This window comes from Humulus lupulus, chromosome 8 (genome assembly GCF_963169125.1).
Source record: "Humulus lupulus chromosome 8, drHumLupu1.1, whole genome shotgun sequence".
Lineage (NCBI taxonomy): Eukaryota > Viridiplantae > Streptophyta > Magnoliopsida > Rosales > Cannabaceae > Humulus > Humulus lupulus.
The window spans coordinates 28,884,044-29,163,542 of NC_084800.1; the positions used below are offsets into that span (position 1 = coordinate 28,884,044).

The 279,499-nt window shown below is 38.8% G+C and overlaps 9 protein-coding genes across 12 annotated transcripts; 4 read left to right on the forward strand and 5 right to left on the reverse strand.

Annotated features, from left to right (window-relative positions):
* The first annotated feature begins 53,869 nt into the window (after positions 1–53,869).
* Positions 53,870–72,759, forward strand: LOC133796578 (UDP-glycosyltransferase 74F2-like). Its single transcript, XM_062234152.1, has 2 exons — positions 53,870–54,563; positions 71,483–72,759. The coding sequence occupies exons 1-2, from the start codon at positions 53,919–53,921 to the stop codon at positions 72,221–72,223; spliced, it is 1,386 nt and encodes a 461-aa protein (XP_062090136.1). The 5' UTR covers positions 53,870–53,918; the 3' UTR covers positions 72,224–72,759.
* Positions 72,760–75,761: 3,002 nt separating this feature from the next.
* On the reverse strand, positions 75,762–76,787 carry LOC133795210 (protein FAR1-RELATED SEQUENCE 5-like). The gene has a single exon (XM_062232667.1). It carries the CDS (start codon positions 76,785–76,787, stop codon positions 75,762–75,764), a length of 1,026 nt encoding a protein of 341 aa, XP_062088651.1.
* A 1,971-nt stretch (positions 76,788–78,758) lies between these two features.
* LOC133796579 (integrin-linked protein kinase 1-like) lies at positions 78,759–83,314 on the reverse strand. Its single transcript, XM_062234153.1, has 12 exons — positions 82,539–83,314; positions 82,359–82,433; positions 82,157–82,261; positions 81,760–81,845; positions 81,400–81,520; positions 80,791–80,870; positions 80,516–80,578; positions 80,287–80,408; positions 80,104–80,189; positions 79,742–79,866; positions 79,512–79,643; positions 78,759–79,430 (listed from the first exon to the last, which is right to left on the reverse strand). Exons 1-12 carry the CDS (start codon positions 82,968–82,970, stop codon positions 79,424–79,426), a joined length of 1,434 nt encoding a protein of 477 aa, XP_062090137.1. The 5' UTR covers positions 82,971–83,314; the 3' UTR covers positions 78,759–79,423.
* A 1,231-nt stretch (positions 83,315–84,545) lies between these two features.
* LOC133796581 (large ribosomal subunit protein uL2m) lies at positions 84,546–87,972 on the reverse strand. The gene is made up of 4 exons (XM_062234155.1): positions 87,786–87,972; positions 87,011–87,078; positions 85,732–85,868; positions 84,546–85,362 (listed from the first exon to the last, which is right to left on the reverse strand). Exons 1-4 carry the CDS (start codon positions 87,828–87,830, stop codon positions 84,845–84,847), a joined length of 768 nt encoding a protein of 255 aa, XP_062090139.1. The 5' UTR covers positions 87,831–87,972; the 3' UTR covers positions 84,546–84,844.
* Positions 87,973–88,071: 99 nt separating this feature from the next.
* LOC133796582 (uncharacterized) lies at positions 88,072–112,203 on the forward strand. 2 transcript variants are annotated; one of them, XM_062234156.1, is made up of 7 exons: positions 88,072–88,197; positions 88,795–88,905; positions 89,638–89,757; positions 93,319–94,304; positions 101,617–101,737; positions 101,841–101,948; positions 111,411–112,203. In XM_062234156.1, exons 4-7 carry the CDS (start codon positions 94,146–94,148, stop codon positions 111,413–111,415), a joined length of 393 nt encoding a protein of 130 aa, XP_062090140.1. In that variant the 5' UTR covers positions 88,072–88,197; positions 88,795–88,905; positions 89,638–89,757; positions 93,319–94,145; the 3' UTR covers positions 111,416–112,203. The 2 variants fall into 2 exon arrangements, 1 of the variants encoding a protein (XP_062090140.1); XR_009875494.1 differs by lacking the exon at positions 93,319–94,304.
* LOC133796580 (2-alkenal reductase (NADP(+)-dependent)-like) lies at positions 108,130–110,696 on the reverse strand. The gene is made up of 5 exons (XM_062234154.1): positions 110,388–110,696; positions 110,124–110,304; positions 109,480–109,646; positions 109,304–109,386; positions 108,130–108,721 (listed from the first exon to the last, which is right to left on the reverse strand). The coding sequence occupies exons 1-5, from the start codon at positions 110,610–110,612 to the stop codon at positions 108,343–108,345; spliced, it is 1,035 nt and encodes a 344-aa protein (XP_062090138.1). The 5' UTR covers positions 110,613–110,696; the 3' UTR covers positions 108,130–108,342.
* Positions 112,204–120,528: 8,325 nt separating the features above from the next.
* Positions 120,529–166,190, reverse strand: LOC133795211 (polygalacturonase-like). The gene is made up of 4 exons (XM_062232668.1): positions 166,125–166,190; positions 165,825–166,052; positions 121,371–121,838; positions 120,529–121,278 (listed from the first exon to the last, which is right to left on the reverse strand). Exons 1-4 carry the CDS (start codon positions 166,188–166,190, stop codon positions 120,529–120,531), a joined length of 1,512 nt encoding a protein of 503 aa, XP_062088652.1.
* Positions 166,191–182,675: 16,485 nt separating this feature from the next.
* Positions 182,676–187,714, forward strand: LOC133796583 (pentatricopeptide repeat-containing protein At4g26680, mitochondrial). 3 transcript variants are annotated; one of them, XM_062234158.1, is made up of 5 exons: positions 182,676–182,931; positions 183,203–183,301; positions 183,550–185,727; positions 186,487–186,692; positions 187,000–187,714. In XM_062234158.1, exon 3 carries the CDS (start codon positions 184,013–184,015, stop codon positions 185,633–185,635), a length of 1,623 nt encoding a protein of 540 aa, XP_062090142.1. In that variant the 5' UTR covers positions 182,676–182,931; positions 183,203–183,301; positions 183,550–184,012; the 3' UTR covers positions 185,636–185,727; positions 186,487–186,692; positions 187,000–187,714. The 3 variants fall into 3 exon arrangements, with proteins under 3 accessions (XP_062090142.1, XP_062090141.1, XP_062090143.1); XM_062234157.1 differs by having other exon boundaries at positions 183,550–186,692; XM_062234159.1 differs by having other exon boundaries at positions 182,676–182,912; positions 183,550–186,692.
* Positions 187,715–273,514: 85,800 nt separating this feature from the next.
* On the forward strand, positions 273,515–275,025 carry LOC133793634 (polygalacturonase-like). Its single transcript, XM_062230942.1, has 2 exons — positions 273,515–273,991; positions 274,156–275,025. Exons 1-2 carry the CDS (start codon positions 273,521–273,523, stop codon positions 274,900–274,902), a joined length of 1,218 nt encoding a protein of 405 aa, XP_062086926.1. The 5' UTR covers positions 273,515–273,520; the 3' UTR covers positions 274,903–275,025.
* The last annotated feature ends 4,474 nt before the right edge of the window (positions 275,026–279,499 follow it).

Below are 279,499 nucleotides of genomic sequence, written 5' to 3' on the forward strand. Positions count from 1 at the left end.
ATGGTTATTCTTGATGCATGTTGGATGTTTAAATGTGATGCATCTGATGCATGAGAAACATGTGATTAGGGCATGCCATAAAAGTTGAATATGAGATTGATCAGAGCTTGAGTCTCTATGTTTATGCATGATCATAATTATGCTAGCAACTGTTAAGTAAGCTTGCTGAATGCCCTATATTTGGATATTTGACATATGATATATGCCTGATAGCATTGGTTACTTGTGCGTGGCACTGACTAACTAGTCAGATTTGGCAATGGTGTCAGTATTAACTGTGAAGCTGTGACTCATTAGTCAAGTTCGGCAGTAGTACTGAGCACTGGTCACCTGGTATTGACTAAAAAGTCAAGAATGGTCTTAGCATGTTTAACGCAAGCCGATAAAAGATTAGATCTAATCGACATCTGCATTGAATGACTCAAATGAGCATTAATGGCAGACTGACCTCAAGTTCGATGAAAACTAAAAGCGCTTGTCTAGTCTGAAGGCTAGTTATTTGGAGCCAGAGCCAGAATGGCTAAGGTGACCTACATGTTACATGGCTAGGAGGGTATGGGACCTCCAGAGTGTGACTCATTAGTCACCTATACAGAGTGAGACTCATTAGTCTTCTATACAGAGTGTGACTCATTAGTCACCTAGATAGAGATGGACTCATTAGTCATCTACTCAGAGATAGACTCATTAGTTTTCTATACAGAGTGTGACTCATTAGTCACCTAAACAGAGATGGACTCATTAGTCATCTACTCAGAGATAGACTCATTAGTCTTCTATACAGAGTGTGACTCATTTGTCACCTAAACAGAGATGGACTCATTAGTCATCTACTCAGAGATAGACTCATTTGTCTTCTATACAAAGTATAACTCATTAGTCACCTATACAGGGTATGACTAATTAGTCATCTATACAGAGTGTGACTCATTAGTCACCTATACAGGGTGTGACTCATTAGTCATCTATACAGAGTGTGACTCATTAGTCACCTACTCCGAGATTGACTTACTAGTCATCTATTCAAGAAGCAGGTCCCCAGAGATTGACTCATTAGTCATCTATTCAAATGCAGGACCCCATAATCATTTATTTGCACATGCTTTCATGTATGATGAAGGATATTATTTCTAGGCATGCACATTATGATTTGATGACATGTTATTACTGTTCATGAGCATACTGAGTTTTCTTGCTGGGCTTCAGCTCACGGGTGCTATGTGGTGCAGGTAAAGGAAAAAGAAAGCTGGACCATCCTTGAGTTGGAGAGCTTAGGTGACGATGCGTACATGTAGAGTCCAAGAACTTTACTTAGCTAAGTTAGATAGTAGTATAATAGTAATAATAGTATTATCTTTATGACTGTGGATTTTTGGTTCAGACCGGGATTTATTTGGACACTCATTGTAGTACTTGTAGATTTTCTAAGTTTAACCTATAGTTTAAGAATATTAATTTTAACATAAGGTTTGATTAATATGACTGATATTGAGGATAATATTTATTATACTATAAGGTTTAAATAAGAACCAATTAGATATTAGCACATGTTATGAATGGGTTTATTTATGATTAAGTATTTTGAGGATTAAATTTATTAAGGGTAAAAGTTGAATGCCCTAAGGTCAGTCAGCAGCTTTGAAAACGTTAGAGGGCTTAGTCAAGGCTGTTTACTCAATTTAAATTAAGCTAAAAATGTGTAATTTCGTGTTTAAATAATCAGCATATGCCGATATATCCCAGCTATAGGGGGCGATATATCGCAGCACGAAGATACGAAAAACCCGAAACGATGCACGATTGCCTCGGGCATACTGGCCCAGGCGATATATCGCCCCTCTCAGCACATTTTGAAAGTTTTCAAAATCATTTCCCATTCAAACCTTCAACCTCTTGATAAGTCCAACACCTTTTTGAACGAGTCTTCAGCCTCTGCTGAACGATAATTCAAATTATTTTCACTTAAAAAGCCATTATTTTTATTCAAGTTAAATGAGATCTTTTCATTCCTAAACTCTGTAAATAGGACCTAGTACCCAGCCATTTATTCATCTATTACTCTAAGTTCAGAGGATGCAAGTTGCTAGGTGAGTGTGAGAGTGTAAACACTTGGGTTAGGAATCATAAGCTTGATCATCATAAGCTTATCAAATACTTGGGAAGTAAGGTTCTATACACATTTCGGTGAAAGGTTTAGATTGGTCTTCCAAGTGTTCAAGGTATTCCCACACTCTAGTTCATTGGTATTATTTTATTTAAGTTCTCATAGTCTTCTACTCAGCCTTCTAACCTTATTCTTTATTTTGGTTAGGAAATCTAAGAACTTGCACATAAGTTTTTGGTAAGTATATTCTCAATGACAACCGCTTAACAGATGCTTTTAAAGTAGAGGTCTAACTCTCTGGAATTGACCAAGATCTCACCTCCATTGGAGCTACCCTTCACTACCAGATGGCGTACAGACTCCAAGATCACGCTCTAGATCTTTCCTTGCCAACAGCTGACGAAGCATTACTGGTCACAGTGGACTCTACCCAAGTTCCAACATGCACTCATATTCCAAGGCAAATCTCTACAGATGATCTTATGAAGATTTTGCCTAGTTCATGGATAACAAATTATGAGATGCTCCATCAACCTCAAAAAGCTGTCCAGACTCTTACTGAACCATCTTATCATAAACGAGAAGATGGCTCTGTCGAAATAATTTTTGACAGAACTCAAACCAAGGCTCCCAGTTGCTTTACCACCCAGTATATGATGACATCCGTCACACCGGCTGATGTGGAAATCCAGTCTTTCGATTCTCAAGGCAGCCCTATTTATGCTTTTGAATCTTCAGATGGACATAAGTATTGGGATGTTTGCGACTGCAAAAGTTGCCTAAGATCAGAAGAAGACCTCCCAAAGCCAAAGCAACGTCTGAGCTCGGGAAAACGACTTAAGCAGCGGCTAATTCAAGGAGAAAAGGAAATAGGATTGTTAGGCCAACCCTCTGGAAAGTTTGACTATATAGTCAAATATTCTACTCCCAAAGGCTTACCTGACTATCCTCCAGAACCAACTGGATGGAACATTGAGCTTCCGCCCACGGGCTCCCAAGAGCCTCCACTTTCGGCTCCCCAAAAGAACATTTTGCCATGCTACAAAAAGGCGGCAAAATGGATGCAACATCATGGCGAAGCTTTTCCTGCTAAAAATCAGTTCCAACAAATTCCACAAGTATGTATGATGACTACCGCTGATTATGAGTCAGATTTTCCTCCACTTAAGAAGTTTGACAAGCAAGATGACCAAGGAACAGTCTCTCACCAACCAAAAGTTCAAAACCCTACAATCAGAAATGCAGACGGGACTCTTAAAGAGATATCTCCGGCCGAAGAAGTTCTCAATTGGCAATCAGAAAACATGATTGTCCAAAACAAGGTCTTGAAACAAGTTGAGTTAAAAAATACCAGAATAGAGACGACAGTAAAACAATCCCAGAATACTGTCATTGACAAACTCACTGCAAAGATCCAACAAACTCATGAAGAACTTCTAGCTATCATCAAAGCAAACTCAGTTCCGATGCCAGTATTTCTAGCAAAAGAAGCTGAGATGAAGAGCCTCAAAACCCAATATGAATCCCTCAAGAACAGGTTCTGCCAACAAGAACCGACAACGGCACCTTCAACCAGCTACTTGGGAACTTCGTCCCCGTTCGGGATAGCTACGACGCCAATCCCTTGGAAGTTTGCTACAATACCAAAAACCTCTCAGCCTTTTCCTATTACCGGATCTGTACAAGAAGACTCTGTTGTAAGATTGAGGCGCATGCTTGATGAAAACTAACAACAGAAGTTAAAAAAGGGAAAGAAAAAAGAATCACTGAGCCAAATGACAGATGAACCCAAACAACTTATGGTTCATCCAGCCGCAAACCCTTTGTCACAAATTATTCGCCATACAAGCACTCTCCACATCGCAGATAGTGAAACGGACTCAACGGGACAAAGTTCTTCGACTAGTTCAGACAATTCTTCGGGTGACTGGTCTGAAGAAATAAGCTCAACTTCTGAGGATTCCATACTAAGTGACTCCGGAAGCTTATCCAGTAAAACTTTGTCTATTGATGACGATGAAACATTTCCACATCTGATGGTGCAACCAGCTGAATCAAACTCACAGACCGAACCAATTATCACAAGCGAAGAAGAAAGTGGAAATGAATCAACAACACCACATGTTCCCCCAAAATGGAAAAGTAAAGGTTCAAATTTTCAAACTTTTACTTTAGATGACCTCCCTCCATCAAGATGGCGCGAAAGGTTCCAGGAGTTTCAAGCATGGCTCAGCCTAGAATCACAAAGACCAGAAGCACAGACAGGAACAATTCTCCTCAGCTTTGTTTCCCGTTTTACAGGCACCCTACAAGATTGGTGGACAAGTCTGGGCGATTACAGGCAAATGACGTTCTTGCAACTTCCATCTGTCACAAATGCCATGACCTACCTGTATATTGAGTTCTGCGGACAAGATGCTCAAGTCACTGAAAGACTTCGCGCATAATTCTTTAAACTAAAGTGTTGTTCAATGGATAAGAGGGATTTGGAAAAGCATTACAAAAAGATGACTCAAAGATTCTACCAAATAGGTGGAATTGATGACCCAAATCTAAAATAGGCATTCCTCTCTTCCATACCAGAACCACTAGGAGAAGAAACCTTCAGACTTCTCTCGGGAACAGGAAGAACCTTAGCTGATGCCACGATTGGAGAAATTTATCAACTAGTTCTAAAGGCGTTGGAAAAGATGTGCTCTCAGCATAAATTTATCCAAGAATTTATGAAACAATCCAAGAAGCTTGGAAAGGTTTGCAGCCAAAAGGGACTACGAATCAAATGCCAGTCAGAATCAGCATGTTTGTGTCGTCCAGAAAAAAGGAAACACAGCAAAAGGTTTAAAACCTTTAGGACCTTTAAATCCTCAAGGGGAAAAGAACGCCGCTCCTTCAAGTTTCTAAGGAGGAAACGCTCTTTCAGGAAAATGTCTGACAGATGTTATATCTGTGGTGAAAAGGGACATTATGCCAAACAATGCCCCAAAGGGAAAACTGCCAAAATGATCACCCACATTCAACAAACAACGGGCATATCGCTCGAAGAAAATGATCTGGAATCTATCTTCTCTACTGATGACGAGATCAATTCAGAATCCCTCTGTGCGTTCGAACAGCAGAAGACCCCAAATGAGTTCTACCACATGGCAGCAATCAATACAATACAACCATCGCCAATCATCTCTATGCAGATCCTCCCAACAAAGTATGCTCGGCCAGTCAAAGTAGCAGCCTTCTTCGACATAGGAGCATCATACACCATGATGAACCCTGATGTTCTCCCTCCAGAATACTGGAGGAAAGAAAAGCAATACTTCCACGCTGCAAATGGGAGCATCTTCTGCAGAGAGCTCATCAGTAAACCAATCAAATTACAGTTCTTCCTAGGATGCTCTATTATTCATAGAGTAATTGGCTCAAAATTACCAGGAAAAGATTTAATCATTGGGTTTGATGTCTACACTAAGAAAAGGGGTTTGAGAATTCTTCCTGGGGGCCTTGGTTACAAACAACATTTTTCTCCATGGGAATCCATCCCAAACTATTTTCTCATGCCTCCTGATCCATTCTCTAAAGTCAAACAAAGACTCATAGAAAACTCGTGTGCCACAAATCATGCCGAATTCCTCCAGAAATGTGACCACCCTCTTTGGAAAAATCATCAGTTCTTCATCAGTTTACCATTTAAGCTCAACGAAGATGTTAACCCTACCAAGGCAAGCCACCCAGGTATGAACCCAGAGCATCAGAAAATGGCAACTGAGGAATGCAAAGAACTACAACAACAAGGACTGGTCGAACCAACAACCTCTTCATGGGCATGCCATGCTTTCTACGTCAACAAGAGATCAGAACAGGCCCGAGGAAAATAGAGGCTGGTCATCAATTATAAGCCTCTGAATGAATTTTTGGCAGACGACAAATTCCCCCTACCAAATAAAAATTCTCTATTTGCGAGCCTGTCGAAGGCCCAAATATTTTCTAAATTTGACCTCAAGGCAAGGTTTTGGCAGTTGGGTATTAAAGAAGAAGATAGGCCAAAAACGGCCTTTTGCATTCCGAACCACCATTTTCAATGGACTATCCTTCCCTTCGGACTCAAAACAGCTCCATCACTGTTCCAAAAGGCCATGACTAAGATCTATGGCCCTATCCTAGAACAGGCCCTAATATACATTGATGACATATTGCTCTTCTCACAAGATGAGCAAGCCCATCAAAATCTTCTGGCCTGGTTCATATCTCTCACAGAAGCCCATGGGGTCATGCTATCTGAAAAGAAGATGATCATCGGACAAGCCCAAATTGACTTTCTAGGGATGAAGCTAGTCAAAGGCCAATATGAAGCTCAACCACATATAGCCCAAGAGTTGCTAAAATTTCTCGAAAAGGACTTCACAAAGGTGCAAATTCAACAGTTCCTAGGGATTGTAAACTATTTACGGGATTTTGTCCCGCGACTCTCGGAACTGACAAGACCACTCAGCGACATGCTTAAAAAGCAGACTCCACCATGGTCACAGGAGCAAACTGTAGCAGTCAAAAAGCTAAAAGAGATAATGCAGACACTGCCACCTCTGCAGATTCCTTCTGACGGGAAAAGAATCCTACAGACAGATGCTAGTGATCGGTATTGGGGAGCGGTCCTACTTGAACAAGACAAGACAGGGAAAAGAAAAATATGTGGATACAAGAGTGGCCACTTCAAAGATTCTCAGCTCCATTATCACTCTACCCTGAAAGAATTATTGGCGATAAAGATGGGCATCACAAAATTTGAATTCCATCTGATAGGGCACCATTTCCTGGTAGAAATAGACTTTGCCGCGTCAAAAGGAATGCTTAGCCTAAAAAAGAGCAAAACGACAAATGTCCAACTGTTGAGATTAGCAGTTTGGTTTGACAACTACTCTTTTGACATTAAGCACATTCAAGGCAAAAACAATACTGTAGTTGATTTCTTATCCAGGTCACCCCCTGCTATAAATCTAGCCTCAGGATACTCACCAAGAACTATCCCCATTGTCATCCAAAAATCACCACATATAATCCCAATCATATTCATGATGGCCTCTTCCTCTTCTATCACACACACCCAATCTTTTCCCCGGGATGCAAAGAAGATCCTTTCAAAAAAATCCAAAAAATCAGCCAGAGAAAGAGCAACCCACAGAGCAATCTTCATCCAGAATCTCATGATCTCCAGGCTTGGACCTTCCATACAAAATGATTTTGGAATCCATCCAGAGTATCCATTTGCCCAAATCCTACCTCTCCGAGATGCTATCTTCACACCAAAACCGATAGCCCACCTTTTCTAGTACCTGGCTAGTGTCTTCACCATAGCTGTCGAAGTACAAACTATGGCCTTACACACATCCATAAAATCATTCTTGGCCCAAGAAAGGTTCAAGCCAGCCTACCAAGTCCAAATGGATATTTTGTCCTGGTTTGCCCCACTGGAAGAATGGAAAAAGGTCTTATCAGCATAATGGAAAAAAGTCCAAAATAACAGGCCCACTTTCATCTATCCACCAGGCCCAAATGTTGCCAGCCTAATGAACTGTTATACTGTTCTCTTCCTTAGCATCAATGCCAAGCTCGATGCAGAACAGAATATAGTTACCAATCCAACATTTGAAGTCTACGGGTCAAAAGATGAACCATTATGTGGTCTTGGAGGCCAAGAGTACATGGACATCCAAAAGAGTCTGTTTGAGAAAAACCAGATTATACCTCTGGAATTGTGGCCCAAACCAGAAGACGATGCTCCTTGGGAGACATTCCCCTCCGACTATACTCGCAAAATAACAAGGGCCCTTGAAGCCTTCCATCTGTCAAAAAATGAAGTAGATCAGGTCACCAAACTCGAAGAAACACTAGAACAAAAATATCCGTCTCTGTACAAATTGACCGATACTGAAGGGGTAGTTTTGCGAAAAAATGACTACTTTGAAGATTCACAAAACCCATATGCTGAATCTACAGATATGCAAGACCCCTATCTCTTCCATTACACGGGGGACGAATGGAACGTGATGTACACAGAATACGACGCCTGTCCTCCAGCTAGCAGTGACGAGGATGAAGAACCGACAGGATGGAACCCACTTCATGAAGACCCAGCATATGACTCTGACTATGAAATTAGTCATGAAACAATATTTAAATAACTATTTCAGCCATAAGGTTTTGTTGTTTAGCCTTTTGTCTTTGTCGGGGAATCTTATCCCTTTGTTGTTTAGCCTTTTGTCTTTGTCGGGGAATATTATCCCTTACCTATGCTTTTGTCTTTGTCGGGGAATCCTATCTTATCCCTTATCCTATCCCAACCATGGTTGGTTTTGACTAGGATGGGTTAAGTTTGTTGTTTGGTTAAGTTTGTTTGCTGAAGGATGTGGCTATATAAGGCCATCATCCCCCTTGTGGAAATCAGAGAATTTCGAAGCAATAAAATACTAGAGTGTTATCAAAAATGTTCTTCTAAATCTTTCCTTCAGAGATTTCCGAAGTAGAGATAGCATGCAATATGGATTATATCTGAAGGTAACTATTGTTATAAGTTTTTAGATTAACCTTCGAGTTAATAAATCTAGCAATCTATCCTGTATGATCGTAAGTCACGCAATTCTGAGTATGTAAGTCGTGCAGATTGGTGTGAGAAATTGCTGGGTTTATTGATTCGTTAGTTTGTCTAACTAACTTATAGCAGGAACACCTTAATGGTATCAGAGCCAGGTTAAAAAGATTTTTTTGTTATAAACGATTAAACTTTATTAAAAACAGATGTTTAATACATGGGATCCCAAGTCAGAGTTTAAATAACGTAAATACAAAATTCTTAATTACAAGTAAATAACCGAGCCACCCTAATGGAAAAATATACGTTTTAGGTTCCCGTTCCTGTACAAATCCTCGACCGTGGTGGCCGAGCAGCTGACAATGTACACCTCGCCCCCAGAGCTCTCCAACCCAGGGTCAACTTGTCTTACCTGCACCATGTAGCACCCGTGAACCGAAGCCTAGCAAGAAAACATAATATCATAACATAACGGTATTAGCAGCTAAACAGATCGTAGAGCATTATCCAATTATCACAAAGCATTAATCAGTTCCATCAAGCCACAAAATGCATTCAAGGAAACACACTGGTCAATAACCATTAATCCAGCTCCAGATACTCATTAAGTCATAGACAATAATCCATAATTAACACATATCAAGCAATAACTAGGGTTAATGTCCGCAGGCCGCACCCTCTGTTTAATTCACTGCCTTTGGCTTACTTAGGCCAACTCCAGTGACATGCCCACTGACTCCGACCAGCTTAATCGAGCTCAGTGATTAATAAGCTGTCCTCAGATACCAGTGTCTGAGCCGCGCCATATGCGCAACTGTGGATTTCGGCACCCTTAGGCCGTTACCACATGTCCCCGTGGCATAATACCATCTTATGACATTCATACGATTATAGGGAACTCTTAGTCCCAACACATTCACATGGTTTAATGCGATCACATAACAATACTTTCAAATATAGGGAACACTTAGTCCCATCCTATCCACATACACAGGTGCGGTTTCTTACCTTAACTCCAAGTGCCTTAATTAGAAATGACGACCCCCGAGCACGATCCTGTAATGCCCCGGATTCCCTAATATGGTTTAATGGCTGGTTTAGTAGGCTGGGAGGGCCATAACTGTTTAATTATGTCATTAAATGTGTTTATGCATGTTTATGAGAATTATATTATAATATGATGTTAAATGCATGCATGTGGGTCCACATTTGTTTACAGGGGTGTTTTGGTAATTTGGCCCGTTGAGGGTATAATTGAATATTTGTTTGCATGTCAATGATATATATTGTGAGACCACATTATAATGTGGATTGGGTCGAGTATTTCAGTATGAGACGATCTTTAAGTGTGATTTATCGGTTTGGTCATAACAGGTTTGAGCTCGGGGCTCGGGGTGAGTCTCGGGGTGAGTCTCGGGGTGATTTTAATGATTAGAGCGTTACCATGGATTTTAGGGTAACGGGATATGAGTTATTGGTGTTTGAGAATATTGAGATTAGTGGGAATTGAGAAGCATTAATTATGATTAACGGGATAGGTGGAAGGTACCAATTTTACCCTTGAAATGGTTTTAGAGGCTTTAAGTGACTTAAGGGTATTTTGGTCATTTGAAAGGATTTGTATTACCCTTTAGTGGGTTGTAGAAGGTTATAGATTAAACAGAACAAAAACAGGGTTTCTCTTCCTCTTCCCCGTACATCACTTCCCTTCATCTCTTCTTTGGTGTTCTTAAGCTCAAGGTGGGATATTAAGCTAGGGAACTTGAAGGGTGAGGTTGTGGACTTAGTTCAGCTGTTGAGGAAGGTTCAAAAGCTGGTTTTGAGATGAGTTTTAGTCTTGAATTCAGGTGGTGCTTTATTTTTCTCTTTAGTTTTGCAGTTTTTGATTTTTTGATGGAAGTGTGGATTTGAAGAGGTTTTGATTGATGATAAGTTTGGGTTTTGATGAGGGTGAGTTATGGGTGATGTTTAGAGGTTTAAATGAGTGTTTGGAAGAGGTTTTGGGTTGGTTTGAAGGGCTGGTTTGAGAGTAAAAACACAGGGGAAAATTTCTGGTGCGTGTAGCCTTTATGGCTGGTCTGGGCTAGGCACCGCGGCGCGGCTGTGGTGCGCCGTGGCCCTTGGCATCTGGCAGGGAAGGCCCTCTTTGTCTGAAGGGCGCACCGCGGCGCAGCAGGGGAGGACTGCACCCCTTAAGGTCATTTTAGCGAAAATGGTGTTTTTAGCTTGGGGATTCAAACCTTAGGCCTCGGGGTTGAACCTAGTACCCGGTTGGGTAGTGTTTGATGTCTCGGAGGCTGGGTTTTGGTTTGGGAACCCTTAGTTATCATTTTTATTGATGAATCTTATATTTTGGTTATGACCAGGTGACCGTCAAGGAATTTAAAGATTGATCGTTCTCAGGGGTCGTTCATATAATAATTCTCACTCGAACCAGAGGTAAGAAAACAGTGTATGGAAACAGTTGCACCCTGTATTGATATATGACATGCATGGTTTTTTATTGAAGCATGTTGGTTGATATATGTGGACGTGGATTGCATATTAAATGCTAGCGAATGTTGATTACCTGTTTATGGCACTAACTAGTCAGGGACCAACCCTAAGGTCGAGATACATGCATTGAATGGCTCTATGGCATTAATGCTGGACCAACCCTAAGGTCGAAGAACTTATAAGCGCTTGCCTGGTCTAAGACCAGATGTTCATAGCCAAGGTATATGACCCCGGTGACTGTTTGTCACATGGCTAAGGGACGCTGTCCATAGTTACGACTCTAGAGTCGGGAGGAAGGTTATGTTGGTGACCAATCACCATGCACCTATCCTGATTAAACTTATGAGAGAACCACCTATCAGTTAAGCCTTGGTGACCCTATCGTCACAGGGCTAGAGGGAGTTGTACCCATTATCGTGACTTTTGGATATTGTCGCCTATCTACTTGGACTGTTGATCCTGAACAACTATTATGACTACTGTTGATATTATATCATGCTTTATTGTGTTTTCTTGCTGGGCCTTGGCTCATGGGTGCTATGTGGTGCAGGTAAAGGAAAAGAGAAGCTCACCCAACCCTGAGTGGAGAGCTTGGGCGATGTTGTGTACATACTGGGCCGCTTGACCGTCACGGTCAGGGAGTTCTCAGAGGGACTAGGGGTTTACCCTATTTTTGCCGCTTAGGCCGGCGGGGACTGTAAATCTAAAGCAGTAGCGACTCTTTTGTGTTATAAACAGCTTGTAAACATTTTGAAAGGCTCATGAGCAGTTTATTTACTTAATGAAATGTATCCTTTCCTTTTTACTGGTTTTTCACCCTAACCCGATAATTTCACTTAGATCACGTTTTTAACCAAAGGACTCGGGTAGCGAGTCAAATTTCCAGTTCACTGTTCACCGTAACTGTTCTGGGGTAGCCAGGGCGTTATAACTTGGTATCAGAGCAATGCCAAGGTTAAGGTTTCTGTAGACTGGCTGGGTATGTACACACATCACCGAAGTCAAGCTTGACTCATGGTTTGGTAACTATCTATGTGGTTACATGTATAATTGTTTAAATGTGATATATATGCTTTACCTGTGCGCATGAGATGCCATGTTGACCTTGTGCCTTGAAATATTATATCCTCAGCAAATGTGTGCTAATTAGTACTGAGATTGCTGGCACCTGCTTATTAGTATGGTTGTTTATGAGTTGTTATGTGATACATGCTGAGTGCTGAATGCCATAAACATGTATCTGCTTGTGAATATTGAATGACTGTGGAATGTGATAATTGTCTGTTTGTTCTTGGACCGTGAGGAGGCAAGAGGTTTAGTTATTACTACCTGACTGGCCGTATTGATTATTGTTTCAGTAAGGTATCAGTGACAGAATGAACCCAGGGCAAGCAGACATGTCAACTGGCCAGAGTGATCCAGGCCAGAATAATAACAGTCAGGGTCAAGAGAATGACCAATCCCAAATTCCACAGCCAGCACCTGCAAACTGGCAACAGATGTTTGAGGAATTGCAGGCTACAGTGCTAAAACAGGGAGAGGAGCTTCGTCTCCTAAGACAACAGCAAGTGCCTGTAGTGGCCAGTGTTGTAGAGGAACCTTCTGTGTCGGTGCCAGTTACTGGGCAACTGTCTGAGGTTGGAAACAGATTGGAACCTCTTTATGAATGGTTCAGGAAGCAACAACCTCCTGTGTTTGAAGGCAGTGCAGATCCTACCAAAGCTGAACAATGGATGAGCATGATTACCACTATTCTTGACTTTATGAGGGTAGTTGGTAGTGAGAGGGTGGCCTGTGCTACCTATATGTTTCGGGATGATGCCCGGATTTGGTGGGAAGTGGTTGGCTAGACCAAGAATGTTAATCTCCTGAGCTGGGAGGAGTTTCAGACCTTGTTTAATGAGAAGTACTATAATGACGCTATTAGAGCGGCGAAGGCCGATGAATTTATGAGGCTACTTCAGGGAAGCTTATCAGTAACCGAGTATGCCTTAAAGTTTGACCGTTTGGAAAAGTTTGCCAAGGAGTTGGTGCCCACTAATGGGATCAGGAGAGAGCGTTTCTTACAGGGGCTACAGCCCAGGTTAGCTTGAGACGTACGCATCACCACTGTGGCAGGAGTTACTACTTATGCACAGGTGGTGGAGAAGGCACTCACAACTGAGAGTGTAGAGACTAAGATCTGGCGTGACAATGCAGCCAGAAGGGATTTCAGGAGGCCAGGTCCTCCATTTGTGGGTTCTGGTAGGGGTGTAGGCCTCAGTGATCAGAAGAGGAAGGTTCCTGACACCTTCCCAGTTCCAGGTCCTGACAGACGACCCCGTGGTATTTCTGTGGGTCGTCCAGGTGGTAATGAAGCCTGGAGGTCTTATCTTGAGTGTCCTAGATGCAAGAGGCATCACTTGGGAGATCGTAGGGCTAGGACTTGCTTCTCTTGTGGAGCAGTGGGTCATCTTAAAAAGGATTGCCCCAAGGCAAGAAAGGAAGAACCCAAGAAGGCAGACAGCTCGACCCCAGCTCGAGTGTTTACATTGACTCAGGCAGAAGCTGAGGCTTCCCCCTCAGTGGTTACAGGTCAGCTTCTTAGTGCTGGAACCGCTTATAATGTATTGATTGACTCTGGTGCTACACATTCCTTTGTTGCTAGTAGAATTATTGACAGGTTGTGTAGACCTTGTGATTTCTATGCTGTGGGGTTTGGTACTTTGTTACCCACTAGGAGTTAGTGGTATCCAGGAGATGGGTCAGATCTTTGCCAGTGTTAGTGGAGGGCAGAGAGTTGTCAGTGGATCTTATAGAGTTGGTTATGACTGACTTTGATATGATACTGGGTATGGATTGGTTGGCAAAGTATGGGGTAACCATTGACTGCAGAAGAAAGATGGTCACCTTTGAGCCTGAGGGTGAGGATCCTTTTGTGTTTGTTGGTGCTGTGCATGGATCCCGTATTCCTATGATTTCTACGTTGAGGCTAGGGATTTATTGCAAGGAGGTTGCATTGGGTTCTTAGCTAGTGTGGTTGATACCACCCAGGTCGTGCCAGTGAGACCAGAGGATACTAGACTTGTATGTGAGTTTCTGGATGTGTTTCCAGAAGATTTACCAGGGTTGCCACCGCACAGAGAGATTGAGTTCGTTACGGAGCTAGTGTCTAGAGCACCATACAGAATGGCCCCAGCTGAGTTGAAAGAATTAAAGGTACAGCTACAAGAGCTGTTAGATTTGGGTTTCATCAGACCTAGTTTCTCACCTTGGGGTGCGCCAGTTCTGTTTGTGAAGAAGAAAGATGGTTCTCTGAGGATGTGCATAGATTACAGGGAACTGAATAAGTTGACAATTAAGAACCGGTATCCTTTGCCAAGGATAGATGATCTATTTGATCAATTGCAGGGTAAGACGGTATTCTCTAAGATCGACCTTCGTTCTGGTTATCATCAGTTGAGGGCCAAGGAGGGAGACATACCGAAGACCGCTTTTCGTACCAGGTATGGGCATTATGAGTTTCTAGTTATGTCATTTCGATTGACTAATGCCCCTGCTGCTTTCATGGATATGATGAACAGAGTGTTCAAGGATTATCTAGACCAGTTTGTGATCGTCTTCATCGATGATATTCTGGTGTATTCTCAGTCTGAGTCAGAGCATGAGCAGCATCTGAGGTTGGTTCTACAGAGATTGAGGGAACACAGGTTGTTTGCAAAGTTTAAGAAGTGTGAATTTTGGTTGTCTCAGATGTCCTTCCTTGGGCATATCGTCAGTAAGGAGGGGATTAAAGTAGATCCAGCAAAGATTGAAGCGGTTAGAGATTGGCCAAGGCCAAAGAATGCTTCTGAGGTTAGAAGTTTCCTTGGATTGGTAGGGTATTACAGGCGTTTCATGGAAGGGTTCTCAAAGATTGCTACTTCGTTGACTGAGCTGACACGCAAGAGTCAGAAGTTTGTGTGGTCAGATAAATGTGAGAACAACTTCCAGGAATTGAAACAGAGGTTGATTACAGCTCCGGTTCTGAGTCTTCCGACAGACCAGGAGAAGTTTGTGATTTACTGTGATGTTTCTCATCAGGGTTTGGGCTGTGTTTTGATGCAATCAGAGAAGGTTATAGCTTATGCTTCTCGTCAGCTGAAGGAGTACGAGAAGAGGTACCCTACTAATGATTTGGAGTTGGCAGCGGTGGTTTTTACTTTACAGATATGGAGGCATTATCTCTATGGAGAGAAGTGTGAGATTTATACAGACCACAAGAGCCTGAAGTACTTTTTCACTCAGAAGGACTTGAATATGAGGCAAAGGCATTGGCTGAAGTTGGTAAAAGATTATGACGCCACGACGCTCACCCTTGGCCGAGCCCTCTTGGCTCATCTTCAACCTAGGGTCGCAGCGCTCTAGAACAGAGCCGCGGCCCTTCCCTTCGAGCCCAGAATTTCCACCATTTCCAACCTCTAAACCTTACCCAAAATCATCCCAAAGCTCTCTATTTCATTATCAATCATTCCCAACACTCTTAGCATAATTTAAACAGCATAATTCAACAGAATTATAGCCCAACAACCTACTAGAACCCCATCTCCAACTTCTGAAACTCAAGAACCTCAAACACTCAAACTAACCATTCAAACTCAGATTAAAACCACTAAACCATGAATTGAAACTTACCTCCTCTGCTGAACCACTTCACCAAGCCAAAACCAAGTTAACTCCCAAGCTTTCCTCCTTAATTCTGTCTTTAAACATCAAAACCATGTTTACCTCAAAACCCAACCAAAACCCAGAATTTATAATCATAGAAAAGAAGATTCAATGCTTACCTTAGTGTTGATTCTATTCCTTGGATGATTCTTGAACTAAGCCCCAAAGATCCAGCCTCAATTTCCAGAAATTCCCAGCTTGTTCCCCTTAGATTCCAGTGTTCCTTTTGCCTTGTTTTTTTATTTCCTTAAGAGAGAGTAAAGTATAGAGTTGAGAAAGAGTCGGTTTATTTTCCTCTAAGGGTTTCCTTAAGTTTATCTTATCTGCTAAGTTAATTCCCAAGGCTCGGGAGGCCGGAACCGTCCCCGAGGCCAAAACAGTAAAATTCCCCAATATTCCCGCCTAGACTTTCTAACCTCAAATATATCTCCACATATCTATTTTCATAACCCAATAGTCTACATAACTACCCGATACCTATAATAACCCTGACTTATCCAAAGTCAACTATTAAGCCCCGTTGTGACTTTTCCCGCTACCTGCTCCTTAGGATCACCTCGTGCCGATAGTTACAAATGCACACACACGTACACACATATACATTTATCTATCTATCCACATAATAATGTGGTCCCAACAATTTATCACACACATTCACATTTATGCCCTAACGGGCCAAAATTACGTTAACGCCCTTACCATCCAAACAGGGCCCGCATTACTTATCCAATACCCATATTCATGCTTTCTTACCATTAATTCTCTTAACCTCCAATTATGCCCTCCCGACACACTAATCAAGGCCCTTAAGCCTTATTAGTAATTTTGGGTCGTTACAAAAATAGTCAAAACCTCCAGAATTTCCCCCTGATCTTACTAACTCTCGATTTATCATCAAATATTAATTTCCATTACCAAATAACCCGGTAATGCTCTAAATACCCCTTGACTCGCTCCGAGTCAATAATAAATCCCGTTGTGACTTTCCCACTAGCTTACCTCCTAGGATCGTCTCGTGCTGAGTAACCCTAGTATAACCAAATAATAATAAAGCGCCACACACATATCACATATATGCCAAATATGCTCGAAATGGCCAAAATATGAAAATCACCCAATTAATCAGAAATGGGTTCACATGCATATTTAATACACCTAAACATGCATATAATCATTTAATAACATAATAAATCAATTATGGCCCTCCCGGCCTCCTAATCAAGGTCTTAACCTTATTAGGAAATTTGGGGCATTACAACTATCCCCTCCTTATAGAAATTTTGTCCTCGAAGTTTATCTGAATTGCCCGGAATATAGATTCCGCACAACTGATTCCAGTTTCCCAAGTCTCTCCCTCGACCTCACTGTTTCTGTAACATTACCTTAACTCAAGGTATACTTTCTTCCTTAGAACCTTATTCTTTCTGTCTCATATCTGGACTGGCTACTCCTTACCGGATAACTTAGCCTCAAATCCCCAGATTCTCATAACTCAACTTATGAGTTTCTTTTAACCCATGTCCTCAGCATGGAAATACATAATACACTGTATACAACTGACAGTGCCAAAGATAAGGTTGATCCAAAGTCAACTTGACCAGTCCTATACAGGACGCAAACTGTTATACTACTCTAGGGCTTAACTTGCCCCTATTTCCTCACTCATTCCACGGTGATACTTGAAGGAAGATACAATCTTTTACTTGGAGCTCTATGTCCCTGCTTTTCAATTCAGTAAAACTCTTCCATTTACTCTGAGAAGTGAGCATCCAAGCTCCAACCTCCAATAATCCCAATGGTCCCCTGAACTATCTCATGATCCAAAATCAACACCTCACCCATCTCATTCCAATGAACGGGTGATAACCATTCTCAAACATACCTCATCTCATAAGGTACCTTTCCAATTCTGGATAACTCTCTTTCTCTCTCTGATTTACCATCAGTTTGAGAATAATGAACTGTACTGAATTCCATCTATATACTCATCGCCTTCCTTAACCCTTCCAAGCACTGGAAGTAACAATAGAGTCTTCATCTACTAAGATAGACCCTGAATTCCATGAAGGCGCACTATCTCTCTCACAAAGAGATCTGAATACTGATCAGCCGTGTTACTTGTTCTCTTAGTGATAGAAATGAACTCACTTGGAATACTGGTCCATAATGACCTAATGCCAACTCCCAATTAACCTCAGTGTCCATCAAATCCCAAGTTCGATCTCTATACCACAATAACCTCATATCTGACACTATACAACTCTTAGCTAATCCAGCTAAGACTTCCCACTCAATCTTTCCTATCTGTGGTTCACTTAATTGTTTTCCTTTTAATCCTCACTAAGATAGTAATCTCAAGCACAAAACTGACTGTTTAACGCCCAAACGTGACTTCCACTTAGTGGTGGTTGTAGTATAGATCGGGCGGTCGATTCCACAAGGAGGCAAATAAATAAAGTGAATCAATAAATAAATTTTAGAGGTAAATAATGTGAGGAAAAATAGAACAAGTGCTATTTTTGTTGTTTTTGAGATTTAAAGATTAGAAATAAAGATAATATAAAGTGTGATGTAACAATAGGTAACAAGTAGGAAGGATCAAGAGTCACCAATATGCATACTTATTTATTTGGATCTTTGATTCACAAAAATTACACAAATAGATAATTCACATCCCAGCTATTCATTTGGAAGATTTAACATTGAAGCACAAATATATTTCACAAAAATGTATTCAAGTGATTATTATTCTTTACCATGGAAGGATGAGATAAATCTTATGAGAAATCTAAAAATGACATTATACCATTGAAAATAATGCAATAAAAGATTGGACATAAAACCTAAAACAAATATTACTTTTACTATTTATAAAATATATAGAAAGAGCATGACTAATTCTATATAGATTTAGCAAAAGTAAATATATATGAATGAGATGGAGAAAATGATAAAGATATTATCTATATTATTTTTACTAATTTGATAATACATAGAAAGTGCATGACAAAATCTATATACTATTAGTAAACATAAATATAGATTAAAAGATGAATAAGTAGAGATGAAAGAAAATAAATCACTAAAATATATAAACTTTAAGCACATGGTGAATCAAAAATACCAAACAAAGTCATAGTGCATATAGGATCATCCTAACCTTCCTAAGAAGGTTAGCCTATTATGCTAGACATTCTCATGAAATTCTAGAGAGAAAATATGAGAAATGAGACTAAAATTTGGTGGAGTTTTGCTACCTAAAAATTACATAGTAAATGTGAAATGAGTCCCTGTTTATAGTGGGAGAAAATGCCTAAAAAGAAATCAAACAAAAAAATGGGGTTTACAAAATAAATCTGAAATATTAATAATAAAATATGATTTTAAAAAAAATCAAATCTTATTATAAATATTAACCTAGTTATTTTGGTGTATGGTCAAAATACTATTTTTCAAAAACACCAAAAAAGATGAGCTTTAAAGCTCAAAATGACAATTTTGCAAGGCCCAATACCCACAAAATATGGGTTGAAGGTGGCTGATGGTACAAGAGGGTTTTGAACCACTCCCAGCCAATGGGGAGGTGCCACGTGGCACTGGCTGGGAGAGGAGAAGGCAGATGGGGAGCTGGGCTTGTTCGGACTGGACTGCTGAGGAAATGGGCCTTCGTTTGGGCTTCAGCCGCGTTGGGGAAATGGGATACTGGGCTCGGTTGAAGGGAAGAGAGGGAGTGTTAGGATGTTGGGTCGATGGATTGGGTGTGAGCTGCTGAAGTTGTTTGGAGAAGGCACGGGTCAAAATGGCTGGGTTGAAGGAAGAGCTCACGGACGTGTGGTGCGTTGGGGAGCGGACAAGTGGCGCGCAGGGAGGCATCCGGCGATTGGCTGGGACGCGTGGCGGGCTTGGATGATGACACCTGGCGGCTGGGCAAGAAAAAGGCAGATTTTTGCTGGGCTTGGGCCTTCAGATTGACCTGGCTTTCTCTCAAGAAAAATGCCATTTTTCTCTTCTCTTTTTCAGATTTAATTGTTTTCTTTTATCTTCATTTCAAAGTGTCAAAATACAACTTTAATTCCTACAAAATAACAATAAATTAAATCATAATCAAATATTTTCATTTATAAAATAAATCATATTAATTCCATGAAAATATTAATTAAAACTTAATTTATTTTGACTATTAAAATCAATAAATGTGTATTTTTCACCACTAATCACTGACCACATGACCCACCAGATACTCTACTCTAGTTTTGGTCAAAACCTTTAACCAACATGTTGCATAGGAAATCACTTTTCTCTATCACTGATGTGTCATAACCACCTACTAATTGATTCTGATTTGCAAGAAGACTCATAACCATTTCCCAAGGCACATATAATATCATGCCCGTCCAAGGAAACTCTTGCCTACTGAGGCGTTCCTTGACCTTGGAAAATCTTCACAAGAAATACATTACAATACCATCGTCCAAGATGATCACAAATCCCATTCAAATAATCCTTTGAATGCTCTGTCCATTTAATTCATCAAGATAACTCAACATTAATTAAACTCTCAAATCACAACTCAACACTCCCAGTGCCCTTATTTGATATAACAGCAGACTTCTTCATACTCTCTACCCTGATCTCTAGCTGGTACTAACTAGATCAAAGATCCACTTTTGAAAATTTCATCTTACTCAATAATTGAACCTTAAGTTCTTACAACCCTGCTGAACCATTCAATACAGTGCCCTAAATCTGATTCCATCCCTGGCATCAAACCAATCATCATTCTATCCTTTTTATGCAAACACAACCTGACAAATCCCTTGGAAACACATTCAGAAACTCACAGACTAGTCCTGTCTGTCCTGATCCCACTTGCACAATCTAAGTGGTATCCACCACACTAGCTAAGAGCTCTATGCATCTCCCTGCAATAAAACTCTAGCTCAAAATACAGATATCCTCAACATACAAAATCCATGCACATTGCCAACTATCACAAGGCTTTCCGCTCTCAAGCCCAAGGTTACTATCATTTCCTTACAGTGCAGCATTGTTCCATACTTTGCTAACCAATCCAAACCTAAAATCATCTCAAAATCAATCATAACCAACCTTATCATCTCAACTGATGAGTCATTTCCACAATAATTCACCTAATTTCTTAAATCACCAGTACAATATTACTTTCCTATCATAACATAACCATGCAATCTGCATAACAACTCTATTCTTCTCTAGATTCATCAAACAAAGAAATAGTATAACACAAAAACCAGTCAGTATAGCACAAATTCAGAACTAGAAAGCTAACCTGCCACCCCTGAGGAACTAGTCTCAGTCTCAGTCTTTGACTGCCTTGGAATAAACACTCGAGCTGGAGTCGAGCTGTCCATCCCCTTTTGCTCCTCTATCTCACAACTTGGGCAATCCTTTTTTATATGCCCAACCATTCCACATAAGAAACATGTCTTTGGTCGGCACCCCTTCAAATGACGCCTCTTGCACCGAACACGTATTGGATAAGTCCTCCAGTTCTTATTTTTGCTTGCTCCAATAAATGAAGGAATCACTGCTTGAGCTCTGTGCTCTCTAGCACTTCCCTGCCCAATCTGATTTTCTACGCTCTCAATAGCAAGAGCCCTCCCTACCACCAGAGCGTAGGTAGATATTTCACGCACTGAGGCAACTCTAATGCCCCGAGCTATTCCAGGATTCAATCTCAGGATAAAATTTTTCTTTCGAGCTGCATCTGAGGGTACCATGTCAACAGCGAACTTGGACAATTCATCAAATTTCTTAATATACTTGATTAATATTGCATTTCCATGAACGAGATTCAGAAACTCATTCATCTTAGCAGTCTTGGCTGCGTCACAATAATATCTTTCATTGAGCAGCTGCCTAAATTCTTTCCAGTCCATCACAGCTGTGTGTCGTATCTGGGATCCTACCTCCCACCATGTTCGGGTATCATCCCGTAGTACATATGTAGCACAGATCACCCTATCATGACCCACCAGTCCCATACTGTCAAGAATGGAACTGATCATGCCCATCCATTGCTCAGCTCTGAATGGATCTATGCCTCCCTCAAAGATTGGAGGGTAATACTCCTGGAATCTTCCACTGAGAAATTCCCATCTGTTCTCAACCCTAGGCTGAGCCAAAGCTGGTGCCACTCCTGGCATAGCAAAGGAAGAGGTGCTTCCCAATAGATTCTGCTGTTGCTTCGAACACCTAATCTCTTCCTCCTGTCTCTGCAATCTTAATTGCACATCTGTGAACATCTGCTAAAAATTCATAGGAGCAGATGAAGAACTAAAACCCTGGCTATAATTCCCAGCCTCAGTATAACTACCACTAGGCCTCATTATCTGCCTTGGATATAAACCTGCTAATTGAATCTGCAGTCAATAACTTGACTCATTAATCATGATGAGCATATCAAGAACTTTCCCCACAGGAACAATCTTACCACACCACATTCACAAACCACTTTTAGTGCTAAAAACATGCCCATAGCATTTATATATCAATCATAATCCCTGCTCTTCCAACATTCATACCATGCCTTTAACTCCAGCATGCAAATATCACAGTTATATATTTTCATGGAGCAGGTAATCATATGATCATATTCATATATATATTCACGAAGCATATAATCATATAGTCAAGAGCCAGGCTCTATCAGAATCTCATGCTCCCTAATACAATGTGTAGGTAAAGCATTTACATTCTATTTAAGCAGTTAAGCACATAACTACAAAAATAGTTACCATTCCCTGAGTGAAGCTATCTTCAGTGACGAGTGTACATGCCCAGCTTGCCTTCAGGAACCCATAAAACTTGGCAGGCTCTGATACCAAATTGTAACGCCCTAAACTCCAGGGACCGTTATAGTGCGCATTATAAACAGTGCTAAACTCGCTAATCGAGTCATTTGGCCAAAATTGTGTAACTAAGTATGATTAGCGGTTTAGGGATTAAAATTTTTGGTTAGGATATAACATTTCATTAGAACGTTTACTGTATACATTGGGATCCCAAAAATATAATTTAAAGGTCTATTACAAGAAAATATTTACAACTAGCCGATCTAAGCGGCAAAACATGGTTTAACCCTAGTTCCTTTTTCAAACCCTCAGTCGTGGCGGTCGAGCAACTGCATATGTACACATCGTCACCTAAGCTCTCCAACTTAAGGATGGTCCAACTTTCTTTTTCCTTTACCTGCACCACATAGCACCCGTGAGCCGAAGCCCAACAAGAAAACTCAATATGCTTATGAACAGTAATAACATGTCATCAAATCATAATGTGCATGCCTAGAAATAATAGCCTTCATCATACATGCAAGCAGGTGCAAATAAATGATTATGGGGTCCTGCATCTGAATAGATGGCTAATGAGTCAATCTCGGAGGACCTGCTTCTTGAATAAATAACTAGTAAGTAAATCTCGGAGTGGGTGACTAATAGTCACACCCTGCATAAGTGACTAATGAGTCACACTCTGTATAGATGACTAATGAGTCATACCCTGTATAGGTGATTAATGAGTCACACTCTGTATAGATGACTAATGAGTCATACCCTGTATAAGTGACTAATGAGTCATACTCTGTATAGAAGACTAATGAGTCTATCTCTGAGTAGGTGACTAATGAGTCCACCTCTGTCTAGGTGACTAATAAGTCACACTTTGTATAGAAGACCAATGAGTCTATCTCTGAGTAGATGATTAATGAGTCAATCTCTGTTTAGGTGACTAATGAGTCACACCCTGTATAGAAGACTAACGAGTCTATCTCTGAGTAGATGACTAATGAGTTCATCTCTATCTAGGAGACTAATGAGTCACACTCTGTATAGAAGACTAATGAGTCTCACTCTGTATAGGTGACTAATGAGTCACACTTTGGAGGTCCCATACCCTCCTAGCCATGTAACATATAGGTCACCTTAGCCTTTGATAACTCTACAAAATAGAGTTATTTTACCACTTTTTATGTGCTAATTGTTGCTTAATTCTTGAGTTTTTAATTGATTTATTAAGTTTTTAAGTAATTTTGAATTTATTAGGTTTATTTTGATTTTATATATTTTGGGGTATTTTTATAGTTATATTATTGTAAAATGTTATAGTTTAATTATTTAAAATTAATATTGTTAAGTTATGAGCAAAAAGATGCAATTTTGAGCTTAAATGTTTAAGTAAATTAAATTTTAATTAATATTTTCATGGAACTTTTGTTGTATATTTTATTATTGGAAATATTTAGTTTTAATTTAATTTATGTTGATTTTTGTAGAGAATTTATTGCCTTTTTTGCTCTTGAGAAAGCAAGAAAAATGGTAGATTTGAAAAGAAATAAAAGAAAAGAGGTAAAACAAAGGAAGACCTTCAGCAGGCCCAATGCCACGAAGCCCAGCTCCTTCAGCCTTGCCAACCTGAAGCTTCAGTCCCAGCAGCCCACGACCTCCTCCATTATGCCTTCTTCCGAAGCCACACGCCATTCCACTTCCCCCAGCCCATGGTTCCACCTGATGCAACTTGCCTCCAACCGCACCTCCAAGTAATCCGCATGCTCCCAGCCAGCTGAAAATAGCCACCAATGTAATGCCCCGAATTTCCTAATAAGGTTTAGGACCTTGATTAGGAGGCCGGGAGGGCCATAATTGATTTATTATGTTATTTAATAATTATATGCATGTTTACGTGAATTATATTATTATATGATGGTAAATGCATGCATATGGGAGTATTTATTATTATAAGGGTATTTTGGTAATTTGGCCACTGTGGGCGTAATTTTGTATCTTGGGTGCATGGTTGTGATTAATTAATATAGCCACATTATAAGGTGGATTGGTTCGAGCTATTCGGCATGAGACGATCATGAGATGTAAGTGCTTGGTCTAGTCATAAAGGGTTTAAGTTCGGGGCTCGGGGTGAGTCTCGGGGTTGTTTTGATGATTAGAATATTACCGGGAATTAAATGGTAATGAGATATGATTTATTGGCATTTGAGAATATTGAGAATAGCGGGAATTGGAGAGCGTTAATTATAATTAACGAGATAGGTGAGGGATGACGATTTTACCCTTGGGGGTGTTTAGAAGCCTTTAAATGACCTAGGGGCATTTAGGTCATTTAGCTTGGATTTATATGAGGGATAGTAGGCTGTGGAAAACAGAACCAAAAATAGAGCCCCATCCTCATCTTCTTCTTCTCTCCCGTACATGTTTTTCCCTTTGCTTTTCTTTGAATTTTGAGAGCCCAAATTGAGGAGTTAAGCTAGGAGATCAAAGGTGGGAGCTTAGGAACTTGATTCAGCCATTAAAGGGGATTCAAAATCAAGTTTGAGGTAAGTTACAGCCGTTAGTTTCATGGTATACTCTGTTTTGGCTTTTAACTTTCAGCTTGTGATTTCTTGGTAAATAGTTGGAATTAATGGAAGTTTAGTTGATGTTTAACTTGGGTTTTGATGTGGGTGAGTTGTAGATGATGTCTGGTGGTTGAATTGGGTGTTAGGTTGAGGTTTGGGACTGGTTTGAAGGTTTGGTTTCGAGGAGAAACGCAGGGGAAACAAGCTGGTGGCTTGCTGGTTTGCGTAATGTGCCGCGGCCTGGCTATGGTGTGTCGCGGCCTGAGTGTGTTTCTGGGAAGAATTATGCTTCTGTCTGAGGGTGAGCCGCGGCCCATCAGGGCAGTTTTGGCCAGAAATAGGTTTTTGACTTGGGGATGTTGGCCTTAGGCCTCGGGGTCGATCCTACTACCCGGTTAAGTGTGGGTTGATGTCCCGGAGGCTAGATATTGGTTTGGGAACCTATGTTGATCATTTTTATTGATGGTATCTTATATTTGGTTATGACTAGGTGACCGCTAAAGGACTAAAGGTTGATTGTTCTTTAAATCATTCTAGCTCGAATCTGAGGTAAGAAAACTGCACCCTGTGTTTATGTGACATGCATGGCTATTCTTGATGCATGTTGGCTGATTATTAAACATGACATGCATGGCTATTATTGGTGCATGTTGGACTGTTAAGTGTTATGCATATGATGCACAAGAAACATGAGATTAGGACATTCTTTGTTTACTGGGTATGATATCGTTCAGAGCTTGAATCTCTGTGTTTATGCATGATCCTAATTGTACTAGTACTTGTTTAGTAAGCATGCTGAATACCTTGTTTATGGATATTGAACATGTGATATATGTTTGGTGGCATTGCTTACTTGTGTATGGCACTGACTAGTCAAGGATACTGACCTAAGAGTCATAAATGGCATAGCGTTATAAACGCTGGGCCAAATGAAGATTAGATCTAATCAATATCAGCATTGAATGGCTCTACGACATTAATGCTGGACCGACCCTAAAGTCGATGAACTTGCATTGAATGGCTCTATGGCATTAATGCTGGACCGACCCTAAAGTCGATGAACTTGCATTGAATGGCTCTACGACATTAATGCTGGACTGACCCTATAGTCGATGAACTTATAAGCGCTTGCCTGGTCTAAGACCAGATGATCAAAGCTAGGGCGTATGGCCTCGGTGACTGTTTGTCACATGGCTAGGGGATGTTGTCCCATAGTTACGACTCTAGAGTCGGGAGGAAGGTTATGTTGGTGACCAATCACCATGCACCTATCCTGCTTAAGCTAGTGAGATGCTCACTTATTTATTAAGCCTGGTGATCCTATCATCACATGGCTAAAGGGTGCTGTCCCCAGGTTATGACTCTATGGTCATGAGGAAGGTTATGTTGGTGACCATTCACCATGCACCTATCCTGATCGAACTTATGAAAGGACAACCTATCAGTTAAGCCCTGGTGACCCTATCGTCACATGGCTAAAGGGTGCTGTCCCCACATTTGTGACTTTTGTGATAGTCACCTATTTTCTTGGATTGTTGGTCCTGAACAATTAATACAATTACTGTTGATATTATATCATGTTGTATTGTGTTTTCTTGCTGGGCTTCGGCTCACGGGTGCTATGTGGTGCAGGTACAGGCAAAAGAAGGCTGGACCATCCTTGAGTTGGAGAGCTTAGGTGATGATGTGTACATATGTAGCTGCTCGTCCGCCACGGCCGAGGTTTAAAGAGGAACTAGGGTTAAACCCTGTTTTGCCGCTTAGATCGGCATGTTGCAAATAGTTTTCTATAATAGACTCTGAAATTATATTTTTGGGATCCCAGTGTATATATTAAACGTTCTAGTGAAACGTTACATCTTAACCAAAATTTTTAATCCCTAAACCGCTAATCATACTTAGTTACACGATTTTGGCCAAATGACTCGATTAGCGAGTTTAGCACTGTTTACAAGGCACACCGTAACGGTCCCTGGAGTTGGGGAGTTACAACCAACCAGCTCCTTTATTCCATTTTTTGAGTCCATAAAAATGCCACAATGTACTTTTGTCCCCTATGTTCAAAAATGCCACTTTTTACCTCACTTTCTACACATTTTATCCCAAAACATCATTATTACACCCTATATTTTACCCCTATTTGCCATATTATAATTAATTAAATTAATTTAAATTGATTATTTTAATACCTCATTTTGGCTATAAATATGGAGTTTTGAAGACCATTTAGGGTGTCAATTTGAGGGAGGAGGTTACCATACCACAAATTCTACACATTTCAAAACCTCTCTATTCTCTTCACCTTCTTCTTCTTTTTGGTTATTTTTCTATGTATTTTTAGAGAAATAATTTGGGGGTTTCTCCTCCAAATTTTCCTATTTATGTTTGTAATTTTTAGTTTGTATTTGTTATTCTAGTTATGAGTTTCTAATCTTTTTAAGATTATTAAGGTGATGATGAAACAATTTGTAACTAGATAGTATTTATTTTGTATGTTGATTTCCCATTTTGTGCAACAAAGTTTATGGAATTTTCTTCTTCAAATATCTTCTTTCATCTTAAATATCATGTATTTTGGATTGTTAACACATATTTACACTTTGTTTTTCATTAGTGCAAAAATATAATATTCTTTGTGTAAGATGTGTCATTAAATTGTACACATCCATGCTTAGAACAAAAATATTATATTTTGCCTTATAAATAATGTTCATTGATTTATTTGTTATTTCATTAGATTGATTTACACTAAATGCTTTGAAATTATAATTTTGAAAAGTGAAGAAAAATCTTATCTTTTTAGAAGTAATTTGTGCTTAAAATTATAAATCTATTTGGAAAATGATAGGTTGATTTATTTTAACTATCTCTAAAACTTGGGAATCAATGTACTTATAAATATTATTGAACTTATATTTTGTGGATTCTAATCCTTAACAATCTTATTTTACCATCTTGTTTACAATTATTAATCTAGTAATATATATTGTTTTTAATTTCTATATTATTGTCTTTTATTTTATTTTCATTATTAAAAAATCTCTTCAAGCTTTGGAGCTAGGTTAGAATTTATTACTTTTGATTTAAAATAGTTTTCTTTTCAATTTTAGACAACTCCTTTGGGTTCGACCTCGTGTTTACACGAACACTATATTCCATATACGATTCGTGCGCTTGCGAGTTTTTAGACTAGACAAGCGCTTTTAGTTTTCATTGAACTTGTGGTCGGTCCAGCATTAATGCTCATTTGAGTCATTCAATGCAGATGTCGATTAGATCTAATATTTTATCGGCTTGCGTTAAACACGCTAAGACCGTTCTTGACTTTTTAGTCAATATCAGGTGACCAGTGCTCAGACTACTGCCGAACTTGACTAATGAGTCACAACTTCACAGTTAATACTGACAACATTGCCAAATCTGACTAGTTAGTCAGTGCCATGCACAAGTAACCAATGCTATCAGACATATATCATAGGTCAAATATCCAAATGTAGGGCATTCAACAAGCTTACTTAATAGTTGCTAGCATAATTATGATCATACACAAACACAGAGACTCAAGCTCTGATCAATCTCATATTCAACATTTATGGCATGCCCTAATCACATGTTTCTCATGCATCAGATGCATCACATTTAAACATCCAACATGCATCAAGAATAACCATGCATGCCACATATGGGGTGCAGTTTTCTTACCTTTGGTCCAAGCACAGGTTACCAATAAACGAGCCACAAGCACGATCCCAATTCCAAGCCTCTAGTGATAACCTAATCACAACCATAAACAGTGGTCCAATGAGTTCAAGTTCTAAAACCAAACCCAGAACCAAGACCTAGCCTCTGAGACATCGATTCCCACTAAACTGGGTAGTAGGAACGATCTCGAGGCCTAAGGTTTGAGTTCCCCCATTCAAAAAATCATTTTGGCCGTAAATGGCACCAAGCGCCGCTGTAACGACCCAACTTTTCTTAACTAAATCCACTGAAATACGACTATGATTATCCGGGGTCAACTGGACCCTAACAATCAACTTTGGTCAAAATCGGACGTTAAGAACTAAATAAACTTTAAAGTAAACTTCAGAAAATTTTGCATCAGAATACTTTGAAATAAAATAGTATTTGGATGGGATCCCGTAGTTTTAAAAACAAAATGTAGTTAAACGTAACTTAAGAAATAGTCTATGGCCATAGGGCCTTCTTTAAGTAAAATTAGTAAACATGAAATTGATAAAACTGTTACTAGACTTAGCGAAAAACTTAAGAGAACCCTGACAACCCTGCAGGTCGGTTATTTCACAGTATGCATACTTCAGACAGAATCCCCTCCAACTTATTGCACTGCTCCTTAAGCTTTGCCCTTACCATACTGAAAACATATAATTGAGCCGTCGTGTTATCTGTGGGGTTTTAATCCCAGTGTGGCCTCCACGACCCAGAGAATACTCACCTCCCGTACCAAAGGGGTACACTCCACTAAAACACGATGACTTTACTGACTTGGCGGATAACCCCACTGTACGGCTGCATGGGGATCCGCCCTCACAAGGCCTTGTACTAAGCCATCGAGTTATATGTGGGGTCATGATCCCCGGGTGGCCTCCGTGGCCCAGAGAATACTCACCTCCCGTGCCAAAGGGGTAAACTCCGCTAAAACCCGATGACTTTACTGACTTGACGGCTAACCGCACTACACGGCTGCATGGGGTCCACCCTCACAAGGTTTCCCTTGACTGTCACAAACATTGCACATGCATTCATGATAACTTTACTGCACTAAGCACATTCAAACCCGATAGATGGGTACTATCATGCGCATCCATCCATATAATCACACATATATATATAGCAACTAGAATTTAACCGGCAGTATACAAACATGCAAACAATTCACTAAGATCACAACAAGCTAAGTTACTCTTGGTGTATACTTCCTTACCTCTTGTCCTTAGCTTTCACGAATTATACCTTTGTGAGTATTTCCGATCGCATTTAGACCCTATAATCATATCGGGACAACATGTCTTAGTTTATGTTTTACTAAGATTTTAATATATATATATAAGGGAATTCAAAACCAAAAACTGAAATTCTCGACCCTGGCCCAAACCCGAGCCCTTGGGTAAAATAGCCATAATACCCCTCTCAGAATCCCAAACTAGGCCATGTTCAAAATTTCAAGTCAAAACTCCAATTATTTCTTAAAATTCTATTTTCCGATGCTCGAGTCCAATGCACGATCCCCGAGCCCACCTCTTGACCTTGAGACTTAAAATTGGTAATATTGTACTTCCAAAAATATTTCCTAAGTCCTTAAAAATATTTCCTAGGTTCTAAGTCATCAAATCTAAACTTTGAAACTAATTCCCCAACCTAGAACTTTTCATGAAGCTTAAATAATAATTCGCGAACCTAGCTTGTAAATTACTAATCGTAGATATTACTTAGATAAATTTTCTAAACCTTGATCCTCAAATATCAGTTTGTAGACTTTGGGGTACCTAATCCCGAGCTTAGCGACAAAATTCCAAAGTTTTGGACCAACTACCATTTTTGGTCCCTTTGGTTACTAATCAGTAACCATTAGTAACTAGTTGGACACATGCACGTGACTACCCCATCATCTTCATCCTTGTATACATTCAGCCATCATTCTCCCTAGCCTTGCTTGACCCTAAAGCTCAACACCAAAGGCAGTCATGGCTTCTCCTCTACACCACCATAGCCACCCTCTCGGCCACCACAACCTTTTCTCCACTCCTACGTTGATCATGGAGCCAAACTTCCATACCCGCCTCTACCATTCATCACCCATCACCAAAACACCCCAAACTTCAAGCCTTATCATATTAAATCGTTCCCAATCCCTAAATGAATGTTTCTTAGGATGGTTATTAATTGGTGGGGCGTTTTATATAGTTTTAATCTGTGTTTTGGGACTAGAAACATACATGTGCTAAAAAGTCACATGTGAGGGTACCTCATCCCCATCCTTTAGGTACCCTAACCTTACTAGACTTTACTCTAAACCCATCCGAAACATTCTTCGCATTTTACCCAAAATAATGCATTAAAACCATATAACTTAAAATAATTAAAATCAATTATGGTCTAAGCACTAAATAATGCAACTTTGGTATAAACTTATGTCTATGATTTTATGTGAGTCCTTTCAACATAAAATTATGATTTTAATCCCATAAAATTCCTCTTGAATTATTCATAGACTCTTAGTGAATAAGTCACAAAATCATATTCTAAAATGATTCTAAGATTTTATGTGGATTCCAAACACATAAAATCATATACTTAAACTCTTTGAACAAGATGTCCATCTTAGATTTATTTCACATATAAGTCCCCACACTATGGTCTAATGCGATCAACTCATTTTTCTTTAATTAAAATAATATTCACCAAATATTATTTTAATTATTATTCATACTCTTAAAAAAATCAGAAAAAAGAAAAAAAAATCCGGGTTATTACAGCCGCGACCCCCCTCCCAGCCCATTCAACAGCCTCCACCTGCTTCTTTGAGCCTGGGCCGCGGTGCCCAAGAACAGGGCCGCGGTCCAACCTCGAACTAGCCTTTTTTCCCCGATTTCTCCATTTCAAAACCTTCCAAAAACCTATCCAAACATCTCCAAACTCAAAAATCAAAGTTCCCAAACATCCCCATGATCCAAAACCAACAAACACACAAGTCTCAAATCAATCAAAAACTCATCAAAACACAAAATCCAATTCAAGCTTAAAAACTTTAAAAACTTAGAACTTAAAACTTAGATTACCTCCGATTGAGTTGTTCCCAACTAAATCCTCCAGCTAATAAGCTTCTAATCTTCCCTAGGATCGCTATGCCTCGATCCTCGCTTGAATTCGAGTCCTAGAACTCAAGTTTCCTTCGAAAATGCGATCGGGAGACGAAAATGGAACTTAGAGGGAGAGAGAACTTACTGAACGTTCTTTTTATTTCTTTAAAGGATACTTCAAGCTTAAGTAGCCTCAAACAAATCCTAACGCTCGGGGTCCCGAAAACGTCCCCGGGGGCAAAATAGTCAAAACCTCCTGAATTTCCCCCTGATCTTACTAACTCTCGATTTATCATCAAATATTAATTCCCATTACCCAATAACCCGGTAATGCTCTAAATACCCCTTGACTCGCTTCGAGTCAAGAATAAATCCCGTTGTGACTTTCCCACTAGCTTACCTCCTAGGATTGTCTCGTGTTGAGTAACCCTAGCATAACCAAATAATAATAAAGCACCACACACATATCACATATATGCCAAATATGCTCGAAATGGCCAAAATATGAAAATCACCCAATTAATCATAAATGGGTTCACATGCTTATTTAATACACTTAACACATGCATATAATCATTTAATAACATAATAAATCAATTATGGCCCTCTTGGCCTCCTAATTGTAATGCCCCGGATTCCCTATTATGGCTGGATTAGTAGGCCGGGAGGGCCATAACTGTTTAATTATGCCGTTAAATGTGTTTATGCATGTTTATGGGAATTATGTTATGATATGATGTTAGATACATGCATGTGAGTCCACATTTGTTTACAGGGGTATTTTGGTAATTTGGCCCGTTGAGGGTATAATTGAATATTTGTTTGCGTGTTAATGATATATTGTGAGACCACATTATAATGTGGATTGGTTCGAGTATTTCGACATGAGACGATCTTTAAACATGATTTATCGGTTTGGTCATAACAGGTTTGAGCTCGGGGCTCGGGGTGAGTCTCGGGGTGATATTAATAGTTATAGCGTTACCGGGGATTTTAGGGTAACGGGATATGAATTATTGATGTTTGAGGATATTGAGATTAGCGGGAATTGGGAAGCGTTAATTATAATTAACGGGTGTAGTGGAAAGTACCAATTTTGCCCTTGAGGTGGCTTTAGAGGCTTAAGATGACACAAGGGTATTTTGGTCTTTTTGGGAGGATATATGTGACTTAAGTGGCTTAGAAGGCTGTAGAATAAACAGAGACTCTCATCTTCTCCCTTCCCATACACAACTTCCTCCATTGCCTTCTTTGGTGTTTTGAGTTCTTGGTGGAGATTCAAGCTAGGGAAACTTAAGGGCTGGATTGGAGACTTGATCTAGCTGGTGAGGGAGGTCCAAAATCGGTTCTAAGGTGAGCTTTAGCCACTGGTTTTTATACATGCTCTGTTTTCGTTTTAGTTTTTGAATCATGGATTTTGGTGTGGGAAGTGAGAATCAAAGGGGGTTTTGGTGTTAGTTTGATTGGGGTTTGATGTGAGTGAGCTAAGGGAGTTGTTTGGGGGTTAAATTGTGTGTTAGGAAGAGGTTTTAGAGGTGGTTTAAGGGGCTAGTTTGAGAGGGAAAACGTAGGGTTAAAATTCTGGTGCGTGTGGCCAACTTGGCTGTTCTGGGCTGAGCGCCGCGGCGCAGCAGGGGAGCGCCGCGGCCCTTGGCGTCTGGCAAACGGGGAGCCTCTCTGTTTGGAGGCGCGCCGCGGCGCAGCAGAGGGGGGCTGCGGCCCTTAAGGCCAATTTTGCTAAAATGTGGTTTTTAGCTCGGGGATTCAAACCATAGGCCTCGGGGTTGGACCTAGTACCCGGTTGGGTAGTATTTGATGTCTCGGGGGCTGGGATTTGGTTTGGGAACCCTCGGTTATCATTTTTATTGATAAATTCTATAATTTAGTTATGACCAGGTGACCGTCAAGGATTTTAAAGGTTGATCGTTCTCAGGGGTCGTTCTTATAATAATCCTCACTCGAACCAGAGGTAAGAAAACAGTGTATGAATACAGTTGCACCCTGTATAGGTATATGACATGCATGGTTTGATATTGAGGCATGTTGGTTGACATAAGTGAACGTGGATTGCATATTAAATGCTATTGAACGCTGATTACCTGTTTGAGACACTGACTAGTCAGGGACCGACTCTAAAGTCGATGATCACGCATTGAATGGCTCTATGGCATTAATGCGGGACCGACCCTAAGGTCGAAGAACTTATAAGCGCTTGCCTGGTCTACGACTAGATGACTATAGCCAAGGTATATGACCCCGGTGATCGTTTGTCACATGGCTAGGGGACGTTGTCCATAGTTTCGACTCTAGAGTCGTGAGGAAGGTTATGTTGGTGACCAATCACCATGCACCTGTCCTGAACAAAATTATGAAAGAATTACTTATCAGTTAAGCCCTGGTGACCCTATCGTCACATGGCTAGAGGGAGCGATGCTCATTATTGTGACTTTTGGCTATTGTTACCTATTTGTTTGGACTGATAGTCCTGAATGGTTATTATGATCGTTGTTGATATTACATCATGTTTTGTTATGTTTTCTTGCTGGGCCTTGGCTCATGGGTGCTATGTGGTGCAGGTAAAGGAAAGGAAAAGCTTGGCCAGCCTTGAGTGGAGAGCTTGGGCAATGTGATGTACATACAGGGCCGCTTGACTGCCACGGTCAAGGAGTTCTCAGAGGGACTAGGGGTTTACCCTACTTTTGCCGCTTAGGCCGGCGGGGATTGTAAATTTGAAACTGTAGCGACTCTTTTGTATTATGAACATCGTGTAAACATTTTAAAAGGCTCATGAGCAGTTTATTTACTTAATGAAATGTACCATTTCCTTTTTATTGGTTTTTCACCTTAACCTGTTAATGGTACCTAGATCACGTTTTTAACCAAAGGACTCGGGTAGCGAGTCAAATTTCCGGTTCACTGTTCACCGTAACTGTTCTGGGGTAACCAGGGCGTTACACTAATCAAGGTCTTAACCTTATTATGAAATTTGGGGCATTACAGGCTCAACACCTACAACCATGCAAATGATGATCATTATGATCATACAGAGCTTATAGCCCTAAACAGATGAGTGAATATCACTTTGAGGTTCTGTTTTAACCATATTGAGTGATTGACAAGCAAGTCACCACGGGGCTCAGCACCCATAGCCATGTGACGAAACAGTCACCTGTGCTTTCTGGCAATGGCTCTAATCAAATGAGTGACTGACGAACAAGTCACTATGGGGCTCGACACCCACAGTCATGTGACGAAGTAGTCACCTGGGCTCAGCACCCATAGCAAGGTGACTAAACAGTCACTAGGGCTCTCTGGCCCTGGCTCTAAGTGACTAGCCTTAGGCTAGACAAGTGCTTTTTAGTTTTCATCAAACTTGAGGTCGATCCAGCATTAATGCTCATTTGAGTCATTCAATGCCGATGTCGATTAGATCTAATCTTTATCGGCTTGCGTTAAACACACTAAGACAGTTCTTGAATTTTTAGTCAATACCATGTGACCAGTGCTCAGTACTACTGCCAAACTTGACAAGTAGGTCACAGCTTCACAGTTAATGCTAACACCATTGTCAATACTGACTAGTTAGTCAGTGCTACGCACAAGTAAGCATGCTACCAGACATATATCATATGTCAAATATCAAAATGTAGGGCATTCAACATGCTTACTTAACAGTTGCTAGCATAATTATGATCATGCACAAACACAGAGACTCAAGCTCTGATCAATCTCATATTTAACATTCATGGAATGCCCTAATCATATGTTTCTCGAGCATCACATGCATCACATATGGGGTGCATTTTTCTTACCTTTGGTCCAAGCACAGGTTACCAATAAACGAGCCACAAGCACGATCTTGATTCCAAGCCCCTAGTGAAAACCTAGTCACAACCATAACATAAAACCTCATAAAAATAAGTAGATAAATACTTCCAAACCCAACCCAAGCATCCGGGATGTCGAATCCCACTCAACTAAGTAGTAGGATCGATCCCAGGCCCTTAGAGTTAAGTTCCCACGACCAAAAACCAAATCTGGCAAATTTTTCCCTTAAGTGTCGTAGCCCTCCAGACACCATGCCGCGGCTCGCCCCCAAACAGAGCCTGCCTCCTTCTTCTACAAGCTTGGGCCGCGGCGCCCTAGAACACGACTATGGCCCAACCTCGAAATAGCCCTTTTTCCTCGTTTTTAACATTTTAAAACCTTCCAAAAACCTACCTAAACATCTCCAAATCCCAAAATCAAAGTTCCCAAACATCCCCATGATCCAAAACCAACAAAACCCAAGCTTCAATTCAATAAAAAACTCATCAAAACACAAAGTCCAATTCAAGCTTAAAAACTTTAAAAACTTAGAACTTAAAACTTGAATTACCTTTGATTGAGTTGTTTCCCAAATAAATCCTCAAGCTAATAAGCTTCTAATCTTCCCTAGAATCGCTATGCCTTGATCCTCACTTGAATCTGAGTCGTAGAACTCAAGTTTTCTTCGAAAATGCGACCGGGTGTCGAAAATGGAACTTTGAGGGAGAGAGAACGTTCTTTTTATTTCTTAACAAGTTACTTCAAGCTTAAGTAGCCTCAAACAAATCCTAATGCTCATGGTCCCGAAAACGACCCCGTGGATAAAATAGTCAAAACTCCAAGAATTTCCCCTTGGTCTTACTAACTCCTAATTTATCATCAAATATGTATTCCCATTACCCAATAACCCGGTAATGTGCTAAATACCCCTTGACTCACTTCGAGTCAAGTATAAGTCTCGTTGTGACTTTTCCACTAGCTTACCTCCTAGGATCGTCTTGTGTTGGGTAACCCTAACATAACCAAATAATAATGGAGCATCACACACACATGCCACATATATGCCAATATGCCCGAAATGACCAAAATATGAAGATCACCCAATTAATCAAAAATGGGTTCACACATGCATATTTAATACACCTAAACATGCATATAATCATTTAATAACATAATAAATCAATTATGGCTCTCTAGGCCTCATAATCAAGGTCCTAAACCTTATTAGAAAATTTGGGGCATTACAATTGTCTTTAATATATTTATTATTATCTTTTTTTTTTAATTTTCTTGAAACAAAAATCTCATCAATCATTGGAGCTAGGTTAGAATTTATTAATTTTGGTTTAAAATAATTTTATTTTTGATCTTAGACAACTCCTTTAGGTTCAACATCCTTGCTTACATGATCACTATTCTATATGAACGATTTGTCATACCCATTTTGGGTCCATCAGTTTTATTATTTTTAAATAATTGTCATTGTAAAATATCTAAAAAATATCCTATTTTAAATTGTTTAATTATTTATTTATTTAATTTTATTTAAGTTTAAATCACGTTTACAATCTACCATTAAATATAATAATATTATGTTATATATAAGAATATTCCGTTAAAGTTAACAAAAAAAACTGTAAAACCAATAATTTTTGTTATATACACACTTATTATATATAGAAGATATACTCTAAATCCAATTTGATTTGAATATCTCTTGTTGAGTTTTGGTGGCAAACAATTTAATTGAGTAAACATAATTTTAATAAATTTGTACGTACAAGATTTTATTTTCTTGTAGATTATATTTGAATACAATCTTATTCTAATTTTCAAAAAATAATTCGATATGCTCCATGCATCCAATAATAAAACCACATAAATAAATTTGGTGAAGGTTGTATTTTCTTGTAAAATAAGGCACGTCATCAGTCATGCATTATTAAATGTTATTGAAAACGAGGTTATCCACCACTAAAATAAAAGTCATAAGAGGTCAGGTACGTATTCCAATTTAATTAGAAAGCCAATGTCCCTCCATTATTATTCTCCACATAACAGAATGAAGAAAAAAAAGGGACAATTATATTATTGGTGTAGCCTTGCATTGCTTGATGACTTCATTAAATGAGAGATATTTTACGTCTTACCTTATTATTATTATTAATGTTATGTAACTCTCTTTTCTAGATAGTAGACATAACAAAAGAAACATATAACATTAATTTACTAACATCAAAACTTATTGAAAATGCTAAGGTGTGCGGGGGAAGGATGTAGGAAAAACATAACGTATAATACTTGAATAAACACACACTACAACAAAATAGAGGTTTTATGACTTTAATGGGGAGACATTAGAAGTCTACAATGTCTCCCACTTAGTGAGACGTTGTTGCTAGAGTCATTGTAGGTATATATCACACGTCTCCTATTGGGAGACGTGCCTCACTTCCCACGTCTCCCACTAGGAGAGGTGGAAAGTCAAACGTTGACTTTTCACCTCTCCCATTGGGAGATGTGGGAAGTGACTCACCTCTCCCAATGGGAGACGTGGGAAGTCCCTAGGAGACATCCCACGTCTCCCATTGGGAGAGGTGAGTCACTTCCCACGTCTCCCAATGGGAGACATTGAAAGTCTCCCACATTTAAAAAAAAAAAAATTAAATAAATTTATAATTAATATTATTTTAATTTGATTTAATAATTAATTAAATTGAAATAATATTAATTTAAATTGAAATTATTTTAATTTAAATTTAAATTATTTTAATCTAAATTTAAATTAATTTAATAATCAATTAAATTGAAATAATATTAATTTAAATTGAAATTAATTTAATCTAAATTTAAATTAATTTAATAATCAATTAAATTGAAAGAAAAAAAATATATTTGTTAGATATATACAAGAAATACAATATTTGTTAGAAATATTCAAAATGAACAAATATTGCATTGTGTATGAAGAAAGAGTTAAAAAATTAAAAAAAAAAACCTATCAACGAGGTCGGTAACTTTGGATTATCGGCAACATATATGTCGCCCATTCTTGTCGCAACTCATCAATTTGTGCCTCTGTATATGATGTGCTTGTTAGCTGCAAGAAATATAAAGTAAAATATATTAATTAATTATTTGATTACATTTATAGTTTCAAAAATAATTTGTAAATTTTAATTAATAATACCGTTCTCAAGTAATGTCCGGGACTCGCATGTTCAATCAAATCCTTCAACAGCCTCATTAAGTAGTATCCACATGCCACATTGTCCGGTTGGTGTGGACACTAATTATTTAAAAATATGAGTAATTTATTATTAAATTGAAACTTTTTAAAAAATGCATACATATTATTCTACTTAATTATTATAAATGTTCAAAAATTTATGCTAAAGTTACTTACCTGAGGTTGCTTAATGCGTAGAGTATCAGGGATCTCGACATCAGGAAGATTCATAGAGAAAAAAAGATTGAAAGCGCTGACGATCACTGATACAATCTCCTCACGGTTATTTAGCTTTGAATTCACCGGATCACAACAATAAACATGATATACATATGGTGCCAAAATAAGCAACATCCAATGTTCACTGTATAAGAAAAACAAAAAAATTATAGCTCAAATGTTAAACAAAGAAATTATTGATATGGGTCGGAAAAATGACAACTTTTTAAACTTACCCATGGTTCCAAGGGACAAGCATAACTTGTTCTTTTGATTTTACGTCATTGCAACGTCTGAACAGATTCTAAACACGATCTTCGAATGAACTCCCTTGAGTGGCGACGATATTAGGATTGACAAATAAAAACTTATTTTGGCGACCTTATTGTACCACATATCTGTAAATGAACCTAATACAAAAATATGAAAAATTATAATATGAATGAATAAATCAAATTAGAAAATTAAATGAACAAACTTATTTGTGAGATATATACCTTATGTAGCTGACGAGTACTGCTTGTCCAATCTTCTCCTTTCGAGCAAACTGAAGTATGTCATCCTTAAATATATAACAGTGAGACATATCCTGATCAAAAACTTCAGACTCTATGCCTAGATTGACACACTCGCCATCATCCCAATGAGATACGATATTCTGTAATCGTTCCAATGGAGTGTGGGCCAATTGTGTTGGAGGAGTTTGTTGTCGTCTTCTTTCTCGAGGTTGTTGTGTTGATGGAGCTCTTGGTCGTTGTGATTTGGTCCTACTTGTAGAGGGAGTCTGTATACAATTATATCAACAATTAAAAAAATTACAAACAAATATAGAATTGTAAAGATAATTATGTAAAAACATGGCATCACCTCATGAGTTACATCTTCAGATATAATGACAAAATCCTTAGGCCACGCTATTGGCGTCCCAATGGCCTGAGCAACTATGTACATGTCCAAATCAGGATATGCAAAAGGGAGAAGACAGGTTGGCTTAAGAACACTCGTAATCATAACTTGGAAGTTGTTGCCTGCCTCTCTTTCAATGAGTGTACCTGATGCAACAATGTTTGAAACCGAACCAATTGTTAATTGGCATGCTCGGCCCTGCGTAAGAAACATATTATATACAAATAATCATGTTGAAGCAGTAAAGAAATTTATTTGGTTTCAGAATATTCAAGAAAGTTTAATTACCTCTTGCAAAAGCGGTTGTAGTGCAACAATGTGGTGTTCTGCTTGAGGCACTACTGGGTCTGGAGTATAGTAGGACGCCTGCGCTGGTGGCACTGGTGGGTCGGGCACATAGTATGATGATGGCGCTGGTGGGACTCCAACGTTAGATCCTGACCTGCTCTGTTGGGCCAATAATTTTCTCAAGAGCTCATCTTGTTGCTGAAGGCGCTCTTCTAGGAGTTGTGCTTGTTGACGATGCTCTTCTTCTTGTTTTCGAAATCTTTCTTCAAATTCCTTTCTAATGTCGTCATTCGAAGAAGAGGCTTTTGATTTATTTTTCGTTGAGGTAGGTGTTGGATTATTCCAGTATACTGAGCGGGACACATCGTGTCCTCCAGCCCTAACACGTCCTCGAGGCTCAGGAGTGCCCAACGCCCTCGTTAGCACATCATCAGGGCCATCAGGTGCCCATTTACCCTCAGCTTGGAGTTGTCGGTAATGATCCTGTGAAACAATATTCACAGAAAGTTATATATATAAGCTAATAATTTGACATATCAACATTATTAAATATGAGCACTTACAATATTTTTTTGAATCTCAGAGGCCTCTCCAATGAGCTCTCCTTTTGCATTCCGACGACCCATGCTCCATAAGTCTGCCCTATCAAGTTCAGTCAGACTTTTCCCACTTTGTTCCATTAACATCTCTTCAATACGCACATAACCTCCTCTAGAGAGGTTGTGATTGTATTTATTCAGTGCTCGATAATTTTGCATCTCCTCTCTCTTTCTTTGCCACTCGGGAGTTAATCTTGAGTTCACAAACGTTAACCATTCATCCGGAGTTATGACATTCTCAAATCCAAATGGCAAAGCTGGCGGGAACTCATTTGGGTATTTTTTCAAAGCGTCGTAAACGTGTACCCTTGTAAGATTAGTCTTCCAATTTCGGAAGTACTTTCCCGCATCCTTCAACATCTGTTGCTTTTGTTTGGGGTTCAAATCATAAGTTTTCTGCAAGTTTGAAAGTAATAAGAAGCATATTATCAAAATAATATATATTTTAAAAACATTAAATGAAATATAATTAATAAAAATATACCTTCATTGTGTCCCATATTTTATTTTTATCCACCACACTAACATCTTTCCAACTGTTAATGTTGATGGACACAGTTGCTCGAACAACTGATCCAAGCTGTGATGAAACATTACTTCTAGATCCACCCACTAGTTGACCATACTCATTGTATTCAACAGGAGTAAGATGTCCTTCACTCCTTTTTTTGGTGTTTCTAGACATCCATGTACGTCCTCTCACAGATTTATTTTCTTGCTCCACTGACTGAGAATGAGGGCGTTGCTCTCCCTCATCAGAACTACCACCAAAAGGATCAGCCTCCATCTGTGAAACATAAATATCATTATTATAACAATTTTGGACACTCATAATCAAAAGATGAAACAAATTGTGATAACAACTAAGAATTTCACATATCATAAACATATGAAACCTATTAAATGGTACCTCAAGACCCATTATCATCAACCCACAATCCTTCACCATTTTCACGGAAACAAATACAATCATCATCAACTTCGTCATTATCTTCTATTGCGGTGAATGTGACAAGTTCTTCTTCGAGAGGTATATCATGTAAATCACCATCTTTAATGTTCCATTCTCTTGTTTGCGTTGGAAGAACAATTGACCATTGGTTGTCTAAATGATCATTCACATAAAATACTTGTTTCGCTTGTGAAGCTAATATAAATCGATCAGATTTGTGCCCAATTCGATTTAGATTAACTAATGTGAAACCAAAATCTTCATATATTATGCCGCTGTCACTTTTCACCCAATCACAAAAGAAAACAGGTACTCGAGTTGTGATATAATCTAACTCCCAAATTTCATTAACTACTCCATAAAAAGTCATATCACATTCAACTGGATTTTTATCTTTTGCACTAGAGACTTGCACAGTTTTAGCAACAAGGCTAACACCACTGTTTTGTGTGTTTCTGTTGTTATCGCGCTCCCTAGTGTTAAATAGAGTACCGTTAATCATGTATGATGAAAACTTGATGACATTAACTGAAGGTCTTCGAGAAATCCACTTAACAATGTCTGAAACCTTATTTTATGTGTTTTGTAATTCTGACACAACCTATCAAATCAACATACCAAAAACAACCAAAAATGTCATCTTGTAATTAAGTACTAATTAATGACAACTTTCAATAATCAACACAATTTACCTTTTGTTCTATCCAACTACTAAAAGTTCGATAATGTTCGTCTTGTAACCATTTTGAGTTCCTTGACTTGGATGGAAGTTTGGTCTTTATCCAATTAAAATGTTCCCTTCAATTATAAATATGCTGTTAAACAATTGAATATACGAAATTACACAACTTAAACTTAATGTATTATATGAATATAACTCACTCGATATAAGGTTGAATTTCATTTATATTCTGCAACACAAGACGATGCACTTCATCTAGAAGATCTCGACTTACTGTGCATACAACGCTACCACGACGACTCTGAATCTCAACATTTTCAACATCATTTAACCCAATTTTCTGTACACCAGTCATGTATGCAGAACAAAATTCAACTGCCTCTTCTGCAATATAACATTCGACGATGCATCCTTCCGGCCGACTTCTATTCCTAACATACCCCTTAAGAATCTTCATATATCGCTCAAATGGATACATCCATCTTAAATAAACTGGACCACAATATCTTAGTTCTCTAACCAAGTGAACTGTCAAATGGATCATTATATCAAAAAATGTCGGCGGGAAATATTTCTCCAACTCACACAATACCTCAACAATTTCATCTCTTAACTTATGTAACTTTAGCGGATCAATCACCTTACAACACAGTGACTTGAAAAACAAGCATAACCTTGTGATTACATCTCGAACTCTCCTAGGCAACACAGATCGAATGGCCACTGGTAGCAAATGTTGCATTAGAATATGACAATCGATAGATTTCATGCCAGTCAGAATACAACTTTTCATGTCTACCAATGACCTTATATTTGAGGAATATCCGTCTGGAACTTTTATATTAAACAAACATCTGCAAATTTCAATTCTTTCCTCTTTAGTAAGAGTGTAAGCTGCAGGGGGTAAATATGTTCGTCTCTTATCTGGTTTTGGAGTCAATTCATCCCTTATACCCATTGCAACCAAGTCTTGTCTAGCCTTAATTCCATCCTTAGTTTTCCCATGAATATTCAACAAAGTGCCAATCAAACTATCACATACATTTTTCTCTATGTGCATAACATCTAAATTATGACGTATAAGTAAGAAAGGCCAATATTCAAGTTCGAAGAAAACATATTTCTTTTTATAATACCCTTTTGGCTCCTCCACAACCTTGGCCTTGCGACTACGTTTCATCTTTGTAGGTGTACGAACTTTGGGCTTCCCTAACTTGAACACAATTTTAGACATCTTCTCAAGTACTTGGATCCCATTCAATGGCTCAGGAGCCTCTTCAAACTCTTGTTTACCATTGAATGCCTTCTTCCAAGTCCAAAGTTTATGCGTATTAGGCAAGAACTTCCTATGTCCCATATAACATATTTTCCGAGAGTGTTTCAAGTATTCAGAACATGTTTTTTCTTGACAAACGGGGCAAGCTTTATATCCTTTCACACTAAACCCAGATAAATTTCCATAAGCAGGAAAGTCATTAATTGTCCACAATAAGACCGCTCTAAGATTAAATTCTTCCTGCCTATACGCATCATAAACCTTAACCCCTTCATCCCACAAAGTTTTCAAGTCATCTATAAGAGGAGCTAGATAGACGTCAATATCATTACCAGGTTGTTTAGGTCCTGATTTCAACATGGTCAAAATCGTAAACTTTCTCTTCATACACAACCATGGGGGTAGATTGTAAATAACAAGCATAACAGGCCAACAACTATACTTACTGCTAAGGGATGCGTGTGGATTAAATCTGTCAGTCGAAAGACCTAGACGAATATTACGAGATTCATTTCCAAAAGAAGGCCACTTCAAATCAACTCTCTTCCAAGCAAGGGTGTCAGCTGGATGTCTTAATTTACCATCCTTTATTCTTTCATTAGCATGCCACGACAAACTTTTAGCATGTTCGGCATTTCTAAACAATAGGATGAAACGAGGAATTGGCGGAAGGTACCACAAAACTTTTGCAGGTACTCCTTCCTTGACATCGTCACCATTTCTTTTCTTTTTCCATCGTGACTCACCACAAGTAGGACACGATTTTGCGTCTGCAAAACTATTTCGATATAATATGCAATCATTAGGACATGCATGAATTTTTTCGTACTGCATGCCTAATGAGCATAACGTCTTCTTTGCCTCATAAAATGAAATTGGAATTTCATTATCTTCAGGCAATAACTCCTTCAAGAAACCAAATAACTCAGTAATGCTTTTATCACTCCAGCCATGTTTAGCTTTTAGATTGTACAACCTAAGAAGCGCAGATAATTTTGTAAATCTTGTACAACCAGGGTAAATTGGTTTCTCGGCATCATTAAGGAGTGTCTCAAACTTATTTGGGTCTACTCCTGATCCATAATGTGCGTCGTCAATCATTTCATCTAATGGATCCCAGTTCTCCTCCACTATATTCCTCCTCACTCCTTTTGGTCTACTTGGCAGAGTTGGAGCAATCGGAGCTATCTCCCCATGGTAATACCAAATTGTGTAACTCTTGTCGATCCCATTGAAATATAAGTGTTCTTTAATCTTTTTAAGATCCATCTTTTTAACATTTCCACACTTAAGACATGGACAATAAGTAAAATTTGGGTCTTTCACATTTTCCAAACAAAACCTTAAGAACAAATCGACCTCGTTCTTATATTCCGCAGATAACATATTCGCTGACATCCACTGTTTATCCATATATTCTCCTATGTCTATGGAAAAGAAAAGAAACAACACTAAATAAGCACGTGATAAATTTGTATGTCTATATAAAACTAATTTTTTATTATCCTAGATAAAATCGGGCAGCATTTCCCCTAGATAAAATCGGGCACCCGTGAGCCAAAGCCCAGCAAGAAAACATAATAAAGCATGATATAATATCAACAACAACCATAATAACCATTCAGGACTATCAGCCCAAGAAAATAGGTGACAATAGCCAAAAGTCACAATAATGAGCATCGCTCCGTCTAGCCATGTGACGATAGGGTCACCAGGGCTTAACTGATAAGTGATTCTTTCTTAAGTTTGATTAGGACAGGTGCAAGGTGATTAGTCACCAACATAACCTTCCTCACGACTCTAGAGTCGAAACTATGGACAACGTCCCTTAGCCATGTGACAAACGGTCACCGGGGTCATATACCTTGGCTATAGTCATCTGATCATAGACCAGGCAAGCGCTTATCGTTCTCATTGACCTTCCGGTCGGTCTAGCATTAATACCCCATATGAGTCATTCAATGCCGACCTTGATTGGATCCAATCTTTATTTGGCCCGGCGTTCACAACGCACTGCCACTTCTGACCCTTGGGTCGGTGAAACACGACCAGTGCTCAGCCCGTGGTGAACTTAACTAATAAGTCACAGCTTCACAGACGGATCTGACACCATTGTCGATTCTGACTAATAAGTCAGCGCCATACACATGTAAGCCATGCCGCCAAACATATATCACATGTCTATTATCCATAAACAAGGTATTCAGCATGCTTACTTAACAGGTATTAGTACAATTAGGACTATGCATAAACACAGAGGTTCAAGCTCTGAACAATATCATACCCAGTATACAAAGCATGTCCTAATCACATGTTTCTCATGCATCATATGCAATATATCCTGCAATCAACGTGCATCAATACCAGCCATGCGTGCCACGCTTAATAACCAACCAACATGCATCAAGAATAGCCATGCATGTCATACTCAATAATCAACCAACATGCATCATAATAGCCATGCATGTCATACTCAATAATCAACCAACACGCACCAATAACAGCCATGCATGTCACATATACACAGGGTGCAGTTTTCTTACCTCAAAGTCGAGCTAGAACGATTAAAAGAACGACCCTTGAGAACGATCAACTTCTAGTCCATTAGCGGTCACCTAGTCATAACCAAATATAAAACCTCATCAAAATGAGTAATTAAATACTTCCAAACCCAACCCAAGCCTCCGGAATATAAAATCCCACTCAACTAGGTAGTAGGATCGATCCTAGGCCCTTAGAGTTAAGTTCCCATCACAAAACCACCATTTAGTATTTTTTTTCACTTAAGGGCCACGGCCCTACATGGACCATTCCGCGGCGCGCCCCCCTGACAGAGCCTCCACCACCTTCTTCAAGCTAGGGCCGCGGCCCAACTTCGCATTAGCCATTTTTCTTCGTTTTTCCACCTCTAAAACCTTCCAAGAACCCATCTAAACATCTCCAAATCATCAAATCAATGTTACCAAACTTCTCAATGGTCCAAAACCACCAAAACCTGAAGCTCAAACCAACCAAAAACTCAACAATTCACAAAGTCCAATCCTAAGCTTAAAAACTTAAGAAACTCAAAACTTAACTAAAAAAAAACAGAGCACACCTTAAATTCATAACTAGAACTCACCTCAAACACGGTTTTGAATCCCCTTTAATGGCCATGACAAGTTCCCTAGCTTCCCCCTTTGATCTCCAAGCTTAAGTCCTCAAGGTGGCTCTCAAAATTCAAAGAAAAGGATGAAGGAAAGTTTGTACGGGAGAGAAAGGAGGAAAGGATGAGGTTGGGCTCTGTTTTGCTCTGTTTCTACAGCCTTCCAAACCCCCAAAAACTGATATAAATCCTTAAGGTCAAAAGACCATAATGCCCCTAGACCAACTTAAAAGCTTCTAAACACTCCCGAGGGTAAATTCAACCTATACCGTTAATTATAATTAACGCTCTCCAATTCCCGCTAATCTCAACATTCCCAAATAACAATAAATCATATCTCATTACCCTTTAATTCCCGGTAATGCTCTAATCATTAAATTCACCCCGAGACTCACCCCGAGCCCCGAACTTAAACCCGTTATGACTAGATCGAACACTTACATCTCATGATCGTCTCATGTCGATAGCTCGAACCAATCCACCTTATAGTGTGGCTATATTAATTAATCACAATCATGCACCCAAAATATACAATTACGCCCACAGTGGCCAAATTACCAAATTACCCTCATAATTAACATATGAGCCCATATGCATGCATTCACCATCATATAATAATATAATTCACGTAAACATGCATATAATCATTAAATACTATAATAAATCAATTATGGCCCTCCCGACCTCCTAATCAAGGTCCTAAACCTTATTAGGAAATTTGGGGCATTACATTCTCAACATTCCGTTATCACCGCAGCACACAATTTTAATCTCAGAACCTACTTCACTATGGATGAATATTTAAGATATTCAAACTCCTCTAACATTTGTTTAATAATATTAAAAGTAGAAGTAAGAGAATATATATGTACCTCTTGCAATCTTTAATCCAAAAGCTAGCAAAATTACTTCACTTAGTAATCAAATTCGCTATTAAATCCACAAACCAATAAAATTAAATTAATAAATAATAAATAAAACATCACTAAATATCTAGCAATATATATCGTATTATTGTAATTTTAGAAACTTAATTACCTCAAATGTGTGATTGATATAGGAATTTTGATGCAAAATACTCTCTAAAATCTCACCACAAAAATCACAACCTATGAAATTAAATTAATTAATATCTTAAACATTACTAAACAAATATCACTAAATATCTAATAATAGTAAATGATATTGGTAAACAAATAAAAAAAATCTCAATGTGCCGCTAATTATAACCTCAACAAAAAATCAATATAAAATTTCATAACCTAAAAACATAATAATAAACAAAAACATAAAAATTTTCATATATTTATATTTTATAAATTATTTAATAAATTTATTTTAACATAACTATATATATAACAAAATAGTTACAATTTAAAAAAAAAATTCAAATATATACAAAAATATATCTAAATTTCGAAATAAAAAATGATAAAAATTTAAAAAAATCATGAACATATATACTCTAATGAAATCTATACAATGTGATAGGTTAAATTAAAAAAAAACTAAAAAATCATAAATCCCTAAAAACTTCCATGGAAAAACCATAAAATCCTACAATGTATATAAAAAAATGCATAAAAATGTAAAACTAACACAAAATCATGTATATTACTCATCCTAATGCAAAACCTATGATTTATTTGCAAAATAATTAACTAAAAATCAATAAAATAAAATAAAAGCTTACCTTAGAGCCCTAAAATCGCAGCCCCAAATCGCCTCTCTGGTTTGTGCATATGCTCTCGGGTTGGTGTGGGGAGGAAGAGGAAGAAGATGGGTATAATAAAAGGGAGGCATCCAACGTCTCCCACTGGGAGACGTGGGACACGTGGCACGTCTCCCAGTGGGAGACGTTGGATGTGCCCTTAAACACCACCCCAGCCTATTTTCCAACGTCTTCCACTATTTTTAATGTCTTCCAATTGTAGCCATTAATATGCACTTTCAATGTCTTCCACCATTAGACATTTAAAACCTTTGATAAGTTTTAATGTCTTACACCAATGGTGTAAGACATTGTAGGGAGTCATTGTATATCAAATTTGTTGTAGTGACAATATGATAAATATAATATTTATATTTATTAAATTAAAGATACATAAATATTATAATTATAAATAACTATAATATAAATAATAATATTATAATTATAAATAACACCATATAAATAACTATAATATAAATAATAATATTATAATTATAAATAACACAATATAAATAATTATAATTACAATATATATAACTATAATATAAATAATAATATTATAATTATAAATAACACAATATAAATAATTATAATTAATTTAGACAATAATTATAGAACAAAAATAAAAGTCGATGCATGTGTAACACACAATTTTCTTAAAATAGATTCGCCGCCTCCAAGAGGTTTCGACGTCTATCTCCCAGGATACAATGGTGAACGAAAAATAATTCAATTACTTCGCCGAACTAAATATGCTCGAACTCTATAACACTGCAAAAAATCTAAGAACTCTAAAAAGTAAAAAGAAAAAAAAATATACTGAAAATATATACATATTAATTTTTAAAAGAAGACATATACATATATTTAGTATTTTGGTATAATTAAACTACAAGTCCTATGATCTTGGACAAAACCCAATTAGTTTTTCATTTAAAAATTCTAACAAAGGATTCTAACTAATCCTCAATATTGTATATAAAAATAAAAAAGTTAGATTAAATTTTCTTATTTTCACCTTAGTGTAGGTGAATTTATCTTTGTTATTGCAAGGTAGTATTATTAGCCCTAAACTCTCTAATATTGTAACATTAACGTTGACACACACTTTTTTTTTTACTTGACAAGTAGAGTGTATATACACGTGTGGTCTGTAGGCGTACGTAGGGTGGTGTAGTTTGCTGGTACAAGATAAGGATTCTTTGATGAATAGGAATATACGGTGAGATTCTTTGGTGCTGGTACACCTACACCACATGATTCAATTTCGAAATCCTATAAAGTCAAGTTTGTAAAATGTGTTAATTAATTAATGTCAATACACAGCCCTTGTTTATTTAGAGTTAAGAAGCTACAAACCATCTCAATGAAGGAGCACATAGATTAGAGGATGCTTATAAATGTATATATATCCAAGCTAATTGGCCATTGCAGAACAAGTTTCTAAAATCCACAACATACACTGTATATATTAGGTACTCATCGGATTTGATCTAATATTTTTACTCCTAACCAATCAAATCCAATTAAATGTTGGATATTAGAAATTATCTTCCAATCCAATCCGATTTGGCCTAAAAATCAAATCCAATTACTAGTTATTTTATAATGTAAATTTTAATATTAAGAAAAATAACAAGTAGAAAAGACACACAAAAAACTAGACACTATGTAGTAATATTACTAAATTACGTTTTTACAATTATCGCATTAAGTCTTTGAAATATTAAGTTTACAATATTAAGTCCATTAAATTTTTATAAACTATATCTCAAAACTAATAACTAGAATGCTATAATAAATAACATGAAAACAATAACAATAACATTTCAAAAATGCTAAAAACTATGAAAAAAGATAAGAAAATTAAATATATTTATAATTAATATAATATATATAAAATATATATATTTTTTCTTAGTTGTAATTGGATTGGATTGGTTCCTAATTGAATTTTCATAGTCTCATCTACCATCCGATCCAATCTAATTAACATCCAACTTTACAAATCCAATACAATATTTGTAATTGGATTGGTTTGGATTTGTTTAGTGTAATTGAATTTGTTTAGATCCTGAGCACCCTTACTATATATAATGAAAATGTCGTTGAAATTATTATCAATGGTAATGCATGCACTAAACTAAACTAATTAACATTTATGTTTCATTTTACAAGGAAATTACACCAAATATGATATATTTTTTAAACTTTGAAAATATGACTTTATTTTTTTTTTTACATTTTTATGAGATTTTTCCCAATATATTTATAATATTTTATTTGTATACCTTATTTTATTTTTTATAAAGTCGTAGTAGCTAGTTTTAATATGTTTTGAGGTATTTTGTATTATTTTAATCTATTTGCAGTATTTTTTATCATTCATATTTTGTAAAACGTTTTTTATATTATTTTTTGAAAAAAAAAATGAGACATTCATCACCATGCTTTTTATTTCCATTTCTTCCATTTTTTTATCTTCTTCAATCAACATTTTCTCAGCGGTAACCGGTTACTGCTATCAAAATAATTTTGATATTTTTTTGTGGTAGTAATCGTATGCCACTGTCAATTTTTTTAGTGATGTGTGTTAACTGGTTACAACTATAAAAATCAGTTTTAGTTTTTAATATGGTGTTGTAGTAACTGGTTACAACTATAACAATAATTTTAACTTTTTTTAGTAATGTACCATTATCAAAATACCAACTATATTGTAACTAGTTTACTTAGTGAGCTTTGGAAGAAAAAAATGTTATGATAAAAATAAACTAAATTGATCGTGAATGTAATAACTTGTTACAACTAAGTCTAAAAAAAATAGATATGAAAAAAAAGAACCAATTGTGATGGTAACCAGTTACTTAGCCAAGTCTGGAAACAAATAAGATTCAAACAAAAATATCTAAACCAGTCATAATCGTAACATGTGTTAAAAATTCTCCTCATAAATTGTTAAAAAATTCTTTCAACACATAAAAAAAAATTAAGTGTGTAGTGAGAAAAAAATGATGAGTTTAATAGAAGTGTGTATAGTGATAAAAAATGATGAGTTTAATAGAAATGTGTGTAGTGAGAAAACAAATGAAGTTATAGATAGACGTACCTTAATAAATTTAATGCTTCTAAAATTTAAAGTATGTATAAAATGTAAACTAATTAATTTATAAGTGATATTAAATATTTTAGAAGTATAATAGAAAATAAATTTTTAATATTTAATAAGAATATTTATGTCAATTTACTAAAGTAATATATTTGGTAATAATTAATCTTATAAATTAAATTTTATTTAATAAAATATAACATTGGGACCTATGTGAGTCAAAATATAAAGTTTGAGATCTAATTGTTACAAAAAAATATTGAGGACCGAGTCAAACAAGTGGTAAAGTTTGGGTAAGTAAGTGATACAATTGGTAAAGCTGGGTAAATAAGTACTTGACTTGATTTGCTTTGGAACTAATCCATTATAAATAAAGAGGGTTGATATTTGACATTTTAAGCTGTCTAATACCACATAAGGTGGCACTCCATAATTGGTTAACATAAGGTGGCACCATAATTGGTTAACGAAATCCTATTATATGTATCAAAATGAAATAAGCGAGGGAAAAAAAATCTGTTATCCCCATTATACTATCCCAACTCTGTCCCATTAATTAATTTTAGACACTTCATCTAATTTAATTAATTATTAATAAAATTATTTGACAATGTTAAAATAAATTAACGTTGTTTTCAATTCTCTCTCTTCAATTAGTGCTAAATTCTCTCTCCAATAAAAGTAATAATAATATCAATTTATTTTTAAAAGAAAAATAATCTCAATTTAAATTTAACAATAATATCCATTAGTTTAATATGAAATTAGTTGAAAATTCCTATTAAAATTTAATCTCAATTAATTAAAAGTCCTTTTTTTGTGACATTTGTTAAAAATCCTTATTAAAATTTAATCTCAATTAATTAAAAGTCTAATTTTTTTAATGCTCTTTATAAAAGTTAAAATCTGATCATAAGTCATTACCAACATAACATAACTATGTGTGATTTTTTTTCAAAAAAAAAATGGCACTTACATGTATTCTTCTATAATAAACTAGGAGCTAAGAAAAAAAGAGAGCGTTTTCTTATGCAAAATAATAGGAGAATGAAAATTTGATTGTATAACCTTAATTTGAATAAGAATAGTTATTCCTCTAATTTAAATGGAACTAATATTTGTATTTTTTTTTAATTTAAAGTAACATTAATATTTGATTGTATAAAGAAATGTTATGTATTTTATTGCCTTTAACGTTGAGAGCAAAAATATTTTAAAAAAAGTTTGTCGTTTAACATTTCTAAAAAAATGAGTCTTTTAATTAATTGAGATTAAATTTTAATAAAGATTTTCAACTAATTTTGTATTAAACTGATGAATATTATTGTTAAATTTAAATTGAGATTATTTTTAAAAAAAAATAAATTGATATTATTATTACTTGTTTTAGAGAGAATTTAGCATTTACTAAAGAGAGAGAATTGAAAACAAAATTAATTTATTTTAACATTGTCAAATAATTTTATTAATAATTAATTAAATTAGACAAAGTATCGTAATTGAGACAGCATAATGGGACGGCAGATTTTTTTTAATAAGCGAGATGTTACATTGTATTGCACCAATAAAGAGAACAAAAATTTGCTGTCCCCAATTTTTTACTCTGTTTATGTTCCATCAATTATTTTAAGGCACATCATCTATTTATAGTGTTAATATAGTTGGAAAAAGAGAAAGTTGTAAATAATTTAAATATATATTAAATAAATAGATGATGTGTCTTAAAATAATTAGTGGGACATGGAGGAAATAAGAAATTGGGGACAGCAGATTTTTTTTCCGAGACCGGTGTTGCCCGTGGTCAATTCTAATAAATAAATGATTTAATTTATGACGTTTTTGACCATACAAGGGAAATAAGTATCTAAGATAAGGGGGAGAGAGAATCATTCATATTACAATAACATATATTACAAAACATCCATGGCCGCAGCTCATCGTCCTCATGTCCTAGTGGTTCCCTATCCAAGTCAAGGCCACATCAACCCTTTGCTTCAGCTCTGCAAGAGACTTGTTTCCCATGGTCTCACTGTCACCTTTGCCACCACTCTCTTCATCCTCAACACCTTCACTCCTAAACTCCCCCCCTCCATTCACCTCGACACCATATCCGACGGCTTCGACACCGCCGGCTACGAGGAGTCCTCCGGCGTCGATGACTACCTGGCCCGCCTTCAAACTGCTGGCTCCAACACCCTGGCCGACCTCATCCAAAGGCATCAACACTCCTCCAACCCCGTCCACTGTGTCATCTACGACTCCTTCCTTTCTTGGGCTCTGGATGTGGCCAACAAGTTCGGCTTACCTGGAGGACCCTTCTTCACCCAGGCCTCCACTTGTAACTACATCTACTACTGTATCCACCATGGATTGTTGAAGCTCCCCATTCCCTCCTTCCCCGTCTCCGTCCAAGGACTGCAATTCCTCTCCTCCCACCGCGACATGCCTTCCTTCGTCGGCGTCCCCGGTTCTTATCCGGCTTACTTTCGATTGGTGTTGAGCCAGTTATCTAACGTCCATCAAGCTAACTTTGTCCTCGTCAACTCTGTCTACGAGTTTGAACAACAGGTTTATACGTTTATACATATACTATTTGCATTTAGAATAAGAGTGACACCTTAATTACTATTTATTGGTTAGCGTGAGACTTGATATGGGATTTCATGATTAAAACACATTCTGGTGTTGAGCACCAATAATAACTAAAAGCATTTCTCTTAGGATAATGGGTGAAAGTAACATTTGTTTTTTAATATCATTTTGTAATTAAATAAGACTTTTTTTTTTTACTTCTAAACAAGGTACCCAGTAAATTTATAAACAAGATATTAGGTCAATTCAACGGAGGGTCAAATGTGTCGGGTATAATACTTTTATTTGAAAGAATTATTAAAACAAGATGATCATTTTGTAAAATAACATCATTAAAAGTTTTATTTTGTCAAATTTGTCATGATCATAGTAATATAATAGAATATTTGAAGCATAACTTAATATTTTACACTTACTATAGTTAAATACTTAATTTTTTTATTTTTATGCCAAAAATATTCAATATTCAATATATGTTAATAATAAATATCTAATTATTTTGTTTGCGGTAAAAATACCTAAAATTTTTAAAACATTAATTTTTTCAATACTCCTCTGTTGAAGTTGTTAAGTGTTTACTCACCAAATATGTATCACCTTGTAATTTAGGTATTTTTGTGATCAAAACATGTATTTTTTAAATTTGTATTAATTTAAAATGCTTTTTCAATTCATTTTTCTAATTTAAAATATTTTTTTTAAAATAAATATGAAATAGACCTATTATAGAGTGACAAATGTTTGCTTAGTCAATATATTTAACAGTTCCAACATAGGAGGTACTGACAAAAGTAATGTTTTAACAACTTTAGGTATTTTTGCAAATTTTTTTTAGATATTTATCTGTACGCCCTGATTTTCCCACGGGCTGATTAGCAAGCTGAGATACGGCCTAATCATGACTACCACGTGGACGTCTCCAAGACCGGAGCTGCCATCGTAAGGTCCTACCTCCTTAGCTCGAGGTAACCTAAGGGTTCGCCAAGATTGCTCAAGGACTGAGTCTGGACTCTGAAGGCCGCAGGTCGAGGTAAGCATCGAGCTCGTGATACGAGCTGGAGTTGGAGGCTGTGACCTTTTATAAAGTCAGCCACGTAAGGTAAACGTGCATATATCAGACATCACGTGTCTAATATATCCCTGACTTCTCGGACACGCAGCAGGAACGTGCGTATTCAGACACCCACGATTGGGTTGGGCCGTGCGGCCCATTATCCCCTTACCTATTGATTTGACCACACTTATGTGTCAAGTTTAGGAATTAATCATGAATGTCACAGAGTTGACATGATAGGTAAGAAGGTCACGGGATGACCTTCTTACCAACTCCCAGGTGCCTTCTCCTATAAATATGGAGACCTTGGGAGTTAATGGAGGTTGGATTCTCAATTGTAAGAAATACCATGTAATCAAATACCCAGTATATAGCAATAATACTGACTAGTGGAGTAGAAGGATTTTAACCTTTGAACCACTTAAAAAACGTATTTTGAGTCACCATTTCATTTTCTAAGATCATTTATCTATTTCGGTTCAACCTAAGCATTAATCCCTTTCTCTTCTTTCCTTAATTACCTGTTGGCGAAGAACCGCGTCAACAGTTTGGTGCTTTCATTGAGAGCAAGTTCGATTAGTGCTGTCGCAAACATCCCACTATGGTGACTACTCGATCCAGGCACGGTAATGAGACGGAACAGCATGATGGGCAGGAGGCTCATCATACTGCCATCCCTGGTGAACAAATTCCTGAAACCCAACAGCGGCCCGGCAAGCAGCCGGCGGGCCAAGACGACACCGGAAGTTCAGCGCCCCGGCCACCTAATCCGAACCCATGTTATTATACTGCGGTGGAGATGGAGAATGCTCAGCTGAGGAGCCAGCTAGCAATAGCTAACCAACAGATCAAGGATGTGCTGGCCTGACTACCCCCTCTCACAACTGACGCTAACGTCGAAGAGAGGCAAGGCGAGGCTCCTAAGTCTCGCCGCGGTAACCGGTCCAGGCATAGCCGCTCGGACAGACTTCCGACAGCCAACTCCACTCCTTCATCGCACCATCGAGAAGCAAACTTCGGAGAAATGCCTAGAGCCGAACAACAGCAGTACAGCCGTTCGGTCAGAACTTCGACTCCTAGCTCCCAACCAGCCTCGAGCGCGCCCAGGGCAGATCGAAGAAATTCTGGAAGGAGGTCCGGGGAGGGCTCACAACGTCAGCCCGTCCCCAACAGCCGTCCTGCGCCTCGTCCAGATCGCCAGGCGCGGGACCCGCAGGTTGGCAGGGCCGAGAGGCCCCCACCTAATTTGATCCGTCCCGATGGAACTAGGATCGCCTCTCCGGTCAGGCATCCTCCATCTCTGATCAGATATCAATCTCCTCCTCTGCCCGTCCGAGATATTCCGACCTATGGAAGTAGTAGGAGAGGCCTGCCATCAGTCGGACCTCTCCGACATAGCAGAGCGCCGAGGGAAAGCCCAGGTCCTCACCACCAAAGGCGAACTCCGAGCCTATATAACAGGAGCTACTGGAGCGGCAGTCGTCGGAGTGACCTTTCTGGCGGAGACCTACGCCAGCGCCTGAGCTCGGCACAAAGTCCACAAGCCACCTAGGGGGGCGACCTGCGAGATCGCCTTAACTCTCATAGAGGGGAGCCAGCAGGAGGAGACAGCCATGCTCGCTCAGGGGGGGCTCTGTCCGAAGTATGTAATGGCGGGAATGCCCCAAATAACCTATCTCAAGATAGGAGGGGCAATAACCCGCCTAATATGTACAATGGATTCGGAGCTGTTGAGCAGCCCCGGAATAACCAAGGACATCAGGACCGAACCCTCGAGCACCTGGCCCAGATGGAGGAGCTGATGAGGAAGCTCCTGTCGGAGAAAGAAAAAGATAAATATGATTCAGGGGACGAGATGGAGCTCTTCGCCCCCAGCATAGCAGCAACGGCTTACCCACCTGGTTTCTGCATGCCGCACCTATCTAAGTTCAATGGGGACGGAGATCCGTCGGATCATCTGGGGATGTTCAACACCCTAATGATGGCCCATAACATTGGCCCCGAGCTGAGGTGTTTAATCTTTCCTTCCACACTGACTGGACCAGCCAAACAGTGGTTCAAGCAAGGCAAAAAACAGTCAATCAGCTCCTGGAAAACCTTCTCGGCAGACTTCAAAAGGGCATTCCGAGCCTCCCAGGCTGCCCGCGTCCAGGTCGACTCTCTGGCTAACGTGAGGTAGCAACCCGGCGAAACTCTGAAGGCCTACCTGAGCAGGTTTGCAAACGTCGCTGCTCGGGCCAGAGACGCGGATGATAGCTCCAAGCTCATGGCCATGAGAACTGGAATCCTCATCGGAGGGGAACTCTGGAAAGATATTCAAAGAAAGGGAGTCAGCTCGGTTAACGAATTCCTCAACAGGGCCCAGGAATGGATCAACTTGGAGGAAGCCGAAGCCTCAGCTGCAGGAACCAGCCAGGTCCCTGATCAGCCCGCTGGAGTGGGGACGGAGGTCGTGGCACCGACCCAAAATGTCACACAGAACAACCAGCTCGGTGGAGGCAAAAGAAAGGGGAATGGTGAAGGCAGCCAGCACGGCCAAAAGAAGAATAAATCCGTAGACAAGTTCAAGCCCGTCTACGTGACTTATACAGAGCTCACCCAGTCTAGGGAGAATATCTTCCTAGCTAACTCTACTCGCCTCCCCTGGAAGAGGCCGGAGCCATTGAAGCACCAGAAGGGGAAGAGAGACACCTCCAAGTTTTGTCGTTTTCACAATGGTGTTGGCCACAATGCTGATGATTGTAGGCATCTAAAAGATGAGATCAAGACTCTCATCCGAGCCAGCCCCTTGGCTCAGTACGCGCGAAACAGGGTTCCGGCAAGTCGACCTGCTCCGGAAGTCCCGGCCAGTCAGCCCGGGTCTCGGATAGATCAGGACGTCCCCCCTCCCGTGGTAGGAGGGGAGATATCCACCATCTCTGGAGGTCCGCATATGGCTGTCACGAGCAGGGGTGCCCAGAAGAGGTACATGAACGAACTTAAGGCGCACAATGGAGAAGAGTTCGTCCTGGAGCAGCGCCTGCCAAAGCAACAACGATTGGAGAAGCAACCAATCATTTTTACAGAAGATGATGCGGGCCATGTCCAGTTCCCGCACAATGACCCTCTAGTCGTAGTAGTTCAACTCGCCAATCGGAGGGTTAGGAGGGTGCTGATCGACAATGGGAGCTCGGTGAACCTCTTATTCCGGTCCACTTTAGAAAAGATGGGTTTGACTGTCGCCGATCTGAAGGCGACCTCCATGATGCTGTATGGTTTTTCGGGAGAAGGATCAGCGGCCATAGGGACGATCGAGCTGGTGATCACCCTAGGAGAAGGACCTCGGACAGTCTCAAAACTCCTCGAGTTCATGGTCATCAACTGCTCCACTGCATACAACGCAATTTTGGGACGACCTACGCTCATAGCTTTTGAGGCCGTCACTTCCATTTGCCACCTCGCGATGAAATTCCCTACTTCCACGGGAATATGCACTATTCGTGGCGATCAACTCGCTGCCAGGGAATGCTACAACATTTCCATGAAGGGAAAATCTAAACCCGGGCAGCTGGCAATGGTCATCCAAGGTGGTGAGGAGGAATCTCAGGAACCCTTAGCTGATCCTGAGATTGAAAAACCTCAAAGCGCCGAAGGGGAAAATATCATCTTAAGTGAGGATATTGACCCCTGAATAGGCGAGGACATATCCGAGCTCCAAGCTATTGAGGAGCTCAAGGAAGTAAACATTGATCCGCAGAACCCATCACGGATGGTCAAGCTCGGAAAAAACCTCTGCAGGGAGAGGAAGGCGGAGCTGATCAGATTTCTGCGGGATAACTTGGATGTGTTTGCATGGTTACACGAGGACATGGTGGGAATCAACCCGAGTGTCATCATGCACACACTTCATCTGGATAAAAGCATTCCTGCAAAGTCCCAGAAGCAGAGACGCCTAGGAACAACCCGGGCTGAAGCCTTAGAGGAAGAAGTAGCCCGGCTAAAAAAATGTGGTTTTATTCGTGAAGCCAAGTTTCCGATTTAGGTCGCCAACCCCGTGCTGGTCCCGAAGCCCAACGGGAAATGGCGGACCTGCATCGACTTCTCCGACCTGAATAAAGCCTGCCCCAAGGATTGTTTTCCATTGCCAAGGATTGACCAGTTGGTGGATGCCACGGCGGGGCATGAGCTCATGTCCTTTATGGACGCGTACTCAGGCCACAATCAGATCGCCATGAATCTGGCGGACCAGGAGCACACTAGTTTCATGACCCCGACTAACGTTTATTGTTACAAGGTCATGCTCTTTGGGTTGAAGAACGCCAGAGCTACGTATCAAAGGTTGGTGAATAGAATGTTCGCAGACCAGATTGGAAAAAACATGGAAGTGTACGTTGACGACATGCTAGTCAAGTCAAAGACTGCCGATAACCATGTTTCCGACCTGGAGGAATGCTTCAAGATACTACGGGAGTATGGAATGAGGCTAAATCCGCAGAAGTGCACTTTTGGAGTCGCGTCGGGAAAATTCCTGGGTTTCATCATCAATACCCGAGGAATCGAGGCAAACCCCGACAAGATCAGATCGTTGCTCGAGCTTCCCTCACCCAGGTCGCGCAAAGATGTCCAAGGCTTGACAGGAAGAGTGGCAGCCCTTAATCGGTTTATTTCCAAGTCCACCGATAAGTGTTTGCCGTTCTACAACCTGCTCCGAGGAAATAAGAAGTTCGAGTGGACAGAAGAGTGCGAAAGCGCTTTCCTCCACCTGAAGGCACATCTGGCTGAGCCACCCGTACTGTCCAAACCAAAAGCAGGAGAGCCTCTTTTTCTCTACTTGGCTGTCACGGAGGATGCAGCCAGTGCCGTATTGGTCCGGGAAGAAGACCGGATTCAGAAGCCAGTCTACTACATCAGCAAGAGACTTCTCGGAGCTGAATCCCGGTACCCGTTGATGGAGAAATTGGCGTTCTTCCTTATCATGGCCTCGCGAAAGCTCAGGCCGTAATTCCAGTCTGACTCAATACACGTCATGACCGATCAGCCTTTAAGGCAGGTTTTGCAAAAACCTGAAGCATCGGGACGCTTGTTAAAGTGGGCAATTGAACTCAGCCAGTTCGAGATTCTGTACACTCCGCGAACTGCTATAAAGAGTCAGGCCCTGGACAATTTTGTAGCCGAGTGCACAGGATTCCGGGAGGATCCTGCAGAAGACTCACCCCAGGTCACCTTGGCCCAGGCATTGTGGAGGATATTCGTGGATGGTTCATCCAACGAAAACGGCTCCGGGGCTGGAATCATTTTGATATCCCCTGAAGGGCATAGATTCCACTCGGTGCTGAGGTTCGGATTCAAGGCCTCCAACAACGAGGCCGAATACGAAGCTTTGCTGGCCGGGCTGAGGATAGCCCAGGAGCTGAAGGCGAGGTCCGTCCAGTGCTTCAGTGACTCCCAGCTCGTGGTAAACCAGGTTCTGGGCGAATATCAAGCACGGGGACCCAAGATGGCTGCCTACCTAGCAAAGGTAAAAGTTGAGCTGTGCGCATTCGGGTGAGGCTCGATCGAGCAGATACCTCGGGAACAGAACGCTAATGCAGACGCTCTTGCCAAGCTCTCCACCTCCAGGGAGACGGAGACCTTGGGGTTAGTGCCGATAGAATTCTTGGAGAAACCAAGTATAGAGGAAGCCAGGACGGAGGTCGAGATGATCGACGCCAAGCCGACCTGGATGACTCCTATCCTTGAGTATCTCGTCGAGGGAAAGCTACCTGAAGGGCGTAATGACGCGCGACGAGTTCTGTATCAAGCTCCCAGGTACACTATAGTAGATGGGGTGTTATACCGACGTGGGCACTCCCTACGATGTGTTCTTCCAGACGAAGCAAATGCCATCCTGCAGGAGGTGCATGAGGGTTTTTGCGGGGATCACACTGGGGGGCAAAGCTTGACTTTAAAGGTCCTGAGGCAAGGTTATTACTGGCCAACTCTGTCCAAAGACTCAACCTCATACGTGAGGAAGTGCGACAAGTGCCAGCGATTCTCCACCGTTGCCCGAGCTCCCCCAGTCGAGCTGAAGATGATCTCGTCCCCATGGCCGTTTGCAGTTTGGGGAATCGACTTGGTTGGCGCCCTCCCTACTGGAAAAGGCGGGGTCTGTCACGCTGTGGTAGCCATCGACTACTTTAAGAAGTGGGCTGAGGCAGAACCTCTGGCAACGATAACTTCCAAAAAAGTCCTTGACTTCGTGGTTAAGAGCATTATCTGCCGATTTGGGCTGCCCAAGAAGATCGTTTCTGACAATGGGACTCAATTCGACAGCGACCTATTTATCGAATTTTGCGAAAGGTACGGAATTGTGAAAAGTTTCTCCTCCGTGGCCTATCCTCAGGCGAACGGCCAGGTCGAGGCTGTCAACAAGACTCTCAAGGAGAGCCTCAAGAAGAGACTAGATGAAGCAAAGGGGGTCTGGCCAGAACAGCTCCCCCAGGTTCTCTGGGCATACCGGACCTCGCATCGGACTCCTACGGGTCATACTCCTTTCTCCCTGACCTTTGGGAGTGAAGCAGTCCTCCCCGTGGAAATTAAGGTGCTTTCACATAGGGTCCAGTCTTATGACCAGGATTGCAACCACGAGCTTCTTTGCACCTCTTTAGACTTGATTGATGGAAGGCGAGAAGATTCGCAGCTCCAGCTCGCCCATTATCAACAGAAGATCACCCGCTATTTCAACTCAAAAGTAAAAAATCGCGCCTTTAACGTTGGCGACCTGGTCCTCAGGAGAGTTTTCTTGGCCAGTAAAGACCCCAAAGAAGGAGTCTTGGGACTGAACTGGGAAGGACCATATTAAGTCATCGAGGTCATTAAGGAGGGAACTTATAAGTTAGCTCGTCTTGATGGAGGGGTAGTCCCACGGACTTGGAACGCCATCCATTTGAAGAGATATTATCAGTGATTCACTTGTAAGGCCTAAAAGGCCATTTTTTTATGTATTAAGCAATGAGAATCAACTTTTTGTTTATATTTGTACATGTTTTCAAGTGTAATCTAAAGTAACCACGAAAAAACCTTTCCTAGTTACTTGGGGGGCATATGGTACCTGAATATAACCAGGTCAGCTTAATGACTTAGAAGTTGATTCATATCGATTGATCATTGTTTTTCTTAAAAAATGCGAGATATTGGTAAGGATTAACGCGAACTAAGTCCTATCCTGGATTTAACCAAGTCATAAAACTTAGAAGTTGATTCATATCGATTGATCATTGTTCTTCCTAAAGAGCTCGAGATATTGATAAAAATTGACACGAACTAAGTTTTCAAATTAAGTTCCTGGATATAACCAGGTCATAAAACTTAGAAGTTGATTTAAATCTATTGATCGTTGTTCTTCCTAAAGAGCTCGAGATATTGATAAAAATTGACACGAACTAAGTTTTCAAATTAAGTTCCTGGATATAACCAGGTCATAAAACTTAGAAGTTGATTTAAATCTATTGATCATTGTTCTTCCTAAAGAGCTCGAGATATTGATAAAAATTGACACGAACTAAGTTTTCAAATTAAGTTCCTGGATATAACCAGGTCATAAAACTTGGAAGTTAATTTAAATCTGTTGATCGTTGTTCTTCCTAAAGAGCTCGAGATATAGATAAAGATTAACGCGAACTAAGTTTTTCAAAATAGTAACTAAAATGCGTAGAGGCAAAGGGCAGTAAATCAATTAAAAATAAAATTGATAGTTAAAATTGTCTCGAGGTGTAAGCACCTCATGCAGAAGTTACACAGAAAAATTTAAAAATATTAAAGAAAAGGGCACAAAGAGGAAGGCCCTAAGCTCCGTCAGTTGGCCCCTTGGAGGTCACCGTCTCGCCCTGCTCAGCTGCGCCGGAGCCTTCCCCAGCCTCGGAGGGCGCTTCTTTATCGAGGCGAGCTTTGAACTTCTCCAGCAAGGGCTCCCAGACGGCCGCTGCCAGGAAGGAGAAGTCGGCGTCCTGGTTATAGGCCCAGCAATGGTAGAACATGTCTTCCATGGCGACATCTGAAGTTGCCCGCTCGGCCGCCAGGGCGGCCTTGGCCTCCGCCTTCGCGGCATCTAGGTCCGCCCGCGTAGTGGCGAGGGCGGTCTCAAGCTCTTGAAGCTTTGGGCGAGTCTCTTCCAGCTCGGCCTGCGAGGCCGCCAAGGCATCCTTAGCCATCTGTAGAGAAGTCTGGTGGGTGGCCAAAACCGCCTGGTGCTCGCTCCTCATCTCCTCGAGCTGAGTCTTGGTCCTGGCGATACTCCGGTGAAGGGCAACGGCGCTTTGCGAAAGCGGAGAGGCAATTGCCTTAGGGAAAAAGAAGGAAGAAAGAAAAAACAGGGCAAGGTGTAATAATCAAAAACCATAAAAGGTTGAGGTTAGCTTACCGTTAGGGCCATGCCCAATGAAGACTCCAGCACGCCCACCGGGCTCCTGGTTTCGATGACCCTGAGCTTTTTCTCGTTGAACTTGTATATGTGGCTGACAGCGTAGTTCGCCGACTCATACACCGTTCCCCGGAAGGCCTCTAGAATCTTTTCCAGGTCCTGGGGATTGACTGGGATGCGCACCTCGGAAGGTACAATCGCCGAAGCCTCGAGCTCCGCCCCTGCGTCCCGGACGGGGGCCGGAGCTCGCGGAGGGGGTGGGGGCATGTTGCCCCCCCTTGCAGCAAGAGGAACAGTTCCCACGACCTGGGCGGTTGGGGGCTGCTCTTTCTCCTTTGTAGGAGACTTAGTTGGGGTTCCGGCGGCTTTTTTCGATGTCCGGAGCTTCTTCATTTTTGGCCCAGAGGCCCCGGCTGAGGGGATCCCCCCCGGCGAACGCAGCTTGCAGACTCCCGTCGGGCTGAGACATCTCTTCTGTCAAAGCAAAGACATGGTTAGTACAAAAGTTAACAGCCATTCAAAAACAAAAGCAAAGAGAGATTCAAGTATATATATACTAAAAGGGATCCTACCCCCCGAGCTAGAAGAAGAACCTATGGTTACGACCATCGGCCCCAGAGCTCCTGCGGGAGAATCTAAGTCGATTATTTCCCGAGCTGGCGCAAGTTCTGGATCTGACTCTGGTTCCGAGCTAGATTCTTCTACATATTGCCTAAGTCCTGGAGCTACGGCACCCCTCCGGAGTGATGGCCATGACCAAAGGTTAGTCACATACTCCTCAAATAAGATCGACCTAAAGGCTAGGGTGTTATCTACGACTACGGTACCCCTAGGTCGGCTATCTTGGTAATCCAGCACGAGCTGGTCGACACAGTGGAGCAGGGTTGTATCCAGGTCCGGATCACTTCGGTGACGTTGGACGAGCTGTCTGGGATTGAACCTAGCTAGCCGGGGGTCGGCAATGGCCCTATCTAAATTCGTAAACATGTAAGGGTTACCTTGGCCAGAAGGACCCGCGGCTGCTCCGGACCGGATCCTCTCCTCGTCTATTCTCTGGGAGACCTCCAGCGCCCGCTTCCTGTTCCTCACGAGGGGAACCTCGTCCTCCTCATCCTCTTCTTCTTCCCCCGCGGCCTCCTCCTCGATGGTAGGTCTGGTATCACGAGCTAGGGGAAGCGCCCGGGGCCTCAGGTTCAAAGTCTGATTTAGGAAGATTAGCTTGCAGGCCACCATCGTCTCATCTGCCACGAGCACGCGGTAATCCTTTTCACTGGGGGGCAAGCCCGCCAGTGTCTCGTACTGGGCCCTGAGGGTTACAGATTTTTCTGTCCTCGCGAAGATAGCTGCAGAATAAATCTAAGTCAGAAAGGGATACAGGAGGAGCTAAATGGTACTTAACTTACGAGCTAAGGTTGAAGAGCACTTACAAGGACGATTGAAGTAGTGGAGCTCGCAGTTTCAGAACCCCGTCGACATAAAGAATTGATCTTTGAAGTCGTTGGGGTGGCTGGGCAGCTCGATGACCGCAGCCGTGTTTGGGAACCGGGTTAGGTAATAAAACCCCTCGCCTCGTCCCCGCTGCTCCGGGCTGGCCTTGAGGCAGAAAAAGTACAAAATATCTGCAGGAGTGGGGACCTCCCACTCCTGTTTCAAGAATAAATATTTTAACCCCGCCAACAGCCGATAAGAGTTGGGGGGGAGATGGAATGGGGCCAACTTCACGTAATTGAGGAAGTCAGCAAAATACTGATCCAACGGGAGGAAGGCCCCCGCCTTAAAGTGCTCGTCGCTCCAGGCCGGGAATGCCTCGTCAAGCGACCCGCAGCTCCGCTCGCCCTCTGCGGGAGGTCGGGCAATCACTGATGCTCTCCCCAGCCCGATGTTGTGGGAGAGGAATATTTTGTTGACCTTCGTGTGGTCGGTAATCTTTGAGACGATCCTCTCCGCCTCAAAGAACGCATCAGGAGCCACCTCGAGCTCCTGTTCCACCGCTGGCCCGAAGTGGGGGATTGGGGATTCGGCCATCACTGCCTTTCCTTTGTCTTGCTGGGAGGCCGTGCTGCCGGCGGTCCTTTTTGGGACATTCTTCTTCGGTGCCATCTGGTCGCATAGCGAACAAAAGAAAAGATTTTAGAAAAGGCGACCTGAGCATGAGGAAAAATCAAATGTTCTTTGCACGAGCTGAGGTAAGCCCAGCTCGTGGAGAGTGAGACCACGCGGTTCTATGAACACGCGCCTGTGCTCCCAACAGATCCCCGATTACTCAGAATTCGTGTGTTAGGAGGGTCAGTGTAACACCCTGGCTACCCTAGAACAGTTACGGTGAACGGTGGACCAGAAATTTGACTCATTACCTGAGTCCTTTGGTCAAAAACGTGATCTAAGTGTAATTAACAGGTTAAGGTATAAAACCAATAAAAAGGAAATGGATATTTTATTACAAACTGCTCTGCAGAGCCAAACAAAACGTTTACAAGCTGTTCTCAGTACAAAATGGTCACTACTGTTGTAAAGTTACAATCCCGCCGACCTAAGCGGCAAAAATAGGGTAAACCTCCTAGTTCCTCTGAGAACATCTTGACCGTGGTGGTCAAGCGGCTGCATATGTACACACCACCACATCAGCTCTCCACTCAAGGCTAGGTGAGCTTCTCTTTCCCTTTACCTACACCACATAGCACCCATGAGCCAAGGCCCAGCAAGAAAACATAACACTTTATATAAACATTATCAAGTGATTATCATTATAATCACACTGAGCTTAAAGCTTTCAAACAAATGAGTAAACACCACATGAGGTCCTAATAAACCACACTAAGTGACTGACAAGCAAGTCACTATTTCAGATGGAAGAGTGGCTGATAGATAAGCCACTAGCCTTCAACAGGTTCTGGTAACCGTACTGAGTGACTGCCATGCATGTCACTAATTCAGGTGGGAGAGTGGCTGCTAAGTAAGCCACCAGCCTCCAAGCGCTTAATTCATTCATCGACCCTCGGGGTCGGTCTGGCATTAATGCTCTCTGAGCCATTCAATGCTAATAATTGATTTGATCAAATCTTGTTGGCTTGCGTGACACACGCTAAGGCCGTCCTGACTAATAAGTCAGCTCAACATGATCAGTGCCCAGTACCACCGCCGAACCTGACTAATAAGTCACAGCTTCACAGTTGATACTAGCACCCTTGCCAAACCTGACTAATAAGTCAGTACCATGCACAAATGAGCAACATATGATAAGCATTCTATATTCAGTCCATGTCCATATTCTCACAATCAACATGCTTCATGAATGTCCACGCATGTCATAACTGGGGTGCAGTTTTCTTACCTTTGGTTCGAGCAAGAACGAATTAAAGAACGACCCTGAGAACGATCAACCTTTAAACTCCTTAGCGGTTACCTAATCATAGCCAATTAGAAACCATTAATAAAACAAATCAATGAATGGTTTACAAACTAAACCACACTCTCGGGACCAATCCCCCACTCTCGGGACTCTCAAACTACTCAAAATGAGCAAAGGAACCAACCCCCGAGCCTTAAAAACCATCCCGAACCCTAAAATCAACACTTCCTGAAACTGGCCTAGCGCCTAGGCGCCACCCACCAGTGCTGGGGCGCTGTCCCAGAAACAGAGAGGGCTGCTCCCTACCCTGAGTAGCGCTGGGGCGCTAGGGCTGGCGCTGGGGCGCCAGCTTCAGACTAGCAGCTGCACTGAAACTCCACTCCTGCGATTCCTCTTAAAACCAACCTTCCAAACACATCCCAAACCTCACCAAAACATCTAATTCAACCCCTAAACCTCACCTACATCACCTCCTCACCAAAACCCAATCACACACACACCAAAAACTCCCCTTGATTCCAACTTTCCACATCAAGTTCTAGAGCTGAAAACAAAAAGGAAAAACAGAGTACACCTGAAATTCATGGACAATTCCTTACCTCCAACTGGTTTTGAACCCTCTTAAGATGATGAACTAAGTTCACAACCTCCAAGCTTTGATTCCTAGCTTGCTACCTCAACTTGGGACCAAAAACCTCAAAGAAAGATAGAGAGGAAATGGATGTACGGGAAGGTGATGAAGCTGCTCTGTTTTTGTTCTACAACTTTCTACAACCACTTGAAACATATATAACCCAAGCAAAAAGACCTTAATACCCCTAGGTCATCAAAAGCTTCTAATGTCTCCCCAAGGGTAAAATCGTCATCTTTCACCTATTTCATTAATCATAATTAACGCTCCCCAATTCCCGCTATTCTCAAAATTCCCAAACACCAATAATTCATATCCCGTTACCCTTTTTACTCCTGGCAACGTTCTAATCATTAAAACATCCCGAGACTCACCCCGAGCCTCGATCTTAATCCCGTTATGGCTAAACCGCTACTTTAATACTTAAAGATCGTCTCATGCCGAATAGCTCGAACAAACCGACATCATAATGTGATCTCAAATTATATCACCAACATGCGAACAAGTAATCAATTTACCCTCAACGGGCCAAATTACCATCACACCCCTGTAGTTAAAAACATGGACTCACATGCATGCATTTCACATCATATCTTAATATAATCAACATATACATGCATTTTATCAATTAATAACATAATTAAGCAAGTATGGCCCTCCCGGCCTACTATTCACGTCGTTAAACATATCGGAGAATTCGGGGCATTACAGTCAGGTTAAAATTTTGCCTTGGAGGGAAAGTTCCAATAGGCAAGAAAGGCAAAACCGCCTGTGAAGCGTGTCCCCTAAGCTACCCAGTTTTGCACCCAAAATACTGGATATTTTGAACTAATGTCCCAAAAATCCTACCCAGAAATTTTCCCCAGAAAATGCATCTTGTAAACCATACTCCTAAACGACTTCCTACTACAAACAATACCCTAACCTAAAAGGCTTTCACCCTTCATTCCCACAAAACCCAGCAAACCCTTGCATGCGGCTACAGTAAATATTTACCTAAGCTACAGTGAAAATAATTTCAAAACATGCATAGTCAGGAGACTTACAGAATGTTTGGCTGGGAAGTGGATGAAGGAATCGCTTGGGTTGGGACTTTGTCGGAATAGTTAGTTTCAAGGCTTCGAAGGAGTCCTTGCACCTGAGTTTCTGGAACGCCGAAGGTGGTAACTGGGAAGAGGAAAATGGGGGATTTTTGAGAGCAAGAAGAAGAGAAAATTTTGGAAAATTTCGAATGAACGGGTGGCCCATGCGTAAGGTGGCCACCCCTTTTTATATGCGTGAAAGGTCACGTGAAGAGGGCCGTTGGATTGCCCTGATGTGGGATCCAAGGCCCTCCACTCGAAAGATGAAACGACGGCTGGGCATAGGCTAGGCCATTTAATGCGGTTCTCGAAATACGTACCGTCACCAACCACGATGTTCCACGTATTCGGCGCCTGCGTAGAATGTGGAATATGAAGAATTCATGGGGAAGCCTAAAAGCCCCTACTGTGGCCCTACACGACGTCGTGTACCACGAGCAGAGGCTTGGGGGGCAGATGTACGCCCTGATTTTCCCACGGGCTGATTAGCAAGCTGAGATACGGCCTAATCATGACTACCACGTGGACGTCTCCAAGACCAGAGCTGCCATCGTAAGGTCCTACCTCCTTAGCTCGAGGTAACCTAAGGGTTCGCCAAGATTGCTCAAGGACTGAGTCTGGACTCTGAAGGCCGCAGGTCGAGGTAAGCATCCAGCTCATGATACGAGCTGGAGTTGGAGGCTGTGACCTTTTATAAAGTCAGCAACGCAAGGTAAACGTGCATATATCAGACATCACGTGTTTGATATACCCCTGACTTCTCGGACACGCAGCAGGAACGTGCGTATTCAGACACCCACGATTGGGTTGGGCCGTGCGGCCCATTATCCCCTTACCTATTGATTTGATCACACTTATGTGTCAGGTTTAGGAATTAATCATGAATGTCACAGAGTTGACATGATAGGTAAGAAGGTCACGGGATGACCTTCTTACCAACTCCCAGGTGCCTTCTCCTATAAATATGGAGACCTTGGGAGTTAATGGAGGTTGGATTCTCAATTGTAAGAAATACCATGTAATCAAATACCCAGTATATAGCAATAATACTGACTAGTGGAGTAGAAAGATTTTAACCTTTGAACCACTTAAAAAACGTATTTTGAGTCACCATTTCATTTTCTAAGATCATTTATCTATTTCGGTTCAACCTAAGCACTAATCCCTTTCTCTTCTTTCCTTAATTACCTGTTGGCGAAGAACCGCGTCAACATTTTCTTTAACATATATTGATGTAGAGATTATTTCCTACAATTGATTAGATAGGCACCAGCAACCTGTCAAGAACAAAGAGAGAGAGACGATAGTTCAATTGGGAGCACCGGTGGAGTGTCAGCCAAATGGACTTCGAAGCTCAAGTTAGTCGGGTTGTAATGAGAGCTAATTGAAAATAATAAAATTATAATGAAAATAACAATGTATTGATGGGTGGATGAGTAGTAGGATGGTCAAAGTGACGACAGAGACGACGGCGGAATTCAACAATCGGGTCAAGTCTGGTTGGGTCAGACCAGGCTGACTAATTCAACTTGCTCGATTGGATCGCCTAGAGAGAGTAGTACTTTGTTTCAGTAAGAAAGTAAAGTAAAGTAAAATGGTTATCCGATGTCCCGTCCTCAACCCTTGAGGGTCTTATTTATTATTCTTTTTCTCTACCGTTGTTCCTCCGTCTTCCTAATTCGTCTGACTCGCTCCAAGTGGTTTCTTTTCGAAATTCTCGGCAAATGTGGTGTGAGACTTGACTGTTTCAAGGTCCCTAGCTGACTAAGCGTATCCGGATTAGGGTCCGGGTATGGTTTTGGGCATTTTGGACGGTTCATTGTATATGCAAGCCTATTCACATGGGTTTGGGCTTTATTGGCTAGTGAGGCTGGTTTATTGGGCCAAAATGCTAATCTGACTGCTTGTTGGACTTTTTTTATCAAGTGGATAGATTTTGTCTATTACAATTAAATATTGTATATTTTTGCCGTAAAAATAAAAAATTAAATTTTTAACTATAACAAGGGTAAAATTTGAGTATTTATGCCGCAAATACTCCTATAGCAATTGGTGAGAATAACTTTTCTTTTTAAATAATTTTTTACTCTAGTTTAATTTTGATAATTTTTTACAACTGGCTGAATATTTTGATCAATTATTTTAAATTTTCATGAGCTATCTAAATTGTCAGAGCCTGTTTTAGAAAAGAGTTGGTGTGAAGAATGACTTGAAAGAATAATCCATTTTGACAAGGATGTATATGTAGTGTGTGTACAGGTGGTGGAGTCGGTCTAGGTTTGGCTTATACGTTTATATGTATTATATTATATAAATATTTATATATATATATATATATTCTCTCTTAGTGATGATCATATCATCATATATAATAATAAATAATGTTGTTGTGCTTATAACAGGTGGTGGATTCTATGTCAAAGGTTTGTCCTGTGCTTACAATAGGCCCAACAGTACCACTGTTCTACCTAGACAAAAGCTTCGAAGAAGACAAGGAATATGGATACGATCTGTTCGAACCAGACTCGTCTGCTCCCATCATACAATGGCTCGACACAAAACCAGCACAGTCAGTTGTGTACGTGGCCTTCGGAAGCATGGCCAATTTGAGTGCCAGCCAAATGGAGGAGCTGGCGTTGGGGCTCAAAGCTACCACTTTCAACTTCTTGTGGGTTGTTAGGACTTCAAAGGAACGGGCAACACTTCCTCCCAAGTTCGCAGAAGAAATAGGTGACAGAGGACTAATACTGAATTGGGGTCCCCAGATGGAGATCCTGTCGCATGGGGCTGTGGGATGCTTTTTCACCCACGGCGGCTGGAACTCGACGGTTGAGGCGCTGAGCTTGGGAGTGCCAATGGTGGGAATGCCCCAGTGGACGGACCAGCCCACCGATGCCAAGCTCATTGAGGACATGTGGAAGGTCGGGGTGAGAGTGAAGGTTGATGAGAATGGGATTGTGGGAAGGAATGAGGTTGAGAATTGCATAAGGGAAGTGATGGAGGGGGAGACAAGCTCACAATTGAGACACAATGCCAAGAAGTGGAGGAATGTGGCTTTGCAAGCCATCACTGAAGGTGGCAGCTCCCACACAAACATTTGCCAATTAGTATCAAAACTTCTTGATAATAATTTTACAAAATAATTTATGAAAAATTCTTCTTAAGGATCTTCATTTAAGTACTATCGGTGGGGCTCTCAGTGTTTCTCGACCCGTGAACAGTTTTCGGTGCGATTTTTTTATGACCGTGTATATTGTAGCTATTTGGAGCACCCTACAAATTTTCAAAAAAATTATAATAGTTTACAGTATTGAAAACTATGTTCAAACATGTTCTTTCCACGCGCATAAAAAAAATTAGTTACGTGTGTAACAACATATTTGAATTTAGTTTTCGATACTGTAAACTATTCGGAATTTTCTGAAAATTTGCATGATGCTCTAAATAGCTACAATATATATGGTCATTAAAAAATCGCGTTGAAAACTGTTTACGGGTCGAGAATACTGAGAGTCCTACCGATAGGACTTAAAGTGAAGCCCATAGGAGAATTCCCCAATAATTTATATGTATGCATATAATTAATTGGGACGAGGATCCTCTATTGTGTGTCCACCAATAATTTTGTGACAAATCATTTAATGATTTTTTCAATAAAACCTAACACTCAATTGCCGTTTGTTATCCTCCGTTACTTTTTGTCCAATTTTTTATTTCCTTTTTTTTCTTTATTCATTTAATCAATTACTTTTATTACAGCCATCACTTTTACTATTTTTGTTTATATGTCTTACTTTACTAATGCATTATCTTATTCTATTTTTGTTGATATGTGCATACACGTCTAAAATGCATTTGTACCAATTCCATTTTTGTTTTCATAATTTTCTACATTTTTTTGTTTCCTTTATTTTTTTAACTCAAGGATATATATAATATAATATATATTATTACAATATTTGGGTTTATTTAATTTTTGTTAATTACTCATTTTTTTAACGTGTTGATATATAACTTACTCAATTTTTTTTATATATTTACAGTAGCTATTTCTTTTATATAAATATTATTATCATTTAATTAAACCAATTATAATTTCATTTCTTTTATATACACCGTGGCTCGTTTTTTTTATATAAATGTTATTGTCATTTAATTAAACTAATTCTATTTTTTTTTCTTTTATACCATAATTTTGTGGTAAAAAAAAAAAATTTATGGCTTTTTTTAGTGCTAAAATGTAGACACAAAAGCCAATAACAGTAGTTTTGTAAAAAAAAAAAAGGCAATAATAGTATTTAAAAGAGTAGTTGTGAAAATATCATAAAAATTACTATAGAAAAATAAAAAAGAAATAAGGAGTGAAATTAATCAAAACTTAAATAATAACATGTTTAAGAATTGTCAATAAAATCTTTGCATAAAAAGTAATTTAGTTATTTATTACTATGAGAATCTATCTTCAACTTTTAATATAAGTGTCTTCCTTCAAGAGTTTGATGGATTTTGAGGAAGTTCAAAGCTTGTATGAAATGAATGAGTCTGTAAATCATAAAATAGACAAACATAATTAATAGATTAGATATGTATAAGATAAATATATATATTTATTCAGTAAATGAAGTATGAAATACAAATGTACATGTTGTAGCAATTCCATCATACTCATATTGTTATTTAGATTAGTGTAAGCATTTTGACTTTCATGCTACAAAATAATAACGTGTTATCCTCTCAAAACATTATATTAATAAGAAGAATTATATATATTTTAAAATAAATAAATAATATACATACTTGGTTAAGATTAAGTGGAGATATACATAACTCTGAATTTTGCAATGGTTGTTGAGCAAGAGGGACTTCAAAATGAAGTTGTCTATCTCTACCAAAAAGAGATGAAGCCTAAACGAAGAATCTTACGTCAATTAAAACAATAATTGGCATAAAAGTTATATATTTAATAATAAAAAAATAGTTACATACTTGTGATGCACCAAAAATGAATGGATCATGTTGATATGGACCATCAAAGCTATTTTGATTAAATTTCTTTCCACTTCCACTTGATCCTTCGTTCTAAAAAAACATAACACAAATAATTAAATTATAGAGACATAATATTTTAAATTACTATGAAACGTAGATATAATATATAATATCTGATGTGAAGAAACCTTATTGCGCTCAACTTTTTTCTTCATTCTAGCTTTTTCAAGAGCTCATTTTGGCCTGCTAGATTTACCACGAACCTTTCCTTTTGTCTTGATTCCTTTAATATTATTCATCTCTCTGCTAGAATATTGATTCTCGTCATAGCTATGTATAATTTGGTCATCTGATGGAACGTCAATTTCTTCCACAATCTTTCTTAGACCACTCTTAGCATAATTGTATGCTTTCTCACTCTTTGATGCCTTTGTTACAACACAAGTTTGAAATAATCTACACAACTCATGATAACGATTCACCATAGCAATTTTAGGATCTTCACTATGGTCATTTGCTGCACAATTATCCAATTCATCTCTCACCTTTGCCTTAATTGTCCATCTTTTCAAACTATATCAAGAAGGAATTTTCAATATATTTTTTTCAGAAAGAACTTTAAGAGCATGTGAGCACAAAATACATGTGAATTGAAATTTCTTGCAAGAGCATGTCACTGTGTCATCAGCTGAATCGTATTCAACAATATGATGAAGATGCCTTTTCTTAGGGAAAATTTTGTACTTAAACAATGTCTCATTCTCATCGAATAAAGTAATAACACAATCATAACTCTCACAAACCTGAGTTTGAAACATGTTTAACACTGCTGGTGTATAAAAACTTGATGCATGCTTCAAAATTTCAACCTCAAATGACAATTTTACTTTTCTTTGGGTCGCTTTAAAATCAGCTTGTAACTCCTCATAGCGATGATAATCAAGCAATCTTTCAAAATTTTCAAAAAAGCGTAAAAGATTATGTTTATAACTGACAAAACATTTTATTGCATTGTTCATACTCTCACTTCTTTGGGTAGTCGTCATGTCAGCACAAAATGTGTGACAGTCAGAATCCCGTGATCTGTAAGGGGAAAGACCGGGTAAGCTGTGCAATCCCACACGCCTGGGGAAGGTCAAGTGTAATGATTCTAAGACTGTGTAGGTATGGGACTACACAGTTGAAGAAGGCTTAAATGGATTGATGGGTACTACCTATATCAGGAAGGTGCATCTTCTTTTCGGTAGCCCATCACTTGAGAACTCCATGGTTAAGCGTGCTTGGCCTGGAGTAATCTAGGGATGGGTGACCTCCTGGGAAGTTTTCCCAAGAAGTGTGCGAGTGAGGACAAAGCACGCTGGAAAGACTTATCTTGGTTTGTAGGGCCAGTCGTCATTCTAGAAAGCAGCCATAGTGACGTGGGGCGTTACAAAATGTCTCTCTACCATAAACCAAAGCCCATTTCTCTCGTAAGTCATACATCTGTTTCAACCAATCATTTCCCTCAAGATCATATTTGATAAGCATATTATTCCATGTTTCGACAAATTCGCTTTCTTCATCATAATCATATATGCAGCAACTGAAATCTTTTGAAAATTCTCTAAACTTCTCAAACACATTGTTAAGATGTTTTGCAGCATTTTGATATATGTGCCAAATACACAAGCGATGATATGTTTCTGGCCATTGTCAAGATAATGCTTTAGCCATAGCGACATCTTGATCAGTAAGAATTGTCTTTGGCTTCTTCCCAGACATTGTTGTGGCAAAAGTATCAAATAACCACATAAATGTTTCAGCAGTTTCATCATATGAGAGTGCAGTCCCAAAAATAGTTGTTTGTTTATGATTATTTACTCCAAGAAACATAGCAAAAGGTCTTCCTTCTTGGTGTTTCCGATATGTAGTATCAAAACTAATAACATCACCAAAATGAAAGTACGATGTTATCATAGCAGCATCCGCCCAAAAAATATTGGTTATTAAATCATCTACATCAACTTGTATAGCATAAAAAAAGTTTGGGTCCTTTGATTGCATGCGTTGAAGATATTCTAAAACACCACCTGTTTCTCCTAGTCTCATTTGGATCATCTGTTTAGTCCGTAAATAATTCTTATAATCAAGTGGAATCATACCAAGATTTTCTCGTCCACCGGCTCTCCTTGCCATTAATTCACAACTTTCTTTTGGAGCGATCCCCGAACGGTCAGCCATATCGATTTCAGCTGCCTGAGCGGCAGTCACTCTTCTATGTGATCTATGCAAATGACTCTTATTAGGACTCGATGTTACATGAGTATGTTTTGCAACAAACTCAATTACACGATAATTATCAGTTTGACGAGAAGTAACTTTCATTCTCGCTAAACACCCAAATCTTGTCTCAGCTCTATGATACTTTACATTCATATCTCGTCTATCTCTTCTGCGGTATCCTTCACAAGAACAACAAAACATTCTATCTATCATTCTACCATCTTGATCTTTTTGTCCTTTACTTCTACGAATACTAAATCCAACCTTAAAAGCATAGGAATTGTAAAAATTATATGCTTCTTCTTCACTTATAAATTCCATATCAATTTTTGGTATTTCTTCATCTAAAATTTTAGAATAAATTATCTCTATTCTTTCCTTAGCTTCAATATTTTCTCCACCTTCAAAGTCTAACTTTCGACATGACCTATACTCTTCTAGATTATCACATTCCATAATCTTTAATAAAATAATCTGCAAATATAAGTATGTTGAAAAATAAATGATACATTCTCAAAGCAGTCAAATAATATTCAAACAAAATAACAAAGAATACAAAACCATACCCGTAGATGAAAACTGTATTTGACTCTATTTCAATTAACTATTGTTGTTTTTTTAGAGTGCTAATTCCTGTAAGTAATATGATTATGTATCAAAATTGTATTATTCTCAATAAAAAAAATAAAAAATTGTATTCATTAAGTTTTTAAATACATATATAAATATTGTTTATATTGATTTAAGTACTAATATAATACACATGAATATAGAAGACATATCACTTAAATCTAAAACTAAAAAAACTTAACTAAAAACTATATAAGCTACAATTATAATTATTTTTATATATATAAATATGTCATATATATTGTTTGTGTCCATCAATGAAATAAAAGTGGAACAAAAAAAATGCAAAAAGTAATGGAAACAAAAATAGGATGTATTGCTATACATATAGATATAGTCATATATTTAAACTCAAAAAACTAGAGAACTTACCATGGGAAAAAAAAAGTGTTCTTCAAAGCCTAGAAAAAAATAGCTTAATAAATAAAATAGCTACTGTAAAAGAAATGAAATAAAAAATAATTTGTTTAATTAAATGATAATAATATTTATATAAAAGAAATAGCTATTGTAAATATAAAAAAAAAATTGAGTAAGTTATATAACACGTTAAAAAAAAGAGTAATTAACAAAAATTCAATAAACTCAAATATTGTAATAATATATATTATATTATATTATATATAATCTTGAGTTAAAAAAAGAAAGAAAGAAAAAAAGAAAATAATGAAAACAAAAATGGAATTGATTGCAAATACATGTAGACGTGTATGCACAAATCAACAAAAATAGAATAAGATAATGCAGTAGTAATTGATTAAATGAATAAAGAAAAAAAGAAAATAAAAAATTGGACAAAAAGTAACGGAGGACAACAAACGACAATTGAGTGTTAGGTTTTATTGGAGAAATTATTAAATGATTTGTCACAAAATCATTGGTGAGCACACAATGGTACACAAATTCTAGACAGAGGATCCACCCCCAATTAATTGGGGTACGGTAATTTGATTTAGAAAATAAATTAAGAAAGGAATCATTATTAGTATGCAATATGACCGTACTTTGTGTAACGGTGTACAAGCTAGCTAGCTTTATTAATTATGAAATGTTATAAATATATTATGATTGTGGAATGGAATAATTAATCTTGATGGTCTTTTGGCTAATTGTCTGGTTTTAATTTGTAGGGTCTCTCATCTCACTCACACTCACATGACATGATTATTCCATATGATCATTTTATGTCTGCCCGCGGCCTCTCTTTAAATACTGAAATTAATGGAAAAACTATTTAAGGATCTAGAGTACTAGTGAAACACTTGATGATGATGATGATGATGATGATGATGAGAAAGATGACATTCAATTAAACACACGATGAAACCAAACCAAGTAGAGTAGCAATCCATGCAATTCAAGTATGCATTAATAGACCTCTCTCTCTCCCCCAGTTACTGTTCATACATAACAATATAATCTTATACGTAACAATAAAAAACTTAAAACATCAGGACTTTTTGTAAAGAAAATATTTATATTTTTGGATTGGATATACAATCGACAAACTTAATAAGCCTAACTGAAAGCGACTAAAACCAACTTTTTGGAGAAAGTTAGCAAAGAGTGTATCGTCCGTTGACTCCGATTATATATTTACATATTACAGTAAAGTGACCCCTTTGATCTGTAGCCGAGAGAGACAAGGCATAGTATAATTGATACACAGTTGGACTGTATAGGAATACAATACCATGTATTTTATTTTATTATTATTTGATTGTTTGCTGAAAAATGAGAACCAAGGATGGAGGGATCATATATATATATATATATATATATATATGATTCTAAAGGTAACACAGAACAAATAGTGGTATATAATAGGGATAATTGTGGCATAAATACCCAATGTTTGAGTTTTGTACGCGGCATAGAATGTTTATTTTTAATGACAAAAGTACCCAAAGTTAGTAAAACTGTAATTCCGTCAGTCTCATCCGTTAGGCAGACACGTGTCACTTTTTTATTGGTCCAAATCATAATTATTTTTAAACATTGAGTACTTATGCCGCGTACAAAACCCAAACATTGGGTACTTATGCCGCAAATATCTCTAATATATTATTGAGTTGGACTAATCACGAAGTGACACGTGTTGGTCCAGTCATCACGAAACGGAACCTAACGGAGGAGACTGACGGAATTACAGTTTTACTGACTTTAGGTACTTTTGCCACTAAAAATAAACATTGGGTACTTATGTTACAATTATCCTTATATATTCATTGTATACAACAAAACTATTCCAGCACAATTATACATTTTTAAAAGGAAAATAAAAAGACTTGGACCTTTGATCCTGAATATTACTTTACTACCCCCAGCTGATTTGTTGCATAGTCCCCCTCCTCTCTCCCATTATTATTTATATATATCTATATATTTATTTATTCTTTTGTAACAAACAAGCAGCAGCAGCGACAGCTTCATCTCTGACCGAAGTGAGTGTATACCCTCATTTATTTCCTGCAGTTTTAAATGTGTTACACAACAGCAAACTATTTTGTTATTTATTCTATCTTCATATATATGAGTACATTTACATACCAAGGAAGCTTAAATGTGTCTTTCCACCATCCCTGCTTGGAGCAATTTGTAACTATCCTCTGCAACCGTACAATTATCTCTGAAAATGTTGGCCTTACAACAGGCTCTGGATCCCAACATTCCTCAATCAACCTGCATACACACATGTCATGTTATTTATTACTATTAGTTAGCACATTCATCATTCATGATTCCACATGGGGTGTCCACATTCATGAAATTGAACTTACTCTATTAGATCTGGAGGGTAACTCTTTGATTTGTTTCTAAATTGTGGTCTATGTCTTTCTAAACACATCATTTTCGCTGCCTCTTCTGGAGACTTGGGATGGAATGGATGTATGCCCTCGATCATCTACATCCACAGTTCCACACAAAAGGGGCAACAATTAATGATTCAGCATACAAAAGCGGAAACAGTAAACAGGTATACTAACCATTTCGTTCCTTTATGACGAACTTCTGTATATCAATACATATATGCCACATAATATCTTTACAAAGAAAGAAACCAACAACACACGCACACACAAAACAAAAGCATATACAATGTGCCACTAGTTAGTACACATCACGCCATTTCATATGGTACCTCATATAAAATGAGACCGAAAGAATATGCATCCACACTTCTGTCAAATATTTCATCTTTGTAAACTTCCGGTGCCACATATAAGCCTACACACAATGCAAAATCAATTTATTGTTAAGAGGTTCATAGTATTTCTAGGAAGAGAATAATGGGATAATAGGTTAAGTTTATACAAGAACTTACTAGATGGATCAATTTTACACCCAGCTTGTGCCAGTTTTGCCCTATCAGGTGAGATTGTCGACAATCTCACTAAACCAAATCCAGATACCTTCAACTGACCTCCATTATCCAGCAAAATATTTCTGGCACCTTACGAAAACTTAAAATATTAAAGAAGAGTACAATGCAATGATGACAAAATAATAATATATTTGTAACTGTTAAAAACTTTTGCATTTAGTTGTCTTACTTTGGCTTTAGATCACAGTGAATAATTGGGTCTGGTTTACATTCATGAAGATAATTCATTCCCCTGATGACAAGAAATGAAACAGGCAATTACAGTAGGAACAATTAAAACTTGGGATAGGAGTGTTAAATTCAACTGAAAAGCTTAAGGCAGTAACAATTTTTTGCATATTCATGATCAAAACACACTCATCTAAGAATTTATCAGTTCATAAAATATCTATTACGTGAATCTGATGATCATAGTCTAAAATAAAACGGCAGAAATGCACTTGCCTAGCTACGTCAAGAGCAAAGCGTAAAGCTTTGGATGGAGAAAGTCTTCCTTTCCTCTGAAGATAGCTTCCCAAGTTACCCTAGAAGATTACCAAAATGAAAAGGTCAAGTCATGATTCATACGTGGAGTTTGTGATGTTTTTCCCAGTAAGGACTATGCCCTTTTGAAAGTCAATCGAAAATAGTTACACAACTGATCCAATGCACTATTAGAGACATGAATTTTTTCATGGTCCATGCCCCCATGTTTTTATTGTTCGCTTGATTCTGATCATGCCTACCCTATCAAACAGTGTATCCAAATTCCGGAGATTTTTCGCCAACAAAATGAGGTTAAACATTAGTTGAGTGAAAAATGAAGTCCTTTTCAAGTTACATTGTCTTATCTTGTTTTCTCTTCTCTATATAGATAATATGGAGCAAATTATTCACACCTTCTCCTCTTTCAATCTTTCTTTTTGATTTCATTGAGTTCATTTGATTCCAATCAACATTTTTATGCAGAAAAGAATGTTCACATAAGTGTGCAATGTAAATGTGAGGAAAGAAAACACTTATGTATATACGAGTATGCAGACGTGGGGAAGAGAGGGTTGCGTGTGTGCTTACTTTTGGATGATATTCTAAAACAATCATCATGGGCATATTCTGGGTCACAGCTCCAACAAATTGAACAACATTAGGATGTCGAACCTTTTCTAACAAGGTTAGCTCGTGTTTGAAGGCAATTCTGTCAGAATAAAGAATTAAAATCAGATGTACAATGGCATCTATGTCGTTCAAACAATTAAATAATGAATCCTACAGGACAGTTTTAAGTCATTCTAATGGGTAGAGTGCTGTTAGTTTAGCCATTAGAGTAAATACATTGCAAGACCCACCAAATGTAATATGGTAGGTTGGGTGGATTAGATTTAAATGAGTTCGTTAAAAGACAACACATTTGAAGATAATAGGATCAGCACATACATGCTTTCAGGGTCTGAAGAGGTATCCTTATCAAGTATCTTCACAGAAACCTTTGTACCATTCCATTTAGCCACTTGATATGTTCCCTGAAACGATGTAGATGGTAATCTATTACTATTAGAGACGGACATATATGTCATTATTCAAATAGAATGTACTTGTATCAATATTGAAGAATTTGTCAAAAAGAAAAAGTATAATGTTGAAGAATTTGTCAAAAAAAAAGTGTAATGTTGAAGAAAGCAAAAGACAATAATAACCATTCTAAGTTTCTGAAGTAAAAAGAGAATCATAACTCTTGATCGGCAATGCTTATCAGCAGAGCGATACAATAACGAATTATGTGTTGGTCCAGAAACAATTTGAAGAATGGGAAGAGAAAGGTAAAAAAGAATACCTTTGTAATTCCATCGCTCTTCCGAACCTGGAGCTCTAATGGATTAAGCTCGTACTCAGGAACTTCCCGAGGATTTGCAACAGCCATGGGTGTCTTCCTAGTTTTCTAACGAGCAAGAAAATGAAAATGTAAGGCGATAGATAATAGCCATAAGAACTGAGAATCAGAAAGAAGAGAATATAATTGAGTTGATGATAGGCACCGGCACTTTGGCTCCACGAGCTCTCAAAATGTTGTAAATTTCTGTATTCCCATAATACTTGGCATCGGCAGCTGCCTGTTCAGTCCAGATGTGAAACATGAAAGGCAAAAGAAGATAAGCAATAGCTAAATTCAGGAGAAAGAGAAATGTAGGTCAGTAGGCAAAGAAAGGGAAACTCACCGTGCTGCCCCAGCGATCCCGAGCGTCAATATTGGCTCTGCGGCTAAGCAAGAGCTTGACGACGTCAGGGTGGCCTTCGCAGGCAGCGATGTGGAGAGCGGTGCGGCCATCCAAATCGATGCTGTTGACATCAGTGCCTTCGTCGAGCAAGTCCTCGACGCCCTTGGTGTCTCCACGGCAGGCGAGGAAGAGAAGCTGCATGGTGGAATCGAGGTTCTCCGGGACGGAGAGCTTGTTATCATCATCGGAGGGGCTCCGGCGAATGGGGTCGAGGGAGGACTGCCTGCCGAAGCTGAAGCGGAGGTTGATCCTGCGGGGGTCGAGGGAGGACTGGCGTGTAAATTGTCGGCTGAAGGAGCGACGGAGGGATCCGGCACCGGCGGAGAACTGGCGAGAGATACCCCGCTTTAATTGGGCTGCTATGTTTTCCATATTATTGTATATTTGTGAGTTTGATTTATTAGAAAGAATCACATGAATGGAATGGAATGGAACTGGTTTTGGTTCGGATCGAGAGCTTGAGAAGAGAAGAGAGCGCTCTCGATGCCGATTGAGGATTGGAATTGGATTGTTCAAACTAATTTTGTCCAAAACAGAGGATTCAGAGCATTCACAGAGACATGGTAGAAAGGGAGGGAGGGAGCAAAAGCAGGGCAAAACACACAAAAATAGGAAGAGCTATCCCGAAATGTCGTCTTTCTTTATCTCTCTCTCTCTCCTCATTGTGTATTTATATATATAATAATATTCACGGCAGCCTATCTATCTTTTTTTTGTTTTTTATCCCACAATTTACGAAAAAGGAACATACATGTGAATTTAATGTAAGATAATATGCATAAAAATATATGGTATTTATTATGTACTTTTGCTGGCTGGTCATGGTCATTTGGCAGTGCCAGCGAAAGTGTATACTATATATATATACAATAATACTTTATTTTAAAAGGAAAGTCCTATCCCATAAAAAGATAGATGTCGGTAGTAGTAGAAATATAATGTTGCAGTAGACATTGGTGAAAGTGGACTGAGTCTCTGGGTATGATCTGTCTGTCTGGATAGTATTAGTAGCTACTACTATTAAACACACGGATTATTATGGCCATTACAGAAAGGAAAGAATAGTCAGACTTGATGAATAAATTATTGAAGTGTGACTTTCTTTCCCTGTAGATTCGGATCGGGGATTACGCGGGAAAAGGTGGAGTGGGGCCCAACTCACTTGTCACTTTTGTTCCCTCTCTCTGTTACAACTATAATTACTCATATTATCCCCCTATCACAGTTGACCGAGTCGACTTTTACTTTTGGGAGTTGGGACTACTACTACTCTAACTACTTCAACTTGTATTGTGCATCATTAGCCTCTGTTACGGTAAGGGAGGAAAAATAAGAATAAGAATTGGTCATAAAATAAAAACAAACAAACAAACAAATGGGCAAATGGCCACCTCGAATCCAAATCACACTCCCCTCCAATCCACCAGCCCCCACAACAACTACCTAGCAATTCCAAAACCAATCTCTTCTATTCTATTCTACTCTACTCAGTGATTGATACTGAATCACACGCTTTTTATATTCATTCTTTTCTTCTCTCTTCTCTTCTTTTTTCCAACTAATAAATGCCACATGACAAAACCAACAAACTAACATTGAGCAACATAAAACCACCATCAAATACACCCATGCTTTCATTTAAACCCATCATCATAATTTACAGTTTTACACAATTCCTTGCAATGTTTGTTTGTTTAGAAATAGTGGTCATCACCACAATTCTTTTTTCTTCAAATCAAATTTTTGGCCAAATTAATCTTTCAACGGCATATCCTATTAAAGGAATCTTATTTGTTGCAGTAGGAATCTTAAAAATCCACTTTAAGGTCAAAACACCTCATCATTTCTTTATTACTGAGAAAATCTCACCCATACAATTAATTCTTAATTAAGCCTCCAGTAGGCACATGCGTGCCTGTATATTATATGTATCCATACGTAAATAAATAAAAGAAAGAAAAGTCTGATACACTCTACAATAGAAAATTTCAACTCACGAAAAGCTCTTTCAGATCAGTAAACACTTAGCATACATGCTACACGCAAAAAGCAATACTACAAGTCTGTCCATCTGTCCAGTGTCCAACTAATACACAGCTGGTTCAACACAAAAACTACTCATGAATTGATAAATGATAAGGTAAAACGTCGAATTATTGTCAAACAAATTCATCAATATCATCATCACCCATGAGCAAAACATTTCCATTGAAATCAATATCAAATTCAACGATAGCAATCAAGCTTTACTTTCTACGCTTGAGAGGTCCAGTTTTGTATCCAGACTTACATGGCTTTCCCCAAGGCGTCTGAGAAGTCCTTCCCCAAGCTCCACTACTCTTGCTTCGACCCTCACCTCCACCATGAGGATGATCAACTGGGTTCATTGCCACTCCTCGAACAGTTGGCCTGCGACCCAACCACCTGCTTTGCCCGGCCTTTCGGAGCTTCTTAGCCCCATGGCTAGGATTAGACACAACACCAATGGAAGCCCTGCAACGAGAATCCACCCACTTTTCAGAACCTGAAGGAAGCCTAATTAGACATTTGCTCGATGAAGGTTCTTTGAGAATCTTGGCACAGGTTCCTGCAGCTCGAACAAGTTTGCCACCTTGACCAGGGTTCACCTCAATGTTGTGGATAATAGTACCAATGCGCATAGCCGCAAGAGGCATGCAACTCCCAATTAGGGAATTGATATCGAGATGAGCCAACTGGTTCATCATACTATTATGCAATGACTGGGTACCTTTTTCAGCCACATCTGCAAGAAAATATGGTTGAAATATTTGCCCGATTAAACTTTGGAGCGTTTTGGCTTTGAAGCCATTTTCTACTCAACTTAAACTACAAAACAGAAAAAAGAATCAATATTTGTGTTTTTCTTTGTTTTGTTTCTTCCCAATGATATTGAGAACATACAAGAAATTAGGTTTTCTTTTCCACAAGATTTTGAACGTACAACAAATTGGTATCGCTCTAAACTCACTGTTATTCTCTTCTTTCACTTATTTTTTCTGTGATTAATAATAATATTCCTTTATTTCATAATCAGGGAAAAACAAATCTAAGTTTAATAATACAATGTCCATATCAGAATTAGAAAACGTTAGAAATGGTGGTAGAAGAAAACCAGTCGTGAAATTGCGGGAGGCGAAAGCAGAGGGACGGGTCAAGTAGTTGAGGAAGGTGGATGAAGCATTACGAACTCTCCATAAAGCCATTTGAATTGATCCCAAAATCTCTACAACTCTGCTTCTGGGTTCTACACTACAAGAAAGGAAAGCACAATGATGTCTTCAAATATATACATTTATATATATATATATATTTTTATATAAAAAATCATTCAACAATGTTTACAATATAAAATATCAAATATTGTCACAAATAAAATCAGGTATCTTAAAACAGGCACAAGAAAACATAAATAAAAATACAACATGAATGTCTTCCATAGGGAAATTTTCAATTTCACTCGTCTTGGGACTACATACACAACGAATTATACATTATACTACTAGGAAATCAACAATTATAACAAAACCAAAGCTACAACATTATACACTACTAGCAACAATCACTTGTATATATTTTATATATATATATATTTACTTTAAAACATTTAATCAAACACCTTAACTACAATATCAGATTCAATATACACAAGTAACATAACCAATATATATCTGAGTCAAAAATAAAATAAAATAAATAACAGTCCATAAATAAAAAAACACACTGTAAAAACAAAACTAACACAATCTACGAATCCAACACAGTTCATCCATAGTCCATATATAAAGGTAAAAATGACCATTTATTCTCACTGGAAAAGAGACCTGTATTTTGAAGATAAAAGGGTGAACGATGGGCATGTTGGTTCTTTTTTAATAAATGGTTTTGGACAGATTTTTGGGCAGGTTGAGTTGAATAAAATTAATGACAAACTAAAATTTAAGTTGTAAAGTTTATAATCTATGTAAATTTTTTAGTGTTCCACTCACAGCATGATACAAATCCATTCTTCAAGCATTCGTTCACTGAAAAATAAAAACTCTCTTTAAAACCATGTACATAATTGATAATATAAATACAATACAGAAAGTTGTACTGTTTAAAAAAAAGGTTTAAGACCAATTTGAAGTCTTTTTCAACCAAACATTTAGCCCCAACAATTCTGCTATCCTAATTTACATCAAGAGTCTATTTCTCAAATGTACAAATCAAGAACTCAAAATATCCCTCTATGAATAGAAAAATAATTATTCCGTACTTGTTCCAAAATGCGTGGACATGATGAATAAAAAAGCTTTCTACAGTAAGTAGGATCATATGATATAGGTTCATATTTAGGCCATCTTTTTAACAAAGTTGAATGCTTGACAAAAATATAACTACTGGTATGTTACCTTCGATGTTGAGAAATCACCAATAAAATCTTACAAATTGCGGTTGAGAAGCTGACTAAGTTCTTGAGCTATCGAATTGAACCAGAAAGGTTATTTGAAAGATCTCCACACCCAAACACATGAAACATGGATAGCATCAAAACAAAGAAAGCTAAATAGCATCCACTGCAATCCTTGAAAAATCATCTCCAAGAAATACCCAATTTTCCATAAAACTTTGTTAAATTATCAAACTCTGTTAGAATAACACCTGTTTAATGATTTCTACTCAAATTCCTATCACGCCCGCGTACCAAGATTTAGCAACACGATTCGAAGGGAGAAAAAGGGCATAAGTGTACATGTTAGAGGCATAAAGTAGCCAAATTAGAGGATCAAATACTTTCAAAGTATTCAAATTACTAATCTGAGATAGCTGAAAAGATAGTTTTGAGGAGACATTTCTGTTAATGGTCGAGAAAATTAGCAAAGCTGCAGAATACAATGTAGTTGGAAAGGAAAGGAAAGGAAAGGAAAAGAGATTAATGCATATGCTTATTCAACCACTACAAAGGACCCTCACACACAAATCAGAGACACCCCAAATAAAGATACATAGTGTTGATTCAACCACAACACATGAATATCACATACAAATCATCAAAAACAAAACAACAGAGAGCATTATCATTGTATCATACTATCATGTAGAGCCCAAAACAGAGAGCTGCCTATAGTTTTAAAATTAAAAATATTACATATATTTAAAACTAAGATGGAGGTCGAGGGGCATTACCAAAAGTCGTTGAAGGAAAGCAGAGAAGTCTCCGTCGTCGACCATAAAGAGCAGAAATCCACCACCGTGAGCAGCAACTCTGAGACGTAGGACGCGGAGGGTATAGGAAAAGTGAGGAAACTGAATGATTTACGGGTCAGACTTTAGGGCTTCGCTCTCACTCTCACCCTTTCTTAACCTATATTTATTTATTATATATATATATATATATGACAAGTGAATATATATTTTTATTTTATAATAAATTAAATTTAAAAATAACCATAAAAGCCCTTTCTTTCCCTCCCAAATCCCAACTGACCCAGTCGACTCGATTCCGGCACTCATCAGCGGAGCGTTGAGTCTCCGTCAACGGCGTCTCTAGTTCTCCCCGCCTCTCCCTCTTATGTTTTTTGCCAACGTCACCCATAAGGTATCACAGTCAGATTTTCACCTTTACAGTATCAGATTTTTAGCGGTCAACATACAACAATAGATTCTCAATAATACTTATTTACTTGAGCCAAATTTCTCAAGTTCAGAAATTGATTGCAAAAAATTGTTTTAAAAAAATAAAAATACATTTTTTTACGCTAAGTTTATTTTTAATTCTATTGAAAAAAAATGAAATGAAATGAAATTTTTATTGAATTTGTAAGTCTAATAATAGTGATTGAGTCTTTTATCACTACAGTATCCAATCCATATTTGAATTTCAGGTTCCTTTTGTTAATATATTTATCCTGTTTCTTCAAGTAATAGAGTTTAAGGAAATGAAACTAGCACGTAATAACTGAGATATTTCTTTGATAATTGAATTGTTTGATTATTTCTTATTCGGATCTGAACCAGTTTTTGGTTTGGTTTTAATGGCTTATTGTGAATTCTGATATGATTTTTTTTATCTGAAAATATTACATTGTCCAAAGATATTTAGTTCTTATTCTCTCCATTTGCAAACTCTTTTCTACTTGTTATTTTTTATCATGAATTCATACTGTTTAAATTGTTCAACAAGTTCTGTTTTCAGTGTAGTGCTCCGGAAGCAGCCTATTTCATTGTTCTCAAAATTGCTGCTGAAGTAATCAATGTGCACCCCTAAAGTAATTAATAGCCTAAACCAGTGCTAACATTACTAAAGGTAAACTATATAATCTCCTTTATCAGTCAATTGTCTAATCCAATTAGGAATAATAGGGTCATCTTGGGTGAACGGAGATGAGTTTTGGTAATAAAAATGTGTTTGTTTGGCTATTAAAAGATAAACTTCACATAGTATTTTCTTCTATTACTTTAAAATCTTGAGAGTGAGAGTGAGAGTGAGAGTGAGATACAGAAGGACAGGGATTCTACAAATTATAGTAGAGAGAGAAAGAAAAAGGTGAAAATGTAGACTTTTAGTGTACCTTAATGAAGAAATTAAATTGAGCATACAAAAGTATAAAAAGATACTTTAGTTTTTTGTAATTAAATTGTACTTAGAATACTGGGAGTAATTTTTAAAACTTATTATGAATTTATGTTTTAATAAACTTGTATTATTTTTTTATCATTATTTATATTACAAATGTTTTATAGACTTAGTGGTCTCGTTAAATTATTTGCATTGAATGTTGAAAATGTGGTAAAAGTGTTTACATCTGAAAACACTACTGTAGATAGATATTTTGCATTTACAATACACACAAAGCATTGTAATGCTCTACCATTATACTTAATGCTATAGTGAGTTTTAGTAGTAGTCGCTGTGTATACATTTTAAAAGTCATGAAAAAGTATAGACAATTTATAACATAGGCTAACATATTGCTAGATTTAATGCGATCTATGTCTTAAGATAGCATTTACAATTGAAATGTTTTTTTTCTTATAGTGGCTCGATGTAAAAGGTGTTATATAACACGACTTTCTGTGTAGAAACCCTTATTTTTCCGTCGTCTTCTTCGTGAAAAGCCTCCACCGACCAACCATCTCTGTCATCTTCTCATAGTTGGTAAGTGGTTATTTATGTATCTATTTTGTTCAATTACATTTTTATAATTTATTTTATGTTATTTTAATAAAATCTGAAATTATTGTAGGAAAGTAATATTGTTTTCTAATATAATTTTAATATGTAAAAGTAATTTGTATTGTCAATTTGATTCAAGTATTTTTTCTGTAACCTTGCATGTCATTGTAATATAGGTTTTGAGATAATTATGTGTTGCATTGATATATATATAGATGAATGTTTGATTTTTGAATTGATAGGATTGATTTTGACATATGGTAAGGTTATGTGACGCTAGTTGTTAGTGCACGTTAAATGTAGTGCTACAAAAGTGTTGTATAACTGTTTTTTAGCACATCTTCTTAAAATTGAACTCCAATAATAGTAATAGTGATCTAAAATATGTACCAAATTTAACATATATTAAAAGTTATGTCAAATTTGGTACAAAATATAGTATGGGCTAAATTTGACACACAATAAATACTATTTTTTTAATTACTTATTTGTCACTTATTAATATATATTTTTTTAAATTTTTAATAAAAAAATTAATTGTCTTTGTATATTTTCAATAAACATTAATAGTTATATTGATTTTTTTTAGCTAGTTTCCACCTTGTACATTGGAGCATAAATGCAAAAAGTTGACTAAATATATTATTAACACATATTTTGGACCAAATTTGGTACAAATTATACACAATGGAGATGGTCTTAGGTTTTAAAAACAAGAGAGATGGTGTCCCATTTTCTGCTGGTTTAATTTTATATTATTTTGTTTGGTTGGTTTATATATTTATTTGATTGTTTTTAATTTTTTATAGACAAAAGACGAAATGGATGCCAACTAATAATTTGTCTATCACATTTAAGAATAGAGTTAAGTTATTATTGAAATTAGTTTGAATAATGACAAAAATCCAAATTTTATTTATTGTCTTTGCCTTAAGAGCGGAAATATAAGAAAGATGACAATTAGCAGTGTAAGAGAACCACTTATATCTCAATGGATTTGATAAAAGTTATAAAATTTGGTATTTTTCTAGGGAGACAACTCATGTTACTCCGAACTCATTTAGGAATGAAGTGCATAATCATAGGCAACCAGATTATTCTCAGCTATGGCTAGTGTTATCCCTAAAAAATATGAGGATGACGTGGCGAATGAGAATGCGCCACGTGACATCACAAATCAGGGAAAAACGACAAAGTATTGAGAAAAGACCAACAGACAAAAAAGATAGGTCCAAGACTTATAGGGAAGTCGACCAGGCCTAAACCCCCTAGGGGTGGTCGGCCTAGCCCCAGCCTGTAGGAGTGGTCGGCTTGACCCCTACCCCTAGGGGTGGTCGGTCTAAGTAGGCCCAAGAGCCCCTAAGGGTGGTCGGCTTGACCCCTACCCCAGGGATGGTCGACCCCAGTATGCCCAAGAGCCCCTAGGGGTGGTCGGCCTGACCCCTACCTCAGGGGTGGTCGGGCTGACATGCTCAAAAACCACCTGGGTGGTCGGTCTACCTTATTCTTCATAGGGTGGTTGCCCTAAACCCCTAAGTACACTTCACTGAGAAATACTCGCACTCGTTCAAACTGGGATCAAACAGGTCCAGCACCCAGAAGATTAACAGGTCCAGCATCCAGACGGTCATCGGGCCTAACACCTAGGTCTCATAGACCAACCAAGACTTAACATTTTTCCAGAGGTTTCAACCGTGCATTATCTACCACGATCTAGAGACACAACGAGAAGCCCACGATCTCATAATCATGGGAAGGCGGACACGTATCTCTACTACCTGATAATCGTGTATCAAACCACGATCCCAGTATTACTGATCATGCAACAGCCCCTGGGTACTATAAATAAAGGACCCATGACTTCATTTCAAAGGATCGCTTTTTCTGGAATTTTTGAGATCTGAAGAACATTTGGGGAGAAGTTCTGGGAAAATCATAAACGAGTTAATACTTTTATTCATCAGAGTAATTGTCGAGTGATTCAATACTGAAAGCTAAGTGGATTAGATTATTACTGTTCATCAGAACAGGGCTGAACCACTATAACATTTATGTGTGTTTGCTTAAGATAATCGTACTATGTCGTTTATTCTATTTATTTCGTTCAAAAGGTGTTGTATACTGTACATACGACCGTTGGCCAATTTCACAGGTCAACAGCTAGACAATCATCCCATTGGATAAAATGGGCTTTGGGTATATCGAAAGAGATATCTCTAGGAAAATCATTGTTAAGTGTTAACCACATAAACATCATCCCGTGCGTCAAAAGACAGAACAGATAGAGCATAATTACCTTCATTCATTAATACTCTAATGAAATGCAATTCTTCACTAGTTCGCTTCATTATTACTCTCTGAGTGTCATCATCACGACCCGGAACATTTAGGGGTCGTTTGGTATGCAGAAATCTGGAAACGGAAATGAGAATCTGAACACTTTCCCATGTTTGGTACTGAGTTTGAGTTTTTATAACTTGGGAAACTGTACTCCAGGGGTTTTAACTTATTCTGATTTTGAGTTCAAGTGAAACTCATCTGACAGCTGGTTTTCAGATATTCAGAAATGTGAAACACTTCAAAATTATTTTTTTTTTTTTTAAAAAATAATCTTAAACCAATAATTTTTTAGTTAATGACTTGTTTTATTTTTGAAACTAATAATATAAAAACAAATATACATATATCAAACTATAAAATGAGAAATAATATTTGTTTATTTAAAGAAATTGATATGCAAAGCATTTATATCATTACTTTAGTTTAAAATAACAAATGAAATATTATTAAAAATAAAATAAGGGTATTTTTGTATTTTTAAAATTTATACTTGATTCTAGTATATAATGACTGTATTTTTTAAATTTTGTTAAAAAATATTTTATGAGTAAAATTGTTTATAAATTATAATCTAATGAAAAATTTTGTAATTTTTTAAAATGTCATTTACTTTTTATAATTATATTATTTATTATTTTGATGAAATATATTATTATATTAATTTTATGAAAATTCATCTACACAATCAAATACAGAAAGTGATTTTCTGTAATCATAGATAAGATTCAAATGCATAACTAAACATTGATGTAAGTTTACAGACTAAGATTAACCTATTCAATTTTCTCAATAATACGAAAACTGTGAACTCTTTGTACCAAACCGCCCTTAATGGAATGGTTTCCAGAGAGTGTTCCTCGACAACACCTTGATCATTAGTGAGGGGATACATTCCAATGGAATGGTTATTTGAGGATACATTCCGATTACGAATTTTAGCGATCAATGCTCGTTTCTGGGATCAATAGTTGAGCAATAAGAGTAATATTAAGTAGTTATTTTATAAAATAATTTGTCTAATTAGATTTTATTTGCTTTGTTTGAAGTTCATTTTGTGATTTTAGTGCTCTTAAACTTGAATTTGAGATTATCTTCATTAGTATGTTTTGTAGTATTTTCAAAAGAAGATCATTTTGCAAGCAAAAAAGAAGACTTTGTTTGGGGTTTTCTTGACTGGTTTAGTTCTCATATATGTAAATTAAGGAATGGAAGTCAGAATCGGGCACATAGCCCCGATATAGGAGATGACGACACCCAAAATGTGGAGCCAAATCAAGTGACAGACCAACATGTGTTACCGTTTCTAGATTCAACGAACAACTATTTAACCCAAATGGATTCGTTGTCTATGAATCTTCGCCAGGTGACAATACCCTAACTTAATGCTATGAGCTCATCGAATGACCATTTTCAAGAATATAAATATAACATAACATGTTAAGGTATGACTTGCATTTCTTGGTTGTTAGTTAAAACCATTATCTTGGGCTGCAGACCAAGTAGTTGTTTTATTCTGTTAAGTCAAGATCAGTTAGTTAGGTTATCTATAGGTCTTTATTTGTAAGCCTTATATCTATAAAAGGCATAGATTAGTTCAGAGAAAAAATGATTGAGAGAGTTTTAAGTGTGCAATAGTTCTGTTTTGTCTACTCTGTTCTTGTGGAGAAAGAAAACAAGAGTGACTGTGAGCTTTGGGGTTTGGCCTGGTGAATGGCTTGTAAAGATCTGTAACTAGTGTATTCTACTGCTGTAAATCTCTCTTTTTCATAGTGGATTTGACTAGGGAAGATAAGTTCCCTGCCTTGGAGGTAGGAGTTCCTAATTGGAATCTCTGAACCAAGTATATTGGTGTAATTTTGTTTCTGTTTACTTTATTTCTGTCATTATTTTTCTTGTTCCTTTGCTGTGTGTGTATTGTGTTCAATTCAGATATCAAGCAAAGCTCTCACAAGTGGCATCAGAGCCAGGTTCTGTGGCTGCTTTGATATCAAGATCTCAATCAAGAAATCATCAAGATCAAGAACTCCGCAATGGGGTCACACATAGAGATAGAGAAGTTTGATGGAAAAGGGGATTTCAACATGTGGAGAAAAAAGATGAGGGCTGTGCTGGTTCATCAAAAGTGTGCACAAGCTCTTTTGGGAGAGAAGTCTCTGCCCGACACACTAACAACTCCCCATAAAACTGAGGTAATGGAATTTGCTTTTAGTTTGTTAATTCTGAACCTTGCTGATAATGTCTTAAGACAAATTGATGATGAAGATACAGCTGCAAAAATCTGGTTAAAACTTGAATCTTTGTATATGACTAAGTCACTTTCAAATAAAATTTATCTTGGGGAACAATTGTTTGGTTTTAAGATGGACTCAACTAAATCCTTAGAAGATAATTTGGATGACTTTAAAAAGATAACAACGAGTCTTGCTAATATTGATGAAAAAATATCATAAGAAAATCAAACTGTTATTATTTTAAATTCTTTGCCTAGAATTATCAAGATCTAAAGACTGCCATCAAGTATGGTAGAGATACTTTTTCTTTGGATGATGTTTTAGGTGCACTTAGATCAAAAGATTTGGAGCTAAAGTTTGAAAAGAAGGGTACTGCAGAAGGCTTAAATGCAAGGGGAAGATCACTCAAGAGGAATACTTCTAGAGGGAAAAGCCATTCAAGATCTCAATCTAGGAATGGTGGAGAAACTAAGAGGATATGTTGGCTGTGTAGAAAGGAGGGACACATAAAGAAATTCTGTCTAGAAAGGAAGAATTCAAACGACAATGGTACAAATAGATCGAATGGAAACAAAGCTGATAATTCAAAATCTGCTAAAGGTTATGACAGTGCAAATTTGTCTGAAGGATATGATAGTGCAGAAATTTTATCAATCTCTTCAGCAAAGATACAACATGAATGGGTCATGGACTCTCGTTGCACGTTCCATATGACATATAGAAGAGAGCTACTCTTCAATTTCCAACTTGTGGGTGGTGGAAATGTAATCATGGGGAATGACAACTCATGTGAAGTCACTGGAATTGGAAGTGTTCGACTAATACTTTGGGATGGTTCTTACAGAATATTAAAGGAAGTTAGGCTGGTTCCAAAACTAAGAAGAAATTTAATCTCTCTAGGAATGTTAGACAAATCTGGTTGTACATACAAAGGAGAAAAATGGGTTACTCAAGGTCATGAAGGGTGTTATGGTGGTTCTAAAAGAATGCTATCAACAGGGGCTATATATATTACAAGGTGAAACTGTAAATGGTGAGGTTGCAATTGTAAATTCAGCACCAACTCAAACTTACTCGTGGCACAAGAGGCTCGGACACATGAGCTTAAAGGGCCTACAAGAACTAAGCAAACAAGGGATCTTGGAATCAAAACAGATTGGTTCAATGGATTTTTGTGAAACTTGTGCTCTAGGAAGTCTCACAAACTGAGTTTTGCAAGATCTGTACACACTACAAAAGAAGTCCTTTTTTTTTTTTTGAAAAAATGAGATAGAGATCAAGATGACCTCCTCTTAATAAAATTGAAAACCCTCACTTATGGCGGAGGAAAACCGTAGTACACAGATGTTGTAAAAACAGAATTACGACCATAAATAAACCCACTCCCTACAAAGGTCCAAAAAGAAAACACCGTCAAAGTCTTTCGTTCTATACACCCAAGTGGCCACCCAGAACCTGATTTTATCCCAAATAATGTCCACTGAAGAGGAGGACTCCTTGAAGATTCTACTATTCCTCTCCAACCAAATACCCCAAAAAGTGGCGAGAACAGTACACTGCCATAAACACATCAACCTCTTTCCTCCCTCGAACTGAGAAAGGAACAAGTGCTCACAAGAGGGTGGCATACACCAATAGACCTCGAACTCATGTAAAACTTTATTCCAAAGAGCTCTGGCAAACAAACACCGAAGAAATAAATGACCCACCGACTCGCTCTCACTTTTACAGTTAGCACACCAATTAGGCGACAAGTAATGGAAGGGTCTTCTCCTCTGCAAATTAACATTGACACTTAACTTGTCCAAGAATAATAGCCAACCAAACACTTTAACTTTGGAAGGAACGCCACTTCTCCATAACCTCTTTGCCCACGGCAACTCTGGGCCTGAATGAGCATAGGCCAAACTATGAAAGGCAGACTGGCAACTGAAAACCCCGCTACTATCTGATTTCCATATCCTTTTATCTTCCAGAATATCCGGAAAAACCGCATCCTTAATCAAATCTAACATCTCAATCAAGCTAGGAACCTCCCTATCGAACAAATTCCTTCTAAATCTGAAATCCCATCCTGGACCTCCTGAACTACTATCCTCCGCCACTAACATGTCTCTGATCGAAACATTCGCTGCCTTAGACACTCTGAATAAATCAGTGAAACGCAACCTCAAAGAAATATCACCAATCCACGTATCCTCCCAAAAGCGACCGATCCGATCCAATCATCTTGAACCAACCGATCCGATTCGATCCGATCCAATGGATGATTGGATCGGTTCGGTTCCATCCATTGGTTATCCGTTAGATCGGATCGGATCCATCCGGTCTTTTAAAACCTTTATTTAGGCTGATTTTTTTTAAAAAAATATATTATTTCAATTATAAAAACACTAATTACTCATCCAAATAATAAAAATATTTAATTGTAATGTTTAGTTTAGGGTTTTTTTAATCATCCCATGTGTGCAAGCCTATAGTAAGGTATAGTGAGGTATTGGATGTAATTGGATGGAAATTGGATCGGTTCGGTCGGTTTTTATTGGAAGTCGGATGGTCATCCAACAACCGACCGATCCAATTTGGATTTTTAAAAATTACATCTGATCCAATAGTAATTGGACATCTAATTTTTGGCGGTCGGTTTTTTTTGGATCGGTCGGTTTTTATTGGATCGGATATTTTCTGCACACCCCTAGTCCACACAATCATAGGCTTTAGTAAAATCTATTTTGAAAACCCACCCTTTTCTTCCTTTGCTTCTATATTCCTCCACTGCCTCGTTTGCAATCAAAACTGTGTCCCAAAACTGCCTACCTTCGACAAATGCGCCTTGATTTTCGGCAATTGTGTCTGAAAGAACTCCTCGAAGTCTAGTAGCCAACACCTTTGAGATAACTTTGTAAAGACTAGTGACCAAACTAATAGGCCTGAAGTCCCTAACACGACAGCTATTCAATTTCTTCGGAATAAGGCATATGAAGGTTTCATTGGTCTGTTCGTGAATGACACCATCCTTGAAAAAACTATGGAAGACGTCCAACAAATCCTTTTTCAAAACCTCCCAATTCTTCTGATAAACTGCAATGGAAAATCCGTCGGGCCCCGGGGCCTTTGAGCCATCACACGCAAAAACCGCATGTCTGATTTCTTCTTCCTCGAAAGGACGCTCGAGGAAAGAAGCCATAACTGAAGGAATTGGAGACCAAGAAATCCCGTCCACCCCACTCCATTCTCACAACCGGCGAATACAAAGACAAATAAAAACCCACAATAACCCTCTCAATATCTGGGTCTTTATCCCAAATAGTTTCATCCTCTTCCTCAATCCTGGAGATGAAATTCCTCGCTTTTCGAGCACTTAGAATGCTATGGAAAAGTTTAGTGTTAGCATCCCCTTCCTTGGCCCACTGGCACTTCACCTTAAACCAGACACTTCTTTCCTCCTCCAAAACAATTTGTTTCCACTCCTCCTTCACCTTTGATCGTTCCAAAACAAAGTTCTCATTCCATGAAACCCCTTCCTCCAATCTATCCAACTCATACAGTCTCCTTTCCAAAAAGAGTTTTTGCAATTTCCTCTCCCCCAAGACCTGACGACTCCACTTCTTAATATAATTACGAGCAACAGCTAGCTTTGATATGAAGATCCTGCCCGGTATCCCTTGCACCTTAGCCGAATTCCACCAATCCTGGAAATGACTGGAGAAATCCTTGTGCTCCAACCAAGTATTATCAAATCTGAAAGGAGAAGGGCCCCAAGAAGGAGGACTGGAATCCAACACCACCGGACTATGATCAGATACTACTCGAACCAAAACTTCCTGACGAATGAAAGGATAAAAGTCTGACCACGAAGGAGTATGGAAAAACCTGTCCAGCCTACAACAGATTGGTTTATTTCTGTAGTTTGACCATGTATAACTCCCATTTTGGAGCTTAGGATCAACCCATTTTAATTCTCTAATCAAAGCGTCGAACAACTTCATACTCCTAGTATTAGAAGTACTATTCAATTTCTCCTCAACTCTTCTGACCACATTGAAATCTCCCCCTACACACCATTTATCCCCACAAATAGCACTCAACCCAGTCAATTCATCCCAAAAACAGTCTCTTCCTCAGGTACCAAATTCCTTATCTGGTTCTCATTATTTTCTGTCCATAATTGATAATTTTTCTAGGAGAGTTTGGGTTTATTTCTTAAAACATAAGCATGAAGCTTTTAGTAAATTTAAGGAATGGAAAATCACTACTGAAAATCAATGTGGAAAGAAACTTAAAAAACTAAGAACAGATAATGATTTAGAATTTTGTAGTGGTGAGTTTAACAAATTCTGTGCTGAGAATGGAATTATAAGACATAAAACATGCCCTGACACTCCTCAACAAAATGGATTAGCCGAGAGAATGAATAGGACTATCCTAAATAAAGTTAGATGTATGTTGTCCGAATCAGGTTTGCCTAAGTGATTTTGGGCAGAAGCTACTTCCACTGCTTGCTACTTAATAATTAGGTCACCTTCTTCAGCTATAGGATTTAAGAGTCCTATGGAAGTATGGACTAGTAAAAGTCCAAACTTATCTCATTTAAAAACTTTTGGTTGTATTGCTTATGTGCATAAGAATCAAGGAAAATTAGAGCCAAGAGCTCTAAAGGCTGTTTTCATTGGGTATCCTATTGATGTTAAAGGTTATAAACTATGGTTAATAAATGAAAGAAAATGTGTCATTAGTAAGCATGTTATTTTTTATGAAAATTCTTGTTACAAAACTAAATTGCAGGGACAAAACATTACTGAAAATTCACAGTTTGAGGTGGAAAATAAATCTGATGCTGGTCTACAAGATCAGACATACACAAACTTTGATTTTTCAGGTAACAATGACACAATTAAGGTGGAGCATAGTGAAGAAAATCCAAGGGGAGATCCTACCGAAACAGAAAATGAGGTGGAGCAAGTTGATACCAATGAAGATCTAAGAGATTACTTGCTGGCCAGAGATAGAACAAGAAGAGAAATAAGGAAACCTGATAGATATTCAGCTCATTTTGCACAATCTGAGATCACTGCATATGCTTTGAATATTGGGGACTCAATAGAGCTTGGAGAGCCAACCTCTTTTGCTGAAGTAAGCAAGAACAGATATAGAAGGGAATGGACAGCTGCTATGCAAGAAGAAATGAAGTCCCATTGGAAAAACCAAACTTGGAAGCTTGTTGACAAACCAGAAAATAAGAAGATAATTGGATGTAAGTGGATTTATAAAATCAAGCCTGCTATTCCTGGTGTTGAAAATCAGAGGGTTAAAGCTAGAGTTGTGGCAAAAGGATTCTCTCAAGTCGAGGGGGTTGACTATCATGAAGTTTTCTCTCCATTAGTGAAACTATCATCTATAAGGCTTGTGCTTGCTGCTGTAGCAATTCAGAATTTAGAATTAGAGCAACTCGATGTGAAGACTGCTTTCTTACATGGCAACCTTGAAGAGAGTATATACATGTCTCAGCCTGAAGGTTTTGTTAAGAAAGGGACAGAAGGGAAAGTTTGTTTGCTCTAAAGATCTCTGTATGGATTAAAACAGTCACCAAGAATGTGGTACAAGAGGTTTGATGATTTTATTCTAACCAAAGGATATAGTACAAGTCATTATGATCACTGTGTTTATTTGAGAAAAATAAGAGAATGTGTGATGATCTACTTACTACTGTATGTTGATGACATGCTTCTAGCATGTCAAGATAAGGAGGAAATTCAAAAGTTGAAAGAGGTTCTCAAGGCAGAATTTGACATGAAAGACCTAGGGCCTGCTAGAAGAATACTTGGCATAGAAATCAAGAGAGATAGAAAAAGGGGACTGTTGAAACTATCTCAATCAGGTTATATCAAAAGGATTATAGAAATCTTTGGTCAAAAAGATGCTAAAGCTGTTTGCACTCCTACTGCTGCAAATGCCAAATTAGAAGCTGTCAAAGGTGAGTTATCAAATGAAGAGGCTGCATATATGGATAATCTTCCCTATTCTAGTGCTGTGGAAAGTATTATGTATGCAATGATAGGAACAGGGTCTGACATTGCTTATGGAGTTAGCCTTATTAGCAGATTTATGAGCAAACCTGCCCGATCTCACTGGCAAGTTGTTAAGTGGCTGCTGAGATATTTGAAGGGAAGTTCAAAACTGGGATTAGTATACAAAAGAGGAGAAAAACAAGTTATAGGCTACTGTGACTCGGATTATGCAGCTGATCTAGACAAAAGAAGATCTTTAACTTGTTTTGTCTTTACATTTGGTGGAAATGTCATCAGCTGGAAATCAAACTTGCAACACATTGTGGCTTTGTCTACCACTGAAGCTGAATATGTGGCTCTTACAGAAGCAATATGGCTGCAAGGTATAACCAAGGAACTGGAACTGAATTCAGAAGAAACTAAGGTGTATTGTGACTCACAAAGTGCCATACACTTGTCTAAGAATAGTGCTTACCATGAACAGACCAAACACATTGATGTTAGGCTGCACTTCATAAGAGATGTAGTGGCACAAGGAGAGATAAAAGTAGAAAAGATATCTACTTTAATTAATCCAGCTGATATGTTAACCAAGGGAATACCAACAAACAAGTTGAAGGAAGCTTTGGACTTGTTAAATGTTGGTCCTACATAGTTACTACAGCTGGAGCAGGGTTCCCTATGTCGATTCCATCTAAGTCCTATAGAAATGCCAGTCAAGGTGGAGTTTGTTAATGTATGACTTGCATTTCTTGGCTGTTAGTTAAAACCGTTATCTTGGGCTGCAGACCAAGTAGTTGTTTTATTCTGTTAAGTCAAGATCAGTTAGTTAGGTTATTTGTAGGTCTTTATTTGTAAGCCTTATATCTATAAAAGGCATAGATTAGTTCAAAGAAAAAATGATTGAGAGAGTTTTAAGTGTGCAATAGTTCTGTTTTGTCTACTCTGTTCTTGTGGAGAAAGAAAACAAGAGTGACTGTGAGCTTTGGGGTTTGGCCTGGTGAATGGCTTGTAAAGATCTGTAACTGGTGTATTCTACTGCTGTAAATCTCTCTTTTTCATAGTGGATTCGACTAGGGAAAATAAGTTCCCTGCCTTGGATGTAGGAGTTCCTAATTGGAATCTCTGAACTAAGTATATTTGTGTAATTTTGATTCTGTTTAATTTATTTCTGTCATTATTTTTCTTGTTCCTTTCCTGTGTGTGTATTGTGTTCAATTCAGATATCAAGCAAAGCTCTCACATAACAATATGTATGACAGGGATGGTTTGAACTAGCCAGCGCTCGACATTCCATGGGTGCATCACGTGTGAGCAGTGCAATGTTGGACTTGAATTCTCATTCCGCTGCTACTTCAGTGCAAGCTGCTTCGGATGATGATGGTAAATTTCGCTTGAACATTGTGTTACAGTTCTCTTATATCTTAATCTATCTGCATCATTGTTATATAGAATTATCTAATAATATAGTTTATAGTTGATTCAGATGTTAGGAAAGCTCAATTTGCATTGTGCAAATGGGGTTCCTTCAATAATGTAAAACTAAGGGAGGACAGCTTGCAGCTACGACATCGGCGCTTATCTCCATTATCTGGTATAATTGTTTCCTTCCTCTACCATTTGTGTGCATACATATCAGTGAAAAAGGAAAATCAATATCATTTTCCCATTATATCAGTATAAAGTTATATTGAACATGCAGAATTTGCTAAAATAACAACATAATCTCCCCTATTCATTTCCCGTTCTCATTGTGCAAAATGGGTCAACACCAAATTTCGTACGTGGCTCGTACGTAGTGTACTAGAACACACTATACCTTGTGTCCTCTAATTGTTTGTTGTTTTTGTCGTGTTTTCTGTTTTGAGTGAAGAATCAACAGAGAAAGTCTGCCTCGCCACAAAATGGAGCTCCCCTTATGGTTGATAATCTTTTAACTTTTACTATAGTATGAATGAAATTATGCTGACCTTCTAGAACATATATTTACTGAGACTAAGGTACTGCTATATAGCATTTGAACTACATATAAGGGTGTCATAGTATGCACTGATTCTTCAAATTGAAATTTATGGTAGAGAGAATTTGTAAAGCTCAGCTCGAACCGAGACTGAGAAAATGCATTGATTTTTATATTCAATTTACAAGAGAAAGGCCACTGTTATATTGACAGATGGCACTCTTTAATTTGCTACAGAATAACAGAAAGTTATTGTTACAAAAGGTGCACTCATTTACACAGAATCCTATATAACAAACTTGGGAATATTCATGAATGTTGAGCTGGCCCATCCTGCTGAAGGATACGACTTTGCTACTCTGCTTTGCATTCCAGAATATGCTGTGGTAGGAGCTCATGTCTTAACACCACCCCTCAAACGCAGGGGTGACTGTGTCACACACCAAGTTTGGAAGCAAGCTGTTGAAACCTTGATGGTGGCAGAGCCTTTGTGAGGCAGTCGGCAATTTGGTCACTGGAGGGAATGTATCTCACTTCAAGTTCCTTCCTCAAGATTTTGTCACGAACAAAATGAACATCTATTTCGATGTGTTTGGTACGAGAGTGGTAGACAGGATTTGAGGCTAAGGCACTGGCACTCACATTATCACACCATGTAATAGATCTTGACTGCAGAGGAAACTTCAGTTCTTTCAGCAAGGATTCTATCCAAGTGATTTCGGCAGCCACATGAGCAAGTGCTCGGTATTCAGACTCGGTACTTGACCTTGAAACCACAGCTTGTTTCTTCGAAGACCATGATACCAGCGTGTCCCCAAAATAAACACAGTAACCACCAACCGATTTTCTATCATCAACACAACATCCCCAATCTGCGTCAGAGTATCCTGTAAGAGCAAGCTTGTCACTATAGCATATGTGCAATCCATGATCCAAGGTGTCTTGTAGATACCTTAGGATGCGTTTGGCTGCTCCCCAATGAACTGTTGTTGGTCTTTGCATAAACTGACTCAGTTTATTAACAACAAAGCTAACATCTGGTCTGGTATTACACAAATACTGAAGTGCATCGAGTAGGCTCCTATAGACTGTCGGGTTGTGCATTTCCTGCCCATCTGTTGCTGAAATTGAGCGACCTGTTACAATAGGAGTTGGGCACGGTTTCAGTTTGGTCATATCATGTTTCCTTAGAAGCTCCTCAACATACTTTCTTTGAGTGAGATACAGCCCAGTTTCATCACGGATTACTTCAATCCCCAAGAAAAAATGCAACGGTCCCAAGTCCTTGAGAGAAAACAATTTGTTGAGTTGACTGATAAATTCCTGTAACTTGGCTTCATTGTTCCCTGTCACTATGATATCATCAACATAAATAAGCACCAAAATAATCAGTTTACCATCTGTGTAATAGAAGAGAGATGTATCGGCCCTAGAGTTCTTGAAATCCCAGCTGAGTAGAGTGCCCTTGAGTCTATCAAACCAGGCCCTTGGGGCTTGTTTTAAGCCATACAACGACTTGTGCAATTTGCACACAAAGTTCGGTCTGTTGGGGTCCTCAAATCCCTCGGGTTGAGCCATATAGACATCTTCTTCTAAGTGTCCATTCAGAAATGCATTGTTAATATCCAATTGCTGAATTTTCCAGTTCTTACTCACGGCAATGGTCAGCACAATTCTCACTGTAGAGGCCTTAATCACAGGGCTAAAAGTCTCCCCAAAATCTAGTCCTGGTCGCTGATGAAACCCCTTCGCAACAAGCCGGGCCTTGTGCCTTTGAAATGAACCATCTGCATTGAACTTCTCCTTGAATACCCACTTACAGCCCACAAGATTATACTGATCGGAATAGGGAACCAAAGTCCATGTCTGATTAGCTTTGAGTGCTGAAATTTCATCCTGGATAGCATCATGCCACCCCTTAATCTTGAGGGCTTCTTGAACAGTGACAGGTTCGCGCCCAAGAGCGGATTGAGCAACAAAAAGCTTCGGCTTAAAGATACCAGCCTTGGCGCGCGTTATCATGGGATGAGAGACTAGAGGTGTTGGCGGAGGTGGAGAAACAAGGGGAGCAGGTGAGATCGAAACCGAAGAGGAGGCCGACCCAGCAAGTGAGATCGGAGCTGAAGAGGAGGCCGACCCAGCTGGGGAGGGTGACCCGTGAGGAGACAAAACAGCTTCGGGAGGTGCTACTGGAGGGGATGCAGAAGATGAAGGGACCCGTTGAGATACACGATCAGGCGGAACCAGTGGAGATGGGATGGAGTGAAGGTTAGGAAGTTGGGACCAAGCTTCGTGATGTATAATGAGGGACTGTTCAGGAGCATGGGTGTTGAGGAACCCAGATTTGAAAGGAAATTCTTGCTCATTAAAAATTACATGTCTGGAAATATACACACGACCAGTGGAACTAAGACACTTATACCCCTTGAAAGACTCACTATATCCTAGATTAACACACTTAATTGAGTGAAATTGAAATTTATGGGATTGATAAGGTCGGAGACAGGGAAAACAGGCAGTACCAAAGACGCGTAAGAGGTGATAATCGGGCTGTTTGTGGTGAATAATTTCGAAGGGTGACTTATTGTGCAAAATGGGAGTTGGTAACCTGTTTATAAGATAAACCGAAGTTTGAAAGGCATCAACCCAGAATTTTAGAAGCATGCTAGCTTGAGCTAAGAGGGTTAATCCCATCTCAACTATGTGTCTATGCTTTCGTTCAGCTCGACCATTTTGAGCTGAAGTGTGAGGACATGAGTGATGGAATTGAATTCCATGTGTCTTAAGATAATTATCAAAACTTTGAAACTCACCACCCCAATCTGTTCTAATAACTTTGATTTTTGTTTCAAATTGGTTTTCAGCCATGGTTTTAAATTGAATAAAGGCATTTAAGGCATCCGATTTTTGTTTTAATGGGTAGATCCAAGTGAAACGGCTATAATCATCTACAAAGTGAATATAGAACTTGAAGTTAGTATTAGAATTAATTGGAGCTGATCCCCATAAATCCGTGTGAATTAATTCTAATAATTTTGTAGCTCTACTATTAGACAACTTGAAAGGGAGAGCATGAGACTTCCCATACTGACAAGCATCACAGAAAGTTTCTTTTTCATTCATAGAAATGGTTACATTGCTGGAGTTTGAGACACATCTAAGGATCCTAGCAGATGGATGACCCAAACGTTGATGCCAAACATCATTTTTGGAAAGGAATTTAGACTGCTGAACGGTATTAACAAACGAAGTGTATTTTGGTGTGGTGGACGGGAGCTGAGTTTCAAGAGACACAGGCTTGTCACGGCTGGGATTGAATCGGTACAGGCCGTCTTTAAGCATCCGTTGCAGTAGCACCTTCCTTGTAGCTTTGTCCTTCACAAAACAAGAATGAGAGTCAAACTCTATTAGTATATCATTATCTGTTGCTAGCCGAGATATACTGATGAGATTTTTTGCAATATCAGGAACTAATAAAACATCTTTCAAGATAAGAAGTTTTGATGGTGTATAAGTACAATAAACCTGAGCCAACATGAGTTATGTCCAAAGGATGACCATCACCAACAAGTAATTTATCCTTACCACCATATTCATACTTCTGAAGCATATTTCCTCCATCTGAAGTAACATGATTACTGGCACCACTATCAGCATACCAAACTGCACTGTCAACGACTTCTGGCGTAGCAACAAAAGCAGAGGCTCCAGATTTTCCCTGGGATGAGCTGGAATGAGGATCAGTACCCATATAGGTATCATCATACCTATTATAACAAACTGCAGCAGAGTGACCAAACTTGCCACACACTTGGCAAGTTGGCTTAGAATTGGAAGTGTTACTGAACCGTCCACGCCCTCGACCTCGACCGAAACCACCACGATTTTGGGGAGAATAAAAACCACGGCCAGAGAAGTTACTTGGTGTAGATGGGTGGCTTCTTCCTCGGCCATTATGAGCTCCTCTCTTGGCCATATTTGCAGTAAGAGAGGCAGTGGGTTTGAAGTTCCCACTGGATACATTTTGAAGGGTTTGAAGTCTCTCAATCTTGCTGTCAAAGCTGAGAAGTAACTCCTGCAATTCCTGCCATGTAGTGCTAGAACGACCCTCAATTTGTAACACAATAGGTAAATAATCAGCATCTAACCCAGATAGCACATTAGCAATAAGATGAGTTTCAGGATACGGATCCCCAGCAAGGGCTAAACTATCAGCCCAGGCCTTCTTCTGACGAAGGTATTCTACCATTGTGGTGTTACCTTTTCGAACCGTTTGAATGGCTGTTCTGGTTTCGTCCATTTTGGACTTGGAGTGAGCATCGTAGAGGTTTTCCAAAGCACGCCACAGAGACACCGAAGTTGTGCACCCCATGACTTCAGTCGCGATGGCTTCGGTCATCGAACTGTACAGCCAGCCCATCAGAAGCTGGTCACTGACTATCCATAGCTCAAACTCGGGATTGAGGTGCAAACCAAGCTCGGCTTCATCAGATCCTGCAGAGACATTAGTGGAAATAAACTCGGAAGGGCAGAGACGAGTACCATTCACAAACCCATCAAGACGATGTCCCCGGATGATAGTCGAGACCATGGATTTCCAAAGAGTGTAGTTATTACGGTCTAATTTCAGAGGAAAGGGTTGATTGAGAGTGTTGAAGGGTTGCGTGTAGGCAGGTGAACTGGACAGAGGGCTGGAACGATGGGTTGTAACTTCTGGGTTGCTGGACGGTGGGATGCCAGTGGGAGGAGCATTTTGAGTGGTCGGAGTCTGAGATTGGCCAATCGACATGAGTAATGCCTGCCGGTGGCTCTGATACCAAGATTGAAATTTATGGTAGAGAGAATTTGTAAAGCTCAGCTCGAACCGAGACTGAGAAAATGCATTGATTTTTATATTCAATTTACAAGAGAAAGGCCACTGTTATATTGACAGATGGCACTCTTTAATTTACTACAGCATAACAGAAAGTTATTGTTACAAAAGGTGCACTCATTTACACAGAATCCTATATAACAAACTTGGGAATATTCATGAATGTTGAGCTGGCCCATTCTGCTGGAGGATACGACTTTGCTACTCTGCTTTGCATTCCAGAATATGCTGTGGTAGGAGCTCATGTCTTAACATCTTCAATTCCTATTGTTCCTTAGATTCAGAAGGAGCGATCGAAATTATTGTCTGTGTTTGGCACCTTGGTTTCTCCGAAGCTTCGAACTGCCCAACTTTCATTTGAAATAGGTTAGGTGAATGAATAGTTTTGCCAGGTTGATTTTCGAAACCTCTATTTTCTTCATTCAATTGATTGATTGGTTTCACTTGTTATTCTTATGTAGCACTAGAGAAGCTTGTAGAGATAGCCAATGCACGCTCAACTATGCTATCGACTTTTGATCAAGTGAAGCAAAAACTGGAAGAGACTTAATTTTTACATAGCCTTTTATTCTCAACTTAAACAAAGAAGAGACGTGTTTTAATGCTTATCACCTCTTATATTCCAAGTGTAGATGAGATATTAAACAGATGAAAAATCATTTGCATAATAATAGCATTTGTTATGAGCTAAGAGATAGCTCAAATAATCAAATATATAGTTTGCTCAGTTCTTTTAATTTGAAGTTTTCTTCTTCTTGGGAGTGAGTCTTCTTGGGATTGAGAGAGATTGAATGCTTTCTTCTTTTTTCTTTTTCTAAATACAATATTGTAGGGGTTAACAACAGGTGTGTAGATCAATAGGCGGATTGGGATTGACTATTGAGTAGTTTTGCTGAAAAAAAAGTTGGGTAGTAATTGAAACAAACAAAAAATCTCAACTAGTTTTGCCGCAAATTTCCCTTATTATTATCGAAATGTTAGAATGGAAGTAAGGAGACTAATTTCATAATATCTGAAACACTCTCATTACTAGACTGCAAACTGTCATAAGTGGTGAAAGGAAGAAAATAAAACTAATAATATTTAATGGTATTCGACTTTAACCAACCAAAGTAAAGAAGAGAAATTGTAATACGTCTTGTTTTAAGTAATCAATTAATCATGAGAAACGAGGACAACTTGTTTTCCCACATTGCGACCGGAGAAGAGTCCCACCAGAGCTCGAGGGGCGCTATCAAGGCCTTCAGCTACGTCTTCCACGTACACTATCTTGCCTTCTTTGATGCCAGGAACAACCAAATCAAGAAACGTCTGGTAGAGGTGGTAGTACTCACCCACCACGAACCCTACAATATTAGCTCGTTTTGAAATCAGCTGTGTCAAGTTATGTACCCCCTCTGGATGCTCAAGGTTGTACTGCGAGATCATTCCGCACGCAGCTATTCGAGCATGGACTCTCAGGTTCAGCAGCACTGCATCCAGCATCTTTCCCCCAACGTTCTCAAAGTAAATGTCTATGCCTTGAGGGAAATACCTGAACACAAAACAACATTATATCATGCCGCAGCATTATATCATATCATTATAATGACATTATTATGAAGTATGACTCTAATTCATCAACCAATTAGACTATTTCACACGAATAGATAAAAGAGTTAGTTAGTCAATCCTACTAACACATTCAAGACTGCAGCTTGGTTCTGCTATTGGCTTCTCTCAGATTGGTTCAGCCTTTATAAATAGCTTTAGGATTGATCACCCTAAGCTAAGATGTTAGAATCATTACTTGTTGTATTTGATGTGCATTGGCGGAAGTGTTACTGTGTAAGACTCGAGTGTAATCAACTTGTGCTATTGTGGATTTGACTAAGGCCATTGCTGCCTTGCCTTGGACGTAGGAACGATCACATAAATTGAATCCGAACCAAGTAAATGGTTTTTTCTGTTCCTTTTAATTTGCTTTTACTTTGTTGTCTTGTGTCTTTATTTTTTCTTGGTATTCTTTACTTGCCATTAAAGAGTTTTGCAGGTATAAACTCTCAACTGGTATATATTAGATGATATCATATAGGTTATGTCTTCATTATATCTCAGTGAGTCTGACCGTCCTTACCTTTTGAGAGCTGCATCCCAATCGGCCTCTTCTTTATAGTTGAAAGCTTCATCAAATCCAAACTTGTTCTTAAGCAAATCCACCTGACAAAGTATAACGACAATAACAATAAATACAATAATAAAAGAAATATGGCAAACAAGAGAGTAGATATAAAGTTTTTAAGAAAAAGAGACCTTTTCTTTGGTTCCTGCACTCCCAACAACATAGCAACCCAACAACTTTGCAAACTGGCCAACAAGCTGACCCACTGCACCAGATGCAGCCGACACATACACATACTCTCCTTTCTTAGGAGAACAAAGTTCGTACAGACCAACGTAGGCAGTCATGCCAGGCATACCTATACACACGCACACAAAATATATTGAAAACAAAACAACTCAAACAACATTAGGCAAACAGAAACTGAACCAACCCAAATGAGTGCCAAACCATATAAAACGCTGATAATGATAATAATACAGCAAATCTGAATGATAACGGTATAAAATTAGAAGAAGGTAAAGCAAAATATTGCAGGATTTGAAGGAGTCATGTCAAAAGGAGGATCATGATTCCCGAACAAGATTTTGCCCAACCAAAAAAATAAGAATAGAAACAAAAACAGGGTCCATGACTGATTGCAGAACCTCAAGGCAAAAAGTAGTTCATCTTTTCCACTTAGTTAAACACTTGCTTAAATAAGATAGGCATTATCCCCAATTTATGATTAAAAAGTAATCAAATTTAGTAAATCAGCTAGTGATATTCTAATCTCAAAGAAAGACAGAAAAAAAGAGAGAGAAGGTGTTGGATAAAGAGTAGTATTTATCAGTACCAAGAATTCCAGTATAGTAAGAGAGAGGAATATCAGTAGTATGTTGAATTTTAAAAAGGCCTTGGGTTGTGTTGAGGACGGTGTACTCTTCCCAACCGGTCATTCCCCAAACCAAGTCACCTTCCTTCAAGTTAGGATCTCCAGATTCCAACACTTTACACACACCATAGCCAGTGATAGGCTGCATTCATTCATAGAGAATTAAAAGGAAAACAATTAAAATTAAAAGAAAAGAAAGATAGCGATGGTGACGGTGATACTGACGGAACCGGGTTTGAAGGAATCAACATAAGATTCACGTTCGTGGTTGGTCATTCGGCCGCGCATGTAGGGGTCGCAGGACAAGTAGAGATTCTTAAGCACAACCCCTTTGGAGCCTTCGGGTAGCTTCAGTTTCAGGGTGGAAGACGTGATCGCCATGTCTGATTCCTTGGGAAAACCTCTCACATAATCGTTGAGCAGTACCTGCTTGTTCCTCACTTCCGCCATGGCCGATTCACAGAGTCAGATCACTTCCACTTCCACTTTGATTTGCTTCTCCTTTTTTTTTTTTTTGTATTAGCAAAAGACAAGACAACCTACTATCACGTGCCAGCTCCACAACATAAACCTTTTCTTTTTTTAGATATTTTTTTTTATCCGCAAAAGTGTGAAAGCGTGGCTACCTTGTCTAGTCTAGTGTATATGGTGTCTTAATCTTATCCAGCTAATAAAAGATATGATCCCACATTTCCTCTCAGAGATCTGAACAATAGTTAATTTTATTATTAAGATCCCACCAAGCTTTACTCTTTACAAAAATTCACAGAAAAAGGTAATAGAATGATCTCATTCTAATCCAAAACAGACAATGCAATGCTTCAGACAGAACGAAAACACAACAGGCTCAGCATTGAAGGCAGCACCCACCATTAATGTTCTCTTCTCTTTTTGTCTTTCTTTGTTTGTCAGAATAATTAGACCATTTGCATCATCATATGCAACAAGTTTGATGGAAATTAATGCAGCCTCCTTACGATAACAGAAATAAAAATAATACCACATTTTGGTCTTACTTAACATGCACTTTCGACATCATATGTGAAGCTGAGGCTGAGATCTTATTCTTTTGTACACTTGAAGCATGGTTGGCCTTCAATCAGGAAGGGTTTGAAAATCAAATGCAATCTTTAAAATTTCATAATTAAAGTCTTTCTCATTAACTGAATTGCTGCTACTCATCATAAGCTGACTAACCCATTCCACCGGTGGCGAATTATAACTACTCATTTGGCTACGCTTTTTCAGAGTGATTAGCTCAAGAAGAAGAACTCCGAAGTCATAAATATCCTTCTTTGCAAATTCCAGCTCCCAACTATTCCCGCTGCTTGAATCTGGATCACTAGGATTATTGAGCTGCACTAGAAACATTGCATTACTGAAGTTTGATATTTTGGGCTCGAAATTCTCATCAAGTAAGATAGTTGTGGAGGTGATGTTTAAATGAGCCAGGCAAGGATCAGGCGATGGTGGATCCAGGTGAGTCCTCTTGCTACCCCAACCGCAATCTTAAGCCTCAAAGGCCATTCCATTTCCACAGGCGTTGTTGTCTCATATAGTAGTGGTGGATGTAGCCAGTCGTAGAGATTCCCATTTGAGATGTACTTGTAAACCAGAATCTGCTCTCTTCTTGGTATGAAGCAGAAGCCTAAGAATGGAACCAAGTTGATGTGTCTCAACCTGCCTACACTCTTTAATTCAGAGATGAAATGGTTGTGGAGTTGTTGAGAGGAATCGAGTCTCTTCACCGCAAGGAATAAGCAATGATTATTATGATCATTCAGCGTGGCCTTGTACATGCGGCAACTCTTTCCAAAGCAGATCATATTGTGGTTGCTGAAATTGTTGGCGGCCTTGCGGATTTCCTCGAAACTCATTCGACAAACTGACTCTGGAATCTGCCAATGATCCATCAGTTTAGTATACTCGTCAACTTCAACCTGCAACTTAAGTTGAGTTTTATGCTATCATGAAACATGTTAGATATGTAACACGATTTTATATTGTCAATAAAATAAGTAAAAATTATTTAGTTTGATAACTGTATTGTTTGCTTGTTTTATTACATGATTATTGGAATAATACAAATATTTATAAAATCATGAACACATAAATAATTATAATTATAGTGACTAGGTCACAATGAATTACAATTGTAATTATATGTTCAAAAGAACGAGTCCTAAGATTAAGTCAGTGCATTCGATTTTTACTGATCTGGTAATTTACGATATGATATCTTTACACATTCGGGGTGTGATATCTTATCCAAGGCATTGATCAAGTAGATAAGATCGAATGTATTTTGTTACATTGGTCTAGACCGATATTGATTTATTGATAAAATAAGTAAGTATCGTTATTATCTAATCTAATCATATCACAACGTTGACCATATGTCAATTCATTCGTAATTATGAGTTATTAATATTCTACTAATTGTATTATTCAAGTCTTTTGATTTGTTCGTTACCAGCTTACCCTACGGTCTAGCTCATACTTACATATTGAAGATTTAGTAGTATAATTGAGTGAGTATTTACCATAGCATGAAATCTATAGTTTCTCTTTAAGAAGTGAAACAATGATTTCCTTATAGTTTGGTTCAAGTGTTAAATGATATAGAGTACTCATTTTTGTAATTAAGTTTAATGAAATATCATTTACAAAGAACTTAGTGGGAGTTAATGATAAAATACCAACGAGGGGTAAAACGTTAATTTGCACATGTGTCACTAATAGATCATCTATAGATGATTGAATGACGGTTATTGTTATAACAATAGATAACGTATTTACATTTGGTATAAAACGTTCTATGAATTCAAGAGTGCAATTCTGAGTCTATAGTGGAGTCACGAGCAATTAATAAGATAGTGAGATTATTTGTTATAAATAAACTCATAGTAACTTATTGGAGCTTGAATTCATGGATATATGGTCCTGTGTCATCTCTTATCAAAATGAACCTAGAAGTTTTGAATAATTAATAATATTAAATTATTTATTGATATTTTGTGAGAAAGGAAATAGAAAAAACTTTGAGGATTTTATTGCAAAGTCTCCAAAAGAGAGTATTATAGTCAAGTGAGACAATTTTGTTAATATTGATTGATTTATATTAATATTGATAAAATGAATTAAATAATAGTCAAAATTATAATTTGTTAATTTTGACAGTATTTAATTGATTATAATGATTAAATAATTAAAAATAAAATGGGAAATTAAAACCTATTTTATGTCCTAGCTAATTGCCTATATGTTGGATTTGCTCTCTACTCCATGTATTGGATCTTTGCTGCCCAATCAATCCAGTGTAACTTATGTAAGAAACTTCATCCTCCAACCGATGTATTTTGTTCAATAATCTAAGAATAACATCATCACATCGGGGACATATAGAGGGGTCTACCCATTCAAAAAACCCACAACCACCAGCATTCTTATTATGCAAAAACAAAAAGAGAAAGAAAAGGGATGATTACCTAACCCAGAAATTCGCCTAACTCAAAAAATTATAAAAACGAAATATAGATTCATACCCAAAACGTATGGCAAGTGAGAAACCTTCTTCCAGGATTTCTCGAGGTCTGCTATGTCTTCATCACTACCAACTCCGGTGATCGGCAAAGACACTTTCGATGTTCCATCGCTTCCCTTCAGTTTCTTTACACGCCCTAATTCTTCTTCTTCTTCTTCAACCTCTGAAGTTTGTGTGCACTAGTTTTCTCCTTCAACAGTTCGACCATTTTCTTTTGAATAGTCCTCTCTTTTACATTTTTAGGTTTAGCAGTAGTTTAGATTTTTCTAGTTGTAAATATTATTTATGTTTTAATTGGCTTTTATTTTATGAGAAATTAAAATAAATGGTTAATTAATTAATTAGTTAAAAGGAAAATAATAAATTTATTTTTTGAATTTGTGATGTGGCACTCTTTTGCATGACATGTCCCAATTAATTTTTACCACATTAGCGCCAAGGCTAGACTTAACGTCCAAGTACTAACAGATGCAAAAAATCTTTAACGGAATGTAGTTTTACCATTAAAAAATAGCTTAAGTATTTAAGTGCACGAATTAAAACAACTTGAATATTTTAGTCGACAATATCCCTTAATATTATAAGAAATTCTTAGAAGTTTACTAGCTAGTTTTTCGAGAAGAAAGATGACTCTTATTATTACTTGGAAATAAATATATATGTATTATTTTTTGAATTGATATATTACAAGTCAAAACAAGAAATGCTTTTATAATTTTAATCTTCATCTTGAGTGGGTAATCCTTACGGAGAACTAATTTATTTAACAAATAAATTTTAAATTAAAATTTTAAAATAAAAATCCTAAATTATATATAAATTAAAATATAAGAAATTTACATCTCCAATCTCTTCTCTCTCTATCCAACCAACTTATACTTTTATTATTTTTTAGGTTTTTTTTTTCTTTTTTTAAAAGTTGCTCTCTTTCCTTATTCTCCTTAACTTCAAAAATCTTTTATAGTCACACCGCTAGTCAGTTGGGCTTAAGAGTGTTACAATTGCGACCTACTCTTCAAGGTGATCATTTTGATATGTGGAAATCATATGTTTTTTCGCACAACAAGAAAAAGAAGACTTTTACTTCGGTTTTTAAGTTGGATTTACTTCGGTTTTCGCTAAAATTCGAAACCGCAGTAGTTCGGAGGGAAGTAAAAAGTAGTTAAAAACCGAAGTGAAAAATAGGCTTTCTACTTCAGTTATTATGTAAAAAGCGAAGTAGAAAGTGGGGATTCTACTTCGGTTTTTACATAATAACCGAAGTAGAAAGTGGGGTACGCTTCCTTGGTGGGCACTTTCTACTTCGGTTATTATGTAAAAACCGAAGTAGAATCACCACTTTCTACTTTGGTTTTTACATAATAACCGAAGTAGAAAGCCTCCCTTTTTTAATAATTATTTCTAATTATTTTTAAATGGCTCAATTCTTTTTTTTTTTTTTTTGCCCTAATTTTTTTTAAATAGTCTAATTATATGAATTTATAGTTATATATATTTTTACAATTGAAATTGGTTTATTTTCATTTAATTTATAACAGAAATAAAAATCACAAAATTTATACACTTAGAATTAAAATTCTTATAAAATAAAATATTTATACATTCACATAATTGTTAAATAGAATAACATAATCATTCATATATACATTCACATAATTGTAATTAAGTAAAATAGCCTAAACATTTATATATGCATTCACATAAAACTAAATGTATGTATAAACAAAATAGCCTTACTAATAAATTGAAATCATCAATCGGCTTAACTATTCTTGTTGGATTGGCAAGATGTCCTCCCGACCCTTGGCGAAAATTTGGATACTAGTAACTTTGTCATTTAATTCATTCTACGAAACAAACGAATGATAGATTAAATTAGTAACTTGTAACAACACTTAAAAAAAATTCCTACTTTGCTTTAAAACACTTACAACTTTTTCTTCAATTTTTTTGTCCAAATTATATTCGACAAGAGTCTTCTTCGTTTCTCGCGCTCTTATCCAAATTTCATATCCCTCTACATCTTCCACTCCTAGTTCTTTTTTCTAGGACATCCAACATAATTGAAGTTTAATTATTAAATTTTCCTAAGTCTAACAAAAATTCAGCAGCATAACAACTGCATTTTAACATCTCCAAAATTTTTAAAAACTTGTAAATAACACACAAAATATCTCGACATAGTGTGCGAATTGAAAAAGGAAAACAATTAATAAAATCTATATAAAATTGGCAGAGTTTCTTTTGTTTTTGTAGCATATCCCAATTTTATAATTATATATAAATTCAACACAAACAAATACAAAATTAACACACATAATTCCATCCTTATATCACCGCCAACAACAAATTTCCCAGAACATACTTCACTAAAGTAAAACATGCATGATTTAACTCTAATTTTATAAATAAATATTGCAATAGTAATAAATAAAATTTAAAGATTACTCACCTCCAATATTACTCTTGAAGTCATCCAAAATCAATACCAAATTGGCAACTAAATCAACAACCCTACTAAAAAGCTTAAACAAAAACAAATAAAAATCAATTACATAATTAATTAAACTAGTTACATAATCATCAAACAACATATCAAGCTAGCTAGTTATAGAAAATAAAAAACAAATGTCACTAATAATTCAAACATTTCATGTTCTAACATTGGCAACAATATTACCTACTGAAGCTATGTTTATAAATTTAAATAGCAAGTCACAACAATTTTTAAATTTTACTAATATATATAATTAATAACATTATATAAAATAACAAAATAAATAAAAAAAATATAACACAAATATACTAAAAAATAAGTATTAAATTCGGAATAATATAAAAAAAAAATTAACACAAACAAAGTTTTAAGGTAACAAACCTTCTTTGATGTTCAAAATAACCTCTAAATCAATATTATTAGCAACTCTAAAACCTATATATAATAAATACATTATATCTATAAGAAAAAAAAATCTGAAAATAATATAGAAAAAAAAATCATACAAACAAAGATTTAGTGATTCATACCTTTTTTGAAGCTCAAGAACACATTTTAATGTAAGAAAACCAGTCAAAACCCAATAACAATACCCATTTTCGGACCCTAAAAATACCCAATCTTTATTCTCTCCCTCAAAAATAAAAATGAAACTAGTATTTCTGTTTTTAAGTAAGAAAAAGGGTTTCAAATGGTAAAAAGAACATAAAAAATGTTATATTTAGTAAAACTCTCGTGGGAGTACGACAACAATTGAGGTTTTATGGGTTTGGCGTTTGGAATTTTTGCTTCAGAGAGACGAATAAGGCGAGAGCTATATATTAAGGGTATTAAAACTCTTTTACTTCGGTTCTTATATAAAAACCGAAGTAGAAAGTACCCTTTTTACTTCGGTTTTTATATAAGAACCGAAGTAGAAAGTACTATTTCTACTTTGGTTTTTATATAAGAATCGAAGTAAAAGCCTTCAGGGCCGCGTTTGGTTTGCTCCACTTTTCACTTCGGTTTTTTCATAAAAACCGAAGTGAAAAGCCCCAATATAGTGTGCAAACCAAACATGGCCTTTGCTCATTTTCTATTTTAATTTTGTTTTTTTAAGAAACCGAAGTAATAGCCTATTTTTATGTTCTACTGTTCCCAAAAGTGAAGTAAAAACTCATTGAAAGGCTTTTACTTCAGTTTTTTTATATTCTATGTATAAAAAACAAAGTAAAAGCCTATATTTCTAGTAGTGTAAAAGCCTTCGCCATAGAAGATAACCAGAACAAAAAGCAACATTTTAGTCTCTTTTTATATTTTGTTAACTAAAAAGTAACTAAATTTTAAGCTTACACAAAATTTAATATACCAAAAAGTGTATTCTTATTTTACATTTAAAATTTACCCATATCTAAACATTTTAAGTAATTTTTTTAAAATAATTTTTTTAGGATATTGTTTGATAACTTTTAAATAGAACATAAAAATATTATTTTTGGTAACTCGCTAAGTTCGTTGATTGCTTTAAATTTGTGGCATACCCAAAAATTTAGTCACATATCAAAATGTAACCAATTGGTATCTTAAATGATTTTAAAAGCAACTTAAATGTAGCTTTTAAATGTAACTACGCAGTATACTAAATATATAGTATCATTTTTTTAATAAGCTATTCATGTTAACTTGGAATAATAAGAGTAACTTTTTATACTATATTATAACTAATTCGTTCCTAAAATAGACTTGAAGGTAACGTAAAAGTATCTTAAATAATAAGATATGTAAATTACATGAGTGACTAAAATCATTTAAATTTTCATTTAAAAGTTACCGTATAGTATACTAAATTTATTTTTATATTCATATACTATATGGTAATTTATTATACTATATAACAACTCATTAGTTTCTAAAATAAACTTGAAGGTCACCAAAATATATCTCAAATAATAAGATACCATAATATAACCTAAAAATAACTAATTGATATATTAAGATGTTTACAAATAAGTTTTGGAGGTAATAAACAAAATGTACAACCAAAATGTAACTTTTTACAATAAAAAAAACAAAACAAATATTGGGAAGTGGGATTTCTTTTTTTTTTTTCTTTCTTTCAAAATCTAGTATGTTATGCTAATGTGGCTCTGATATTTGTGTAAAAAAATTGGTTGAAGGTAATTTCGTAAATATTTTAGATTCTATGTATATAAATGTAAAAATCCCTTTTAAAATATTGCACAATATTTTGATTTCAAATACGAAATATTATCCCAAATAAAATTTAAAATATTAAAAAAATTACTAATATACTACAATAACACATAAAAAAAAATATAAAATACGTATAAAATATTACAAAAATATATAAAATCTTAAACGGGCCTCGTCGAGGTGGGGATGGTGGAGCCCGTTTAGTACGATGGATTGGACTAGAGAAAGGAATAAACTAAAGTAGAAAGGATTAGTTGAATTTATTTATATGTTTGGTACTAGACTCGATCAGACTACTTTTTTAAAATAAAAATTATAAAAAAATGAATTATAAAATTAACATAATAAAAATATTGATATTTAAAAAAAACAATTTCATTTAAAATAAATAATTTTTACTGTAGAAGTGATTTCCTACAATTGATTAGACGGGCACCAGCAACCTGTCAAGAACAAAGAGAAAGAGACGAGAGTTCAATTGAGAGCACCAGTGAGGTGTCAGCCAAAGGGACTCCGACGCTCAAGTTAGTCGGGTTGTAATGAAAGCTAATTGAAAACAATAAAATTATGATATAAATAATGAAATAACGATGGATGGATGAGTAGTAGAATGGTTAGAGTGACGATGGCGATGACGGAGGGGTCGAGCGATGGGGTCAAGTCCAATTAGACTAACTGACTTGTCTTGCTTGACTGGATCGCTCAGAAAAAGAGTAGCCTTCGTTTCAATTAGAGAGTAAAGAGAGTCAAGTGATTATCCGATCCCCCATTCTCAACCATTGATGGTCTTATTTATTGTCCTCCTTTTCGTTCCGTTCTCCTCTGTCTTTTTGATTCATTTGACTCGCTCCAAGTGGTTTCTTTCCGAAATTCTCGACGAATGTGGTTGGCGCCTTGATTGTTTCAAGGTCCCTGGCTGACTGAGCGTATCCAGGTTCTGGTTGGGGTTCGGGTATGATTTTGGGCGTTTGGATGGCACATTGTATATGCGAGTCTATTTACATGGGTTTGGGCCTTATTGGCTAATTAGGATAGCTTATTGAGCTGACTGACTGTTTGTTTGACTTTTTTTTATCAAGCAGACAGATTTTGTCTACTACATTTACTAAAATACTTAAACGGTCACTTGGCAAGATAGTTTTTTTTAAATTATTTTGCATTTTACCTTAATCTAGATATTTTTTTTTTGTAAAATACCTTTCGATACTTTAGACAACTGGTCGAAAAATATAAACAATTGGTTGAAATTTTTAGAGAGGAGATCGAATTTTTAGATAGAGGGTATTTTATAAAGAATTATAAAAACTAAAATAAAGTACAAAATAATTTTTAAAAAATTGGACATTTGTCAATTAATTATTTAAAATAAATATATTAATATTTTAAAATTAATTATTAAAAATATTATATATAAATTAAAAAAAGAATAAAATATAATGAAATGTTTACAGAAAAAACTCAATGTTTAAATATAAAAAATAGAGTACAACTTAAGTTGGGTTATATATGCAATGTGCATTGTTTTCAATAAATCTAGTTCACTTTTTTGTACCAAAAGTGAAATTAAGATATATTATCGCAATTTTAATTCTTATCCCCCTAACATATAAGGCCCAAAGGATTTAAAATTATTCTAGTCTAGCCTCCTTCGTCATTTATTAGACGGGATTTCCCGCCCCATCGGTGGTCCTCGTGGGAAAAATATGCCTACCTTACAAGACTCACAAGATCCAAATCTATATTTATTTCCCTAAAAGAATTCTATGTGCAAAGCATATGACGTTGACTTCGAAATTTTAAGTCTGATTTCCAATTAACATTCGCACTGTGTAATTCTTATCTGTAGAATATCCTTGTAGCTGTAGGTAGACGATCAGAAATGAAAACATTTACAATAATAATTTTAAACATTGACAAATTAATAAGATAGAAGAAACATAAATGAAAGAAAATGATATAGTACTATAAAATTAGAGACTAATTATGTATAATAAGAAACTAATATGCAAGGCCAGGCCAGACCAAGGTGGAATGAATTAAGCAAAGCACCCTGTCCCTGATGTTCACGCCACGGGCTCAAGCAAATTACAATAATAGTGAACTGTAAATCTATAATCAGATGATGATGGTGATTACAAACAACTTGAAGGCTGGATCATCCCAGAAGCGGTTCCGGCGGCGTGGCTACAAGAAGCTTGTGCAGTAGTAATCCGATTGTTATTGTTGAAAGTAAGCTTCACATCCTGCAACTGGATTCTGCTACATGGATTTACAGCGCTGCAATCGAACTTCACCGCCACCTCCGTCGCTGAGGTCCCGTGAATGTCTTGGTACGTCACATCGCTCACTTTCACCCCCGACACCTTCCCCGGGCACCCGTCGTTTCTCGGGCAGTAATTCTGGTCGATCACGATTGGATTCTGAACGTTCACCATCGCCACATGCTGGAACACAATCTTCCTCGCGAACCCGCTGCTCTCCCTCCCCCACGACTTTATCCTCACCCCGTTTTGGGTCCCCCTAAACGTCACCGTTCTCACCGTCACGTTCTGGACGCCGGCCTCCGTGGCGTCCTTTCCCAGGCTCCCTATGCTGATTCCGTGGCCGGGTCCACACGTCACGCTCTCGATCCAAAGGTTGGCGGTGCCGGGGCCTATGGATACGCAGTCGTCTCCTGTTCCGATCTTGGTGTTGAGGATTGTGACGCCGGTGGAGAGCTGAACGTGGATGCCATCGGTGTTGGGGCTGTTTCCGGGGGCCGTGATCTTGACGCCTTGTAGTTTAACGTTGTTGCAACCGTTGATGACGATGTGGAACATCTGGCTGTTAAGGGAAGTTACTCCTAAGACTTTTACGTTGTTTGAGTTGGAAAATCCCAGCGTCTGTAACAGTATACATTAGTTATTAGTTCATTATTATAATGAAGTGAAAAAGTCAAATATATGTATAATAGAGTAGTGTGAGACAGTCGTACCGTGGCTCCGGGGGGGCAATTAGTCTTGGGTGAGTTCTTGCAGTTCCAGAGAGAAGTGCCTTGACCGTCAAGGATTCCGCCAGAAATGGTAACCCCATTGACATACTGAAAGAGGATCCAATTAGCAGCGTTGCCAATGAGCCGGTAGTCAGTTGGTGCGACCAGTGTTCCTGCAATGCGGAAGGTGATAGCCTTGTTCTTGCATTGCCCACTGAACACCACATTCTTCAGCAAGAACCTCCCTGGGGGCACGTATACCACCGCCGGATTGGTGGAACTACAGGCTTTGCCCCATGCTGCCAGGAACGCCTTGCTGGACTCTGTCTTCCCGTCGCCTTTGCCTCCTAAACTCACCACGTTGTATGTCGACACCACTACTGGTGCTGCTGCGGCTGCTCTGCTTCCTAACAGCAAGGCCACCGCACACACTACAACAACAGCAACAACCAATTCTAAGGATCTTCCCATCTGATTATTATAATAAAAAAGTTACGGAGATAATTGTGTCTAATTATTATGTATGTGAATGAGATTGGAAGAGGGTATTTATATATATAAAGAGAAGAGAGATTGAGTAGTAGTTTTGAAGAAGTTGAAGGGTTTTGAGGCTGTATTTATAGACACTTCATATTGATGATGTATTTATACATATATAAAAAAAAAATTGTTTTGGTTATATATATATGGATAGAATGATTCTATATCGAAAGATGTGATTCTTTTAGTTCCTTATTAGAAAAACTTTGCCTAGCTCCTTTTAGCTTAATTTGCGGTAATTCTTTTTTAATAATAATACCAATTTGAATGCCATCTGGGGATTACAACTACTTGTCCACAAAGAAAGGTTACAATTGTATAAAGTATGTGTGTATACAGTACAACTACTCAAAAGAAAAGAAAAGAAAAGAAAAGAAAAGTGTATCTTAGGGAAATTTCACTATTTATGCTTAATAATCTCTATTATTACAAAAAAAAATAGTACCACTATTTCCACTTCATTTTGATGCTAAACATTTCTCATCTACCCAAAAATATTCCTTTCATTATATCAAGAACACCAAAACTCTCTCCTCCTCTCTCTTTCTATTTCTCTCTCACGAAACCCTCACCAACACCCGCGATGAGTGACAAATTTATTGCTGAAATTGTTGTTATTCATCTCTATTATCTTTATAAAGATCACAATATCAAAGACAACATTCATTTTGAGGGATTTTGGAGAAGAAAAATCATGGGTAAGAAGATTGTTCATTTTTTTATGTTTGGTATTGTTTGTTTTTTTTTTTTGCTATTTCAAACAAATCTGAGCCTATATTAGTGTGTTTTTTGGGTTTGTTAGAGAGAATTCGCAATCTATGTTATTCTGGGTTTTCTATGTTTTCTGCAACATTTTTGCTCGATAGGAGCTTGATAGGGGCTCGATGATATGTAGAAGACTGTTGAGTTGTGAGCTGGATGCTGCTTGATAGTGGCTCGATCGATAAGTTTAGCATTTATTTCTCGATAGTGCTCGATGGTAACTCGATAGGGGTTTGATTGGACCCTAGGCTATGTGCTTTAATAGTTTCTCGATACGCGCTTGATGGGAGCTTGATAGGGGCTCAATAATAGACAGATGGTGTAGGTTCTGTTAAGATCTCAATGTTGCTCGATTGTGGCTCGATATATGGTGCTCGATAAGGGCATGATGAAATGTTGGTTAGGGTTATGTTCGGTTTAAAAACCTGTTGCTCGATGTAGGTTTGATTATAGCTCAATGGATTTCTTTTTTAAACCTAAAAAAAAATTACAATTTTTTTAACAATTTCTTGGTTTTTTTTCATCACGGGTTCCGTTGTTTACATATTTGTATCCTACAATGGTGTTTGGGAAATAGAATGGATGAAGTGGATTTTCAAGGATGCTCAATGCACGGTGATACCAATGGAGAATAACTTAACGTACTTGTAATTTCTTGACATATTGCACAAGGAACTTCATGTTGATAAAAAGATGTATGGGTTGAAATAGGAGGTTCCTTACACATGCGGCAACCAATTGTTTACACATGTTCATGTTGAAAGTGATCTTGGTGTCCGTGCATTCTTAGGAGTAACAACGAAATAAATGATTGCCTTGTGTGTCACTTCTATTAAGAAGATTGTCATTTCAGATCCATATTCCACTCTCAGTCCCAATGTTAATAAAGTTCGTATAGTAAGGTGGACACTTTTGTTCCAGAAAGAGATCTTGTAGGAGATCCTGTAGGTACTATTGGTGTTGATCCTGTGGGTACTGTTAGACCCGAGAGAGATCCTGTGGGAGGTCCTATTAGTGACTTGAGGGACAACCAATATGAATATGACCCCTATGTGAATGATGATCCAATAGCTTAATTTTATGAGGGTTCGATGTACGATTTAGAGGCATATTATTGTGCAGAAGTGTTAATTGACAGGTATGATGATTTGCAAGTCGAACAAGTACAAAAACAGCCAATACGTCCTATTGTAAGGGCGAACCTACCAAGTTAAGGACTCCGGACACCTAGGACCAGCTCTAGTCGTCCTGGTGGAACAGAGGATAACATTACAGGGAACGTTATAATATTTTCAAATGAAGATCGCAGAAGATGGAGTGCTCCCATGTTTATGAAAGAAGATATTATTACATGGATATTTTGGTTACTTGCTGAAAGTTTAGCTCCAAATTAAAAATGTGAATAGTCCTAGGATTAAAATGTAATAGTACACAGATACTAAAATTTCCCTTATGATAAATGCCGTGCATATAATAAATCATATATACAGAAACATAAACTAATGATTAATCTAGTACACACTAGTATATTACCTAAATATATATTACCATGCAATGCATCTACAAACTTAAGCTCTGCTGGTACAAGCCTCAGAATCAGCTACTCATCAATTTTAATAAGCTATAGCCTTCAATGATTGGTATGTACTTTCATGTATATATATATATATTCTATATTCATATACATGGTTATGGTGTTTAGCCAACTATAGCTAGGCAGTTAAATATGGAGACGTCACAGCAATTTTATACACATCAAAGCAAACAGCATTAAATTGGTTCGTATATCTTAATTAATAGTTGGCGTATAAGGTTTTGTTTTTATATGTATAATATTAGAAAAACATATATAGGCTACTTTTGAGAGTTATATGACATATTAATGTTAATATTAAATAAAGAATAAAGCTGCGACGGTTATAATAATAAGGATAATAAGAGTCATGAGTCATGACAGAGATATAGCTAAGCGAAACATCCCACATGCCAATAATACTTGCTTGTAATGCCCAAAAAGAAATTTGTGCTTTAATTAAAATGAGATCAATATATATATATATATGCATATATAATAATTAATCATTGCATTCCCTTCTCTTTCTGTTAACTAATTTTGTGTTAATAGACGATCAATCTCCAAATTCCTAAGTTATCAATAGTAATATAAATTTATTAATTGCATTAATGTATTATAAATCATATTGGAATTAACTAAAAGTATGGTTCGTTACCTTGTTTTTATTAGGCAAGATCCAGAAGTTTGAGTGAGAAATTAGTATAAGTACGTAAGGAAATAATTAAAGGGTATATATATATATATATAAATTTGAATTAGGATACAAATAATATTAATTAGAATTAGATTGGGTGAAAAGAAGATTATACTGTGGTCCTCTCCTTGTGGTTCTTGATGTACTACATACCTAATAATCTCACTCTTTTTTTCTTTTGCTATAAATTAAAATTAATAATGAACGGAGCATTAAACGGAGTAGAAATCGGCCTTAACATCATCATCATCATCATCTTCTCTTTTCTTTTCATTTTCTTTTCTTCCTGTAATTTGTTGCTTAATTAATTCTGATTTTCTACCAGACAATTAAAAATATATAGAAAATGATAATAGGTACGTAGGCAGCTAGGGTAGCCATATGTTAATTTGTTGGGATGCGCGTACGTATACGTACTAGTAATTATAATTAGGCGGCTGTTCCTGTATGTGTCAATATGAATACAAATAGGACTTGAGAAGATTTCGCCTCCATCCACGGCACCTCCATTATTTCATCAATTATATGATTGACTAAATAAATATTAAATACATATTGTTATTGTATTTCAATATCTATTTTATGTATATAAAAATTATAAGTATAAGTATGTTGCTTCATTCATGATTTATTAATATACAGGATCCTTTTCCAAGTGCCAAAATTTCATTTGCACTTGATCTAATTATTAATCCGACATTTAATTATAAGCACACAAACCAATGACTAATATTGAATCTTGAATATTATTTGGCAAATTGTTTAAACTATTAATTAATTTATCATACCAATGCCATTGCCATGCATGAACACAGTATATATACTACTATTATTGATCAATTTAAAAATAACTGTATAAATATATACATATATAATGTATATATATGAATAATTATGATCGAATATAAGGGCTCATCCATTTCCATGTGATTTTTGTTGACCTACGCTCTTCTACATTCTATACAAATATATTAGGCTCTTCTTATGCACATGATCTTTATGTTAGGCTAATAATTAAATGATGATATATATATAGTGAATATTGCTAAGGGATATTTATAGTGCCCAACAACGATTAACGCAGTATATATCATAATAATAGAATACTGCATCAAGTGGTATATATGTGCTTTGTGGTTATACTCATATAAATATATATATATATATATGTATACGTAATTTTGCCTATACAAGTTTCTATTACAAACTATACATTAATTTATCTAAAATCTAATTAGTCCACTAATTTCACTATAAGATCGATGTAATATAGAATTATAAATATATAAAAATTAAATAATTAAGATTAATCATTTATAAAATGCATATATAACATAATGATTAGTTCAATATACATATAGGTATAGCATGCATGTATCCAATATATTCAAGTGCATAACTTATGCTTCAAGCACGTGATGTTTATAATTAGATGAAACTATAAGTCAATTGGCTTTTGTGTCAAACTAATTAATTAATTAATTCTTTCAAATAATTTACTGTATTTTATAATACGTATTCACACTTCACATGACTGATGACTGCATTTTGTGCTAGCTAGCTTCACATGTAATCAATTATTATTTCATTTTCTTATCCAAATTATTAGTTGTATTACTATTTATATGTATACGAAGAGATAGTGCTACCAATACTCTTTTCTCTTTCTTTGAAAAATACCACTCTTTTCAAATTAATTTATTAAGCATTATATTGCTATACATGCAAAAGTTGGTTATGAAATATTATAATTGAAACACCGCTATTTCATTTGAAGTTTGAATAATATTTTTAAAAAAAACTATAAATGTATTACAATACTAAAAATATTGCTTGTGTGCGAATGTAAAAGTTTTTTTAAAAAAAAAAGACTTCATTAACACCAACTACAAAGAAATGAGCAAGTCATCCAAAATGGTCTGACTAACAACATGGAGAACAACTTCCACAAAGTATATGTGTTAGTATCTCTAGCTAGGACTAAAAAGAATACCAAGACAGCGACACACGAATACAGAGTTTTAATCTTAGAAACAAGGCCATCAATATCCCGCCAGCCACCATCATGATCCAAGATCAGCTTGACACAGCAAATACAAAAATGGGACGATTAGATGAAAACAAAAAAAAATATTTGAAACACTTTTAGGCCTAAAAGCTTGATTTCTGAAAAAATTGTGTAATAATGATGTTTGTTAAACAGCCAGAAAATAAATCATTGAATTATTTTTGCAATAAACTTATTTATTATTGAATATTTGTGAGTTACTTGGAGTGTTAGAACCGCTCAAATAAGAAAAAATGAAAAAAAAAAAAATAAATAAATTGGCTGTCAGCACCCCTGGCTGCGGCCAGGAGTATCAGTGATTGCGGCCACTGGCCTCTGTCCCCTAGGTCGCAGCTAGGGATAATCAGTGGCCATGGCCACAATGCATTTTTTAGCTTCCAATTTTCACTTTTTTCCAAAAATGTCTCAATCTCTTCCCGCGTGATGTTGTAATCTCCATACACCTAATGGAAGTTAAAAACATGTCTTCAACAACCATATTATATAACAGCTCTGTGAAATTCAAACTCAAATGTGTAACATACAATCTACACATTATTAGGTAATATTTATGAGTTAAATTTGTCACTCTAATATATGTCACATTTGGGCACACACATGTGTCCAGTTTTGTAACTCTCAATAATATGTCAGTGACAAATCACATTTTATCATATTATTTAATCTAACATTATATTATTTAAAATAATATAACAATTATATATTAATCAAGATAAAAATATTTCATTCTTAAATATTTTATAATTTATATTTATTAGATATCATTTTACTTTAGTAAGTTTAAATTAACAAACCACTTTAATATAGAGTTTATTATACATTGTAACATTATTTTTGTATCTCATAGTATTTTTAAATTATAATTGTTATCCCCATTTCATGCGTGGGCTCGGGGCCTTCGTCCAGGCCCATTATCAGGGGCCATGTAGGCACGCGGGCCCGGCCCAAGGCCTCTTGGTATGGAGAGTGTCCATGGAGAAGGGTATAGACCGGGGATTCATGTCCGGGCCCGTTGGAGGGGTCCGGAATGTCCCTCTGGGTCCATCCTCCGAGACGATAGTCCGGGCGGTGTACAGAGCGTCTAGACCACCCGCGGCCTACGTGTCCCGATCCCGAACCCTGATACGGTCCAGGCCTGTGGTAAACGAAGCAGGACAAAGGTAAACGGACCCGGATCACCTCACCCCCGGTTGAAGGGGCCAAGCGTCCAGGACCCTGAAGCCGCCTCACTCCACGTGGGCGTTGTCCCCACTTTTCACCTGCAGAAAAGGCCACCTCGGGATTGCACGCCAATGTGTCAGGTCTGCGTAGCCAAGTACTCTGACTGGTCTTGTCTCCTGAATCGGCCTCGTGACTCGAAGTGATCAGACCAAAAGCGTCGTTTTGTCGGGCGAGACGTAGCTCTAAGGTCAATCGGTTGGGCCTTAGTTGGTTTGGAATTCATGTGTTTTGTACCTCTTGTATTGGGCCTCCACTAGAAAGGCCACATATATCCATTTCTCCGATGGGCCTGGGTCGGACTCGGCCCAGACCCGGTGTTCCGACAAGCCTATAAATATAAGCTACAGAACACTGTAAACTCTCTCGCTTCTTCCACGAGAAAAGGCAGGAACTCTGTCAAAATATAGAGGAAAATCTTCATTGTGAAAGTTTCTTCAAGCTCTAATAATATAGACTCGTGGACTAAGGCTAGTTAACGCCCCAACCACGTAAAAACCCCGTGTTAATCTTCTGTTTTCACTATACTTACTAATAAATATTGGTTATTAATAGAGTTGCCGAAAATCTCGGTTAACAGTTTGGTGCTTTCATTGAGAGCTGAAGGAAGCTAGTGCTAACGTCAGGCCTTTACTACGATGGTGAACACGCGACACACCACCTTCGACCCTACCAACCCAGAGCAGGACAACGGAGACCCGCTGCCTTCGCAGCCTATCCCTTAGGGTCTGCCCGAGGACGTGCCTCCTCAAACATCTCACCAAGATGAGTCACAAGACTACGAAGGTGGGACAGAATACGAAGAGGAAAACAAGGAGTATTATGAAGATGAAAATGAGGGGGAGTACCACGACGAAGCTGCGGATCCCAAGACCCCCCACGACGATCAGCAAGACTTGGAGGTGACCAGACTAAGGCAACAAGTCCTAGATCAGGAAGCCAGGATCGCTGAGCAAGCGGAGGCGCATCGACGGATGCAAGAGTCTCTCCAAGCCCTACAAGCACTCTTCGCCGCGCGGGGTGCGACAGTCAACCCCACAACTGGCCCACTTCCTGAGACGCGGCAACATGCCCCACGAGAGCAAGTCGGGGTCCCCAGAGGGGCCAGCCTTGTCCCTCCCCCGGAGCCTTTTTCCGAGCCAGCTCAAGGATGCCCGAACAGGGAGCGACGGAAGACCCGGGAAAAGACCACTCCCGTTGCTAAAGTCGGGGCCCGTTCCCGGCCGCTACCTAGGAAAGAAAAGGTGCGCCCCGTCCCAGGACGAGGCCGCCTGATCGATCCGCAGGGGACGCGGCCGCGAAATACACAGCCCCGACACGCCCCAGGGCGAGACGGGCGGGAAAGGTCTTTGCACCCAAGTACCTCGGTTAACAAAAACTGTCGGGAACGACCTCGCTGCGAGGAACGTCACACCCTCAGTTCGGAGGACGACACTTCCCGGATAGATTTACGCGATGGACTGAACGCCCGGAAAGAGCGGGCCCGCATGGAAAAGATCCTCCTCCGAAACGGCGACCTCAGAAACAACATCAACGACAGGAGGAACGAGAGAATCCCCCTGGAGGATGGCACGGCCACGCAACTCATGGAGCAGATGGGCGCATTGAAAAAGGTCACGAATCGCCTGGTCCGCAAGCAAGAAGGCGCAGACACCGACTCTGACGAAGAGGATAAAGAGCCTTGCGCAAGGCACATCCTGGACGCCGTACTCCCCAAGGGGTTCAAGATGCCAAGTCTCGCTGCCTATACTGGCAACACCGACCCCAGGGACCATCTGTCCCGGTACAATCGACTCATGAAAGTGGCCCATGTCAGCGACGACGGCAAATGCCTCTGCTTCTCGATCACTTTGGGCGGTCCCGCTGAAGAGTGGTGGAAGAGGCTTAAACTAGGGTCCATCCAATCCTGGTCCGGGCTGCAGTCAGCATTTCGAAAGCAGTTCATGGCCGCCATGAGGATGGATATGCAAATCAGCGCTCTCGCCAATATTAAGTAACTCCCCGCGGAGACATTGAGAGCCTACATCCAGCGCTTTACTGAGGAGGCCTCCAAGAAGAAAGTCGACGACGGACAGCGCCTGGTGGCACTGCAATCCGGGATCCGGGCCGGGTCCCCCCTTTGGGATGACATGCAGCACAGCAAGGCCGCCACCTTGGAAGAATTCATCAGGAGGGCCCAAGGATTCATCAACTGGGAGGAAGCCCAGATCCAGGCCTTCGGGTGGCCCCCGGCTCCTCATCCCGTCTCTCAGGCGATTCCGGGATATACAGGACAGTTCCCGGCACAGTCCTACACCACGCCCCCCATTTCCCCGGGACCGGCCATCACGCCCGGAATCAGTTACACCCCTACGGTATACGGCCCTGCAGCCTCGAGGTACACCCCGGCCCAGTCAACCCACTTCTCCGGTTATGGCGTCACGCCGGCAGGACACAGCATTGCCCCCGTTGTGGCCCAGCAGTCACAAACGGGAGTGACTAAGGCAAGCGTAAATCCCTCCCGGGGGAAGCGATCAGACAAAGGCCAGAACCGGCCTGAGCCGGCCAAGAAGGGGAAGAGGGGCTACGAGCCCCAATATTCAGAATACACCAACTTGGTGGACACTAGGGAAAACATCTATTTGGCGATAGAGAGGGCGGTCCACTACCGGAAGCCTAGCCCCATGTATAAGGGGGGAAGGAATCCGAGAGACACCAGTAAAAGGTGCGCCTATCTCAAGGACGTGGGCCACACCACCAATGAGTGTCGGCAGCTCAAAGATGAGATTGAAAATCTCATCAAGCTGGGGCACCTCCACCAGTGGGTAAGGATGCCCGTGGGAGTCCCGGGCGTGTCAGCAAGCCCTGGGCAACCCACGGCCTTGGGAACGACTCGGGCATACCCCCCCAGGGAGGGTATGCACAGGGACTTCCAGCGCAGGCCCCTCAGGGGGCCCTCACAGCGCAAGTTCTCGGCCCCGGAATGCCTTATCCCTCCGGGGCAGCACCCCCTCGAGTTGACGGACATGTGGCAACCATCTCGGGCGGACCTCACTTGGGAGGGCCTTCAAGGAATGACCAAAAGCGTTATCTGAGCGAGCTGGACCACGACCAGGAAGTTTGCGCCCTTGTCCAGGCTCCGGCTCAGCGCCCTAAATTGATAAACCTCCCCATCACCTTCACGGAGGACGACACCCGCAACGTCCACTTTCCGCACCATGACCCGCTGGTCATAGACGCTCAAATCGCAAACAAATTGGTGTCCCGCGTGCTGGTGGATGACGGAAGTTCCGTCAATTTGTTGTTCAAACCCGCTTTCACCGCCATTGGCCTGACGGAAGCGGATCTGGCGTCCTGCCCGACCCAAATTTACGGCTTCAACGAAGATGCGCTTCTCCCCATGGGAAAGATCCAGCTGCCGGTTACGCTGGGGGGTGAATTGCAGCACTCGTTCAAGTTCTGCACCTTTGTCGTGGTGGACTGTCCCACCGCTTACAACGTCATCTTTGGTCGGCCTGCACTGGTCGAGTTCGGGGCCATCACCTCCATCCGCCATCTTTGCATGAAGTTCCCATGCGACAACGGAGGGGTAGGGACCGTCCGGGGAGACCAAAAGAGCGCCCGAATGTGCTACCATGTCTCCGCCCGGCCCATATTCATGGTCGGGGAGGAACCCGTCGAACCAGTTCTCCTCCCGCCCGCTGAGAGGATGGTCCGGGAAGAGGACGACCTGGACCCGCGGATAGGGGACGATCGCGCCTTGGAGCCAATGGACGAAATAGAAGAGGTGTGCATTAGCGAAACCGATCCAACCTGGGTCATCCAAGTCGGAAAAAGCCTGCCGGCAGACATTCGGGCCGCCGTCATCACCCAAGTCAAGGATAACCAGGACCTTCTGGCCTGGTCCCACTCCAACATGACCGGGATAGACCGCAATATCATTTGCCACGCGTTGAATATTGACCCAAACGCGACCCCGATCCACCAGAAATGCAGGCCTTTGGGGACGGAGAGGGCCGAGACCCTTAAGTTGGAGGTTGAGAAGCTGTCTTCTATCAACTTCATACGCGAGGCTGTGTACCCCGTGTGGCTGGCCAACCCTGTCCTGGTACCAAAGCCGAACGGGACCTGGAGAACGTGCGTCGACTTCACGGACCTCAACAAAGCCTGTCCGAAGGACTGTTTCCCGCTCCCCCGGATCAACCAAATGGTGGATGCCACGTCCGGGTACGAGATCTTGAGCTTCATGGATGCTTACTCCGGCTACAATCAGATCTCTATGCACGTGGCTGATCAGGAACACACCAGTTTCCAAACCGACAAGGGAATCTATTGCTACATAGTCATGCCTTTCGGACTCAACAATGTCGGAGCAACGTACCAAAGACTCGTCAATCGGATGTTTCGAGCCCAATTAGGACGAAACATGGAGGTATACATCGATGATATGCTGGTCAAGTCTAAGACATCCCGAAACCATTCGGACGACTTGGCGGAGGCTTTCGCGGTTATCCGAAAGTACGGGATGAAGCTAAATCCTAAAAAGTGCACTTTCGGCGTGGCCTCCGGGAAGTTCCTGGGTTTCATAGTAAGTTTCAGGGGAATAGAGGCCAATCCGGATAAGATTAAGGCATTGATCGACATGGCCTCTCCTCAGAAGCACAAGGACATGCAAAGCCTGACGGGGCGAGTAGCCGCCCTGAGCCGTTTCATTTCTAAAGCCACGGACAAGTGCATCCCGTTCTTCAACGTCCTTCGGGGAAGCCAGCGTTTCGAATGGTCGCCCGAATGCGAGGAGGCCTTCCAGAAGCTAAAAGAACACCTGGCCAAAGCCCCGATCCTGGCGAAACCGGTAGAGGGGGAGTCCCTGTATCTATACCTGGCCGTGACCGAGCACGCGATCAGCGCCGCGTTGGTACGAGAGGAAGAAAGGACACAACTCCCGGTATACTACATAAGCAAGCGGTTGCTCGACGCTGAATCTCGATACCCGTTGATCGAAAAGCTGACTTTCTGCCTGCTGATGGCGTCCAGAAAACTTCGACCTTACTTTCAGGCCCACGCCATAAAGGTCTTAACCAATCATCCCCTGCGGCAGGTATTACAGAAGCCCGAGTCATCGGGAAGACTCCTGAAGTGGGCCATGGAGCTAAGCCAGTTCGATATATCTTACGTGCCCAGGGTGTCCATCAAGGGACAGGCCTTGGCCGATTTCATTGTCGAATGCTCCGGGATTTCTCCGGAAGACAATATTCCCGAAGCCCCCGCGACGCCCCTATGGAAAATCTTTGTGGACGGAGCCTCGAACGAGAATGGAGCCGGAGCCGGGATCATCTTGGTTTCACCACAGGGGCACCAACTGCAAAATTTCCTCCGCTTCCAGTTCAAAGCATTGAACAACGAGGCGGAGCATGAAGCTGTCCTAGTTGGCCTGCGCTTGGCCCGGGAGGTAGGGGCAGCGAGCCTGGAAATTTACAGTGATTCCCAGCTAGTCGTCAGACAAATCTCGGGGGAGTATCAGACCAAAGGAGAGAAAATGGCGGCGTACGTAACTCAAGTGAGGGAGCTGTTATAGGCGTTCGCAGTACATTCCATCCGCCAGATCCCCTAGGAGCAGAATGTCTTCGCGGATACACTGGCCAAGCTGGCCACCAACGCCGAATCAGAATTGGCCGGACTGGTCATCTCCCCGTCCCGAGCATCAGGGCCCCCGCCGTCCACGCCGTTGACCACTCCGCATCCTGGATGGGACCGCTGATCCGCTATCTGTCTGCCGGGGAAGTTCCAACCGACTAGGCCACTGCCAGGAAACTCCAATATCAAGTCCACCGCTACGTCATGATGGATGGAAAGCTCTATCGCCGGGGTTTGTCCATGCCTTACCTGAGGTGTGTGTCCAGGACCGATCTAGGCGCCATCATGCATGAGGTGCATGAAGGTTTTTGCGGAGATCACACTGCCGGGCCCAGTCTGTCCAAAAAGATCCTGCGCCAAGGATACTTCTGGCCGACCATGAAGAAAGACTGTATAAATTACGTCTGCAAGTGCGAACAGTGCCAGAGGTACGCGAAGGTCCGTCGGGCCCCCCCGACAGAGATAACCTTGATGAATAGCCCCTGGCCTTTTGCAGTGTGGGGGATCGATCTTGTTGGATCCCTCCCGACCGGGAAAGGGGGGGTAAAGTACACCATTGTGGCTGTGGACTATTACACAAAATGGGTTGAGGCAGAGCCCATGAACACAATCACTTCCAAAAAGGCCTTAGATTTCGTCATAAACAACATAGTGTGTCGGTATGGCCTCCTCTACAAAATCGTGTCCGACAACGGGAAGCAGTTCGACAGCGCCCACTTCACGGATTTTTGCGAAAGGCACGGTATAGTGAAGAGCTTCTCCGCAGTTGCCAGACCTCAGGCAAACGGGCAGGCAGAAGTTGTGAACAAAATCCTAAAGGGGACACTAAAGAAAAAGCTCCAGGCCTGTAAGAGCAAATGGCACGAGGAACTCCCCCGCGTACTATGGGCTTACCGGACGACCGAGCGGACGTCAACCGGCCACACCCCCTACTCTATGGTCTATGGATGCGAAGCCGTCATCCCGATCGAGACGACCGTCCCGCCCCACCGACGTGACACGTATGATCCCGCCCAGAACCACGCCTTACTCCAAGAATCACTAGATCTCATCGAAGAGATCCGGGAAGAGTCGCAGGTGCAACTGAAGATGTATCAAGGCAAGATTGCACAACACTTCAACTCCAAAGTCAGGAGTCGTAAGTTTGAAACCGGCAACTTGGTCTTGCGAAGATTCTTCCCTACCACTCAAGATCTGGGAGTGGGGGTTCTGGGCCCAAATTGGGAGGGGTCGTACGAGATCCAACACGAGGTGTGCCCCGGAACGTACTGCTTAAAGCGGCTCGATGGCTCGGGGGTCCCGCGAGCCTGGAATGCGGAACATCTCCGTAAATACTATCAGTAGTCAGGGAGCCTTTCCCAGTTTAATATTTTCATTATAAACAGTGTACGCCTCAGGGAGAATTTCTTTCAAACAATGGAAATGACGTGTACAAAACGTCATAAAGGGTTATTGTCAAAACTGTGCTAATATTTCTCAAGTGACCCCAGACCTGTCTCCGCTCACTTGCGGGGGGTATCATCCCAGGTATAAGCAAACACCTGGCGGGGCGCAAGCTTAGGCTAGTCCTGGCTCGGACCATAGTTCGGGAGACGCAAACCCCACAGTCCAGCCCCAGACGAACGACATTCGGGGGTGTAAAAGAGGACCGTGCCAAGGCCGGTCCCACCCCAGGCGAACGATGTCCGGGGGTATAAAAGAAAGAGGACCGACCTAAAGGCGGTCCCACCCCGGACAAACGATGCCCAGGGGTATAAAAATGAAGGACCGTGCCCAAGGTCGGTCCCACCCCGGACGAACGATGTCCGTGGGTATAAAAGAGGATCGTGCCCAAGGTCGGTCCCACCCCGGACGAACGATGTCCGGGGGTATAAAAGAGGACCGTACCTAAAGGCGGTCCCACCCCAGACAAACGATGTTCGGGGGTAGAAAATAAAAGAGGACTGTGCCCAAGGCCGGTCTCACCCCGGACGAACGATGTCCGGGGGTATAAAAGAGGACCATGCCAAGGCCGGTCCCACCCCGGGCGAACGATGTCCGGGGGTATAAAAGAGGACCGTGCCTAAGGCCGGTCCCACCCCGGATGAACGATGTCCGGGGGTATAAAAGAGGACCGTGCCAAGGCCGGTCCCACCCCGGGGCGAACGATGTCCGGGGGTATAAAATAAAGAGGACCGACCTAAAGGCGGTCCCACCCCGGACAAACGATGCCTGGGGGTATAAAAACGAAGGACCGTGCCCAAGGCCGGTCCCACCCCGGACGAACGATGTCCGGGGGTATAAAAGAGGACCGTACCTAAAGACGGTCCCACCCCGGACAAACGATGTCCGGGGGTAGAAAATAAAAGAGGACCGTGCCCAAGGCTGGTCCCACCCCGGACGAACGATGTCCGGGGGTATAAAAGAGGACCGTGCCAAGGCCGGTCCCACCCCGGGCGAACGATGTCCGGGGGTATAAAAGAGGACCGTGCCCAAGGCCGGTCCCACCCCAGACGAACAATGTCCGGGGGTATAAAAGAGGACCATGCCAAGGTCGGTCCCACCCCGGGCGAACGATGTTCGGGGGTATAAAATAAAGAGGACCGACCTAAAGGCTGTCCCACCTCGGACAAACGATGTTCGGGGGTATAAAAACGAAGGACCGAGCCCAAGGCCGGTCCCACCCCGGACGAACGATGTCCGGGGGTATAAAAGAGGACCGTACCTAAAGGCGGTCCCACCCCGGACAAACGATGTCCGGGGTTAGAAAATAAAAGAGGGCCGTGCCCAAGGCCGGTCCCACTCCGGACGAACGATGTCCGGGGGTATAAAAGAGGACCGTGCCAAGGCCGGTCCCACCCCGAGCGAACGATGTCCGGGGGTATAAAAGAGGACCGTGCCCAAGGCCGGTCCCACCCCAGACGAACGATGTCCGGGGGTATAAAAGAGGACCGTGCCAAGGCCGGTCCCACCCCGGGCGAACGATGTCCAGGGGTATAAAATAAAGAGGACCGACCTAAAGGCGGTCCCACCCTGGACAAACGATGTCCGGGGGTATAAAAACGAAGGACCGAGCCCAAGGCTAGTCCCACCCCGGACGAACGATGTCCAGGGGTATAAAAGAGGACCATACCTAAAGGCTGTCCCACCCCGGACAAACGATGTCCGGGGGTAGAATATAAAAGAGGACCGTGCCCAAGGCCGGTCCCACCCCGGACGAACGATGTCCGGGGGTATAAAAGAGGGCCGTGCCAAGGCCGGTCCCACCCCGGGCGAACGATGTCCGGGGGTATAAAAGAGGACCGTGCCCAAGGTCGGTCCCACCTCGGATGAACGATGTCCGGGGGTATAAAAGAGGACCATGCCAAGGCCGGTCCCACCCCAGGCGAACGATGTCCGGGGGTATAAAATAAAGAGGGCCGACCTAAAGGCGGTCCCACCGCGGACAAACAATGTCCGGGGGTATAAAAACGAAGGACCGAGCCCAAGGTTGGTCCCAACCCGGACGAGCGATGTCCGGGGGTATAAAAGAGGACCGTGCCCAAGGCTGGTCCACCCCCGGACGAACGATGTTCGAGGGTGTAAAAGAGGACCGTGCCAAGGCCGGTCCAGCCCCGGACGACACGGTGTCCGAGGGTATAAAATAGAGGACCGACCCAAAGCCAGTCCCACCCCGGGCGAACGACGTCCGAGAGTATAAAACAGATGATCGGGCCCAAAGCCGATCCCGCCCGGACGAACGATGTCCGGGAGTATTGTCGGTCCCGTCCTGGACAAGTGATGTCCAGGGGAGCAAAATAAAGAGGACGGAGCTCAGGGCTCGTCCGGTCCGGACAAATTATGTCCGGGATATAAAAGCATCCGGTTTATCCCAGGGCAAAGCCAGGGCCTAAAACTGGTAAAAGGAGAACAGGACTCCAGGTTAAACCAAGCCACGAGGGCCCTGGACTGGGTGCCAGGATTAGAAACTTGGAAAGTTAAGGTGTTGGGTCTAGTCCAGGTCGTTGGAACCGGAACTAAACCCTTGCAATCAGTTAATCGCGGCAACAAAATGAAATTCCTACTTGGAACAGCAAAAGGAAACCTTCATAAAAACCAGAGAAGGTAGCAGTGTTTTAAATTTAAGTACAAGCCAAAAATACAAATAAAAACTACAAGGCCAGTGTTCGGGCCTACAACGCATCCGCCCGGAGGCCTACATCCTCCCTCTCCTTGGCCTCGTACTCGGCCCGCTTTGACTTAGGATCGGGGAAGACAAGGAGATTCATGCTCTTATCCTTGCACCAGGCCATGTAGATGGCCTCGTCAAAGGTGACATCTAGTAGGCCCTCGGCCTCTTCCTTTTCTCGACAGGTCGTTTCATGCGCCGCCTTCTCCTGGAGCAGAGAATCGCCCAGCTCGCAGACCCGAGTTTTCAAGGCCTGGATCTCCTCCTTATCTAGGGCGGACTGAGCCGTGGCCATCTCCAAGAGTGTCGCCCGCTCATCGGCCTCCTTTGTCTTCCGGGACAACTCCTCTTCCAACCTGGCCTTGGCTCGGCCGAGCTCCTCGCGCTCTACCTTTACACGAGCCAGCTATGCCTAGACGCGAGCCGTCTCCTGGCCAAGAGCCTCCTTGGCGGCCTCCCACTGATTCTCGACTGCCTCCAACTCTGACTTGGCCGTCTCCATCTTTATGGCGAGCTCGGCCACCAAATCGGCACTTCTTTGGGACAGCAGATCGACCTAGAGCAAAGAAAAGTTAGAAAATAAAAATATCATCAACAAGTAAGGGAAGAAGTGTAAGAGAAGTGAAAGTTACCGCGGTGGCCTGGTGGCGGAGAGCCTGAGAGATGAGCAGTACGTCCGGGTTGGCTATCGTGGCGTACCTCTTGAGCTGAAGGTTGGACATGGTGCTCCCAACTTGGTCCAGCAGGTCAGCCGCCAGGGGAGCCGTGTCCTGGCCGAGTTTAGGGCGGAAGCCTGCTTCGGCGACTAGCCGGTCCACGATCGGCTGAGGAGCGCTGAACTCGGCAGGACGATCCGAGAATTCAACCTGGCGACGGATCTTCAGGGCCTTGTAAGTGTCATCCCTCCAGCACCGGCCATTTTCCCAAGTCCGGTTGATCAGTCGGGACTGCTCATCCCGCAGGGCTAACTCCCCCTCCTCCAGAAGAGTCGGGCGTAGGGGAAGAACTGGCGGCCGGAGGGGGGGGGGGGGGGGGGGATTTCTTTCACGGTCAGCCGACTTTCCCCATGTGACTCTTCATCCGAGCCGGCCCGCATCGTCCGGGGCCTCTTCCCGGCGTTGCCTTCTCCAGCGTCAGCATCCGGGCCCCTCTTCCCGGAGCTCCGGCTGGCAGCCGCGCCCGCCTCCAAATCGATCACGGGGGGCGGGTCGGAGGTGAAGTTTGCAGCAGGCTCCACGGCCTAGAAGGGGACCATGGCCAAAGCTCCTTTGCCTCGACGGAGCTCTGTCCTGGATAGTTCCCCAGTAAGGTGGGGCTCCGGACCCGTCACCTCGTTCCTCTTCCTGCCCGCCTTCTTGGCCGCCCTGTCCTTGATGAGCCGCCTCATTTCGCTGGCCGGGTTTGATTAGGAATGGCCCGGGACGAACCCTCGTCTAGGCCCCGAACGAGACTCAATTCCTTTAAAGCAAATGAATGGACTCGATCCCCCATGTCGTCCGGGTTCAAGAAGCCCCCGTACTGGAGGAACCCGGATAAGAACACGAGGACCTCTGAGCCTACCGGGACGGGAACTGAAGGCCTTATCTCCCCGTCGGCCCCAAACGCGGGGCCCGGGGGGACTAGCCTATCCCTAGCTAAGTCTCCAACTCGGGGAGCATACGTTAAGGTTAAAGGGGAGTTACCTCGCCCCGATACACTAGCCCCAGGGGTCCCGGCGTTTGGTAGGGCATCTTCGAAGAGCTCCTCCAGCTCTTCTAAGGTGGCCGCTTCCACCGAGGCCTGGTCCTTCTTCCGCTGGGCCGCGTCGGCCCGCGCCGCTCGTACCACTGTGGCAATGTGGTCTAGAGCCAACTGTTCCCGGACATCGACGTTCTTCTCGCAGGGGATGCCCCGAAGGTTCGGAATAACAATGGTCTGGGTGGCCGCGAGCATCCCAACCAGTCAGAGATTGTCGTCCGTGACGTAGCCCCCTACGTCCAGATCCTCTGCGGTCAACTTAGAATAAAATCTCCTCCTTTCCAGAATGAACTCGGTAAGAGGAGTTTAAGCGAAGGGCCCTGCCACCTGGAAAATATGATAAGAGACGAGTAGAAAAGGTGAATAAAAGAAAGGTCCAGGGAAATACTTACACACTCGCTGGAAGTCCAGCAACAGTGTGGGGTTCTTGTCTACGAGGAATCCTGACGTCATGAACCAGTAATGCCTGACGTCCGGGGGATGCCTCCAGGAGCTGGTAGGAGCGGGATAGCTGCTCCGCGGTTTCAGCCTATAAAAGCCATCCAGGGTCTTGTCCTTGACTTTAACCTGTGGCTCCAGCTTGTAGAAGTACAAGACCTCCGCAGGGATGGGCTCCGCAATCTCCTTCGCGGCGCAAAATACCCACCATCCAGCGAGTAGACGGTACGCTTGTGGCAGAAGCTGGAACGGTGCGATTCCCACGTACGTCGGGAACCGCACGAAAAAGTCATGAAGCGGGATCCCGCGCTGATATGGCCAGCACTCCAGGCCCCGAATTCTTCCACGGACGTATGCGCTCGCTCCTCCAGCCTGGCCAGGCGGTTGCGAAAGAGGCCCGGAGTTGATTCGATGCCCAGACGCTGCTCCAGGAGCAGCATCATCCGGTAATTCCAGAACGAGTTGGCCGTCACGTCCATTTCCCACCTGTGGCCCTTAGGCGTCTGAGATCCGGGAACAGTGACAGGGGCCCTATTGACCTCCTCTTCAGAATGGAGTGTAACGCCCGTTGCCATAGCTGACGATTTGGGAACACAGAAAGAAAGGCCAAGCAGTCAGCACCTAAACCCAAGAAATTCGGTCAAGGTACGGGGAGTCTCCTAAGGACTGCTTGGAGTCCCATCGGATCAGGTCCGGGATTCCGGAGAGCCCCGGGACCCTGATTGGGAAAGGAGACTACTAAGGCCCGCCCCTTGTCCGGGAGGCGTCCGGGTACGGAGCAACCCGGACCAGGCGGCCTTCCTAGCAATTTCTAAGCACAGAGCCTAAATGCACGCATCAAAAGAACATCACAGGTTCATAAAGTTGTCAAGAGAGTTAGGAGAACTTACTGTGAGGTGTCGACCCTAGAAGGTGGTGGTTGTCCGACTGTAAGGACGGCAGAACCTCGTTCTTGAAGTGGCGCAGCCGGTGCAGTAGTTCGTCAACAAGACAAACCCGAGACGCGTCTTTAGGAAGAAGAGCGGAAATTAGGATTCTGGGGAACAGGCGACGGTGCAGAGCTAGCAGGTGGCGGTGTAGGTCGTCGGCGAGGTCGGACATGCAAAGCTCGAGTAATGGTTGTGTTTTCTTAAGCTGGTTCGAAGAGGTAAAAGTGCCAAACGTGGTTTTCATGGGGTATTTATAATGGCCCCGAGTTCCGGCCCACGATCCAACAGACGGGTGTCTCTTCATCAAACGGTCAGGAGTCGCGGAGGGACATTTATAGTCCTTTCAGGTTGGATCCTCGCCGTCTCAGATCTGACGGCCCAGGAGTGACGGATGCCAAAGGTCGCCCCATCCTACGGTCCACCTCGTTCCAGGGACATTAATGATGGCCCCCCGTGCAGATGGGACGCCTCGAGACGTGCGCTGACACCCTAGTCTAGGCCTAGCGACCCTTGGGAGGGCTAGGCGACCCTTCAAGACCCGTGCAGCAATCACCTGACGACACGTGTATCCTTGCCATAAAGAGGGACAAAGGTAAACATCCCCGGACCGTGGTAAGCGATCCGGGTCAAGCATCCAACCAATGCCACGGCCTACTGACCCAGGCCCACGAACTCGGGCAGGAACCAGGGAGGCAACCAAGCGAGCGTCGTGGGGACAGTACAACCGTCCTCCTGGCAGACCTAGGCGAAGGCTTGGGGGGTAAATGTTATCCCCATTTCCTGCGTGGGCTCGGGGCCTTCGTCCAGGCCCATTATCAGGGGCCATGTAGGCACGTGGGCCCGGCCCAAGGCCTCTTGGTATGGAGAGTGTCCATGGAGAAGGGTATAGACCGGGGATTCATGTCCGGGCCCGTTGGAGGGGTCCGGAATGTCCCTCCGGGCCCGTCCTCCGAGACGATAGTCCGGGCGGTGTACAAGCGTCCGGACCACCCGCGACCTACGTGTCCCGATCCCAGACCCTGATACGGTCTGGGCCTGTGGTAAACGAAGCGGGACAAAGGTAAACGGACCCGGATCACCTCACCCTCGGTTGAAGGGGCCAAGCGTCCAGGACCCTGAAGCCGCCTCACTCCACGTGGGCGTTGTCCCCACTTTTCACCTGCAGAAAAGGCCACATCGGGATTGCACGCCAATGTGTTAGGTCTGCGCAGCCAAGTACTCTGACTGGTCTTGTCTTCTGAATCGGCCTCGTGACTCGAAGTGATCAGACCAAAAGCGTTGTTTTGTCGGGCGAGACATAGCTCTAAGGTCAATCTGTTGGGCCTTAGCTGGTTTGGAATTCATGTGTTTTGTACCTCTTGTATTGGGCCTCCACTAGAAAGGCCACATATATTCATTTCTCCGATGGGCCTGGGTCGGACCCGGCCCAGACCCGGTGTTCCGACAAGTCTATAAATATAAGCTACAGAACACTGTAAACTCTTTCGCTTCTTCCACGAGAAAAGGCAGGAACTCTGTCAAAATATAGAGGAAAATCTCCATTGTGAAAGTTTCTTCAAGCTCTAATAATATAGACTCGTGGACTAAGGCTAGTTAACACCTCAACCACGTAAAAACCCCGTGTTAATCTTCTGTTTTCACTATACTTACTAATAAATATTGGTTATTAATAGAGTTGTCGAAAATCTCGGTTAACAATAATTTATTAAAAACATATCAATTTCATGTTTTAGGAAAAAAAAAAATTAAAGATATAAAAAGTGAAATTTTTGAGACAGCTTAAGTTTTACATACTTGTGATTATATCATGAACAAAATTATAATACTATTATTATTACAATTCAAATTTTAACTAGCTACATCGACTAGTTATAATATATGTATTCACAATAATATATATTATATAATATAATATTTTTGTTTATGATCACTTTGTTAGTCTCTTATAAAAAACATATTAAATTTTAACATGTGAATTTGTTTAAACAAAATAAAATAAATATGACATACTGATACAACTTTTCCAATTCACGACACTTTAAAATTTGTAATTTACTAAACACTCAGCAACGTTTCTCCACAGCACAACTATACCAAACTGGCCCTTAAAACAAAATGAGAGTTTTATATTGTAATTATATATTAGATGTATTAATCTACCTAAGCTAATATTTTTGTTAGTAAAAAAAATGTCATGAAAATTGTTCAACAAAAAAAAAATCAAAGTCTTTTTTATAGGAAAATATTTGTTATTATTAAATCAACGAAAATATTATGTAACCAAGCAACTGCTTCATAGACTAATATTGTAAGAGCTAGCATATTTGCTAATTAAGCCATATATAAGCTTTAGAGAAAAGGAAAGAAAGAATATGAGTATTAAGGGAGTGGGAGAGTCCTTAACCAATTAAAGAAGCATATAGTCATTGAAGAGACCATGATATTAGTCGTTTATACATTATACGCAGACCGATAGATACAGCCATACATGAACATGCATGGTTTCTATATATTCGTTTAGAATAATTAAAATTAATTTGTGATGAAGAACTGCCATATTACTTATTAATGCATGGGAATTCCTTAATTAATTATGATGATGGCACCAATGCCAATAGTGAATAGTGTGTAGTGTTTATATCATTAAACAAGACATGCATGGCATGGGGAAAGATCAAGAAGCAGGGTCGACATTGACCCTTACCAATGAAAAAGAAAAAGATATATAAATATAACAAGATTCTAGCCTTCTTCCTATAATACATTGGGCTTCAATTGGAAAAATACACTTTAGTCCAATTTTTTTTTTTAAAAAAAATCATGGGCCCAGACACATGAAATGGTAGTTTAAAAAACTACTTGAAATTTATGGTATTTTTATAATATTAACAAATATTAGTTATTTTTTTATTAAAAAAATAATCATTGCATGTATAACCAAAATGGTTTTTTTTTGGAATTCATTCTAACATTAGATATTTTTTTGAGAGAATTTAGAAATATCAATATTTTTCAAATGATAATTCAAGTGGAAATAAGTGTGAATAACAACTAAAAACCGTTGAGATCATCTCCAATGCAAGATGTAAATTTTGTGCCAAATTTATTACAAAAAATGAGTTAATGTTATATTTGGCTCAATATTTGCAATTGTGCTCCAATGTACAAGATGCAAATTAACACAAAAAAAATAATAATTCTTTTAATATTTATTGAGAACATACAAAAATTAATTTTTTCATTATTTTTTAAATCCAAATTATGTACTCCGAGAAATTTATCATTAATAAAATAACTAAAAATGATATATGGTTGGTCATTAATTGTCAACTACTAAATTATAATAATTAGTAGCAATATAGTAAATAAAAAAAGTAGCATTTATTAATGTGCCAAATTTGGCACATGCTATATTTTGTGCCAAATTTGGCACATGCTATATTTTGTGCCAAATTTGGCACAACTTTTAGCATGTGCCAAATTTGACACACATTTTGCAACATCATTGGAGCCATACTTTTTGTAATATGTGCTAAATAATAATAATAAGGAGAAGAAGAAGAAGAAAAATAAGACACTACAAACACAACAAGGCAGCACATTCATCATCTTTAAGCTTAATCTTTCATCAACAATGACATATGTGTGTGATAGATCCAACAACATCCATCTCTTTGGACTCTACAAACTCATATGTGCAAGACCCACAATAGACCAACCAGTGTCATTTTGCCCAAGATAAGAAAAATCTCGTGAAATGGTTCACCAGACGGCTTCGAGCGAGTATGGTAGAACCTTTACCACCATTAAACTCTGCAAGTACTAGGTTTCACAGATAGATACCACCAGATCCCGCAAACCCACCAGATTGCCTTTGTTTATTTATGTTGCTGAGATCATTGAGAAGCCACTCCGCCACTGCCTCCATCTCTAGTCTATGGGTCGAATAAGGCTTTAATACTAGTTTTTCGTCGATGACGATGTCGAAGGTTGAAGGCGACGAAATCCACATTCGAGTTATGCCAGGAGTGATATGTTGTTCAGTTGCCGAAATACTGTTTGCTATGGTTGAATATGTTATTTGAGTGTTTTTACTTTAGTTTATGCAGATTTATGCTTGTTTTCTTCTTGTTTCTGATTTTAATGGTCAACTACATGACATGGAGCGAAATGAGAATAAACATGTTAAATAAGATGAATATGATGAATTTAGCATTGAGTGTGGAGCTTTAAGATATTATGGGTGGAAAATACTAAGTTCAAGATATTTAACATGTGTCGTTTATGCTCGGTAATATAAGTTTGAAACTTCAATCCAAATTTCAACTATGATCTTGTCACTTTATGGAAAACTTTATAGAAATAGAAGTTGCAAATATCTTTCTCAGCTTTCTAAGACATATTGAATCATTGCATTTTATATTCGAATGAAAAAGTTATGCATATTTGATTGAACTAGGTCGAATCGAGAAAAAACGAGCTTTGAATTTCGTAACTAAAGCTCAAGGCGACATATAGCTGCATAAGTTGCGACATATCACCACTTCTCTGCCAAAAAGCTTATTTTTTGAGAGATTGTGCAACATATCACCTAGAAGGGCTACGACATGTCGCCATATGCCTGGTTCTTACGGATTTTGATATTTTGGACGTGTTTTTACTTCAAATTTGAAAATAAGTGATATTTTGGATGTCAAAAAGGCTTGGGAGGCTATAAATAGAACATTAACAAATCAATTTGACAAGGAACACAAAGGAGAAACACATTGGAAGCATCTTGGAAGCTCTAGGATTGGATTCATCTTAGATTTTTTATTTTTTTTCTTCTTTCTTTATGCATTTTTTATTTTATTCAATGACTGTTTTTATGATTATGAACTAAATCTTTTATCTAGGATTTTTAATGTAGTCACTTGAATCTCTATTATTTTCTATGAGGATTTTATGATTTCTTCTTCGTCTCTATTCTGAATTATTTAATTTATGTTTAATGCTTCTTGATCACCATTTATATGATTTATGATTTTGATTCGAGATTTGAGAAGTGAGAATTAAATATGGTATAATTAAACAATCATAAATTGCATATTGGACGGGAGTACGTGTATGGTTTGTTTAACTTTTAGGGTTTTGTTCTTAATGCCTACTATATGTTATAATTTATCATAGAGATGTAGAAAGTTCACACATAGGTTGAGATCTTATTTCTCGATAAATAATATGAATTGTTTTAGTAAACCTGCTATCAGTTAAGGAAGACGAATGATAAAATCTAAATAGTAAAATAATAGATTAAAAAGTTAATAAAATTAAATGCCCTAGTTTTCACTATTTATTTCCTTGTTTGTTTTGTTTTGTTCTTTATCGTTTTTCTTAATTTTTCTAAAGTTAAAAATTCATCTAATAAATAGAATTAAAATTGAATTTGTTGGTAATTGATAATCAGTCTTTATAGGTCTGATACTCTATTTATCACTCTATTACTTGTTTACGATTGCGTACATAATTTCCACAATAAAGATATTGAAAGAAAAGTAATTTTTACTTTTTTTTTCTAGAGTTATTATTATTATTTATGATACAATTATTATTATTTTTTAATTATTTTAAACTATTTTAAAATCAATTTTAAAAGTAATTATAGCTTGAACCAATTAAAATATGCCACATCTGTGAGTATTTTTTCAAATACATTATAGTTATTTTAGTACTAATAAGTAAAGTTTTTTTTGGACACTATGAAAAAATTATTGACCAAATTTAAGCAAAATGTATCTTATTTAAATGATTTTATAAATACAAGTACCTGACAATAATTTTTATTATTAAAGGGTTCCAAAACTATATTTCAATGAAATACAAGATACTAAATGAGTATATTTAAAAAAAATACATATAGTCAAATAATCAAGAACTCCTCTAAAAAGGGGAAAATCGACATACCCTTCATATTTTTGGCATCTGAATAATTATAATATCAATTTTTTAAATATAATTGTGTACATTGAAGTTACGGTAGATATTCACCAATTTTTGAAAAATTCTACATGTTATCCAAAGAATAGGCGTGGATGACGTGGCAGACACCTGGCAAAGGTGTTGTTCGAATATCGACCAGGGAGATTCCCCTGGCATAACATCTAGGATTTATATACGACCAGCTTGGTCGTATACTCCGTATGTTTTGAGAAGATCTTGTACATTTATAATCATATCCGAGATTATCTCCCATAATTCCTGAGTATCCGATTATTTAGGAAAGAATATCTGTAACAAATTTATGTAATCATCCTTGAGCCTATAAATAGAGAAGAAATAGCTCAAGGAGGGAGGGGAGATTTTTTGGCTGAGTTAAGTTTGTGCTTTACAAGAGAATTAGAGCTATTATCTTCTGATTGTATTATTCATCCATCTAAGGCTTGTGAAACTCAGAGAACCCTAGTTCTTTGATCACTCCTTTGAAAACGAATATTAATAATAGCTTAAGTGGACGTAGGTCATTACCAATTCGTGGGGCCGAACCACTATAATTTGTTGTGTCGTTTACTGTTTTTTCCATTAGATCTATTTCAACACTTTCCATCACATCAAGCATTTGACTTCGTGTCAGTTGACCAAAACGAGGGTCAACATTCTGGTGCTTTCATTTAGAGCTTGAGACGAGGATGTTGAAGTACTAATGGCAAAGACAACCAAGAAGACTGGGCAGGTGGCTGGTGCTGCACCTTTTAGGAGTGTATCCTAAAAGCATGTAAAGACATTTGTTTTTTTAATGAATAAATAAATACAATATTTTATTATTATTGTTATATTTAGATTGTTAAATTATTGTTTGAATAATTTTTAAAATATCAGAAAAATTCCATATTCATTATTGAGGATGTGATCTCGTATTAGTACGAGAGAATTAAGATCACATGAATGAATAAAAATAGTCAACAACAACAAATTAAAGTTATGGAATTCTTTAATTGGAGTTGTAAGTACGGTTTACTGAGTATCATAATGATACAAATAATCTAGATTCAGATTATTGATGTGGAAAGACATCTCGGTAAATGTGCTTTATATACTATGATTATATATGACATGGACCGATATGAATTAGAGTCTTTATCCAAAAACCATTTAACAATAAAGACTTGTAATTCATATCATAACTGATGATCATTTATAGATCAACCTAAATCGTGAGTGTTCATGAACTCCTATTCATGTTTATTAAATCTTTTGATTCATTTGTTAAGGTCTCTTCAAAGAATGAGGCTAATGACTTTTGTTTTGGAGATTTAATATCATGGATGGCTGGGAACATGTATCAACAATACGGAATCTAATCTTTCCTAACGGATTGTATATTAGTTCCCTTAAGGGTTAATTCTGGAACGGAATGATTTTGAGCTCAAATCTATAATTAGATTATAGATTAATTATTCACTAGTGAATTGATGGTACTTAAGAAATAAGAAGTAAATTAGAAATGTTAAATGATAATTCTTCCATTCTAATTTATGAACTAATTAATTAAAGGGTTGAACTATTGTAAGATGGTTATATCAATGGACAACTTAAGAAAAAGATTTATGTAAAAGTATATCTATAACATAAATAGTGCAATTCTGAATTTATAGTGGAGTAATATCATAATTAATAAATTAACTATTATAATTAAAGAGTTTAATTATTTAGTTTCAATTTATTGGAGCTTAATGTTATAGGTCCATGGTCCCCGAAATGGCTCAAACAATCACTGTCAAAGGCAAATACAAAAAATGGGCAAAAAGGACTTATGTGATAAGTAAAATATTTTTCTATGTATCAAACATAATTATTGTTTAATTATGTGTAATTAATTAATTAAGAATTAATTAGTTATTTGATTTAACAAAAATATAATTAATTTTGAATTAATTTATTTTTGGGATTTTTGGTATTTAAATACTAATAAAATTTGGGAAAAATCACATGCCATCACAGGCATGTGGTACACGTGTGGCATAGTGCACATGCACTGTGCTACACGCATAAGAGAGTTTACTCAGTCTCTTGATTCCACAATTTTAGTTATTTAAATATTAAATAAATAATGAGATATTTTAATATGATTAAAATATTATTATTTAATCAAAAATCTGATAACTGATCAGTTATTTTGAATTTGTTAAAAATAACAAATATTTTAATATATTGGATATTATTAAATATTGGATATCAGTTTTTTCAGAGAACGTAACTTTTTAGGGATAGAAAAATATCTAGGAATCTCTCTCAGAGAAAAAGAACAGTGACAAAAATAAAGTCATTGTTCTTCACAAAACCTAGGTCCAAACTTTATCAGATCTCATGTGTTGAGAACATCTGATAAATAGTTTATTGCCTATTATTTGTATAGTGAGCCCACACTCGTTCTTTGTGTGCCTGAGAACATTTTGGAAGATCTTGGTGTGAGATCTCAAGGAATTTAGCCATACGAAAATATGGGAGCAAGGAAGGATCTGAGGTAATTTTTCTGCTCATGTCCTTGATTCAATATATATATGCATGTGAAGAAGTAGATCTAGAAATCTTATGGGATTAATCTAACAATTTGATTGTTGTTCCGCTGCATATAATCTCTGATTTGATCAATAAAAACCAACAAATGGTACCAGAGCCATCTTCACATATATATGTATTGAATCTGTGTGGGTTTAATTTTATGCATTTATTTACTTTGATGAATGAATGGATGACTTAATGTGATTGAATGCGTGAGAATGTTGAATCGTTAATTGTATGGTGTTTTGGGTTAGGATTTGTTTATGATTAGATCATTGTGTAAGCCATTAAAGGGCATAGGACTTATGTAATTTTATTTGGTTTTCGACACCATAAAATTGTAATTCCGATCACACAAAAGTTAGAACGGAGCCCGGAATTTAGAACTTAGCCACCGCACCTCCGAGGCCAACCTCCGAGCCGCTGCCGGACGTCGTACGGACGCCTGTACAGATCCGTACGGTTCCGTACAGTCCAGCCCAGCAACCCCCGTTTGACGCCACGTGTCCCCGTCTGACTGGTCCAGAATTTTTTTTTTTTTTCCTGAAATTAATCTGTTATTTTTTAAAATTTTTTTTTTAAATGTTTAAATATCCTATTTTTGAAATTTGATATTTAAATAATGAGATATTTTTGTTGTCTTAACAAACTTTTTTGAATATCTTATTTAAAATTTATTTTTTCAAAATAACAGATTTTAATTTAAATTCATTTCAGTTTTAATTAAAAGTTGTTTTATTTAAAAAGAAAAATAAAAATAATGATTATTTAAAAGTTTGTTTTAATTAATCAAAATAATTTGAAAATTGTTTTCTTATTATTATTCTGGACCAACAATGCCACATATCCTACCGACAGTAAAGTAAAGAAGCTCGATGGAGATCAATGCAGTTTTATTTTATTTATTTTAATTTTATAAAGTGGTTGTAAAATTAGAAATACCCAAAAGCACCTGGTTCCACATTTATTGTTTGTTTATTTATTTATTTAAATAATTATTTTCATGTGATTAATGTGATTGATAACAATTCATACATTGTATGCCATACATGAAAACCCACACAGTCATAATCATGCATCTCATTAGTAGAAACATGATTATTAGGATTGTCCTATATGTTTATATGAATTGTTTTGTGAAATCAATTGCATGTAAATTATTAGTTTTATTTTGAAAACTTGGTAAAATATCACACCAAATTTTAAGTCTTTATGACTTAATTTCTTTAAACCAACTTTATTTTAAAAAGTGTTTTTTTTTAGTAAAGTTTAGATGAACATGATTGGTAATTTAAAATTGGACATGGACCTAGAAACTCGCTTTCTTTCCAATTTTAATTATGTTCATAAAGTTTAAAGAAACTGTAATTAATTTGGAATTAATTAGGTTAAAAACACTTATTTCAAAATAGTGAGTAGGAGAGGATTGATATCTCAAACATAACCCATGGTCTCCATTATTAATATAACATCGTGAGATATGAATAGCGCCTCGCGACGGCTTTGTTTTCGTCCCCCTAAGGAAGGTGTCTGGACATATCAATATCAAGGTTATATTTCTTACATAGATAGGAACTAATGATGTATTTTAGGCTTGACCGACCCTAAGGCGGCATGTCCTAAGTTAAGTCATGAACTCCGAAATAATGGGTTACACTCACAAAGTTATGATTAAGCTCGTACAGTGGATAATCATAACTTGACCAAACTAAGCGGTACTTTAATGTTTAAAAGAGAAAATACAGAGTTATTTTAAGTATTAAACAATAAAGATAAGAATGTCTTATAAATTCTCTAAAATTAATTTGACCGACCCTAAGGCGGCACTTTAATTGTTAGAAAATTTTATCGTGGAAATTAATCTTTATTTTATGTGTTTTAATTGTGCTCATGCATCACATTTAATTTCCGAAACTTTGATATTTATTTTTCTAAATATAATATTAATATATTTGTATTTTTTTATTTTATTCAGAAGATCTATCTCTGGAAATCCCATCACTGCTTTGATTGCACAAGAAACATTAACTGACGATAACTTCATAAAATGGAAATCAAATATGAATCTGTTGTTGGTTAGTGAAAACCACAAGTTTGTCCTAAATGAGGAATGTCCTGAAGAACCTGGCGCCAATGCCCCGAAACATGTTCAAGACAAATTTGATGCATGGATTTAATCCAATAACAAAGCCAAGTGCTATATGCTTGTAAGCATGAGTGATGTCTTACGAACAAAGCATGAATCCATGGAAACTGCTTTTGAGATACTAGAATCTCTTAGAGAAATGTTTGGACGGCCATCTGATCAAAGCCGTCATGAGGCTACTAGAACCTACATGAATGCTAAGATGAAGAAAGGTCAATCTGTGCGTGAGCATGTTTTGAACATGATCAGTGTACTTCATGAAGCTGAGACGCATGGAGCAGTCTTGGATGAAAAGACACAAGTAAGCATTATACTTGAGTCTTTAACTCCTACCTTTTCTGCATTCACAACAAATTATGTCATGAACAAATTGGATTTTAACATGACACAATTGTTGAATGAATTACAAACTTTTGAGTCTTTGAATAAGACCATCTCAAGTTAGGCTGAAGCAAAACCATCTTCTTCAAAGAAGAATAGAAAAGGCAATAACAATGACAGCAAACCTAAAAAGGACAATCCGAAAAAGGCAAAGAAGTCATCCAAGGCGCCCGAGAACAAAAAGAACAATGACCTCAAACAAAAGGCACCCAAAGGAAAGTGTTTCCATTGTAATGTCGATGGTCATTAGAAGAGAAACTGTACAAAGTATCTTGCCGAGCTAAAAGAGAAAAAGAAAGGTAAATCAGATTTACTTGTACTCGAAGCTTGTATGGTGGAACAAGATAAATTATCATGGATAGTTGATTCTGGTTCCACTAACCATGTTTGCTCTTGTTTGCAGATGCTTGAGTTCGCAAAGCAGTTGGAGCAAGGAGAGATGACTATGAGAGTGGGAAGTGGAGCGCTTGTTTCAGCCAAAGCATGTGGAACAGTCCGTTTAAATTTTAAGAACAATTTTCTAGTTTTGAATAATGTGCTATTTATTCCTGAAATTACTAGAAACATTATTTCTTTATCTTTGTTACATGAACAAAATTTTAACATTTCTTTTAATAATAATATGATTTTTATTTCAAGGAATGGGAACAATATTTGTCATGCAAAATAAAAGAACGGGCTGTACATGCTTAATCCAATAGAAAAATCGCTCAATAATTCTGAATTGTTTAAAGTAGCTGTTCCGCAAAGTAACAAAAGACAAAAGGTTTCTAAAGATAATGAAACGTATCTATGGCACTTAAGATTATGTCATATCAGTCAAGATAGGATAAACCGGTTAACTAAAAATGGACCTCTAAGGGAACTAACAGTTGGAACCCTACCGGTTTGTGAATCCTGTTTAGAAGAAAAATTGACTAAAAGACCTTTCACTTTGAAGGGAAGAAGAGCCAAAGAACCACTAGAGCTAATACATAGTGATGTATGTGGTCCAATTAACATTCAAGCTCGAGGTGGTTATGAATATTTTGTCACATTTACTGACGACTATTCTAGATACGATCATGTGTACCTAATGCTTAAGAAGTCAGAAACTTTTGATAGGTTTAAAGACTTCAAAGCTTTAGCTGAGAAGCAATTAGGTAAATCTTTAAAAACACTTCGATCTGATCGTGGTGGTGAATATTTGGATTCTGAATTCAAAGATTTCTTGCTGGAGCATGGAATTCTATCCCAACTCACAGCACCTGGAACGCCACAACAAAACAGAGTTTCAGAGAGAAGAAACCGGACTCTGTTGGACATGGTCAGGTCTATGTTAAGCTACTCTTCACTTCCCTTATCGTTTTGGGGATATGCACTACAAACAGCTAACTACATTTTGAATGTAGTTCTGTCCAAAGCTGTGACAAAGACACCTCTGAAACTATGGAATGGAAATAAACCTAGTTTACGACATTTCCGTATTTGGGGTTGTCCTGCTCATGTGCTAAGACCTAAATCTGGAAAATTGGATTCTAGGTTTGAAGTGTGTATATTCGCGGGCTATGCTCCAGAAACAAGAGGTGGATATTTCTATAGCCCAAGTGATCAAAAGGTATTTGTTTCGACAAATGCAACCTTTTTAGAACACAACTATATGAATGATTTTAAACCTCGGAGCAAAGTAGTTTTAGAGGAACTAATGACAGATAATATTTCATCTCCATTCTCTTCATCAGTTAATGATAAAACAACCAAAGAAACCACAATTCCTAAAAAGGAAAAACCAGTGCAACGTCGTAGTGGGAGGATTGTGAGACAACCTATTCGTTACGAACATGAGGCACACGTTCTTATATCAGATACTGAAAAGGACGATCCATTGACTTTTAAAGAAGCAATGGAAGACCCTAATGTTGATAAGTGGCAAGAAGCCATGAATCAAGAAATGGAATCAATGTATTCCAATTCAATCTGGGAACTTGTAGATCTGCCTGACAATGTTAATGCCATTGGATGCAAATGGATCTACAAGAAGAAAAAGGGTAGATGGAAAGGTAGAAACTTATAAAGCAAGGCTTGTGGCCAAAGGCTACACACAGAGAGAGGGTGTGGACTATGAAGAAACATTTTCTCCTGTGGCCATGCTTAAGTCCATTCGCATACTCTTATCCATAGCTGCCATCTATAATTATGAGATATGGCAAATGGACGTCAAGACAGCTTTTCTGAATGGCCACCTTGATGAAACCATTTATAAGGAACAACCAGAAGGGTTTATAAAGAAGGATCAAGATCAAAAGGTATGCAAATTGTTGAAATCCATATATGGATTGAAACAAGCATCAAGATCTTGGAACTTAACATTTGATGAAACTATTAAAACATATGGTTTCGAACAAAATTTTGATGAAGCATGTGTTTAAAAATACATCAAAGGAAAAATTGTGGTTTTCTTAGTTCTTTACGTTGATGATATCCTACTCATTGGGAATGATGTAGAGACATTATCAAATGTAAAGAAATGGTTGGCTGACAAATTCCAAATGAAAGATTTAGGAGAAGCGAGCTATGTTCTAGGCATTAAAATTCTAAGAGATAGAAAGAACAAGCTCCTAGCACTTTCACAAGAAAATTATATTGATAAACTGTTTGAAAGATTCTCTATGGAGAATTCCAAAAAGGGTCAATTGCCGACCAGACATGGAATTTCTCTTTGCAAAGATCAGTGTCCTAAGACACCACAAGAGCAAGAGGATATGAGAAAGTATCCCTATGCGTCAGCTGTGGGGAGCCTAATGTATGCAATGTTATGTACTAGACCTGACATATGTTATGCAGTAGGGATTGTCAGTCGTTATCAATCAAATCCAGGTTTGGAACACTGGATTGCAGTGAAACATATTCTCAAGTATCTTAGGAGAACGAGAGACTATATGCTAGTATATTCGGGTAGTGACCTCGAACCTACTGGATACACTGACTCAGATTTTCAATCTGACAAGGATAGTAGAAAGTCTACTTCTGGGTCAATATTCACTCTTGGTGGTGGAGCAGTTGTTTGGAGAAGCATTAAGCAATCCAGTATAGCTGATTCAACCATGGAAGCTGAATACATAGCAACTTGTGAAGTAGCTAAGGAAGCAGTTTGGCTAAAAAAATTCTACACAGATTTGGAAGTAGTTTCAGAAGTGGAGAAACCACTTGTTCTTTACTGTGACAGCAGTAGAGCAGTGGCCAATTCTAAAGAACCAAGAAGCCACAAGAGGGGAAAGCATATAGAGTGAAAATACCACTTAGTCAGAGAAATCGTACATAGAGGAGATGTGACCATTCTGAAAATCGCATCAGAACACAACCTGGCGGACTCGTTCACGAAGACGCTTCCAGCAAAGCAATTCGAGGGTCATGTACGTAATATGGGATTGAGAGAAATGCCTCACTTGCTTTAAGTACAAGTGGGAGATTGTTAGGAGTGTGTCCTAAAAGCATGTAAATACATTTGTTTTTTTAATGAATAAATAAATACAATAGTTTATTATTATTGTTATATTTAGATTGTTAAATTATTGTTTGAATAATTTTGAAAATATCAGAAAAATTCCATATTCATTATTGAGGATGTGATCTTGTATTAGTACGAGAGAATTAAGATCACATGAATGAATAAAAATAGTCAACAACAACAAATTAAAGTTATTGAATTCTTTAATTGGAGTTGTAAGTACGGTTTACTGAGTATCATAATGATACAAATAATCTAGATTCGGATTATTGATGTGGAAAGACATCTCGGTAAAGGTGTTTTATATAATATGATTATATATGACATGGACCGATATGAATTAGAGTATTTATCCAAAAACCATTTAACAATAAAGACTTGTAATTCATATCATAACTGATGATCATTTATAGATCAACCTTGTAAAATCCTTTATTGGCATATTTGACAATATTAACAAAATTAATTAAATGAGTATTTTCGAAATGGGTAGTTTCCTGTTTTGTAATATTGAGTGGTAAATTTTGAAAATGGGTAGTTTCCTGTTTTGTTGAAATGTGTCTTTTTATAATCAGATTATTATACATATGTTAATAAAATAAATATATAATTTCCTATAAAAGAATATCTTTTCTTGAAATGGAAATTATTGGTATTTATTTTTTGATTTGATTTATTTGTCAAGAAATCGTGTACAGCTTGCAGAGATAAAGTATATATAGTTTCCTTATTTATTTAGGGAAACTGGTTTAAAATCTGTCCAGGTTCAATGAATTTGTTTGAACGGATTGCCAGTCTGTTTGAACAGATTCTGACTTTCCTATTTTGGAAGATTTTCCATTTATTGGCTGATTGGTTTCTGATTTATTTTCCACGACCTAAAGGGATTCTAAAAAGTATATAATCATCCTTAGGTCGTTGGTGTATTATTTTCCAAATATTTTTCAAGTTTTAGAGAGACTTTTTATTATGTGAAGAACTTGAGTCCAGCAAGTTCTTAGTGGTTTATTACAGTGTACTTCTGTATTGTTTTCTTTGTGTTAATTGTGCAGGTTGAACACACTTGGACATTGGTCATCAAGCTTCAGGAGAAGTCTTGTTCGTGAGTCACTTTTTGGGAGGAAAAGTGCAAGTGTTATGATTTGAAGGGAGTTCAAGATCTTAGCACTTCAGAAATTTGATTAGGAGTTTAGATTACAACAGCTGCGACAAATTCAAGAGGGAGTCTTTATTTGTATAAGTCAATTTGGTTTTGTAATCGTTTAGATATTCTTCTAATAAATTTCATTCTCTGAGCGTAGCCTCGTGGACTAGTAGCAATCTGCCAAGATTGCTAATACCACGTAAAAGTTCGTGTGTTCTTTACCTTATGTTCGTTTTTATCTTTTGGTCACAAACTGTTTAAACATATCTGGATTCTGTTCAAACAGTCTTTGTGTCTGTTTAAACATTTCTGTAACAGTTCAACAATTAATTATTTAATTTGAATAATTAAGTTGGTAATCATAAAAACGGAATTTCAAACCTAAATCCTGAGTGTTCATAAACTCCTATTCATGTTTATTAAATCTTTTGATTCATTCGTTAAGGTCTCTTCAAAGAATGAGGTTAATGACTTTTGTTTTGGAGATTTAATATCATGGATGGCTGGGAACATGTATCAACAAAACGGAATCTAATATTTCCTAACGGATCGTATATTAGTTCCCTTAAGGGTTAATTCTGGAATTGAATGATTTTGTGCTCAAATCTATAATTAGATTATAGATTAATTATTCACTAGTGAATTAATGGTACTTAAGGAATAAGAAGTAAATTAGAAAGGTTAAATGGTAACTCTTCGATTCTAATTTATGAACTAATTAATTAGAGGGTTGAACTATTGTAAGATGGTTATATCAATGGACGACTTAAGAAAAATATTTCTGTAAAAGTATATCTATAACAAAAAGAGTGCAATTCTGAATTTATAGTGGAGTAATATCATAATTAATAAATTAACTATTATAATTAAAGAGTTTAATTATTTAGTTTCAATTTATTGGAGCTTAATGTTATAGGTCCATGGTCCCCGAAATGACTCAAACAATCACTGTCAAAGGCAAATACAAAAAATGGGCAAAAAAGACTTATGTGATAAGTAAAATATTTTTCTATGTATCAAACATAATTATTGTTTAATTATGTGTAATTAATTAATTATTTGATTTAACAAAAATATAATTAATTTTGAATTAATTTATTTTTGGGATTTTTAGTATTTAAATAATAATAAAAATTTGGAAAAATCACATGCCATCACAAGCATGTGGTACACGTGTGGCACAGTGCACATGCACTGTGTTACACGCATAAGAGAGTTTACTCAGTCTCTTGATTCCACAATTTTAGTTATTTAAATATTAAATAAATAATGAGATATTTTAATATGATTAAAATATTATTATTTAAACAAAAATCTGATAACTGATCAGATATTTTGAATTTGTTAAAAATAACAAATATTTTAATATATTGGATATTATTAAATATTAGATATCAGTTTTTTCAGAGAACGTAACTTTTCAAGGATAGAAAAATATCTAGGAATCTCTCTCAGAGAAAAAGAACAATGACAAAAATAAAGTCATTGTTCTTTACAAAACCTAGGTCCAAACTTTATCAGATCTCATGTGTTGAGAACATCTGATAAATAGTTTATTGCCTATTATTTGTATAGTGAGCCCACACTCGTTCTTTGTGTGCCTGAGAACATTTTGGAAGATCTTGGTGTGAGATCTCAAGGAATTTAGCCATACGAAAAGATAGCAGCAAGGAAGGACCTGAGGTAATTTTTCTGTTCATGTCCTTGATTCAATATATATATGCATGTGAAGAAGTAGATCTAGAAATCTTATGAGATTAATCTAACAATTTGATTGTTGTTCCGCTGCGTATAATCTCTGATTTGATCAATAAAAACCAACAGCACCATCCCAACCTCCTCCTCTGAACGTGGCTGAGGATGAGCCACACTTGGAGTTTGATGAGGAGGAACTGGACTCCGAAACGCTGAGAAACACTCTGGGAGTATTGCAAGATGAATTGGCCAATCTGAGGGCTAGTCAAGAAAGTGCTGCGGAGACTATGGTGCGACAACAGCAAGAAAATAGAGCGTCAGCGCCAAGAGCTGAGTGAAAGACATGCGGAGATGGACAGTCGTCAGAGGGAGGCCATGGCAGCCCTCGAAGCAACCTTGCAATTGGCTAGGAATCAGGCTGCATCTGCCTCGCACCCTGATCAACCCTCGAATGGGCCACCTCAAAGGGGTCCCAATCCTAGACCTCAAAGGCTGGAGCAGCCACCAATGCCTCAGGATGATGTCCCACCTAGGGATCCTGAGGTGCAACCTCCATCCTAGGCTGGTTGAGGCAATCCCCCACAGCCAAGGCAGAATAGGGCCGGGCAGCAGCCCCGCAGCCCTAGACGCCAAGGGGGTGAAGAGTCGTACCCACCGAGCAGGGGACAGCGTCCTTCTGGCAACAGAAGGAACTCCAAGACAGGATCTGCGGTCAGGGGCCCTCCACGGCATGATAATGCACGGGGAGTTACCGACCAGCGCATGCCTCCCCTTAACGCTCGGGAAGTTCTTGCCCGAGGAGGAAACCGAGGAGACAGTCAGTCTCACCATAGCCAATCGAGGTTTAGAGATGGCCATGGCTACAATGAGGCCAACTCAGGCAGAGGGAATGTCAGTTGGAGGAATGAGGAGAGAGGTGGAGGCAGAAGCCCACCACCTAGAGAAGACCAACAAGCGACACGTAACGCTGGGGGGCAGCCCAGACAAAACAACGTCTTTAACCGGCTCGGACCAAGCGAGCAACGGCGAAGAGATGACGACTTAAGGGATGTACTCAACGACCGCCGAGAACGGCACGATGAGTACATTCCCTTGGCACCAGAGGCCCCAGAAATTCCTGAAGCCATTCAGGCCCAGATAGATGCCCTGAACCAAGCAGTGCAACAGCTGGTCGGGGGAAGAACGTCTCACATCGAGTACGATAGGAGAAGGGGCACTCCTTTCGTCCAAAGGATTGCTGTGGCAGAAACTCCCAGCAAGTTTAAAATGCCCACACTTCCAAACTTTGACAGGTATGGTGACACGGTATCTCATGTCAACAAGTTTGAGATACAGATGGACATTCAGAAGGTGTCCGAAGACGCTCGGTGCAGGATCATCCCTGCAACACTTTCTGATGCTACATAGGAGTGGTTCTTTAAATTCCCTCCTGCAAGTATTGTATCTTGGGAGATGTTCGTAAATATTTTTTATGAACAATTCTATGCGGGTCGTGTGCACCCAACTGAGGCAAACCAGCTGGTCGAGATACGCCAGCAAGAAGGAGAACCACTGAAAGACTACGTCTAGCGTTTTATGCGAGCAGCTGCTGGAGCCAAAACAATGGGAGACGAAGGAAAAATGATGGCCCTAACCGTAGGAGTTAGGCGCCGTACGCATCTTTGGAGTAGCCTCAGGAAGCATGGGGTTAAAACTACCCAAGAATTTTTTGATCGAGCTTATCGATACATCAAGCTCGAGGATGCCATTGCCAGCGAGGGAAAGACCACAAACAAAGATAAGGGGACTGAAGACCCCGCCAAAGCTGCCAATGGGTCAAAGCCCAATGGCAACGGCAATGACAAAAGCAATGGGAATGGCAACAGAAAGAATGGGGGGAAGAGGCCTCATAGCGAACCCTCTACTTCCAAGAGCAAGCGCGCCAAGGGAAATTGTTATGAACCAAGGTTCACCAACTACACTGCCCTTGTCGAGTCTCGAGCAGAGGTGTATCAGGCCACAAGTTCCAGTGTGCCTTACAAAAGACCCGCTGCCATTCGAAAGGATATTTCGAAAAGAGATACCACCAAGTTCTGTCGTTTTCACAACGACTACGGACACGATACGAACGAGTGCAACTAGCTGAAAAATGAAATCTAGTTCATTAGACAAGGACACTTGAGGAGATACGTATGGGCCTTGGGGGCTTCCCAACTAGAGGCTCCAGGTGGAAACGAGCAGGCGCCTGCACGCCAATGCTCGCCACCTTTGCAGCCTGGCCCCGTGGCTGGCACTTTACTCACCATCTGCGGAGGCTCGAACCTAGCGGGAAACAACAGAAAGGCAAGGGAATGATATGCTCAGACCCTACGCCACAACCAGGACATCAAGATGATGACTATGGAGGACCGGGAATCAAAGAAGGCTCGGTCAGAGGACGGTGAAATAACCTTCTCTGACTGCGACGCCCAGCATGTCTGGTTCCCACATTCCGATCTGCTGGTCGTGGATGTTCAAATTGCCAACATGATGGTGAAGAGAGTGCTGGTCGATACAGGAAGTTCAGTTAACATCCTGTATAAATCTTCGCTGGAACGAATGAAGTTGTCCGTCAAGGACTTGGAGCCCTGCAACCAAACAATTTACGGCTTCTCTAGTGAGGGACTCACTCCAACAGGGTCAATCAGGCTTCCGGTAACAGCAGGTACAGTGCTCGCTACCAGTACATTCCTCACTACTTTCATAGTGTTCGATTATCCTTCGGCTTACAATGCTATAATTGGAAGACCCATACTGGTTGACCTTCGGGTCGTCACCTCAATATGGCACCTAGCCATGAAATTCCCAACAGACGTAGGGGTAGGACGCATGTTGGGAAACCAGAGGGAAGCAAGGGAGTGCTATAATGCCTCAATTACTAAGGCCAAGAAGGGAATTTCGAGGAGCGCTCCCCCAGAAAGGTTGCAAATGGCCATTGATATACAAGCCCAATCAGGTGATGAAGTCACCAAATAGGGTGTTGCCCAAAGTGAGGATAGAGACTTAGATCCTCGCTTTGGGGATTTTGAGGAAGATGTTGGACCTGCCGAGGACCTTGAGGAGGTCCAGCTTGACGAAGAGTTTCCGACCAAAGTTGTAAAGGTCAGCAAAAATTTGGAAGCAACAACCAAGAACGCATTGGTGGAATTTTTGAGGAATAACCAGGAAGTTTTCGCCTGGTCACATAAAGACATGGCTGGGATAGATCCTGCAGTCATCAGCCATGTCCTGAACGTCGACAAAAGCTTTCCACCCGTGCAACAGAAAAGAAGGCTGCTCGATAAAGACAGATCGAAAGCCTTAAAAGAAGAAGTTGAAAAACTAAAGGAAAATGGGTTCATCAGGGTGGCGTTTTATCCATCATGGGTCTCTAATCCAGTACCGGTTCCCAATCCTAATGGAAAATGGCGAACTTGTGTGGATTTCACATACCTTAATAAAGTTTGCCCTAAGGATTGCTTCCCACTCCTAAGGATTGACCAGCTGGTCGATGCAACTACAGGATATGAGATCCTCTCTTTCATGGATGCATACTCAGGATACAATCAGATTAGTATGCATCCCCCTGATGAGGATCACACTAGCTTTCAGACCGATACAGGGCTATACTGTTACAAAGTAATGCCCTTCAGACTGAAAAACACTGGTGCGACTTACCAGCGACTAGTTAACCACATGTTTAAGGAGTTAATCAGAGTAAACATGGAGGTGTACGTTGATGACATGCTGGTAAAGTCAAAAAAGGCAGAAGGACATGTGAAGGATTTACAAGAGTGTTTCAATGTTCTGAATAAATATCAGATGAAGCTAAATCCTCTCAAGTGTTCCTTCGGAGTTGGATCAGGGAAGTTCTTGGGGTTCATCGTTAATTCGAGAGGAATCGAAGCTAATCCCAAAAAGATCAGAGCCCTGATCGATATGAAGTTGCTAGTAAAAATCAAAGATATGCAAAGTTTGACTGGAAGAATTGCCGCGCTCAGTAGATTTATTTCAAAATCGACGGATAAGTGCATCCCTTTCTTTAATCTACTTAGGGGCAACAAGAAGTTCGATTGGACTGAAGACTACGAACAGGCTTTCCAAGCCTTAAAAGCCCACATGGCGCAGCCTCCCGTCTTATCAAAGCCTATAGATGGGGAAACTTTGCTCATGTACCTGGCGATCACTGAATATGCTGCTAGTGCGATGCTAGTGAGAGAAGAAGAAGGCGTACAAAAGGTGGTGTATTATGTGAGCAAGAGGTTAATCGGAGCCGAGTTGAGATATCCTCCCATCGAAAGATTAACCTATTGCCTAATTTTGGCCTCAAGGAAGTTACGTCCTTACTTTCAAGCCCATCCAATCACAGTCTTGACTGATCAGTCCCTTCGGCAAGTTTTGCAAAAGCCAGAGGCTGCTGGTCGTTTGTTGAAATGGGCAGTCGAACTCGGGCTGTTCGATATCACATACTCACCGCGAGCAGCAATAAAAGGACAAGTCTTGGCTGATTTCATTGCTGAATTCACTGAACCCCCAGACGTCGAGCAGGGTGAAAAGCCTAGTGCGCCTGAGCCTCAAGTTGAAGCTCCTTCGTGGAAGCTATTTACAGACGGATCGTCCAACGAATCTCACGCAGGAGCAGGAGTGATATTGATAACGTCGGAAAGGCATCGATTTCACTGCGCAATTAGGTTTGATTTCACCGCTTCGAACAACGAAGCCGAGTATGAAGCCCTACTCGTTGGGTTAAAGTTAGCCAAAGACATGAACATTAAAGTGCTGGATATTTACAGCGATTCACAGCTGGTAGTGAATCAGGTCTTAGGGGAGTATCAGGAACGAGGTCTGAAAATGGTGGCCTATCTGAACAAAACTAAAGATCTGTTGGCGCAATTTGAAAAATATACCCTCCAGCAAATACCTCAAGATCAAAATTCAAACGCAGATGCCCTTGCCAAGCTAACGAGTGCAAAAGATGCTGACACTTTAAATATAGTGCTAGTTGAACAGCTGCGCGAGCCAAGCATACGAGCAGAAGAAACCAATATGGAGGTCCAGTTAGCAGATACGTGGATGGCACCATACATGGAGTATCTCACAAGCGGTATACTACCAGCATATAGAAACAAAGCCAGGACCCTTCAGAGACAAGCTGTTAGGTATATCCTGGTCGATGGGGTTCTATACCGAAGAGGATACTCAATGCCACTGCTCAGGTGTGTTACACCAGAAAAGGCTAAAGAGCTGATGAAGAAGGTACATGAAGGCTTCTGTGGAGATCACGCTGGGGGGCAGAGCTTATCAAAGAAGATTCTAAGGCAGTGTTATTTCTGGGCGACCATGAACGAAGACTCGATGGAGTTTGTGCGCAAATGCGATAAGTGTCAGAGGTTTTCCAAGATCCCACGGGCAGCTCCTAATGAATTAAAACAGATGCAAATTCCATGGCCCTTCGCAGTGTGGGGTATAGATTTAATCAGGTCCTTGCCAACAGGAAAAGGTGGAGTGAAATACACAGTTGTGGCGGTTGACTACTTCACCAAATGGGTTGAGGCTGAGCCATTCGCTACCATAACGACAAAGAAAGTGCTTGACTTTGTCATCAAGAACATTGTTTGTCGATATGGATTGCCCAGAAAGATTATCTCGGACAATGGTACCCAGTTTGATAGTGACCTATTCACAGACTTCTGCGAATGGCATGGAATCATCAAGAGCTTTTCTTTAGTTGCTCATCCACAAGCAAATGGGCAAGTCGAAGCAGTAAATAAGACATTGAAGGATACCCTGAAGAAAAGGCTCGAGGAAGCTAAAGGAACATGGCCAGAACAACTGCCTGAAGTACTCTGGTCGTATAGAACTTCTCACCGAACAGCAACAGGTCATACCCCATTTTCCTTAGCATATGGGTATGAAGCTATGTTGCCTGTCGAGTTAGATCCGCCCTCGCATCGTAGAATCACATACGACCAGGATCAAAATAGCCAGCTGTTAGTGGAGTCCCTAGACCTACTTGAGGAGAAGCGAGAAAAAGCTTAACTCCGAGTAGTTGCGTACCAACAAAAAGTCGCTCGGTATTTTAACTCCAAAGTAAAAGAAAGAAAGTTCAACGTCGGAGACCTAGTACTTCGAATATTTTTCTTAAACACCCGCGACCAAGCTGCTGGAGTACTCGGACCAAACTGGGAAAGACCTTACCAGATTGAAGAAGTCCTTCATCCAGGCACCTATAAACTTGCACGCTTAAATGGAGATCTCATTCCGCGTTATTGGAATGGAGAACACCTGCGCAAGTATTATCAATAAACAGTCCTTTTTAAAGGACTGACTTGTATTAATTTTTACTTTTTACAAGTTTTGAAAAAGGGTTAGTCATGTTATATGGCTAATCACTTATAAGTGTAAGATCTTTCAAAGATCACTCGTAAAGACATGTTTAGTCCATTTAAATACGAGATTTATAAGGGACTGTGCACAACCAGTCATTCTTGCCAAAATTTGTAATTTTTTACAAGTATTTGTTCATTACGTGTGTTGTTTTGTTGTATTATAAGTTTTACATTTTATAGCGTGCAGTAATGTTCGAATAGGTCGTGGTCAAGGCAAGTAACCAAGGACCTAAAGCTCCTCGATCACTTGGGGGGCATATAAGGTACATCGATAGCAAAGCATACCAAGAGGTATGTAAACACATGAACAAAATAAGTGAAAGCATACTACGGTAATTAGAGTATTTTTCAAAATTTATATTTTGAAAAATCAAGCCAAAGTACTATACTAGGTTCGGTCATGCGAACATATGTTATAATAAAGCAGAAATATTATAATGTCAAAGGAATCCTTTTACACCGTAAGCAGTACTGCTGGGATGTAATTGTTCAAGTAAAAGTAAAAGCTGCTCGTGCAGCAAAACCAAAGAAAAATTAGTCTTTACATCATGACCCGTAGGTCGTGTAGTTAAAAAGAAAAAAGAAGAAATATAAAAAAAAATCATGGAGCTTGAGGAGCTGGAGGATCCTGAGGAGGGGCCTGGTCGACGGCTTCATTGTCTGCACTCTCCATCCCGGCGGCCAGCGAGATTTCGGGGGAATCAGGGACCCTCGATCCCTCTTCTTTAGCCAGTTGGGCCGCGCAATGAGCCAGCTCAGCTTCCCTTGAGTTTTCAGGAAGGTAATAAAAATTGGCACCCTGATTGTGCTTCCAGAACTCATAGAAGCACCTCAAAGTGGCATTTTTGTACCTCTCTAAGTTGGCAGCATTAGTCTCCTCCAAAGCCTTGGCTCGGGCCTCCATGTCCTTGGTTTCAAGCCTGCTCGTGATCAAGTCCAGCTCTAGCTACTTAGCTACCTTATAATTAAAGCGATTGGACTCCTTATATTGATCCCTCGACTCGCAGGCTTTCTCCAAATATTTTTGCTTCTCCTCCAACTCCTTTTCTGCAGTCACCGCCGCCAGCTGATCAGCGTATCGAGCCTTGGCAGCTTTGAATTCCTCCTCGTGCCGTTGGTCCGAGGTCTTGGTCTCCTCGGCAATGGCACCCAGGTGGATGCGGCCAGCGGTGAGGGTTAGCATGGCCTGTATTCAGGAAAAATATTAAACAAACAATAAAAGGCTAAAAACCCGATTTCACAAAAGGAAACAACTTACGCTGGTGAACTCATTCAGGGCTCGGTTTAGAATCGGGTCGATGCCCATCGTCTCCGTGGCTGCCATTGCTGCTCGGCAGCAGTCGTGCTTGGCGATTTTGGTCAGCCTCTCCTTGATCAGTCTATAGGAGCGGCCAACCATCAGGTTCTTAGTCGAAGTAGGACCTTCCTGCTGGGTTTAATCGGATGGGGCGGCAGGAGAAGGAGTTGACTCGGTCGCAGCAGATGGAGTCCATTGCTCGCGGGGGGAAGATGGAGTCGCGGTGGTAGAAGGCCCTTCCTCTGGAAGGCCTGCATCCCGAGCCTTCTTCGCTGCAGGCGCCTTACTACTCTCCCTAGCATGTCTCTTGCTGGCTTTCTTTTTACTCGGAGGAGCAGCAGTAGCCTCTGGGTTGCTGTAAAGATCAAAGACATTGGTAGAATCCATACCTGAAAAGCAAAAACAAAGCTGAGCCATGAGATGGCATGAATAGCCAAACACATTACATTAGAAAGAGAAACAAAGAGGATTGCAAAGTCTAATACCCGAGCTATTACTACTGGTCGTTACACTACAGACTCTACTAGTCTTATATTCATTCTTTGATACGAAGAAATCTGGCCCTAAGTGTGGAGCATATTTAAAATTGCCGTCCCTGTCGAACAGATGACAGGGAATTGGCAAATTGTTTAAAAGTGAGATTACTATACCGTTGTCGTCCGACGAGTCGTCAGAGAGTTCGACGGGCTCAACGACCCTTTGTTTTCCTTTTCCTTTTTCTTTGGGAGCCGAAGGCCTCTTTGCTCGAAGAGTACAAGCAGGTTCCCTGATCGTAACCCCAGTTGGTCTCCTCCGCGGAGGAGACGTTTGGGGTTGCTGCTCGGGTTCTGCTTCAGCGCGAGCACTCCCTGCCGAAGGCCTACTCACACTTGGTTGAGAGTCCTAGAGGCCAGCCAGCCTAAGGTTAGCCTCTGTAACTAATTTTTTGACACTCTTCTCAGCATCTGCCATGCTGGCTAAGAGTGCCGCCCTTGACTCCATCCCTGGAGTTGGGTTTGGTCGCAGCCACGGGCCTGAAACACATTGAAAGTTCAAGACATGGTGGTGGAAAAACACTAAGTGAAGAAGCCAACGGTGTGAAAATTTTACCTCCTCGTGTGAAAGCCAAGTTGTCTGCGACCAGATCAGGCGTAAGGAAGTACTCCTGGTAGTACCTCCCCACGTTGGAGATATGGGTGGTATCAGTCAGGAAAGTGCGCTCGATTTCCTAATGACAAAGATGGAAGAACCCCGTGCCTTCCTGGTTGGGGTTAGATTTGAGGTCGAACAGGTAGTTGACCTCATGTGGCGACGACGCGGGCTATTTTTTCTGGCTATACAGGATATAGAGTGTAGCGAGCATTCTATATCCGTTTGGGGTAATTTGGAAGGGGGCAACTCCGAAGTAGTTGGCCACCCCCTGAAAAAATGCATGAAGAGGCAAGGTGGCTCCTACCTCAAAACTGCGACCAGGCGTTGTAAGCACCTCCAGGCAGATTAGCCCTTTGGTCTGGGTTTGGTTTGACTAGGGTCACCCCTGTCAGATTGTATTTGTTTAAGTAGTTGGCAATCATTCTGATCGTCACCCTACTTTTGGAAACTACATGCCACTCGACATCCGGCTGAGTAGCGTGTCGAGGGCAGGCATGCCTTTGCACATTTGGATCAGAGACATTTTCGTCTCGACCACTGGTCGAGGGAGCATCAGCAATAGACTGATGAGAAGTGTTGGGAGTTTTTCTTTTTCGAGCTTTAGTTTTGGTACGAGCCATATTTTGGGTTGAAACTGGGGAAGTGTTTAGGTTAAGGCGGGAAAAAGGAATATCTGATATAAGAGTCGAAGGTTGTTCTTCATCTTCAAGCAGTTGAACTAAGAGATCGTCGTTGATGGGTCTTTCATATGAACTGCAAACAGACAAAGGAGGAGATAAGACGCACAGCCTGGGAGTTTATGTTGAAAGTTGGAATAACGTTGCTCGCGTCTATCAACTAGCAGCATTCTAACCGAAACACTAAGTTTTATGCTAGCAGTTTGAAAAACGGATCAAAAAGTGAAAGTAAAGAGTTTTCTGAAAAGAAACTTTTTCAACTCCAAAGGGGCGGGAAAAACTTAGTTTTTTAACTAGCCTAAAAATCGAATTTTTACGTCAATTTTATGCCCTAAACCTATGATCCTGACTATCAAACTAATTCTTAACTTATATAGAGAAAAAATACACTACCCTGTCAAGCATCAATAGCATATATAGAATCCCCACAAATTTCTACTCAAGAACGCAAAAAGTTTCAGAACTCTAAGGCAGTATGCATGGCATCTCAAAAAATTTAAAAGACAAAGAAGGTTACTTGGATGAAGGATGAAGATTCTGAAATGGGACAACTTTGGGCTTGCAAACAAAGAACCCTCAAGCAAAATGACGGGAGACCTTCGAAGTTCTGAGTTCTGAGTTATGAGATGGAGTTCTTGAGTGTTCTTGGCAGAAAATGGCGAGTAAAAGGTTAAAAGGTAAATGAGAGGGTTACTTATAGAAGCCAAAGTGTGGCAAAAAGTAATAATCATTAATTCCCTTTTTCGAAGCATGGGGGAGTGTAACAGCCGTCGGAGTGGTGTCTTGAAAACTGAAAAGGCTTGATTAGACGTGATTAGGTCACGGTTTTAAAAAACGCACGAGGGCTCTGACAGATTTCGTGGGGCATTTGAAAGGTTGTTTTCCTAAGTTTACTTATTGCTGGTCGCAATAAATAAACTTGGGGGGCAAATGTTATCCAAAGAATAGGCGTGGATGATGTGGCAGACATTTTTTAACACGTGGTTGACACCTGGCAAAGGTGTTGTTCGAATATCGACCAGGGAGATTCCCCTGGCATAACATCTGGGATTTATATACGACCAGCTTTGTCGTATACTACGTATGTTTTGAGAAGATCTTGTACATTTATAATCATATCCGAGATTATCTCCCATAATTCCTGAGTATCCGATTATTTAGGAAATAATTTTTGTAACAAATTTATGTGTAATGACCCACTACTCTAGACTTTTGGACCATTAACGAAACCATACATACCATCCTTAATAGAACTTATATTTGCAAAAATACCATAATTTTATTAAGTAACTTGTAAAAATAAGAGTTACTTACAAAATAAATACCAAGAAGGATATGGGATCCCATTGTCTTTAAAAACAAAACATGATTTAAAATAAAAAGACATTACATAAATAGCGCGGAAAATACATGTAAAAAGACATAAAACAAAACTACATCCTCGAACCGAATAACGCTCGGCTCCTTGACTCCATTCACCATCGATACACATTCTCTAAGCGTCCACGAATCTTACCGCCTCTTAAAGCTATTTTCCTGCACATAAAACAAAAAGGAATGAGCCTAATGCCCAGCAAGGAAAAATCTAACACATAGTCATAAACATAAATTTCATAATAAACATAAAGACATATCATAACACTTATTACATACTCATACTATAATGAGCATTATTACTTGGGGTCCCATAGACTAAACAAGTCATATGCCCATGGGGTTAGTGGGGTCCTACTAGCTAAGTAGGTCATATGCCCATGACCCATTTGGGGTCTTGTTAGTCATATGGGTCATATGCCCAAGCCTACAAACATATATACATACATATCATAACACATTTAATAACATAAAACATAAGATAACATAAACATATAACATATTGATTCTAGCCTATTTTCCTTACCAAAGTTACCAGGATATGTGGACTGAGTTGGGACTTTTGGAACACTCCTAAAACCATATATAAAGGGTGAGTAGATTTGAAGAAAAGAGATGAAATGAAAGGGATGGAAAGACTAAACCATTGAAAGTCACACTTACCAAAACTTATGTGCTCAAGAATTTAGATTTCCTAACCAAAATAAGAATGAGGTTAGGAGACTGAGTAGAAGACTAAGAGAAGGAAACATAACATAAAACAAATGAACTAGAGTTTTGGTTTACCTCAAAGACTTGTAAGACCAATCTACACCACAACCGAAATATTATAGAACCTTACTTCCCAAAGTGTTTGATAAGCTTATGATGTTTAAGCTTATGATTTCCCCAACCCAGGTGTTTAACTCTCACACTCTCCTAGCACTTGCAGCTTCTGAACTTAGAGTAAAAAGGTGAATAATGGCTGGGTACTAGGTCCTATTTATAGAGTTTGGGAATGAAAGGATCTTGATTTTACTTGAATAAAAATAATAGCTTTTTTAGGTGAAAATAATTTAAATAATCGTTCAGCAGAGGTTGAAGACTCGTTCAAAAGATGCTGAACTTATGAAGAAGTTGAATGGCTGAAAGGGAAAAGAATTCAAAAACATTTGAATATACACTGAAGGAGGCGATATATCGCCCCCTGTAGGCGATATATCGCCTGGGCCAGTATGCCCGAGGCGACCGTGCATCGTCTCATGTTTTCCGTATCTACGTGCTGCGATATATCGCCCCCTATAGCTGCGATATATCGGCACACGCTGATTAATTAAACACGAAATTACACATTTTTAGCTAAGTTTGAATGGAGTAAACAGCCTTGACTAAGCCCTCAACGTATTCAAAGCTGCTGACTGACCCTAATGCATTCAAACTTTACTCCTTATTAAATTTAATCCTCCAAAATACTTAATCTTTAATCATCCATTCATAACATGTGCTTAAAATCCTATTGGTTGATATCTAAACCTTATAGTATAATAAATATTATTCTTAATATCAGCTATATAATCAAACCTTAGGTTAAATTAATATTCTTAAACTATAGGTCAAACTTAGAAAGTCTATAAGTACTACTATGAGTGTCCAAATAATTCCCGGTCTGAACCAAAAATCCACAGTAACAAAGATAATACTATACATACTATAATACTACTAAATAATTAGCTAAGTAAAGTTCTTGGACTCTACAATTCTCCCCTACTAAAAAGAATTTCGTCCTCGAAATTTACTTACCAAATAATTCCGGATACCGGCCTTGCATGTCCTCCTCCAACTCCCACGTTGCCTCGCGTTCAGAACTATTGCTCCATAGGACTTTGACTATAGGAAAGCTCTTGGAACGTAACTGCTTCATCCCTCTATCTAGGATGCTAACCGGTCGTTCCTCGTAACTTAAGTCTTTCTGGAGCGCTACCGTATCATACTTGAGGACGTGAGATGGGTCTGACACATATTTGCGTAGCATCGAAATGTGGAAGACGTTGTGACTATCGGCTAGTGCAGGCGGTAGGGCTAGTCTATATGCAACTGGTCCCACTTTGTCCAATATCTCAAAAGGACCTATGAATCGGGGACTAAGCTTGCCTTTCTTCCCGAACCGCTTGACACCTTTCATAGGAGATATCTTCAGGAAGACTTGATCTCCGACTTGGAACTCCACATCGCGTCGCTTGGCATCCGCATAGCTTTTCTGACGGCTTTGAGCAGCAATCATACGCTGTCGTGTATGAAGTTCTATCCGACACTATCGTCTTGGGGATTCCATGCAATCGTACAATCTCTTGGATGTAGATGTCTGCATATTGGTCTGCCGTGTATGAAGTTCTAACAGGCAGGAAATGAGCCGACTTGGTTAGTCTATCTATCACTATCCAAGCGGAATCATGCTGCTTATTCGTCTTTGGCAGTCCTGTCACGAAGTCCATGGCTATATCATCCCACTTCCATTCAGGCACGCTAAGTGGTTGCAATAAGCCTGCAGGGCGCTGATGCTCCGCTTTTACTTGCTGGCATACCAGACACTTATATACATACTCTGCTATGTCCTTCTTCATTCCTGGCCACCAATAGATTACCTTGATGTCGTGAGTCATCTTGGTAGATCCTGGATGAATTGAGTATGGGGTGCTGTGCGCTTCTTCCAGAATCGTCTTCTTAATACTTTGATCATTTGGCACGCATACCCGATCCTTATATCTCAATAAGCCTTGGCTAGATATTGAGAAATCGGTATTCTTGCCTTCTCTGATTGCTTCCATATGTGTTGCTAGTGATTCATCATGTCTCTGACCAATCCGTATGTCCTCTAGCAAATTCGATTGGATAGACAAGTTAGCTAGCTTGCCTACAACCACTTCGATTCCGGCACTAATAAGCTCCTGCTGTAGCGGCTTTTTTATTCCGGATAAGGCTGCTAAGTTCCCATAACTTTTCCTACTAAGCGCATCGGCAACTACATTCGCCTTCCCTGGGTGGTATAGGATTTCACAGTCGTAATCCTTGACTAACTCTAACCACCTGCGCTGCCTCATATTGAGCTCCTTCTGAGTGAAGAAGTATTTTAAACTTTTGTGGTCCGTATAAATCTCGCACCGTTCTCCGTAAAGATAATGGCGCCAGATTTTTAACGCAAAGACCACCGCTGCCAACTCCATATCGTGAGTTGGATAGCGTTGCTCATACTCCTTTAACTGACGTGAGGCATAGGCTATCACCTTGTCGTTTTGCATCAGCACGCATCCTAATCCTAGCTTTGATGCATCACAGTAGACAACGAACTTATCGTTGGGTGTCGGGACACTAAGTACTGGTGTTGAGCAAAGCTTATCCTTAAGCAACTGGAAGCTTTCCTCACACTTATCATTCCAGTTAAACTTTTGTTACTTCCGGGTCAGGTTGGTGAGTGAAGTGGCTATTTTAGAAAAGCCCTCTACAAACTTCCTATAATAACCTGCTAGCCCTAAGAAGCTTCTTACTTCTGACGCGTTCTTTGGTCTAGGCCAATCCTTCATGGCCTTTACCTTTGATGGATCTACTGCAACTCCGTCTTTCGATATGATGTGCCGAGGAACGCCACTTGTGAAAGCCAAAATTCGCATTTCTTGAACTTGGCGTAGAGTTGATGCTCCTTCAATCGCGTCAAGATCATCCTCAAATGTTCCTCGTGCTCTACTTCATCCTTGGAGTATACTAAGATATCGTTGATGAATACAACGGCGAATTTATCTAAGTAATCCTTGAAGACCCTATTCATCAAATCCATAAACACGGCTGGTGCGTTAGTAAGACCAAAAGACATAACCAAGAACTCGTAATGTCCATAACGAGTCCTAAAGGCTGTCTTAGGAATATCTTCTCCCTTTACCTTGAGCTGATGATACCCAGATCGTAGATCAATCTTTGAGAATACCGTCGCGCCTCGGAGTTGATCAAACAAATCGTCGATCCGAGGTAGCGGGTACTTGTTCTTGATCGTTACTTTGTTCAGCTCACGATAGTCTATGCACATCTGCATACTTCCGTCCTTCTTCTTCACGAATAGTACCAGAGCTCCCCATGGTGAATGGCTTGGCCTAATAAAACCCAAGTCTAGGAGTTCTTGTAGCTGCGTCTTTAACTCCTTGAGTTCCGTAGGTGCCATCCAGTATGGTGCCTTAGAGATAGGCTCGGTGCCTGGTACTAATTCTATCGTGAAGTTTATTTCTCGATTTGGCGGCAATCCTGGCAAGTCATCGGGAAAAACTTCTGGAAATTCTTGTATAACTCGGACATCTCCAACCTTAAGCGGCATCTCCCTTTCCACGTTCGTTATGCTGGCTAAGAATGCTTGGCATCCTTTCTCCATCATCCTCTGAGCTTTGAGAGATGACACTAACGGGGTGCGCAATCCTGAAGCTTGTCCCATGAAGCATCATTTCTGGCCGTCAGGAGTCTCAAACATTACCTTCTTGCGTCTGCAGTCGATCGTTGCGCCATGCCGTGCTAGCCAATCCATGCCTAATATTACGTCGAAGTCCTTGATCACTAGCTCTATCAGGTCTCCTTCTAGTTCTATATCCTCAATCTTGATCGGTACGCCTCGTACTATTCGTGATGATAGAACTACTTTGCCTGAGGGCAACTCGGTTACAAACCTAGTTCTAAATCTTTCACTAGGTTTGTCTAGTTTTTCTATCATTCCTAACGAGATATACGAGTGAGTGGCTCCCGAATCAAATAATACATGACATAAATTATTGAGGATAGAAACCTGACCTGTGACCACCTTGTTGCTAGCATCGGCCTCCCCTTGGGTTAAAGCAAACACCCTAGCAGGAACCATCTTTTCATCCTTCTTCCCTTCTGGCTTTTGCTGAGGGCAATCTCTTTTACGATGCCCTTCTTGACCACAGTTGAAACACTCCTTGGTGTTGGCACGGCATTCTCCAGGATGCTTCTTCTGACATTTGGCACATGGCGGGTATTCCACGTAGACCGACCTATTTCCTCCATTATTGGTACGTGCCCTCTTATTGTTGTCAGATTGCTTATTGTCAGGATGCCTTCTCTTCTGACCGTTACCGTTGTTGCTGGACTGATTGTTGCCGCTATTGCTAGACTGATTGTTGCCGTTATGGTTGTTGTTGTTCTGACTGGCCTGAGGTTGACTCTGCTGTTTAGGTTCCGGCTTGCTGGCTTCTTCTTTGCTTACATTGGCCTGCAACCTTTCTACTTCGATTGCCGTCTCGAGAACGTCGGCATATGTGGTGTTTCCCGGGTTTGCTAGTTTAACCCCCATCTCGATCTTCGGGCGAAGTCCTCTGACAAACTTATTAACCCTCAGATAATCGGTTGGAACCATTTCTGCCGCGAACTTTGCTAAGCGGTCAAACTGACGAGCATATTCCGCCACTGTTAAAGTACCCTGCTTCAGATTGGTGAACTCCTCAACCCTCGTAGCAAGTACAGCCGAATTGTAGTACTTTTTGTGGAACAGCTCCACAAATCGGGTCCACGTCATGGTGGCAGCATCATGGGATTGCTGGACCAAGTCCCACCATATCCTGGCATCTTTCTTGAGCAAAGATGAGACGCAGGATATGCGGTCTGCATTACTGAGATTCATGTGGGCCAGAATCGGCTCCACATTCCTTAGCCACTCTTCTGCCTCAAAGGGGTCTGTAGTCCCTTCGAAGTTTGGAGCGTGCTGCTTGCGGAACCTCTCATACACTGGCTCCATGTGTTGTACTGGATATGGAGCGTAGTTCGTCATAGGCCATCCCCCATATGGACCAACTTGTTAGGGTGCTGGGGCCATTTGCTGCGGCTGTGGCGGAGGCTGAGGCTGAGATTGAGCCTGCTGGCGTTGTTGCTGCAGAAGTTCCTCGACTTGCTGTCGCAGTCTGGCAATCTCCGCAGTGTTGTCAGCTGGCGGTGCCGGCGCGTTGCGGCGAGCAGTAGCACGCACTCCCCTTCGGCGAACTGTAGGGACCGCATTGGTCGCCGGAACATCGTTGGAGGCGTTTCCGTTGGTGTGTGCAGATCTTCGGAGCGACATCGTAGTAGAGTTCTAACAGTTGAAAGAAACATGTTAGAACTTGACCTAATAGGCTCTAAGGCAAAAACTTATTCTAAAACAAACATATCTCAGACCTATTTATTATGACTTCTTATGAAAAATTATATAGGTCTTTATTTATTATTAGAGTGGGTTTCTGTACTTAGAAAAACAAGTCATCTTTATTTTCTAAGTGTGTTTCTAATCATCCTATATGACTTAATTCTCAGGCTCGAAACTTATCTTTGTTCCAAAGTTAACCATATTGAGGGAGAGCTGGGATCAGTAAAATCGTTCCCACTACTATGGCCCCCTAACTCTCAATAAGGAAACTTGGTTCATTGATTTGTATCCACCCTCACCGAACTTAGTCATTATTCATTTTATTTGGTATTTATTATGATTGCGAAAATAAAATCAAACTCATACATGAAAATAAAATAGCATGTTATTCATTTGGAAAAACAATTTTCACCTATTTACAATCATAACATAAAAAGTAAATAAAACAAATAATAAAACTACTAATCTAAAAATCGGGATCCTCTACATCCGATCCATCATCTAACATATCGTCATCTATCTCCTCATAGTCGTCATTATCATGAACATCAAAATGCCCTCTAGGAAGGTTTGTGAGAATTCTATGTTTTTGCTCATTTGTGAATTGAAACTCGAATTTTGCGGTGAACCTAACTAAGAGGAAATAATATCTCATCGCTAATGGTAGTTCATTCTCATCATTCATGTCTTTCCATATTTCTTCTAAGGCTGCTATTACAGTATGAAAATCTTTAAATAGCCTTATTACTAGTACATATTGTTCCGTTGATCTTAACATTATTTGTTTAGCCTCTTGAAGGCCACCTATCTCTTGGTGAAACAAAAGCAACCTTCGAGTGATCCTTTCTAGTGCTCCTACAGTGTTTCTTGGCTCCCTTATTCTTTTTAAAGCCTTAATGGCTCAGATATCTTGGTAGGTTAAAGCTCCATTCATTCTTAACTGAAAACATAAACACTAAAGGTGTTAGCTATACACATAAGTAACCTAACTAGTAACTTAAACACTTACTTGGCGGTCAGATTCGGAGCTTTGAGCGTGTGTATCGAGGAGAACTTCATGCGAAGGAACCGTTGATCTGATACCAACTGTAATGACCCACTACTCTAGACTTTTGGACCATTAACGAAACCATACATACCATCCTTAATAGAACTTATATTTGCAAAAATACCATAATTTTATTAAGTAACTTGTAAAAATAAGAGTTACTTACAAAATAAATACCAAGAAGGATATGGGATCCCATTGTCTTTAAAAACAAAACATGATTTAAAATAAAAAAACATTACATAAATAGCGCGGAAAATACATGTAAAAAGACATAAAACAAAACTACATCCTCGAACCGAATAACGCTCGACTCCTTGACTCCATTCACCATCGATACACATTCTCTAAGCGTCCACGAATCTTACCGCCTCTTAAAGCTATTTTCCTGCACATAAAACAAAAAGGAATGAGCCTAATGCCCAGCAAGGAAAAATCTAACACATAGTCATAAACATAAATTTCATAATAAACATAAAGACATATCATAACACTTATTACATACTCATACTATAATGAGCATTATTACTTGGGGTCCCATAGACTAAACAAGTCATATGCCCATGGGGTTAGTGGGGTCCTACTAGCTAAGTAGGTCATATGCCCATGACCCATTTGGGGTCTTGTTAGTCATATGGGTCATATGCCCAAGCCTACAAACATATATACATACATATCATAACACATTTAATAACATAAAACATAAGATAACATAAACATATAACATATTGATTCTAGCCTATTTTCCTTACCAAAGTTACCAGGATATGTGGACTGAGTTGAGACTTTTGGAACACTCCTAAAACCATATATAAAGGGTGAGTAGATTTGAAGAAAAGAGATGAAATGAAAGGGATGGAAAGACTAAACCATTGAAAGTCACACTTACCAAAACTTATGTGCTCAAGAATTTAGATTTCCTAACCAAAATAAGAATGAGGTTAGGAGACTGAGTAGAAGACTAAGAGAAGGAAACATAACATAAAACAAATGAACTAGAGTTTTGGTTTACCTCAAAGACTTGTAAGACCAATCTACACCACAACCGAAATATTATAGAACCTTACTTACCAAAGTGTTTGATAAGCTTATGATGTTTAAGCTTATGATTTCCCCAACCCAGGTGTTTAACTCTCACACTCTCCTAGCACTTGCAGCTTCTGAACTTAGAGTAAAAAGGTGAATAATGGCTGGGTACTAGGTCCTATTTATAGAGTTTAGGAATGAAAGGATCTTGATTTTACTTGAATAAAAATAATAGCTTTTTTAGGTGAAAATAATTTAAATAATCGTTCAGCAGAGGTCGAAGACTCGTTCAAAAGATGCTGAACTTATGAAGAAGTTGAATGGCTGAAAGGGAAAAGAATTCAAAAACATTTGAATATACACTGAAGGAGGCGATATATCGCCCCCTGTAGGCGATATATCGCCTGGGCCAGTATGCCCGAGGCGACCGTGCATCGTCTCATGTTTTCCGTATCTACGTGCTGCGATATATCGCCCCCTATAGCTGCGATATATCGGCACACGCTGATTAATTAAACACGAAATTACACATTTTTAGCTAAGTTTGAATGGAGTAAACAGCCTTGACTAAGCCCTCAACGTATTCAAAGCTGCTGACTGACCCTAATGCATTCAAACTTTACTCCTTATTAAATTTAATCCTCCAAAATACTTAATCTTTAATCATCCATTCATAACATGTGCTTAAAATCCTATTGGTTGATATCTAAACCTTATAGTATAATAAATATTATTCTTAATATCAGCTATATAATCAAACCTTAGGTTAAATTAATATTCTTAAACTATAGGTCAAACTTAGAAAGTCTATAAGTACTACTATGAGTGTCCAAATAATTCCCGGTCTGAACAAAAAATCCACAGTAACAAAGATAATACTATATATACTATAATACTACTAAATAATTAGCTAAGTAAAGTTCTTGGACTCTACATTATGTAATCCTCCTTGAGCCTATAAATAGAGAAGAAATAGATCAAGGAGGGAGGGGAGATTTTTTGGCTGAGTTAAGTTTGTGCTTTACAAGAGAATTAGAGCTATTATCTTCTAATTGTATTATTCATCCCTCTAAGGCTTATGAAACTCAGAGAACCCAAGTTCTTTGATCATTCATTTGTAAACTAATATTAATAATAACTTAAGTGGACGTAGGTCATTACCAATTCGTGGGGTCGAACAACTATAATTTGTTGTATCGTTTACTGTTTTTTCCATTAGATCTATTTCAACACTTTCCATCACATCAAGCATTTGACTCCGTGTTAGTTGACCAAAACGAGAGTCGACACTACATTCCTTTAGAAGCGCAAAAAATATATGTCTTTATTTCATAATAAATTAAAATAAAAGAAAAACCTAAAGTAGTGTTTAAATTATTGTAATAGAGTGGGAACGAGAATATAGGAATAGTAATATAATGCATGTTTACTAATGAGAAATGAGAATCACATGTGTTGTAATCATTTACATTCAATTTATTTATTTTTATTTAGTAATATGAAGCCCATATGAATTTTGGAGAAAATAATGGAAATATTTCCTCTCCCATTTTTTAAGTAATGACATTCCTGGTTATGAACTTTTATTTATTTTTTATTAAGACAAATTTAACTTAAAAAAATTCAATTTAAAAAATATACATTTTTTATAAAAGGGTAATTTAGTCAAATTAAAGCATTATGATTACTTTTCTTAGTTATGTAAACAAAACAAAATGTTCTTGATTCCTTCTTCATATAGTTTAGTAAATAACATAATAAAATAATGATTCTTATTCTTCAATATTTTACGAGTTTATACATTTTTAGACCATGTATTTTGTCCAATTACCTGTTTGGATCCTGTGTGTTTGATAAATGACTTTTTGGACCCTGTGTTTTGTAAAATGGTTCAAATAGAACCCTTAACTCGATTTTGGTCAAAGTTTTATGAGCTAAAATTACAAATAATTTACCAAACTAACAATTTAAAACAAAAATAAAATCATTTTGTCTAACAATTGTGTTGTTATATTCAATTTTTTCTTCATCAAAATTGAATTTATGGTCTATTTGAACTATTTTACAAAACACAAGATCCAAAAAAGAATTTGTCAAAATATAGGGTCCAAACAGGTAATTAGACAAAACACATGGTCCAAAAATATATAAACTCATATTTTATTCTCATTTATTTCTCTCATTGATTTATTTCTCCCATTTATTTTGATTATGACTATACTCTAGTAAACGTGCCAGAATATTAATGGGAATGGTATTATAATGTTTGGTTTATTTTTAGGATGAACATGAGAATATAATGGAATAAGTGGTATGTGTACAAAAATATCCCCACTATAATTTTTTTGTTTATTTTTTAAAAATATTTAAAGGATAGTAAAGTCATTTTGCTTTTATTTTATATAATAAGAATAATTTTGGACCATTCTATGTGCACCCTAAAAATATATATAGACACCCATTAGTTAAATAAAATTAATTTTTAAAATTATGTTTAATAGTTTTTCTTAATATTTTGTTTGACATTATTTAATTTATTATTTTCGCTAATTTTAATAATTTTATTCAACTTGTTTTCATAATTTTTTTTTGAAAAAATCTTACTTTAACAAATTTTAATATATATTTTTTATTTTATTTATATATTTAATATATATTATTTATATGTATTTTTTAGAATATAAAAAAGAAATTAAAAAAAGGTGTGACTATTGGCACACACTTTTTTTCCCCTCACCCTTTTATAATTAATGGATAATTAAGTGGTCATTTACAAACATAATCATGTGTGAATTGACATAAATATCCTCAAACAATTATAATTATAAACCATAATTCTTAACATACAACCTCTTAACATATTAGGTATAAACATCAAAAAAATGTTTGATTATCAATTTAAAAAAATCAAAACTCTAAAAAGCTATAATAGATGAACAAAATATAGATAGGAATATGGATATAGATGTGGAGATGCTAACGATTTTAATTCTAATGAGTTTTTTTTTTGTATCATATATATGAACTTTTTTTATTGTATTTTATTCTTTAAAATTGTGTATGATAACAATAAGTCACTCAAGATTGATATCATTAAAAAGACTAAATAAAACATAAAGGGGGAAAGAAAGACCATTCAGCCATGAAAATAAGATGTAAAAGACATAACATTGATCATGATATGAAGTCATTGATCATCATGAGTATAAGTATTTTACGTTAGTGACAATAATAATATATTGTTTTCTATTTTACAACACAAAACTAAAATACTAATTTGGATTTTATTTCCAAAAACATCCAACCAATCAACTATTTCTGTATGTCCCAAAGATTTTAAGTTTTTGAAATCATAAAATTTGTTCCGGATACAAAACCAACGAGACCATTATGTTTTAGTTTTGTTTAGGAGACATAAATTTTAATAATATTTGTATTAATCAGTAATAATAATAGGGAAGTTTGAGTTTTTACTCAAAAAAAATACTAGGCATTTAAATCATTTCAAAAAAATACAAAGTCTTTTAACAATATCCAAAATACCCATCTCATAATTTTTCTCATCCACTTCCTCTTCTCTTTTCCATCTCCCTCTCTCCCTCAACCCATTCCTCTCAACTCCCTTTCTAGAAAAAAAATTCATGGGTAAGGTAAAATATAATAGAAATCAATGCAACGACAAGTATTCCTCATTTAAGACACTAAAATACTTCATTTCGAATAGATCTGAGCATGATTTTTGGGGTTTTTTTTGTGATTTTTTTTTTCAGATCTGAAACTTTGAAATCTACAGAAAATAGACATGGTTCGATGGTGCTCCATGCTAGCTCGATGAGGCCTTCAAAATCAAGATTTTCATGAAAAAATCGATATTGCTCAATAGTGGTTCGATGGTGTTTGATGCAATTCTTGCAAGATACGTAATTTTTCACTCGGGTGTTCGTTTAAGGTGATTTTTTTTTTGGTATTTTTTCAAGATATACATGTTTGAGATGTGTATATACACATTTGAGAAATGTAAATATTGAAATAAATGCAAAATACAAAACATACCTCATGTTCAAGATATGTTTTGGTATGTTTTCAAGTTATTTTGTTTATGCATTAATTTCTACATTTTAAAAATCAAACATTCGATTAACCAAATAGAAATCATAAATTAATTATCTGGTAATTGATAAATCAGTCTCTGTGGGACGATACCCGGATTTACCAGTTTTATTAGGAATTACGATTACGTATATTTGTGTAACATTAAAATCTCGCAAAAGGTATGTTTTGCATTTGTCATATTTGTTTTCAAGATTTACATTTCCCAAATGTGTATATACAAATATCAAACGTGTAGATCTTGAACAAATACCCAAAATAAATAAAAAATCACCCCAAACGGAGAACCGAGTAAAAAATTATGTATCTTGCAAGAATCGCATCGAACACCATCGAACCTCCATTGAGCAACATCGATTTTTTCATGAAAATCTTGATTTTGAAGGCCCCATCGAGCTGGCATTGAGCACCATCGAACCACGTCGATTTTCTGCAGATTTTAAAGTTTTAGATCTGAAAAAAATCGCAAAAATAAAAAAATCATGCCCAAATCTGTTCAAAATGTAGTATTTTAATGTTTTAAGTAATAAATATTTACTATTATATTGAGTTCTCTTATATTTTACCTTAATCATAGATTTTTTTTTCTAGATAGAGAGTTGAGAGGAATGGGTTGAGAGAGAGAGAGGCAAGAGAGAAGAGAGAAGAGAAAGTGAGTGAGAAAAATTATGAGATGAGTATTTTGGGTGTTGTTAAAATATTTGTATTTTTTTAAAATGATTAGAGGGTCTAGCTTTTTTTTTGATTTAGGACAACACATTAAACATAAAAACTCAAAATTCCGTGATAATGTAAGGGGGTGTGTGAAAGAAAATTTTATGGGTAATATTGTACTTATGAAAAATTTAAGAGGTGTGCAAAATATTTTTTTTTTAATTTTAAGAGAGATTTAATTAAAAATTATGTAAGAGGAGAAAAAAAATGTGTAACAATAATCACACCCTTAAACAAAAATGTCAGTTAAAAAAAATATTATATATTAATTTTTAATAAAAAAGTTTCTTAAAGGCAATTATAATTCGACATAACTTTTATCTTTCTCTCTCCTCCGTCAACAGCCCCCTTCTCTCTCACCTCAACACTTAAACTCGCCGCTTCTCCCAACTGACCCAGTCGACTCGATTCCGGCACCCAGCCGGAGCGTTGAGTCTTATCCGCCACTGCCAAGCTCCTTCGACGACGTCCCGCCCTCTCCGTCTCCGGGTCTCCTTGCGTTCGTTGGCATCATAAGCCATAAGGTATCACAGAGATTTCGAGGTCAGATTTTTAGCTTTCATGAGCAATAGATTTAACAGTTTTACAATATCAAAAGTGCAGTAATTGATTTTCAGTTTTGTTATTTATTATTTAGATCTGAACCAGTTTTTGGTGTGTTGGCTTATTGTGAATTCTGATATGATTTTCTTTGCATACATTACATTTTTCAAAGATATTTATTTGTTGTTCTCTCCATTTGCAAAGTCTTTGCTATTTTTGATCGTGAATTCATACATACTGTTTAAATTGTTGAGCAACTTCGTTTTTTCAGTGTAGTGCTCCGGAGGCAGCCTATTTCACTGTTCTCAAATTTGAATTTGCTGCTAAAGTAATCGATGTGCATCCCAAAATAGTGTTATCATCACTGAAGGTAAACTCTATTCAGAAATTAAATTGAGGATAAAAAGAGGAACATATAGGTTTAGAAGACAAAATATTTCATTAAGGTTGCAAAAGATTGAAGTAAATGATAAATATTTCAGGCTTTGCAGGTTGTGGTACATATATAATATTTAAGTATACGGCTGTCATATGTACAAGTATGTAATCTAGACAAAAGGATCATTAGATTTTGCTTCAACTTGTTTTAAAGTTAATGTTCAATGATGTTTAAAACAGGACAAACTCCCGCCGCTAGCCATCCCTCTCCCCCAAACCAAATCCCTCAATTATTCGTACCGCTTTTAGGCCTTGCTACCATCACGGCCTTTCCTTTGCAGTTCAGACTTCAGGGTTCTTCTTCTTGCCTTCTTTTTGCAAATATGATTAAGCTCTTCTTCTTCTTCTTCTTCTGTAAGCGCTAAATGTCGTCCTTTCAGAAGGAGACACGTGGTGACAACGTTCTTATTTCGTTGGATAAGCAAGAATTTTTAACAGGGATTACTATAGCCTGTCGGGTTGTATTTGTTACATAACAAAGTAAAGGTCATCATTCTCTGCCTTTCAACAAGGTTAGTAGGTCTTCATGTAAAAGCTTCTCTTTTCTCTGTTAATGGATTGAAACCCAGTTCTCCTTTTCATCATACAAAATTTGGGTTACCCAATCATTTCAATTACTAGAGGCTGAAATATTTTTGAGGTCATGAGTAAGTTCCCATTTCGTGGGTTTTCAACTTTTCTAAGTTCAACTGAGAAAGAATCTATCACTACTGAACCTATAATTTCTGGGATTTTGAGGAGAAGGAACTGGAATCCGATTCCATTACCCCACAGAATGATTCCCGAACCCCATGGACAAGACCTTGATTTTGTTAATGTTTGCCACAGCCATCTAATTCATTCCGAATGGACTAAGCTTGACTCTATATCGAATGGCTTGACCGCATTTAGGGTAAAGCACCTTCTTTTAAAGATTCAGAAGGACCATGTTCTTTCACTTGAGTTTTTCAACTGGGTTGGGACTCAGAAGCCTAGTTTGCAGACTCTGGAAACCATTTCCATTATTCTCCACATTCTCACCAGAAACCGTAAATTTAAGTCCGCGGAAGCAATTTTGAGGACCATTCTTGCCTCAGATTCGATAGACTTTCCTTCTAAGTTGTTTGAAGCACTAGTATATTCGTATAGGTTATGTAATTCTTCTGCTTTTGTTTTCGACTCCCTTTTCAAGACTTTTGCGCATATGAGAAAGTTTAGAGATGCCACTGACACTTTCTGTAGAATGAAGGATTATGGCTTTTTGCCAACGGTTGTGTCCTGCAATGCATATATGAGCTCTTTGCTTGGTCTTGATAGAGTTGATATTGCATTAGCATTCCATAGGGAAATGCGGCGCTATCGGATTTCACCGAATGTTTTTACTCTTAATATGGTAATGTGTGCTTATTGTAGGCTTGGTAAGTTAGACAAGGCTGCTGAGGTTTTTGGTGAGATGGAGAATATGGGTTGTAGTCCTACTGTTGCATCCTATAACACACTGATTTCAGGATACTGTAATAAAGGTCTTCTGAGCGTGGCTATGAACCTCAAAACATTGATGGGGAAGAATGGCATACACCCTAATGTGATTACTTTTAACACTCTTATCAATGGTTTCTGCAAAGAAGGGAAATTACATGAAGCAAATAGACTTTTTAGTGAGATGAAGGCCATAAAGGTGGATCCTAATACTGTAACATACAATATCTTAATAAATGGGTATGGCCAAGAGGGTAGTTGTGAAATGGGTAGTAGGCTTCATGAGGAGATGTCAAGGAATCGAGTAAAGGCTGATATTCTGACCTATAATGGCTTGATTTTGGGACTATGTAAGGAAGGCAAGACAAAGAAAGCTGCATATCTGGTTAAAGATCTTGATAAGGAGAACTTAGTTCCAAATGCATCTACTTTCTCTGCCCTGATTAGAGGGCAATGTGTGAGGAACAACTCTGACCGTGCCTTTCAGATATATAAAAGCATGGTCAGGGGCGGTTGCCATCCGAATGCACATACTTTCGAAATGTTGATTTCTACCTTTTGCAAGAATGAAGATTTTGATGGAGCAGTCAAAGTCTTAAAGGAAATGTTTTACAGATCTGTGATTCCTGATTTGGATATATTGTATAAGCTTTGTGCAGGACTATGCCAGGATGGGAAACAAAAATTGGTCCTGTTATTATGCTCTGAGATGGAAGCTAGGTGCCTTGTACCTCAAGGTTTTGACAAAGATAAGATTACCTGCTCGGGACATAATAATGAGAGCCAAGCATTCAGAGATAACTTTTAAGGATCCAGAGGACGAATCTACTGAAGTAACATAATTGATGATGATAATAAATATCAGATTGCTTCATTAATTAAGTTATGTTTTACTGTACTGTAAGTATTTCTGCCATTCCAATATTAATATTCTAGGTGACAGTTAGCAAATTTTTCGATGACAGTTATTTATGATGAATGCTAATTATGGTTGGTACGTATTTTTCTTACAGTCCGACAATTGTTTAGTTTTACTAAGACACTTATTTTATATTTATAAATGGGTATTACTATAGTAGTGATTGTTTTTAATCACTACTGATAAGCATTTTTAGTATTTTTGGCATATGAATAAGTTGTAAGTCTTTTTTTTTACATGATGGAGTATAATGTAGTTACTTAAGATTTCTCACAAATTTTTAGTAAATTATGAATAATTTAGTATGCTGAAATCATGATTTAAACAGCTTGTTGCATGTGTACTTGCTTTGATATTTATAGTTGTTTCGATATTTATACTCACGTGTAACAAATTATTTGAATCCTAATTTCAGCATCTATAGTATACGGAATTTCCTAAAATTTTGTGAGAGGTTCCTAACTATGTTTTACACTGCTACTTAAAAAAAATAAGTTGGAACTTTTCTATATAACGAAAGTACTAAAAGTATTTATAGGTAGTGTAAAAACAATTACTACCTGATAATTTTCTCATATATATATATTTTGGCAATATTTTTATTATTTATAATTGAATTTTTTTTGACAAAATACTTATATTTGAATTTAACAATATTAGTTAGGTAATTATTGATAGTTTTTTTAGAATGAATAGTTTCTATTTTATTATTTTAATATTTATATTTTGTTTTATTACAGGTAAAAAATCACACATTATTATTATTATATATATAAAAAAGTAATTTAGGAAGTTACAGGTGTCTTATTATCATGGTTATCGTTGTTATTATTGGCAACACGATGTTTCATTAGACAATGGTGAATTGTGCTTGCAACCCAGTATGATGGCAATATATACTTGCGTAAAATCGGTGAAGGTGTATGGATTAATCATAAAAATTGAGGTAACATTATGTTGTTTATTTGTTTTGTTTTAATATGATTTATGCTATGAGGATGGTAAATTAACAAGATTATGTGTGAGTTATTATTATGATTCAGGTAGATGATGATTGATAACTCTAGGATTTAGAGTTATTTTTATAATCTTTGAACTTGCTTTTCAAAATTAAAAAGAGTAATGAGTCCTTATTTCATGTAATTTTATCAGTTTTAGTGTGTTATTCTAGGTAGTGAGTCAGGGTAAGAGTTAGGTTTGTATTATAATATTTTTCAGTGTTTTTATGTAAATTATTGTGTTGTATTAATCAGGAAAGGAAGCTTACAAAATATGTGAAAGGGAACTGCTGGAAGCAAGGGGAAAAACGAATTCTGAAAGGGGCGTGTTGCTACTTCAATGCTGTAGCATCACTACACAGCAATGCAAGGGATCAGGCAGGTAACGTGGCTAGAAGACAGCTGGACTTAATGAGTGAAATCAGCGCCTATGTGGCTAGAATTTTAATAACTTAAGTCAGCTGGGTGATGTGGCACTTGGAGGACAATGTGGGAATTGACTTTCCTATTAGGGTAAAGGAAAGTACCCTAAGAGGAAGGGAGGAGCCCAAAAGAAGAGAGACCCCCATTATTGAAGATATTCTGAATTGTTTAAAGGAAAGTACCCTAAAAGGAAGGGAGGAGCCGAAAAGAAGAGACCCCCATTATTGAAGATATTCTGAATTGTTTAGAGAGAAGTACACAGAGAAAAGGGAGGACGAAAACAGAGAAAGGAGTACCAAAAAGAGGAGAAGAAGGCAGACGCACTGAGGGGGACTTGAGCTCACCAACTCATCTCTCTCTCTAATCTTTCCCTCTCATTTTGTATTAATTTTCTATCTAGTTTTTCTACTCAAACTCTATGGAACTTCTACTTTCTGGTTATGTGTTTGTAATTTCAGTTATGAACTAAGTTTTTAAGAGATTTGGGTGGTTATGAACCCTTTGTATGAAGTAATAGTTTGAATGCATGGTTAGAGTAATTATATCATTGTTCAATTAAATGTGCTGGAATGTTGATTGAATGTTATGTACTGGCCATATTTAACATTTATTAAGCTTGATCTAACTTGGAAAAGTAAAACCCAGCTGAACCCATTTAATTGATGCAAGAACTTGCCTAGTTTTAGGTAATTTTGAGTAGTGGAATAGGAATATTTTGCTGCCTTGTATAACTGGAGATTTGGTGTTTGTTGGATTGTTTATAACCTGATTTAATGCAGGAATGTGTTGAGGGGGTTATAGAAAATATACTGTAAGTTTTGGGAAAAACTTGCTGGGCATTTATGAAATCTGTTAACTCTGATATAATTGCTGAACCATTGCTGTAACAACTGGAACGAAACAGAGGGGAATTAACCACCTAGATCCATTTTCTCACATCTGAAATTCACACAGAATTACTTCAATCGGTCTCTAATTTTTAGTTTAATTAAATTTGATTATTTACATTTAATTCCAGAATTAATCACTCAACTGTTCTCTTGAATTGGTTACTTCATTTTAAATTGTTTTTAGTTGATATTGCATTTATTTAGTTCAAAAGTCCTTGTGGAGACGAACTTTGATACTTTATCACTGTATTACTTGTTTGTGACTGTGTATACTTGCGCATATTTTAATCGTTAGAATTTTCACAACAATGATGATGATGGTGATCGTGAGGAGAGTTAGATGAGATAGATAAGGCAGAAGATGATATCTCATGGACAAGCGATTGATGAAGCGAGGGAGATTATAGCTTCAATTATTGAATGAAATGTAGGCAGAACTATTTCAATCACATACCACCATGAATATGTATGCGGATGTCTTGTTTGATTTGCTAACATTGTTTGTCATGTCATGGCAGTTACTTTTCCAAGAGTGTGTTTTGGTTCGTATATAACAAACAAAATGGTCGGATGCTAGCAGTATAGCAGTCCCAATGGTTGCTTCAAAGTAGTCCAAATGTAAATTATTTTAACTAAATGACTTAATATCTACTCCATCAACTAGTTTAGCACTAAACCTAATAAATTATATTCTAAATGTAGCTGAGCTTAAATTAGCTATCTAAACATTTTTTAATATTTATTTTTGTCCTTTTTTTCCTTTCTCTCTCCCATTAGTAAATTTTTTATTATTCTTTTTTCTTTTTTAATATGTTTTTTTTTACTTTAACTATTAAATAATATTTATAAATATAATATTTAAATGATGTAAAAGAAAATATAGAGTAGTTGATGTATGGTGTAATGTAAAAATGTGAGGTAAAATATAAAAAGTGGGGTTTTAATGAGGTATTTTGATAAATAGAGTAGAGTAACCATTGAGAGTGCTCAGGTTATAGTCCCGCGGTGAGTTTGGTCAAATAATTTTTCAATATGACTGAAATGCTTTCAATTATTTTATTTTCTATTTTTTAATTCCTTTAATGAATTTTCTTTTTTCTAATACATAAAAACAATTTATAAAACATTTTAAATAAAAGGAAATATAAAATATATCTGAAAAGTAAAATGTTAAAAATAAAAAATCTGAGCTTCTCCTTCGTCTTCATCTTCAGGCAATCCTCGAACATGGACGAAGGTCTAGAGTAGAAGGTAAAGTAATGGCCTCCCCCTTCTATGCATTTCATTCTCATTCTCTTTTCTTTCTTCTCTTTCATTCAATCTAAATGGGTGTTTAAGAGTTTTGTGTTGATTTAGGGTTTTTCAGTATTAAGCTTTTTGGTAACAAGAGAATGACCTCTTACAACAACAACTCAGTGGCCGAAAATGGTATAAGATTCAGAAATAGGAGATGCAGTTGTGGCAAGAAATGTCTTGTGAGAATTAGTGAGTCAATAAATAATCCAAATCGTTTTTACTTTTGTTGTCCATTTAGGGAGAAAGGGTGTAAGTATTTCGCATGGTGGGGCGATGGAGATTTTGGGAAAAAATGTTTTGACAAGGAAGAAAGAGAGCAACAAGTCGTATCGAAATGATTCAAATCTTCAGGAAAGATTACAAAACTTGGAAGCCTATTTAGTTACTGGGAAATTGTTGTTGAAGATCTTGGGAACAATATGTTTGTTTTGTATGTTTCTAGTTTTGTGTATGGTAATGAAGATGTCATATTTAGTCTTTCTTGACTTAATTGAAGAGATTATTGTCAATTTGGTTCCATATAAAATTTTCTTTGTTTGAACTTCATGTGTTGTATATAAGTTGTATAAACCAATGATGAAATCGACATAAAGGGCATAAAAATGCATATTGTTCAAAAGGCATAAAGTAACATGCTTAATTTCAGTGTCAAAGCACTAACCAACATAATACAAGTTGTCTACTTTGAAATTGCATAACCAACAAAATACAAGCACAAAGTAAGTATCAAAAGGCATACATGAACCTGCTAAATTAGTGTCCAAAGCATTAACCAACAAAATAAAAGCTACCATTAAATACAGACAGAGAAAGTTATAATCAAAAGCTGATAATCCATAGTGTCTCAATCACTAAGCAAGCAGTGGTGTTCTAGGCTGCTGACAAAAGATAAATACTATCCAAAATACACAAAATCATGCTTTTTCTTAACTGTGTTGGCTGTGATTGAAACAAATCAGGTGGTGTTGCATAATCCTCAAACTCAGTTTGTAGATTCCCTACTTCAATTCCAGTTTCAGGTTGAACGTGTTCCTACAAAAAGAAACCAATTGGTTGGTCACCAATCATGTATACTCATTGACCAGACCAAGTAATGAAATATAATATTACATGCATTGTGGTATGACGAAAGCGAGCACGACCTGTGCCATGTGGTCTTCCTTTGCCTTTCTTCTTGTTGCCTTGTTCAAAAGCTACTGATGCAGCTGAAGTTGTAGCATGATCCTTGCTATGTCCCCTGCCCCGTATTGTACCTCGTCCTGTAGGTGCAGCTTGAGTTGCTTATTGTTTGTCAGAAGGAGGTTCCTTGCATGTACGTCTTGTATGACCAACTTGTTTGCAATTTTTGCATGTAACGCCCCAACTCCAGGGACCGTTACGGTGTGCCTTGTAAACAATGCTAAACTCGCTAATCGAGTCATTTGGCCAAAATCGTGTAGCTAAGTATGATTAGCGGTTTAGGGATTAAAATTTTTGGTTAAGATGTAACGTTTCATTAGAACGTTTAACATATATGCTGGGATCCCAAAATTATAATTTCAGAGTCTACTGCAATAAAATATTTACAACAGGCCGTTCTATGCGGCAAAACAGGGTTTAACCCTAGTTCCTTCTCAACCTCGGCCGTGGCGAATGAGCAGTTGCATATGTACACGTCATCACCTAAGCTCTCCAACTCAAGGATAGTCCAACTTTCTTTTGCCTTTACCTGCACCACATATCACCCATGAGCCGAAGCCCAGCAAGAAAACACAATAAAGCAGAGTATAATATCAACAATGATCGTAATAATCATCCAGGACTCTCAGTCCCAATATAAATAGGTGACAGTCGCAACAGTCACGAAAATGGGTACAGCCCCCTCAAGCCATGTGACGTTAGGGTCACTCGGGCTTAACTGATAAGAGAACCTTTCATAAGTTTGATCAGGATAGGTGTATGGTGAATAGTCACCAACATAACCTTCCTCATGACCATAGAGTCATAACCCTGGAACAGCGTTCCCTAGCCATGTGACAAACAGTCACCGGGGCCATATGCCTTGGCTCTGAATAACTGGTCTTAGACCAGACAAGCGCTTATAAGTTCATCGACCTTAGGGTCGGTCCAGCGTTAATACCCCATATGAGTCATTCTTGTTGATATCGATTAGATCTAATCTTCATTTGGCTCGGCGTTCACGACGCTATGACATTTCTGACTCTTAGGTTAGCAAAACACGACCAATGTTCAACCCATTGTGAACTTGACTAATAAATCACAGCTTCACAGATGGATCTAACACCATTGCCGATTCTGGCTAATAAGTCAGTGCCACAATAAGTCAGTGCCACAAACAAGTAAGCCATGCCACCAAACATATATCACATATCTAATATCCATAAACAAGGTATTCAACATACTTACTTAACATGTACTAGTACAATTAGGACTATGCACGAACACAGAGGCTCAAGCTCTTAACAATATCATACTCAATATGTAAAGCATGTCCTAATCACGTTTCTCATGCATCATATGCATTATATTCAACAATCCAACATGCAGCAATAATAACCATGCATGTCACGTTTAATAGTCAACCAACATGCATCAAGTATAGCCATGCATGTCACATACACACAGGGTGCAGTTTTCTTACCTCAGATTCGAGCTAGAACGAATAAGAGAACGACCCTTGAGAAAAATCAACTTTTAGCCCTTTAGCGGTCACCTAGTCATAACCAAATATAGGATACCATCAATAAAAATGATCAACATAGGTTCCCAAACCAATATCTAGCCTCCGGGACATCAATCCACACTTAATCGGGTAGTAGGATCGACCCCGAGGCCTAAAGCTAGTATCCCTAAGTCAAAAACCCATTTCTGGCCAAAAATGCCCTTATGGGCCACGAACCTCCCTAGCCACGCCGCGGCTCACACTCAGACAGGGGCAAAACCTCTCCAGAAAGCCACACAGGCCGCGGCTCACCATAGCCAGGCCGAGGCCCTTTACGCTAACCAGCAAGCCACCAGCTTGCTTCCCCTACGTTTTTCTTTGAAACCAATCCTTCAAACCAGTCCCAAACATCAACCTAATACCCAATTCAACCACTAAACTTCACCTACAACTCACCCTCATCAAAACTCAAGTTAAACATCAACCAAAGTTCCATTAATTCCAACTTTCCACAAAGAATTCACAAGCTGAAAACTAAAGCCCAAAACAGAGTAAAACCAGAGATTCCATGGCTGAAACTTACCTCAAACTTTATTTTGAATCCCCTTCAATGGCTGAATTAAGTTCCTAAGATCCCACCTTTGATCTCCAAGCTTAATTCCTCAATTTGAGCTCAAAAACTCCAAAGGGAAAAAGAGGGAAAAAATGATGTACGGGAGAGAAAGAAGGAGATGAGGATGATGCTCTGTTTTTGTTCTGTATTCCTACAACCTTGAAAGTCAATATAAATCCAACCCAAATGACCTAAATGCCCCTAGTTCATTAAAAGTTTCTAAAGCCTTCCCAAGGGTAAAACCGTCCTTTCCCGCCTATCTCGTTAATTATAATTAACACCCTCAAATTCCCGCTATTCTCAATATTATCAAATGCCAATAAATCATATCCCATTACCCTTTAATTCCTGATAATGTTCTAATCATCGAAATGACCCCGAGACTCACCCCGAGCCCCGAACTTAAGCCCGTTATGACTAGACCGAACACTTACATTCATGATCGTCTCATGACGAATAGCTCGAACCAATCCACCTTATAATATGGCTATATTAATTAATCACTGCCATGCACCCAAAATACACAATTACGCCCACAGCGGCCAAATTACCAAAATACCCTTATAATCATAAATACACCCATATGCATGCATTTACCATCATATGATAATATAATTCATATAAACATGCATATGATCATTAAATAGCATCATAACTCAATTATGGCCCTTTTGGCCTCCTAATCAAGGTCCTAACCCTTATTAGGAAATTCGGGGCATTACATTGCAAGTCTTTGTGCTAGAAATTGACTTCACAGTCCTCTCTTCCCCTGCAACCTGTTAGGGTTTTATGCCCTAATTAAAACCCAAATTCTTTGTAATCTCATTTTATTATCAATAAAAGAATAGAAATCATTTTTTGACTTGGTCAATCACTTTGCTCACATGTTTTATTTTCATGATTATTTGTTTAATATAAACTTCTATTAAATCTCGAGCATATAGCTAATCTTATTTATAGTAACGTAATCACAGTGGAATATAAATATGATTATATGTTCAAAATAAGTTAGTCCTACGATTAGTCAGTGCACAGGATTTACACTGACTTGCCAATCTACGATATGATCTACTTAAACATTACAGTGTTATGTTCTTTCCAGAACATTAGCAAAGTAGATAAGATATGATGTATTTGTTACATCGGACAAGACCGATATTGACAGTTGATAAGGTAAGTAAACATACCATTATTATCTATTCTAGTCATATCATATAGTTGACCATAGGTCAATTTAATCTCAATTATGAGTGGTTAGTATTCTATCTGATTGTATTATTTGAGTTCTTTGACTTGTTCGTTACCAGCTTACCCTACGGACTAGCCCATACTTACATCTTGGGAACTCGGTAGTATAATTGAGTGGGAGTGTTAATCATAGATATGAACATCTATAGCTTCTGATGAAGAAGTGAAACGATGGTTGCCTTTTAGTTTGGTTCAAGGTGTTAAATGATAGAGATCTCATTTCAGTAATTAAATTAGTTTACTGAAATATCATTTACAAGGAACTAAGTATTTTAAGGATAAAATACAATGAGGGGTAAAACGGTATTTTAGTCCTATCTCATTGTAGACCATCTATAGAGGATTGAGTGACAATTATGGTTGTAACAATGGATAATTAATAGCGTATCTATATTTCTTATAGAGCGTTCTATGAATTCAAGAGTGCAATTCTGAGTCTATAGTGGAGTCACGAGGAATTAATAAGTTAGTAAATTTATTTGTTAGATTTATGATAACTTATTGGAGCTTGATTTCATAGGCCCACGGTCCCCATTGTACCTTGGATAAAATCATCTAGATAGTCTCAATTAATTGATATAATTATCAATTAGAATTATTAAAGTTGACCAGGTCAATTTTGGATAGTTTCACAGAGTTGTGTAATTTTGAGAAGAAAAGAAAAATGATGGCAGATTTATTAATTAAGATAAATTGATATCTAAATTAATAAATAAATTTAAAACAAAGGTTCAAATTATAAATAATTAATTTGATAAATGATTTAAATAATTATTTAATTAATTAAATCAATAGAAAATAATACAGGCCTTGTTTTTAAGTCCAATGGGCTTATAATCAAATGGGAAATTTCACGGGCCTAAAGCCCATGATAATTTCGACCTAGGGCTTTAAAATGGCTATTATTTTATTGATTTTTTAATTAAATTAAATGACCCAATTGAGTCTATAAAATGAGTGCTTAGAGAGAAGACATCGGTTTAGATTTCTGAGACGACAGATAAGTTTAATCACTGGTTTTCTGATAGTTTTAGATTCTCTCTAAACACAAGTCTTTTTCTAAGCCTCTTTGTTATTTTCTCTTCTTCTCTCTATATCTATCTCATGTGTTGAGAATTGCCCACACTAGTCTAGGTGGTTCTAAGGATACATTGGAAGATTGTGAAGAAAATAGAAGATCGGTTCAGTTTCTTGATAATACTCTGCGACAGAGAGGATACAAGAGTTAGAGAAACTGAAGGAATGACTGTTTCATTCCGCTGCGTATACTGTAAGTATTCTATTCTTTGTTTCTCTTTGAATTCAAATTTAGAAACATGTTTTAGGCTATCTCGTATTAATTTTTTTAATATTAGATATATATGAAAATAAATAAAGATCTTGTATAAGTTTTCCCAACACAACCTTCCTTCTACGGTGCTTCTTAGGTCATCCTGGTTGGTTTCTAATAGGTGGGGGCAACAATAACTCCGTATCATCCCTAATCCACATAGAATCATCAGGTATTGGGTGTATGACTCCTTCATAAGCCTTTCCCACATTTTCAGTTGTGAAGTAGTCAGATACATAGTCATAGATGTTGGCCTGACACAGGCAGCTGCATGAATATAGGGAATGCCTTGTATCTGCCATTGGCCACAGATACACCAATGTTCATCTAACATGATTGGGCACCTTTAACTCTTGTAATCCACCTGAAATTCATAATGCCCTACTCTTGTGACTTGAGCATATCGTGCTTTCCTCATAATCTCATGGACCTTCAAATGTACTTTAGGAGTTAGTTTTTTGTAATGCCCTGGTTACTCCAAGACTGTTACTGTGAATTTTAAACAATGCTTAACTTGCTAAACGAGTCATTAGGTTATAAACGTGTTTCTAAGTGTTATTAATAGGCCAGGGTGAAAATTTTCTGTTAAAAGGAATGGATATATTTTATTTAATACATAAAATTGTACATGGGCTCATAAAAGCATTTACAAGTTATTTACAATCCAAAATGGTCATTATAGTGTAAAAATTACAACCCCCCGACCTAAGCGGCAAAATATAGGGTTAACCCCTAGTTCCTCTGAGAAACACCTTGGCTGTGGTGGGCAGGCAGCCGCATGTGTACACATCGCCACCTAAGCTCTCCACTCAAGGCTGGGTGATCTTTTCTTTCCCTTTACCTGCACTACATAACACCCATGAGCCAAGGCTCAACAAGAAAGCATTTACAATCCAAAATGGTCATTACAGTGTAAAAATTACAACCCCCCGACCTAAGCGGCAAAATATAGGGTTAATCCCTAGTTCCTCTGAGAAACACCTTGGCTGTGGTGGGCAGGCGGCCGCATGTGTACACATCGCCACCTAAGCTCTCCACTCAAGGCTGGGTGATCTTTTCTTTCCCTTTACTTGCACCACATATCACCCATGAGCCAAGGCTCAACAAGAAAACTTATTACTGCATGAATACAATATCAATAAATGATTATAGTAATCATTCTGGGGCTTGCAGCTCAATTAGATAAGTGAATATCACTAATGATTCTGGTAATCATGCTGGGGCTTGTAGCCCTAATCAGATAAGTGATTATTGAGTCACACGTTGTGCAGGTGACTAATAAGTCAACCTCTAAGGATCTGTTCCCTATATAGATGACTAGTAAGTCCACCTTTAGGGTTCTGCTCCTTAAATAGATGGCTAATAAGTCCATCTCTGGGGATCTGCTCCTAAGCCATGTGACGTGTCAGTTATCTTAGCCTTTTGGCTCTGGCTCAAAGTAACTAGCCTTTAGACTAGACAAGCGCTTTTGTTTTCATCGAACTTATGGTCAGTCAAGCATTTCATGCTTATGATGACAATACTTATGTCGATTAGATCTAATCTTTTCGGCTTGCGTTAAACACGCTAATACCGTTATTGACTCATAAGTCAATTCCATACGACCAGTGCTCAGTACCACTGCCGAACTTGACTAATAAGTCACAATTTTATAGTCAATACTAACACCATTGTCGTTTCTGACTAATAAGTTAGTACCATTCACAGATAAGCAAGATTGCTAAGCATTTACAATGCAAACAATGCCCACATATAGAGCACTCAACATGCCTCATTAATAACCATGCATGTCACATACTGGGTGCAGTTTTCTTACCTCTGGTTCGAGCGTGGAATAATAAAAGAACGACCTTAGGGAACGATCAGTCCTTAAGTTCCTTAGCGGTCACCTAGTCATAGCCAAATATAAACTCCCATCAATAAAATAAGTAATAAAAGGTTCCTGGACCAAGACCTAGCCTCTTGGACATTGAATCCTACTAAACTGGGTAGTAGGAACGATCCCGATACCTTAGGTTTAAGTTCCCATCAATAAAAACCCATTTTGGCCATTTCTGCCCTTTTGGGCTGTGGCCCCAAAAACCCAGGCTGCGGCCTGATCAAGAACAGGGGCTAAACCCCTCTCTGTCTGCGTCGTGGGCAGCGGCCCAAAGCGCCCCCAACAACCAAAAACCACATTTTGTGCAAGCCTGGGCCGCGACACACAATAAAAGGGACGCGACCCAACCACGAACACAGCCATGAAACTCCAATTTTCTCACTTTAAAATGCTTCCAAAAACCTATCCAAACATACCCAAATCTCAAAAACAAAGTTCCAAAGATCAAACCTTCAAGCTCAAGAACAAACTTAAAAGCAGAGCAAAACCAGAAAATAAAGCTTAGAATTCTTACCCTTGACTTGAATTGAACCCCTTCCAATTGTTGAACCAATAACCTAAGCTCACAAGCCTTGATTCCTTAGCTTGAATCCTCAAATTTAGTTCAAAAATCCAAAGAAAAGAGAGAATGGGAGATGATCAAGAAAGAGAAGAAGAATACTATGTTTTGGCTGCTTAAACCTTCTACAACCTGTTGTTAGGAACGAGTTTCCTAATACGCAGCGGAATGGTGTTGTGGTTGGCCCAGTGTACAACAAAAATTTTGTAACATATTTAAACTACCTTTAAATATGCGGATCCATTAATATACATACATTAATCATAAACAAGATAATGATAGAATTCATACCTCTTGAAGCCTATCAAGTATCCTTGCTATCTTTTCGTATTTAGAACGATATTCCTATCCAAGCCGCTCCCACGTACTCACACAAAGATCTTCCAAAGCGTTCTCTACACCTCAAGAAATGTGTGGGCACTTAGAGAATGAAGGATAATTTATTTGTGATTCTACTTGATGTACTCAACACATGAGATCAAGAGAATAGGCCTGAGAATTGGTTCTTTATTTTCAGGGAGAGAAAACTATCGTTCTATTTTTCACCCAGCGAATGTTCAGAGTTGTCTTACATACATCTCTGAATATTTTTCTGATTAGTCATACTTAAAAGAAAATATTCAAATTTTAAAAAATAAATCTGTAACTATTTTACAATTTACTTTTTAATTAATTAATTATTCTATTAATGAAAAAATCCAAAAACCAATTTTTGAATTATCCATTAATTAATTAATTAAATAAATAAAAATGAAAATCTCATCCCTGAAAATTGCCCTACACGTCGACTGTGTGTGCACGTGTAGCCTCCCTAATTTTAGGGATGTTGTTTTTTTCAATTTTTATTTAAATTCAAACTGTTTTGTCAGATAAGATCTAACAACCTGATAATTAATTCAAATTTGAATTAGTTATCTTTTTAATTAATTATCAATTATAATTAATTATTTGAATAAATATTAATCTTTTAAATTCAAATCCAATTTGAACTTATCAGATTATTATCTCCCACTCAAATAAAGATATTTAATTAATTCTACCAATTAATTAAATCCAAAATTTTTGAAAAATAAATATTTAATTTATTATAATTTTGAAAATTATAATTAATTAATTATTTAATTAAATTTTGAAATTACTTTAATTATTTAATATAATTTCGAAAATTATACAATAATTAAATATTAATTAATTTTATTAACTACAACTAATTTGTAATTAATTAATTAATCACTATTATCATATAATTGCATATTTGGCCTGAAGAACAAATTTCTTCTTAAATATGTCTTTAAACTATTTTCCCTTCATATCAACTCTTACCTTGAACAGTGTTGATAGAGCCGATATGGGGACCTATGGACCTATAATTCCAAGCTCCAATAAATTTGAGATTATTAATTAAACTCTTTAATTAAATAATCTTAATTTATTAATCTCAAGATTATTTCACTATAAATATGAGACTGCACTCTTGTAATTATAGACATTTAATTTACTGAGTACTTTATAATCATAAAGCGTCCATTGATATAATCATTGCATACAACTTGACCCTCTAATAATGGTTCATAATTAATTGGGAATAAAATTATCGTTTTACCCTTTTAATTATCTCTTGTTTCCTTAAGTACCATTGACTCTACTAGTGAAGGTTAATTCATAACTAAATTATGAATTTGAGCTCAATAACCTTTCAGTCCCAAAAGTCAACCCTTAAGAGAACCATCATTCAATCTCTTGCGAGAAGGCATAGATTCCATATCTGTATACTATGTCCCCAGCCATCTACATTAATGAGTTCCCAAAACAAAAGTTTCTAGCCTGATCATTCTGACAGACCCTAACAAGTGAATCAAAGAACTCATATAACATAAACAGGAGTTCATAGTAACTTTAGGATTAAGATCTATTTGTATATGATCATCAGTTGATATATTTAATTAATACTTCTAAACAGTATTTAACTAAGTATTAATAAACATATCTGGTCCAGTTCTATATATTCTCTAATATATAAAATACCTCCACTAAAGTGTCCTACCACACTAGTGATCCGGATCTAGATCACATATATTCATAATACTAGTGGATCGTACTTGCAGTAATTAATCTAAAGATTCCATAACTTTATTTTACTGCGAACTATTCAAGTTCATTTATCTCAAACACAATCCTCCTGTACCAATACGTGTTTGAGATCACATATATGAACTTAGGAATTTTCCTGATATTTATTTAATATTATCACAGAATAATATAGTTCATAAAATATATGCATAACAAATTCAATTCATTTATTTATTTCATAAAAACAATGTCTACTACATATGCTTTCAGGGCATATTTCCAACACCAGCCACCTAGTTTAAAATATATCCCTTGGTCAAAAGACCGAAATGCCCCTATGTCAATTTAATCTCTTTTTAAGTCACCAAGGGAAAAAGTGTCATTTCTCCCCTAATCCCGCTAATCATAATTAACGTCCTCCAATTCCCGTTATTCCCAATATTATCAAATAATAATAAAATCATATCCCATTACCCTTTAATTCCTAGTAATGTACTAATCATCAAATTACCTTGAGACTCACCCCGGGCCCGGTAAATAACCCTGTTATGACCAAACTTCTAACTTGCATTCTAAGATCGACTCATGCCGAATAGCACGAACAAATCTATATTATAATGTGGTCTCATCCATAAGTCATAAACATGCATAAAAATATACAAATATGTCCTCAACTGGCCAAATTACCAAAATACCCTTATAATGAAAAGTGGACCTACATGCATGCATTTATCATCATATAATAATATAACTCACATAATCATGCATATAATCATTTAATTGCATAATAAATCAATTATGGCCCTCCTGGCCCCCTAATCCAGGCTCTAAGCCACATTAGGGAATTTGGGTCATTATAGTTTTTCTTCCCATCTTTCGGCAGTCACCTTCCTCGAGTACATCATATTGGTGTTCTGGATTCGAATACCTTCTAGCAACTCGATGGGAGGCTTGAATTGAACCTCTTCGATCCAATCATTGAATGATTCTACGTGGTTGTTTGTTAAATCCTCAACCTTTGCATTTGAGTCGAAACAAGACATTGACCAATGTTTAGGATCAATATCCGACAACCACTTGTACGCATCTTTATTGAACTCCTTAATTCGGTCCATGATATGCTGAAAGTGTTCAATATTTCTTGTTTTAGCCGCTGCCCAAAACATGTTCTTCAGATTAGAAGTGCCAAATTCCTTCACCATGTTATTTTCAATATGAAAACAACAATATCGATGGCGAGCATCAGGTATATTTATCACAACCCCCACTAAACCCTGCATCATGTGAATAAAACTTACCAATTAAGTATCAATTAATAACACAGTTATAAAATAAAATTAATAACATACTTACCTTTTGTCTATCACTCATAATGTACCAAGCATGACCAACAGGGGCATGCTCTCCAATTTGCTCTATTAAATGCTGAATGAACCACTTTCGATTGTCATTGTTTTCAGCTTCAACAATGGCATAGGTAATCGAGTAGAAATGCATGTTTGCATCCAATCCCACTGCAGATAGTAATATACTCTTGTAAGGGCTCTTCAAATGGCATCCATCTAGGCCAAAGACAACTAGATGAAAATCCATCTTTCACTCCCTTGCAACAAACAAATATTCTCTTGAACTGAGGCTTCATCACAGATGGGGTGCTTAACTCTAATTCACCTTCTTCATTGGTTGTTTCTTCAGTTGCCAGCTCAATTTGTACGATAGCCGCACTTCCAGGATTGGTGTTAATAATCATCGATGCATATCTTCTTAGCTTTCTGAAGGATTCAACATGTTTACCATAGACTTCACCTCTAGCATATCTCCTAGCTTTCCACAGCCTCCTGTTATTGGCCCCAATGCCTTAGTCGTCCTTCAATTGTTCCTTCATACCAACCAACTTCATTTCTGGATGTCTTTGGAAAATCTTCACCATCTTTCTACCAATCCATTTGCTACTTGATGTTCTATTTTTCCTAACACACTGGCATGTATGGCTCGGGTTGTAAGTCTTGATCATAAAATTTCTTTGATCAGGGGTAAGGGATGCATGAATGCGCCGTGGGCAGCCAATTGCTTTGCAACCATATGTCAGCCTACACTAAATTTTATCTGACTCACATAGTGGAATGTTTGAATTAGGATCCAATCCATCTCTTCTTAGTCTCTTCGTGTTCATGTGATCGCCTTCATCACTGGAATAATAATCATCAACAATTTCTCGGTCACTATTTGTCAATGAACCCATCTCAGACTCTGTAGTGTCAACTTCTTCACTGTAGTTTTTTCCTTGTTTCCACTCTAGGTCACTGTCGTCAGTAGGTGATGACAACGCTCCATGCAACTCACTGTCTCCAACACATTGACCATGACTTCTAGTTTGATAATGGTGTCTTTTACTATGACCAGATGAAAATTCATCAGCTTCAGGAAGTGGACCTGTGTTTAGAACACATATTGCATTGTTAAACTAACCAACAAATATGGAGTTTTAAATGAATACCTACAAATTAAATGGTTACGTGTAGCTTCAAAAGGCATAGCCTCATTTTCAGGGGGAATATCTTCATCTTGCATAATTGTTGGATCAAATTGAGAAGCTGTAGGGTTTCCATGTTCTTCTTGCATATCAGGGCAAGACCTTGCTAGGGTTGCATATAATCTACATGAACTTCATAGGCTACATGCTTATTCTTAGTGGCACCATGCTCCTCTGGTTGAACACTTACCTCGAATTGAGAATCTCCAGTGTCATTATCAGGGGCAAGACTTTGCTCATGTTGCATAAAATCTGCATCATCTTTAGAGGCTGCACGCTCATTCTCAGGAGCACCATGTTCCTCTGGTTGAGCACTTGCCTCGAATTGAGAAGCTGTAGTGTCATTATCAGGGGCAAAACCTTGCTCAAATTGTATATAATATGCATCATCTTCAGAGGTTGCAGGCTCATTCTCAGGGGCACCATGTTCCTCTGATTGAGCACTTGCCTCGAATTGAGAAGTCGCGCTCTCATTCTCAGGGGCGTCCTGTTCCTCTAGCATATAACTTGCATCAACTTCAGTTGGAATTGTAAAGCAAAAAAATAATAAAAAACATATGTTAACCAATCCCATAGTTTACATTAAATAAACCATTCCTAGATTAACAAACTTACCTTCAGTTGGGACATCTTCATTTTCATGTCCATCATTAGGTGTAGGTGAAGCTTCTCTTTGAGGCCCTGGATCTGGTTGAGCTTTGTTGCCTCCATCTCGAGTTGGGGATGTAACAATTTCAGGGGCCTCACAATCAATACATGCCTCATCATCAGACTCAGAGGATGCATCAGAATCTTTTGGATTTATAAACATCACTGGAGGAGGACGAAGTGTTTTTTTGGCAAGCATTTTTATTCTCTTTGGTATGACCATCAGATCTGCTGCAGGGACACATGGATCATAAGGAAAATCAGGAGCTACTTTCACACTTGGTTAATTTTTAGGGACTCTTGGATTAGGGGCCACCTTAGGACTACTTGAACCGGCCATGTCTACTTCAACTACACTACAATCATGACCTTCTAGCTCCATAACTTTCAATGCAAGTGCTTCAACCATTGTAATGTACAACTTAATACAATCACCACCAACATTCACATTAAACATTGTCATCAAATCCTTATCATCAGATTTATCCATCATAAATTCCCCTCCTATTTCTTCAAAAACATTGAAATGAATATTCTTCTTCCCCTTCAATTCTTCAATATTAGGTACTAAATCTTGATACAAATGATGATAGAGCTCCATCATATTATACATCTCAGCATTTCACCTTGAAAGGTTTACATGCCTTCATTTCATACATGACCTGTAACCAATGGACTTCCATTTTTCAAAACTGTAATCACAAAAACAAACACATACAGTGAATAAGGTGATCAACACTCACTTTCAAAGCCAGCAAATGTAACCAACACCACAACAAATAACCAGTGCTAAAAAAAAAAAAAAAAACCCTAACATAACTAAACCAAAATCTTTGAATGGCACAATGATTATTACTACAATATTATTCCATTAAAATTAAAACTTTAACATTGCAAAACAAGAACAAGCTTTGCCAACTTTAAAAAATACTCATAAACCATTCCCCTGAGCATAAACAACATCCAAAGCACCATTTTTTAGATTCCCATAGATGAAAATTAACACGATAGCAAAAAGAAAGCCTTTTTTGAAGACGAAAAATGAAAACACCCTCACCATGCATACCCGTAGAAGAAACCAGAAAAAAACACGAACAAATAAATCCATTTCAAAACCAGGACGAGCACGTACCTTTATGATCCCTTCAATCTTCGAAAAGGGACTTTCTCAAACAAAAATGCACAAGAAAATCCTTCGAAAACCCCGCGTCGTCGTTGAGGAAGCTCTAGTTCTTCGATTACTTGAAGAAGACGAAATGATAGTGGGTTATGTGACGTCCCTAAGGTAGGGTACGTCCGCCACATACTCGTAATTCTAGGGTTTACGAGTATGTTAGGCACTTGACCAAAAGAATTAAATAAAATGATACGAAGAAATACAGAAAAATTTAAAACTTTTATATAAACTTATTAGTAGAAATTATTACACTTATGAATACTTTAAATTTAATGTAGCCATATGAAAACTCTAAACCATTATTGCATTGCTACTGAGTCCGTTCTCCACAAGTTGCTCAACAGCTAAAGCCACACCTGAAAAAATGTTGGAAAATAACATAATGAGCTAACGCTCAGTAAGCAAATCTCATGCATACACATACACATGAATGTCGTGAGTTTGTAGTGCACATATACTAATATGCTGACTTATATACTTATGCATTTCATTTATTGCTCATGCACTTTCAAACTTTACTTTTATGCTCTTTCTTTTAGTTTCACATTTTTATGGGCCCAATATCACTTGTGCACACTGTTTGATTCGGCCAATGCCTGCAGGGCTTGTTACACATATCATATAGATTCCCATGGGTTCTCCTCCGGCTAGCCATCATCGCAGCTAGGCTCATCATAACACTCATTTCATCGTTGCCATAGCTGCCATACTTATTACACATATGGAGGAGAAAGACGAAAACATGGCAAACATATCTGAATGGTCAACTCTGACCTAGCCCATACCAGTGGGCAGCCACTATAAGCCTTATAGACCTCCATCTTCTTTACTGAACTTACTTAATTGCTTCATCGAAACAGTGGCACCCTTTTTAACATCTTATTATCAATTTGCTTAAGCCTTGTGTCATTAAAATGTTCAACTTTACATAAGACTTTTTCAAGGCATTTCATAACTTTTCTCATATTCATATGCATGGTCTTATATTACATAATAATGTATTACATAACTATACATGCCATGCATACATGTAGATGCTGAAATACCAATGTTCATGTTTGATGGTTTTCAATCAAGGCATTGTATCACATCTCATATAACTCAAAACATCTTTAGTCATAATACATGAAGCTTTGGGTTGGTGGCGTTGTTATACCTTAACGTAGAGCTATGGCTCAGGTCTAAGGTTTCCAGCCTAAAAACTTAAATGCTTCATATATCATAACACATAACAAAAATCATGAACACAAAAGTAATCCACATATTCATCAACATAAGAACACATACTTGCACATAATTCATATCAATCTTAACCAAGTAAGACATATTTCACATATCACGAAATTCATCAATTACATATCACACAACACCTTTATGATATTCATATAACCATTCTTCACATACTTATCATATGCATCATCATCATACCATACTTAACTCATCAAATATACACAATCAATGTAGTCATGCATCTTACACTTAAGCACAAAAGGTGAGATTTACTTACCTTAGGTCCTTAGCTTATTTTAAAACTGCTCACCAAGAGTCAATCAATCAAATCCATACAAATCCTATTCAAGGCACATCATATATTAAATTCTATCAAAATCGTAAATATACACTATTGATAGTGTATATTAACAATACCAGAAACTATATAAATGATAATAATAATTATTATCAACGTAATGCAAATAACTCTTCATATAAAACCATGTTTTAAACCTTGCTCATAAGATAATGTACTCTTATGATAATAATAATAATAATCCCAACAACAATAATAATTATTGTCTATAAATAAACTTATTTCAATATTAATAACAAAATACTTCAATAACAATACGTATATGAATGTATATATTAAAATAGTCATTTTATAAATAAAATCATATTTTTTTAACATAAAATTGTAATAATCAATATAATGATAATAATATAAATATAAATATTTATATTATTATTAATTAGTCATAATATCAATTCCAGTGATATAATAAATATACTTTCTCCAAAATTCACTGGTCTTACAAATATCAATAACTGTAAGAAACTAATATTTGATATTATTTTAATATTCAAATATTAACAAAAATATTAATATACAATAATAATGGTTAAATAATAGGTTTACTATAAATCATACTTTTCATATATATATATACATGAAACTGTATTCTTGATTTACTTAACAAAACAATAACAATAATAATTAAAATTTATTAATCATAATAATTTCCATATTAATGGAAAATCAAATAAATATGTATTTTTATAATTTATTTAATATTTTCTAGAAAATTAGACAGCACAACGGCTATAAAGTGGACAATCCCAAAATCAAAACCTGTATAAAAAATACATATAATCCCAGACAGCCAGTATAATTACAGAAAAATATTCCATATATCAATAATATATAATTATATACTATAAATACACATAATAACAATTACTCTAATCAATCACAATTAAATCATAATATATAGGTCAAAGAAATTATACCACAATGATCGGGTTCCACAACAAGTCAAACAGTGATTTTCTGAAACTCAAAACGTACTTCGAAACCTCGAACACTAAGTTTCGACCGTCGGTCTACGGTGGATTGCGGTAGCTCGTGGTGGGCCCATCACCAAACTATGGTAGATGTAGGAACAAGTTATTGGGTTTTGAAGCCCACACCACGAGGAACACGATGGTGGTGACGGATCGGCAAATGGATGCCCGAGGTGGCCGAATCGCAACTTTGAAGTCGCGGGGTGGCCGAACTTAAATCGACCAGTTGAGGTGTTTAATCGGCGAGTGAGCTCTAGGTTCCTGCGTGGTCGATAGTTCGGAGGCCTCTGAATCCAACGGTCCAGCGCGTGGCTAAAAGTGGCGACCGCCAGTGGATGTTCGGTGGTCGGGCAGACGTACTCACGCGAGAGAGAGAGAGAGAAGAAAAATTTTTGAGGAGAGAGGGGCTCGGTTAAAAGGTTGAAGCCTTTTCTTTTTTTTTTCTTTTTTTTTAAATTACACTTGGACCCAAAATACTAAAATTCTTTTCAAATAAGCCCTTTAGCAAAACTTTCTTAATTTTATAAAAATCCCTAATTAAAATTATATGACATTTGGGTCCAATACTTGACTACTCAAGTTTCTCTCTCTTTAATCTTATTAACAATATAAAATCATATTTTAAATACTATTTTTCCATTAGTATTTCTTAAATTTGTAAACCTGTACATTTTATGTATTGAAACTCTGATTTATAATAAAGAAATGTATTATGAAAATGTTGGATATTACAGGTTAGATTTTTTATTTTTAACTTTTTACTTTTCAGATATATTTTATATTTCATTTTTATGTATTAGAAAAAATAAAATTCATTAAAGGAATTAAAAAAACATAAAATAAAAATACTGAGGGCATTTTAGTCATATTGAAAAATTGTTTGACCAAAATCGGGGTCAGGGTATCATATTGTTCCATTTTGCAAAACAGATGGTCTGTTTTGTCATTTAACAAAACATAGGGGCAAATCGAGTATTCGGGCAAAACACAGGGGCCAAAATAGTATTTTCCCTAATTATTACAACAAGTTATATAAAATGTTACATTTAAGCATTTAAGTTCAATTTTTATTTGCATTGTTAGTATCAGTCGTTACTATCTAGTGTTAGGGGGTGTTCGCGGTGCAGGCAGTGTGGTTTTTCTCAAATTTATTAGATAGCACCACATATGTAGTTTGAACAATTTTTCAAACTGCAACCTGCACCGCGTAGACCTCAAACCACATAAACTGTACCACAAAAATACAATGTGGTACAATATAGGCAGTTTATACCTATCATCAAATAATTTAACAATTAAACATTATAATTAATAAAGATTCATAATAAATTTCACAACTAAAGAAAAAATATGATATCTTTAGGTTGAAGTAGAATATTTCAAACAAATATTTCCTACAATAAAATTTTAAACATTGGTTAGTAAATATATGGTAATTGAATTGATCCTAAAATAATATTATTAACAAAAATAAACTTTAAAAAAATCTTTAAGTAAATAATATAAAAATTTATGTTAGAAATAATATTATAATATAAAAAATTATGTAAAATAGAATACATTTTAAAGATTTAACATAATTAATATTAACTTTATTAAAAAACCAATAAATTCGGTAAATAATATAAAAAATACCCAAAAACTGAAATATATATTAAAAAAAATCAAGTTTTAGTGATCAATACATGTTTTGAACAATGGAAATGTCTTCTAATCATCTATAAACGTTCAAAAACATTCGAAAAAAGCTTGAAAACCACCATATAAACATACATTGAAACCCCATTAAACTCACTCAATATTTCTTCATTTTTGCCCTAAAACTTAAAAATAAATCAATTTTAGGTATATTTACATGATTTAAAGTGTTAATATGCAAGAAAATGAAAGAAAAAAAAAAACAAAGAAAAATGGTGAAAATGGAACTTACTCGTGGTTGGGGACGAAGGCGGAGCCGTTCTCTTCTTCTCACGTGTCAAATGAAAATGAGGGGAAGTTAGGGTCTCAGGTTTTTTTCGCAGGGAACAAGGACTTTTCTCTGCGGTTATTTAGCAAAAACACTTTTCTTCGCAGTTTTTGCTAAATAACCATGGAGAAAAGTGTTGAGTCTAATTTTATATTGTTTTTAGGGTGTGTGTTAGGTAGTGTCGCTAGTGTTTTTAGTGGTTTTTTTTTTTATAGATTTATGCTTGTGTTTGTTGTGTTTTCAGGTTTTAGCTCGTAATAAATGGATGGAGTGGTTATGGTGAAATTAACGTCGAAATTGAGGCCAAAGTTGCGATATTGAAGAGTTTTCAGAATTAAGGAAGCATCGGGAAGCGTTTGGGATGTCAGTGGCTGAAATCGGGCTCAAAACGGTGAAATTTGGAAATTTCTATTTGAGTTGCGAAGCTTGGAAGTTGGGTCGCGAGTAGCCCTTATATAGAGAGGCTGTTTTCTTGGAGTTACGAGGGTCACGACGCTAGAGTTCGTTTTTGCCCAGGGATCAGACACAGGCCATGGCACCCAAATGCTGAGCCGCGGTGCCTGAGACTTTCGTACACAATGTAGCTGCGGGAAATTTTGTCCTTTTTGATGGGAAAATTTAGGGCAGATTATAAGTTTGAATTTTGAGATGAAAATCAGGAGTTTTGGCAGCAGAAAACAAGAGGAACATGCTTGGGAGCCATTCCGGTGAAGATTGGATTGAATCAAGAGTTTTTCTTTTCTCTTTTCTTTATTCTTCTTTATGTTAATCATTAGTATTATGGAGTTTTTAGTCATGTTTATGAGCTAATTTCATTATTAGGATTTCTAATTGACTCTCTTGAAACTTTATTATGATTTAATGCATTTGTCTATTTCTTCTTCATCTAAAATTTACTCAATTTGTGTTTATTGTGTATGTGATTGATTGTGCACCTTTTACATACGATTTATGAATTTGAATCAAAATCTGAAAAGTGAGATTTGAATATGCTAAAATTGAGTAGACGTAGATTACAATTTAGAACGAGAGTATCAAATTGGTCTATGTGATTTAGGGTTGTATTTATTGCTTCCTATTGTTTGAATTGAACATAGAAATATAGGGAATTCACATTAGGTTGAGTTTTCTATTTCTTAATATGAATAGTTAATACTTTTGTATGCCTATCATTTTAGTGAGAAGAGTTTCAGTGATAATTGCATTAAAGAATAGTAGAGTGGATAGTAGAGAAGATTAAAATTCCTAATTGTTTTCGGTCGTCAATTTAATCATTGTGTTCTTGTTATTATTTGATTTTTGCAATTCTCATTTATTTATGCTTTCTTGTTTTTAAATTTCACAAATCTAATTTTCGTTAGCCAAATAGAAACTATGAATTAATTATTTGGTAATTGATAAATCAGTCTTCGTGGGACGATACTTGGTCTTATCAAGATTTATTACAAATTGCAATTACATATACTTGCGTAGCATAAAATCCACAACAAAAAGTCGTAAACTTTTCTCTGCTGTTCTTGCTAAAGAACCGTGGAGAAAAGTCCATTCCTTTCCACTCTTCAAACTTTACACTGCGTTTTTTTAAAACCACAATACAATAGGGCGCGGGTATTAAATGTAATATTTTAGACTCATTCAAATATTTTCTCTACGCTTTTTCTTTAATGTTGAAAAAAACGCAGAGAAAGCCTGTATTTGTAGTAGTAACCTAAGATAGCATTTATTTTAGATGTTGTGTATATTATACTATATAAATAAATATGCATTAAGTTTAAATGTTAAAAATATTGAAAAAAAAATTATATAAAAAATTTAATATATATAACGATGTGGTGTAGTGTTGTTTGAACCGCATTTATAAAATTTAAAACTGCAAATCGTGTAGTTTAGCAAAAATGCAAATTGCAACTGCACCGCGAAGGGTTCCAAACCGCAAATTGTGGTGCGGTGTGGCATTTTTATGAACACCCCTATCTAGCGTCAAAGTTACCAGCAAGCACTAACGATGCAACTAAAAATTGATCTTGGGTACATTTGATGTCAAAATAAATAAACTTGGGTACTTAAATTTATTTCACCAACTTTACAAGACAAAACATCATTGGCTAAAATATGAGCTACCCTATATGTAACGTCTCAAATTTACTGATAAGGCTTAGTGTCTTGATTAGCGTGTCGAGAGGGCAATAATAGATTTAATTATGTTATTACATGGATTAAATGATAATGTGATTAGAAATGCATGTTTAGGTGAATTAAATATGCACGTGGGCCCATTTTGGTTAATAGGGGCATATTTGTAATTTTGGCATGTTGAGGACATAAATGCAAATTACGTGTGTTGTGCTTGACACCACAAGATTGTGGAGATTTATTTGTGATATGTGATCCGAGACGGTCCTAGGGAGCGGAATAGCAAAATAGTCACAACAGGTTCGAATACCCGGCTCGGGGTGAGCCTAGTGGTATTTTGGTACTATAGTACGTGTTTGAGATTACCGGGTAACGGGTAGTAACTTAGCGATTATTTGGGTATGTTGGGATTAAATGGGGATTTCCAGGAATACTTGAGGAATTAGTGGGATGAGGCAAATGACGGGATTGCCTTTGGAGGCATTTAAGTGACTAAGGTTAGCATAGGGGTAATTTAGTCATTTGGAGGCTAAGGGGTAGAGCTAGACTAGGCTTGGAACTCTAGAACTCACCAACAAGAAAACACATCTCAGCCTTATATCTCTCTCTTTCTCCACTCGGCTCTCTTTTTCCCTCTCAGGTGTGCTTGGAGCTTTGGTGAATTCTTTAAGGAATTGGCGGAGAATTGAGGTTGGGGACTTGGGAAAACAAGCTAGAAGTGTTGGGGAATCAGCTTAGGGTCGCATCATCAATTGAGGTATGGATTCTGATATTGAATGTGTAACAACCCAAATTTCCTAATAAGGTTTAGGACCTTGATTAGGAGGCCGGGAGGGCCATAATTGATTTACTGTGCTATTATATGATTATATGCATGATTATGTGGGTCATATTATTATATGATGATAAATGCATGCATGGGGCTATATACTCTGCTGTGAGGGTATTTTGGTAATTTGGCTCATTGAGAGCGTAATTGTGTACTTGTGTGTATATTGGTAGGCTAATGTTGGGACCACATTATTATGTGGATATATCTGTGATCTGTGACTTGAGACGATCCTAGTGAGCAGATTAGCGAAAAAGTCATGGCGGGGATTTATACCCGGCTCGGGGTGAGCCTAGGGGTATAAATGGGAATTTAGTGAGTATAATGGAGTCTATTTTTAACATCTAGGAATATAATTGGAGATTAGTTAGGTATCGGGAATTAAGCGGGAAATGTTAGAGACACTCGAGGAGTTAGCGGAAATTGGGTAAAATGACTAAAACTCCCCTAAGTGGATTAAAGGGTTTAGACTTAATAGGGAGGGCATTAAGGTCATTTGGCTTGCAAGGGATAGATATGCTGAGGCTTTATGTTAGTGGGAATTGTAGAAAGTAATAGAAGTTTGAAAGAAAGGAAAGAAGGAAAAGAAAGAAAAGAGAAAAGGAAGGGAAAACAGAGTTGTATTCTCTTGGGTCGGTTTGTGGTTCTCTCACCACTTTTCTGGAGTTTTCTTGGAGCAAAGCTCAGAGGAGATCTGGGTTAGGCTAAGCATCAAGAATCCTAAGCTAGGATTGGAGAATTGGCAGAGGTTTAGCAGGAACACCCTAACACTTGAGGTAAGGTTCTATAGTTTCTTCAGTTTCTGGTTTTGGTTTTTGAACTATGGTGCATAAGCTGAGTTTGATGGGAACTTTAGGGAATTCAACCCAAAGGGTGAGGAATAGAAAGTTAAGGAGGTGTAGAGGCTGTCTTGAAATCGAAAATCCATTAAAGGTATGAATTCTAAGCCTCTAACTCTGATGTTTTGACTGGTTTTGCTGAGTTTCTGAGCTTAGGGATAGCTATGGTGAATTTTGGGATTAGAGATGCATGTGATTGGTTTTTGAGTTTTTGGGGTGCTTGGGATGAGTGGAGTGTGTTCATAAGGTTGTTTTTGAGGTTGGCAAAGGTTTGGAGAAGTTTTGGTTGAGTTTGGTTCGAGGAAATCGCAGGAAGAGAAATTTGGAGTTGGCATGTCTGTGACTAGTGCTACAGCGCTAGCCTTTGGGCGCTGTAGCGCTAGGCCATGCATGCTGAGGGGATTTTTTCTTCTGTTTGTCGCGCTGTAGCGCCCTCCTAAGAGCACTGTAGCGCTACCCTGTTTTCAGAAAGGTATTTTAGGGTTATTTGCAAGGGTTTTTGACCAAGGGTTTGGGGTTTGGTTCCACCACCTTGTTTGGTGAAACTAGAACTTCTCGGGGGCTCGGGATTGGTCCCGAGGCTAGGTTTTGGACTTGAGGTTTGGTGATGACTTTGACCTATGATTGTGTTTAGGTGAGCGCTAGGGCTCGAGAGGGATCGTGCTCAAGGAGTCAAGTGATCAAAGCTAGCGAATCGAAAGGTAAGAATGATGCACCTGATTATGTGGCTAGGTTGGGACTAAGTGTTCCCTATGTTTGTACGCATTGTTATGTGAATGTGATTAACCATGTGGACACGATGGGACTAAGAGCTCCCTATATTTGTATATCATGTCATGAGATGGTATTATTATGCCATGGGACATGCGATAACCGGCCTAAGGGTGTCGGAATCAATATTTGCGCACAGGGCGCGACTCGGCCATTGGTAGCTGAGGCAGCTTATTTATCACTGAGCTCGGTTAAGCTGGCCGGAGTCAGTGAGTATTACACTAGGGGCGGCCCAAGTGAGCCGAAGACAGCGTGTTTAATAGAGGGTGCGACTAAGGGCGCCGACCCTGAATATTATTTGATGGATGTGATAATTTGTTGATTATGAACGTGAATATTGTGTTATAGATAAGATTGGTTGACTGTCTGGGTGATAAAATGTTAATCTACTGAGTGTTATCACTGATTGGAGAATTGTTTTGAATTGCTGAATTCCTGGTTGTGCATTATGGAATATTTGATTAATGATGTTGGTTTTGCTATGATATCATGCTTTCTTGCTGGGCCTCGGCTCACGGGTGCTACGTGGTGCAGGTAAAGGCAAGGGTAGGCTGAGTCAACCATGAGTTGGAGAGCTCTGGGGGTGAGGTGTACATTGTCAGCTGCTCGGCCGCCACGGTCGAGGAATTGTACAGGGACGGAAACCTAAAATGTGTATTTTTCCATTAGAGTGGTTTGAATTATTTGTAACTCTTGGAATTTGTTGTAACTAAGACGTCTAAACCCTGTTTTGAGTTTCCATGTATTAAACTGTCATTTTTAATGAAAATAGTCTGTTTGTGACCAAAATATTTTATTCCTAATCCATTGATGACATTGAATTCACACTTTGTTTAAATGACTTGATTAGCAAGTCTTGCACTACTTTAAACACACAGTGTAACGGTCTTGGTTATCTAGGGCGTTACAGAATGTGTAGTACCAGAATCAATCAAAACAGTATAAGGGGTTCCAGCACTAAAAAGCTGACCTGTGACTACTAAGGGACAAGCCTCAGCTTCTGCCTGAGTCAACACAAATGCTCGAGCTGGGGCTGAGTTGTCCGCCTTTCTTGGCTCTTCCTTCTTTGCTCTCGGGCAATCTTTCTTCAAATGTCCCACTACTCCATATGAAAAACAAGCTTTTGTCCGACACTCCCCTATATGGCGCCCTTGCACCTAGGGCACTCAGGAAAAGTCCTCTAGGCCTCACTGCCGCCCTGGCGACCCATTGAAATACCACGTGGTCACCTGTCAGGGCCTGAAGCTGAGAAGGCATCAAGAACCTTCCTCTTTTGATCACTGGGGCCTCATCCCCTACCTGAACTCATAATTGAGGGTCCCACCCTCCTAAAATCTCGCATGGCTGCATTGTCTCGCCAGATCTTGTTCTCTGCGCTTTCAGCTGTGAGCGCCTTCTCAATCACCTGTGCATAAGTAGTAACTCCAGACACAGTGGTATTACAAACATCACGGGCTATTCTAGGTTGTAGCCCCTGGAGAAACCTCTCCTTTCTGGTCCCATCAGTGGGCACCAGCTCCATTGCAAACTTTGCGAGTCTGTCAAACTTTAAAGCATACTTAGTCATTGACAGAATTTCCTGAAACAACTTGCTGAACTCTTCAGCTTTTGCAGCCCTGATGGAATAATTGTAGTACTTTTCATTAAACAAAGTCTAAAACTCTTCCCAACTCAGGGCGTTAACATTTCTGGTCTGGGATATAACTTCCCACCAAATTCGGGCTCCTCCCGAAACATATATGTGGCACAAGCCACCCTATCATTACCAGACACCCTCATAAATTCAAGGATGGTGGTAACTATGCCCATCCATTGCTCAGCCTTAGCTGGATCTGCACTACCCTAAAAAATTGGAGGGTGTTCTTTCCTGAACCTTTCATAAAGAGGTTCCCATTTACTTCCAGCCTCTGGAAATTGCTCAACTGTTGGCACTATTTCAGGTGGTACCTCTGGTAAAACGTTCCCTGCAGGAACTTGTTGTTATCTCAGGAGGCGGATTTCTTCTTCCTACATCATTACTGTGGCTTGTAAATCAATAAGCAATTATTGCCAATTTTCAGGAGCTGGCTGAGGAATCTGACTCTGGTCATTCTTCTGACCCTGTCTATCATTCTGGCCCTGATCTTCCTGGCCAACTAATGAGTCTACCTGTCTTGGAAGCATATTTTCAACCTATATCTTGCTGCAATAATCAATACGTCCAGTTAGGTTGTAACGCCCTACCTCCTTAGAGCCGTTACTAAGTGAGTTTAAAATGTGCAATTAACTCGCTAATTGAGGTTTTAGGTTAAAAGTGTGGCTAAACTGTAATAAAAGTCATTTAATTTGAAAATATAGTCATTCATTGAAATTACAAAGCATTATACATTTGGGATCCCAAAAATACTGTTTAGAAAATACTTTACATCTCAAAATACATTTAAGGTCGACTAGGCGACAAATTCAGGTATATACATTGCATTTTCCCAAAATAATCCTGGCCGTGGCAGCCAGATAGGTCGAACATGTACACGTCCCTTCACGCTCTCCATACTCATGGTTGTTCGACCTTTCCCTTACCCTTACCTGCACCATAGAGCACCTGTGAGCCGAAGCCTAGAGAGAAAACTCAACACAAATAATCAACATATGCATATCTATCAATCAACATATAACAAAGCCGCCAACAGGCTAAACATATAGCGGCCATGTCATCCCAAGCGCTTTAGCAGGCCCTAGGTTCACGGTCTACACCGTGAGGATCACCCATGCATCCATGAAGGGTCTCACCCTAGCGGTTTGCACTCCGTGCGCTCAACGCCGCTCCCGTCCCTTGCCGTACTCGGCCTTGCACTCCACGTGCATAATGTCGTTCCTGGCCCCTTGCCGTACCTGGCTTCCTATCGTTCTCGGCCTTCGCCATTCTCGGTCTTTGCCGTTCATTCACAAGTATGAAATACATAGCATATAGTCAAGAAATACTTAAACAAATACATAACATAAATAATAAGGCTACGCTCTGCAATTTAATCGAATAGGGTCGTGCCCTGCAATACAAACTATAGGTCCACGCCTTGTTCTATGGGTACAATAATTTTCTTACTTGTGTCTCAAGCTTCTTGAGCACCGAAATCCCGAGCACAGTCCTTTAACTCGAGCCTCACAGAAAACCTAGTCACAACACACAAGTAACACTCTCGTTACTAACCAATTCATAATTGTACCCCGGAACCAATCCCGTGCTCTCGGGACCTCCCGTTTCCCAACACAAGGTGGTGAAAGTGTCCCTCGAGCCCCCTGGGCCAAGGCCCTAAAAACACAAAATCCAACACCCCGAAAATGGCCTAGTGTCACGGTGCTCAGCAGGGGCTCCTTATCCAGACTCATCCTAGTGCCACGACACAGAAGAACAGGGTCGGGACGCTCATACGCGAACCCAGAAATCTGGGTTTTTCCCACTATTTTTCCTGAGCCAAAACTTACCTAAATCATTACCCCAAGTACACCTAAGTTCCAATTCAACCTAAAAATCCAAATGAACAACATCACAACACATAAACACCAGAAAACTAACTCATACACTCATCCAAGCTCAAAATCACCTAGTGGTTTAAAACTCCACAAAACTTAAACCACAACAGAAAATTCACTTCAGAAATCAATGAAATTCTTACCTTGAGTAGGAATTCAACCTTGAGCTACTTTCAAATCCAGTTCCAAGATTTAATTACCAGACTCTTAAGATTAACCTTGCCAAAACTTCATCCCAACAACCCACAAATCAAAACACAAATCAGCTCCCCAACCACAACATTTCCCAGCAGAATTCAACAAAGAACTGAATTAAAAACTTACCTTTGATCCTAACTAAGCCTCTGAACTCTTGAATTTCTGGCCTAAGATCCTTCAAAAATCCAACCCCATGGAGAAAGAGAGATAACCGAATGGAAGAGTGAACTGAGAGAAATTGCTTTTTTTTCCTTCCTTTCCTTTGTTTTGTCTAAGTGTTCTAGAGTCCCCAGTTTCCAAATGGTATATATCCTTTTGCCAAAATGACTGAATTGCCCCCTTAAGTTAGTCTATGTCCTCAAATACCACCAAGGGTAATTTAGTCATTTGACATGTCCCGTTAAGTCCTCGAACACACTTACAAATCCTCGTTAACCCTGGCATACTCAAATCATTACTAAATTACTACTCGATACTCAATAAATCCCAAACTCATATTATATACCCAAAATACCCCTAGGCTCCTCCAGAGCCGGGTATTCGACCCCATTGTGACTTTCTAGCTAAACTGCTTCCTAGGATTGTCTCAGATCGTGCATCACAGATATATCACCACTCACTCATGGTGTCAATCACAATATACAAAAATATTGCATTTATGCCCTCAACGGGCTAAAATTTACAAATATTCCCCTAACAACCAAATGGGGCCCACATGCATATTTAATTCACCTAAACATGCATTTCTAATCACATACTCATCAAATTCACATATTAACATAATAAATCAATTATTGCACTCCAGGCACACTAATGAAGGCCCTAAGCCTTATTATCAAATTTGGGACGCTACATAGATAGTGATAACTAAACCTCTTTCCGCCTCACGGTCCAAGATCACACAGATACTCATCCATGTTCCACAATCATACTAATAAACATATTGATTCATGATCATAACATTTAGCATTTAGAACTTAACAGTTAACAATTGACGATGCTAATAAGCATGTTCTAGCAATATTAGTGATAATAAGCACGTTCTTGCTTATCATACAACAGTCAAGGGCCAGCCTTATTAGTGTATCTAATGCATGCATGTAAAGCATTTATATTCTATTTAAGCAGCTAAACACATAACTACATAAATAGTTACTGAACCATGAGTTGAGCTTGTCTTCAGTGGCGAGTGTACATGCCCAGCCAGTCTACAGGAATGCTAAACATTGGCACGATCTGATACCAAGTTGTAACGCCCTGGTTATCCAAGACCGTCACACTGTGTACTTTAACTAGTGCTTAGCTCGCTAAACGAGTCATTAAGCTATAAACGTGAATCTAGGTGTTATTAATGGGCCAAGGTGAAAATATCGGTCAAAATGAATTGATATATTTTACTAAAAACATTAAAATGTACATGGGATCCCATAAAAGTGTTTACAAAGTTGTTTACAATCCAAAATCATCATTACAATTCAAAAGTAACAACCCACCGACCTAAGCGGCAAAAATGTTAAACCCTAGTTCCCCTGAAAAACACCTTGGCCATGGTGGTCAAGTGGTCGCATATGTACACGTCACCACCTAAGCTCTCCACTCAAGGCTGGGTAAGCTTTTCTGTAACGCCCTGGTTACCCCAGAACAGTTACGGTGAACAGTAAACCGAAAATTTAACTCGCTACACGAGTTCTTTGGTTAAAAACGTGCTTCTAGGTATTATTAACAGGCTAAGGTGGAAAACCAATCAAAAGGAAATGATATATTTTATTTAAAACACAAAACTATTCATGGGCCGATCAAAACATTTACAAATTATTTACAACTCAAAATGGTCATTACTATTTCAAATTTACAACCCGCCGACCTAAGCGGAAAAAATAGGGTAAACCCCCTAGTTCCTCTGAGAACTCCTTGGTCGTGGTGGTCAAGCGGCCGCATATGTACACATCACCACCTAAGCTCTCCACTCAAGGCTGGGTGAGCTTTTCTTTCCCTTTACCTGCACCACATAGCACCCATGAGCCAAGGCCCAGCAAGAAATCACAATATAGCATGAATATTAACAAATGATTATTATTATAATCACACAGAGCTTATAGCTCTAAACAGATGAGTGCATATCACTTGAGGTTACAATAACCATGAAGGAGCTTATAGCTCTTAATCAAATGAGCAATTCAACACATGAGGTTCTGGTAAACCATACTGAGTGACTGACAAGCAAGTCACTAACTTAAGCAGATGAATGACTGCTGGGTAAGTCACTAGCTTAAACAGATGAGTGACTGATGGGTAAGTCACACAAGTGCTTTTAGTTTTCATCGAACTTGAGGTCGGTCTGGCATTAACGCTCTTCTGAGTCATTTAATGCAGATGTCGATTAGATCTAATCTTTATTGGCTTGCATTGAACACGCTAAGGCCGTTCCTAACTTATGAGTCAGCACTGTGTGACCAGTGCCCAGTACCACTGCTGAACTTGACTAATAAGTCCCAGCTTCACAGTTGATACTAACACCTTTGCCAATTCTGACTAATTATTCAGGGCCATGCACAAGTGAGCAATCTTTGCTAAGCATTCAATAATTAGTCCATGTCCACATTTACACATTCAACATGCCTCATGAATAACCATGCATGTCACATATGGGGTGCAGTTTTCTTACCTCTGGTTCGAGCGAGAATTAATATAAGAACGACCCTTGAGAACGATCAACCTTTAGATTCCTTAGCAGTTACCAAATCATAACCAATTATAATCCATTAATAAAGTAAATCAATAAATGGTTCACAATCTAAAACCACACTCCCAGGATCAATCCCTCACTCTCGGGACTCTCAATCTACTCAAAAGGGGTAAAAGAACCAACCCCCGAGCCTTAAAAACCATCTTGAGCCCTAAAAATGACATCCCCTTAAATTGGCCTAGCGCTGGGGTGCTAACCCAAGGCAAAGAGGCCCTAGCCTCTGCCCTGCATAGCGCTGGGGCGCCAGGACTGGCGTTGAGGCGCTAGCTTCAGACCAGAAAAGTTTATGGTTTTCCCTCCTTGCGACTTCCTTTGAAACCAACCTTCCAAACCAATACCAAACCTTACCAAAACATCTAATTCAACCCCTAAACTTCATCTACATCACACCCTCATCAAAACCCAAGCAATCTTACTCAAAAACTTCCACTAATTCCCAACTATCCACATCAAAATCCATAGGCTAAAAACTATAAGAAAAATAGAGCAATGCTTAAAGTTCATGGATGATTTCTTACCTCAAGCTGGTTTTGAGTCATCTTCAATGGATGAGCTAAGTTTATAAACTCCAATCCTTGATTTCCTAGCTTGATTCTTCAATTTGGGCTCAAAAACTCCAAAGGAGAAAGAGGGAAGATGATGAACGGGAGGAAGGATGAAGTACCTCTGTTTTTAGTTCTGTTTTCTACAGGTTACCAAAGTCATACATATCTCAAGCCAAATGACCTTAATGCCCCTAGGTCAAATAAAGAGTTTCCAAAAACTCCCAAGGGTAAAATCGTCCTTTCCAACCTATTTCGTTAATTATAATTAACACCCTCCAATTCCCGCTATTCTCGATATTCTCAAATACCAATAATTCATATCCCGTTACCCTTTTATTCTCAGCAACGCTCTAATCATTAAAACATCTCGAGACTCACCCCGAGCCTCGAACTTAGTCCCGTTATGACTAAACCGCTACTTAATATTCAAAGATCGTCTCATGCCGAATAGCTCGAACAAATCCACATTATAATGTGGCCTCAACAATATATCACCGACATGCATACAAATATACAATTACGCCCTCAACGGGCCAAATTACCAAAATACCCCTATCATGAAATGTGGACCCACATGCATGCATTTAACATCATATTATAATATAATTCACATAAATATGCATATAATCATTTAATGGCATAATTAAACATTTATGGCCCTCCCGGCCTACTAATCCAGCCATTAAACTGCATTAGGGATTTTAGGGCATTACAACTATCCCCTCCTTACAGAAATTTTGTCCTCGAAATTTACCTGAACAACATAGGATACTGATTCTGCATATCTGACTCTAGCTCCCAGGTCGCTTCCTTAACCTTGTTGTTCCTCCACAATACCTTAACCAAAGGTATCGTCTTATACCTCAGGACTTTATCCTTTCTGTCAAGTATCTGGACTGGCTGTTCCTCAAAGGAGAGATCTGCCTCAAGCTCCAGATCTTCATAACTCAAAATATGATTCACATCAGATACATACCTCCGAAGAGCTGAAACATGAAACACATTATGCACAGCTGACAACGCTGGTGGCAAGGCCAACCTGTAAGCCACCTGACCAATCCTCTCCAGGATCTCAAATGGACCTACAAATCTGGGGCTCAGCCTGCCCTTCTTACCAAACCTTCTTACCCCTTTCCATGGCGAGACTCTAAGGAAGACATATTCTCCCACTTGGAACTCAACGTTCCTGCGCTTGGGATCTGCATAGCTCTTCTGCCTACTTCGAGAAGGAAGCATTAGAGCTCTAATCTTCTCAATGGCCTCACTGTTCCTCTGAACTGCCTCAGGACCAAAGTATCCCTTTTCACCTGTCTCATCCTAATGAATCGGAGATCTGCACTTCCTACCATACAGCATCTCATAAGGTGCAACTCCAATGGTAGACTGATAACTGTTGTTGTAGGAAAACTCTATCAAAGGTAGATACTTACTCCAGGATCCACCAAAGTCCAACACACATGCTCGAAGCATGTCTTCCAATATCTGGATCGTCCTCTCAAATTGCCCATCTATCTGAGGATGATAAGCAGTACTGAACTTCAACTGTGTTCCTATGACCTTCTGTAAACTTCCCCATAACTTGGAAGTAAAAGTGGGGTCCCGATATGACACGATCGACTTTGGTGCTCCATGAAGGCGCATGATCTCTCTCACATAGAGATCTGCATACTGGTCAACTGTATAGGTAGTCCTCACTGGCAAGAAGTGAGCTGACTTGGTGTAGCGATTCACTATCACCCAAATAGAATCATGTTGACCAACAGTCCTGGGTAAGCCTACCACAAAATCCATTGTGATGTTCTCCCACTTCCACTCTGGGATATCCAGAGGCTGCAATAACCCTGCCGGCCTCTGATGCTCAGCCTTGACCTGTTGACATGTCAAGCACTTAGCCACATACTCTACTACATCTGTCTGGCCACCAATACAACGATCTCACATCTGGTTCAAGGGAGAATGAATAAAAGAACAACCCTTGAGAACGATCTGACCTTTAGTTCCTTAGTGGTCACCTAGTCATAACCAAATATGGGATTCCATCAATAAAACGAACAACAAAGGTTCCAGAACCAAAACCTAGCCTCCGGGACATCGAATCCCACTAAACTAGGTAGTAGGAACGATCCCAAGGCCTAAGATTGAGTTCTTATGATCAAAACACCCATTTGGCCTCAAAAACCCTCATGAGCCGCGGCCCCAAAACCTTAAGTCGCGCCCCCCAGCCAAGCCAGGAGCAAGCGTCGCGGTGCACCTTACCCAGTGTCGTGGCCCCCAGCACACACAAAACCCACCGTCATCAGCATTGAGCTCGGGCCGCGGCCCCTACCTGGGAACCAGCCAAAACTCTGATTTCTCACATTTTAATCCTTCCAAAAACCTACCTAAACATCTCCCAATCCAGAAATCAAAGTTCCCAAACATCCCAATGATCCAAAATCATCAAATCCTAAGGCTCAAACAAATCAAAAACTCATCAACACACAAAATCCAAATCAAAGCTTAGAAACTCTAAAACTCAAAACTTAAAGCTTGGATTACCTTTGATTGGGTTGTTTCTCACTAAATCCTTCGGTCAAGAATCTTCTAATCTTTCCTAGGATCGCTATGCCTCGATCCTCGCTTGATTCCGACTCCTAGAACTCAAGATTTTTTCGAAATTGCAACGAACAGTAAAAAGAACTAACGGGAGAAAGAGAAAGGTGTTTGAACGTAAGTTTCCTTCTGACAGACTACTTCAGGCTTAAGTAACCTCAAATAAAACCTAATGCTCAGGGTCCCAAAAACACCCCTGGGGAAAAAATAGTTGTTGACTGCGTTTTTGGCCAACAACGTGTAGACGTCAAAACGACAAAAACCTTCAAGACAAATATACGACACAGCAAATTTTTATAGTGGTTCAGCCCCAATGTGTTGGTAATAGCCTAATCCACTTAGAGTTATGATTATAGATCTACACTCAAGATCAGATGAACCTGAGTCAACTGAGTTTCTTCAGTGCAGATTACAAGAATACAAGAGTTCTCTCAAGATACAATCACTCTCTCTCCATAAAATTAGAATTCGGATCCTTTTATGATGCCATGAGCCTTGTATTTATAGGCTCTGGATCGTACAGATGATATCCCCATAATCAGGATAGTTTATTATTCTCACTATATTTAATTAACAATAATATTCAATATACAACGATACACTATATTTATGGGAAAATCTGAGAGATTCCCGCGTAGGTAAGACCAATTCTTGTTGAAGCCATTTCTGGGATCTTTTGGGTAGCCCTGCTTTGTCTAGTCAATCCATATTACATTCAGGCTGGTCGGCCAAACCTTCACTGGTCGGACAAACACCTTACTAGGCGGACACGCACCTGACTGGGCAGACATACACCTGACTGGCCGGCCAAGGTCATGCCTGGGCAGACAAACATGTGATTGGTCAGCCAAGGTCATGACTGGTCGGTCATGACACTTGACTGGCCAGTCAAAATTCTTCACTGGTCTACCGGGTCACTCCTAAGCCAGATTACCCAACCATTCCTTGCCATTTGTCACTTTTATTTCCACGTCATCGTTTTCAAATTTTGAGGATAATAATAGTCAAAACTCCCAAAATTTCCTCCTAATCTCAATAACTCCCAATATATCCTCAGATAATCATTCTCATTATCCAATATCCCAATAATTGACCCCGTGATGACAAAACCGCTAACTTGCAACCTAAGACCGTCTCATGTCGAATAGCTCGAATATACCCACATACTAATGGGATCTCATCCATAAATCACAACATGCACCAAAATACGCAAATATGCCCTCAACGAGCCAAATTACCAAAATGCCCTTATAATCAAATGTGGACCCACATGCATGCATTTAACATCATATTATACTATAAAACAAACATGCATATAATCATTTAATGGCATAATAAAACAATTATTGCCCTCCCGGCCTGCTAATCCAGCCATTAAACCGCATTAAGGATTTCAAGGCATTACAACTATCCCCTCCTTACAGAAATTTCGTCTTCCAAATTTACCTGAACAGCTTGGGATACTGACTCTGCATATCTGACTCCAACTCCCAGGTCACTTCCTCAACCTTGCTGTTCCTCCACAACACCTTAACCAAAGATATCGTCTTATTCCTGAGGATCTTGTCCTTTCTTTCAAGTATCTGGACTGGCTGCTCTTCAAAGGAGAGATCTGCCTCAAGCTCCAGATCTTCATAGCTCAAAACATGAGTCACATCAGATACATACCTTCGAAGAGCTGAAAGATGAAACACGTTATGCACAGCTAACAAAGCCGGAGGTAAGGCCAACCTGTTAGCCACCTAACCAATCTTCTCTAGGATTTCTAATGGACCTACAAATCTAGGGCTCAGCTTGCCCTTCTTCCCAAATCTCCCCACCCCTTTCCATGGCGAGACTCTAAGGAAGACATAGTCCCCCACTTAGAACTCCACGTTCCTGCGCTTGGGATCTTCATAGCTCTTCTGTCTACTCTGAGAAGCGAGCATCCGAGCTCTAATCTTCTCAATGGCCTCACTGGTCCTCTGAACTGCCTCAAGACCTAAGTATCTTATTTCACCTATCTCATCCCAATGAATGGGAGATCTACAGTTCCTACCATACATAATCTCATCAGGTGCAACTCCAATGATAGACTGATAACTGTTGTTGTAGGAAAACTCTATCAAATGTAGATACTTACTCCAATATCCACCAAAGTCCAGCACACATACTCGCAGCATGTCTTCCAATATCTGGATCGTCCTCTCAGATTGCCCATCTGTCTCAGGATGATACGCCGTACTAAAATTCAATTGTGTTCCCATGGCCTTCTGTAAACTCCCCCGGAACTTGGAAGTAAAGTGGGGTCTCGATCTAACACGATCGACCTCAATACTCCATGAAGGCGCACGATCTCTCTCACATAGAGATATGCATACTGATCAACCGTATATGTAGTCCTCACTGGAAAGAAGTGAGCTGATTTGGTATAGCGATCCACTATCGCCCAAATCAAATCATGCTAACCAACAGTCCTGGGTAACCCCACCACAAAATCCATCGTGATGTCCTCCCATTTCCACTCTGGGATATTCAGAGGCTGCAATAATCCTACCAGCCTCTGATGCTCAACCTTGACCTGTTGACATGTCAAGCACTTAGCCACATATTCCACTACATCCCTCTTCATCCCCGACCACCAATACAATGACTTCACATCATGGTACATCTTTGTGGTGCCTGGATGCAAAGAGTAAGGTGTAGTATAAGATTCATCCTGAATCTCTCGCCTCATAGCAGTGTCTAACGGAACACATATCCTCCCCTTGTACCGCAACAAGCCCAAATCAGACACTATATCTCTGGATGCTTCAGCCAAAACATCATCTTTGATCTTGATCAGCTGTGGATCACTTAACTAACCCTCCTTGATTCTCTCCAACAGTGTAAACTGTAGCGTAATATTGGCCAACTGGCCCACCAGCAACTCTATACCAGCTCTGGTCATATCATCAGCTAACTCTCTGGCTATCAACCTCGCACTATAAAAGTAACAGCTACCACGTTGGCATTTCCTGGATGATACAAATTCTCACAATCATAATCTTTTACTAACTCCAGCCAACGCCTTTGTCTCATATTCAAATCTTTATGTGTGAAGAAGTATTTCAAGCTATTGTGGTCTGTATAAATCTCACACTTCTCCCCATAAAGATAGTGCCTCCATATCTTTAAAGCAAAGATCACTGCCACCAACTCCAAATCATGAGTGGGATATCTCTTTTCATACTCCTTCAACTGACGTGAAGCATAAGCAATTACCCTCTATGACTACATCAGAACACAGCCCAAACCCTAATGTGAAGCATCGCAGTAAATGAAAAATTTCTCCTGATCTGTTGGAAGACGTAGAACTAGAGCTGTAATCAATCTCTGCTTCAGTTCCTGGAAGCTGTTCTCACACTTATCTGACCACACAAATTTCTGATTCTTGCGTGTCAACTCAGTCAATGCAGTAGCAATCTTTGAGAACCCTTCCACGAAATGCCTATAATAACCTGCCAATCCAAGGAAACTTCTAACTTCAGAAGCATTCTTTGGCCTTGGAAAATCCATGACTACCTCAATCTTCGCTGGGTCTACCTTAATCCCTTCCTTACTGAAAATGTGTCCAAGAAAAGATAAATGAGATAACCAGAACTCACATTTCTTGAACTTTGCAAACAATTTGTGTTCCCCCAGTCTCTGTAGAACCAACCTCAGATGCTGCTCATGCTCTGACTCAGACTGAGAATATACCAGGATATCATCGATGAAGATGATTATAAACTGGTCCAAATAATCCTTGAACACTATGTTCATCATATCCATAAAAGCAGCAAGGGCATTCGTCAATCCAAAAGACATGACTAAAAACTCATAATGCCCATACCTGGTGCGAAAATCAGTCTTCTGTATATCTCCCTCCTTGACCCTCAACTGATGATAACTAGAACGAAGGTCGATCTTTGATAATACCTTCTTACCTTGTAACTGATCAAACAGATCATCTATCCTTGGCAAAGGATACTTGTTCTTAATTGTTAACTTATTCAGTTCTCTGTAATCAATGCACATCCTCAGAGAATCATATTTCTTTTTCACAAATAGAACTGGCGCACCCCAAGGTGAGAAGCTAGGTCTAATAAAACCCAAATCCAACAGTTCTTGCAATTGTACGTTTAATTCTTTCAACTCAGCTGGGGCCATTCTATAAGGTGCTCTAGACACTGGCTCCATCCTTGCGGCCAGTTCTATCACAAACTATATCTCTCTGTGTGGTGGCAACCCTGGCGAATCTTCTAGAAATACATCCAAGAATTCACAGACTAATCTGGTCTCTTCTGGTCTCACTGGCATGACCTGAGTGGTGCAACCACACTGGCTAAGAATCCAATGCAACTTCCTTGCAATAGATCTTTAGCCCTCAAAACAGAAATCATAGGTATGCGAGGTCCATGCACAATACCAACAAACACAAAAGGATCCTCACCTTCAGGCTCAAAGGTGACCATCTTCCTTCTGCAATCAATGGTTTCCCCATACTTCACTAACTAGTCCATAGCCATAATCATGTCGAAGTCAGTCTTAACTAACTCTATCAAATCCACTGACAACTCTATGCCCTCCACTGTCACTGGCAAAGATCTGACCCATCTCCTGGTTACCACTAATTCCCCAGTGGGTAATAAAGTTCCAAACCCCACAACATAAAAATCACAGGGTCTACACAATCTATCAATAATTCTACTAGCAACAAAATAATCTGTAGCACCAGAATCAATCAAAACATTATAAGGGGTTCCAACACTAAGAAGCTGACCTGTAACTACTGAGGGAGAAGCCTCAGCTTCTGCTTGTGTCAACGCGAACACTCAAGCTGGGGCCAAGCTGTCCACTTTCCTGGTTCTTCCTTTCTTGTCTTAGGGCAATCCTTCTTAAGATGGCCCACTGCTCCACATGAAAAGCAGGCCCTTGCCCTACACTCTCTCAAATGACGCCTCTTGCACCTAGGGCATTCAGGATAAGACTTCCATGCTTCATTACCACCTGGATGACCCATTGAAATATCACAGGGTCACCTATCAGGACCTGGAACTGGGAAGGTATCAAGAACATTCCTCTTCTGATCACTGGGGCCTCCACCCCTACCAACACCCACAAATGGAGGACCTGTCCTCTTGAACTTCTTTCTAGCTGCACTATCTCGCTAGATCTTATTCTCTGCACTCTCAGTTGTGAGTGCCTTCTCGACCACCTGTGCATAGGTAGTAACCTCTGCCACAGTGGTAAAACGAACATCACGGGCTAATCTAGGCTATAGCCCTTGGAGAAACCTCTCTCTTCTGGTCCCATCAGTGGGCACCAGCTCCATGGTAAATGTAATGCCCCAAATTTCCTAATGAGGTTTAGGACCTTGATTAGGAGGCCGGGAGGGCCATAAATACTTTATTATGCTATTTAATGATAATATGCATGTTTAGGTGTATTAAATATGCATGTGAACCCATTTGTGATTAATTGGGTGACTTTTATATTTTGGCTATTTCGGACATTTTTGGCATATATGTGAAATGGGCGTGGTGCTTTGTTATTATCTGGTTATGCCAGGGTTACCCAGCACAAGACGATCCTGGGAGGTAAGCTAGTGGGAAAGTCACAACGGGATGTAAGCTTGACTTGGAGTAAGTCAAGGGGTATTTAGAGCATTACCGGGTTATTGGGTAATGGGAATTAACATTTGGTGATAAATTGGGAGTTAGTAAGACCAGGGGGAAATTCTGGAAGTTTTGACTATAATGTTCCCGGGGGTGTTTTCGGGACCCCGAGCATTAGGTTTTATTGGAGGCTACTTAAGCTTGAAGTAACCTTTTAAGGAAATAAAAAGAACGTTCTGTACGTTCTCTCTCCCTAAAGTTCCCTTTTCGTTCCCGATTGCATTTTCGAAGATAACTTGAGTTCTAGGACTCGGAATCAAGCGAGGATCGAGGCATAGCAATCCTAAGGAGAATTAGAAGCTTATGAGGCGGAGGATTTAGTTGGAAACAACTCAATCAGAGGTAATTCAAGTTTAAGTTTTAAGTTTTTAAAAGTTTTTAAGCTTGAATTAGACTTTGTGAATCGTTGAGTTTTTAGGTTGTTTGAACCTTGGGTTTTGGTGGTTTTAGACCATTGGGGAGTTTGGGAACTTTGATTTGATGATTTGGGAATGTTTAGACATGTTCTTGGGAGGTTTTAAAAGGTTAAAATGAAGGGAAAAATGGCTGCCCCGAAGTTGGGCCGCGGCCCTTGCTCGATGAAGCAGGTGCCTTTTCTGTCTTGTTGGGCGCCGCGGCCCTTGGGTTGGGCACCGCGGCGCTTGCTTCTGGTGGTGCTGGGGGCCGCGGCTCAGGGTGCCAGGGCCGCGGCTCAGGCAGGCTTTTGAGCCCGTTTGGGTATTTTGACCCCGGGAACATGGTTTTAGGCCTCGGGATCATTCCTACTACCCGAATTAGTGAGGATTGATGTCTTGGAGGCTAAGTTTTAGTTCAAGGGTTGGTTTTAGAACTTGAACTCATTGGGTCACCATTTGTGGTTGTGACTAGGTTAACACTAGAGGCTTGGAGTCAGGATCGTGCTTGTGGCTCATTTGTTGGTAACCTGTGCTTGGACCAAAGGTAAGAAAACTGCACCCTGTGTATATGTGACATGCATGGCTATGTTGATGCATGTCGGTTGATTATTATGTATGAGGCATGCATGGTTATTATTGATGCATGCCGGTTGGCTATTATGTATGAGACATGCATGGTTATTATTGATCCATGTCGGTTGATTGTTATTTATGACATGCATGGCTATTCTTGATGCATGTTGATTGACTATTAAACGTGACGTGCATGGCTGTTATTGGTGCATGTTGGATTGCTGGATATATTGCATATGATGCATGAGAAACATGTGATTGGGACATGCTTTATATAATGAGTATGATATCGTTCAGAGCTTGAGTCTCTATGTTGATGCATGGCCCTGATAGTACTAATACCTGTTTAGTAAGCATGCTAAATACCCCGTTTATGGATATGGAATATGTGATATGTGATTGGTGGCATGTCTTACTAGTGAAAGACACTGACTAGTCAGGGACCGACTCTAAAGTCGAGAATCATGCATTGAATGGCTCTATGGCATTAATGCCAGACCGACCCTAAGGTCGAAGAACTTATAAGCGCTTGCCTGGTCTACGACCAGATGACTATAGCCAAGGTATATGACCCCGGTGACCGTTTGTCACATGGCTAAGGGACGTTGTCCATAGTTTCGACTCTAGAGTCGTGAGGAAGGTTATGTTGGTGACTAATCACCTTGCACCTGTCCTAAACAAGCTTAAGTCGAGAATCACGCATTGAATGGCTCTATGGCATTAATGCTAGACCGACCCTAAAGTCGAAGAACTTATAAGTGCTTGCCTGGTCTACGACCAGATGACTATAGCCAAGGTATATGACCCCGGTGACCGTTTGTCACATGGCTAAGGGACGTTGTCCATAGTTTCGACTCTAGAGTCGTGAGGAAGGTTATGTTGGTGACTAATCACCTTGCACCTGTCTTAATCAAACTTAAGAAAGAATCACTTATCGGTTAAGCCCTGGTGACCCTATCGTCACATGGCTAGAAGGAGCGATGCTCATTATTGTGACTTTTGGCTATTGTCACCTATTTGCTTGGACTGATAGTCCTGAATGGTTATTATGATCGTTGTTGATATTATATCATGCTTTATTGGGTTTTCTTGCTGGGCTTCGGCTCAGGGGTGCTACGTGGTGCAGGTAAAGGCAAGAGGAAGCTGGACCATCCTTGAGTTGGAGAGCTTAGGTGATGACGTGTACATATGCAGCTGCTCGTCCGCCACGGCCGAGGTTTAAAGTGGAACTAGGGTTGAACCCTGTTTTGCCACTTAGAACGGCCTGTTGTAAATGTTTTCTGTAATAGACTGTGAAACTTTATTTTCGGGATCCCAATGTATATATCAAACGTTTTAATGAAACGTTACATCTTAACCAAAGTTTTTAATCCCTAAACCGCTAATCATACTTAGTTCACGATTTTGGCCAAATGACTCGATTAGCGAGTTTAGCACTGTTTCCAAGGCACACCGTAACGGTCCCTGGAGTTTGGGGCGTTACAGTAAACTTTGCCAATCGATCAAACTTCAAGGCATACTCAGTCACTGACAAACCTCCCTGAAGTAATCTGATGAACTCTTCAGCCTTTGCTGCCTTAATGGCATCATTATAATATTTCTCATTGAACAGAGTCTGAAACTCTTCCCAACTCAGGGCATTTGTAACGCCCTGGCTACCCCAGAACAATTACGGTGGACCGGAAATTTGACTCGCTACCCGAGTCCTTTGGTAAAAAACGTGCTCTAAGTGTAATTAATAGGTTAAGGCATAAAACCAATAAAAAGGAAATGGAGATTTTCATTACAAACTGCTCTGCAGAGCTAATCAAAACATTTACAAGTAGTTCTCAGTACAAAAAGGTCACTACTGTTTTAAATTTACAATCCCGCCGACCTAAGCGGCAAAAATAGGATAAACCCCCTAGTTCCTCTGAGAACTCCTTGGCCGTGGTGGTCAAGCGGCCGCATATGTACACATCACCACATCAGCTCTCCACTCAAGGCTAGGTGAGCTTTTCTTTCCTTTTACCTGCACCACATAGCACCCATGAGCCAAAGCCCAGCACGAAAACATAATACTTTTCATAAACATTATCAAATGATTATCATTAAAATCACACTGAGCATAAAGCTTTTAAACAAATGAGTGAACATCACATGATCTTAGCGGGGGAGAGTAGCTGCTAGGTAAGCCACTAGCCTCCAAGCGCTTATTTCATTCATCGACCCTCAAGGTCGGTCTAGCATTAATGCTCTTTGAGCCATTCAATGCTAATAGTCGATTAGATCTAATCTCTGTTGGCTTGCGTGATCCACGCTAAGGTCGTTCTGACTAATGAGTCAGCGCTATGTGACCAGTGTCCAGTATCACTACCGAACCTGACTAATAAGTCACAACTTCACGGCTGATACTAACACCTTTGCCAATTCTGACTGATGAGTCAGTGCAACGTGACCAATGCCCAGTACCACTGCCGAACCTGACTAATGAATCACAGCTTCATAGTTGATACTAGCACCTCTACCAAACCTGACTAATGAGTCAGTACCATGCACAAGTGAGCAACTTATGCTAAGCATTCTATATTCAATCCATGTCCATATTACACAACCAACATGCCTCACGAATATCCATGCATGTCACACTTAGGGTGCAGTTTTCTTACCTCTGGTTCGAGCTAGAATGAATACAAGAAAAACCCTGAGAACGATCACCCTTTTGGTCCTTTAGCGGTTACCTGGTCATAACCAAACTATGGGATTCCATCAATAAATTGAACAATAAAAGGTTCCCAAACCAAAACCTAACCACCGGGACATTAAACACTACTCAATCGGGTAGTAGGTTCAACCCCGAGGCCTTAGGCTTGCATCCCCATGCTAAAAACGCTATTCTGGCCAAAAATGCCTCAAGGGCCGTGGCCCTCCTTGGCCATGCCATGGCCTGCCCCTCAAACAGAGGCGCCCAAACTCTGCATCTCCCAAGGGTCGCGGCTCCCCCTGGCCATGCTGCAGCGCAACCTCCAGTTCAGCCAAAACCCCTGTTTTTCTTCCCTTGCGTTTTCTCTTGGAACCAACCCTTCAAACCCAGTTAAACACCACCCAAACCTCCAATAAAATCCCTAAACTTGTTCTATATCACACCCTTAACAAAACCCAAGACAAACCCCAATTAAAACACCCATCAATTCCAACAATCCTCCATAAAAACACAGGCTGAAATCTAACACTAAAACAGAGTATAACCAGAAACTCAATGGATAAAACTCACCTCAAACCTCCTTTGAACCTTCCTCAACAGCTGAACTAAGTCCACTAACTCAGCCCTTTGATCTTCTAGCCTAATTCCACACTTTGAGCTCAAGAACACCAAAGAAGAGAATGGAGAAGATGAACGTACGGGAAGGAAGAAGACAACTCTGTTTTTGGTTCTGTTTTTACAGCCATCTAAAACCATATATATCCAAATCCCAAATGACCAATATACCCCTAGGTCTTTTAAAGCTTCTAAAACCACTTCAAGGGTAATTTTGGCATTTTCCACCTACACCGTTAATGATAATTAACGCTTCCCAATTCCCGCTAATCTCAATATTCTCAAACACCATTAATTCACATCCTATTACCCTTTAATGCCCGATAGCACTCTAATTCTGAAAACACCCCGAGCCCCGAGCTTAAGCCTGTTATGACCAAACCGATAATTAACATTCCTTGATTGTCTCATGCCAAATGGCTCGAACAAACCCACATCATAATGTGGTCTCAAGATATATCACCAACATGCGTACAAATAATCAATTTACCCTCAACGGGCCAAATTACCATCACACCCCTGTGATTAGAAATATGGACTCACATGCATGCATTTCACATCATATCATAATATAATCAACATATACATGCATTTTATCAATTAATAACATAATTAAGCAAGTATGGCCCTCCTGGCCTACTATTCACGCCGTTAAACAGAATGGAGAATTCGGGGCATTACAGCATTGATGTTTATTATCTGAGTTATAACCTCCCACCAAATTCGGGCATCCTCCCGAAACATATATGTGGCGCAAGCCACCCTCTCATTACCAGTCACCCTCATGAAGTCCAGGATGATGGTAATCATGCTCATCCACTGCTCAGCTCTAGCAGGATCTGCACAGCCTTCAAACACTGAAGGTTGCTGCTTTTTGAACCTTTCATAGAGAGGCTCCCATTTGTTATCAACCTCAGGCAGATGCTCAACTGCTAGCACCGATACAGGAGGTGCCACAGATACACTGGCCACTGCAGAAACCTGCTGTTGTCTCAGGAGGCGGAGTTCTTCTCCCTGTCTCAACACTGTAGCCTGCAGGTCATTAAACAACTGCTACCAGTTCGCAGGAGCTAGCTGTGGAATCTAACCCTGGTCATTCTCTTGATCGTGATTATTATTATTCTGGCCTTGATCACTCTGGCTAGCTGATGTATATGTCTGTCTTGGATTCATTCTTATCAACTTATACCTTGCTGAAACAATAGTCAATACGGCCAGTCAGGTAGCGATAACTAAACATCTTGCCGCCTTACGGTCCAAGAACAAGCAGATAACCACCAAATTCCACAGTTATACAAATATACAAATAGATACATGATTATAGCATTTAGCACTTAACATGTATCAGATAATAGTTCCCAATCAACAATATTAATAAGTATGTTCCAGCAATTTCAATATTATTTAGCACACGGTTGCTGAAGATGCAGTATTCAGGGTACAGTCTTAGCATGGTGTCTCATGTAAACAGGTAATAGTACTATTTAGCACTTAACATGTATCAGATAATAGTTCCCAATCAACAATATTAATAAGTATGTTTTAGCAATTTCAGTACTATATAGCACACGGTTGCTGAAGATGCAGTATTCAGGGCACAGTCTTAGCATGGTTGTTGACCCTCGTTTTGGTCTACGACACAGAGTCAAATAAAAGATAGGAAATTAGTACGATGCTTGAGAAAAAAATCTAATGGAAAGTAAAGAACACAAAGAATTATAGTGGTTCGGCCCTGGTGATTGGTAATGACCTACGTCCACTTGATACTATTATTAATATTGAGCTTCAAAGGTGTGATCAAAGAACTAGGGTTCCTGAGTTTCACAGACCTTAGAAGGAGAAACAATACAAACGATGGATAATAGTAATGCAATTCGGAAAAAGATCAAAAGATCCCCCCTTGAACTATTTCTTGTATATTTATAGGCTCAAGGAGGGTAACAGGAGTCAATTAATCACATCTTTCCTTAATAAACGGATCTTCACGTTATAATGAAGAGATATTCTCGGATATCATTACAACTGTACAGATTTATTCAGATATACACGGAGTATACGACCAGGCTGGTCGTATATAAAACTTGCCTCCACATATGGAAGTATTTCTGGTCGATAGGCGAGCAGCATCTCTGCCATGTGTCGGCCACGTGTCAAAAATTCTTGCCACATCATCAACAGCTGTTTTTTGGATAAACATTTGCCCCCCAAGTTTATTTATTGCGACCAGCAATAAGTAAACTTAGGAAACTAACTTTTCGTATGCCCCACGAAATCTGTTAGAGCCCCTTGTGCGTTCTCAAAAACTGTGACCTAATCACGTCCAATCACGCCTTTTCGGTTTCTAAGTAATCCCTCTGATGGCTATTACACTCCCCCATGCCTTGAAAAAGGTAACTCATGATTACCCCTTTTTAACATATCTCAGCCATTATAAATAATCCCCAAATTTACCTTTTAACTTTTTACTATCCATTTTCTTGCCAAGAACCTTCAAGAACTCCATCTCAGAGCTCAAAAAATTTGAAGATCTTCCGTCACTGTTCTAAGGATCCTCCGTTCGCACGTCCAATGTCGCTTCGTTTCAGAACCTCCAACCTTCATCTAGGTAAATTTCTTCAACTTTTAAGCTCTTTGACATGCCATGCATACTGCTTTACACCTTTTTTTGAGTTCTGAAATTTTTCGTGTTCTTGGGTAGAAATGCATGAGGAGTGTGGGAATGTTGATTGACGCTTGATAGGGTAGTGTAGTTTTGCTCTGTAGGAGTTAGGAGCTAGTTTGATAGTCAAGATCGTAAGCTTAGGGCGTAAAATCGAAGTAAAAAGTCGATTTTTAGGCTAGATGAAAAACTGGGTTTTTCCCGCCCCTTCGGAGTCGAAAAAGCTTTTTTCCAAAAACTTTTTATTTCCGCTTTCTGATTTGTTTTTCAAACTGCTCGCATAGAAATTAGTGTTTCCGTTAGAATGCTACTGGTCGTAGACGCAAGTAACGTTATTCCAACTTTCAACATAAGCTCCTAGGCTGTGCGTCTTATCTCCTCCTTTCTCTGTTCGCAGTTTACATGCAAGATCCATGGGGAGGAGAAAGACCTATAGACGACGACCTATTGGCTTAATTGCTCGAGGACAAAGAGCAACCATCGTCACTAATACCTGATATTCCATTTTCCCGTGTTACTTCAAACACTTCACCTGTCCCTGCTCAAAGTATGGGTGGTGCTAAAATCAAAGCTCAGAAAAAGAAAACCCCCACTCCTTTACATCAGCCTACTCTTCGGGCTGAAACTCCCCCGACCAGTGGTCGAGCTGAAAATACTCCTGACCCCAACATCCAAAGACACGCTCGACCCTGACATGCCATTCAGCCAGATGTTGAGTGGCATTTAGTTCTTGAGAGCAGAGTGACGATTAGGATGATCGCCAATTATATCAGGAAGTATGGTCTCACGGGGGTGACCTTAATCCGACCTAACCAAGAACAAAGAGCGAACCTGCCCGGAGGCACCTTCAGTGCCTGGTCGAGGTTTCACATTGAGGCAGGGGCTACCTTGCCTCTTCACTCATTTTTCCAAGGGGTGGCCAACTACTTTGAAGTTGCCCCTTTTCAAATAACACCAAACATATATAGGATGCTCGCTGCACTCTATATCCTATACAGCATAAGAAATGGCCCGCGCCAACTCTTCATGAGGTCAACTACTTGTTCGACCTCAAGTCTAACCCCAACCAAGAGGGCACGGGGTTTTTTCACTTCTATCATCAGGAAACCGGGTGCACCTTCCTGACTGACACCACCTATATATCAAATGTGGAGAGGTATTACCAGGAGTACTTCCTCACAACTGACATGATCGCGGACAACCTGACCTTCGCTCAAGGAGGTACAACTTTCGTACCACTGGCTGTTGATATTTATTTAGTGTTTTTCTCCACCATCTCTTAAACTTTTAATGTCCTCCAGGCCCATGGCTGCGACCAGACCCAACTCCAGATATGGAGTTGAGGTCAGCCCTCTTGGCCAGCATGACTGACGTAGAAAAAAGCGTCAAACATCTGGTCACAGAGGCAAATCTTAGGCTGGTTGGCCTCTTGGCCCCTCATCAGGACATGAGGGAGTCAACTGCAGGGAGTGCCACAGCCGAGGAGGAACCCAAGCAGCAACCACCAGAGTCACCTCCACGAAGAAGACCAACCGGGGTCACGATCAGGGAACCTGCTAGCACACCTCCAGCAGAGAGGCCCTCTGTCCGCCTTGGGAAGGGGAAAAAGAAGGCCACCTAGCCTGTCGAACACTCGGACAAGTCTTCAGACGAGAATGGTATAGTTATTTCGCTTTTAGATAGCTTGCCAATTCCCTGTCATCTATTTGACGGGGACGAAAATTTTAAATATGCTCCAAATTTAGGTCCAGACTTCTTCATGTCAGAGAGTGAGTATAAGACTAGTAGAGTCTATAGTATAGCGACCAGTAATAATAGCTCGGGTATTTGACTTTGCAATCTTTCTTTATTTCTTTTCCTGATGTTATATACTTAGTCATTTATGCTATCTCACTGTTCGACATTTTTCTTCTTTTCCAGACATGGACTCCGTGAATGTGTTCGACATTTACAACACTCTTGAGGCTGCCGCGGCTCCCCCGAGCAAAAAGAAGGCAAGCAAGAGGCACCATGGGGAAAGCAGCAAAGCACCTCAGGCTAAGAAGGCTCGCAATGCAGGCCCCCTAGAGGACGGGCCCTCAGCCAATGCAACTCAAGCCCCTCCTTGCGAGCAGCAGACCCCCTCTGCTCCAGCCGGATCAACTCCACCTCCAGCGGCCCTAACCAACCAGACTCAGCAGGCCGATCTTGCTTCGACTGGGGGTGATTTAACTGGTCGCGTCTTCAAATCGTTCAAGGACAGGGTCGCAAAGGTTGTAAAGCACAACCGTTGCTGAGAGGCGATGGCGGCGACCGAAGCGATGGAAGTCAACCTGATCTTAAACCGTGCTTTGAATGAGTTTACCAGTGTAAGTCATCTTTTTCCGCTGAGAGAACTCTTCTATGCTTTATAGTTAGCCTAACTTCTGCTCTGACTGTAGGCAATGCTGACCCTTACCACTGGCTGCCTCCGCTCGGGTGTTGTTTCCGAGGAGGCCAAATCTTTGGAGCAAAGGCACGCTGATGAACTTAAAGTTGCCGAAGAAAAATATGCCGACCAGCTTGTAGTGGTGCTCAAGGAGAAGAATAAGCTGGCGAAGGAGTTGAAGGAGAAGCAAAAGTCTCTGGACAAGGCCATTGCTTAAAGGGACCAGTTCAAGGAGTCTAACCGCTTCAATTTTTGCGCGGCCCAACAGCTCGAGGGGGAACTGGTTGTGAGTAGACATGAGAATACTACCCTGGAGGGCCGGATTGAGGAGCTCGAGAAAGCCAATGCCAGCAAATTTGAAAGGTATAAGAATGCCACTCTCCGATGCTTTTATGATTTCTGGAAGCACAACCAGGGTGCCGACATCAATTACCTTCCTGAGAATGCCAGAACCGCCGAGCTTGCTCGCTGTGCCGCTTGACTGGTAAAGAAAGAAAGGGCGAGGATTCCTACTTCCCTTGAGATCTCGCTGGCCGCTGGGATGGATGGGGCAGATAATGAGGCTGCAGACGTCGTCGATTAAGGCCCTCCTCAAGATCTCTCGGCTCCTCAAGATCCTCCGGCTGCTTAAGCTTTTTCTATTTATATTTTATCTTTTTAACTACACGACCTTCTAGTCGTGATGTCAAGACAATATATATTTTTTATTGCTGCATGGGCAGGTTTTACTGTTATTTGAACAATTACATCCGAGCAGCGACTGCTCGCGGTGTAAAAGGATACATTTTGACATTATAATATATTTGCATATTATTATAACATATGTTCGCATGATCGAACTTAGCATAACACTTTAGTTTGATTTAACAAAATAACAAAATTTTGAAAAATACTCTAAGTGCCCTAGCATGCTTTCACTTATTTTGATCATGTGTTTACATACCTTTTAACGATATGCTTTGCTTACCTGTACCTTATATGCCCCCCAAGTGATCGAGGAGCTTTAGGTCCTTGGTCACTTGCCTTGACCAGAACCTGTTCGAACATTACTGCTCGGATCAATATGATTAGCATTATAATACAGCAAAACAACACACGTAATAAGCAAATACTTGTAATAAATACAATAGTTGGCAAGAAATGACTGGTTGTGCACAGTCCCTTTCATTTCTCATAATAAATGGACTAAACATGTTTGTACGAGTGATCAATAAGATCTTACATTTATAAGCGATCAGTCACATAAAATGACCAACCCTTTTTTTTTTAAACTTGTAAAAAGTAAAATTAATACAAGCCAATCTTTAAGAAGAATTGTTTATTGGTAATACTTGTGCAGGTGTTCTCCATTCCAATAGCGAGGAACGAGATCTCCATTTAAGCGTGCAAGTTTATAAGTGCCTGGGTGAAGGAACTCATCAATCTGGTATGGTCCTTCCCAATTAGGCCCGAGTACTTCAGCAACTTGGTCGCAGGTGTTTAGAAAAACTCTTCGGAGTACAAGGTCTCCAACATTGAATTTTCTTTCTCACACTTTAGAGTTGAAATATCTGGCGACCTTTTGCTGGTACGCAGCTACTCGGAGCTGAGCTTGTTCACGCTTCTCATCGATTGAGTCCAGGGATTCCATCAATAGCTGGCTGTTAGAGTCTTGGTCGTATGTTAATCTGCGATGCCAGGGTGGATCTAACTCGACAAGAAACATAGCTTCATACCCGTACGCCAAGGAAAACGGGGTATGACCTGTTGCTATTCGGTGGGAAGTTATGTACGACCCAAAGAACTTCAGGCAACTGCTCTAGCCATGCTCCCTTAGCTTCTTCAAGTCTTTTCTTCAGGGTATCCTTCAACGTTTTGTTAACTGCTTCGACTTGCCCATTTTCTTGGGGATGAGCGACTGAAGAAATTTTTTTGATAATATCATGCCGTTTGTAGAAGTCCGTGAATAGATCACTGTCAAATTGGGTGCCATTATCCGAGACTATCTTCTTTGGTAATCCATAGCGACAAATGATGTTCTTGACTACAAATTCAAGCACTTTCTTGGTCGTTATGGTTGCGAGTGGCTCAGCCTCAGCCCATTTGGTGATATAGTTGACGGCAACCACTGCATACTTTACACCACCTTTTCCTGTAGGCAAAGATCCGATTAGATCTATTCCCCAAACTATGAAGGGCCATGGACTCTGCATTTGCTTTGACTCGTTGGGAGCTGCTCGTGGGATTTTAGAAAATCTCTGACACTTGTCACACCTTTGCACGAACTCCATTGATTCTTCATTCATGGTTGGCCAAAAGTATCCTTGCCTTAGGATCTTTTTTGACAAACTTTGCCCCCAGCGTGGTCCCCGCAAAAGCCTTCGTGCACCTCTTTCATCAATTTTTTAGCTTTTTCCTTGGTAATACATCTATGAAATGGCAATGAGTATCCCCTTCGGTACAGGATCCCATCGACCAGGATATACCTAGCAGCTTGCCACTGAAGGGTCCTGGCTTTGTTTCTGTTCGCTGGTAGCATGTCGCTTGACAGATACTCTACATATGGTGTCATCCATGTATCCGCCATCTGGATGACTAGAGTAGTTTCTGCTACTTAGATGCTTGGTACTGATAGTCGTTTGACTGTCACTATGTTCAGAGTATCAGCATCTTTTGCACTTGCAACTTTGCCAAAGCGTCCGCATTGGAGTTCTGATCACGAGGTACTTACTGGAGAGTGCATCTGTCGAACTGGGCTAACAGATCCTTTGCTTTGTTCAGATAGGCGACCATCTTCAAACCTCGCGTCTGGTACTCTCCCAAGACTTGATTCACCACCAGCTGCGAATCACTATAGATGTCAAGCACTTTTATGTTCATATCCTTGGCTAACCGCAATCCAGCGAGTAATGCTTCATATTCAGCCTCATTGTTAGAAGCAGTGAAGTCAAATCTAATTGGACAGTGAAATCGATGCCCTTCCGGCATTATCAATATCACCCCTGCTCCTGCGTGGGATTCGTTGGATGAACCGTCTGTGAACAATTTCCACGAGGGTGCTTGGATTTGATTCTCAGGCTCGCTAGGCTCTTCAGTCTGCTCGCCACCCGCGAGCTCTGTGAATTCGGCGATGAAGTCAGCCAAGGCTTGTCCTTTTATTGCTGCTCGTGACAAGTAAGATATGTCGAACTTCCCGAGTTTGACTGCCCACTTTAGTAATCTTCCTGCAGCCTCTGGCTTTTGCAGGACTTGTCGAAGAGGCTGGTCGGTTAAGACCATAATTGGATGAGCTTGGAAGTAAGGCCGCAGCTTCCTAGAGGCCAAAACTAAACAATAGGCTAACCTTTCGATGAGGGGATACCTCAACTCTGCTCCGATTAGCCTTTTTCTTACATAATAGACAGCCTTCTGCACACCCTCTTCTTCTCTTACTAGAACAGCGCTAGCAGCGTAATCCATGATTGCCAGGTAGATGAACAAAGTCTCTTTATCGACTGGCTTTGACAGGATGGGTGGTTGCGCCATATGAGTTTTTAGTGCTTGAAAGGCATATTCGCACTCATCTGTCCATTCAAATTTCTTATTGCCTCTTAGTAGATTGAAAAATGGAACGCACTTGTCTGTCGATTTCAAAATGAATCTACTGAGAGCAGCAATCCTCCCGGTCAGGCTTTGGACATCCTTAATCTTCACTGGTGACTTCATCTCGATCAGGGCTTTTATTTTCTCGGGATTAGCTTCAATTCCTCTCGAGTTAACTATAAATCCCAAGAACTTCCCCGATCCTACTCCGAAGGAGCATTTAAGGGGATTTAACTTCATCAGATATTTATTCAAGACGTTGAAGTATTCCTGCAAATCCCTTACATACCCTTCTGCTTTCTTCGACTTAACCAACATGTCGTCGACGTAAACCTCCATGTTTGTGCCGATCACCTCCTTGAACATGTGGTTGACGAGTCTCTGGTAAGTCGCACCAACATTTTTCAAACCAAAGAGCATCACCTAGTAATAGTAGAGCCCTGGTTATTCAGTTCTCTGTAAAGGATACTTGTTCTTAATTGTCAGCTTATTCAGTTCTCTGTAATCGATACACATTCTCAGAGAACCATCCTTCTTCTTAACAAACAGAACTGGCGCACCCCAAGGTGAGAAACTAGGTCTGATAAAACTCAAATCTAACAGCTCTTGCAACTGTACTTTTAATTCTTTTAGCTCAGCTGGGGCCATTCTGTAAGGCGCTCTAGACACTGGCTCCGTCCCTGGTGCCAGTTCTATCACGAACTCAATTTCTCTGTGTGGTGGCAACCCTGGCAAATCTTCTGGAAACACATCCAAAAACTCACAAACAAGTCTAGTCTCTTCTGGTCTCACTAGCATGACCTGAGTGGTATCAACCACACTGGCTAAGAACCCAATGCAACCTCCTTGCAATAGATCCCTAGCCCTCAATACATAAATCATAGGAATGTGAGGTCCATGCACAGCACCAACAAACACAAAAGGATCCTCACCTTCAGGCTCAAAGGTGACCATCTTCCTTCTGCAATCAATGGTTGCCCCATACTTTGCCAACCAATCCATACCCAATATCATGTCAAAGTCAGTCATAACCAACTCTATCAAATCCACTGATAACTCTCTACCCTCCACTATCACTGGCAAAGATCTAATCCATCTCCTGGATACCACTAACTCTCCAACGGGTAACAAAGTACCGAACCCCACAGCATAAAAATCACAGGGTCTACACATTCTATCAATAATATTACTAGCAACAAAAGAGTGTGTAGCACTAAAATCAATCAAGACATTATAAGGGGTGCAAGCACTAAGAAGCTGACCTGTAACAACTGAGGGAGAAGCCTCAGCTTCTGCTTGTGTCAATGCGAACACTCGAGCTAGGGCCGAGCTGTCCGCCTTCCTGGGTTATTCTTTTCTTGCCTTAGGGAAATCCTTCTTAAGATGACCCACTTCTCCACATGAGAAGCAGGCCTTTGCCCTACACTCTCCCAAGTGATGCCTCTTGCATCTAGGGCACTCAGAATAAGACTTCCAGGCTTCACTACCACCTGGAAGACCCATAGAAATACCACGGGGCCGCCTATCAGGACCTGGAACTGGGAAGGTGTTAGGAACCTTCCTCTTATGATCACTGGGGCCAACACCCTTACCTGAACCCACAAATGGAGGACCTGTCCTCATGAGATCCTTTCTGGCTGCACTGTCACTCCAGATCTTGTTCTCTGCACTCTCAGCTGTGAGTGCCTTCTCAACCACCCGTGCATAGGAAGTAACCCCAGCCAGAGTGGTGATACGTACGTCACGGGCTAATCTGGGTTGTAGCCTCTGAAGAAATCTCTCTCTTCTTGTCCCATCATTGGACACCAGCTCCATGGAAATTTTTTTCCAAATGATCGAACTTCAAGGCATATTCAGTGATTGATAAATTCCTCTGGAGTAGCCTAATGAACTCTTTAGCTTTAGCTTCCCTGATAGCATCATTATAATATTTCTCATTGAACAGAGTCTGAAACTCTTCCCAACTCAGGGCATTAACATTCTTGGTCTGGGTAATCACCTCCCACCAAATACGAGCATCCTCTCGAAACATATAGGTGGCACAGGCTACCCTTTCATTACCAGATACTGTAATGCCCCAGATTCCCTATTCTGGTTAACGGCCGGGTTGGTAGGCCGGGAGGGCCATAATTGTTTAATTATGCCTTTAAGTGTGTTTATGCATGTTTATGAGAATTATATTATAATAAAATGTTAATTGTATGCATGTCGATGATATATGTTGAGACCACATTATGATGTGGGTTTGTTCGAGCTATTCGACATGAGACGATCGTAGGTTATTGATTAGCGGTTTAGTCACAACAGGTTTAAGTATCGGGACTTGGGTTGAGTCTCGGGGTGATTTTGATGATTAGAGCGTTACCGGGAGATAAAGGGTAACGGGATGTGAATTATTGATGTTTATGATTATTGAGACTAGCGGGAATTGGAGAGTGTTAATTATGATTAACGAGTTATGAGGGAAGTACCAGATATGCCCTTGGGAGCCTTTAGAGAGTATTAGTTGACCTAGGGGTAAAATGGACATTTCACCCCTAGGTTAGATGTAACACTTGATGACTGAAGAAAATAGTGGAAAAAAATAGAGTATACTTTAGAGTTCTCCCGTATCTTCTTCTCCTCACTGTTCTTTGTGGTTTTTGAATCAATTTTGAGGATTCAAGCTTAGGAAGCAAGCCTTGGGAGTTTGGGAGTGTGTTCCACCATAGAAGACCATCATAAGTTGAGCTTTGGGTAAGTTTCTAACCATGGTTTTCTCTGGTTTGCTCTGTTTTGGTTTGTTTTGCAGCTGAGATTACTAGGATGAATTCATGGTTTTTGTTGGGAGTTTTTGCTAGGGTTCCCATGCTTGTGATGTTTGGGGTGTGTTAGGATGGTTTTTGGGTTTATTTGGCATCAAGAATAGGCTTTGGAAGCTTGGGAATCGAGTTAGAATCGAGGAAGTTGAAGAAGGTCGGTTCAGGGGTGTTTGGGCCTGGAGGTAGCGCTACAGCGCCCACCCTAGGGCGCTATAGCGCTCCTCAGGAGGCTTTCTGGTGCTTGGGAGGTTCTGTGTAGAGCTCTATGGCGCTAGGGGTTGAGCGCTATAGTGCTACCCTATTCCTTCCAAACCCCGTTTTGAGTGTTTTTAAGGGTTTTTGACTTGGGGTTTCAATCCTTAAGGCTCGGGACCGAATCTACTCACCGTGCGAGCATGTTTCGAGGGTGGTGCTTAGGTTAAGACCCTATTATTGTGGATTCTCATTAATGGAGGTTATAATTGGTTGTGATTAGGTAACCGCTAAGGAACTAAAAGATCGATCGTTCTCAGGGGTCATCTTTATCATACTTCTCACTCGAACTTGAGGTAAGAAAACAGTGTATGGATATAGTTGCACCCTGTACAGGTATATGACATGCATGGTTTGATATTGAAGCATGTTGGTTGATATATGTGAACGTGGATTGCATATTAAATGCTAATGAATGCTGATTACCTGTTTAAGACACTGACTAGTCAGGTTCCGACTCTAAAGTCGACGATCACGCATTGAATGGCTCTATGGCATTAATGCGGGACCGACCCTAAGGTCGAAGAACTTATAAGCGCTTGCCTGGTCTACGACCAGATGTCTATAGCCAAGGTATACGACCCCGGTGACCGTTAGTCACGTGGCTAAGGGACGTTGTCCATAGCTTCGACTCTAGAGTCATGAGGAAGGTTATGTTGGTGACTAATCACCATGCACCTGCCCTGGTCGAACATATGAAAGAATCACTTATCAGTTAAGCCCTGGTGACCCTATCGTCATATGGCTAGAAGGAGCGATGCTCATTATTGTGACTTTTGGCTATTGTCACCTATTTGCTGGACTGATAGTCCTGAGTGGTTATTATGATCGCTGTTGATATTATATCATGTTTAATTGTGTTTTCTTGCTGGGCCTTGGCTCATGGGTGCTATGTGGTGTAGGTAAAGGAAAGGAAAAGCTTGGCCAGCCTTGAGTGGAGATCTTGGGCGATGTGATGTACATACAGGGCCGCTTGACCGCCATAGTCAAGGAGTTCTCAGAGGGACTAGGGGTTTACCCTATTTTTGCCGCTTAGGCCGGCGGAGTTTGTAAATTTGGAATTGTAGCGACTCTTTTGTATTACGAACTACTTGTAAACATTTTGAAATGCTCATGAGCAGTTTATTTACTTAATGAAAAGTACCCTTTCCTTTTTACTGGTTTTACACCTTAACCTGATAATAGCACTTAGATCACGTTTTTAACCAAAGGACTCGAGTAGCGGGTCAAATTTCCGGTTCACCGTAACTATTCTGGGGTAACCAGGGCATTACAAATACCCTCATGAAATCAAGGATAGTGGTAATCATACTCATCCATTGCTCAGCCTTGGCAGGATCTGCACTGCCATAAAAAACTGGAGGTTGCTGCTTCCTGAACCTTTCATAGAGAGGCTCCCATTTATTTCCTACCTAAGGCAGTTGTTCTGCTACTGGCACTAGCACAGGAGGTGCCTCTGATACACTAGCCACTGCAGGCACTTGTTGCTGTCTCAGGAGACGAAGCTCCTCTCCCTGTTTCAACATTGTTGCCTGCAAATCATTAAACAACTGCTGCCAGTTTGCAGGAGCCGGTTGTGGAATCTGTGACTGGTCATTCTCTTGTTATTATTCTAGCCTTGATCACTCTGGCCAATTGAAGTATCTGTCTGCCCTGGATTCATTCTTATCTGCTACCTTGCTGAAATAATGATCAATACGGCCAGTCAGGTAGTAATAACTAAACCTCTTGCCACCTTACGGTCCAAGAACAAGCAGACAATTATCATATTTCACAGTCATGCAATATACAAGCAGATACATGTTTATAGCATGTATCATATAATAGTTCATAAACAACCATACTTATAAGTATGCTCCAGCAATCTCAGTACTAATTAGCACACATTTGCTGAGAATATGATATTTCAGGGCACAGGTTTAACATAGTGTCTCATGCATACAGGTAACGCATATATACTATATTTAAGCAGTTATGCATATAACTACATAAATAGTTACCAAACCATGAGTCGAGCTTGACTTCAGTGATGTGTGTACATACCCAGCCAGTCTACAGGAACCTTAACCTTAGCATGCTCTGATACCAAGTTGTAACTCCCTGGTTACTCCAGAACAGTTACGGTGAACCAGAAATTTGACTCGCTACCCGAGTCCTTTGGTTAAAAACGTGCTTCTAAGTGTTATTAGCAGGGTAAGGTAGAAAACCAATTAAAAGGAAATGATATATTTTATTAAATACATAAAATTGTTCATGGGCCCATAAAATCTTTTACAAGTTATTTACAACTCAAAATGGTCATTACTGTTTCAAATTTATAAACTCGCTGACCTAAGCGGAAAAAATAGGGTAAACCCCCTAGTTCCTCTGAGAACTCCTTGGCCGTGGTGGTCAAGCGGCCGCATATGTACACATCACCACCTAAGCTCTCCACTCAAGGTTGGGTGAGCTTTTCTTTCCCTTTACCTGCACCACATAGCACCAATGAGCCAAAGTCCAGCAAGAAAACACAATAAAGCATGATATAATATCATCAATGATCATAATAATCATTCAGGATTATCAGTCCAAACAAATAGGTGACAGTCGCAAAAGTCACTAAGTTGGGTCTAGCTCCCTTTAGCCTTATGACGATAGGGTCACCGGGGCTTAATAGATAAGTGAACTTTTATTAGTTCAAGCAGGATAGGTGCATGGTGACTAGTCACCAACATAACCTTCCTCATGACCATAGAGTCATAACCCTGGAACATCGTTCCCTAGCCATGTGACAAGCAGTCACCGAGGCCTTAGGCCCTGGCTCTAGTAACTAGTCTTAGACTAGACAAGCGCTTATAAGTTCATCGACCTTAGGGTCGGTCCAATGTTAATGCCTTAGAGCCATTCAACGCTGATATCGATTAGATCTAATCTTCATTCGTCCCTGCGTTCAGGACACTTATGCCGTTTCTGACTCTTAGGTCAGTGTCCCTGACTAGTCAGTACATATATAGGTAAACAACATTCGCTAGCATTTAATAGGCAATCAATGTCCACATTTATCAATAAATATGCCTCAATAACAAACATGCATGTCATACATACACAGGGTGTAGTTTTCTTACCTCAAGTTCGAGCGAGAAATAATATAAGAACAACCCTTGAGAACGATCAACCCTTAGATTCCTTAGTTGTTACCTAATCATAACCAATTATAATCCATTAATAAAGTAAATCAATAAATGCTTCACAATCTAAAACCACACTCCCGGGATCAATCTCGCACTCTCGGGAATCTTAATATACTCAAACGGGGCAAAGGAACCAAACCCCGAGCCTTAAAGATCATTCCGAGCCCTAAAATAGGCTTACTGGAAAATGGACCAGCGTTGCAGCCCTATTAAATGGCAATGAGGCGCTATTTCCAAGTCAGAGAGGCCCAACTCTCTGCCCTGCCTAGCGCTGCTGCGCCAACTTCAGACCAGCAACACCTCTGTTTTCCCTCCTTGTGATTCCCCTTGAAACCAACCTTCCAAATCAATCCAAAACCTTACCAAAACACCCAATTCAACCCCTAAACTTCATCTACATCATACCCTCATCAAAACCCAATAAATCTTACACAAAAACTCCCATTGATTCCTACTATCCACATCAAAACTATAAGTTGAAAACTATAAAGAAAAACAGAGTACAGCTTAAAATTCTTGGATGAAATCCTACCTCAAGCTGGTTTTGAATCCTCCTCAATGGATGAACTAAGTCTATAACCTACAAGCTTTGATTTCCTAGCTTGATTCTTCAATTTGGGACCAAAACTTCAAAGGAAGATAGAGAAAAGGGTGATGTACGTGAAGAAGAAATGAGACTCTGTTTTTGTTCTATATGTTTTTACAGCCAACCAAAAACATATATAACCCAAGCCAAATGACCTTAATGCCCCTAGGTCATTTAAAGCTTCTAAAGTCTCCCCAAGGGTAAAATCACCATTTCCAACCTATTTCGTTAAACATAATTAATGCTCTCCAATTCCCGCTATTCCCGATATTCTCAAATACTAATAATTCCAATCCCGTTACCCTTATACTCCCGGCAACGTTATAATCATTCAATCATCCCGAGACTCACCCCGAGCCTCGAACTTAATCCTGTTATGACTAAACCGCTACTTAATATTCAAAGATCGTCTCATGCTGAATAGCTCGAACAAATCCACATTATAATGTGGCCCTAACAATATATCACCAACATGCATACAAATATACAATTACGCCCTCAACGAGCAAAATTACCAAAATAACCCTATCATGAAATGTGGACCCACGTGCATGCATTTAACATCATATTATAATATAATTCCCATAAACATGCATATACTCATTTAATGGCATAATTAAACAAGTATGGCCCTCCCGGCCTACTATTCCCGCCATTAAACACATCGGAGAATTCAGGGCATTACACTGAAGGACAATTAACTACTATAAAAGTAGTGAGTAATGTCCTGTTAGCAGGTGCAGAGCCTGCTGTGACTGGGAGTCTAATCGTCCCTGCTGGGGCGAACCCTTCTCCAGAAAAACCATAAATGGTTTGGTTGCATGGCTCCAGGTCTTTCACGGACAACTTCATCCTTTCCAGCGAGGACTTGTATAGGATGTTGACCGAACTTCCTGTATCGAACAACACCCTTTTCACCATCATGTTCACGATCTGTACGTCCACGACCAGCAGATCGGAGTGTGGGAATCGCACATGTTGGGCGTCGTCATCAGAGAAGGTGATTAGTTCCTCCTCTGTTCGAGCCTTTTTTGGTGCTCGATCCTCAACACTCATCATCTCGATGTCCTGGTCGTGGCATAGGGTTCGATCATATCGTTCCCTAGCTTTCCCACTATCTCCTGCAAGATGTGGGCCTCCGCAGATGGTGAGTAGGGTACCTGCCATGAGAGCTGGCTGTAAAGGTGGCGAGCATTGGCGTGCAGGCGCCGACTCGTTGCCACCTTGAGCCTCTTGCTGAGAACCTTTCGCGGCTCGCACATATCTTCTTAAATGTCCTTGTCTTATCAGGAACTCAATTTCTTCCTTCAACTGGTTACACTCATTGGTGTCGTGCCCGTAGTCGTTATGAAAATGACAGAACTTTGTTGAATCTCTCATGGAGATATCTTTCCTTATTGGTACGGGTCGTTTGTAGGGTACGCTTGAGCTAGTCACCTGGAAGACCTCGGCTCGGCTTTCAACAAGGGCGGTGTAATTGGTGAATCTCGGTTCATATCGATTACCTTTGGGGCGCTTACTCTCGGAGGTCGAGGGTTCGTTGTTCGCCCGTTTTCCACCATTCTTACCATTGCCATTCCCGTTGCCTTTGCCGTTGCCATTGGGATTCGACCCGTTGGCGGCTTTGGCGGGTTCTTCCTTGGGCTCCTTGTCTTTTGCTGGCGATTTCCCTTCGTTGCCAATCGCGTCCTCGAGCTTGATGTACCGATCAGCTCGATCTAAAAACTCTTAGGTACTTTTAACCACATGCTTTCTGAGGCTACTCCAGAGGGGAAAATGACGCCTAACCCCAGCAGTTAGGGCCATCATCTTTGTAACGCCCCAACTCCAGGGACCGCTACAGTGCACATTGCAAACAGTGCTAAACTCGATAATCGAGACATTTGGCCATAAACGTGTAACTAAGTATGATTAGCGGTTTAGGGATTAAAAATTTTGGTTAAGATATAACGTTTCATTAGAACGTTTATTATATATATTGGGATCCCAAAAATATAATTTAAAGGTCTATTACAAGAAAATATTTACAACAGGCCGTTCTAAGCAGAAAAATAGGGTTTAATCCTAGTTCCTCTTTCAAACCTCGTCCTAGTATTGGTCGAGTAGCTGCATATGTACACGTCATCACCTAAGCCCTTCAACTCAAGGATGGTCCAGCTTCCTTTTGCCTTTACCTGCACCACAAAGCACCCGTGAGCCGAAGCCCAGCAAGAAAACTCATATGCTCATAAACAGTCATATCATGATATCAAATCATGTCTGGCATGCCCAACTAACATAACTTTATTCAGGCATGCAAATGAGTTCAAATAATGCTGGGGTATCCAGGATAAGAAATCCTGCCCTTCTGATTGGATGACTATCAAGTCAATCCCAATCATATGAGTGTTTCAACACTTGAGGTTCTGATAAACCATACTGAGTGACCAACTTAACAGATGAGAGACTGATGGGTAAGTCACACAAGTGCTTTTAGTTTTCATCGAACTTGAGGTCGGTCCGGCATTAATGCTCTTGTTGAGTCATCTAATGCAGATGTCGATTAGATCTAATCTTTGTTGGCTTGCGTTAAACACGCTATGGCCATCCTAACTTATGAGTCAGCACTGTGTGACCAGTGCCCAGTACCATTGCCGAACCTGACTAATGAGTCACAGCTTCACAGTTGATACTAACACCTTTGCCAATTCTGCCTAATGAGTCAGTACCATGCACAAGTAAGCATTGCTACCAAACACATGTCATATGTCGAATATTCAAACGTAGGCATTCAACATGCTTACTTAACAGTTGCTAGCATAATTATGATCATGCACAAACACAGAGACTCAAGCTCTGATCAATCTCATATTCATCATTCATGGCATGCCCTAATCACATGTTTCTCGTGCATCACATGCATCACACTTAATCATCCAACATGCCTCAATAATAATCATATGCAAATGAGCAAGATTGCTAAGCATTCAATATGTTATCAATGTTTACATTAAACATCCAACATGCATCAAGAATGACCATGCATGTCACATATGGGGTGCAGTTTTCTTACCTTCGGTCCAAGCACAGGTTACCAACAAACGAGCCACAAGCACGATCCCAATTCCAAGCCTCTAGTGATAACCTAGTCACAACCACAAATGGTGATCCAATGAGTTCAAGTTCTAAAACCAATCCTTGAACTAAAACTTACCCTCCAAGACATCAATCCTCACTAATCCGGGTAGTAGGAATGATCCCGAGGCCTAAAACCATGTTCTCGGGGTCAAAACACGCAAACGGGCTCAAAAGCCTGCCTGAGCCGCGGCCCTGGAACCTTGAGCCGCAGCCCCCAGCACAACCTGAAGCAAGCGCCGCGGTACCCAGGAAGAAAAGAATTGGGGCACCTACTTCATCGAGCAAGGGTCGCGGCGCCCAAGAACAGGGCCACGACCCAACTTTGGGGCAGCCATTTTCCTTCATTTTTAACCTTTTAAAACCTCCCAAAAACATGTCTAAACATTCCCAAATCATCAAATCAAAGTTCCCAAACTCCCCAATGGTCCAAAACCACCAAAACCTGAGGCTCAAACGAACTAAAAACTCAACGATTCACAAAATCCAATTCAAGCTTAAAACTTAAAACTTGAATTACCTCCGATTGAGTTGTTTTCAACTAAATCCTCCGGCTAATAAGCTTCTAATTTTCCTTAGGATTACTATGCCTCGATCCTCGCTTGAATCCGAGTCCTAGAACTCAAGATACCTTCGAAAACACGATCGGGAGACGAAAAGGGAACTTTTTGGGAGAGAGAACGTACAGAACGTTCTTTTTATTTCTTAAAAGGTTACTTCAAGTTTAAGTAACTTCCAATAAAACCTAGTGTTCGGGGTCCCGAAAACACCCCCGGGGATATTATAGTCAAAACTTCCAGAATTTCCCCCTGATCTTACTACCTCCCAATTTATCACCAAATATTAATTCCCATTACCCAATAACCCGGTAATGCTCTAAATACCCCTTGACTTACTCCAAGTCAAGCTTAAATCTCGTTGTGACTTTCCCACTAGCTTACCTCCTAGGATCGTCTTGTGCTAGGTAACCCTGGCATAACCAAACAATAATAAAGCACCACGTCCATTTCACATATATGCCAAAAATGCCCGAAATGGCCAAAATATGAAAATTGCCCAATTAATCAAAAATTGGTTCACATGCATATTTAATACACCTAAACATGCATATTATCATTAAATAGCATAATAAATCAATTATGGCCCTCCCGGCCTCCTAATCAAGTTCCTAAACCTTATTAGGAAATTTGGGGCATTACAATCTTGCCTTCATCGCCCATTGTCTTGTCTCCAGCTGCAGCTCGCATGAAGTGTTGAACGTATTCCCTCAAGGGCTCCCCCTCTTTCTGGCGTATCTCAACCAGCTGGTTCGCCTCAGTGGGGTGCACATGACCCGCATAAAACTATCCATAAAACTCCTTCACGAACATCTCCCAGGAGACTATACTCACAGGAGGGAACTTAAAGAACCACTCCTGGGCGACATCAGAAAGTGTCGCTGGGAAGATCCTGCAGCGAGCATCTTCAGAGACTTTCTGAATGTCCATTTGTATCTCAAACTTGTTGACATGAGATACTGGGTCTCCATACCCGTCGAAATTCGGCAGTGTTGGCATCTTCAACTTATTGGGGGTTTCTGCCACAGCAATCCTCTGTATGAAAGGGGTGCCTCTCCTCCGATCGTACTCAATGTGTGATGTTCGCCCCCGACCAGCTGATGTACAGCCTAGTTCAAGGCATCGATTTGAGCCTGAACAGCTTCTGGGATTGCTGGGGCCTCTGGTGCTGGGGGAATGTATTCATCATGCCTTTCTCGGCAGTTGTTGAGTACATCCCTCAAATCATCGTCTCTTCGCCGCTGCTCACTGGCTCCGAGCCAACTAAAGACGTTATTCTGCCTGGGATGCCCCCTAGCATTATGACCTGCTGGTCGGTCTTCTCTAGGTGGGGGGTTCCTGCCTCCACCTCTATCTTCGTTCCTCCGACCAGCATTTCCTATGCCTGAGGCAGCTTCATTGTAGCCGTGGCCATCTCTGAACAGTGGCTGGCTATGGTGCGACCGGCTATTCCCTATGTTGTCTCCTTGGGCAGGCATTTCCCGAGCGTTAGGGGGAGGCATGCGCTGGTCGGTGGGTCCCTGTGCATTGTCATGCCGTGGGGGGCCCCTGACCGCAGAGCCTGTCTCTGAGTTCCTCCTGTTGGCAGAAGGACGCTGCCCCCTGCTCGGTGGATGTGGCTCTTCACCCCCTGGGCGTCTAGGACTGCGGGGCTGCTGCCCGGCCCTATTCTGCCTCGGGTGCGGGGGATTGCCTCGACCAACCTGAGACGGAGGTTGCTGCTAAGGATCCCTAGGTGGGACATCTTCCCGAGGCATAGGTGGCTGTTGTAACGCCCTGGTTACCCCAGAACAGTTACGGTGAACCGGATATTTGACCCGCTACTCGAGTCCTTTGGTTAAAAACGTGATCTAAGTGTTATTATCAGGTTAAGGTGTAAAACCAGTAAAAAGGAAAGGGTACTTTTCATTAAGTAAATAAACTGCTCATGAGCCTTTCAAAATGTTTACAAGTAGTTCGTAATACAAAAGAGTCGCTACAGTTCCAAATTTACAAACTCCGCCGGCCTAAGCGGCAAAAATAGGGTAAACCCCTAGCCCTTCTTAGAACTCCTTGACCGTGGCGGTCAAGCGGCCCTGTATGTACATCACATCGCCCAAGCTCTCCACTCAAGGCTGGCCAAGCTTTTCCTTTCCTTTACCTGCACCACATAGCACCCATGAGCCAAGGCCCAGCAAGAAAACACAATTAAACATGATATAATATCAACAGCGATCATAATAACCACTCAGGACTATCAGTCCAGCAAATAGGTGACAATAGCCAAAAGTCACAATAATGAGCATCGCTCCTTCTAGCCATATGACGATAGGGTCACCAGGGCTTAACTGATAAGTGATTCTTTCATATGTTCGACCAGGGCAGGTGCATGGTGATTAGTCACCAACATAACCTTCCTCACGACTCTAGAGTCGAAGCTATGGACAACGTCCCTTAGCCACGTGACTAACGATCACCGGGGTCGTATACCTTGGCTATAGACATCTGGTCGTAGACCAGGCAAGCGCTTATAAGTTCTTCGACCTTAGGGTCGGTCCCGCATTAATGCCATAGAGCCATTCAATGCGTGATCGTCGACTTTAGAGTCGGTCCCTGACTAGTCAGTGTCTTAAACAGGTAATCAGCATTCATTAGCATTTAATATGCAATCAACGTTCACATATATCAACCAACATGCTTCAATATCAAACCATGCATGTCATATACCTGTACAGGGTGCAACTGTATCCATACACTGTTTTCTTACCTCAAGTTCGAGCGAGAAGTATGATAAAGACGACTCCTGAGAACGATCGGTCTTTTAGTTCCTTAGCGGTTGCCTAATCACAACCAATTATAACCTCCATTAATGAGAATCCACAATAATAGGGTCTTAACCTAAGCACCACCCTCGGGACCTCGAAACATGCCCACACGGTGAGTAGATTCGGTCTCGGGCCTTAAGGATTGAAACCCCAAGTCAAAAACCCTTAAAAACACTCAAAACGGGGTTTGGAAGGAACAGGGTAGCGCTACAGCGCTCAACCCCTAGCGCCACAGCGCTCTACACAGAACCTCCCAAGCACCAGAAAGCCTCCTGAGGAGCGCTATAGCGCCCTAGGGTGGGCGCTGTAGCGCTACCTCCAGGCCCAAACACCCCTGAACCGACCTTCTTCAACTTCTTCGATTCTCACTCGATTCCCAAGCTTCCAAAGCCTATTCTTGATGCCAAATAAACCCAAAAACCATCCCAACACACCCCAATCATCACAAGCATGGGAACCCTAGCCAAAACTCCCAACAAAACCATGAATTCACCCTAGAAAACTCAGCTGCAAAACAAAACGAAAACAGAGCAAACCAAAGAAAACCATGGTTAGAAACTTACCCAAAGCTCAACTTATGATGGTCTTCAATGGTGGAACACACTCCCAAACTCCCAAGGCTTGCTTCCTAAGCTTGAATCCTCAAAATTGATTCAAAAACCACAAAGAACAGTGAGGAGAAGAAGATACGGGAGAACTCTAAAGTATACTCTGTTTTTTTCCACTATTTTCTTCAGTCATCAAGTGTTATATCTATCCTAGGGGTGAAATGTCCATTTTACCCCTATGTCAACTAATACTCTCTAAAGGCTCCCAAGGGCATATCTGGTACTTCCCTCCTAACTCGTTAATCATAATTAACATTCTCCAATTCCCGCTATTCTCAATAATCATAAACACCAATAATTCACTTCTCGTTGCCCTTTATCTCCCGGTAACGCTCTAATCATCAAAATCACCCCGAGACTCAACCCAAGTCCCAACACTTAAACCTGTTGTGACTAAACCCCTAATCAATAATCTACGATCGTCTCATGTCGAATAGCTCGAACAAACCCACATCATAATGTGGTCTCCACATATATCATCGACATGCATACAATTAACATTATATTATAATATAATTCTCATAAACATGCATAAACACATTTAATGGAATAATTAAACAATTATGGCCCTCCCGGCCTACTAATCCAGCCGTTAACCATAATAGGGAATCCGGGGCATTATAGCTGCTCTGGCCTCTGAGGGCTTACTGGCTGGAGTGGAGGACTAGGATTGGGACCCCTTTGAGGTGGCCCGTTTGGAGGCTGATCTAGCTGGGAAGCTGGCGCAACCTGATTCCTAGCCAGCAGGATGGCCACTTCAAGGGCAGCCATGGCATCCCTCTGCCGATGGTCCATCTCAGCCTGCCTTTCGCTCAGCTCCTGGCACTGGCGTTCTATCTCCCTTTGCTGCGACGCCATTATCTCGGCAGCATTCTCTTGATTGGCCCTCAGATTGGCCAACTCATCTTGCAACACCTCCAGTGTTGCCTTCAGGGTCTCAGAATCCAACTCTTCCTCATCAAACTCCAAATGAGGTTTGTTTTCAGCCATATTTGGGGAAGGAGGCTGGGATGGTGCAGCGGCAGCCTGTCCAGTCTTCTTGGTAGTTTTTGCCATTAGATTCTTTGTCAAGCTCTCAATGAAAGCACCAGAATTTTGACCCTCATTTTGGTCAACGACACGGAGTCAAATAAACGATAGGAAATTAGTACGATGCTTGAGAAAACAATCTAATTGAAAGTAAAGAACACAAAGAATTATAGTGGTTCGGCCCCAGTGATTGGTAATGGCCTACGTCCACTTGATACTATTATTAATATTGAGCTTCAAAGGTGTGATCAAAGAACTAGGGTTCCTGAGTTTCACAGACCTTAGAAGGAGAAAACAATACAAACGATGGATAATAGTAATGCAATTCGGAAAAAGATCAAAAGTTCCCCCCTTGAGCTATTTCTTGTATATTTATAGGCTCAAGGAGGGTTACAGAAGTCAATTAATCACATCTTTCCTTAATAAACAAATCTTCAGGTTATAATGAAGAGATATTCTCGGATATCATTACAACTGTACAGATTTATTCATATATACACGGAGTATACGACCAGGCTGGTCATATATAAAACTTGCCTCCGCATATGGAAGTATTTCTGGTCGATAGGCGAGCAGCATCTCTGCCATGTGTCGAAAATTCTTGCCACGTCATCAACAGCTATTTTTTGGATAAACAATGGTGTCTCATGTAAACAGGTAAAGCATTTATACTATATTTAAGCAGTTATACATATAACTACATAAATAGTTACCAAACCATGAGTCGAGCTTGTCTTCAGTGGTGAGTGTACATGCCCAGCCAGTCTACAGGAACCCTAAACCTTGGCACGCTCTGATACCAAGTTGTAACGCCCTGGTTACCCCAAGAACGTTACGGTGAACGTTGAACCATGAATTTAACTCGCTAATCGAGTTCTTTGGTTAAAAACGTGCTTCTAGGTGTTATTAATAGGTTAAGGTGGAAAACCAATCAAAAGGAAAGGGTACCTTTTATTTGAAACATAAAACTGTTCATGGACCCATAAAAACATTTACAAGTTATTTACAATGCAACATGGTCACTACTGTGTAAAATTTACAATATGCCGATCTAAGCGGCAAAAATAGGGTAAACCCCCTAGTTCCCTTAAGAACTCCTTGGCCGTGGTGGTCAAGCGGTTGCATATGTACACATCACCACCTAAGCTCTCCACTCAAGGCTGGGTGAGCTTTTCTTTCCCTTTACCTGCACCACATAACAGCCATGAGCCAAAGCCCAACAAGAAAACTCAATACAACATGAATATAATATCAACAATGATCATAATAATCATTCAGGACTTTCAGTCCAAAATAGAGGAGTGACAGTTGTAAAAGTTACTAAGGTGGGTTCCGTTCCCTTTTCAATAGTGATCATTTCACTAGCTTAAACAAGATAGGTATCTGGCAAAATAGTCGCCAACATGAACCTACCAAGTGACCATAGAGTCACCAACGTGGGATTCTGTTCCCTCATCCATGTGACAAAACAGTCACCTAGGCCTTTGGCCCTGGCCCTGGCCCTGAGTAACTAGTCATAGACTAATTAAGCGCTTTAGCTTTCTTCGACCTTAGGGTCGGTCCAAAATTAATACCCCATATGAGTCATTCAATGCTGATATCGATTAGATCTAATTTTTTATCGGATATGCGTTCATGACGCTTATGCCGTTTTTGACTCTTAGGTCAGTAACCCGCGACCAGTGTCGATTCTGAATAGTCAGTGCCATACACAAGTAATCAAGATTTGCTAAGCATTTAATATGCAATCAATGTCCACATTTAACAACCAACATGCCTCTATAATAACCATGCATGTCACGTATTGGGTGCAGTTTTCTTACCTCTGGTTTGAGCGAAAATGAACAAAAGAACAACCCTTGAGAACGATCTGACCTTTAGTTCCTTAGTGGTCACCTAGTCATAAAAAATATGGGATTCCATCAATAAAATGAACAACAAAGGTTCCCGAACCAAAACCTAGCCTCTGGGACATCGAATCCCACTAAACTGGGTAGTAGGAACGATCCTGAGGCCTAAGATTGAGTTCTTATGATCAAAACACCCATTTGGGCTCAAAAACCCTCATGAGCCGCGGCTCCAAAACCTTGAGTTGCGGCCCCCAGCCAAGCCAGGAGCAAGTGCCGCGACGCACCTTACCTAGTGCCGCAGCCCCCAGCACACACAAAACCCACCACCATCAGCATCGACCTCGGGCCGCAGCGCCCAAGAACAGGGCCACGGCCCCCACCTGGGAACCAGCCAAAACTCCGATTTCTCACATTTTAATCCTTCCAAAAACCTACCTAAATATCTCCAAATCCAGAAATCAAAGTTCCCAAACATCCCAATGATCTAAAATCATCAAATCTCGAGGCTCAAACAAATCAAAAACTCATCAACACACAAAATCCAAATCAAAGCTTAGAAACTCTAAAACTTAAAACTTAAAGCTTGGATTACCTTTGATTGGGTTGTTTCTCACTAAATCCTTCAGTCAAGAAGCTTCTAATCTTTCCTAGGATCGCTATGCCTCGATCCTCGCTTGATTTGCCTCAAACTTCCTAATTCCCTTAGCAAAAGAGTTTCCAAGCTTGACCTCAAGCAATGAAGGCATAAAGCTCCAAGGCACACCAAGAAAGAGGGAGAGAAAGAAGTGATCGAGAGAGTGAGAGAGAAACTCTGTTTTGCCTTAGTCCTTCTACAACCGTCTTACTTAAGCCTATCTAATAGCCCAAATGACCAAATTGCCCCTACATCCATTCTAATCTTTCAAAGCCACCCAAGGGCATAATTGTCATCTCCCACCTATCCCACTAATCATAATTAACGTCATCCAATTCTCGTTACTCCCAATATCCTCAATTAATTATCAACTCATATTCCATTACCCGCTCATTCCCGGTGTTATCCCCAAAAATTGGAGTTCGATGACGTGGCAATAGAAATGACAAATGGCAATGAATGGTTGGGTGATCTGGCTTAGGAGTGACCCGGTAGACCAGTGAAGAATTTTGACTGGCCTGAGAAGTGTCATGACCGACTAGGCATGACCTTGTCCGACCAGTCACAGATTGACTGCCCAGGCATGACCTTGTCTGCCCAGTCACATGTTTGTCTGCCCAGGCATGACCTTGTCTGACCAGTCACATGTTTGTCTACCCAAGCATGACCTTGGCCGACCAGTCATGACCATGTCCGACCAACCAAGTGCATGTCTGCCCAGCCAAGTGCATGTCTGCCCAGTCAAGTGCATGTCTGCCCAGTTAGGTGCATGCCTGCCCAGTGAAAGTTTGGCCGACCAGCCTGAATGTGATATGGATCGACTAGACAGAGCAGGGCTACGCAAGAGATCCCAGAAACGGCTTCAACAAGAATCAGTCTTGGCTTGTGCGGGAATCTCTCAGTTTATCCCACGAATATAGTATATTGTTATATTATGAATGTTATTGTAAATTAAATATAATGAGAATAACAAAATATCTCGATTATGGGGGATACCATCTATACGATCCTGAGCCTATAAATACAAGACTTATGGCATCATAAAGGGGACCTTGGAACTTTTGATTCAAATTCTGAATTTTCTAGAGAGAGAGAGTACTTGTATTTGAGAGAATTCTTGTATTCTTGTAATCTGCACTGAAGAAACTCAGTTGACTCAGGTTCATCTGATCTTGAGTGCAGATCTATAATCACAACTCTAAGTGGATTAGGCTATTACCAACACATTGGGGCTGAACCACTATAAAATCGTCTGTGTCGTTTATTTCTCTTGAAGGTTTTTATCGTTTTTGTCGTCTACACGTCGTTGGCCAAAAACGCAGTCAGCACCAGGTAATATACTAAGCGCCAAATTACCCCTAGGCTCACTCAAAGCCCGGTAATTAACCCCGTTATGACCAAACCGCTAACTTGCATCCTAGGATCGTCTCATGCCGAATAGCTCAAACATATCCACATAATAATGCGGTCTCACCCATATATCACATACATGCACATAAATATACAAATACGCCATCAACGGCCCAAAATTACGAAAATGCCCTTCTAATAAGAAGTGGGCCCTCATGCATGCAATTATCATCATATAATAATATAACTCACATAATCACATATTAAATCAATTATGGCCATCGTGGCCCCCACTATAAGAAATTTGACATTTACCTACCAATATTAATAGTGGGTAAAGATAGCGTATTGGTAGGTAAATCCCTTTACCTATATATTTTAACCAATTTTGTATTGGTAGGTAATAGTTAGTCAAAAAAGTACCATTACCTACGATTGACATATTGGTAGGTAAAACTCACATGGACCCCACATAACTGACTTGGAGTTGTTTGACATGGCATCTAATGTTGCAATTGACGTGGCAAGCCTTGTGGCAAATTTTTAGTGAAACACGTGGCACCCATTTATTGGACCAGTTGGAACTGAGTGATTGGGTTACATGTCATGTTTTATTGGTTGATTGGTCCACGTGACATGTTCTAGTATACCTATTTTTACCTACACTTATTTATTTGTGAGTATAGATAATATTTCTATGTAGAAAATTTTAATTATATATTTTAATTTAATTTAATATAAATTATAAATAAAAATAATTAATTTTAAAAATATGTAACATTTTTTCTCAAATAAAACATTAATAACAGAATAAAATATTCATTGCTAAATAAAGATGGGTGTTAAACTAATAACATTCCATTAAAAAAATATCAATAAGTGTACATAATTATCTTTTCAAGTCATTGCAAACTCAATAATGTAATTTTCTTGATATTCTTTCTATTCTTCACTTTGGGATCATTGTGCGAGAGCCTCCTTTTCTCTAACTGAACTTGTGAATGCCGATGACGTCTTTGGGAGGTGGACACCAACGATGGCTAGAGGTGGGGTTCAAGTTGGCTGTGTTAGGAAAAATAATATTGCCTCAATGGAAATGGTAAGATAATATTACAACTCTAGACAATATATTACAAATAAATATTGATTGATTAAAAGTGTTACAACTCTATGACAAAAGTTACATGTAAATATAGAGAAAGAGGTAGAAGATGATAGAAATAGAAAATACAACTCTAAGACAAAATATACAAATAAACTAGAAGTAGTATAATGAAAAGATATAGATGAGATTACAACTCTAAAACAAAAGATACATGTAAAAGAGTGAATAATAGAAGAAAAGAAAAGCAATATAATAAAAGAACAAGAATAAGAACAATGAACAAAGAACTCTCACTCAAACAACCAAAGTGAAGAGTATTGGGGATCACCAACTTGAACAAGGTTTGAAACCTTTGTCCAAAAGCTTATTTCCCCCTAACTCAAGCACTAAGGGATCTCTCACAGATTTTGGAAATGCTTTCTGGAATAATCAAGCCTCAAGGTGTTTCTAGCCAAGTGCTCTAGTGGATAGAAATGGTGTGTCTTACAAGTGAGCATTAGGCTCCTATTTATAGAGTTTAGAGACACCCTTTGAATTTCAAATTCCACCAACCCCCATGGCTGTTACCAATGATTAATTGGGTGTTTTATGGAATTAAAATAGAGATTTGGGAGTTACTTGGCTGTTGGAAACGTTCAAAATTGGAAAAAACCGAAGTATGGAAAATGGTGTCAGCCGCTCAGGCCGCGGCCTGAAAAACACGAGCCGCGGCCCACGGTTTATTTTTTGCCTATTTTTCCTCTTGAGCCGCGGCCTGAAAAACTCAGGCCGCGGCCTAAGACGTTTTTTCAGCAACAAATTTTCCAACTTTTCCAAAACGCTCCAAATTCATTCCCACTTGATTTTGTAACTTCGATACACATTATGGGAGTTAAAATCACATCTCTATCAGTCATTTCTCATATGGCTTTAAGAAATTCATCTCAATATTGTGTAACAACAAATCTACACAATAATGGGTGATATTTAGGAGTTACAAATTTGTGATGAATTTGTAACACCAAATATGTTACATGTTGGATATTTCACATATATCCAAATAATGTAACTCTCTATTATATGTTACAATATGTGACACTCTATGTCACATTTATTTAATCTAAAACATTATATTATAATATAATATAATTTTACATTATATTATAAAATAATATAACAGGCTGAATGACTATATAATTAATTTCAACACAATAAATATCCCCAATTTAATCATCATAAGAATTTCAGAAAATATATGACTTATTATTATGGGCATTTATGACACTTGATATAACAACATATATTAAAAACCAATATATAAGCACAACAAGTCCCATACTCACCAACATCAAATAAGTATACTTATTCTTGAACATGACTTATTAAGGACATTTATGTGACTTGATGTACCATCATATATATATATATATATATATATAAAAAAAAATATGAGCACGAGAAGTCACATAATCACCAACATAATAAGCATACTCTTTTTGAACATCATAACCCAAACAAAAAATAATTTAAAGCAGGACAGAGGCAAAAGAAAAATCTTTAACAAGATAGAGGAAATTCATTTCCTTAGAAAATGACAACAAACAAGACACCAGAAACAAAAAAGGACTTGTTACGAAAAATAAAACTAAACATACACAAATTAACATGAACCTGAAACAAAGTATTCAACTTGCAAACTAATGTGATAAACTTTAAATTGTGAACTTGCATAAACCACTTTAAACTTGCATCAAACTTGAAACAAATAAAGCCTCAAAATAATGAAGCACATCTCGAAGCCTCAGAACAATGAAACACGAATTAATACATCAGACTAATAAAACAAATAAATCGCCAAAACAACAATGCATCAAAGCTATTAATCTGAATCCTATAATAAATGCAGCAAACATAACAAAACAAAATACCTCAGAGTTGTTAATCATCATGAACCCTTCAGATTAGTGGGGATTTAATCAACATTAATCATAAAAATATACCTCAAAGCCACCAAACCACCAAGCCAAACATATTGAAACTCTCAAAGTCACCAAACCACAAAGCTAGTCAATCTGAAACTCTAAAACCCATTAAGCCAAGTCAATCTTTCAACTTAAACCCACCTAGCCAAGCAAAACAAAAATGACAGATCCTTCAAGCCTTGGAAAAGTTAAAAAAATATATAATTCAAAATATGGCTGCTTTATTCATAAACCTCATTAAAAGATTATGTTGCATACAAACTACATATATCACTGGGCAGATTCAAACATACTCAACAACTATCTATAATTAAAATCCAAAATCACAAAGCAATTTATAGAAGTTAAAAAAACCTCAAAACCTCAAAAATAAAAATTATAATCATTTTTTAAACATCGTAGGCCAAAAAAAATCTAAAACAAGACATATCCAAAAGAAATATAAAACAAGAGACAGTGAGATTCATTTAAAATGCAACAAAGACAATAAAACCAAAGTCATATGCCAAAGTTCAAAAATTCATAAAGATAGCTTCAGAAACATGGAATATAAAACAGGACAGATGCTGATTTTGAACATAGCAAACAAAGCAGATAGATTTCTAATTTAATTTCCAAATTTTTTTATAAGAACGGAAAAACAAGCAAAATAAATAACAAGTACCTAAAATATTAGTTACTTTATAGACAAAGATACATCTCCTAAGCTTCCCATTAAAATTCAAAATTGCATTCAAAAACAATAAACCAAATTTATATACATAAAGTAATGTAAAACTAATTTCTCATCAAAATAAGAAAGCATAGGGGAAACAATACCAGATATGAAAAATTCTCCGAGCATTAACAAAACCCCAAAACAATAAATCACAATTCAAAGCCTAAGGACAATTAAACAAATGAACCAGAATATAACAATGAAAAACATAAATCAGATTACAACAATGAAACATAACTGAACAACTCTAAAAAAAATCACAACTCAATAACAGTGAAACAACTCAGAACCGAAACACAGTAATCATCAAAACATAATTTTCTCAAAGCATAAATCTAAACCATATACTAAATATACATAGAAAATAACAATCACAAGGCCTCAAAACAATGGATCGTCATTAATCCTTTAGATTCGTGGGGATTTAATAAAAAAAAATCATAAATTTATACCTCAAAGCCACCAAGCCAATCTGTCCGAAACTCAAAGCCACCAAACCAAACTTCCAAAAGTCTTACAGCCACCAATCCAAAGTATTCGAAATATCAAAGCCACCAGGAAAATCTCAAAGCCAGGCCAATCCACCCAATTTGAAATAATCAAAGCCTCTAAAGAAACCAAAATCAAACCATAAATAAAAAATCAGAGACATTACCAACAGTAATCACAAAGGAATTACACAAAATTGAAAATGAAAAATTACCCAAAGAGAACTAACCAACAATTGTGGCGGCATAAAGAACTCAACAACAATGGAGGTGGCTCAGAGAACTCAACAACGATGGAGGCAACTCAGATAACTCAACAACAATGGCAACGGCTCAGAGAAGTGAACAACGATGGTGGTGACTCAGGGGTTCGAAGGACGATGGTGGTAGCTCGGAGATTCCAAAAAAAATGGCAGCGGCTCAGGGATTGAAGCAAGCGTCGATGACCATGGACATAGGTCTAAAAATGCCAGTCAACCATGGAGAGAGGTCTAAAAATGGGAGAGAGTTGTTGAGAGGGAGTCTGAAAATGGGAGAGATATGGAGAGAGGGAGTCGAAAATGGGGAAGAGGTCGTGAGTGAGGGAGGCGGCAAATGAGAGATTGAGAGTTAGATAAATATTAGGGTTAGATAGATTTTAGGTTTATATAAAAGATATATTAAATTAATATTAATATTAATTAAATTTTAATATATATAATTTTATAATTTATTTTTAAAATATATTATTAGTGCCACGTGTCACGTAGTAATACGTCCACTTGTATTCCTCACTTGATATGTCACCATATTCATCACATGTCAGCAGCCACATCACCTTTTTTTTTAATTATGTAAAAATCGGAGGGAAAAATAAGCGAAAATCGTTAAAAAAATTCCCTCCAAACATAAAGGTAGGTAAATCTAATACCTACCAATATTAATGGTAGGTAATAATAAATTTTATATCCCCACACATTTTCTTAAGGAATCCCCTACCAATAGTCGCTACGAAAATATAATTGTAGGTAAAAGAATTATTTAGCTTCCAATAAATATATGTAGGTAAAAAATTGGTAGGTAAATGTCGAATATCTCGTAGTGCCCCTAATCCGGGCTCTAAGCCACATTAGGGAATTTGAGGCATTACAACTATGAACCCAGTGCCTGGTAAAGCACCTGGGTCGGCATAGGCCGCTACATGTTTAATCGATTATCTGTTTAAGTTGTTTATTACTTGATTGAATTGTGATATGCTTTATGTTGAGTTTTCTTGTCGGGCCTCGGCTCATGGGTGCTCTATGGTGCAGGTAAGGGCAAGGGAAAGGTCGACCAACCATGAGTTGGAGAGCGTAGAGTGATGTGTACATGTTCGACCTACGTGACTGCCACGACTGGTTGATTTTGTTGCTTAGGTCGACTGTATTGAAACTTATGAATTGTAATACATTTTTAAAACAGTATTTTGGGATCCCAATGTATAACTTTGATGACTTTAATGAGTGTCCAAATATTTTATAATTAACGTTCATCAAATGAGTCTTTATTTTGTTTTAATCACCCTTTTTAACATAAAACCTCGATTAACAAATAATGGTACATTTATAAATCACATGGCAATGACTTTAAGGTAGTAGGGCGTTACACTATATTAGTATCTCTAGGACTAACAAGAATACCAAGACAACCACACTATACGAATACAGACTTAATCTTAGAAACAAGGCCATCACTATCCCTGCAACCAACATCACGATCCAAAATGAGCTTGACAATGAATACAAAAAATATGACAATTTGATGAAAAAAAGAAACTCTATTGGGAACACATAAAAAAACAAAATGAAAGAAATGAGAGTTTTATATTGTAATTATATATTAGATGTACTAATCTACCTAATTTAATATTTTTGTTAGTAAAAAAATAATGTCATGAAAATTGTTCAACAAAAATTAAAATTAAATATATGAATAAAAAATGTACATCCTACGTGTGATTGAGGTGAGAGACTAAGAGGTAGAGTAAACAACCAAAAATTGGAGGTGTTGGCTGTTTGGCTTGTTATTATTTGTTAGAGGTGAGAGATATTCATTTTTAAAGTTTTTTTTTTTTTTTTTTTTTTGAGGTTTGGCTTACAAATACAATAATTGACGGCAAAAATTTTTAATTTTTAATTTTTATTACACTTAAACTCCTAATTTTTACCTCCTAAATATCATTTTTTTGGTAAATTGATAGTCATGTTAGTTTCACTCTATTATACGCCAGCATGAACACACGTAACCATCTAATACCAATGTCACATCATAAGTTATTAATTACTCTTAAAAGAGAAATTGGTGGCAAGACTCTCCTATCTTTATAATTTCTTACACTTAACCTCTCAATCTTTGTTCATAATTAATTTATTTTAAATAGTCACATGTGTCCATGCTAGCAGATACATAGTGAAACTAACAAGACTATTAATTTGCCAACGGAATGATAGTTTGGGAGGTATTGCCACCAAAAATAAAGATTAGAGAGTTATGTATAAGTGATTGTAAAGATAAGGGATTTTTAACGTTACTCAAATACAATCAATATTAATTGTGCCAATTTCACAAATATATATAGGGAAATTTGCGGCATAAATACTCATTTTGTTCATTTTCTTGCTAATAAGTACCCAATTTTTAAAAATTGCGGCATAAATACCCATTTTGTTCATTTTGTTGCTAATAAGTATCCAATTTTTAAAAATTGCGGCATAAATACCCATTTTGTTCATTTTGTTGCTAATAAGTACCCAATTTTTAAAAATTGCTGCATTAATACTCAAAATTCCACTTTTTAGACTCTGCCGTTGGTACCCACTTAACAGAGTTACTATTAAGGACACGTGTACTGTCCTGATAATTCTTCTTTTTTTTCACCTAATTAATTAAGAAAATACAATAAGTACCATCAATAATGTGTCTAGCTTTATTTTTAGCCCGATAAAAAGTCCAAGAGGAAACTTTAGAGTACTTACTATCAGATGTCATCTGTCTGTAAGACTTTAGAGTACTAATTTTTATTTTAATTAGTTTTATGTATTTTCTTAATTAATTAGGTGAAAAAAAAGAAGAATTATTAGGACAGTACACGTGTCCTTAATAGTAACTCTGTTAAGTGGGTACCAACGGCAGAGTCTAAAAAGTGGAATTTTGAGTATTAATGCAGCAATTTTTAAAAATTGGGTACTTATTAGCAACAAAATGAACAAAATGGGTATTTATGCCGCAATTTTAAAAAATTGGGTACTTATTAGCAACAAAATGAACAAAATGGGTATTTATGCCGCAATTTTTAAAAATTGGGTACTTATTAGCAACAAAATGAACAAAATAGGTATTTATGCCGCAAATTTCCCATATATATATGTGTGAATTTTCTTAAGTAGGGACATTACTTTTGCCCCCACCGTAAGAACGTTTTCTATTTTTGACACTTTGAGAAATTATAATCTAATATTTTTTGTGCATGATGACGTACATTATAGTAATAACAAGCATCCTACCAATTTTCAAAAAATTATGAATAATTTACGGGGCTAAAATCAGAGTTCAAACAATCAGTTGCATGTGTGCCTTAATTTTTTTATACGCTTGAAAAAAAAAACTATTTGAACTCTCATTTTGACACGATAAATTATTCAGAATTTCTCGAAAATTAGCAAAATGTCTATTATAACTATCATGTATGTTGTAATAAAAAAAATGGGAAAAGTTGAGAACTACCCAGTTAACTAAAATTAGACACTAAATATATTTAGTTGAACTTTACCCATTATTATCATGAGACTTCCCAAATTACTCTTATTTGAGCGCATGACTCTAAGTGTTGTTGTAATGTGTATTATATGTGTCATATTATAGTTAAATTGGAAATACATTCTAATTGTAATGTGTCATATATATGTGTGACAACTATATTTATAGGAATGTATTCAATCTATAAAAAAATATTCTTTAAAATGTAAAAATCAAGGCTTAAAATGTAAACCATAAATCTTAAAATGTAAACAACAATCATTTAAAATATAAACATCAAGACATAAAATCTAAACCATGACCCTTTAAAATTTTAACCTGAGGGCTTAAACTCTAAACCACAACTCTTCAAAATGTAAACCACAAAGCTTAAAATATAAATCATCATTCTTTAAAATTTAAACCACAAGCCTTAAAATTTAAACCGCGACTTGAAAAAATTTAATCCATAAGGCTAAAAGTTAAACCACTAGAATTAAAATTTAAATTATGACTATATAAAATATAAATCATAATATTTTAAAATCTAAGCCACGATTCTTTAAAATCTAAACCACTAGTCTTTGAAATTTAAACCACTACAAGGCTTAAAATTTAAACAACGTCTCTTTAAAATTTAAACCACATGACTTAAAATTTAAATAACAACTTTTTAAAATTTAAACCACGAGGCTTGAATTTAAACCACAACTATTTAAAATTCAAACCACGATGCTTAAAAGTTAAACTACTTGGCTTAAAATCTAAACCACGACCATATAAAATTTAAACTATGATCATTTAAAATCTAAATCACGACTCTTTAACATTTAAACCACAAAGCTTAAAAGTTATACTATTAGGCTTAAAATCTAAATCATGACCATATAAAATATAAACTATGATCATTTAAAATCTAAATCACGACTTTTTAAAATTTAAACCACGACTCTTTAAAATTTAAACCACGACTCTTTAAAATTTAAATCATAAGACTTAAAATTTAAACCACAAAGCTTAAAATTTAAACCACAAGACTTAAAATTTTAAAACATATAGCTTAAAATTTAAACCACGACTTTTTTAAAATTTAAACCACAATGCTTAAAAGTTAAACCATTAGGCTTAAAATCTAAACCACGGTCGTATAAAATATAAATCATGATCCTTAAAAATCTAAGCCACAATTCTTTAAAATTTAAATCAGTAGTTTTTAAAATTTAAACCACAAGACTTAAAATTTAGACCACGACTCTTTAAAATTTAAACCACAAGGCTTAAAATTTAAACAAAATCTCTTTAAAATTTAAACAACAAGGCTTAAAAGTTAAACCACGTAATTAAAATCTAAATCACGACCATATAAGTATATAAATCATGATCATTTAAAATCTAAACCACGAATCCTTAAAATTTAAACTCATAGTATTTAAAATTTAAACTACAAGGCTTAAAATTTAAACCACAAGACTTATAAGTTAAACCACGCGATTAAAATCTAAATTGCGACCATATAAAATATAAACCATGATCCTTTAAAATCTAAATTACGGCTCCTTAAAATTTAAATCACTAGTCTTTAACATTTAAACCACAAAACTTAAAATTTAAATCACGATTCTTTTAAATTTAAACAACAAGGCTTAAAAGTTATACTACTAGGCTTAACGAAATAAAATGTATATATTTTTAGCTATTAATTTAACTATGTATTTGTTGTGTTTCTTTGTTATTAAATATTATTTAAAGCTATTGACTAACAATAAAAAGAGTTGGATATGATGGTTATGTGGCTTCTTATTAGGGTTGAGCATTGGGCGGGTTGGTCGGGTTACAAGGCATTTTTACCCGTCCAATGTCATAATCGGGTTAGCAAAAGTGACCCGTAACTTGCCCAATTAAGAAGAAAAAAAAAATTTAACCCGTCCAATAATTTGGTCGGGTTGGGCAGGTTGGTCGGGTCAACCCGCCCAAACAAAAGTGGTATTATTATTTTTTTTACATTTTTTTCTTTTAAATACTAGTACTAATAATGTGAAGTTTATCTTTTTAAGCTTGAAACAATATTTTAAATTTATAGTAAAAAAATTAAAACAAAACTTAATTAATTTATATATTTATTTGAATATATTAAAAATAATAAATTCTTAATTGGGCGGGTTGATAATTATTTTCAACCCACCCAATGTAACAATTGGGCGGTTTAAATTTTGGTCGGTTTATTCGGGTTACGTTTTTTGGCGATTTTTTCGGGTTGGTTTGGGCGGATTATTCAGATTGGGCGGGTTGTAAAAATTTCTGCACAGCCCTACTTCTTATGCTAGTATGCCTGGACACCTTGTGTAGAAAAATGGTATAATGTGAACATTCATTATAAATTGGCTACAAAAGTAAGATGATTAATAAATGAGTAAAAATTAAAATGATTATCTAAAAGTGGGCACCTAGTCTCTTCAAACTTTAGTGATGCATAATTTTTTATTCAAATATCAGTTTGAGGTGATTTTTTCTTTTAACTTTATTATTTTTTCGAAATCTATATATTTGAAATGTATAGAACATTAAATTTGGGGTGTAGAACACAAAAAAATTAATGATGGGTGCTTCAATGTTACTTCATTTGGTTGTGGATTTTTTTTTTTCTGATGGTCGTAAGTAAAGAGTAGGAGAAAAGAGAAAGAGAGAATGAGAAATGTGGTTTGTTATTAAATATTATTTAAAGTTTTTAACTAACAGTAAAAGGAATTGGATATTATGGTAATTTGGCTTAACGAGAACATTTATTATAAATGTGAGTATAAAAGTAAAAGGATTAATAAATAGGCAAAAATTAAAATAATTATCTAAAACTGAACACCTAATCTAAGTTTTTAAAAAAAATTAGGTTATAATAATATAAAAAGCCCATAGCTAATAAGTAACTCCATTTATATAAATATATATAGTAATTGTGCCGAGTAGGCATTATTCCTGTAATTTCGTACAGTTGACGTTATTTCCTTGATTATTTAGTTTACAACGCAACGCACGTTGATCTAGCTTAACAATTAAGGAAGATAAGAACACGTGACGTAGGTACGTACGTGAGATAGCATATATAGCATGTATTAATTGGCGGTAATTAAGGTTATGTAGATTATTAATTTGTTTTAGACATGAACTATATTGGGATTGATGATGAGGAAAAATTATACTAACCATATATACACCCTCAACATCGATTTCATCTAATTATTAATCGTTATTGAATATTGATATGTAGAGCCGTACACATTTAATTTAATTTACAAGGTTTTGCTTGATTTATTGCTCCTTTATAGCTACTATCAAAATCATTTCTTCATTTTCTAAAATTAATTATAATATCCAAATTAAGATTTCTATTCAAAAAATAATGTTTTTTTTTGTGGGGAATAAATTAATTTTATTCAAAATGTATAATATAGGAAGTACAAATTGGGAGATGGATTTCTTCTAACCAATAAAATTTATTGTCTAACTAAAGAGTATGCAAAGATACTCTTGGAAATTAGACAAAAGAAGTTTCATATCAAAATGACTAATACTCAGATAATTTAATAGGTTGACTATTATTTTAAACCAAAATCAATTGAAGAAAAATCAAATAAACGGCCGCAAGAAGAAAATCAAATGTTGAACATAGAAAAGTCTCTTTTAGTTTCACCAAAACTTATGCTTGAAAAGTTGATAAGTAAACATGCAACACAAACCAACAAATATAAGTAACTTCTTAAAAGTAAAATAAAATAAAATAAAATCTTTTAAAATTAGGAAATCAAGCCAAAGTTTCATCCTTTGGTTTTCCCTTGATTCAACTTTTAGAAATAAAATTAGTTTTTAAGTTTAGGGGTCTAATCAATGGCTACTCTTTGGTGAGACCCCATTAATTTTGTCTAGTGAGATTGAGAGTAATAAAGTAACAAACAACCACATCCAATAAATTAAAAATAATCTATTAAGATAGCTAAAATTATTTTTGACCCAAAGTGAATTGAAGGAAGCCACTAGCATGATTACAATTTTATAACAGTCAATCTTGTGTGTTGACTACCAATTCATTCAACCTATAATCAGGCACAACAAGACTACAATCAGACATAAAAAACAAGCCTACAAACAGACACAAAAAGCAAGTCTATAAACATGCACAAACAAGTTTACAAAGAGACACAAAATATGTGAGAGATAGCATATACTCAATTTAGAACTTAAGGAGAAACATACATTTTGGCTTTAACAATATCAAAGAGAAAAACTAAGATTCTTGTACATTGTACCTATATAATTGGAATAAAGAAACTATAGAAAACATAATTATAAAATAATCACTCTTAATAATAAAAATGAAAAAACAATATTAGGTTAATTATAAAATATAATTTAACTTCCAAATATAAAAACAAAATATTGTAATAAAAATATTAATAGGTTAAAATAATTTTAATTATATATTACCTTTTAATTAATATAAAGGAGCAATTAAAATGTTAATAATAAAATTAATTTAATTTCCATATTATACATTTTTCAATTAAAATTGGAAAAATCTCTCAATTAATTAATCATATTAATTGTAATAAATGGAAAATTTCAACTATTAAATTAAAATTCATCTGTAGAAAAAATAAAATAATATTAAAAAGTAATAAATGTTATAGAATACATGTCATATACTATTAGAAAAAAATTATAAACAATTATACTAAAACTGATTACAGTCAATTATATGATATGCTAAAATTGATTACATTGAACTCAAGTAGCAATAGTATTAATAAATTGATGATTCTTTTGATCCTGTTTTTCTTCTTCTTTTGAGTACGTAGTGTGAAATGGTATTACGTTGTTAATTTGCTTTCGATTATATAAAAAGGGAGCGTTATTGCTTGATATGGATCCATATTTATCTTATCTCATTAATAATACTACTTTTTCCCCTTAATTACCTATTGATGATTGGGATGACAGTCTTCAAAATATTTTTGTAATTTACTTGCTCGAATCAGTTAACATCCATTTATATGAAAATATTTTTATAATTTGCTTGATGAATTGAATCAAATCCATCTATTGCAAACTTCCGCTACATAATTAGCTTTGTTTGAATAATTAATCAATTCCATTTATTGCTCCTTCTTAATCAATATCTTTATTTGCACTCTTAGAAAGAATCCTGTGAAATTGAATTTTCTAAAAAAATAAATAAAAAAATCATACAGCCGTACACATTTAATTGACTTATTTTGGACGACAAAGCTATTAATTAATTAGCTAGATTCCTATATCTCTAGCTATATGGTATCGTAGTAGTAGTATATATATACACAATACAATATCCATATTACCTTATTATTATTCTCAATTTCAATTTCAATTTAGAGAAGAGATATGATGAAGAATTACTACTTCTCGTCGTGTTTGGTTACAATACTCATCATCACAGCAACGGCAAGCTGCCTAATGGAATGGGCAGATGCGGCGGCTTCATACAACATCAACGTGGTCAGCTTTGGTGCAAGATCCGACGGCAAAACAGATTCGAGTAAAGCATTCACCAAGGCCTGGTCATGGGCCTGCTCTGCAAGGGCGGCCACCGTTACACTCTATGTTCCAAGGGGGACTTTCGTCCTTAAAAGCCTGGTGTTCAGTGGGCCATGCAGGAGCAGAATCGTGTTTCAGATCGACGGGACTCTTGTGGCTCCTTCCAACTACTGGGACATGGGTTCCTCCGGTCATTGGATCATGTTCAGTAAGGTCAACAGGATGTCCCTCCATGGACCTGGCACTCTTGACGCCAGAGGCCATGCTTTCTGGGCTTGCCGTAGATCTTCAAATGGAAATTGTCCACCCGGGGCAAGGGTACGTACGTACGTTAACGTTATATATCTACTTTTACAATAAACATTGAGAGTATATATTAAAATGTAAAAACTGAACTTTGAGAGTAATTGTACATATACATGCATCCAATCAAAGCTGATATAGATAAATATGTGTGTGTGTGTGTGTGTGTGTATATGTAGTCGATATCGCTGTCGTGGTGCAGTAACATAGTGGTGAATGGGCTAACATCCATCAACAGCCAGACAATACACATAGCCATCGACCATTGCAAGAACGTGGTGCTTCGAAAGGTGAAGATAAGAGCCCCGAGCTCCAGCCCCAACACCGACGGCATTCTACTCCAGTCATCCTCCTCCGTCACCGTCACCCGCTCAACCATCATGACCGGAGACGACTGCATTTCTATAGGGTCCGGGTGCCGTGACGTGTGGATAGAGAGAAGCAACTGTGGTCCAGGGCACGGCATCAGCATCGGCAGCTTGGGCGACTCAGCCAAGGAAGAAGGGGTCCAAAATGTGACGGTCACCAGCTGCACCTTCACCAAGACTCAAAACGGCGTGCGCATAAAAACATGGGCCCGACCCAGCAACGGCTATGCCACCAACATCAACTTCCAAAACCTCATAATGAACAACGTCGACAACCCCATCATCATCGACCAGAGTTACTGCCCTGGCGGAGGAGGGTGCCCTCGTCAGAACTCTGGTGTCAAGATCAGCAAAGTGACGTACAGTAACATAGTGGGAACGTCGGGAACCAAGGTTGCGGTCAAGTTGGATTGCAGCCCAAGCAATCCATGCTGGGGAATCAAACTACAGAATATTAAACTCATTTATCAAAGGAAATCACCAGCTTCTCTTTGTGCCTATGCTCGTGGCTCCTCTTCGGGAATAGTCATTCCAAGGAGTTGTCTCAATTCAAATTAAAATAATTAAGAACATATATATATTTACAACTTTGTAAGTAATTATAATTATTATTGTTTTTTTAATGTCAACTAGACATATTCTAGCTATATAATTATAATAATAATAAATTATGTATATGAACCCCCATTGTTTGTATTGATATTAAATTAATTAATGTTCTCTTCAAAAAAATCTGTTTGGTCAACACAGTACTATCCCTTAATTAACTTTAATTTTCAAATACACAAATATTGAGAAAGAACTTTATGGTTCGTTTACTCAGATTCACCTTCAATAAATTATTTATTTGACTGGTGAAAATTGAAATCAGTTATAATGATATTTCTGTTAACTGGAATAAATAAATTGCAAATTACATTAATAATATTTATGTTTGCTCAAAAAAAAAATATTTAAGTTTATAATTTTGTCCAATTTTAGTTTATTTTATAAAAAAAATTAAATTTGTTTTTATTCGTAATTAAAAGGGCAATCGAAATGACAACCCCAACTTCATGATTGTGAATTTATATACACCATGAATGCAATGATGACCACAATGTGTATGCCTTATCAATTTCAATTGCCAATTAAAAATTATTAATTAATTAATTAATCTCACCAATTAAAGACGAATAATTAATGCCCCGCCATGTTTTCAAAAAGTTTCCTTTGAGAATTTTTTAATAATTGAAATTAATATTTTGTATTAATTAACGGTATTTGTTAATTTTGAATGTGGAGTAAAGTTTATCGAGGCTAGGGCGGGAGAGGCCACACATGCATTCCATCAAATATATATTATTTCACAAAATTATTGGGTATTAACAAAATTATCCCATATATATTGACTATTACATAATTATTCATGCTAGGTTTTTTTTTATAAAAAAAAAATGGTTTTAAGCATGATCATAAGTATTTTGCTATATGGTAATTTATAGTCTCTCAAAATTGTATTTTATAATAGAAAAGGTGAATTTTCCCTAACACGCCATCATTTACAAGAATTTCATTCTTAATAAACTTACGGATCAATTTACATAACAATGGAAAATTGAGTGTCATAACTAATAAATACACTCTCAAGTAAAAATATGATCAAAACAACAGTTAGTAGTCTTAGTTTGAAGTTTAATATTAAATATTAACTTATAATAAATTAGGATCTTAATATGTTGGATTATTTATTTATATTTTATGTGGATTAAAACTAAGATATATACGTGTGTGTATATATATATATATATATTGACGATGATGATTACAATGAAGTTGACATTTCTAAAGAAATGTGGTAAGTTAGCAAACCATATATGGGTGGATCCCTGTGTCCGCACTTGCATATGAACACAATTAACTACTAAAGAATTATAATGATGAATTCATGAATACCTCTTTATATAAAAAGTGTGAATGATGAATTAATAATGAATATATATTTATATAAAAAGTGTGTAAATAATTAAAAATTTTAGTTTTAACAGTTTTTTTTTTTTTTGGTTAATTTTAACAGAATATTTTTAATATTTAACATAATATACTTTTAAAATTAATTAAAAAATAAATATTTATTAATTATATTAATATAAATTTAAATATTATAAAATATCACTACTATAATAATATTTAATAATTATATTAATATAAATTCAAATATTATTATTATGATAATATATTGTTGACCCAAGATTTGACCAACTGACACGGAGTCAGAATATAGTTCGGCCCCAAGATCTGGTAATGACCTACGTCCATTTAGACTGATATTGATCTAAGGGTCAAAGGAGTGATCAAAGAACAAGGGTTCAATGAGTTTCACTTACCTCTGAAGAACAATACAATACTGCTAGGAGATTTGCTATAGTCTCAAATAATTCAAAAGCCAAAAAGTCGAAAAGATCCCCTTCCTTGAGCTATCTTTTGCTATTTATAGGCTCAAGGGGAGTTACAAAAGATTGTTACATATATCCTCTCCTGAATAATCGGGTATCCAGGAGATTGTGTGAGATAAATTCGGGATTCACAAAGATCTTCCCATAAATGTTGCTTTGTACGCGGAACTATCGAACAGACTGGTCGCAGGTAAGACTGGGCCGCACTGCTTCTAATGTGTCTTCTGGTCAATACTCTAACAGAACGTTTCCAGGTGTTAGACACGTGTCCAGGGATCACTTGCCACGTCATCAATGCTAATTTTTTGGATAACATTTGCCCCCCAAGTTTATTTATCACGAGCAGTAAAATAAACTTTTGGACGAACGACTCTTCGGTAACCCCGTCTTACGTGTCAGAACCCTTCGTGTGTTCTTGGAAAAAGTAACCCACTTCTGTCTACTCATGTCCTTTCGGTTCCCCAGAAATGATTTCGACGGCCATCCCGCTTCCCCATACTTTGAAAAAGGGAAACTAATGATTACACTTTTTAATGCCAGAGACAAACTTATATAAGATCTTCGAGGTCTTCCTTTTTCTTTTTGCGTACGCCACTGTCTTTGCAAGAAACCCTAAAAACCAGAGTTTTAAACTTCTCCGAAGACCGTTCTCCTGCACTTCCAAGACTCATACCAAGAGTTCCTTGATCTCCGAAGACCTTTCTTCCATCTCCACGATCATTTCTTGGTAAGTTTCCGAATTCTCATGCTTCAGATTTTCGTGGTGCATGCCTCTAAATGTGGACTGTTTGAGTTTATCTGTTTCTGGTTTGAGACGCTTGTAGGCAGAATAAAGTTACGAGTTAGTTTAAAATTCAGGATCATGCTTTTTAGGACGTAAAATCGAAGTAAAATTTCGATCTTTAGGCTAGTTGGAAAATAGGTTTTTCCCGCCCGAAGGGAACTTGAAAAAGCTTTCTCATAAAAACTTTTGTCTTCACCCTTTGATCCGTTTTTCAAGCTGTTCATGTAGAAAAATTTAGCTTTTTGTTAGAATGTTGTTGTATAAAAGCTTAACTTTTATACTCGACCAGCGTTATTCTAAAAAGCCTTTAAAAGTTTATTATCCTCACCTCCCCATTCTTCTGTTTGCAGACATTGATGCCAGATTTGTGGGGAGGAGAACGGCCCATTGACGACAATCTTCTTGTCCAGATGCTCGAGGGAGAAGAACAACCAGCCGACCGTGTCCACGAGATTCCTTTCTCGCGATCCTCTTCCAGACCCCACCTTTCTACTCCAATGGCCCGCTCTAAATCTTTAGGCAAGAAAAGGCCTGAGTCCGAAAACAGCCCAAATTCTCCTGTCCAGCTTGATTCGCAGGCTAGGGCTTCCTCGACCAGTGGTCGAGAAAATCTTGTTCCTGACCCTAATATCCAAACTAGGGCCCGCCCTCGCCATCAGAATCTGCCTGATGTCGAGTGGTACACTTCCCCGGCCAGCTCAGTGACCATGCAAATTGTTGCTAATTACTTCAGCAAATACCCTCTCACAGGGGTTTCCATTATACGTCCTGCCGCAGACCAGAGAGTTAACCTCCCTGGAGGCATAAACAGCGCCTGGTCCTGGTATCACATTGAGGCGGGAGATTACCTCCCTCTTTATCCTTTTTATGAGGGGGTGGCCAATTATTTTGGTGTCGCCCCCTTCCAAATAACTCCAAATGGATATAGGATGCTGGCCGCACTCTATATCCTGTATAAACTTAAGAAATGGCCAGAACCTTCGCCTCATGAGGTCAACTATCTTTTTGACCTTAAATCTAACCCGCAACAGCATGGAACGAGTTTCTTCCACTTCTGTCACCAGGAGACCAACCGGACGTTCCTGAGTGACACCACGCACATCTCGAATGTGGGGCAGTATAGTAAGGAGTACTTCCTTACCCCGGACATAACCAGCAACAACCTGGCCTTCGCCTGAGGAGGTAAGTGCTCGTCTTCGACTGGTCGATACTCTTCATCGAGGTGTTCCCTTTTATTTTTCTCAAATTGTAATCTGTTTTTCAGGCCCATGGTTACGTCTGATCCCAACACCAGACATGGTGTTGAGGTCCAATTCCTTGGCCAGGATGACTGACGCAGCTAAAAGTGTCAAGATCCTGGTTACTGATGAAAACCTGAGGCTGTCTGGCCTCCTGGCTCCTCACCATGAAACAAGAGGGTCCATGGTGGACGAAGCCACTGCCGAGGGGGTTCCCGAGCAGTAACCTCCTCGTCCCCTCGGAGGAGGAGGCCAATGGGGGTTACTATCAGGGAGCCCACGGGCAATCCTTCCGCAGAAAGGTCTTCTGCTCCCCAAGGCAAGGGGAAACAAAAGGCCAAAGAGCCAGTTGTGGACTTGGGGAAGTCTTCTGATGAGAACGGTAACACCATTTTACTTTTGAACAGTTTGCCAATTCCCTGTCACTTGTTTGACGGGGAAGGCAACTTTACATATACTCCTAAATTAGGGCCAGACTTCTTCATGCCAGATAGTGAGTGTATGACTAATAGAGTTAATAGTATAGCGACCAGTAGTTGTAGCTCGGGTATTCACTTTGTTACCTCTTTTCTGTTGTATAAATAATTTTCATCTGCCTCTTGTCTTATCATTTGATTGTGTTTACTTGTATGCAGACATGGCCACTCCCAACATCTTTGACATGTACCAGGCCGAGGAGGAAGAGGAAGTTCCCCAAC

Bases quoted from the DNA above. Each gene is read 5' to 3' on its own strand.
- LOC133796579 (XM_062234153.1), bottom strand. From the start codon at position 82,970: ATGGAAAACATAGCAGCCCAATTAAAGCGGGGTATCTCTCGCCAGTTC. The intron at 82,434-82,538 runs GTGAGTTTCCCT...TGGACTGAACAG, and splicing joins GGGATCGCTGGGGCAGCACG to GCAGCTGCCGATGCCAAGTA. The intron at 80,190-80,286 runs GTAAGTTCTTGT...CATTGTGTGTAG, and splicing joins GTGTAAAATTGATCCATCTA to GCTTATATGTGGCACCGGAA.
- LOC133796580 (XM_062234154.1), bottom strand. From the start codon at position 110,612: ATGGCGGAAGTGAGGAACAAGCAGGTACTGCTCAACGATTATGTGAGA. The intron at 110,305-110,387 runs GTCAGTATCACC...GAATGAATGCAG, and splicing joins ATTCCTTCAAACCCGGTTCC to CCTATCACTGGCTATGGTGT. The intron at 108,722-109,303 runs GTAAGGACGGTC...TTTTGTGTTCAG, and splicing joins TGGGATGCAGCTCTCAAAAG to GTATTTCCCTCAAGGCATAG.
- LOC133796578 (XM_062234152.1), top strand. From the start codon at position 53,919: ATGGCCGCAGCTCATCGTCCTCATGTCCTAGTGGTTCCCTATCCAAGT. The intron at 54,564-71,482 runs GTTTATACGTTT...TGCTTATAACAG, and splicing joins TCTACGAGTTTGAACAACAG to GTGGTGGATTCTATGTCAAA.
- LOC133796581 (XM_062234155.1), bottom strand. From the start codon at position 87,830: ATGGTCGACGACGGAGACTTCTCTGCTTTCCTTCAACGACTTTTG. The intron at 85,869-87,010 runs GTAACATACCAG...CCTTTCTTGTAG, and splicing joins GTGATTTCTCAACATCGAAG to TGTAGAACCCAGAAGCAGAG. The intron at 85,363-85,731 runs GTTTTCTTCTAC...ATTTTCTTGCAG, and splicing joins CTCCCGCAATTTCACGACTG to ATGTGGCTGAAAAAGGTACC.
- LOC133793634 (XM_062230942.1), top strand. From the start codon at position 273,521: ATGATGAAGAATTACTACTTCTCGTCGTGTTTGGTTACAATACTCATC. The intron at 273,992-274,155 runs GTACGTACGTAC...GTGTATATGTAG, and splicing joins ATTGTCCACCCGGGGCAAGG to TCGATATCGCTGTCGTGGTG.
- LOC133795211 (XM_062232668.1), bottom strand. From the start codon at position 166,190: ATGGCAGCCACGGAGACGATGGGCATCGACCCGATTCTAAACCGAGCC. The intron at 166,053-166,124 runs GTAAGTTGTTTC...TCCTGAATACAG, and splicing joins CCCTGAATGAGTTCACCAGC to GCCATGCTAACCCTCACCGC. The intron at 121,839-165,824 runs GTAGCTAAGTAG...TATAATAATCAG, and splicing joins CCAATCGCTTTAATTATAAG to ATGGGAAGATCCTTAGAATT.
- LOC133796583 (XM_062234157.1), top strand. From the start codon at position 184,013: ATGAGTAAGTTCCCATTTCGTGGGTTTTCAACTTTTCTAAGTTCAACT.
- LOC133795210 (XM_062232667.1), bottom strand. From the start codon at position 76,787: ATGGAATGTGATAATCTAGAAGAGTATAGGTCATGTCGAAAGTTAGAC.
- LOC133796582 (XM_062234156.1), top strand. From the start codon at position 94,146: ATGGGGTCACACATAGAGATAGAGAAGTTTGATGGAAAAGGGGATTTC. The intron at 94,305-101,616 runs GTAATGGAATTT...TATGTATGACAG, and splicing joins CAACTCCCCATAAAACTGAG to GGATGGTTTGAACTAGCCAG. The intron at 101,738-101,840 runs GTAAATTTCGCT...TAGTTGATTCAG, and splicing joins AGCTGCTTCGGATGATGATG to ATGTTAGGAAAGCTCAATTT.